Source organism: Alligator mississippiensis, chromosome 6 (genome assembly GCF_030867095.1).
Source record: "Alligator mississippiensis isolate rAllMis1 chromosome 6, rAllMis1, whole genome shotgun sequence".
Classification (NCBI taxonomy): Eukaryota; Metazoa; Chordata; order Crocodylia; family Alligatoridae; genus Alligator; species Alligator mississippiensis.
The window spans coordinates 9,976,988-10,260,448 of NC_081829.1; the positions used below are offsets into that span (position 1 = coordinate 9,976,988).

At 46.7% G+C, this 283,461-nt stretch overlaps 9 protein-coding genes, 3 long non-coding RNA genes and 5 other non-coding genes across 39 annotated transcripts in view; 2 read left to right on the plus strand and 15 right to left on the minus strand.

Moving 5' to 3' along the window:
• Positions 1-2,422: 2,422 nt before the first annotated feature.
• ERLIN1 (ER lipid raft associated 1) lies at positions 2,423-41,553 on the minus strand. Of its 8 annotated transcripts, none has more exons than XM_059729623.1 (12): positions 41,448-41,553; positions 32,004-32,127; positions 25,693-25,774; positions 23,963-24,009; positions 21,158-21,219; positions 18,642-18,767; positions 16,734-16,807; positions 13,450-13,508; positions 11,491-11,582; positions 10,494-10,583; positions 10,046-10,125; positions 9,263-9,801 (listed from the first exon to the last, which is right to left on the minus strand). In XM_059729623.1, exons 2-12 carry the CDS (start codon positions 32,114-32,116, stop codon positions 9,583-9,585), a joined length of 1,044 nt encoding a protein of 347 aa, XP_059585606.1. In that variant the 5' UTR covers positions 32,117-32,127; positions 41,448-41,553; the 3' UTR covers positions 9,263-9,582. The 8 variants fall into 8 exon arrangements, 7 of the variants coding, with proteins under 7 accessions (XP_059585608.1, XP_059585606.1, XP_059585607.1 ...); XM_059729624.1 differs by lacking the exon at positions 41,448-41,553 and adding an exon at positions 41,185-41,265; XM_059729622.1 differs by lacking the exon at positions 41,448-41,553 and adding an exon at positions 35,343-35,421.
• A 2,744-nt stretch (positions 41,554-44,297) lies between these two features.
• On the minus strand, positions 44,298-88,070 carry CHUK (component of inhibitor of nuclear factor kappa B kinase complex). Its single transcript, XM_014605008.3, has 21 exons — positions 87,925-88,070; positions 87,539-87,633; positions 84,615-84,729; positions 79,365-79,434; positions 74,494-74,582; positions 73,247-73,336; positions 72,969-73,093; positions 70,387-70,494; positions 67,391-67,526; positions 65,985-66,179; positions 64,979-65,081; positions 62,197-62,320; positions 60,879-61,030; positions 56,635-56,696; positions 55,257-55,366; positions 53,230-53,279; positions 50,704-50,800; positions 49,234-49,381; positions 48,082-48,218; positions 46,947-47,046; positions 44,298-45,433 (listed from the first exon to the last, which is right to left on the minus strand). The coding sequence occupies exons 1-21, from the start codon at positions 88,051-88,053 to the stop codon at positions 45,404-45,406; spliced, it is 2,265 nt and encodes a 754-aa protein (XP_014460494.2). The 5' UTR covers positions 88,054-88,070; the 3' UTR covers positions 44,298-45,403.
• A 3,243-nt stretch (positions 88,071-91,313) lies between these two features.
• On the minus strand, positions 91,314-114,549 carry CWF19L1 (CWF19 like cell cycle control factor 1). Of its 5 annotated transcripts, XM_006267157.4 has the most exons (14): positions 114,471-114,548; positions 114,168-114,252; positions 112,848-112,926; positions 111,234-111,335; positions 109,084-109,298; positions 102,817-102,935; positions 101,612-101,696; positions 99,696-99,836; positions 99,243-99,354; positions 96,550-96,629; positions 94,557-94,766; positions 93,655-93,774; positions 92,516-92,613; positions 91,314-91,756 (listed from the first exon to the last, which is right to left on the minus strand). In XM_006267157.4, exons 1-14 carry the CDS (start codon positions 114,491-114,493, stop codon positions 91,612-91,614), a joined length of 1,614 nt encoding a protein of 537 aa, XP_006267219.1. In that variant the 5' UTR covers positions 114,494-114,548; the 3' UTR covers positions 91,314-91,611. The 5 variants fall into 5 exon arrangements, with proteins under 5 accessions (XP_006267219.1, XP_019344021.1, XP_019344025.1 ...); XM_019488476.2 differs by lacking the exon at positions 93,655-93,774 and having other exon boundaries at positions 114,471-114,549; XM_019488480.2 differs by lacking the exon at positions 114,471-114,548 and having other exon boundaries at positions 114,168-114,378.
• On the minus strand, positions 93,950-94,091 carry LOC132251304 (small nucleolar RNA SNORA12). The gene has a single exon (XR_009463249.1). It is a non-coding gene; the product is annotated as a small nucleolar RNA SNORA12 (small nucleolar RNA).
• A 4,063-nt stretch (positions 114,550-118,612) lies between the features above and the next one.
• On the minus strand, positions 118,613-132,623 carry GMEB1 (glucocorticoid modulatory element binding protein 1). 5 transcript variants are annotated; one of them, XM_019488436.2, is made up of 11 exons: positions 132,535-132,608; positions 129,944-130,673; positions 129,259-129,417; positions 127,954-128,066; positions 126,991-127,115; positions 125,733-125,836; positions 125,070-125,227; positions 123,330-123,458; positions 122,308-122,445; positions 121,678-121,800; positions 118,613-120,626 (listed from the first exon to the last, which is right to left on the minus strand). In XM_019488436.2, the coding sequence occupies exons 3-11, from the start codon at positions 129,384-129,386 to the stop codon at positions 119,920-119,922; spliced, it is 1,725 nt and encodes a 574-aa protein (XP_019343981.1). In that variant the 5' UTR covers positions 129,387-129,417; positions 129,944-130,673; positions 132,535-132,608; the 3' UTR covers positions 118,613-119,919. The 5 variants fall into 5 exon arrangements, with proteins under 5 accessions (XP_019343981.1, XP_006267186.2, XP_059585611.1 ...); XM_006267124.4 differs by lacking the exon at positions 129,944-130,673 and having other exon boundaries at positions 132,535-132,623; XM_059729628.1 differs by lacking the exon at positions 132,535-132,608 and having other exon boundaries at positions 127,954-128,036; positions 129,944-132,271.
• A 3,564-nt stretch (positions 132,624-136,187) lies between these two features.
• Positions 136,188-191,298, plus strand: LOC102562412 (discoidin, CUB and LCCL domain-containing protein 1-like). 2 transcript variants are annotated; one of them, XM_014605028.3, is made up of 15 exons: positions 136,188-136,340; positions 150,312-150,533; positions 171,014-171,151; positions 174,792-174,843; positions 176,129-176,201; positions 176,782-176,915; positions 178,223-178,260; positions 178,986-179,180; positions 181,118-181,239; positions 183,007-183,175; positions 183,794-183,886; positions 185,868-185,958; positions 187,550-187,587; positions 188,316-188,438; positions 190,439-191,298. In XM_014605028.3, the coding sequence occupies exons 1-15, from the start codon at positions 136,262-136,264 to the stop codon at positions 190,957-190,959; spliced, it is 2,088 nt and encodes a 695-aa protein (XP_014460514.2). In that variant the 5' UTR covers positions 136,188-136,261; the 3' UTR covers positions 190,960-191,298. The 2 variants fall into 2 exon arrangements, with proteins under 2 accessions (XP_014460514.2, XP_019344034.2); XM_019488489.2 differs by lacking the exons at positions 136,188-136,340; positions 150,312-150,533 and adding an exon at positions 166,616-166,683.
• Positions 191,299-197,660: 6,362 nt separating this feature from the next.
• On the minus strand, positions 197,661-199,509 carry LOC132251126 (uncharacterized). 2 transcript variants are annotated; one of them, XR_009462950.1, is made up of 2 exons: positions 199,150-199,509; positions 197,661-197,942 (listed from the first exon to the last, which is right to left on the minus strand). It is a non-coding gene; the product is annotated as an uncharacterized LOC132251126 (long non-coding RNA). The 2 variants fall into 2 exon arrangements; XR_009462951.1 differs by lacking the exon at positions 199,150-199,509 and adding an exon at positions 198,836-199,141.
• Positions 198,959-199,099, minus strand: LOC132251302 (U11 spliceosomal RNA). Its single transcript, XR_009463247.1, has one exon. It is a non-coding gene; the product is annotated as a U11 spliceosomal RNA (small nuclear RNA).
• A 52-nt stretch (positions 199,510-199,561) lies between the features above and the next one.
• On the plus strand, positions 199,562-213,512 carry TAF12 (TATA-box binding protein associated factor 12). Of its 4 annotated transcripts, XM_059729630.1 has the most exons (7): positions 199,562-199,664; positions 200,850-200,917; positions 205,491-205,742; positions 207,392-207,469; positions 207,999-208,113; positions 209,003-209,091; positions 213,041-213,512. In XM_059729630.1, the coding sequence occupies exons 3-7, from the start codon at positions 205,575-205,577 to the stop codon at positions 213,074-213,076; spliced, it is 486 nt and encodes a 161-aa protein (XP_059585613.1). In that variant the 5' UTR covers positions 199,562-199,664; positions 200,850-200,917; positions 205,491-205,574; the 3' UTR covers positions 213,077-213,512. The 4 variants fall into 4 exon arrangements, with proteins under 4 accessions (XP_059585613.1, XP_059585615.1, XP_059585616.1 ...); XM_059729632.1 differs by lacking the exon at positions 200,850-200,917 and having other exon boundaries at positions 199,574-199,664; XM_059729633.1 differs by lacking the exons at positions 199,562-199,664; positions 200,850-200,917 and adding an exon at positions 199,706-199,727.
• A 537-nt stretch (positions 213,513-214,049) lies between these two features.
• Positions 214,050-218,610, minus strand: LOC102576703 (ras-related protein Rab-39B-like). The gene is made up of 2 exons (XM_006267128.4): positions 218,256-218,610; positions 214,050-215,759 (listed from the first exon to the last, which is right to left on the minus strand). The coding sequence occupies exons 1-2, from the start codon at positions 218,564-218,566 to the stop codon at positions 215,327-215,329; spliced, it is 744 nt and encodes a 247-aa protein (XP_006267190.2). The 5' UTR covers positions 218,567-218,610; the 3' UTR covers positions 214,050-215,326.
• A 1,755-nt stretch (positions 218,611-220,365) lies between these two features.
• Positions 220,366-225,925, minus strand: RAB42 (RAB42, member RAS oncogene family). Its single transcript, XM_019488512.2, has 2 exons — positions 225,490-225,925; positions 220,366-222,609 (listed from the first exon to the last, which is right to left on the minus strand). The coding sequence occupies exons 1-2, from the start codon at positions 225,735-225,737 to the stop codon at positions 222,189-222,191; spliced, it is 669 nt and encodes a 222-aa protein (XP_019344057.1). The 5' UTR covers positions 225,738-225,925; the 3' UTR covers positions 220,366-222,188.
• Positions 225,926-231,364: 5,439 nt separating this feature from the next.
• LOC106737432 (uncharacterized) lies at positions 231,365-237,527 on the minus strand. Of its 2 annotated transcripts, none has more exons than XR_001373103.3 (6): positions 237,460-237,527; positions 236,412-236,502; positions 235,777-235,849; positions 233,892-233,984; positions 233,325-233,454; positions 231,365-232,497 (listed from the first exon to the last, which is right to left on the minus strand). It is a non-coding gene; the product is annotated as an uncharacterized LOC106737432 (long non-coding RNA). The 2 variants fall into 2 exon arrangements; XR_009462952.1 differs by lacking the exon at positions 237,460-237,527 and adding an exon at positions 237,408-237,427.
• LOC132251306 (small nucleolar RNA SNORD99) lies at positions 232,697-232,768 on the minus strand. Its single transcript, XR_009463251.1, has one exon. It is a non-coding gene; the product is annotated as a small nucleolar RNA SNORD99 (small nucleolar RNA).
• On the minus strand, positions 234,094-234,227 carry LOC132251295 (small nucleolar RNA SNORA44). Its single transcript, XR_009463240.1, has one exon. It is a non-coding gene; the product is annotated as a small nucleolar RNA SNORA44 (small nucleolar RNA).
• LOC132251294 (small nucleolar RNA SNORA16B/SNORA16A family) lies at positions 236,099-236,244 on the minus strand. The gene has a single exon (XR_009463239.1). It is a non-coding gene; the product is annotated as a small nucleolar RNA SNORA16B/SNORA16A family (small nucleolar RNA).
• Positions 237,528-245,879: 8,352 nt separating the features above from the next.
• On the minus strand, positions 245,880-259,454 carry TRNAU1AP (tRNA selenocysteine 1 associated protein 1). Its single transcript, XM_014605034.3, has 9 exons — positions 259,359-259,454; positions 258,848-258,945; positions 257,662-257,761; positions 255,145-255,197; positions 253,836-253,967; positions 251,741-251,860; positions 249,345-249,507; positions 248,702-248,735; positions 245,880-246,958 (listed from the first exon to the last, which is right to left on the minus strand). The coding sequence occupies exons 1-9, from the start codon at positions 259,383-259,385 to the stop codon at positions 246,822-246,824; spliced, it is 864 nt and encodes a 287-aa protein (XP_014460520.1). The 5' UTR covers positions 259,386-259,454; the 3' UTR covers positions 245,880-246,821.
• A 7,207-nt stretch (positions 259,455-266,661) lies between these two features.
• The window catches only part of LOC109283443 (uncharacterized), a 19,030-nt gene continuing 2,230 nt past the window's right edge, over positions 266,662-283,461 (minus strand). Inside the window, exons 2-4 of one of the 2 annotated variants that reach the window (XR_002090597.2) lie at positions 281,375-281,475; positions 267,134-267,294; positions 266,662-266,864 (exon numbers count right to left, since the gene is read on the minus strand). This is a non-coding gene — a long non-coding RNA (uncharacterized LOC109283443). The remainder of the gene's footprint in view (positions 266,865-267,133; positions 267,295-281,374; positions 281,476-283,461) is intronic. The other variant, XR_002090598.2, reaches the window with a different exon arrangement.

The following is a 283,461-nucleotide window of genomic DNA, read 5'->3' on the forward strand; positions in this document are numbered from 1 at the left end:
GTTTATGCAACCACAGCTTTGCCAGATCCTGGGCTGCCCAGCAGCAGGGATTTCAAATTTCAGAATTAAGGGTGTAACAAGTTTCCACCTGTACCTACTCTAGGACCTTGCTCCCACCGACACGTTCTCTTTCAGGTTTGCTGGCCAGCAGCAGTGCCATGTTAGATATCACCCCAACCTGAAGTCTCTCTTGTTCCTTATATGCACTCTGCACCCAAGGACTACCCCACAGCAGACCCTTGCAGAGTTTACAGTGAGTGCCAATTCCTCAGCGACCTTTACACAACTTCCCCTTGCACCATTTGTGAACCTATAACCTCCACAGGTTTGGAAGAGGGCAGCAGACACCAAGATCTGACCCACCTGGCCCTTAAGCCACAAACGGTAAAGCACAGGTCCAAGTATCCCCCAACCCTCTGAACATGCATGCTAGTGAGGGTATGGAATATGCAGTTACCACAAGAGAACGTACCCTATAGAACATGGGTGTCCACTATACAGCCCCTGGGGCTCCTCACAGGGTGAACAACCCACCTCTGGGGGTGGAATCAGGTGAGCAGCTGCCAGAGCCATTACATTGGCACAGCTCCAGAACCTGCAAGGTTAACACCTATTGCTCCCCTCCTCCCCCTGACTTACCCACATCCAAGATCAGGGTTTCAGGCACCATTGGCTTTCTCAACTAAAACTGGAAGTAGGGAAAGGGGTAGTGGTGAGTGGTAGGGATATTAAACCCCTGGCTTCTGGAACTGTGCCATCAAACTACTGTCTGGACCAATCAAGACCCCTGGGGATGTCGTGAGGGGAAGCCAGGCCCCAATTCTGCTTCCTAGGAGCAGGGACATTCACCGGGCAGGCTAGAGAACCTGTTTCAAGCAGGCTCGCCTGGGATTCCTTTGGGCGGTCCCCCATTTTGCATCCCGGGGCAGCAGGAAAAACAGCAGCTTGATTAACCCATTCCTTTGGAGCGTCAAACCACTGTCTGTATCAGCTGTTGTGGGAGCATGGAGAGAGCAGGCCAAGGAGTGCTCTTTAAAGCAGGAATAGCCTTGAAGCTAGGCCCTGCAGCCAAAGGCTGCCACAGTGGCCCAGGCTCTGTTTCAGGAAGTCAGAATCTACCATCTAGAGACTACATCATATGCTTTGTGCCGTGAGTGAGGTCAGAGAGCAACACAGGCAGGCACAGGGCACTAACCATCCGCTTCACGCTGAGCAGGATTCACAGCAGCAGCTCAGCTGCCCCTGCCTGGGATGAGCCCAGGACAAGCTCTCAGAAAGAAGGTCCTGGTTCCCATTGTCCTCAGAGCAGTGGTTCTCAACCAGGGTGCCATGGCACCTGGGGCACTTTGAGATCCTGGCAAGGGTGCCATGCAATGTTAATGGTGTAAGGTGTGCAAAACAGGATTCACAAGATGAACAGATTTCACATAGGAATCTATAGTTTTAAAACCATTCTGACCAGCTGCGGTCTTTCTGAGTTCTCTGCAATAGAAGAATTGTTCTAGTATTTTTCTGCAGGAAAAAAAAAGTGAAAACTAAGCTGGCATTGTCTGAGGGGTGCACCTTGAGACTAACATGGTTGAGAATCACTGCCTTCAAGCCTGAGCTCAAGGGCTGAGGGTTACCACCAGAGGGTATTCATCACAAAGCGGGGGGCAGCCCTCTTCCTTCTCTTCAGGAAAGCCTCTGCTCCAGCAACACAAGACAGCAAGAGGATCATTTCCACAGTAGCTACATTGCCTTGTGCTGTGGGATGTTGAACTCGGAGCAGGGCTGTATCTTGGCTGCATCCCCGTGGCAGAGACAGCTGCACCATGAGGGCTCCAGCTGCCCTGCCTGTCCCATTCTTGTTACTGGGATGGGCTTGGCCCAGCCTGCTTAACGCATGGATAGAGAACAGGCTTCACCGGGCTTCTGAGCTGCTGTGACCCCAGCACAGTGGATCTTGTGCTGCTACGTGGCCCTGGGGTCAGGAAGAGACTTGTAGTTTCTTGTGTCTACTCCATAGTGAAAGAGCAGCTGGGATGAGACTTGGTCTCTTGCTCTGTATACATAAGGGTACACAGAGCCTCGCAGCAGCTGTGGTGTGGGGGTGCAGTCCCACAGCAGGGTCCTGGTCTGGAGAAAGCCTGTGAGAGAGGACTGGCAATTTGCATGGAAGGCCTGGAGAAACCCCAGGCTCATGAATGAATCCCTGCCTCCACCACTCAGTCCGCAGCGTAGGTAGGGTCTTCATTATTAACCTGGGAGGACTTTGGGCAATGTCTTTTCCTGGCTTAAGAACCAAGTGACCATGAAGGCCCTTACTTACCATTGTGTGAGGGGAGAGCAAGGGCTGTAGGCAGGCTCCAGCTTAGTCAAAGAGCATGGTGCTGGAGCCTCTGCAGGTCTTTCCACCACGTAAGGCGCATCTTAAAAAGGGTGAGAAGTTGAATTATTTATTGCACCTGCTCTCATGCTGATCAGGGTCTTCCCATGCATCTGAGAGGGGTAGCAGGCTGACTGCAACATCAACAGGAGCTTTCTGCTGGAGAACATCTTATCCGGAGTGATGCTGGTTAGGAAGCAAGGATTCAAAGGGCTGGGAGACTGCTGCTTGCCGCAGAACTGCAGCCACCTGCTAAATGCTAACAAAATAATTTTATTCTTGTTTTATCCAAAAATTCAACATTGTGCATATACATTTGAACACAAACACGTTTCCAAAGGTAAAATTCCACAGAACCCTCTCCAGTGACCAGGAGAGATGCCCTCCCCAGGCAGATCCCAAAAGCCTGTGGCAAGAGCATTGTTTAAAACCAGATTTTGAAGGGCATCCACATTCTGAGATTGCAAGCAAGCAATTCTTGCCTCCCCGCCCCCCTCACAAGCTCTGGGAGAGTTCACACTCTTGGATGCAAAGTGCCCTTTGCCCAGAGACAAGGCAGGAGTTCCCATCTCCATTTCTACATGCTGCAGCTGGAAAACCAGCAGGTTAGAACAGGCAGAAATGATCAGAAGGTGGACCTGCAAATGGTAAAAAAAAAACAAACCCAGAAAGTTCAACATCAAAGTGCTGATCAGATGTCATCAGGAGACTCCTCAAAGAGAGATGTACAAAAATAGAGTGAGATGAGGGTATATAACATGCAACTCCCAGGCTTGAGAGAAGATATTGGAAGCCCTAGATGAAAAAGTGGCTGGAGGGGGTGGGGAGGGGAGCTCTGAAGGAGAAAAATCTCCAGGAAGGCTCCCTGCTAAACACTTTTTTTGCACTCAGCTGTTTGTGCCCAGCTGTAAGGCTGTGGGAGGCAGGAAATCTCTCTTGCATTTGTGCCCGTCCAGTCTGCTTGGGCAATGCAGAATTCAATGCAGCACTGAACAAACTGGCTCCAGTGAAGCAGAAGCCCCATGGTGAAGGACCTGGGGAGGGCCATTAGCACCCAGGCAAGTCTTTCTTGACTGTGGAGGAAGTGGTACTTCCTTTATTCCTACCGAGTACAGTACCTTCTCCTGCGCGCTGTCCTGAGCCCAGCCTGGAGTTGGGGGGAAGCAGGGGAGGAAGCGGGGAAAAAAACCCAACAAACTACACTCCTGCACTTTCACCCATGTCCACGAGCTAGGGAATTACTCCCCTTTCCCAAGTGTGGTGGTGACCACAGGTACACAGACAAAAGGCTCTGCCCCAGAGAAACGCAAGCTATGGTCTCAGCCTTGGTCCAAGAATACCTACTGCCACATGGGTTCCAGGCTTCCACACAGGCAGATCCAAGAGATTGGAAGAGATGGGGAATCTTCCTACAGCTGCCAGGCACCCTCACTGAGTGCCCTGGTGTATGGGTGCACTTAAACCAATGCAGCACTGAGATATGCAGACAAGCCTAGCAACACTCGCTTGTCCTGTCATTGCTTCCAGTGTCTGTGCCTGTTTCCCTGTGACACAGAGTATGCCAGGAGTGCTCAACTCCCAGCCCATGGACCAGATCTGGCCTGCAGAACCATGTGATCTAGCCCACAGGACTCCCCATGGGGTCTAGAAATTTGGCAGAGATGGCTAAAGGGAACAGGAGGGATCAGTGGCAATTAACTGCTGCTACCACTTCTCCACCACCAAATTTCCAAGCTCTGCTGGCCAGATGACATGACCCTGCATATGGGATCCCACCTGCATGCACAGGTGGGATGGTGAGCGATGGAGCTCCATCAGGCACACAGGGGGCTGGGGCAACAGAACCAGACCCTGAAAGCTAAGTGCACGGGGCTGGGGGCAAGTGGCAGGGCCTGATCCTGGCTTGGAGGCTGGGGTGGCAGGCATGATCCTGCAAGGGGCCACAGCTATGGTCGCCACACAGAGTGTGGGACCAGAGCCCGATTCAACATTTGCCCAATTGAGCCCCGGCTCTATGCTATGCTGGATTGGGCTTGCAGACCCACTTCGCACCAGTCAATTGGCTCTCAGAGCAAAAACGGTGGGCACCACTGATCTACACCCTCCTGTGTCTCTGGGAATGCAGGACCATTCGTGCAACAAAGGGGTCTGAGGATGCAGCACCTACAGTAGATGTATCCACATTGCAGGGGGTGTACGTCCCATTGAGGCTCACCACAAGTACACTCCACCTGCAGGCATGCTCTAAAGCTGGAAATACAGCAGAGATTCTGCTCCAGGCACTCTTGTGTCTTCAGCCTGGGGAATGTTTGGGAGCAGCCACTGAGGGTGAGCTCACAGCAGCCGTACTGGCAAGCTTGTAGGTTTGGAGCATGCATGCAGGCACAGGAAGGGGCTTGGCCCCTTCCTTACCAGGACCTGCCACCACTGCCATGTAGACAAAGCCTAAGCAGCTTCTACATGGCAGTACTGTCTGTACTGACTCAAAGCTGTTACTTGGTGGGCATTCAGCAGCCCATGAGAAGTGGAGGTGAGGGAGAAGACTTGTACAGACATTCTAATTCCTTGTGACAGGCATAAAAAACTCAGAGCCCCCGCTGGCAGGGTATGGAGCCAGCCCTACAGCCCCTGCTGGGGTCACCTTGTCCAAGGTTAGGTCATGTCAACTGACTTCACCATCTACTGCAGGGGTGGCCATCCTGCAGCTCCAGATCCACATGTGGCTCTTCAGAAGTTAATATGCACCTCCTTGAATCTTTGCACAATGTGATGCAACGGCTCTGGAAGCTAGTCACTGTGGGTTTGTGCAACGACTCAAGGAGATGCATATTAACTTCTGAAGAGCCGCATGTGGCTCTGCAGCCGTAGGTTGCCACCCCTGATCTACTGGCTTGTGCCATGGGGTAGGGACTGGTGGAGGTAGGCCTGTTCCTAATACACCTTCTATTCCCAGCAGCCTCCTCCCAACCTGGGAACTATCCCATGACATAACCATTTCAGTTGATACTGGCCAATTAGAAAAGGCCATGACTCCACAGGGAAGTGGCTGCCCTTTGTTCAGTACTAGCAGGGATTTGGATTTTTATGAGGAGTTGGAATTGGCCAGTTCCTCCAAGTCATCTCCAAGGAGTGCTATATGATCCACCTGGAAACAGGACACAGCTCTGTTTTTGCTCAGTCATTCCCATTTAAGCCCAGGTAAGCTCTCAAATCAAAATCAGGTTTCCAGTGGGGGGAGGGAAACTTTGCTGAACCACTATCTTTATGGCTGGTATCTCACCTCCAAGCAGTAGGACTTGCCCTTTTCTAGCATTCCTGTTTATACTTAGCAGGAAATGGCTGTAAATTGCACCTCCCAGCTCTTCCATTTACCTCCATCTCACCCCCATGTCTCTCTCTGCCCTATCTAACAAAGGCAGTTGTTCAGGCCATTTTAGGGCTTTCCCTCTCTGACCCATTATCTTACACATGTTGAATCCAACGCTCCACCTTGGCTCTGCCAACACCACTTCCATTGACTGCTGGCTAGTCCATGCTTTCCTCCCATCCCTTCATTCTTCCTCCCACTGTGTATACTGGGAGGAGATCCTACAGCTACCTACAGACACCATGACATTTTACATGCCAGTAGACCTTTGGCAGCAGAATAAGTGAGCTTTTGGTAGCCAGGATGTAGATGCGCAAACTCACAGACAAAAAGAGGGCACAAGCCAAGAGGAATATAAAGGTTGAGACAACAATAGGGCCTGGGACAGGATCATGAATGGCACGTGCCCCCGGGGAGCTCCTGCAGACATCGCCAGCACTGTCGACAACTACCTGCAGGCACTGCCAGCAGTGGCGGTGGCCAGGGGTGATCACGGACTGCCTGGATCACAGGGTGGTGAGCGGCGTCTGTCTGCAGGTGCCGGTGACAGTGTCAGTGGCGTTTTTTTGCAGGGGATGCACCGCCACATGCAGGGGGTGCACGTGCACCCACATGCACCCCCTATGCATCGCCCCTGGACAGGATCTCTCCTACATCGTAATACATTCTGAAGGGAATTCTCCCCCAAGTCCTAGAGCTGCTCTCTAAGGACCTCCCAAAATATGGTGTATTCTCCACTGACTGCAAACTCCCAATCAGGTGAAAAGATGCAATTTCTGCTGCTGCTTGGCCCCAGGAAACTGGATGGTGGTTCTGCACTTGCACAGCTAGATGCTCCTGGGCTCCCAGTTTGGCTGGGCTCAAGGAGCTCTACAAACCGAACATGAACAAGATCACAAGCCATTCTGCATCCAGGCTACTCGAATGACAGTATCTCGGAGACACAATTCTCTGGCTACAGAAAACAAACAAACAACCCCCCCCCCCCAAAAAAAACCAAAACGAACACAAAACCCCAAAAAACCAACCCAACCCAAAAAACCCAAGAATGGCATATAGTAATCCTGACAGCACAGTTCAGAGAAAGAACATGAGAGGCCTGGGAGAGGACAAAGCAACAGCATCAGGCCTTTGAAATAGTCTATGCATTCCTATGAGAATGCCTGCCCCAGGAAGAATGAGCTGCAGGAGACAACTTTGGCTGAAACTTGAAAGCAAAAGCAAAGCAGCTGTGGGGTAGTGGGCAGCAGATGGAGATCAACACTCAGCTGCAGAGTAGAGCCTGAAGAAAGCTGCAGGAGGGGTTCTCTGTGCCTGAGGGAAGAAAGCAGCAGTGACCCTGGGAAGATGCATGGAAGCAGTGCTAGGACAGAGCAAGCATTTTGTTGCATGAAATTCAAAGGCCAGGAGCAAGGAGCCTACAAGAGCTCTAAGCCGCAGGCCTAATTGCAGGCAAGCTGCTCTAATAGGAGTACAGTTAAAACTGAGCAGCCCAATCTCCACTCCCCATGCGTGGATGGCATTGCCGCAGGAAAAGAGGAACTGTTACACATGATAAGGCACCTTTAATCAAAGTCTGCAGCAGGGACTGCGCTAATCCTGTCACCCATCCTCCTTCTAACTAGTCAAGAGAATGAGGACAGGTCTCTTTCAAGACAGCATGCTGGAGAGATTTTTGGATTTGACCTTTGGACTGAATATGGCAGAGAACAAAGCAAGATTTTATTACTTGGGATCTACAAGAAAGAAAGATGACCAAGCACTTCCCCCCTGGGGATGTCTGCTCCCCAAACTGCCAGGGTAGAAGGGAAGACAGGACTTGAGTTTAAGAAGTAGATCAACACCTACCCTAGGAAGCTCTACAGGTAACCTTGATAGGGAGCAGTGCTACAAGGCAGACAGCTACAGCCAGCTGGAAGAGGGCTCCACACAGAGGCAATAGGTGGGGATCAATGTATAGGCTCTGGGCTGCTTTTCTCCCATCCTGTCACAGTTGGTTTGGAGGCAAAGAGTGCTAGTGCCCTTATGCTTCCATGGTATTCACCTCACACTCGTCTCCTCCTGCCAGCTAGAGATTATAAGAATCACCAAGAAAGCAACTGCAGGCAAGACAGCAAGATAAATACCAAAAAAAACCAAGGCAGAGGGCAAGGAGAGGAGACCCTGCCAGACACCATACCTAGAAACAAACTCCCTTTGCTACACGCCTGTCTTCTCCCAGCCTCTGATGGTGCATAGAAGGCAGAGAGCAGGTGTAGCGAGCAGCCTCCCTTACTGTTCTGCAAACATCAGCACCCAGAGGTGTGGTGTGGCTCTGCCTACAACCGGAGCAAGTTAAAAGATTCTCTGGCCAAACAGTTCATCGGTGGGAAAACGTGTTTTGAATGACACACAAATCTCTTAATTCCACCATCCCCCCTGGCTGTCTGGAAACAGAAATATTCCAGTTCTGAAGGGAGGCTGTGGTGCCTCGGGGCACTATGGCTCAGATGCCCAATTCTCCCACTCTGCTGCAGAATGGGGTCAGCTGGGTGGAACAGCTGAGGTCAGGCTCTGGCATTGGCCAGAGAACAGGCAAAGGCCAGGAGTGCTTGTTCTTGCCTGAGAAGCAGAACAAAGACTAAACTATTCCGGCATCCCTTTGAGAAGTGGGCATCAGGATAGCCAGCTGAATCCCTCTGCATGCTCCAAGTGCTGCTCCAGGCTTTCTGCATTTGCCCTCCCTCTCCTTCTCTGCATCTGAGTGGAGAGATGGCAGTCCTCCAGAGGTGGGAGGACCAGCAGAGGCACATGTGATCAGAAACAGATTTCAAAGCTCTGTCCTCCAGCTTCCAGCAGTTAATGCCATCTACTCGGCACCCTTCAACCCATCAGAGCATGGGGAGAAAAGCAATCTGTAGAGCCCCAAAGGGCAATGTGCTCTCCCCACAGCAAATAGGATAGCTAGGGAGAAAGTTTCCAAGGGCAAAAAGCCTCAGTAAAGCCAGCAGGGGTTCTTACTCTCAACAGGGGAGAGTAATGGAAGCCCATTAGTGACAAACTAGTGTCAAGTTCAAATGAATTAGCATTTCACTACACACCTAGAGGAAAAGATTAAACCTATCCGAGGATCTATTACATATGCTGTATTAAAAAGTCTACCTCAAACCAAAGCTGTCCCAGCTAGGACTCCAGCAGGTGGCTTCTGAAGAGTCAAACAGGAGCACACAGCAAAGCATGGCTTGGCTGGATAGAGATCAACATTTTACAGGCAGCAATGAAACATCCAGCTGGAGCACAGCACCAGAGGTGAGACAGATGTGCAGAGACAGTCGGGACCCCCACCCCCTTCAGTCACATTTCCCAACCTGAAGCCTCAGCAACTGGTTCTCCTGTCAGTGACCAGCCAGAGGCAGCATTGTGTCAGTCCAGCCTCAAAAATAAGCAGCAGAATGACCCCTGCACTCAAACAGGGCTCCAGAAGGCCAAACCTCCTGCCCCTAGAGGAATGAGGACGCATGCTTTCTAACAAACCACCTCCTGCAGGGTAGGCTTTCCTGGCTCCTATCCTTTAATATTCCAGTATAGGTACGTTTAGTACAGGATCATCCCTCATTTGGAAGCACCAGCTTAAAATAGGAAGAGAGAAGAGGGAAAGGCAGAGAGCTTGAAACATTTGCTGCTAAAACAAAATCAACCCAATTGCTGGGTACGTTCAGGATGCCTGTGCACACACTGCGTCTCTCCCATTGGCACAGAGCAGAATGGCAGGCACTGTCCCTGTAGCACAGCTGGGTAGGACATCTGTGTAGACCAGGCATCCTCTTCTTCCAGCTCTTGTTCAGCTGAAGTCTCTCCCCTTCTTCCATCAGCCTGCATTCTCTTCATTTTCGAGGCAGCTTTCCCCACAGGGTTCTGCGGCCTCTTTCAAGGGCAGGCTGGGGTCTTGTGCAGTCCTCTGCCACACATGTTTGAAAGTACAGGAATCCAGAAACATGCTGGGGATGCTGTCACCAAAATACAGCTTACTGTTTGCAGCAATGGCTTGATATTTCACTAGCTCCAGATATGCCGGCGTGAGTTTCAGCTACAAAGTGAGACACCACATCCTGTAAGGGGCAATGTTCCCTGGCAAGTATCATAAGTGTCTCCCTGCCCCACCCACCAGGCTGGATGTTGTGTTCAGGATTTAAATCCGTGCTCCCCCCCTTAAGTTAGCTAAAGCAAACATTCTCACATCATCCCTGCTCCAAGCCCCCTCCCAGTCCTGGGGGCAGCTAGAAGACTAAGCAAGCCCTTTTTGTCTTGTTTGCTTTCAGACACACCCTCACCTTGTTGGAGTCTGCCACTTTCTGAGCAGTGTAATAATCTGCATCAGCCTTCGCCTTCTCTCTTGCTAGGAAAGCAGCATCTAGTACAGCAGCAGGAAATCAAGTCAAAGGAGCAACAGTTAGCAGTGCAATGGCTAGGCCACCATGGACACTGAGGCCTGAAACCCCCAAAAGATCATGTTCTAGCCAGCCTGCCTGTGTCTACACCACAGCTTCGCTGAACAACCTTTCACCTGCATGCACTGCTGCCTTCCTGCACAGGAACCTGGGAGAGGGAAGGAGAATTCACCCAGCAGGCAAAAGCTGCAGCTGTGCAAAGTTTATTATCCTTTGTACTATGGCAGGTAGTACATAGTACCTGTGGTTGCTGGAAGGAGGGGGGTCTTTCCTGGGTTAACCTGCATAACAGTTCTTTGCATTGGGAGGTTCTATTATGTTCCATCATTACCTTCAATCTCAGAAATACGCTTCTCCGTCTCTTTTTCCATGATTTTCTGCTGATAATGAATCTTGGACACCTGAGCAGCCTTCTCTGCCTCTGTAATTAGACAGTAGCTCAGAAAATTCCTGCTCCTGCGCCAGCCCAATCCATACACCTGGGCAACAGTTTGGAGTAGACTGCACAGTATGTAGTGGCCAGCTAGACTTGCTACAAAGCCATCTCTGTATCTCACTTCTCTGCATGAACATCCTCCCCAGATCCCAAGCTGCTATTCAATACAATGTCATGGTACTGGCTGTTTGCATTTCAGGTGACCCAGGTAGCATCAGAAAAGATAGCCATAATGGTTGTGAAGCTGTCACAAGCACAGTGCTGCTGTTCATTTCTGTGAATTCCCGGATGCATGGACATTCAGGTGACAGAGCCTGACCGGTTTTGTCAGGGCAGCTTGGATTGCCAAGATTTACCAAGCTAACAAGCCTCCCCAGTGCAGGAGGGAGTCCTGAATCAGGCCAAGAATTTCTTAAGTGAAAAACCACAGCAAACAGAGGGTTTGGGATGTACACTACACCCCAGTGCCACTCCAGCAGATGCTACCTACACCTTGTCCAATCCCCACTTCCCTGCACTATTCTGCAGTGCTGGAGAAGGGGGAATAATTCCTAAGGGCAGTGATGTGGTTCCTAGACTGAAGTTGGACAAGGACACAGGGGATGACCTTCCAGCAGCTGAGGTGCCCCTGTTCTGCATGCAGGGACTGGATTCAATGCAACACACACGTGTGATAAGGGACAGGAAAACCGCCTTGTTCATACAGGACTTCACAGTGCCTGTGTTTCCAATTGCATTGCTTGGCCAAGTTGGACCCCACTCCATCAAATGGTGAGAACCATGCCCATGTCTGTTTTCTGCCCACCTAGTAAGTCAGCCCCTCCCTATCCGCTTGGGAGAATCAGCACAGGGAAAAAAACTGATAGATGCAAGCATTGCTTCTTCAATATACCTATGAGAGCCTTTTTCCTCTCCGTCTCTGCCTCCTTCTCCACAACTTTTTGCTTCTGGACTGCTATGAGCAGTTTGGTCTTCTCAGCTTCCCTGTACAGCAAAAGAATTTACAACAGGGATAATTCTCTAGCTCCTTAGTGTGGATTTAGGACAAAAGCCTGGCTAACAATGTCAGTGTCCCAGGAGCATGGGTCACTACTAGGGAGACAGACAGAGCATCTGCTACAGAATAACCAGAGAGCAGTAGTTCCTGAATACAGTCAGACACCCTAGTGAGTCTCAGGGTGGGGCAACCACACAATCTGAAAATGTGTTAGATGCCTCCAAAGAAGAAAAAATCCAGCTTAAGCTAATCAGCATTACGTTAATCATTTAATAGCCATTAGCCAGTTAGAACCCACTTAGTAATAAATGGAGTGACACTTGTTAGCAACCATACCACCCTAGTGCAGAGGCATTTATTCCATGGGAGACACCTGACTGGGAGCCAGCCAGCTGCTGGTTCACAGGGGCAGTGAAAAGCTATGTCCAGTATAAGCTTAGCAAGGGAAGGTGTTACTATATTAAAGATGGCTCTATATGCAAGTGCTTTTTGCACATTTGAGTCTTAAATTCATCAAACAGACCACTGAAGGTTTTACAGATCATCAAGACTGGTACCCATGCCCGAAAATAAACAGGCAGTCTGTCTCTGAGACACAGTGCAGAGCAGACAGTCTTTTCAAAGAGGAGCGACTGCATAAGCTGGAGCAGCCTACTGCTTTTCAGAGGCAGCCACTCAGTAGAACCCTTTGTAGTACAGAGCCTCTGGTGAGGTGCACATTAAAGAGATAATGCTTGCGGCTGTGCCAGAGCAAGTGCATCCTGCTGCTGTCACCTGGGAAGCCCAAACATGCAATGGCTCCAAAATGACATAAAGACAAACCTGACAGAGACACAGCACCCACACAACAGAGAAGCAAACTTCAGCCTTCCACAAGAGACCCTGGCCAGATCACTATACCTGCCATATGGCTGGGTGGTGTTTAAGCTGGTCACTTAGTCCCTTTCCCAAGATACCATCTGAAATACTGGGATACCAAAGAACACATATCAAGTAAGTGGGGGCTGAGTCTCAAAGAAATGGAGACAGAATCTTACCCTTAGTGCCTAATACACAGGCCAAGTTACAAAAACAAGCAGATAAGGAACAAGGGAAACAGTTTTCAGGGAGATTCAATGAGTTTAAGTACTAAATGTGACCCATCACAGAGAGGTCAAGCTCTTATGGTGAGGAACATCTTCTAGAACCAAGCTATTTAAACTTTATAATCCACTCCAAACAAAAGAGCAACCATGTGTGCAGGCTTACAAAATGGATTCTTAGCACTCTCATGCTCTCACCCTCAACTAGCTTTGCAGATGCAAGCTCCAAGATGTCAGCTGTAAAATGCTGATGGTGACATTTCCCTTCCTGGGTAAAGTGTCCTAAGAATGTCCAGTTTTAGATGTTAAGTGATATTAAAATACTGCAGGACAGGCCACTATATCTTGTAGTTAAGACATGTGATCAGGACACGGGAGGAAGATTTAGGTCTTATGGAATCTAGGGCACAGTTTAGTCTCCGTGCCCTGGGATCCCCATCTGTACAAGGAGGATGATAGCACTACCCTACATTGCAGGGGGGTTGGGTAGTTGAATTAATTAATGATTGCAAGGGGTTCAGATACCGCTACAGTGGTAAGAGCTAGGGAAATGCACAGACAGACAGCAAAAGCCATATCATCTCTCTAAACACAAAGAGGAATAAGGAGTTACATCAAATGGCTGGGCCTCTATAACATACCCCAGTGTGGCTGTTACAGGAGGTATGTAAAAGGGGGACCACGATTCACCTACAATGATGGCACACCAACCTGTTTATGTTGGCAGCCTGAACCTGCTGAACAATGGGAGATCTGTTGTGCAGCTACTCACATTAGCTCAAAATTTCTTCGGATGGCCTCAGGGATTTTGGGCTTTGTAACACGCACAGCCTAGAAAAAGAAAACAGAGTGTGTTTAAAAATAAGTTCTGCACAATGAGGACCACATAGCTGGGAAACTGCTGCAAGAAAGGCAGTGTGTTATGCTAAGTAATTGGATTGGGCAATGTCTTAGCTCCAAAACTCAAGCTACCAGCACCAAGACCTTTAAGTTGAAACACGCCCTACTATTGATACTTCCATTCAGATTCCCTATTCTACACTGAGAACTGCTATCTTCAGCCAAACAGCAGGGAAGTCTGAAAGTGCAGAGCCCAAGCTATGCTCAGGAACCATGTCCTGCTCACTAGCTCGTGCCTAGTATGCAAGCATGAGGCAGCACAGCCAGCTGAGACAAGCTCTGAGCATCTATCCCAGTACTACTTTCAGGCCTTCTGTCTTATGCTTGCTTCTTGCCATGTGCTCACACTGCACCAAGGCAGCTAGACTATCTCATTTCTGACATTTGGAGCATGCAACATGAAGTGGGCAAGGTATCCTTTTCGCAAATCCTCCTAGGCACAGCACAAAGGTGGTGCAACCAAGCTTCAAATCTGTATTAAATAGTCCCTATGCAACTGTTAGCTGTGATGGGTTGCATCATAATTGTGGAAAGGAGCAGATACTCTGCTGTAGACACCGAGAACTAGGTAGTATGTGTACATCACTGGTTTTCCCAGGTACCCACTTAAGCAACTATAAAGTTGTGTGCATGCATACTGCTTACACTAAGTAACTATTGTTTTAGTCTCAACTCATAACGTTTCAAACCTAAATTAAAATTACTTTTATTCAAAGCTTCCAAAATAATTTCATCTTGGGACACAGAGAAACGTAAACCAAAAAAAATCCCAGCAATTGTACGTAGGGACTTTGAAAGAAAGTGCAGACATGTCCAAAGACATTAAATGAGGGTGCTGACTTAGGATACAGAGTGCTGGGCAAGCTGCACAGTAAGGCACACTTATCACAGGCTATAAAATGCGGTTGTCTTGAAAACTGGGTTTTTGGTTGTAGTCATGTTGGCCTAAGGATGTAGGCAGGCAACGTTCTTTGGGTAGATGTGATAGCTCTTATTAAACTAACCGAGTAGTTGGAAAAAAAAGTTTTTAGCAAGCTTTTGGGCACAGTCACCCTTCATCAGGCAAAGAGAGTCTCTGGTGTCTTGAAAAGGGATCCAAAATGCGATGGCAGAGCCCCAAAGTAACTCTCTCTACGGAATGTTTTCAGCATAAGAGTTGGAAGTCACATGTTCACAAGGTTGGGCTCAGAGTCAGGATGGCTGACTTCCAACTCCTGACTCCTTCCAACAACCAAATTCTTCCATATGTTGTTTACAATGGGACAACAGAGGTCCAAGGATTGAATTTGGCTTTGCAGTTCCAGTTCAGCAAGAGTGACCGGCAAAGCACTTTTCAGTTTTGCTTGTGCCTTCTTGGTAAATAGAGGGTGCATCTACATTTGCAATTGATGTGCCTCAACAAACTCCAGTGCAGCTCACGCCAAAGTCAGCTGCTCCTGGCCACAGCGTCTTCATGTGTGCCTGGGACTGCAGCAGTTTGAGTTGGGGTGGAGCAGCCCTGGGCTGGAAGCAGGCTTGGGGGATCAGCCCCGGGTTCCAGGTGACGGCATCAGGCAGCAGAGGGGCCGTCGGGGGCATGAGAGTGCCCAAGGTGCGGAGCTGTTTGGCTGACCCTCCAAGCCTGCTGCCAGCCTGGGGCTGCTCTGTCCTGGCTCAAGCTGCCGCGGTCCCGGTCACTGTCCACATGTCCTTTCTGTGCAGTAAATGACTCAGCCTTAACATAGTACTGTCCGTGATAGTACTATCTTATGGTGGAGTTAATTAATTCACTGTGCTTTAATGCTAGTGCACATGTAGACAGTGACGCTTTACTGCAGAGCCAGCTCGTCAACTCTGCAGTAAAACACACATGTAAATGCACCCACAGGGCCCGAAAAGTGTTTTTTGGGTTTTTTTAAATTTAAAAAGGGAATTTCCTTCTTGATTTTTACCTAAGAATGTCAGGAATATACAGACTGGATAGTTCAGCGTGTTTTACGGGAACACCAGGACTCTTCCAAAGTGAACTGGGACAGCATGTTGACTCAGCTATCCTTATCCAGGCAGACTTCACAGTTGTGAAGACACTTAAGATTTAGGGAACTCAAACTTAAGGGTGAGGATGTTGGTTTTTAACAAATGCTTCCATTCAAAACGATAACCAGGCAAAGTTAAATGTGGTGGCAAGAGCAGGCAAAGCTAGCCTGACCTCCTCTCACCAATTCTACTTTCACTTCAGTTCCCTGGACCTCAGAATGGGTTCTCCTAACTGACTCTTTTCCATTTAAGCCCCAAGAGAAAACCCATTTTCTAATGTAAAATGCAAACAGAAATTCTTCTGAAAATGAACACCCTTGTCTGCACTTGCCAAAGAGACACAAAAGTGCAAACCAACCCCCTTTTTATTTCAGTTACCTTTAACAGATGCAATGACAACCAGGAACAGCTTTTTCCCCCTTTCATACTGACAGGCCCAAGTCACACAAGCCAGTCCTACCAATGTAAATGGTCTCAACACCAGCATAAAAAAGGATCAGAAGCAAAATTTAAAGCCCCTATGCCCCTGAGTTATTTACTTGAACCAATCCAGGGTAGAATTACTGCCATAAAAAAAATTGAGGCATGGCTACACCATCAGACAAGTCTTCTGTCCAGTTCATACTGATGTAGCCGTGTGCTCAAGGCAAACCATCGTCTGTTTCCCTACATCCAGTGGCAAGGCATGAAACTACTCCAGAAAAGCTGGTTGCTGTTAATTCCAAAACTGAAAATTACATCAGTGTAAATATGTCTTATGTCCAGGCTATTGGGAGAAGGTTGGCTCTGCAACAAGAGCAGAAGTGGAAAAAACTTTTTTTTTGTCACCAATGTTTGCAGGTTAAATCCTAATGCATGCAGATCTGTGCATTAGAAAGAGACCACTGCTGTCCATCTCTTCTGCACATTTCTTTTCTGACCATTACAACACTTTGGATTCTGTATGGAAAACACGTAGTTCAGAAGCGGTGACAGGCCCCACAGGAAACAAGTTCTGAAACCTAAATGGAGTGCAGACGAACCATGCATATGCCCAATGCTCAGCAACTTGAGAGCTCCACAGAACACGCAGGTGAAAAATCATTCCCATCCTGCCTCACCAATTAAAGTTTACATGGATAAAATGCAGAATCTTCCTACCTGGATGGTGAGACCTGGTGCCATGACATTGAGATCTTTCTGTAAGGCCAACTTCAAATTCTCATCTATCTGATCTGTGTTGAGGGGATAAGAGAAACAGCCTAAATGAATCTCTGGTTGGAAGGGAAAGAGTTAGCATTTCTCCTGGTCAACATTTGTGTAGCTATGCGAGCCACTCCAAGAACTTTGAAAGCACATGCAATATGCTGTTCACTATCTCGACTCCACAGAGATGCAGGGTCAGGGAAACCATGTGTGCTTATGGGCATGAGTGTGCTATTGTCACAGAAAAAAAAGTGGTGGCCAGAGCATGGGGAGTCCTGTGCATGTACTTTTGAACTTCTGCATTTAATGTGACAATGAATTTTCCCTTTCACCTGCTGCTCTCTGGGTATGTCCACCCTGAGTTCTGAAGGACACAGTGAGGAATTCCTTCTTCCCTCACAGTTCATTGGAAAGCCTCAATTCATCTTAGCCAGAAGCCCGGCCACAGCGATTTAGACACTAAAGATAGATTCTTCCCTTGCTGAGCTCACTGAAGCCAGGGTGCTGACAGCTGCAAGACATCGAAAGCTCTGACCTTACCACGCTGGCTTGATGCCAGTAGGAAAAAGCAGCCAGAACTTGCAACAAAACTCTGCCCTCCCCCATTCTGAGTCAAGCTGACTCCAATCCCAGTCTGAGACCTGGCCTTAAATCTCTAGATTCTTTAGGATCAGGACGCTGTTATAATACAAAAAGCTTCTCTAGGCCTGACACTCCCCTGCATAATCTTCTGAGAAAACATAGCCAGAGGTCTAGGACAAAGCACATGATCTCTCCTCCCTATGAAGGGCGTAAGGCTCTGGTTTGGCTCTAGTCATCCTTGAAGATGCTGCAAGCCTGTTTCTAAAATCACTCAGAGCAGACAACAAAGGCCAACTCACACACACGCCAAGAACTAAAGCGAAGCCTCAGAGTACAGCAATGCCCATCCCTACCTCCAAGTAGGCTTGGGAGTCAGCTATTTCCAAAAGATGTTTCCTTAATAATTAGGCAGTTTCCAAAGGGTCAAACTTTTATCTGCCACTAGTATATCACAGCATATCTGCCAGAGATTTACCATCACATACTGAAGCCTAAATGCAGGTAGTTTTCCTGTAATAGGAAACCTCTTGTGCCCCGACTCGCTCTTCCAGAGGGAACCCTCACCCAATGCTGGTTCCAGTGAGCAGGAAGCCAGTAAAGGAAAGGAGCACTGCAACTGGCATCCAGGCTTCAAACTGGGGAGGGGAAGAAGGGGGAAGAGAAGTCCTAAGTACATCACACAGTAGGAGGCAAATGGGACTTCCAAGTTCACCGTGCACTGAGCCAAAGCTGGTCCCTTATGAAGTGATTAGGGTGATGTGTGTGACCTCATTTTGGGGTAAGGAGTCAAGGAGGGAGGATAAGGGACTGAAAAGTCCTTTTCAGTTTCCATGAAGAAAACAGAGAATGGGAAGGAGGATTCCAGTGTAGGGTAGGGCTCACTTAGCACTGGTGCAGGGTTGGCTTGAGCAGTGTGTGACATCTATGTCCCTGAAAACCGATGGGCAGAAAGGGAAGAAAGGAAAATGGTGCCCCTTTTTGCTGCAGTGCAGCAGCAGACACCAGGCTGGTTTTGCTGTACCTGGCACCCAAGGTACATTCCTGGACAAAGAGGATTTGGGGGATTCAAATCTAGGACGTGTGAAGTCACATGAACAGTCATGACTGTTCAACACACACAGAATAATTCTAGAGTAAAGAGATACATGTACTCACAAAAGAAGCTTGTTTTGCACCCAGTGCTGGGCTTCTTAACTGACAAATCTGACTGAAGACCCTGGAAAATCCTGAGCTAAATTATACACCCATTTGCTGTGTGTGTTTAAGTGCCCACTTACTTACCAAACAGCTCAATGTACACTTCCTGGAGTGTGTGGGCACTGCAGAACTGATTCAGCTCATGGTGAATTTTATTGAAGATGAGGGTCTTATCATAGTCTGCAGTGTAGTTCTTCACAATGTCATACACTGGGGAAAAAAGATTTAATTACTAGAGACCAACTCTAGCACTGTAAAGGAACAATGCTTTGCTGCTTGCACACTATCTAAAGACAAATACATAGTCAAATACATGGAGAACACTAGTCTGCATAGACAAGACCTAAATAAGAAGGGTAATTATACAAAAAGTATTGCATATCTGTGACTTATGGTCTGTACTAACAAAGTGGGGAAAATGTGCCATGACTCATGTCAACAGGAACACAAAGTACTACGCACAGTGGGCCAAGTTAATGCTAAGTCTAAGAGCAGAGCAAAGAACAGAGTGATTTCACATACGGATGCTGCAGTAACACTTGTTTTCTCCATTAAAATCCCTTAATTTGAAGGAAAAAAAATGTCAGATTTCTCTTCCTGTGGGATTATATTCCACAGGAGGTACAAACAGAGCTTTTAAAAAGTTTCCTGTAAAGCAATTAGTTTCACAGGGCAGAAACAGAAGCACTGTAAATGCCTAACCCCCACTTGATACATTCACAAACTTGTAAATGCTGTACCTAGCTGGCTGTGAATTTTGCTGCACGTACTCGCTTTTGCAGTTTTCTGTCCCCTTTCCAAACTTAACAAAGCAAGTTCTTCTGAGTAAAGGCTCTTTGAAACATCAGCTTTGGTTTGGCCAAGTCCAGAGGATTTCGTTTTCCCATGGACAGGCAGTCAATCTTCTCATTCATTGCTATAAAGACCAGGGCTGGAAAATTCCAGCCTGGAGGGACATGTGACCCCGTAAGTAGAATCAGATTCTATGGTGACAAGAGACATAAAAGGCACCAAACTAGAGAAAATGGATGTGGTTTTCAGCTGTTGCAAGATGATTGTTCTGCCACAGCTGAGATGCATTCAAACTCTACTTTTTATTTGCCCTCAATCTAGCCAATGGAACAATTTGATGTTTTTGGGGCTCATTTTTGCCCAGTTACCTGGAAAGTCAGGCAGCTGACTTTACTATGCTCTAGAGGGAAGCATTCACTCCCCAGAAGGATGAAGATGGCAAACAACTATTTCAGAGGGAAGCAAAAGTCAAGAGCAACTCTGTTATAAGCAGGAAGCTACTCCTAGAAAAGGAAGTCCCCTCAATTGTGCATATCCTTGTTTAACTGTACCATATGCATTGAATTCACTGCCTGCGGCAATGGCTGAGCACAAAGACCCATTCCCAAAAGCAGGCACTTTTTGGTCTGTTCACTTATAAAGATGTGCTATAAAGTAAGAGTTGACACAGCAAAACATACGCAGAAAAGCAGCATGGAGGTCAATGCACCTGCGCCTGCTCATCTGTGAGACCTCCAGGCACAGAGGTGGAACTCCTCGAGAGGCCCCACTAAACTATACTCTGTTTCTCTAGCAGCATCCAACCAAAGATCTGGCAATGGCTTAAAGCAGGGGTGCTCACACCTTGGCCTGTGGGCCAGATGACACTGTACCGCAAGCCCTATCTGGCCCATGGGGTTCCCCACAGGTCTGGAAATTTGGCAGCACGGAAGCAATGGCATCACTCCCTTGCTGCCAAATTTCTGGACCTATGGGGAGCCCTGTGCTGCACCAGGCCACAAGACCCAATCCCAGCACATGGAGGCAGCACTGGTCCCCAAGGCCCAATCCCAGTGTCAGGAGCGGGCAGTGCTGGGGCCAGAGCCGAATCTCAGCATGCAGGGGTGTGAAGGGGCAGCACCAGGCCTTAGTGACCCAATCTGAGTACATGGGACTTGATCTGGCCCATGGACTGACCCCACACCATTTATCTGACCCGTGAGGCCAAACGGTTGAGCACCAGTCTTAAAGCAATGCACTGCATTTCCCAACCTCCCTGAAAGACAGGACAACCTTACTCTGCATCTGGGGAAACAGGCAGAAAAGATGCACACAAGCAGCCTATGTTACAGCCAGGACAAAACTTTGTCCTGCTTCCTAAGTTCCCCAGTGAAAGCTGAATGCAGTTTTATTCCTACAGGAAGAATTCAACTGCTTTTTCTTGAATGAAAAGTGAGTTTTATTCTAGAATTACAGGGCTTAGTTTGAGCTCTTCTGAAAATAGTCCCTTATTGTTTAAGCAGTGATTGGAGCAAGTAAAACTCTTCAGCACAGAGCAGTGGAGGTCACATTGAACTGAATAAAATAACCTGATGAGGTACACTGTGTGCAGACAGACACATGGGATACCGTGTGGGCCCCCCATCCTTTCGACACCACACACTTCCTCTACGATATACTGCACGGTGCTTTGGCCAGTCTAGTTTTAAAATTACACAAGCAGTGGGGATTCTACTTTCCCAGGAATACTAACTCACTGTCTCAACAGCCCTATGCAGTCAATCAAAGATCTGCTTTATGAAACAGGAAAAAAAAAAAAGAGCAAATACCTGCATACGGAGCTAACATATTCACAACTTCTATTCGATCAATGTAGATCATAACCCCACCACTACAAGAAAAAGAAACAGACTTGAGTAATGACAGCAAATGCTCATAAAAGACCCTGTTCAATGTACAACAATCATTTTTATTGACTTGTCCTGCAGTGGTGCAATCTACTTTTTATGCAGCATGCTGTACTCCATTTCATGCTATTATGAAAGAGACTGTGGGATTCTTAGATAAGAGTAAATCCCAGCTTCATCCCATTTGCATGAACTAGAAATGTATTCCAGCATGCTCCCAAAGCACTTTTATTTTACTTTGTGGTCCCTCTTTCTACTGAGCCAGAGACCTCAATAAAAGAAACCCAGAGACCTTTAAATGACCATAGTTACCACCATGAGGAAGGTACAGACAGAGATAAAATAGGTGGGATGGGGAGGGAAGGGGGAGACTAAGTATCCACTGAAAAGAAGCAGAAGAATTTCCATTCTGCCAAGCTGAAAGTACAGTTCAGTTTTTTTCCCCAGCCTGTCAGAAGGATGCTACATAATCTAATGGATGTTTCTATGTAAAACATTAATTCATACATTTAGTAAATTTTAACAGACATCTCTGATGTGAGCTTACAACAAGCAGAAAGACTGAGGAGAATGCAGTAGGTCCCACAGCCACTGCAGGAAGACTATTGTCACAGTGCTCCCAGACCCATTCCTCAAAACATACTGCTGATTATCTCAGGAAAAAAAAAGAATGGAAAAGAAAGACTCTCTCAGGAAACAAAGCCCAGGCTTGGCTTCCAGGCCATCTGAACTCTGCCCTGCTCTACTATTACTTAGAATATGCCCATATGTAACCCTTGAGGGAAGGTACAGGAGATGAATCAAGAATTATTGTTCAAATTGCAGTCCTCCCACCTGTAATGAAACCTGTGGGCTTGCCCCAAAGCTCTGAAATAGTTAGCTACTTCCAACATTTTTCTATTCTTTATCTTTGCATGTTCTTCTTCCTTAGACTTCTTAATCCCCTCAAAACAGGAAAATTCTTAGTTGAAGCCAAGTCTATTTTATGGGAAACAGATACCATCCACAACAGCCAAGGGGACATTCTAAACACCACTCAAGGGGTTCACAGTGCCAGAGACCTGTCTGCTCCAAAATCAGACGTTTTTCACAGCAAGGAACTAACAAACTCTGTTAGGGATGAACTGAGCTATGCCAGCAGAGAGGTGGTGTCTGCAGGAAAGATCCTCAGGGCCAGAAAATAACTAGCACAGGCTCAGCAATGAAAAACTCCTGTTTGAGATTTTGTGGGCTCTGCTGGCAGGTCTTGTGAGCTTCTTGATCAACAGTCTGGGTTATTTGAATAGACAAATGATATAAAAAGAGGACATAGGTTTAAAAAGAGGCCCTATCAAAGAGAATCATAGGTAAGGCTTGAGGAGGGGAGACATTCCTGATGGAAATACATGTCACTGCTGGATAGGAAAAAGGTCTGTGGCTTTTGTCACGCTGGAGGATAGCAAGCAGATGTTGCTGTAAAGTGAATTCCCACTGAGCTGTCACCTCTGGCATCACCAGGTTTTAAAATAATAGGGATGAGTAATGTCACCGAGCTAATGTTTCACAAGATTTCTTCTGAAATTTTCTTGACTCAAGAGGTCAGTTCTGCAACATTAGTAATGCACAAACGTGCATGTAAATAAATAATCCACCACTTGCAATGGACTCCGTGCCCTGCATCTTTTCTGGACCATCACAGCTACAACATCGCTCTTACACAGCATAAATACAAGCATTTGGGATCTTTTGAACTTGTTTAAGTTATCTTGTGAAACATGTACAAAGAGTTGTTTCCACGACTTTAGAGCTTATAATCAGTGGATCTCAACCTTTTCATACTCAAGGCACCTCTCAGAAAATGCCAGCTTAGCTTTCATGTGGTTTTTGACCACAGGAAAAAAAAATAGAGCAATTGTTCTGTGGCAAAGCAGTCAGAAAGACTACAACAGGTCAGAATGTTTTTGACATTATGGATTAAAATATAGAATGCCTGGGTTTATCTTGTGAATCATGGGTAGACATTTGCACACCTAATAGTGCTAATATTGAGCAGTACCCCATGGCACCTTTAAAAGCATCTCAGGGCACCGTGGTTGAGAATCTGTGGCTCAGCTAATGCATTAAGTAATTTTAGTGCTCTGTAACATTTAAACTTCAAGATTTTTTGCTCTAAAACAGTTTCTAACCAAATCAGGCTGACAATAAATCCATGATTCATGTGCTCCTGGATTTTTGTGAGGGTTTGTTTCATGATAGGGGATTACACCCTGACTAAGCCCAATGCAAAAATTTGTAGCTATTATTTTCCTGAGGTAACACAGAAATCAGTAGTAGTACTTCTAGCGTTAGTCTTTAGCGCTAAGACAACAGAAGAAGATCAGACAACAGTAGAGAAAAGTAAACAAGAGGCTAAGACAAAAATTTATAACCTAGAGAGCATGGCTTCTGTTGTCACAGGTGCAAATGCCCTCCAAATATCAGCTCTGGCAGCTGCAGAAAACAATACAAGAGCAACCTGGTGTATTCTCCCATTTCCTTCCACCCACATCTACATTTCTGAACAAACACTCCACCCAGGATTTATACACACTCATTCATACTCTCAAAGCTACTCTCAGAAGTATCTGCCTGTAATCCCCAGGTCCTGGGCCCGCGTGTCCTAAAGAATGAACTAGCCACAAGCTGAGAAAATCAGATCACATCTGCTTGCCAAAGCCAGAAAAAAAACACATATATAAAACAACATACCTCGTCCCACAAGGCACATTTTTCACTTCATCAGTTTGCAATGTAGTCTGGAATAAGAGACACAGTCAGGGCTCACGCATGTACTGAAACCTCAATAGTCAAGTGCAAATGCTAAACAGACCCTCCAGCCAAGTTCAGGGAATCTCTCTTGCAAGAAACCCCAAGCCCAACCTCTAATGGCTACTGAAGTAGCGGGGGGTGGAAGGGAACACAACACGGGGACCTTAGGAGAAGCAACCCTCAGTCCCTCTGTCGGTCGCTGACAGTTGTGAGCAGAGGGGCAGAAACATCTTCCCGATCCCCACTCTGCAGTTGTTTGGGAAGAATATGGTGGTAGGGAAAACTCCATTTTCCTCCCCAGACTCTCACTCCCTCCGCAACTGAAGGGACTGCAGTCCCCTTGAGCAGAACCTAGACTGCTGAGAACTCAGATCCCTTGCCAGGAAGCACCTTCAAACAATGAGGGGGGGCGCACAGGCACCAAGTATGTGGGGTCCAGGAACCCTGCCCCCCTCAGGAAGAGGGTAGGGTGATCACCTGTCCCTACTTGGGTAGGACAGTTCTGAAATGGAAACATTAAGTCTCAGTCCTGGGCTGCACGACTCTGGGACAGTATTTGTCCTGGATTCCCAGTATTGTGCAGGGATCTGGGTTTTATGGAAAAAAATGTGGGAAATGGCAGGTTTCCCCTTGAAGGCTGGCAGTGTTCCAGCCTGCAAGGGGCTGCAGGGAGTGGGGATGCAGGGGGTGCACACATGCACCTGGTCAGGAGTACAGCCCAGGGCAGTGGCACAGAGCAGCTTCCCTGGCTGCCTACAGGTAAGTCTATTCAGGGGGGAAGGGCAGATTGAGGCCTCGAAGGTGAGGGAGGGAGCAGGGCAGGGGCTGGGACTCAGGTGGGGTACTGCCCAGCCAGGGCAGTACTGCCCAGCCAGGGCAGTGAATGGGGCCTGGGACTCAGGTGGGGAGCGGGACAGGACCACGGACAGCTCGTCCAAGGGGTGGGGAGGAGGGCCCAGGTGCCTGCTGCTGTGCACACTCCCAGGGAGAGAGGGTATGGGGGCATGTAACCCCCAGGTCTGTGCACAGGGTGGGGGCAGATGTGCCTCACCAATGGGGCCTGGCCAGCACAGGTTTCCTGGGGCTTGGGCAGTAGGGCTTGGGAGCCCTGAGCCTGCATCTGCTCCCACCCCCACGCTCAGCCCTGCTCCGGCCATGTGGGGGGAGGAGTTGTCAAGTGTGCCAGCAGGAAGTGCACAGCAGAGGCGCACCAAGGAGCTCACCTCCATTTGCACTGCATTGGGCTTGCATGGCAGATGTTCTAAGGAAGCTATCCAAGCTTCTGCCACAGCAACAGACTGGTTCATTCATCCCCTTTCAGACTCCCTGCAGCAATGGTCTATCTACTTCAAGGCAGACAACACATAACCGGACACAGAGCACAGCCACAATGGCTAACACCAAACTGCAGACAGCATAAGACTTGATGTACATTGGGGTCAGCAGGATGAATCCATGTACCTCAGCCCCACAGTTCATGCTGCACACTAAGGGCTGCCTCAGATAATTAAGGGAGGGGAGCAGGGGGTTGCCACTAGATCTGTTGTGCTTGTGTGATGCTAACAGCTGATCAAAATCCTTTGATCTGGGCAACACTGCAGCTCTGCCATCGTATCTAACACTCGCACCTACCACACACCTAGCCTGCTTCAAGGTTAGGAGATACTAACCTGTACTGATTTGAACGTGGTAATGAATGGGAGCATGATGTGGTAGCCTGGTCCACTTGGGTTGGTTAATAACGCACCACCCCTGTAAAGAGAGAGAAATGGGGCAGTTCTTAAGTGGCTGAAAAATTGATCACTGACTGATCTGAACACTTGGTAAGTGCTCTCCATGTGTTCACAGTCAGGGACAGACATGACCATAGCCCTGCAAAAGCCAGTAATCACAGGAGCCCAAGCAATTTCTGCATGTCCTCCCACAGCCTGGCAACTGGAAGAAAATGATATTTTGCTTGCCTGTTGAATTACCACCCAAGCCAAGTTAAAATTAGACAAGGCATTAATACAGTATCTGGAAAGGAGCTGTTAAGGAAAGACTTACAACCTTACTGGTCACTGCATCAAAGAGCAAGCTATTCAATGCAGATTAAATGCAAAAGGTTTTTCAGCATGGCTGATCTGATCTGCTCTTTTGTAAAATAATTGGTACACCATAACATTCTCTCTAACTGCTATATACAGCTTATCTAGTTCACATGAGCAACATGCAAAATATGCAGATTTTATTTAGACTAAGTGAGCACTCCTGCTAAGTCTCATCTATTAGCACAATCTTGCAGATTGACAGTGTTACCTAGGCTAGAATTTAAAAATAATCTTCCTTCTAGTACACTGTACTAGAAAATACTGTTACACACTAACTTGCTGCTTACAAGCATCCTAAAAAAGAATCTTCCTCTTCCTTCCACATTAACATCTCGTTATATCGTAAGTTTCTCTTTAACAACTTTTCAGACACTACATATTAATACCGCCTTGTCTAACAGAATATTGCATATTAAACTCAAGTCCAAAAACCATGACCTAAAATCCCTATTTCCTGTACCCCATGGGCTTTGCTATGAGATATTGACATTGTGGATAGGACCTTTCATATCCAAGCTTAAGCAATTAAACAGATACTTACAGTATAGCAACTATGCAGGCACAGATACCATATTTACCTGAATCCAAAACAACTTGGAATTTAAGATTATTCCCCACTCCCAATAGTTAGATTCTGGACATGGAAAATTTATAATTTTTTTAATCATTTTCCATGTCTAGAATCTAGTTGTTGGAGGGTCATATAACATTTGTCCCTTCCCCTGCTGCAATGGGGCCAGCAGCAGCAGGTGGACAAGTGGCCTGATACCTGCCTCTTGCTTTCCGATCCCTTGACCCCTGCTACCCGTCTCCCACCAGCCACTTGCTCCCTACACCGCCTGACCCCGTGCTTGCGCCCCCAGTACCTGGCACTTGTTACTTGCCCTCCCCCTGCCTCTTGCCCTACTTGTACCTGCACCCCATTGCCACTTACCCTCAGCCACAGCTCCAGCTCCTCTCCAGTCCAGGCCACGGAGCTCATGGTGGCTCTGGCACTTGCCCAGCTAGGCAGCAGTGGTTGCAGCAGCTCTGACCCTGACACCAACCCCAGGGCCAGGACTGGGACTGGAACCAGATCAGAGCCAGACAAGAGCAGAGGCCAGGGCTGCTGTTGCTGCCTGGCCTGGTGGGAGCTGGCGTTTGCTTGCCAACTCCCTGTACACATCATTCTGCAGCAGCACGGAAACTACTGTCACTAATGAGAGTTCAGAGGTTGACCGGGAAAAGGTAAGAGCCTGGAGGTTTCTGGATGAATGGGAGGGAAGATGTGCTTACAGAAATCTGGGCTTCACTTCATTTCCATGTTTCACAGCTGACTTAAGGCCATGACGTTGGTCTTTTCCTGACCAACATACATCATAATGGGCAGGCCGAGAGCAGGAGAGGCTTAAGGGAATGCACAGTTGGGGTTTTTTATTGCCAGAACACTATAAAGAGTTTGGGTAGGATACCAGATACAGTGATCTATTTTCTGGGAAAGACCCACCAGTAACAGAAGTTAGCTCCCAAAGCTAAAGATGTATTCATTGCTTTAATTATTAAAATTGTATATGTTTCAGAAAGAAATCCCAAAGAAATTGTATCAGTGACCAAGTGAAACTGCAGTTCTGGGTAATGAGAGCTGCCCCCAGGGAGTAATTTTAATACTTAAGTGCTCCTCTAACAAAAGGTGAAATATGCTCTGTATTCCAGAGCATACCACATTTAACACTCTTGGCTTCACATATTTCTTCCAGTTTTCCTGTTGTCCAACCAACTTCCCAAGATGCATTTACAATTACATCAAAGCTCACCTATGAGCACAGAATATCACAAGGACTGCAGGCTTTCAGATTTGCTCCCCTTTGCCATGAGCACAGTGCAGGACCTTGGTCTCCAAGGAGTAGGTGGAAAAACTGCATCAAGCTGACTTTGGCACAAGAGTGCAAAGGAAAAGGAAATGTTAGGTAATGTCAGCGTTTGCATTAGCTAGACTCTGGAAGCTTTGTAAGTGCAGTCCCATATAGATAATCTGTACTCCCATAACAATAGGAAGGAACACAGCTCATGGTAGGGAGCTCCTTCAATTGGTAGGACAAGTCACAGCCTTCTAGCCAAGCACAAACAGAATGACATGCTCCTGCTGACTGCTATTTCTGGTCATCTGAAAGAAGCCAAGGGTTTAGGACAGTGGTTCTCAACCTTTTTAAGACTCAAGACACCCCTTGGAAAATGCCAACTCTTACTTTTCACTCATGTTTTGACTACAGAAAAATAATAAAGCAATGTTTGTATCACAAAGAACTCAGAAAGACAGCAATAGGGCAGAAAGATTTTAACCCTATGGTTTCTTAGCTGAAATCTCCGAGTTTATCTTGAGAATCATGTCTGCACACATAACAGTAGTAACATTGTGCGGCACACTTGAAAAGATCTCAGGGCACTCCAAAGTGCCAGGACACCCTGGTTAAGAATCACTGGTCTAGGAAAACAATTAACAGAGCTGGGGAAACAAGGCTATCTTGTTTTGGTCCAATCTTGTGGATATGCACTGCCATGTTTAGCTGTATGTAGCTTCAACCAACCAGTTCATATCATGAATGGATCCCAGACAATGGAAAAGCTGAAGACAGCCTTCTCTGTCACCAAAGAGACAGATATAGAGCTATAAGTCAACACACGGATGGTTCTGTAATGCACACCACCTTATCACCACATCTGCCTCACATTCAGGGGTCTCAGGCCCTCTCAGAGTTTCGCTCTGTTATCCCAGGGTGATCTCAATGACTGGACAAAGGGTATCTTAAAAGCCTCTAACTCCTCATTCCCCATTGTGTTGGACACCTCTCAATCATCTCCCAATTCATTCCCCATCTCTGGGACTCCCTTAGTGCTTAAAGGCACCTGGCCCTTCACTGGGTCTTTACAAATCCCTAAACTCAGCTGTTCTAGCCAGACATTTTAGTGGTGGTCTACGACCACCCAAGCAATGCAGTCACCCTCCTTTCCCATTCTCTGCTTGGGCAGTCTCCTGCATCCAGTGACAGGCAGGGTAGCCTGGGCTAGACTGCAAAGAGACAAGCACCACTTCCTTGTGAGAGCCCTGCTATTGTTTTCTACTCTTTTTCCCCCCTTTAATTTGAATGCCAAGGGCTCCCTCACCCTCTAGGCTGACACCACCATGAGGAAAACAGTCTTGAAAAAGGTGGGGATTGTAGGGATCTTCCTCCAGACTTCCAACTATGGGGGCATGATCAGGTATTCAGCAAACGTGGATCCCACTCGGAAACATGGATCGCTACTGACCTCAGATCAATAAAACAGCCTCAAGATACACTGTGTGCCGAGGCCTTGGAAATGGCTATCATTCCTGATCGAGTCTTGATGCAGCAAGTGTTCAGTCAGGCTTACTGAAACCCCAGGTTCTCCGAGGCTTTGAATCGAATGAGTTCTGTTCTTGCCTTGTCACCCAGTGATAGCCAGTTTACAAGCCTCGTACAGATCACAGAGATGCTGGCATCCTGGAGAGCAGTGTGGCTGCAATGGCCAACTCTCTGAAAGGCCTCCAGTATAATGCTCCAACACCTGGGCATACAGAGCAAGCTGTGCCAGGTCTTCACAGGAAACTAGCCCTTGGTGGAGCAGATCTTGCTTACTAAAAGATGCATCCAGCTGGTGATAGATGTGTGCATTACTTTCAAATACCAACCCTCCTTCAAATGTCTGCCTAAGTGCCTCTTCTGTGCAAATCTAATGGTTAGTCTCTTGCCCATAGCCAGGAACAAGGTCCTAGAACACACTGAAGAATAGCAGCTTCTTTCAGATGAGAAAATGTATGCACCAAAACATTCAGGCCACAGATAAAGTTAACTAAGTGAGAGACTGACATTGACTCCAGTATAACACAAGATGAAGGTGTGCAAGGGCTGACACAACAGAAGTAGAGCGGAGAATTGCAATCTTCAGGGTCACAGAAGCTGGTGATGGCATCTTATACTATTAGAACTAAAAGAAGCTTCTTTGTAGAACAGCCAGTTTTAAAAGCTGGGAGAGTTGGGCAGTCAGCAAAAAGGTTTTATTCCCCACTGGAAAAAATGGTTCTCATTTCAAAGGAAGAAACTTCAATAAGCTTCAATGCATCTAATTTGACAAGATGATTGTTTAATTTAAGTAAAATTAAGAACATCTGAGAAAGTTTGTAACACAGAAAACTTCAAGAACCTGCAGCAGAATCCCTCAGATGTAAGTCCTGCAATAAGTTTCACATGCCATTAGGCAGCAGTCAGATGTAACCCTCCCCATTTTAGAGGTCTGCAAAATAACAGTCTGATAAACCTTTCCAACGCAACTGCATTTTGTCCATTGTGCAAAGCATGCGATAAAGCTGAATCAAGACCAAGATGGTCTTTCATAGATGTTAAGGACAGAAGAAACAGTTACCTACTCTGTTACCTACTCTGGTCTGACCTCCTGCATAGTGCAAGCCAGCTGATTTGCCTTGGTGGATTCTGTACGCAAGAAAATTAAGGGAGTTAAGTCCTACTACACAGGGGAGTCAGGGTGTGATGGTGGAGCAGTTAAAGTGCAAAGGTGCAAATACCATCCCTGCTCTAAACTCATGCCAAAGGCTGTCCTTAGCTGACACACCTGAAAGTGGATACCTGCTCATTCAGGATGGCAGTCAAACATGGCTAGACAGGATGCTAGTTGCATCTCTCCATTATACATCCCTGGCTAAAGAAACTAGCACGCCCTGGTTGTTCAACTTGGGCAGACCTTTGCCACAGACTTTTTGAGAACAAGAGAACACCATGACATGTAAAAGATGTGCAGTAGAACAAGACACTTTTCTTGTAGTTATTTAATTCTGTATTTAATTATTTATTTGTTAATTAAAGTAAGCCAGTCTGACTTTAAAACTCTGAAGTAATGGTGAATGTACCACTGTGCTGAGTGACCTGAAAAATACCCCAGATCATTTAACAATTATCACTGCTATAATTTATTTAATGTAAATGGAAGATTCCCAGGGCAGCAGAACCCAGATACTGCATTTTCTGTTTCTCTGGTGCAGATGCAGTTCATAGATATGACTTCTGTTCTCATTCAGGTGAGAATCCAAGCCTGCAGGGTGAACACTGTGGCAAACTTCACAGTGGTAGGAATTGCACTTCTGCATGCTGGCCTGGAAGGGACTTTAACAGTTAGACTATTATGATTTACTACATTAAATGCTGACTAGATCAGAGGCTCCAAATTATTTTCATGGAGACAAACACACCTTCTGGAGATTGCTGGCAGGAGAATACTCCCTCAACCACATTTGTATAACTTCTCCATGGTAACCAGAGCAACTGCTTATGTGGAAAAATGGAACAGTAAAGTGTGTTTATTTTCAGGCACTTAGCAGCTGAAAATAAGAAGAATAATCCACAGATCTACTAGGAAAAAGGTATTTCTAATAGTTTGGGTGGGAAGGGGGCAAGGGAGGTTTAGGGCCAGGTGCTCAAGACTGCAGGACACACTGTTGGTGAGGAACTCCAGAGTAAGTACGCAGGAGTTCAAAGGCCATGTTTGTGTGCATACTCTACAGACAATTAAAGTTGTACTTTAATCCTACACTTGTTTTGCATGCTAGGGTAGGAAAGGTCATACAAAAAAGAAAAAAAAAAAAAAAAGAGACAGTGGAAATCAAGAATTTTTTTTTTTAAAGAAAAAGCTTATGATTTTAGGCCAATTTTATCATTTATGTATTGGTAATATCCTGAAACAGGGCCCAGACATGGAACATGGACCTGGACAATCACCTACCCAAAGCTTTCCTTTGAGGAAGTGTACTGCATTTTCTGGTTAAACCCAGAAAAACATTGTTTACTGGCAAGAGGCTTGGACATGCTTACTAGGAACAGTACCTGTAATACACAGCCAGGTGACCCTCCTCGACTTTGTGAATGGAGGCGCAGAGGAGAAAAAGCAGAACTCCTGTTGCAGTTGCAACTACTGCTCCAGCCTGGGCCATGGTCATTTTCACATCATCTGTGGGAACAAAACACAGTCACTGTAACACTCGGAGGGCCATTGCCATACACATTCATCAATTTTATGGTCACCTGATGACCAGGATACCCCATCTTTTCTTGCCTATGGATTCTTTTCAAGAGCACAGGCTCCCAAACCTTCTCATAGTTTAGACCCAACCCAAACAAACAGATTGTCTCCCCATTCTTGATCACACAGCCCATCATCCTGCCTACTCACAGACATATGGCAACCTTGTTCCAGATACAGCACTGCTCACATAGTACAACAGTACAATATTAGGAGTGGCACACATATTTTAAGCTTAATTTAAAGCGATTTGTTGGAAAACAAAAGAAAAGGAGCCAGCAACCTGAGTCTAGCCCAGTTTGAGAACTGTTGCTTTACAGCGAGTTGTAAAATAATCCCTAGTGGAAAGCACAAACCTCTTTAGCAAGACTTATCTAAAGATCCTCTAAGTCGTATCTTACCACATCTACAACTCAGGAGCAGCTGGCATGCTGCCGTCACAAACTGACTGGGAGACTTCCTTCCCATCCAGCAGAGGAAACACAGTTCCAAAGGGCAAGAGGGCTAATCTGTTGCTGCTTCCTCTCTGCTCAATTCATTGATGATAGGCAAGAGGAGGAATGAAAGTTTTTGGGGATGCTTCTCCCTCCATCCAGCCAAAACATCTATTTTATTTTTTCTCTTCGGCATGGGGCTGAGGACAAACAATAGAGAAACTGCTGTTCTCATCTCTGAGCAGAAAACAGAGGGGGACCACAGCCTCCCACCTTCATGTCCCATTATGATGGCACTCCTATTTCAAAGGCAGGGCAGTCCATGCTGTTGCACAGCTCACACTGCCACTTATGATCAGGAAAGATTAATTCCCTGTTCTTATCCAAGAGCTCCTTCCCATTTACCTTGACAACCTGAAATTAACCCATCTTAAAAAGGCAACTGGCACCAATCACATACCTTTCTTTTCTGCAAGGTTTGGTCTTGATTTCCTAAGCTCATTACAAAAACTGTGATTTTTATTTTTAAAAATCAACCCACCTATGAACCCACACACCGGCTGGTCACCCACGTAACACCAGCGGTATGCACAGCAACAACCCAGCCAGTGCCAACTCAGCGCTCTCCTGCCTGTCCTCCTTTTTCTGCCACTCTCACTCTCATTACAGTAACAGAACATTGACAATGGCATTTAATAATCTTGGAATACAGCAGAAGATTCAGAGGCCAGTGAGAAAGCTACTGCATGTCAATTATTCCGGGTAAATTGGGATAAAATGGGAATTACAACCAAGGTATCTTGACTTCAACCATGGACAAAGCCCTGGAATGGCTGAACAGGGATTAGCAATAAAGAATACAAGGAGGGAAATATGATCAATGCCAGTCTTGTTAAGTTTAACTTGATATAGAGCTCATTAGTGATTTTACAAGTCTGACTGATAAAAGTAACTGTGAACATAATGCACTGATTTCTGAAGACATCTTAGTATTGCTGATAATTCTGATTTTAAAAAATTAGTGCTAGATAAAAATCAATGGCAGCATTATATGGATTTAAAGCTGATTAACTGACGTATCTCAAAAAGAAATACTTAATGAGTAGGTATAGGCTGTAGCCATGTTGGTCTAGGGATATAGGCAGAAAAGGTTCTTTGGGTAAATCCGATACCTTTTATTAGACCAACTAAAACAGTTGGAAAAATTCTTCTTTGCAAGCTTTTGGGTATAAACACCCTTCTTCAGGCTGAGGAGGTCTGCAATGTTCTGTGTTCTCCTGGATGGAAAAAGAAGTCAGAGGCCACTATGCAAGAATGCCAGTCAGCAAAAATACTGAGGTGGTATGCATTGCTGCTCAAGTTCCATAGAGATCAATTCTTCTCCTAACATTATACCACTGATGAAAGGAATGAATAAACAGAAGGAAGAAATCACTGCTGATGAACTGGGCAACAGAAGATACTGTCTAGATGACAAATAGTGAATAAAAAAAATAGTGAATAATAAAAAACAAACAAACAAACAAAAAACAACAACAAGAAAACCTTTCCTTGGAGTCTCAGAACAGCACAGACTTCCTATGCCTGAAGAAGGGTGACTGTGCTCAAAAGCTTGCCAAGAACTTTTTTCCAACTGTTCAGTTGGTCTAATAGAAGTAAAAACATCTACTCAAAGAACTTTGCCTAAAAGAAAAAGGTGCGTTTATACTGGACTATTTCCCAACGTATAAAATGCACCTGTGCATAAGAAGTCTGCCCCCAAAAAGGATAAAATTGTAGCAGAAAGGTGTTTAACATAAATTTGACTGCATATTGGTCAGCTTTTGTTAGTTATTCTAGCAATCTGTTTTCTTATATAGCTTTGGTGTATAAAACATGGCATATTTCCCACTCAAAAGGAAATCTAAAACTATGTCACGCACTAGAAAATATAATAATAAAATCATATCTAACAACAGGGAACGTAGGTCACATGGACAGCATGAGGGACTGCAAAGCAGGCACTCTGGGGTGGCGATAGTGGTCACACTAACTGAACGTGAGCTGACAGTACAGAGTGGAGGCTAAGCAGGTGAACACAGTCACTGGCTATATGAACAAGAAAACTGGAAGCAGGAATAAATAGGTGTTAAAGCTTGTACAGGCAGCACTGGCAAGATCATTCCTGGAATACTCTGTTCAGTTCTGGTGCACAAATTTCTAGAAGGAGGGTTGAGAAGAGTCACAAGGAACAGATACATAGGTAAAGGGGCCAGGGCTCTAAAGAGCTGCTTCACAGTAGCTGCCTGTGAGTCTGCCCTGCCCTCCTTGTAAGAAAAGCTGAACTGGAGCATCTTATCCCTACAGCAATTTAGCATCCATTCATTACAAGGTAAGGACATGCCTACAGTTTTCACAGAGAAGCTGAGGCACTGTAAAGTCCTTCTGTCCCCACAACAGGTTTCTCACGGGTCCATACCTATAAGAACAATTTGAGAAAACCTGCTTCTTAAGGAGCTCAATCTATTTATCTCACCAAAGAGAAGATTACATGGTCATTTACAAAGAGAGATGGTATCTGATAGCAGATAGCTATTTACCCTAGCACACAAAAGCAGAACAAGAATCAAACGCTGAAAGATTTAAAAAAAAAAAAGTCAGTAAAACTGGAAATAAGGCACATTCTTAACTAGGAGGATAATCAATCATTTGAACATTTAAACAGGTTACCAAGGGTTGTTCTGGAGTCTGTTTCTAGGAGAAGATTAACCAAAATTATCCTTCTAAAGTACATCCAATGGTTAAGCTGGTGTGTTAGATACCTTATGCTAGGCAAAAAGCACACTAAATGGATTATGATCACTTTCCAGCCTGAAAAAAACCCTTTACGTTAAAAACCTCATAATATTTCTCAAGTAAGTTTAATTGAGCAGGACACCAATCCTCTTCTGTGCAGTGCCTGGTGACAAACACTGTAGCAAACTGAACACCTGGGGGTGGGGGGGAGCTATGGCCAGCTGCAGGAAGGCAGGGTGCTTATAAGCCTGCCTGGAAGGACTGAGCACAGCTGATAAAGATGACTGTTTAGGCCCTAGGAGTTCAAAGTCTCCTAGGGTTCCCAAAGGGGAAGAGTAGCCGAGAGGGAGAGAGCAGGTGGGTCAGCTCCCCAATGAGCCCCAAGCACCGCACTAGTGGTGGCTTGCAGGACTCAGAGAGCACTCAGAACCCCTAGGAGAGGAAAAGTCAGTTCTTAAAGAGATCTTCCCAGAACCACCCATCCTAGCCTTTAAACAAGCACCGAACCTCACCAACCTCATCACCAGAAGCAAACTTCCTACAGCCCATAACACACCGAATGGATCCAGACCATGCCATGACAAGAAATGTAAAACCTGCTAACACATCTCTACCACCCCCACAATTAATATAACCCACAACAAAACCATCACCATTCCTGGATCTGACACCTGCACTTCCAGAAATGCAATACATCTCATCCAGTGCACCAAATGTCCTGATGGAAAATATATATGAGGAACCAAACAACAACTGCTTACCAAACCACATACCAGAATGAACGCACATCAAAAATCTATCAAAGACAAAAAAAACCCGATTACCTGTGGGTGCACACTTCTTACAAGACAACCACTCTCTCCGATCTCTCAAATGGAATTTACAAAATATCATGGACTAAATATAGACATAGGATTTATGGCACATTATAACCTGCCTGACATCTGATAACCCCAGGTAACCTCTATGTTTTACCAGCTATGTTCTATCACCAGGTCAACATTTCCCCTTCCCCTACCCCAACTTGCCTGTCTCACACTTTTCATCTCCCATGGCCCCTGATCCGCAGTGCCACACATTCACATGTTCACACACCTGCATTTTGCATGCTGGCTTCTATTCCATCCAGGAGAACACACAACACCAGCAGACTCTCCCTATGCCTGAAGGGTGTTGGTGCCCAAAAGCTTGCAAAGAACAATTTTTCCAACTATTTAGTTGGTCTAATAAAAGATATCACATTTACCCAAAGAACCTTGTCTATCATATTATGCAACAAACTCACAGACCAACACTTGACACCCAACCTCATCTTCAAAGTAGGTATTGTTTCCTGTACCACCAACAGCATGGATCTCTCAAAAAGGCTGTTGCTCATAGTTCACTGGTGATAGCTTATCTTTGGGTGCCAGCACATAACCATACTGGAGCTACTGGATCTCTCCCAGGCCTCTAATATCAACTGTCATGAAATGCAACTATTCTGTCACAGAGACAATGCCATTTATAAAGGATAAAATGCTAGCTATTTGCTATTCCCTGGATCTCAATGATAAAAGCACTGCTTATGCCGGTACCCGTGTCATCAGGGCCCCCAGCCTGGATCCAGACCGTGGAGCTCCCCGTGAGTTGAATCCAGACCTGGCAGTGGTGTGAGTGGCAGTATCTGGGTTAACGCAGACATCGCTTGCCCCTTTGCTGCCAACATGTCCCCCCAGCAGGACTTCATGGCATTTGGTGGCAGGCCCTCCCCCCATTCACCCCACCTCTGAATTCCCAGCCACCTTAGAAGCTCCATGGAGTGGGTGAAACAGTTCAGCAGGCTGTATCCTTGACATGCCTGGCTTATGCTTTGTTATGTATACTGGCAATGTCATGCCAATTCAGTGTTCCTACAGGCTTCCTTGTTAATACCAGCCAGTTTCACTGTCCATTATATTTACTCAACAAAATCATAAGCTCAATAAAGCCTGTTATAAATGCTAGGAACCATACTGGAGGAAATACCGGAGTCTGAATGAAGAGCAGATGATTAATCTAGACCAAAGGTTGACAATTATTTGGGCCCACTAACCACAGGAGGTTTTGCAGAGTGGTGTGAGCAGTCAGCACCCTCCCTCCCAACAAAACTCCTTATGTGGGATGGGCCGCAGAGGGGCAGGGAGATGGCATGGGTGTGGGAAGTAAGGATATGAAAGGCTAAACAATTAATGTTTTAACCAAAACAATGTACCAAGAAGCAATTAACAGTTTAACTGATAAGCACCAGGATAACCGGTTAGCATAGGTTATTCCTTTAGCTCGGGACAGGTGCAGTCTGGCAGGGAAGGGGGAAGGGAAGCCCCACTGTGCCCCAGCAAGAATCAGAAGGCAGCAGGGCAGGCAGAGAGGCAAGAGGAATTAGTACCCATAGCCTATAAAAGGGAAACAGGAGCGGCCTAATGATGACTCATCAATTAAGCAATCAACTGCTTGTTCACAGGTGCTCCCTCTCTCCCAGCACAGCTGCAGGTGGGCTCAGTTGTCTGTCTGGGCTTGCCAGTGCCTCTTTCCCCCCCTCCCCGCAGTTAAAGGGCTCCAAGAGCCAGGAGTGGCTGCCAGCACTAGCTGTGACTATGCTGCTGTGCTATCGGTTAATCAATATAATTAGAGGAAGTTAAACGATTTTTTTTTAAATGATATTTACATCCCTAGCAAGAGGGCAACAGCTTCAGCAGGGGCAGCTCAGCCAGGGCACCCACCACCAACACCATCTCTGGGCCACCCTTTTGCCCCAGGGAGGGGCTGGAGCTGCTGCCTGGTTTCAGCATTGGTAGCCTGGATGCAGAGGTGACAGCAGCCAGGCAGAAGCTGCTTCTGGGCACTGGGAAAAAGCAGAACCTGGCAGCTGGTGTAACCATCCTGCCTTGTAACTGCTGGGGCCCTTCTTGCTGCGGCTGCCCAGAGCTTGTGCTGGGGATGCCCTGCAGTTCCTCTCTGCCACAGGCACGGAGGTCCAGAGGCAGCATCTGGGAGGAGGGCCCCTAGCCGGGCTCCAGGCAGCTCCAGCAAGAAGGGCCCTGGCAAGAGCGAGGGGAATGTGGCCATGCCTGCCACGAGATCTTGCTTTTTCCCCAATGCCCAGAAGCTGCTTCTGCCTGGCCACCACTGCCTCTGTGCCTGGGCTGCCAGAGCTGAAGCCAGGCAGGAGCTCCAACCTCTTCTTGGGGTAGAAGGGCAGCCTGGAGGCAATGCTGGTGGCAATGGTGTGGAGGAGAGCCCTGGTGCGGGCTCCTGGCTGCTGCAGAGAGGAGAGCCCTGGCAGTGGTGAGTGGGAGATGGCCACACCTACTGCCAGGTCCTGCTTTTTTATGGTGCCCAGCAGCAGTTTCTGCCCAGCAGCCACCACCACCACTGTTCATAGTGGCCATGGCGGGCAGGACTGGGCACTACAGGGATCCTGACCCCCTATACAAGGCAGGCAGCCAGGAGACACTACTGCCAGGGGTGCCAGGAAATGGAGTCCAGCCACTGAGCTGCCCCAGCCCCGCTGCGTGCCTGAGGGCAACTAAACATGTCACAGGCTGGACTGCACCTGGGCCATGCAGGACTGAGGGACCCATCGCAGGCCAGACAAAATTCTTCTGTGGGCTGGATCTGTCCTGCAGGCCATATTTTGCCCACCCTGATCTAAACCAAACTTAGATGAAGGCAGTGCTGGCAAAGTCAAGTGCTTTGAAGAACTTCCCACTACCATAACACGTTCTCCAGTTATCAGACCTGTCCACATCCTTTGTGGACCCTACATTAACAGCTCTGGCTATGAAAAGGCCCCATCACCTAAGCCTGCCAAGGAAGGTCTCTCATCTTGCCATACTCTGGTCAAACCATTGTGATTCCTGTATTTATGACTTTTCAGCTGGATAATTGCAACACAATATGCCAAGAAATGAATTCACTAACAGTAAGGCTCTGGTCAGGTTCATACGGCAGCAGTGCACCATCTTATCACAGAGGCACTCAAGACAGACTCCTCCAACACCTCCACTATTACTACACCCCACAACAGAGCCATCAGCATCCCAGGATCTTACAGCTGCACCTCCAAGAATGTAGTATACCTCATCCAATGCACCAAATGCCCTGATGGAAGAGATGTAGGAGAGACCAGACAACAACTGCGCACCAGAATGAACGCACACCGGAAATCCATCAAAGACAGAAACACCCAATTACCGGTGGGGGCACATTTCTCACAGGAGGGCCACTCTCTCTCCAATCTCTCAGTCCTGATCCTCAAGGGAAACTTACACAACACTTCCCAGAGACGAGTCTATGAGCTCCATTTCATCAACCTGCTGGATACTAGAGATCAGGGACTAAACATAGACATTGGATTTTTGATACATTACAATCTGCCTCACATCTGACTCCCCAGCCCAGCCCAGCCCAGCCCAGCCCCTGGCTTCTTTACTTTTCATTCCAACCAGGAAGAACACGCACCGACTGCTGAAACCTCCTTAGCCTGACAAAGGGTTTTTGAACCCGAAAGCTTGCTTAATAACTATTCTCCAACCATTTGGGTTGGTCTAATAAAAGATATCAAATTCACCCAAGGAACCTTGTCTGCCTATCTCCTTAGACCAACACGGCTACAACCTAAACTCCTGCAATGAACACACTTGAGTAAGAAATCAGTCACCGTTTCTAATTTCAACGTCCAGTGTCTCTGCCTGGAAACGCCCTGAGCTCCGACTCAGACTTCAAGCCACGATCACTGATGATCCTGGTATTGTTTTAAGGTCTGGTTTGACCCATGCTCTATGCCCGGGAAATCACGGCATGGTACGTGGGTTGCATGGCACGTGACCGCGCGTGTCATGTAGTTCTAACATCCAAAGTCAAGTTAGGTTTGATGTTTACTTTCCAAGTAAAACAATTTAATGTAGTTTTACCTGTCAGTGAAAATGTTTCTGTTGATATTTCACCCTTACCCTACTTCTTATCAAATCTTATTTTAAAGGAATGGAAACTCCTCCCCGGTGTTTGTAGGGTAAACAATGAAGATTTGCTCAAAAGGTAATCGGGGCTAGCCGTTTTACTGTCCAAACTGAATAAAATGTGGCAAGTAAACAGAATTTGACAAGATAAAATACGTTTTTGTCCCAACTCAGATATTACTAACAAACTACTAACGAACAGAAGAGAACGTGCACGTCGGACAGCCTCACGCAAGTGTTATAAATGACAAACTCCACCCCAGCAAAGTGACAGAAGAATCAAGGGTTTAGTAATTTGTTAAGTACTTTGGCATCTAAACTGGATGAGCCTGGATAACAGTTTAATTATGGGTTTCAAGATTTCAAACAGGCAAGTAACGCTGTGCAACGGAGGCAGACGTGCAAGGCAAACAGAAGAAAGGCTCATTAAGACCCTGCTATGGAGCAGTGTCCCTCATGCTCGTTATAAAAGATCTCGGCATTCAGATGGTACTTTCTGCTACAATCCTAAATCTCCGGGTACAACAAGGCAGCCGAGGCTTCCCTTTATATTCGGCATAAACTGGATTTTTTGTTCATTTATTTTTTTCCACACAGCTAGACAGAAGACATTTTTTCGGGTACAAATGGAAGCTGGTGCGCTTTCGGTTAGCAGCAGCAGTTCCCAAACCAGATCTGATCCCGCGACCACAAGAATCCCTGTGAGGGCGGTGAAGCCCCTTCTAGGGCGGAACCGGCTGGGACAACGTCCCAAGTGCGGCGGGACAAACCGCTCTTCGACTGCGAGACCCGCTCACCTCACCCGGCAGCCGCACGTGTCGCGACACCGGGCGCAGCGGGCCCTGCTGGAGGCAACACACCAGGGACCGGACTGCACCAGGGCAAGCTGCTGCCGGGCTCGGAGGGCAGAAGCGGACTCTGGTCACAGGCCGCCTGGAGCCCGGCCCGGACAGGCCGAGAGGGCGGGCGCGGGGCGTCGGCGCTGCCCGTAGCCACGTGCGCCGAGCGCGGGCGCGGGCGGGAGGGGAAGGAGGGAAGGGGCCGCCCCGCCCCCCGGTACCTGCTCGGCGCCGCCGCCGGCCCCGCCCGCACGAAGGCCCGGGCGCCGCGCGCCCCCCACGTGGCCGCCGCACGGGCCCCTCACACGCGCTGCCACAGCCCCAACCGCCGCGGCCGGGCCCCGCCCCACGCCACTTCCGCCTCCCGGCGGCCAATCGGCGCGAGGGAGGCGGAGGCTCCACCCCGCCGCTCAGCTACGGGGCGGCGGCGGGGACAGAAGGACGCTCGGGCGCGGGGCGGAGCTCCGGGGCCGGGATTGGGCTGTGACACGTGGTCGGGGGCTCTTGCTGTAGGGCGCTGTGACATCATGGGGGGGGGGCTTTGGCTGTGACGGCATAGAATGGAGGACCGGTGCTGACGGGGCTGCCTTGTGATGTCATAGAATGGAGAGGCAGTGCTGATCGAGCTGGGCTGCGCTGTCCCAGCGTGGAGCAGCACTGTTGATGGAGCTGGGCTGTGATGGCATAGCCTGGAGGAGCAGTGCTGATGGCGCCAGGCCCTTGGGGGTACTGCTGTATGTAAGGTAGGGGTAGCCAGAGCCAACCTGTGGGGTGTGGGAATGGACCATGCCAGGCTGGGGGGAGCTCGGTGTTGGGGGCAGGATGGGGGAGGCAGACAACAGGCAGCTGAACCCTGGGGAATGGGGCTGGGGCAGGCTGGGCTGTCTCACTGTTGGAGATGGGGCCTAGTGAAATCACTGCTGAACAGTGTTATACCAAGCATCTGGATGCAGGAGGACTGTCCTGGGAGGTTGGATTTTGGGGGCACAAGCAGGGTCTTGCGTGCTGGAGGCCTCGTTTCTGGATGGCAGGGCTCAGCTGAGTCATTTCTGGAGTCGCATAGAGGGGCTCAGTAGCAGGAGTCAGGTTGAGGAGCTGATGTGCTGGAGAGCAGGGTGGGCTCAAACTAGGGGGCTGGATGCTGGAGGGCAGGGCTACAATGCTTGGGAAGCCCAGTGCCACAATATCATATGGCTGGGGGCATGGTTGTAGGGTCAGAATTAGACCATATCATACCTGCTGGGGGCAGTGAACCAGAGTGGTGCCTAGTGCTGGAGTGTACACCCGGACACTGGCACATTGCAGAGTTCAGAGGTGAAGAGCAGGGCTAGGCAGCCACAATGTGGGAAAGCCTCAAAATCAGTGGTCAAGGCCAGGCCGTAGGAGAAACACCAAGGGACTCGATATTGAGACAGAGCTGGGTGTTGTAACATCTTTTGGGGCCCATAGTGTGCCAACAGGTGTTACTCCTTTGAGGGAGCTATGCCACCTCCCCAATCCAACAGAAACATCTCTTTGCCAGGATAGCCACAATTATTTGAGGGGCTTTAGCAGTGTAGCTACAGCAGTTTAGGAATATAGAAAAATCACACCTGTATCTGGCAGGGCTATGCCAGACAATTCCAGCATAAGCTTGACCTTCAGTTATTCCCCTGACCTCTTCACCAAAGGAGTTGTTTGAAACTTTTAAGACATGATGAAAAACTGTCACCTTTAAGAGGTGTCTGGTTCAAAAACTACTCTTGATCTCTTCAGCCACCAAGTGACTGTAGGAAGTCAGGATTACACAACAGTTTCGCCAGCTAAAACTGAGAAAAATTCACTTCCTCTAGCAGATACTTACCAAGCAAATTCCTTCTGCTGGTATAAACTGCATCTCCGCTGGAGAGCTCATGCATTGCACTTTGCTGTCAGTTAGAGCCAACCAGTCACAAAGCTGGAAATATTGCTTCCCTAAAGGTGGACACTAGCAGAGGTCAAATCCAATCAACGTAAATTTAGTTCCCTGCAGATTAGAATTGTAGATTGTGCCTCATTTATGTGAACAAAACACTTAAAATGCACTGATCCACCCTTTCATTTGTATGTTGTATTTCTGCCCCCCCACAAATGAATGACCAAATCTATCCTTGAACTCCACTGTGTGCCCCAGTAAGGCCCACCAATTTTCAACACACAGTATGTGCATGGATATTTGAGCACCTTAAGTGATCATTTGCTAACACAGGAGCTCACCTCAGCCTCAACTATTATGGTACAGCTCAGGCACAAATCCCCAAATACTCCCTGCAAACCCCTCCTGATAAACAGTCACAGGTACAAGCCCGTTATTGGTCAGCCTGAAACTCAAATTCCCGAGACTTGCTTGACTCAAAGCAATATGTCGTGTTTCCTATTAACTTACACGCAGATTTAGAAATGTTGATACATATCTTCCAAAGTACTTCATTGACCATATAGTTTTATTACCAGTTAAAGGAATAGCATCTAAATGTACTTATATGGAATATTATTGTAGGAGGAAAAAACGAAGGTTGCAAAAAATATAAACCCCCTGGGCTAGAGTTCAGATTGTTGACTTATGATGAAGCAGGCTCTTTTGTACTTGGTTGGTTTCTGTTGCCTTGCACTCTGGAGAGTCGGTTATACTTACATAATGCATGGATGAAGTGCACGTGCCAAGCAATGGATTCCCAGTGTCTCATAGGTTACCTGGTGGGCTCAGAATGACAATTTCCTTCACTTTTTGTTTTCTTGATGTTTTACACTTAGGTGCTAAATGAGGTGTTTGTTTTTAGGGACAGTAGTGGAGAGAGAAACACACTAGGATTAAGACTAGTGCTTTTGGATGCCCAAGATAGATTACTTAACATAGCCTAATTTGCAGAAAGTACAAAGCACCTGCCCTCTGAAAAATAATTCTCCTTTGAGATACCTAAGGTTGGGTACACAAAAGCTCTAGTCCTTTTTGAAAACCCTGTCCACAGATATCATGGTAGCATGTAAACCTTTACTTGGCACATACTGTTTAAACAAACATGGGCAAGTAAATTAGACCACTTACAAAGAGGTACTATAGAAGATATTTATTACAAATTCACAAATAGAGTTTTTACATGATTTCAAAATAGCCGTTAGATTCCAAATCTGTTCTGTTTGGAATGGGGAGTGCTATTTGATCCATAATAAACACCTATCAAAACTGCTTCCTGCTGGGGAAGACGGCAAGCCAGAAGAAAGCCACAGCCTAGTGTTTCTCTTCCATTCATAAAAAAAATCACATCCCCCCAGACTGATGATGGATGTTTATGAAGGAGCAAGGTATGGTAGCTGTCAGTTTGCATCTGGCACTGCAGTGGTCCCCACACTGGCTCCAAGCCATTCACTGCAGGGGTAGGTCCTGACATACATGGGGGGAGGGGGGGGGGAAGGGGCAGCCATCCTGTGCACAAGCAAGGCACGCAGATGCTGTCTACTTAGAGCAGACCCTGGTCTGCACCTGGGAGACATTCCCACCCCCAAGCGGTAAATATGAGCAGCAGGGAGACTGCCTCCCTTATGGCTCTCCCATACCTCACAGCATTCACTTCCAACACAGAGGCAGAGTATCTCCTGCTGGGAAAAGTTTAACACAGACTGAACATCACAAACAGTATCATGACCTCAGTCTTCCGCCAGAGCAGCAGCCACCATCCCACTGACACATCCAATGGGCCCAGCACATGAGCATGTGATGCTAGAGATCTACTGACTACCATAAACACTTTCAAGCCTAGGAAGCTTCTAAATAGAAATGGTGGCATTTTCCCAAGCACCGAGCAGTGGAAGTTGGAGGTGCCCAGCATCTCTGAATAACCAGGCTACTTGTTTAGATACTTTAACAGCCTGATTTAGGCAGCAGATTGGAAAACGTTTGCTTCTAGTTGCAAATCACACAGGCCGGAACTCTGCTAGCGACCGTGAACTTTACAATCAAGTCCATTAACATTTACAAAATACAAGGCAAGGGCTCATTCAGAGCTAACTGCCGATCAGATGAGATATTAAGAGTCCTGAAGCAGCAGAGTGCGGGTGCAGACCACAGCACATGTGCTTGACCAACCGTCTCGCTACAGGCTGTCAGCCATGCTTCAGCATATGGATGCAATGGGGATGGCAGCTGTGCACCTACTTCCCTTCACTGTTTCAGCCAACTCCAATCAAGGCTCTAAAAGAAGAGGCAAAAGAATAACCTGAGTCCCAGTACCCTCATGAATTTCCACTGAACAGCCCTAGTGGCAACCCCCCTGCTTGTGCAAATGCATTGTCCCAAATTGCACTCTGGTCCACCTTAGAATTAGGCCTAAGATTATAAGGCCTCTGAGGTGGGAAATGTCTTTGCATTATGGGCCAGAACTTATGACAGCCTGCTCAAGTCCCTGATAAAGTTATTGCAAAAGGCAGCTGGTTCTTCCTCCTGCTCACTGTTTTTTGCAACATAGTCTTCAGGCAGTTTTTGGCACTAATGCATAGTTTGCAGTTCAGCTCTGGGTGCACATTCCTACTGAGCATGCTCCATTGGGCTGCACTCTGTCTTGGCAAGTACACAGCAACATAAGTTAACCTGGGACAAGTCCCAGAATTATAGCTAGGCAAACCCCCAAGCCTAGCAGTTGTTTTCCTCTGGTTTTTAACATCAACCTTCTCATGTTTTAGCCCTTGAAAGAGAAGGGTGTGGGGGGCTAAGTTCTAGCTTGAGTTCTTGGTCTGAATGGTAGAAACTTCCTTAGTGTTGTGTATCTACTTTATCCAGTGAATATTAAATGCAAGATGCAGTGGGAAGGAACTGGGGAGAAAGAACAGGTACAGTAAAATCCCTGCTTTCTGGCATTCTACTAGCTGGCATACTCTATTAATTGGTGCCACCGTGCTGCCACCGCCATCCACCACTACGACCCCCACACACAAGCCATGTGCTACCTCCCCATGCCATCGCCGCCACCTACCACCCCATGCCGCTGTGTGCAACCGGCCCCCCCTCCAGTTTCAGTGTTTTCAGTTAACTGGCATTTTTACATTGCTGGCACCTGGCATTCCCCACTCATGCCAGATAATGGACATTTTACTGTACCAGAAGCAGCGAGTTACCAAGCCTCCATGTTTAGCCTTTTGTCCTCTAAGCTATAGGTTCTTTTTGACACAAGCAAATGGGGATCGTAAGTTCTCACCAAGTGAAGTCTACTGGGTAACTAAAGGGATGTATTTGGTAGCTGTGCTGGTCTGAGACAAAAAGAAATGCAACACTAGAACTCTTGGTTCAGAGATGAGATAAATTCAGGAGACTTAGGGCTTTGCTGAGTCCTCTTAGACAGAAAGAGGAATGAACTAATTGCCCCAATGCTTCTGCTTGTCCCCACATTTTACATATTCCAGCCTCTCAAAAATCAGAGGAAAGTGAACGGTCTACTTTCCCATAGCCAGGGACCTACCTAAATGGTGGGGGAATCATCCGTATTCAATCACAGAGAATTCCCTAGCTAATAGTTTTGTCAGTACCTGCATTTCCATTGGAATTAAAATAAGGAGACAAGAGTAGAGCAAACAGTTTGTTAGAACACTACATGCATACCGGCCACAGCAGCTCACCTCCACAAGTCACCTAACATATGCAAGAGCCTAAAGCCTCAAACACCAACTGGCAGCTCTGAAGAACCAGGCCCCTGAAGCATACAAGCACTTACCATCAAGCTACTGCTCTGCTCCTGTTTTGCCTCTTGCATAATTGTGCTAAAGCGGTCGAGATAGTGCAGGTTCTCTTCCATTACGCGGGCAAAAGTTTCCCTGCAAAAGTAAAGCACCAGAGAGCAGATTTAAGCTGAGACTGGATGACACCTCCAGGAGGCATGGGACAATGAAAGGAGAAGGAATTTGGAGTCACTCACTGCCATTCTATACATTACTCTTTCTGGCAGCAGCAGGTGGCAATGGAAGGAGGTGGTGATGGGTGGCAGGAGTGGCTCCTGGACTCACAGGGGAAGGCATGGGAAGCCAAGGAGGTAAAGGCAGCAGAAGCCTGTAAGCCATGGAGTTAGCCACTCACAGGCTGCATGCTGCCTGCAGGCCACCAGGACCTTGTTTGGCACAGCACTCTTCAAATGCAATTTGCAAGGAAGTGATAGACCAAACTCTTAGACTCAGCAGAGAGATAATGTCAGGAATGGCTCACATCGTGTGTCCTGTACTTAACCTTGGATGTGCAGTCAGCCACAGGGGTGTCACTCAATTGGAAATCTGAGATAAACACCAGAACCAGTCTGAACCAGCCAATTCGTAAAATTCTGAACCACCATGCAAGAGAAATCAAGCTACTTAAAAGAGAAGACTATGGCTTATAATGTGTGGTGTTCTGTCCGTCTAAAATGACAGTCAATAATCGCAATTAAAATGGACCACAAGATTTTAAACCACTTTGGCAACAGCCAAGTAGATTTTGTGTGGCCACTGTCTGCTACCAATAAACAGTTGTTTTCATCCACATTCTTACAATCAGGCACTAACAGTAAATGAAGGATGAGAGAAAAAGAGGAGTGCCCTAAGCCTACTGTCACTGTTGAAATCCAGAGCATCTCAAGACTCCCAAAGCCTTCTCTAAACATGAACAGGGGAAGTGGTCTGGAATCACTTAGACTGTAAGCTTTTGGGGAAGGAACCACCTCTTCCTTTGCTGGTACAGTGCTGAGTACAAAGAAGTCCTGGTCCATGTTAACCAAGCCAGTGCTGTCTCAGAAGTGGAGACCAGCTTCTGCATGCAAAAAGTTTCTTTAGGAAAGAGATAAATTTGTCTTGGTAAAAGCTGCTCTTCCAGTTGGCTCTTACCCATCTCTAGGTGTGGACACTGAAGAGAGAGAGTGGGGCACGGTTCCTGAAGAGGTCTGCGGGAGCCAGGCAGCTGTTGCGGTTGTGGCTGAACCTTCTAGGCTAGAACTTGCCAAAGAGCGAGCAGAGCTCTGAGTCTGGAAGAAGAACAGAACTGTTTTCATTGCCCGGTTTCAGTGGATGGAAAATAAAGATGTTAGTTGCACCTCATGTGTGCTAAAAGACCCCGAGCACCATTTAACATATGTACATTCATGCAAAAGGAATGACAAAGCCCCAGAAAGCTGTGAAATACCATGGGTGAATGTTCTCATGGTCCCAGGACCTTGCCCATATTGTGCACACAAACACATGCACACCCACCCACCCACCCACCCTCTAGCGTATTTGTTCTCCAAACCCAAGCCACATCCTAAAACAAGGGTCAGCAGCCTTTGGCAACCTCCTGTGAAACCACTGGATCCAGCCTAAATACCTGGGGCTTCAAAAGAAGTATTTGACAGCAGGGGGCACCAGCTATAGGCACTTTCCATGTGTCACTCCAGAAATGAGCAGCAGTGGCCGGCTCCTAGCACCTGCCTGCCTACCTCTAACCCAGGGCAAAGCAGTCCGCCCCGCAGCCAGAAAAGGTGTCCTATCCATGCCCTAGAGGAGCCACCTTGTTTGGGGAGAACCATATATAGTTTGCATACTGATTCTTTAGGGTACCAGATGGTGATGAAAAGTTTATGCTTCCCTAGGAGCTGAGTGGATTACCTCTAACCTGCTTACATCTTTGTGAGCAGAGACTGAGCTTATACCCCAGCTAACATGCTGCCCCATTCATGCTCCAGAACCAAAGCAGGCCAGTGCAAGAGGCAAACATGATATTCCACAGCAGGCTGTCTTTCCTTGTCTTGTCTACATAAGAATTCTTCAAGGACAGTAAACGACCATGTCTTACCATGCGTGTACACAACCCACCACAATAGGGCCTCAGCTTCAGCCTCCAAACAGCAAGCAGCCAGGGAACAATTCCTACTTACACTGAGCATATAATGCTTCAAACCTCCTACAGGGCTTCACAAACCATTGCAGATTTGACAGGTCACACACCACCTGGCTGAAGAGATCAGCATTAGCCTTTAAGGACTTCAATCTTAAGTCACTTACACAAGCAATTTTCAGCAAATGCCAAATCTCCCTCTGCCTTTTGCCCTGCATCTGCATCACTGAGTTGTCAGCCTCCTTGATGTTATTCAGAGCCACTTCAATCTTTGGAAGCAAATCGATAATCTTCTGCTTACAGCCCAACAACTTGCTGTAAGGTAAAGAGGAGAAACCAGAGTTACTTTGCCATACAGGGTGCAGCAAGTTTTGGCAGTCTGTGTACTTGCAGTGCTTACAGAGCTTGTGATACAGACAACTGGACAATATATGCTAACCCCATCATCGACAAGGATATCTGCAGGCACTAAAAGTGTCTCCAGGGTCACTGTTGCACATGGATGTCTCCCCCTATCTGGTCTGGGAACAGGAAGATTGGCAGCCAGCAGCTGCCACTGTCAAGTTATTAGGGCACATGAACACCCTAATGGTTTTGGTGGCTCCAGGTGCTGCCAGTACAGCAGCTTAGCCATCAAAGCACGAAGCGCACCCTAAGAAGGCACCAGCTGCTGAGGAGACCATAACAGCTGGCAAAAGGTGTGGGCATATTTTCATGTGCCTTCAGCCAACTGATGGGTGGCAGCAGAAACTACTTCACTCAGGAGAACTCTGAGCAACCCTGCTACCTGAACAGGATATGCTGCAGCAGAGGGTCTTTGAGTATTACCACACTCACTGTTTTGCCAGGACCACCGCAGTTGTGCTGGCAAAGCTTTCTAGGATAGATTAGACCTTAGTCAAAGGTGAAACGATGCTTCCTTGGCTCCACATTTAAAAAAAAGAAAGAAAAAGAGAAATACAAAATACAGTGTATTCGTACACCAGAATTAATGTTATGCTGAGAACCTTAGATTTTTCATTTCCTAAAACTGTTTAACAGAGTGACTCATTCAGCTGGGACATAAATCACCACTTATTAATACTATAGATGGAGTTTATAAACTCAGCACAAGGAGAGCTTCCAGTACTGCACAGACTCAATGGGAGAAAGTTTCTACACTTCAAACTGTGTATATTTTATTTTTTTCTGCCCCACAAGAAACTCTGAACCTTACCCTATAGGGCTCCACTGCAGAGGCAGTGACGTGGGCATGGAAGTCATTTAGAGAACACATGAAATGCTCTTGGGAAAAGGCATTAAAAGGGCCGTTTCAACTGATTCGTGCACAATTCTTGAAAGAGAAGCAATGCTCAGTTGTAGGCCACACCATTCTATTGACAGTTGGTAATTTGAAGGATATATGCAAGAGTGAATGAAGCAGACTTCTCTTTACCGCCTTTGAATATATTGGGGCAGCAATGGGACTGTGTCCTTCCACAATCTGAACTGCACGTCTCTGAATGAAGTTTTCATTTTTGAAATATGAATGCAAGGGGTCTGTTTCCCAACTGAATTAATGTGTTAATAAGATCTCTCCAGCCTAAAAGTTGCATTTCATCTCTGCTTTCTAACTCACAGACAAGCTCTCCTGGTACCTTAAGTGGCCAAAGAGCTCTTTGAGAACTCTGTCCTGGCTCTGCACAGTCTGCACAATAATCTTCACCATGTCCGTGCTGTCACTGTAGGCATGATCTGGGAGGAACAACAATCCTCTTGTTAGCAAAATGCCCTTGGAGATAGGACACACCGCTCTTAGATACAAATCCATAGAACCCCCTCCCCGCCAATATATTTCACCTAACAAGAGAAGCCTGATAAAAAAGGCAGGTTCAAAAAGGGAATTAGATGAAGTGGAGGGGTCAGTTCTGGGACCAGTTTTGTTCTATATCTTCCACAATGATCTGGAACAGTGGTTTTCAACTTTTTCATTTGTGGATTCCTAAAAACTTTTGAATGAAGCGTGGACCCTTCTGGAAATTTTGAATGGAGGTGCAGACCCCTCTGAATTATGAGTATGGGTATTCACATACTTTTGATTGATCATAGTCATCTTTTGCAGACCCCTTAGACATAGTCTGTGAACCCCCAGGGTCTGCAGACCACAGGTTGAAAAACACTTTGGAAGATGGGATGGAATGCACCCTCAGCAAATTTGCAGATAACATTAAGCTGAGTGGAGCAGCAGATACATTGGAGGGTAGGGCTAAGATTCAGAGAGACCTAGACATTGTGGAAGATTGAACCAAAAGAAATCTCATGAGGTTCAATAAGGAGAACTGCAAAGTCCTGCACTTAGGACAGGACAATCCCATGCACTGGTACATGCTAAGGACTGACCGACTAAGCAGCAGCTCTGCAGAAAAGGACCTGGGGGTTACAGTGGACAGTAAGGTGGATATGAACCAACAGTGTGCTCTTGTTGCAAAGAAGGCTAACAGTATACTGGGCTGCATTAGTAGGAGTGTTCATAGCAGACCAAGGAAAGTAATTCTTCCTCTCTATCCAGCATTGGTGAGGCCACAGCTAGAGTTGTAGATCCAGTTTTGCCCCCCCCCCCCCACAAAAAGGATGTGGACAAACTGGAGAGAGTCCAGTGGAGGGCAAGAAAGTTCAGACGGCTGGGGAACATGACTTATGAGGAGAGGCTGAGAGAACTGGGCTTACTGAGTCTGAAGAAGGGAAGACTGAGGGGGAGATTTAATAAGAGCCTTTAACTACCTGAAGGGTGGTTCCAAAGAGGATGGAGCTGGGCTGTTCTCAGTGGTGACAGATGACAGAGCAAAGGGCAATGGTCTCAAGTTACAATAAGGGAAGTTTAGTTACATATTAGGAAGAACTCACTAGGAGGGTAGTAAATTGCTGGAACAGGGTACCCAGAGAGGTGGTGGAATCTCCATCCTTAGAGGTTAAGACCCAACTAAACAAAGCCTTGGCTGGGATAATATATTTGGGGATGGACCAGCTTTGAGCAGGGGGTTGGACCAGATGACCTGAGGTCCCTTCCAACCCTAATTTTCTATGATTATGAATTCATGGTGGACAAGTCCATTAACAGCTATTAAACAGAACAGTCAGAATGTATCCTCTGACATCCCTAACCTAATGGTTGATGCCAAAGAGCAACTGAAACATATGTCCCAGTGGTTTTACAGACAGTGCTCAACTATTCACTGGCATACTGTTTCCAAGCAGATTAGACAGGAATTGATTACACTAGACATCTTGTATACATACCCTCCCTTTAAAGTGACTATTATTTGCCAGTGTTGGAGACAGGATTTCTGGGCTGTGTAGATGCATGTCTAGATTGATCTGACCCACCATGGCAGTACTTATGTTGGGGGGTATTAAATCAACTGAATCAGTCTTCCTTATTATGAACAATCACACTGCAGTTCAATCCTCTCTTCACTCTTGCTCTAAAATTGAGCCACTCTGGCTGGCTGAGCACTGATTTCCATAAGGGTTGCAGCTATTTCCCCAAACACACAACTGTGTACAATCCTCCTTGATGGCTACTGCCCTGGTTGCAAAATACAGGGCTATTTCAATTCCCATCACCCTTCCTCCTTTTACTCTACCCACTGTATTCAAAAAAGAGATTACTTTTAGAGGGAGGTGAGAAGCCCTTTTTTTTGAGGCAAGTAGTAGAGGGAGAGATGATGATGCTGTTACAAGGGGGGGGGGGGGTGTGTGTGTGTGTGTGTGTGTAAGACTAGTGGACATGCAAAATACAGTAGTGAGACCACACAGCTAAGAAGCTGGAATAAGCATTTCAGTGTAGAGGTCATTCGAGAGCGGCTGATCAACCCAGCAACAAGAGACACTTGGACTGGCACAAGCCAGGACTTGGAACCTCAAGAGCATAGTAGCTCAAGCATACAATTATTCACACAGTTTTAAACACATTACTACTACAACTACACCAGACCACTACCTTCTCTATCCAGAGCTCTCACCAAGCTCCCCCACATCAGGGGGTCTCTCTTTGTCACAACCCCACTATTCCCCTTGTCCTTGCCCGAGACAATACTTTAAAGTCTGACATTCATTACTGAAGGCAAAAATCAGCAGAAGGGTTTGAATTTTAAGGTAGGTCACAGAACAAGTCTCTTCCATACCTGGAGGCCTGGGTTTCAACTGTTTATACAGGTCTATGGCCTTTTGTTCCCTGCCAAGAGAAGAAGGTAAATGCTTTACACGTGTCCACACACAGAAGAACTGTTTACAAGCAAAAAATGTTTCAGATTAAAGTGCTATTGTGGAAGGAGAAAACATCAGAATTCAGTCCCCTCTGGGAAGTTTTGTGTATCAGAAGAAAGGGTCTATACCTCAGACAGCTTCACTGTACCCTCAACCCAGTCCAGTACCCTTCAGCTTTCGCTGGACTTGGGATCTGAAATATGAGTAACCAGAGAAGAGACGAGCTGTAAGACTGGCTATCCAGTCTGCTCTTCACCTCATCCCTAAGTGGGTAGACATGGGACGGAACCTTGTTCTCAGCCAACCCTAGACTGAAGGAATAATCTTGGTTTGAAATGCATTTTGAGGTGCTTGTGGGCAATACTGTAATATGAAGCTGTTCCCAGTACAGAAGTTTGGATTTTAGAAGGTGCCATAAATTGCTCTCACCAAACGCAGCAATGCAAAGCTAGGGGAATGAACAATACTGAAACGCCTACAGAGACAAGGAGGACTTCAGAGCAATTATTACCTCCTTGGGACCAGTGGGCCCTTTTGCAATCAAGACCCTGTAATCTCTATTCAACACCTCCCAGCTCTATTACTGTAAATGGCTGTCTTGGGAACATGTCTCATTGGTTTTATAGACAGTGAATAACTATTCCCTGGCACATTGCTTCCAAGCATATTAGACTATGCAGGATCAATGAGAAGGGCCTTATGGAGGTGTGCACCATATTGAAGCAAATCCTTTTATAATTACCAGAGCAGAAACTGTATTACAGTAGTATCTAGAGACCTTTTGTGCTATGTACTGCACGCACATAATGACAGTGTGTTCCTGGCCCAAAGAACACTCTGTCTTGCCAATACAGACCCAACAGGGTAAAAACAGATTATCATCCTATTTTAAAGATGGGGAAATTGAGAAACATGTTAAGTGACAAACCCAAAGTCATACAGGGAATTGGGCAGAGCTGGGAACAGAATCTGGATGCCCTGCACCCCAATTTAAGGCCTTAACCATAAGGCAGCCATTCTTCTTCCCAGGTCCAAACACAGCACTCCCCGAGCGACAATTTCCTCTCTCTCAAAATTCTCCAATCCAATCCCAGGACTTCACCAAAAATTGTTCATCAACCAGTCAGGTGGGATCTTATAGCCCTCACCCAGAAGTGGGACATAGTTGGAAGCCTCATAGTATGCTACCTGTATCACTCTTATTAGTAAAGCTTGGTGTCATATGCCCCTTTGTCTAGTCCCCCTGCTGCCTGCTCTCAATCTGAAGTAAGCTTACTGGAATCAATGCACTGACTCAGAACTGACATTACTGTAACTCAAAACAGATGTGGATCCTGAATTCCCAAGGTGGACAATGCATAAAAAATGACTGGGGGCAGGGGTGACAGTAAGTATAGCTTGGAGCAAGAGGGCAGCCGCCTTGCTTAATGCACATTTGTACTATAGAACAGTGCAGATGTAGGCTATAGACTAGGGCAGAGGTGCTGGAGAGCAGAGTTCAGACTACATGTGTAACCCTCACCTTGGCACTACCTGAGTGCTTCACTTTGCAACTTCAGGGTTTTATTTCTTTTAATGTTGTACAAAGGTTTTAAATCAACACACAAATTGATTCAAGTTGCTGTTTTTCTTGCTCCAGAACCACATCTGAAACACTTCATACAGTAAGAGAAAACATTATTGGCATTTCTCCAGTGTTGGCTCATGAACATTTATCTCCCTCCAATCAAAACAGGAACCTTTGGAGTAAGAGCAAAGCAAGAAAATCAAGGTTTTCCAAAGGCGCTGGGCATGTAATGCCTGGACAATGCCACAGCATTGGGGAAACCTCACAACACACACACTTGACCTTCCTCATCCAAACAAAAAGACAGACATGAAAAAGCAAAAACTTTTACACTTTGTAATGATTTCAATAAGCAAACATAAAAGCTGTTGTCCTTACAGGCCCTCCATAACATCTCCTTGGCGCCTTGCATACGGACTCCTTTGCAGTTCCACAATCTCTGTGTGCAGAGCCATAATCTGTTCATCTAGGTAAGCAATATCTCCAGCCTGATGGGGAATAAAGTAACTCTGTAGCTCCTAAATTGTAAATGGAAAGTGATATCTTCCTCCCCCCCAGTCAATCAAAGCAAGCAGCAGTAACATATAAAACAGACAAAAGGATCTTCAAATGTTCAACTTAATGGTGACCAACCCTTTTGGGAAGCATGCCACAAGTGCAAAGTATGAGACAGCACAAGTCTAATAACCAGCCACCACCACCACCACCCAGTGCTGCTGCATCCCACTAGCATGAGTGGGCAGAATATGGCCTGCGGGCCAGATCCAGCCCGCCAGGCAATTTCATCTGGCCCATGGGGCCCCTCCATAAACCCTGTGTAAGCTCTGGCCCTGGACTGTCCCTCTGAAAGCCAGGGCCTCCATGTAGGAGATGCGGCTCTGTATGCTAAGCAACCACCCCCTTCCCACCCCAGCCTTGCCTGACCCACCCCCAGCCCTTAGGTACTGGAGACAAGAAGCCTCTGCCTGGCAGAGTTTGTGCCTGCTCCCCGGCCGGTTATTCCTAGCCCTCCCTGCCTATGAGAGTGGAAATTTAGGTAAGGGCTTCACCAAGGCAGTGGCCAGAGACTCCCATTGGGGGAAAGGGAGCCAGAAGTGCAGGGAGCTGTGAGCTATGGGGCCAAGCTAGGCTGGCCCCACATGCTGCAGAAGCTGTGCCCTATGAGGCTGGGCGACACGGACCCTGCAACATGCCACAAAATGCACCTCCAGGGACTTGCACACTCCCTGGAGACTCCAAAGACCCTCCCACCCACACCCTCCTACACACCCCAACCACATACCCCAACACCCCTCCACACCCAGCCCCTTACCCACCACACGCCCCCACTCCCCAACCACACACCCTCCACATACATTCCCTTCCCCCCACATATAATATACAAGAATAAAACTGTATTTTAAGCTATTATGCAATCACCTCTAGATAATACTACATAAATGAACATTAATCAGGACAAAAAAAATTAAACTTAAAATTAAATTAAGTTATAGTAGATGTTTGATTTTTTTTAGTATATGATTTTTTCCCCCTAGTTTCAAGATGGCAACACCCCCCATTTCCACAGAGTACTTCTGAGGCAAGGGAAGGGACTTCTGGCGACAAAGGTCAGGGGTTGATCAAATTGAATGTGATCATTCTGTAGGCCTCAAGGAGATGCAATCTGATGTCTTGGAAACTAACTGAGGTAGAGCCATAAGAAAAGAAAGTTGTAACCCAAGAGCCAAAGTAAGCAAACCTCTTTTACATTCCATACCTGGGCACAATGAATGGCCTTTTCTTCCATTTCCTTCCAGGCTTTGAGCATCTTTTCAGAAGCTTAAAAAAAATGGAGTTTGGTTAATTCATAGAAAAGACATAGACATGAAACAAACTAGACCTGGCATATAGATCTAATTTATAAATGTATACACATACGCACAGATTTCTAAAAAATTGCACATAAAATTAAGTATATAACTCCTTTTTTAGGAATCTAAACTGTCCTGAATTCTTGACAAGCTGGGAAGGCAGTTTTTAGTAACATCATTTTTTTTTTTTTTTTAGTTCAGCCTGTTTGAAAAACTGAGCAGATGAATTTACACTTAAAAAAAAAAAAAAAAAAGAAGAAGAAATTCTGGCCTTTTGTATTTCTAATCAGTATTAGTATTTTTGATAATCCTCATCATCCTGCAAACAAATGGCCTGAGTGCAGGGAGTTTCTCTGTGCCACAGGATCTAGAGGTGAGAGTACAAACATTGGCTTTTGCAAGGTTAGGACAGATCCCAAACACTTCAGAAAACCCAACCTGACACTCCCCCCCCAAAAAAAGAGAATTCTCAAGGGCTTAAGACAGAGGGACCATTATGAAGCACTAGCTGCCTCAGCATAGGCCACGAAGCCACCCAGTAATTTCTACATTCATTCCATTTCTCAGGCTTGGGTCAGAGAAGATTTTTCAGAAAGATGCTCAGTCTCAATTTAAAGACCCAAAGTAATGAAGAGTCCAGCGGATCCCTACGTAAAATGTTCCAACAGTTGATCACCATCACCCCCACAATCCGGAAATACCAGGCTTTGTGCAGAAATCATTGGGTGGTGTTCTCTGGACTGTTACACAGGAGGTTAAAAAGGGTGATGCAGTAGTCCTATGGACTTTATTTCTATAAATCTCTCTTACAGGCATGTCTCTCTCTCTAAGTACTATATGCAAACAGGACATTGGTGATCATGGTCTTCCACAGATCTCTTCTCTTTGAGGCATACAGAATTTCCAGTGTCAATACATTCATCCATTTAGATAGACTCTTGACGTAAGTCAGCCTCTGTCTTCCACGATCTGTCCCTTCCTTCAATCTTTCCAGTTACAACCAGACTTTCAATTTCCTCTTTCCCTATAACATGTCCAAGAAACTCCAACTGTCTCTGTCTGATGTTAATCAGCAGCTTCCTCCTGCAGCCTGCTCTTAACAAAATCTCTTCATTTGAAGTGCAACTTGTCCAACATACTTTCAAGATGTACCTTAAGAACCACATCTCAGTCGCTTCAATTCACTTTCCATACTTGGCAATATTGTCCACTATTCCAATGCATACATGAGGACTCATATAACATAGCAATCCAAGACTCTTAACTACATACCCACAGAAATGTTACTATTTGTCAATATCTTTTTCATTTTCAGAAATGCGTCTTTTGCCATCTCTACTCTGTTTTATTTAATGATCGCATTTACCATCTGATGTTATCCAGCTTCCCAATTTTATCTAAAATCCCTTGCAGCTTCTCTTCTGAATCAGCTATTAAGACTGTCTCAGCAGCATAACACAAGTTGTTCAAATTCTGTCTACCAGTAATCAGCCTTGGTAAATCCTTAATCTCCCTTGGTATTTTCTCACAAGATGAATGAATCAAGTGAAAAAACAAAGCCTTGCCTCATGCCTCTCTTAATTTGGAATAAATCACTTAGTTCATTTTCTATCTTCACTGCCGCAGTTTGGTCCCAATAGAGGTTTCTTAAAATTCTCAAGTCTTTACCATCAATATCCAATTCTTCCAGCATTTTCATTAATGCCTCATGCGTGACTATCAAAAGCTTTGGTATAAACAAGAAAACACAAGAAAAGGTCTTTCCCTCATTTCTACTGCCTTCTCCCAAAACTATTCATGCTATGAAGATAGCATTCCTTGTACTTTGATCTTCAACAAAACCACACTGCACTTTTACATACTCTGGTCTTATTCTATGTCTAACTCTCACCATCAGAACTTTGTCACATAGCTCATTAAAATGATGGTTAAATGGAGTTCACATTCAGTGGCTCTGGGTCTTTTGGGGAGCACAATAAAGATCGATTTACTGAGGTCCTCAGGTATTACTCCACTTTCATAAATCTCACTGATAACACTTGTTAACTTTTCTATACCAAACTCTTCCAAACATTATTTGTTCTACTGTAATCTCATCTGGCCCCGCAGCTTTCTTGGTTTTCATTCGGTTGATAACTGCTTGTACTTCCGACTTAAGAATTTTGAAACCGTCCATGTTCTTCTTAATAGATGGCTTTTTTTCTTGACTGCTGTGAATTAACTCTTCAGTATAGTATGTCCATCTTTTTAATACTTGTTCTTGTTCCATAATTACATCACCATTCTTGGCTTTTATACATCCCCTAGCAGTACATCCTCCTTTGCCTGTGATGTCTGATATTTCTATACACTGATGTAACATCTTTATCCTTTTGTTTTTCTGTCTCTACATTTTTCATCAAGTCATTTTTCTTTTTTTTCATTGCACCTTGATTGAATTCTTTTGTCTAGTTTCTTATACTCTTCCATACTATGGGTTTTCATCTTTCTTTCTTCCATAAGTTCAAGGATTTCTTCAGTCAGCCGTTTCTGTTTCTTTTGCCTTACTTTTGATGGAATGACATCCTTGGCTGTTTCAACTAGTGCTTCTTCGAAAATTTCCCAGTTTAACATATTTCCTTCATCTTCAAGTTCTTGAAAATGGTTTTTGACTGCAACTGTGTACCTCTCTTTAATCATATCTTTTTTCCATTAGAACTGAGTAATCAAGCTTCTTTGTCACTTTTGGTTACTCAGGTTTCCTCAACCATATCTTAATGGTGTATACTACATGTACACGATCACTTCCACAGTCAGCCCCTGGGTAAGTTTCCGATTGTTGAATTGCATTCCTCAATCTTCTGTTGATGATGATGTAATCAATTTGGTTTCTTACGTTATCTCCGAGACTGTTCCATGTATACCTTTTTCTCAAGTGGCGTTCAAACCGTGTTCATAATGACCTGATTATTTGCAACTCTCCAACCAATCCATCTCTCTCTCCTTTCATTTTTCTCACCAAGTCCATGAGGTCCAACAATATTATCTACTCCTCCTAACCAACTTTTGCAATTAGGTCACCCATCACTACGACCACTTCTTGAGGTCTTCATTGTTTTGCTTTATCAAGGTCCTCATAGAAACAATCAATGTCCTCTTCCCCACTTTCAGCCGTCGGTGCATAAACTTGTACTAGTGCAATGCTGAAAGGTTTAGCCTTTATTTTCACAAGCATCACTATCAGATATTGTCCAAAAGCCATGCAAACATTTTGAGGTTTCTTCCTCCAAAATCAACCCAACCACCCTTTTGTGCATCTGGCCTCCTGAACAGATGATCTACACATCTTCTGAAACAATAATTCCAGCCTCTTTCCAATGTGTTTCACACAGACCTAGAATATTGATCTTTAATCTCTTAATTTCATGCCTGACATCGTCCAATTTCTCAATTTGATGTAGAGTCTTCACGTTCCCATTTTGACTGCTCTCTTGTGAGCGTAGACTGTAACATGCTGATGGTCAGGAGTCACCTGTTGCACATGACTATCCTTACCAGGTGAGGTCTTGATTCCCCCATCACACACCCATAAGGGAAAAATCCCCAAAGAAGTCCACACAACAATCAACCTTCCCCCAATTCACCCCCTTCTTACTCATTTGTAGGACACGTCTCTGCTATGATACCTCCAGTACTCTTCTACAACCCCAAGGAAGTAGGTGTGAAGCAGGGACACTCCATCTACTACTACTACCTTCTCATTCTCCCTTATCTTCCCCAACATTCTCGTTCCTCCTCTTTCCCTCCCCAAATCTCCATCCCCAACTAATAAACACAGTGACAAAAACACCAATAAAACCAGCTGATTGCTACCATGTTCATTCATTCAGATCAGAACTCATCCCCAACCGTCCATCTGCTTGTACCTTGCACCTTATAAATTCTCTGAATCTATCCATGTTTGTGTACAGACAAGGTTCCATGTTTGTGTGGCACTCACCATCACTTTCACTGAGGCTTCAGTATAAAGCCTAACCATAATATAATTGTGTATTAAATAGCAACAGCAGTGACCAGTTATGCAGCATGATCCAAAGAAGGGAGGTCCCACTAGACAATCCAGGAGGTCCCACCTGACTTGTTCTAAGTGAAATACTCCTAGAATGCTTACATATTCCATAAGCCATCTGGTCACTGTATCTCTCCAGATCAAGGTGAATACTCTGATGAAAGAATTCCAGCTTTGCTTTCAGTTGCTGAGATGCTGATACCATATTATTTTTCATTTTGGTTAAATTGGCATTATATCGGAGGAGACTCAACCTAGAGTAATAAGCACAAAAAGCATTTCTTAAAATTAATAAAAAAACTAATGAAAATTAACAACGATAACGAAGAACTGACTGCAGTGAGGAAACTTAATTCTGGCACCTGAAAGGAATGCTTTAGGTGATCATGAATTTCTTTTAAAAACAATCTATGAAAATGATGATTCTTATGGTGCTACTGACTGGACAAGTCACAACCCCTCCATGCCTTAGTTCCCTATCTGTGAAATAGGGAAGAGTGACTCTTCTTTAATTTTCCAATTTTATTAGCCTTACCCACTTAGAGTGACCCCAGCAGACCAGGATTGTTTTTAAAAATTAGTTTAAGCTCATTTAGGACCACAAGTCATTACCATGCACTAATCATAACTATTTGACTATTTCATCAGTTCAAGGCAGGCAAGGTAGCTCAGTTACCTTACCCATGTATGCACTGACCTTAACATTTTTGGATTTCTTTTAAAATTAAACTTAAATTGGAATTTGTTGGATTTTTTTAATACTTATTAGGGAATAATTACTCTGCCCCATGATGTATTTTACTCCCCATGAATTACTCTTGTGTACTCTCAAACTGAATTCCAATTTAATGAAGTTTTCATCTAGAATGTGTGCGATGGAAGAGATACCTCTGAGCGATCAGTTGGAAATCCAAAGAGGATCTACCATATAAATTTAGGGTGGTAAAGAGCGAAGCACTTCAAAAGGGTGGGCAGGCAACAATCATATAAGCTGCTTACAGACATAAAAGAAAAACAGAAAAAAATGGTGCTTTACTGTAAACTCCATGCACCCCCATGCTGAGCCCAGCACATGCCCAGATGAGGCACTGTTAGTTTGACCTTGCTCACCCAAAGTCTGAATAGATCGGGCACTTCAGCAGGGCTTTTTTGGCACTTTTATCTAATAGCTGATTGAATCAGCTTTAGATGAAAGTGACAAAAAGCCTCGCTGAAGCACACAATCTATATAGACACTGCAGAACCAGACTGAACTAATACAACGCCTCTTCCAGTAAAAGTGCGGGGGGGGGGGGGGGGGGGGGGGGGGGTGTAGATGTGGGTTCTGCATCTGTCAGCAGCCTTACTTGCCATGCATTTCAGTTCAGACCCCATACTTTTTGTACAAGTCTCCCCAGTTTTCAAATTAGCAGAGACTTACATTGCAGCTCTTTGCCCCTGGTAGAGCCTGCTGTAATCTTCTTTCAGCCCAGTCACATAATGGACAGCTTCTGCCCAAACTTTTCGCAGCTGTGAAATCGGCAATTGGATTTTGCTATCCTGTACTGCACACAGGAGAGAGAGAGAGATAAACTAAGGGCTAAACCACAAAAAGGGCACCTAGGCACTACGTTGAACACCTTCAAGAGAAATTTGGATGCTTATCTTGCTGGGATCCTATGACCCCAGCTGACTTCCTGCCCCTCGGGCGGGGGGCTGGACTCAATGATCTTCCGAGGTCTCTTCCAGCCCTAATGTCTATGAAATCTATGAAAACTGCAGTCCTCAAAGCTGCTGCTCAGTTGCCTCCTAAGCCTGGAAGCACTTAAAGTCAGAAGTGGCCAACCTGCAATATGAGTGCCACAAGTGGCACTGGCAGCCTATGTGTGGCACATGGCAGATCAGGGAGGGATCAGGCTGCAAAGCAGCATATATGCCAGGAAGCAGAAAGCAGAGCAGAAGACAGGGGGCACAAGGCAGGGAGCAGAAAGCAGAGCAGCAAATCAGGCAGGTGACAGCAATCAGAGTGGCACTCAGGGAGGACTGGAAACTAATTTGTGACATACCTGCTAAAAAGGTTGGCCTCCACTGACTTACAGTTTTATTATTACTAGAGGTGCACTGATATATCAGTGCCATATTGGATCAGTGCCGATGAAAGGAAAACTAACATTATTGGCTATCAGCTTTTTTTGGCTGGTGTAGCCAATAATGATACCAATAAATATAATATGCCTTCTGGCTGGGGCCCCCAGATGCCACATGCATGCGTGCAGCCAAATGCATGCATGTGGCCAGGAATGCAGTTGGGCAGTGTGGAGGGAAACGAGTGGTGGGGGGGGAGGGGAGGGGTGCAGATCGAGGCCCCCACAGTAAGGGAAGGAGTGGGGCAGGGGCTGGGGGCACTGCTCAGCCAGGATGGTGAATGGGACCTGGGGCCATGAGCAAAATGGAGCCACAGGTGGCTCGTCCAGGGGGTGGCTGCCCACACCCTCTGGGGAAGGCATGTGCCCCCCCCAAGATGTGTGCGCAGGGTGGATGCGGACTGCCCACTGTGGGCTCAGGGCTTTCTACTCTGTTGCCTTTGCTCCAGGGGCTGCACATTAGCCGCAAGTCCCCTGCCCACCAGGCAGCGGTGGGGTCAGTGAGTTGTGTCTCCTGTTGACAGGCGGGCTAGTGATATGCAGCAAAGGCAGCAGAGTAGAGAGCCCTGAGCCCACATCCGCCCTCACCCTGCTCGGCTCTGCTCTGGTTAAAAGTGTCCCCACTTAGAAATGGTGGCGACAGCACTTGAACGAAAGCTCATTTAACGAGCTTTTGTTCAAGCACCCCCGCTGCCATTTTTAAGCGCCAGGATGCTGATCCCCTAGATGAGCTGCCTGCAGCTCCATCCTGCTCTCTGCCCCAGGTCCCATTCACCACCCTGGCTGGTCAGTACCCCCAGGCCCACACCCTCCCTCACTGTGGAGGCCTCAATCTGCCTCCCTCCATGCCCCTTGCCCTCCACAGACTTACCCACAGGGCACTGCTCTCCACTCTGCCCGGCTGTATTCCTATAAATTGGTTATCGGATCGGTATCAGCTGAAATGTCCGGTTAATAATCGGCTATCAGTATCAGCCAAGAAAATCTTTATCAATGCACCCCTAGTTATCACAGTTCCTCCAATGACCAAAATTCTACTTCTGAACCTCAGTTTGGACAGCGTTGAGAACCTCAACTCTGACCTCAAGGGAAAGCACCATTGGGATCCATATACTAAGCATTCTGTGTCACTTACAGAGCTTGGGCCAAAGGGCATTTTCAAACCACGCTTAATATATGAAGCACTACACCAAACATGGCAGAAGCAGAAGCCACCTCCCCCTTTTCCCCCCAATAACTCAAGGGTTAAAGTACTTGCAATGTGGGAAACTGGTTTTACCACTCTCCTCTGTCTGAATGAAGTCAAACTCAAGTCTCCCACCTCTCAGGACAGTGCCCTGAGAACACCCAGACTACTGAGAGTCCTGGAATGGGGACACACTCCCTCACTTCTGTTAAAGCTGTTTCATGTGCATAGAATAAATATTCACCAGGACAGAAAGAGGCAAATAAACCCCTCACAAATACAATCACCCCGTCAGAGGCCAAGCGGAGCAAAGAGTGCTGTGGAATCACATACACTGGAGATGGAAACAATCTGCATGACCTGATCTAATCACCAGCTCTCCTTCAATAATTTATGCAGTTTGAAAATCCTTTTGCTCTAATGCTTAGTGTTGTTTAGGTCTCTGGAGTACTCACCAAACTGATGGAAGACCTGGCTTTCACTCCTGGCTCTACTGCATACTTAATACAAAAGTGAAATATTCACTGGAGGCCTAAACCACACAAAGGATTAGAGCAAAAATATTTTAGAACTGCATACAAGGAGAGCTGGCAATGAGGTCAGGTCATGCAGGCTGTTTTCATCTCCAATTTATGGAATTCCACAACTCTCTTTGCCCCACTCGGCTGCTGACGGGATGGTGGTATTTGCGGGAGGTTTATTTACTGGCAGTAAAACTGGGGAACGTTCCCCCAGGGCACAGAGCTTTTTAGCAAAAAGATACAAAAGCTTAAAGGCAAGAAAATGTTCAGAGGCTCTGTAAGGTACACATGAAGGCACTGAAGACAAGTCAGACTTTGGTTTTAAGCTAGCTGAAGCATACTCAGGTTCAACATCAAATATAATATACTTACCGATGTAATTTACACAGTCAGACAGACTTCTGGAAGCAAAGGGACCTTCATAGACAGTTTTGCTTTTATCAAACAAATAAACCATGTAACTATCCCAGCCTCTCTGGTGAGGAAAGGAGAGGAAATGTGTAAGCTGAGAGGATTAAAAACACCTCCTGCCCACCCAAAGGGTCACTGTTACAGGACTGTATAAACTAATTAAAAAAAAAAATTACTCAACTAACACACAGTCATGATTTTTTTTTTTTTACCCTGAAAGGCTGATTTTCCTAAGCACTGGCAAAGTACTAAGCACTGTGGGAAGCTAAGCTACTTTATTTATGTGCTTAATAAGGGACTAAGAATACTTTTTTAAAAAACCTAGGCACTGGGGTGGGGAGGCAGAAACGTGTAGCATGGCACACAAGAAACCACAGCAGGGAGCGCCTAGGACAGTGGTTCTCAACCTTTTAAGACTTGATGCGCCCCTCCATAATTTCTATAAATTGAGTGGCACTCAATTTCAAAAACTAAATTTATAGATTAGAGGGTTTACCTCCTTTCAAAGGATCCTGGCAGTGGGAATGAGGGATCGTCCAGGCAGGGACAACCCTGAGCTTGTGCTTATCTCCTAACACCTCACTTATCTCCTCCCACCTCATGGAACCCTTCAAAAGATCTGACAGCACCCCAGGGTGCCCCAGCACTCTAGTTGAGAATCACTGTTCTAGCTGAGGAACAGCCATGAAAAACAACTGTGAAACCAATACAGTAGATACTCAAATTGCAATGCAAAATGTATTCAGTTATTCATAACATTTAATTGCCAAGCAAGGGATGCTGAAGCTTGTCTAGTCCATACCTATTCTTACAAAGCAACAGATACAACCAAGTCTGTTAAGATAACAACTTAAACTAGAATCACTGATGGAACGAGAGTAGCGCAGTTAATATTCCTTGAGATTTTAACATGCGTATTTAAAAGAACAGACGTGACATCAATGGAGTAAAATGGAAATACACTTACAACGCCATCAATAACACACTGGGAGGCAGGTTTCCGAGGGTCCAGGGAAACCCCCATTTCCAAAAGCAACTCTTGATTTCCAGTACTTATTCCAGTTTCAACCTCAATGCGAGACTGAAGCGAATGCAGACTTTCCTCAGGTTGCAAGAGAAATGAAACAATCTTGGCAGAAGTCATATTTAGGATATGTACAATCTGTAAAAAACAACAACCAAAGAACTGCTACCATTTCTTTCAAGGATAAAAAAGGAATGAAAAATCCTCAGGCCAAGACAGAGGTGCTGTACCTCTGGCCCATGGGCCAAATCCAGCTTGCGGGGTTCTTCACAGGTGGGGAAATCTGGTAATGTGGGAAGGGTGGCATTTAATACCATCATCCCTCCCCCACTACTAAATTCTCAAACCCCACAGGGCCAGCTAGTCCCCATCTCCCCTGGGGCTGGGCTGGCTCCCCTCCTCCTGCAAGGCTGGATGGAGCCCCACTTTGCCCGCCCCACATGCCAATCCAGCTCACCAACTGGATCCAACCTGTGAAGGGCCCGGGCACTGCCCATCTAGCCCCTGGGGCAGAAAGGTTGAGCACCACTGGACTAAGAACATGCTGCTCTGGACAGCAGAAATTTAATAAAGAAATGTAAAATTGACTAACGAAATAACAGGAGATTCAGGGACAAAGCACTGGATAACTGCTATACTCCCAAAGTAGGAAGAGTTTTAAAACCAGACTTTTATTACACCTAAGAGTCCAAAAACACTAAAGTGCACATCAGCCCCAACACTGCTGAATCAATTCTGCAGCACAAACTGTACTGCTGAAACCACACACACTGCTCCTCTGAACTGCCACTCTTCAGCAAAACTCCAACATGTAAAGGGATAGAAATCTAGCCTTGACATTCTTTAAACGCTACCTAGGTTTGGCACACAATGCATGGCACACATTGTTGTAAGACCACTCTTTGGCTGCCAAAATAAAACTAAGCAAATCATACTGCTGGTGGTATTTTTGCCTTCATATACGAACTGGATCCAGGCATGAACATATAAGTAGGGACCTACCTAAATTGTGGCAGAAGTTCATGGCACAGCAGCACCTTTAATCATTCTTTTTGCCATGTGCCACCCCCCCACCTCTCCCAAGCAGTTGAGGGGCAAAAACCACTGCCTCTTGGCTACTCAGCGGCCAAGCAAGAAGAGCAAAATTAAAGGCATCACAAACTTCCACGGAGACTTAGGTAGTCCCTATAAGACCTGAAGCAAGGGAGAATACTTTCCTCATGACCTTGATCTGGAAGGTGTCAGGATTTCAAGACAAAAAACAAACAGATCAGCTAAAATTTCACTTTATTTTCATTCATTTCCCACCAAGAGCCCTTCATTCTCAATGTTTAAACATTTAAGCTCACCTTCAAATTTAGTATTTGATCCATTAACAGGAAACATCTAAGACGACTGCTTTCCGGGTCTACACCTCCACCCCTTTGTTGTGGATCCCAATTCAGCATCAGTTGTAACCAATTTTCCATTGGTTCTACAATTATACTAAACCAAAAGTATTGACAGGTGAAATAAAAACTGAAAAGCAGGTATCTTACACTGAGAAGTCCAATGAATTCATACATTTCCCTGTAACTATTAGAAGCATGTACAAAGGGTGAGCATGTTGCTCCATTGAAATCAATAACAAAGTTCCCATGCAATGGGAGCAGAATTTTATCCAAGGTATTTTTCCTCCATTCTATCTTTCCTGTTTATAAAATAGTTTATCTGAATGAAAAAAATATATTAGTATAATAGTAAAGTTGAACAGTAAAAACAGACCCTGGCATTCTTTCCTGCCTAGGCAAGGGGTTGGACTCGATGATCTGTTGAGGTCCCTTCCGACCCTAGCATCTATGAATCAAACATAAGACAAAAGCCAACATATCAACAGTAGTGTTATTTTGGCATACAGGGAATCTAGTATTGTCTTCCATATGTATGCTTTATGGCCAAGCACTGGAGACAATGCTGTTCCAGAGCTTCTTGGGTATTCACTGGGTTTTTTAAACCACTTCACCTTGATGTTATGTTAATAGATCTAAACTTTTTTTTTTTAATTAGGGGGACAAAACAATGTTTATGTCTAACACAAACCTTTCACTGGTTGCAGTTAGATTTAGATGTCCATACCAACAAGATTAGAGTGGAGAAGTGTCAGACTGCTTTTGTTGCTGCTTTTCCTAGCAAGCAGACATTCCAAGTCAGGCCCCAGTGTTATCCAAACAGCCAAAAGAGAAACAAAGGTCACCCACCTGTAATCAAAGTTCTTCAAGTGACCTCTGCACATGCATACACATGGGACTACATATGCAGTAGTACTCAGTGGAATACTCTGTCATTGCTCACTGTGCGCCCTCTTACTATTCCTGAATGTTCTCAGAACAATACGATAAAGCATGGCACGGTGCTGCTGCTAACTTGGTTCTTTCTACCATGCTTGTATCTGGGTTTCTGATTAGGACTCTGAGGAAAAGGGGAATGTGGGCAGGGACTGGAAATGTGCAGAGGCCATTTTGAAGAACTTTAGTTATAGGTTAGTAACTATAAAGAAAACTATGAAGAAAACCATCATTTTTTTCTTCAAGTGGACTTTACACATTCTTACTCCTAGAATAATTTGATAAGCAGTACAAACCACTGAAGAAAGTGGAACCCAGAATCCTAAAAGGTGGCTGGAATACTGTCCTGTCAAGCCATGCACCACATCCAGATGTTAATCTAGTGACCAGATGTTTAACTGGTGTATGGAATGTGTTCCATCCTGCTGCTTCTCAGACTGCAATGACACTATGTCCAAGATGGTACAAATACCACTAGGCGTATGTTCACTCAGTTTTACAAGAAGTCACAAAGATTAGCTAGTAAATCTCTCCATTATGCTATACTGTTTGAAGTTAAGGTGAAACAACCTGATTTTTACTATCATCTGTAAGGGAAGGAGAAAGATAGTTTGGGGAACTTTTTACAGCCTTTAACCCTTTGCTTCTAACACACACTATGCAAGTTTAGACTTGGTTAAAACGGACATCAGTTACTGCCTTGGGCAGGAAGGCAGGATATGGGTGCATGATCACTTTGCTTCCATAGAAAACTAAATGGTAGAGCCACCAAAGCTTGCCATTTGTTCGTTCTTCTAGCAGAAGTTATTGCTGCACTGAATGCCATCTTGACTGATAGATGAAAGAGCACTTACTCCCTGACTCAAAGGTGGTCTCATATGTTGAGTAAAAGTTTTGGTTAAAGTCTCACGAGGGTGTCCACTGAATGCTGACATATGTTCATCATTAACCATAGCTACATATGATACACTGTTCATTTGTACATAGTAAGTATGGTAGGTATCACAAGTATTTTCAGTAGATAGGGGAGCATTAGTATCATTGTATAAAGATAAAGTTTTACTGGAGCTTTAATACAGCATGTGCTTCTGGTCACCCATGTGCAAAAGGTAGATTGAAAGTACAACAGGTACAAAGAATGGCTACTAAGATGAGCAGGGAAATGGAGAGTTAATCTTACAAGAAGAGACATGGGGCACATCTCCCTCACTCCTGACCACAAGACTGCAGCCACTGAAAAATATAAATCCCACTGACTTGCTTCCCTCTGCATGCCAAAAGCTGGAAATTAGACAGCCATAGAGTATTGGATAGGATGTCACTTGGAAAAGGCCTGAAGTGGGTATCCTAGGGTAGCGCTCAGACACAGTCTCAGGACAACTTGAGTGTGGTCCTGGGGGTGAACATTTAGGGCTGTGTTCCAACCTACTCCCAAGCCACCTATGCCATCTCTAGCTGCCAGTCTCCAGTGGGCCACAACTGAAGAGTAAGTAGGGCTTATTTTCTTGGCAGTCGTCCTAAGGTTGGGAGGGAGGCTGCATATTCATGCCCTAGAACAGTGGTTCTAAGCCTTTTTTGTACCAGGACCCATTTGTAAACATCAATACCAGTCCCAGCCCAGCTATCCCCTACCCCCAGGTCCCAGCCCCCACAGTGTGGAGGGCACCGGGGGGGGGAGGGGTGTGTGTGGCAGCGGGTGTTGTGTAGGGGCATAGGGGGCCCCATGCAGCCCCTTGCAAACTGGAACTCTGCAAGGGAAAAGCCATGGTTTTCCACATTTTTCTCCTTTAAAGGAGAATCCATTTTTAAAAGTTTGTTCACAACCCGTTCATATTCTTGTGACCCACTTTTGGATTGCAACCCACAGGTTGAGAAACACTACCCTGGAAGACCTTGGGTTGTTTAGTTTAGTAAAATACAGGCCAATAGGGAACACAATTGCTGTCAAAAATACATCAAGGCAGCATATACCAGGGAAAAGGAAGTCAAGAGGTAGACGTGCACAGCATGAACATACTTACCTACAAAGGCTGTTGGGCTGTGGCAAATGACTACTAAACCGAACTTCTCCTTTCATCTCTTCAAAAGCAAAGATGTGCTTAGCATCTTTCTTCTTGATTTTTTCATGCCTATGAAATAAAATTCCCCATGGATGCAATGATTCGTGTACTTGTTTAAGAACCCAATGAAAGCAGCATTAACAAAATCCACCAGCCTGGCAGCCCTGGAGTTCAAATTCCCTTCTCTAGATAGAACAGAGAGAAGGAATATGAGTTTCCTACTCATCCCTGACCATGTGTCTTACTTGGGGTAACAGGGGAGTAGACTCTCCACAGCCCATTCTGTCTTTGAAAGCTCTGTTGTGTCTGCCAGCAAAGACGCCTAGTTGGTAACACATGTGCTAGAATCCTCTCTTATCTGGAGATCCATGATAGGGAACGGAAACTCAAAAAACTCACTGCCCACAGGGTAAGGGGACTGAATAAAAACAATTGGGCACTAAATAAATCGCATAAGTCAAATTTTCAGCAGTGGTCCAGGGAAGGTAACCTGTTGCCATCCAACCCATGGTGAAATACAATGCAGAAGTGTTAAAGCACAGCATTCTACCGAGTCACATAAATATCAAATAGGATTCAACAGAATATTAATGGCTGAAGTACCATCCCTGTATGGCCCCCAGGCTGCATACAGTACTGCAGAAGTTCTGTCTCAGTTTCCCCAATGCAATCATCAACAACCTTCAGTTACAGCTACAGTCTACATCAGTAGTGCTCAACTTTATTATTATTATTATTTTTAAAATATGTGGGCCAAACCGTGAAATCTGAAGTGACCCAAGGGGGGTATGACCACACCTCCTCTGGCCATGCAGTGAGCTTTCCACGTTCACTTACAGGTCAGTATGGCTCCTGCCAGAGCTCCACATGCACAGTGAGCTCACGAGTATGTCAGTGCCGCCACTAACATTGCTAACCAGAGCCACCACTTCTGCACGGCTCTGAAGCGCAGGGGGTAAATTCCACTGCTGTTTACTGTTCGGCACCAAAACAACAGGGGACGAGTGGCTGCAGCATTCATTCCCTAGACTCCAGAGCCATGTGCAAACCTATATCCAGTCCATGGGTCATAGATTAAACACCAGTGGTCTACACTGAGATATCAACCCATGCCAGCCTATCAGCAAGGAAAGTCCCCATTGTCACAACCCAAAATAACCTTTGGCCTCACTTAGATTAGCTCTTAGACAGCAGAGCTGGGCTCTCTCCTTTTTAACAAGTCTTCACAACTGACATGAGCCAAGTGTAGTAATCACAGTCAGATCTGATGCATTACAGTTCATTAACCCCCTCCTGGTTAGTGTGACTCAGCACAGTAGCTGTTGCCTCAGTCATTTTAACTCAGTGACTATGGTCTTGAATCTTTTGCCATTTTATAATATGCAGTGTTTGCTTCAACATGTTGAAGAATTTAATGCCACATAAGGATAAAACTGATTCTGAAGTGGAAAAAGAAATACTTTTGGGCTGAGAACATGGTGTGGAATTCACCCACTCTCACAGGAGACATGTCTCTAGAATCTCAACGTGCATTTAAAAAAACCCCAAACTTTCCATCCTTTACAACAGCAAAAAAAACTTTGCAAATTTGAAGAGAATGTAAACCAGTGCAGTCAAGCCTTCCTGATTCAGCAGGCAATCTGAAGCAATAGCTTTGAGTAATGTGAACTATACCAGTCTGTTTAAACTGAACTCAGAAGATAACCGTCAGCATAGTGAAATAATGGGGACACAGTGAAGTAGATGGATTATCAAAAATTAATTCTATGTAAGAGCTACTTTTAATGACTAGAAATTTAACTAAGTAACAAAAAAAACTTAATATGTTTTAAATTTATCCAAATATGCTGCAGAATTTTGTGCATTTTACCATAATGCCACAGAATTTTGGTCAAAGCTACAGAAGTGTAAATGAAGCCTTAATATTATTAACTGCGTGTATCGCAATGTCCATCATTAAGGCTGCACAATATTTCCCATTACAGCACTATTTTCAGTTGCTCATAATTTTGCCAAGTCTGGGCTGAATTCCTTCAAGAGAAATTTGGATGTTTATCTTGCTGGGATCCTGTGGCCCCAGCTGACTTCCTGCCCCTGGGGCAGAGGGCTGGACTCGATGATCTTCCAAGGTCCCTTCCAGTCCTAATGTCTATGAAATCTATGAAATTTCTAAACGACATGCTTGCCTCAAGCTGAATCTTTCTGGGGCATTTCAAAAAACAGTTCAGTCTTTGCTCTAAATGAGACTTGTAAAAATAACAAAATGGGTGCAAGTGTGTTGGACCATGGACAAGTTAACACGTCATGCTTTACTGTGGAAACTCAAAGTTTGGCAAAGGAGGAAATCACTCTAACTCTGGAAATACTGCACGTATCAGGAAGGTAGAGTTAAAGGCAAAATGCCAATAGCCACTTCAAAATCTCCAAACAAAAAAGTAGTACAATGACAATCATTTCAATCCATACCATCCCATGTCCAAAAGAGGGAGAGCAGATCTGTCAAACCTAATGCTTGGCACCCTCTCCTCTAGCAAATATCTTACCATGTAAATGGCTCAAGGTTGTGTAGAAAGGGTCTAAATCCAGCAATGCTTTCAAATACCATTGTTCCAAAGCTCCAGTAGTCTACAGCAACAGTATAGGATTTATTCTTGAAGAGTTCTGGAGCCTAAAAACAGTAATAAGCTTTAAAATTAAATTTCAGAGAACATAGTTTTCCCCATTTCATAGGGAAACTATATAGGGAAACACTAAAACAAAACTGATTTCTGCCAAAACAAATTCTACACATAAAACCAAAAAACCCCTCAAACAATCTTACCAAATATTGCAAAGTCCCAACAAATGATGTGCATAAACTTCCTTGATCCAGATCCTTGGCATATCCCAAGTCTATTACTTTGTGAATAAACTGTAAAAATACAAAGCAAATATTACAACAGTAAGAAGAAATTAACAAAAAGAAGAAAAAAACCATAGTTACAGGCCTGATGAGGGACATCCAGATGTTATCTCACTAAAAAAGGGGTGGGGAGAACAAAAACCCAGAGAACGAATCAGTGAACTGACAAAAATATTTCAAATGAACCTGTTCCACTACATAGTACTAGAACTTTGATGTCCATGAAAGCCAGGGGTCAATAACTTTTAGAGCAACAGGCCACCACTTGAGACCAGGTCATACTGCGTACCAGCTCTCTGCCCCACCACCCACCTCCATAGCACTGAGGTTGCCTCCTGCCGCCTCCACTGTATACCATTGCTTCTACCACTCCCTGCCATCCCTGTCCCCAGTGGCACTGAGAAGGGCTAAATTTGGTGGCAAGTGACTGCCTTGCATTCTAGTAGGCAAGCAGAGCAGCAGGGGCACTGTGGGACAGATTGGCAATACAGCATGAGGTAGAGAGAGGGGACACACTGCACTGAACTCAGTGCTGTGGGTCCCCTGTGCCACTGCAGACTTGATCCCAGCACTTTGTGGGCTGAATTTGGTCTACGGGCCATAGGTTGTGAATCCCTGACATAAGCCATAATCATTCGTTTCATAACTGTTTATAACGTAACTTGAATATTACAATCCACTACTGTCCTGAAACTAACAGGATTAGGTTTGAATGAAGTCAACAGGGGGAAAAGGCAAAACAAAAGAATATTTTCACTGAGAAATCAGAATCAGACTGAATACCAGGACACATTTATTTCTGCACACCACCTCAAGAAATCCAACACACATGTAAAAATAAAGTTCAGTGCAATGTATATTGTTGATACCATGCTATGTCAGAATTAATGAATAGGAAAAAAAGAATGTTTCATTAAAGTAATTGACCAAATGGCAATTCTTTGAGGACCAGCAAAATGTGATTTGAAATTTTAAGAGGCCAGAAAAAACTTGTTATAAAAATCATGGTTGTATTTTCAACCTCATTCAGTGCCAAAAGAAGCCACTAGCAGTTTTAACTTCAATCAAATCAAGCCAAAGTTGCTGTGCAAAGTTGCTGTGCACCAGATATCAGGCCTGATATCTGGTGCATCAGCTCAATTCATTGGCAGAGATGTTTTACTTACCTTCCCACCTTCATCCTGAAGAACAATGTTTTCTGGCTTTAGATCTCTGTGTATAATTCTGTTTTCATGCAAATACTGGATACCAGACCCTGAATAAAATCAAGTGTTTGATGTAAGAGATAAATACCCATAGTAAAAAGAATACAAACAAACAAAAACCAAAAAAAACCAAGACTAGTAAATGTCTAACACCTCTGCGTTATATCCTGACCATAAACAGCTTAGAAAAGTCCTGAGGATGTGCCTCATTGCTGCTCCTAAGCTCTCTTAAGACAAAGCAGGCCTCTATGCTCCCCCAGTTGCTGGGCTTGGGCTGTACAGAGCAGCAAGTTGAAAGGCCTTGTTTCTCCATAGCAGTCAAAGGCACAGCCAGGAGATTGTAGGCATGGCTCTAATCTCCCTAATCATTCTCCTGGCAGCTATCCAGTACCAGCTATGCATCACATGCTGATCACATGCTTACGGCACACAGCAGTCTTCCTGAATCTGCAGACAGCCTGGATCAGATCTTACAAGGGACAACCACTTTACAGAACTCAATTGGTTGTTGACAATATGCTGTTGGCCAAAATACTGTATTGTTCTGATTATAAGTTTACCTTGTTTTTCTTGCAAAAATGCCATAAAAACCACATCCGACTTGCACACAGCATTGACCTTTGTACTCACAGTATTGTTTTTGCATAGAATAAAAATACAAAGTCAGAATTTCTTTTCAGTGCAGTTTATTTTAGTACCTTTAGTGCAAATAACTTTTTGTGTCCTTTCCTTGGTTGTTTGATTTTCTTGTAGGATTTTGTAATGGTGATAACACAAATAAAGGCATTGAACTGTTATACAAGGAAAAGTTTCTTTTTCCTAAAATAAAACTTGAAAATGTGAGGTTGACTAAAATAAAGTGTTGCCTTGTATTCAGAACAGACTAGTATATTCTAAAGCAAGTGAAAGTTAAGAAGTTGAACACCCTGTGCAAAATGCTGCTGAAAGAAAGCAAAAAAAGAGGAAAGTTTAATTATGAAGTGAACTGTGGTTTGATGAAAAAGAACTACTAAACAGGGGTTTGCCAAATTTTCTGGTGAAGTTCCACAATTATCAGAACGACAGGTCAGAATCCTTCTTAAAGATGGAAGGAAGCATGCTTTGAACTAACGGTTGACTGAACAAGGTTGCCCCCACATCGGGCATGTCCCAGTGGGGGCTGCACCTTGTAAACTGCTCAACAGAGAAGGGAGCCTGGAACACTATCATCGCTGTGTCGATCATCAGCAGGGATCCTGGTTTTCTCCGATAAAAATAAAATCCCCAATTTTCAGATTAAAAGTAGTAAACCCAAAATCCACATCTTTCTGTAATTAAAATGAAACACCGCTATAGTGTTTCTAAATGTTAATCTATAGTGGCATTTCATTTTAATCACAGAAAAACATGGATTTTGGGTTACTATTTTTAATCTGAAAATTGGGGATTTTCTTTTATCAGAGAAAACCAGGATCCCTGCTGATCAACATGATGAAGACAGTGTTCCAGGCTCCGTTCTGTGTTGAGCAATTTACAAGGTGCAGCCCCACTGGGACGTGATTGATGTGGGGGCAGCCTTGTTCAGTCAACAGTTCAAAGCATGCTTCCTTCCATCTTTAAGAAGAAATCTGACCTGTTGCTCTGATAATTGTGGAACTTCACTACAGTGGTGTTTCATTTAATCACGGAAAAATGTGGATTTTGGGTTACATTTTCTAATTAAAAAATTGGGGATTTTTTTTTAAATCAGAGAAAACCAGGATCCCTGTTGATCAGTATTAGCAGCATTATATGCTAGAACCTACAGATGTGTCATCTTACTTACTGCTTGGGCGTTTCTTTACTTTGGAACTGAATCACACAATATTGCCATGTTCAGGGCTCTTCCTGAAGTTTCAGGGCCATCACCCAGCCTTTATCTCCCACAGCTGATTGATTTTCAAGCTCAACCTACTCAGCTGATATCTGCCTTCTACCTAACTAAAGCCTTATCAGATGGCCACTGCATTTTCTGTTCTCCTTCCTTTTGTGTGTATTCATGAAGTAACAGGCTCAGATTAGCAACAATAGCTTAAAAGCTAAATACCACAACCTATAAAGCTGCCTCCTCCTCATGACCCAGTTAAACAAAGTCACTAAATCAAACACAGATTTATTATCATACAAGGTTACAGAGCAGACAGAAAGAATCTATCAAATTAAGATGAATTTGCTACTGTCTGGGAAAGTCAGTGCTTTAAATTTTAATCATGCACGGGCATTTCATTTTCATGTTCAGGCCTGGCCGATGTATAAGTGAAACCAAATGTTCCACTATAAAACCCCTAAACAGAACTATAAGGGACCTCCTGACATACCAACACCAGTGTCCTGTTGTCACAGGCACCATGCCATACAGTAACTGAATAATTCCCTTCATGCTAGAAGGGAGGAATAGGCTGCAACTGGACCTAGGCAGGTTACAGGGGTGGGCAATAAGAACAGGATGGGTTTCAACACTGACAAGTGCAACGTGCTGCACCTGGGGAGGAAGAACCAGCAGCAGACCTACAGGCTGGGGGACTCCCTTCTCATCAGTGCAGAGACAGAAAGGGATCTTGGAGTCATTATTGATGCCAAAATGAACATGGGCCAACAGTGTGGGGACGCGGTCAGGAAGGCCAATCACACCTTGTCATGCATCCACAGATGCATCTCAAGCAGGTCCAAGGAGGTGATCCTCCCCATCTATGTGGTATTGGTCAGGCCGCAGTTGGAGTACTGCATCCAGTTCTGGGCACCACACTTCAGGAGGGATGTGGACAGCATGGAGAGGGTTCAGAGGAGGGCCACCCACATGATCAGGAGGCAGCAGGGCAAGGCCTACGAGGAGAGGCTACGGGACCTGAACCTGTTCAGCCTCCACAAGAGAAGGCTGAGGGGGGATCTAGTGGCCTATTACAAACTAGTCAGAGGGGACCAGCAGGCATTGGGGGAGTCCCTGTTCCCCCGAGCAGTACCAGGAGTGACTAGAAATAACAGTCACAAGCTGGCAGAGGGTAGATTCAGACTAGACATCAGGAGGCACTACTTCACAGTCAGGGCAGCTAGGACCTGAAACCAACTTCCAAGCGAAGTGGTGCTGGCTCCTCCCCTGGGGGTCTTTAAGAGGAGGTTAGACAAACACCTTGCCGGGGTCGTTTGACCCCAGTACTTTTTCCTGCCATGGCAGGGGGTCGGACTTGATGATCTGCTCAGGTCCCTTCCGATCCTACCAACTATGAAACTATGGAAGTGATCAAGCTCCATCTCAGAACCCTATTCCTCCATCCTAAACCCAGGTGCTTTTTCACTATCATAAGCAACATGGCAATAAGTAATAATAGCATAATTTAAATTATACCACCCCCTAAGACAGTTAAATCTGCACAATCCAACCAAAAACAAGCATTTTGTTCCTGACCATTTTATCAGGAACAGCCAGCTAATACACTTTGCCCACATTTCCAAGCTGCCTCCAACCTGACCCAACTGTCATAATTCCCATGTTTTACATGCAAATATGATACCAAATATGTGGTATCATAAAAGCACAAAAAGGAAGATTGTGTAATTTGTTTTATATGCAATTTAATGACAAACTCTGAATGCACCTGAAATGGTTACAGAATTACCAGCCAGCTGAACTGTGAGACTGAAAACCATAGCAACACTGTCACAAAATTTAGATTTAGCTTATTAGGAAGAGGTGGGGGGCTTGCCAATAGGTGGAAAAGAAGCAAGAATACAAGGAGACAGAGTTTGGATCTTAAAAATCATACATTCTGTCCTACCATGCCATGTATGTGATCCCAGTTGTGCAACAGGTGGGTAGGGAGCCTTGGGGTTTATGGTACTTACAAACTCTACATGATAGGCCAATGATTTTCAACTTTTGAGACCCGATATGGTCTTGTTTGTTTTGGATCCAAACTCTGTCTCCTTGTATTCTTGCTTCTCTTCTACCTACTGGCAACCCCCCCACCTTTCTAATAAGCTAAATCTAAATTTTGTGGTAGTGCTGTCATGGTTTGCAGTCTCACAGTGCAGCTGGCTGGTAATTCTGTAACCATTTCAGATGATATTAAGCACCCAAAGCAGGAACACAAGCAAGGCACTTTTGCTGATGGGCAGGAAGGACAGTGTGGTAAGGTTTCCTCTCTGCTTTTTGTTTTATAACAAACCGTCACCACAAAAAGGCTAGGTAGCATGCTACGTTTTGGCAAGCAGATTCACACCCACTCCAGAGACTGTACAAAGTGACTGTGTATGGGAGCTTACCCCGTACACTCAAGGAGAGATGAATAAAGTATCTAGACCAGAGGTCAGCAACCTTTTAGGAGTGGTGGGCCTAATTAGCCCAGCTTGTTCCAAAGATGGGCTGCTGTCACACTTCCAACCCAGCTACTGCTCCTCCCACTGCCAAATTACCACCAAAGTCCTGGCTTTGAGAGTGAGACATAATCAGTTGGCGGGCCATAATTTGCTGACCCCTGCAATTGATCATGTACTCTAAATCCTGTTCTAACGGTAAAGTATATCTACTGAAACCTGACATGACAGACCACACACTTTAAAGAACAATCTTTAAAACATCACAGGGCAAATGATAACACACGTGCAATACAAATTTGCCAGTTTCTGAAAGATGGAGATGAACATGTTCTTTGTCAATGACCACGAATCATCATAGTGGAACAAAACATCTTTACAATGCTATGAAAACGTGTCTGTTTTGGCACCTTTACTTGTTAGCCCTTTCTCAAGGATTGGCTGGAACAAAACAGAGCTGTATGGCAAACGTGCAAAAGTAAGTAAAGTCACAGATTACATACCAATGTCACTGAGCAGTGAAAGAATCTGACTTTCTTTAAGTCCGCAGCAATTTTCTGGTTTGTTTAGCAACTATGGAAAAGAAAAAAAAACAATCTTAGTTTGCTATGAAGAATTAGTCAAGAGCAGCCTCCTCCATCTCAAGCACCACCACCCAAAAACAATTAAGCTCAGGCTTAATTCAAGTGAGCTAAAGATGATTCAATGAAAAAGTGATAAAAGGATGGAAAGAAAAGTGTTTATGAGTTTATGAGGACAGTAGTTTGGAAAGAAGATTTCAAGAGAGTGACTGTTATCAGTGATGTGTATAGCAACAGTCAGAGCCCATCAAATTAACTGGAAGTCATAATGAGGAGCATGTGGCTCCCAGATTCTGCATTTTAGCCCACCACCTCAACAAATTTAAATAATATAAAATGAAATAAGATTCAGGATTAGCCTTAGTTTCTGGTACAAGCTTGCTAGTTGGAAGAACAACTGTCTAAAACAGGAAACCACTGCTAAGAGGCCAAAGGACAAAAATAGTCTTTCTTGCCCAAGTGCAGGGGGGCTGGCCCCAGTGATCTGTAAGGTCCCTCCCAGCCCCTAACATCTATGAAACTATAAGCGTACCCCAAAAAGCCACACACTGGCAGGAGCACAACACCAAGCAGCAGCCTGCCACAGGGATAGAAAGCAGGACCACATGATCTGCTTTCTCTAATGTAAGCGATCCCAGGGAGTGGGAGCCATCAAGAGACTGGTTACAGCCACCAGATTCTCCTTTTGACTCAGGGTGACTGCTGCTTTAACCTGCACAAGCTCACTATGGACCTTAATGGACCCATTCACCCTCTGGGAACTACAGTGAATCCTGGCAACACCTGGAGCTCTGGGGAAGAAGACATAAGAACCAGCGATGTGGGTTGTGTATCTCTTGAAGACAGTGCACCATGCCTGCCTTTGGCTGGGATAAGTCATTAGTCTCCACTCTACTTGCACCACCTGAGCAACGCAAAGGAAAAACAGCAGAGTAAAAAAAACTTGCCATGGGCCAGAGTGGTGCCTGAAGGCCATTAAAAAAAAAAGATTCTCATCTCTATCAACTGCCTGGCCTATACTGGCCCAGCCCCAAGTAACCTGCTGGTTGCTCTTCTTCAGATCAGCTATGCCCAAAGGTCACTCTCTGCCAGCTGGAAACCTGCCACACAGTCATTCAGTATTTTGGTTGTACTAAATGTTTCTCTCCAAATCACTCCCAGCAGGCTAAACATTAATGCAGCATTCCCTGAGATGGCCGAGTTGCTGTGGTACAGAAGTGCGTGTTGTTTCCTGTGGTAAAAGTCTGTGCGCGACTTTATTTAACGCAAGGAAGTTAGTGCTCAGAAACAACAACCGCATGGTATCAACAAGGTGGAGATACAGGCCCAGTGACAAGGTAGAATCCTAGATGACAGGAGACCTCCATCTTGCTGCAGCCTTCCTCCCTCTTCACAACCACTGAGATCTTGACATCTTCTTGCACCTGATCTGCTGTTGGGGTTGGACTGTAGTCTGTGTGGAACCTTCCCCCAGGCCTGTTTGCCATGGGTGACCCTGCCAGGAGCGTGACACTGGGCGACACAGATCTGAGGATCACTGGGACGTGCAAGCCTCTCCACCACTATGAGGTCTCGGTCACAGAGGGCTGACTGACTACTGTCCGCTATTTACTCACTCTTCAGCACTGGACAGTTACTTGGTATCTCATCAATCATCTTTTGAAAGCTGAGCGCTCAACTATCTAATCAGACTGATCCCTCCTCTGTCCATTCATTTTTTTGCTATCTTTTTACACATGCAACTTCAGCTCTGTATTTCTCGCCCTCTATTCTTTCACCCTATGCCCCAACAAACTCCCCTATCTGCACATTCACCTCTTCTTTCTGCCCTTGCTCCATCTTGCTTACTCCACATTCCTTCTTCTGCCATTGTTAGAAATGCCCATCCCAACCCCAGCCCTGACTCATCCAAGTCCTCCTTTCCCTCCTGCTACCACTAAAATGCCAGATCCACCTCAATTAAAGCTACTTCCACTCTCAGCAGCTCCATCTCCAAGACCTGAACTGCTAATACTGCCTCTTGAGCCCCACTTTTATAATCTATGACCCATCTGATTCCACCCAATGCCCTCTGGGCTTCTCTGCTTCACAATCTCATACAATTGTTTTTGGTTACTTCACCTTTCACACTGATACTCCAAATAGCCTCAAGCTACCTGCCCACTTCCTCCTCTGACCTACTTGCCTGGATTAGCTCTCTCATGCACGCAATCTTGCTCTCTGACCTTTCTACCGCTACCTTGCCCCTGATCACTACCTTGCCTGTTCAGCACTTCCTACCAGCTCATCCCAGCATCTTGCTACCAAATTCTTCAGAAACTTCCAGTTCAGTATCACAACTTCTATATTCATGTTCCTCACTGCTGTCACACCTCTAACAGAAGTCCTTCAACCCTGCTGACTTTCTGCACTGGAAACAGACTGTCCTTTGAGCTAAACACCTATAGCTCTTCACCCTCAATGAATTCCACGCACAAGCCTAGATAACTTTTCTCCACCTTCAGCTCCCTCTCTATATCCTACCCTCAAGATTTCTTCAAAACATCCGATCAACAGCACCTTCTGTGATCTCCTTATCACTAAGACTTCCTGCAGATTCTCTAGCAATCCCACCTCTTTTGCCAGTGACCCATGTTCTCATCGCCTTCTCTCAACCACCTTACTCCTCTCTCCTTCACTCTTTTTTCCCCTACCCTTTTAACCAGCTTCCTTCTCTTTCACAGAATCACAGAAAATTAGGGTTGGAAGGGATTTCAGGAGATCATCTAGTCCAAACCCCTGCTCAAAGCAGGGCCATCCCCAATTAGATCATCCCAGCCAGGGCTTTGCCTAGCTAAGTCTTAAAAGCCTCCAAGGATAACCTCTCTGGGTAACCTGTTCCAGTGCTTTACTACCCTCCTCATGAAAAAGTTTTTTTCCTAATACCGAACCTAAACTACCCTTGCTGCAACTTCACACAATTGCTCCTTGTCCTGTCACCTGCCACCACTGAGAACAGTCTAGTTCAGGGGCAGGCAATTATTTTGGGCAGAGGGCCGCTTACTGAGTTTTGGCAAGTCATCAAGGGCTGCATGACAGACAGCTGGGGGCAGATAAATATTAATTTTCTAAATTTTTTAGGGGCCCCATGGGCTGGATAGAATGGCCCAGTGGGCCTCATTTTGCCCACCCCTGGTCTGGTTCCATCCTCTGTGGAACCACCCATCAGATAGTTGAAGGCTGTCATTAAATCCCCCCTTAGTTTTCTCTTTTCCAGACTAAATAGGCCCAGTTCTCTCAGCCTGTCCTCATAAGTCATGTGCCCCAGCCCCCTAACCATTTTCACTGCCCTCCAATGGACCCTCTCCAATTTGTCCTAATCCAGTAATGGGGGGCCTTAAACTGAACACAGTACTCCGGAGGTGGCCTCACCAAATAGAGGGGAACCATCACTTCCCTCGATCAGCTGGCAACACTTGTACTAATGCAGCCCAGTATGCTGTTAGCCTTCTCTGCAACAAGAGCACACTGTTGGCTTGTATTCAGCTTACTGTCCACTGTAACCCGCACTGCAAAGCTGCTGCTTAGCCAGTTGGTCCACAGCTTGTACTGGTACATGGGATTATTCTCTCTTAAGTGTAGGACTTTGCACTTGTCCTTATTGAACCTCATAGGATTTCTTTTAGTCCAATCCTCAAATTTGTCCGGCTATCTCTAAATCCTAGTCCTACCCTCCAGTGTATCTACTACTCCCCACAGCTTGGTGTCATGTGAAAACTTGCTGAGGGTGCACTCCATCCCATCTTCCAGGCCAGTGATGAAGATATTGACCAAAACCAGCTCCCAGGACCAACCCCTGGGGCACTCCACTTGATACTGGCTGCCAGCTAGACATTGAGCCATTGATTACTACTTTCTGAGCTCAACCATCAAGCCATTTTTCTATCTACCTTATCCATTCATCCAACCCATACTTCTTTAGCTTGCTTGCAAGAATCTTTTGGGAGACTGTCTCAAAAGCCTTGCTAAAGTCAAGGTATAACATGTCCACTGCTCTTCCCGCATCCACAGAGCCAGTCATTTCATCATAGAAGGCAATCAGGTTGGTCAGGCATGACTTGCCCTTGGTGAATCCATGCTGACTGTTTCCAGTCACTTTCTTCTCTAAGTGCTTAATCCTTTCCAAGACAACAAGGTCTGATGATCTCCCCATTTTTAAAGAGAAAACTTTAATTCTTGACCCCTTTCAGCGTCAAATTAATACTCACTTTGCTTTCTTTCCCAAATCCTCAACTGGCTCATGAAACTGCTCCCTGGAGTTCCTTTCCTCCAGCTCCATCTAGCTTCCACTTTATTCTTTTTCCCTAGGGAAGTCCACCAGTCCTCAGGCTGTCATCACCTGCAGCACATCTCTTTGTCTTGTCTTCTATTTGAACCACCTACCATTTTTGTTCTATAAAGAGCCCTCCATAATTAGTTTAGATAAAATTCCGATTTCTAAACAGTCCTCATTTATTCACTAGTCCACATATGAACAACTTTCCTTGCAAATCCCCACTGTAACGAAAGAGTGTGAGCAAAAGTGTATTTGCGCATATTGCTGCCATCTGTTCGGCTACTGAAAGGTTTCTGCATGTATACCATTAAGGAGTTTCTTCCAATGTCCGTCTCCTGTCTTCCCAGATTACCTCTACTCTGTTTTTAAACACTTTCCTAATTCAACACACAATATCAGCAATCAGTCACTTTGCCAGCCCAAGGAAGCCAGACTGTTTAACAATCAAGCTATACAAGAATCTAGAAGGAACATGTCAGTTGACAATACATCAAGCTTGTACATACTCCAGAAGAACTTCCCTACTACAGATCTGTCATACATACTGGACATTAACTCTAAACTGAGTATAGAAGAATTTGCATGTTTTGTGCAGCACTGATACAGCTGCCTTAGTGCAAATCCCAATGTAGACATGTTGTTGCAATGTAGAGTGTAGAGTGCACTTGTGTTAGTCCTCACCATAAAGTACCCCGGTGCAAGCCCAACACTGGCTGGTCTGTTTTGGTTTGTGTGAGTGTATCTAGACAAGTTACATTAGTGCAAAAAACCCAATCTAGTCAGGCCCATGGATGCTCAAAATTATGAACACATTTTACTCACTCATTCAGCTATAATTCTAAACAAGCAGGCATTACCTTCCTGAGATCACCTCCTGAACAGTACTCCATTGCAAGAAGAGGGACATCATTAACTAGGAAGTTCATCTCCTCAGGAACTTCACGGGCTTTTACTATGTTGGGATGGTTTAACCTAGGCACATGGAAAACATGATGAAAATCTTGACCCTGATATTTCTGTAGAAGTTCAAGAAGGCAAAAGCATCAATTAGCCATTTCAAACATGGGCACAGTAAGATTTCTCTTCCTCAAGCACTTGATGGTTAAGATATAATCTCTGACATGTAATTATCAGTACCCAAGCGTACAAAACAAAGCTCACACCCTCTAACAGCAAGCATACCAGAGATGACTAAAAGGATGGTCTAATACAGGGGTGGGTAAATTGTGGCCCACGGGCCAGACACAGCCTGCCAGGCCATTCTATCCAGCTCACGGGGCCCGTAAAAAACATAAAAAGTTAATATTTATCTGCCCCTGGCTGCCTGTCATATGGCCCTGGATGTCTTGCCAAAACTCAGTAAGCGGCCCTTTGCCCGAAATAATTGCCCACCTCTGGTCTAACAGTTAAGGGACTGGAGTTGAACTATGTGCCACAATTTCTGCCCCTGTCAAGTGGAAATAACTCTTTCCTCCAAGGCCCAGCCCCGGGATACTTCAAGGATGTTTGTGATGCACTCAGACACTCTGCTGTTCAAGTTTGTAGATTGGGAAAGCAAATGTTTACATCAGGGGCATGTGAAACACCCAACTGTTTTCCAAAACTAAAAAGAAGGAACAAAACTTGGGCACACTGAGATCATTTCCAGTTGAAGTACAGACATCCAGGTCAGAATCAATCAAGTGATTAAAAAGACTGCATAAAGTAAACTCTCTCAGTAGTTTATTTTAGCTTTACTTCTACCTGGGAAATAAAAACCTAGGAGAGAAGCTGGTTTCACACTCATGCATTCCATCTTTCCACCTCAATAGCACCTCAAACAGGTTTTCCTACCTTCTTTAACCTTTTCCCAGCTAGTTCTTTCAAAAAGCTATTAACTCTGTATCCATTTTTAATGTTTCCTCTCTCTTCCTTACCCATCTCCCCCACATACCATGTCTCTCCTTTCTATCCCTAGCTCCTTTCATTCCTTCCTCTTCTACCCCTTCTTCTTGGTGGACTTTAATCCCTCTCTCCACCTTTAGTGCTAGTCTGGCCTTCAGAAGGAAGTTATCTATAGCCTGCCTATCCACAGAAGATAAAAATTAGGGAACTTCCAAGTCCCAGCAAGAAATCCTCCCTTTTCTTTTAGCTAGGGTGGTACAAGTCCTCTGTCTCTAAAGACAGGGTCTGCCCTTGACTTTCCTGAGGACTGTGACCAGATCCTGCATTCTTGTGGGACACCACCCAGGGGAACCTCATATCCTCTGACCACTCCCTCAATTAGTCCAAGTCACCCCTGCCCTCCCTCTCAAAGAGATTCTTGTGTCAAATGTCTCTCCAAAGTCCCACAGTCCATTTCTACTTCCAGGAAGTTCACCGCAAGAAGATGGATTGTTATAAAGCAGCAACAGACTTGTTCTTTGGAAACTGCTGCTAATGTGACAAAACTGCTCCAGCACCCCAATGATTTTCTCTGTGGGCCAAATATGCAGCTTTAACCAGTTAAAATAGAAAATTTCTGGAAGCGGAGTCTGAGGCAAACCCTATCTAAACCAGAGATGATATCCTTCCCCCACCAAGCCCTCAGTTCAAGGGAGCTGCTTTAAGCACTGCATAGTCTTATGCCAAGGTCACATCTGCATGCAGCCCAAAATTCTCCTATCAAACTTCAGGCTGCCCCAACCATGCTCTCAGGGCCACCAAGAAGCATTTGCTAGGAAGGCAGGGAACAGTGTTATCTGGCCAAATTTTTGTAATTAATTCTCCCCTACCCAAAGGGAGGTAGACAATCACAGCAGCCTGGGAATCCTACGGTGCAGATCAGCTGAAGCAGAGCCTACTGCTGCGTTTCCTGCTGGAACTGCCACTATAGATTTCATAAACGTTAGGGCTGGAAGGGACCTTGTAAGATCATCAGGTCCAGCCCCCTGCCCAAGGGGCAGGAAGTCAGCTAGGATCAAAAGATCCCAGAAAGATAAACATCCAAACGTTTCACGAAAGTGTTCAGAGTAGGTGCTTGCATCACTTCTGAGAAGAGCGTGTTCCAGACCTTGGGGGCTTGGACAGTAAAGAAGTTTTGCCTTACGTTCAGCCTAAAACGGCCTTGCAGGAGTTTGTGACCGTTGGACCTTGTCATCCCTTGGGGCGCTCTGGTGAACAGGCGTTCCCCCAGTTCCTGGTGCACACCCCTGATGTACTTACAGGCGGCCACCAAGTCACCCCTGAGCCTGCGCTTCTCCACGCTGAAGTCCCATGGCTTGCAGCCTCTCTTCACAAGGCCTGTTCTCTTGCCGTCTGATCATGCACATGACTCTCCTCTGGACTCTTTCAAGCTTCTCCATGTCCTTCCTAAATTGTGGAGCCCAGAACTGGATGCAGTACTCCAGCTGCAGCCTCACCAAGGCCGAATACAGCAGGAGAAACATCCTGGCTCTTGCTTGAGATGCGTCAGTAGACGCAAGCCAGGGTTTTGTTCGCTTTGCCAACTGCAGTATCACACTGGTGGCTCATATTCATCTTGTGGTCAATCATGACCCCCAAGTCTTTCGGTCACAGTGCTAGCGAGTGTAGCACTGCTGAGCCTATAAGTGTGATGTGGTCCATCCCCTCCCCGCTGAGGTGGAGCACCCTGCATGTCTATCATGGCCGCTCTCCAAGTGCTTCTCTGGCTACAACAGGCCACTGCAGACAGGCTAATCACCCACCTCACAAGTGAAGACTGCTTATGACGCACCGGTGCCCGAGCCACACGCAGTTCCCCCTGGATGGGAAGGGTAATAGGAAGCAGAGGCAGACTTACTTTTTCATGATCTGAATTTCATGGCACCACCGGTCCTTGTTTTTCACACTGAGCTCCAGACGGCAGGATTTAATCGCCACCTTCTCACCGGACTCCTGCAACACAAGAGCTGGGGGTGACTGGGCAGGCCACCGGGAGGGAAGGGGGTCACCGCTGGGGTCTGTTTCATTTCACCCCTTTCTCTGTAGCCTTTTTCAGGACAGTGGCACAAAAGCCAAACTAATTAGCAAACCAGCTGCATGCAGCCACAACGAGCACCCCTGGGTCCAGCACCCACCCACTGGACCGCGGGGGCCCCGGGATCCGCGCCCGGGCAGTGTTTGCGCAGGAGGGGGGGCAGGGGCGGTCTCCATGGCAACAGCCCCGGGCCCCGCCCCCGGCCACACCTGGTGCTGGTAGAGGCAGACGTTGCCGAAGCCGCCCGTGCCCAGCCGCTCCCGCATGTCCCAGGGGCCGCAGCCGCCGCTCGGCTGCCCGCGCAGCGCCGCGCCCACGCCCACGGCGCCCCGCTCCATGGCGCCCCCCTGAGCCGCCGCCCGACCCCGGCCACGACCCCGACTCCGGCCAGCCGGAAGTCAGCGGCTCTCGCGAGATCTCCTCCGCGAGAGCCGCCCCGGCCCTGAGCCGAGCCCCGCCCTGCGCTTGTACGTCACAGAACCGCGTCCTCCCCCAGCGGCCCAGGGGGCGGGGCTGGCGCCGGGCGGCCTCCAGCTATCCCACCATGCACTGCGTTCAGCACAGGCAGCTGGTGGGGGGCCTCACCCAAAGGCCTTGGGGTGGGAGCTGATGCAGGCCCGGGAGCCCTCCTGCCCCAAGCACCTGGTGGTGGGTCACCTCACATCCTGCCAGCAACCAGCACTGGGGGCCAGGGGAGCAGCATCATGCCCTGACTTGGCCCCTCCCCACGCTGCCAGGGCCCCTGCGCCCTGGCTTGGTTTAAGGCACAATGGAAACCAACCACAAACTTACCACCATTTTTGTGCCAAATTTGGATCTGTGGCTGAAGGACTAGACTCTTAAACCATCCCCGAGTCCCATCAGTGAGCCACGGCTGAACGGAGAGATTGTTCCTGCCACCTTAAACAGAGGGATCCTCGAACAGAGGGATCGTTCCTGCCACCGACATACTGCCCTGCATGACAATTAACCAGACATTTTACTTGCTCGCCTCCCAAGGACAATATCAGAGCCCCCCCATTGCAACCAATCTCACGTGTCCCATGCAAGCAGCCTGCCTCACTGCTGTGGCCCCTCCAGGCTGACAAGACCAAGCACAGCAACAACTCGGTCCCAGAGGAGGGAACTGATCTCGCAGTCCGGGGTCAGATCGACGTTCAACATGCACGCAGCTCCAGCCAGCAAGATAATAGCGTGCATCAGAGGACCACAAGGGAAATGGCAACTCGATTATGTGACCGTGGGTGGACCCGGTGCTGGTCTCAGTGCAGAGATCCCAAGCAGCAGGTCACAAAGACGGAAGGAAAAACAAACGGTTGGGTGAATAAAGTCTCGTGTCGCCACTACGAGGCACCATCACACATCTTTGTTGTCAGCAACACAGCAAACCTGAGGGGCACCACAGCAGTTCACACTGAGGACTTGGCCATGACCAGTATCGAACAGACACAGCCCTCCCAGGCCAGCACATCCACCCTGGTAAGTCCCAGCCCTTTCTACTGCCGCTGGTGCTCCCCCAGGAAGTTGATATGGGCTCAGACAACTACAACCAGGAGGTTCCTGCATCCTACTATATTCAGCATCCTAGCCACCTATCCCCCTCAAGCAGTGATTCTCAACCAGGGTGCCAGGGCACCCTGAGGTGCCTTGAGATCCTTTCAAGGATGCTGTGCAATGTTAGCACTGTTAGGTGTGCAGATGTGATTCATGAGATAACTCCAGAGGTTTCAAGTAGGAATCCATAACATTAAAAGTATTCTGACTCGTTGTGGTCTTTCTGAGTTCTTTGGAATAGAAAAAAACACCAAACACTCTATTTTTCCGTTGTCAGAAACAAATGAAAACTTAGAACTGGCATTTTCTGATGTGCGTCTCAAGTCTATTAAGTGATGCTTCAAGACTAAAAAGGTTGAGAACCACTGCACTAGACAGACCAGGTACTCCAGAAGAACCAGCTCTCTACCTCCCTGTGCTAGTGTGAGGGGAGGGGAGTGGAGGCTGGGAGGGTAAAGTGGGGCTGGGGCAACAAACCCAACTAACCCCCCCAGCCCAGCACAGGGAATGCAGGGGGCTAGCAGGTTAAGCTGCAGACCAAATCCAGCTGCCTTGAGTGGAAATGGTCCCCCTGCCAACACTTCCCAACTCCAGCCTCATTCCCAACCCCCTTACAGTGCTAGCCCAGCAGCACTCAGCCAATGATTTGCCCCCAACCCCCTTGCCACCCAAGACAGACCGGGCTTATAAATGCCCCTCCAGCATCCCCCACCCCTGCATGAGCTGAAAAAGACTACATGAACCATTGCATTCAGATTACACTGTTTACTGGGGTCTGGTACTTCATTACAAACATATCAAGTGTTTTTGACAACAGACAAGAACTGAGGGATGTGCAGAATGGCAGGGTCTCTTGGTCCTTGGGTTCTGCACCACAGAGCTGCTCCCAGCACCATGCCCTGTGATGAGCTGAAGGGGGGCAGAATGGGGAGAGGGGGAGCATGAGTCAGAGCAGCAGCACAAATGTGAAGGACATTGAAGCACAATCCCTCCTGCAATGATTTTACCATCCCCATCCAGTTACCATTCTCCACCCACCCACTTAAAATTTCACCACCCACCACTTTGAACAACCAGTGGAGAGGCCCCATCTACAGTACACTTAAGTCATGACTTAGCTGATTAATCATGTCTTAAGTGGTCACCCGGCCACATGTTCAGTTACTGGCATGATTAAAAAAGAAAAGAAAAAAGCTAGGAAGTTATTCTACAAAATTTGTAGCAACTTTGCAGCTGCACCTATCATGCCATTACTTAAATGTGTAGCCAGGGGGCCCTGTGACTAAGAGCCCCGTCAGCTGAGCAAAGCTCCTAGCTGCAGGAAGCCATGTGTACCCCCATGGCTCGGAGCCCTGCCAGCTGAGGGGGCTCCTGGCTGCAAGCTTGCTTCTTGCCCATGCAGGGGGAGCCTGGGATTGGGTTCCCCCTGCACCAGCAATAAGGCATGATGGGATCTTATCCATACCACAGTCACACCTCCTGCAAATGCACATGTAGCACAGCTGGACAGGTGATTGTGCATTAGATCCCACTGCACCCTTACCTGAACCAGAAGAGCAGCCCAGAAGGACCAGGCGTTGTGCATGCTGGCCATAGTCTGCCTGTTCTCTCAGGCCCCCTGCAGCAGAAGGGCAGCAGTATACTCAGCCACCTTGTGAGCCACTTTAGAAACAAGATACGTTTCAGTGGTGCGATTTCTTTGCTGAGAGACATGCTGCAGTACACCCTGAGCGACACCAACTGCATCATATGTTTCCACACTCAGGGCAGTGCAGTCTGGGTCACTGCAGATGTCAGGTCTGCTTAGGCCACGGCAGCAATCTTGCCACCCCCCACCAGCTCCCTCCTGATAATGTCCTTTCCTGGACCATGTGCTCACCCATGACAACTGCTCCAAAATTTATCTGACTGTGGCAGGACCAGCCTTGCCCCAGCCCCACAGACAGGTCCTACGCTATTTGTGTACCATCAACACCACTCCAGGGCCTCAGCTGCATCCAGCACTGCTTGAAGCTTGCCTAGGAAACCAACCAACCAGACCACAGAGAGAAATAGAGTTTATTCCTTTGATTAAAAATCTCAGCAAAAAGTACAGCCTGCTCCAGGGCTCTGGTCCTCCTGCTGTCAAATAGACTAAGAAGGGAAATCCTTTGCCCCATTATGCCTTGCAGTTGGACTGTTCACTTTTAACCTCAGTTCTGCACAGGAGTTGAGTCAGACCAGAGCGAAACTCAGCAACAAGTACAGTGTTAAAATGAATGATGGTGATGAACAGGAACAGGACAGCAGTGCTCTTGGCAAGACAGTCCTACCACTGAGTGCTTCCCACTGGAAAAGCAAAGTTACTGCAGCAAAGAAAAGTCAAAAGGTTCAAAGTCCTCTCGAAAGGCTTTGGACAATGCCTCCTCCTCTTCTCTGGTGGACTTGCACTGCCTCCAGTCTGCCCGATCTGGAATATTCAGGATAGCTTCACTAGCCAGGACTTCCCTGTAACCAAAACAATCAGCTGCAGAACTGTTGCAATCTTTGAAGTGCAAGCACATTGCTAGAAATAATAAGACTACAAAATCAAGTACTGTGGGGGCTATCTAAAGACTCATGTTGAATTTAATAGAAAAACTGCCATTTAATTCACGGGGAACGCATCTGAATTGCATTTGAAAGGAAGCAATTCTTATTATTAATTTAGAAATAGGTCTATATAGAGGCATTACCTGCTTCTTTGCTAAAAAGGACAATTTACTGGTAAAAAGTAAATGCAACTAAGACAATACTTTGTACAAACATGATTCTTAATCTCCACACTGAACTTTTCCAGTTCAAACATTTTAAAACGATTTGAATGTAGGGACAGAGATCAGAATATCAAGTAGCAGGTGCACAGAATTTTTGCAGAGGGCAAGAAAATGCAAGCCTCATTCTTTAAACGGAAGGTCTTCTGGTAGTAAGCACAAATATGGGAGTCAAGAGATGTGTATTCACTCTTTGCCATCATACTGCTCTATGATATTGGGTATGTTTGTAAATAGGGATAATACTTACCCCACTTTTGTGAGCGATTGAGATCTAAAACAAAGATTAAGCTTAATAACTTACTGTAAATAAGACAAAGTAGCTGGTAATTCCAGGTTCTACGTATCCCCAGCTTCCTTCTCAATGGTTATTGGTTAAAAAAAAGTATGGGGAGCATATTCAATACATATGTTGTTATTTTACACAAAAGAATTAAGAAGGGAGAAAACAAACCTTCCAAACTGCAAGGGAAAATTTTTCTTAATACGATGAAAAAGCTTCTCCCCTGTATCCAGTTCAACATAAAAATATGGTGTTCCTGGCTGTGCAATCTAGAATAGGGAAAGGAAAGAAATTCTGAAACATTAATCCGCATTTAGCAGACTGACAAAGCTTGGACTCTGAGAAAAATGTGAAAGATGCCAATTATGTAGCTGTTGGTCATTTCCTGTGAGAAAAGCAAGTAGCTGATCTTTAACCACATACCGTTTCTATAGTTCAACTATAATTCCATCCAAAGTACCTGGAAAAAAACTTGTATAAAAGTATGTAATGAATAAAGTAAAAAAATGGCAGTAACTGACAGGAGAAGCTAGAAGAATCAATAGGCAGAAATAAAAACCACGAGATGATTCATCTTTCCAAAAGCCATTTTTTTATCCAGTTCCTATGAGAAACCTGCAGCATGCTTGCCCGCACGTGTGCACGCACATGTGCCACCCGCAATCACCGTCTTAGCTTTTAGCAATTTTTATTTGCGACAGATCTAACAAGTTAACATTTTATATCAGGTGAATGTTAACCCTAGCATGATAGCGTTTGCGATTTTTCCTAAGATTGCCCACCTGCCTCAATGTGCCTGTCATTATGGCAAGCAAAAACATTTTTGGATAAGGTCTTTACAGCATTTGTTAAACCTGAAATTCACCTCATTGATGGCTGAAGCCTCATTTCTGGCTTTTCCATGCCTCTAAGCTTTAATTTCTAGACACTTAGTAGAACAGCAATAATTATCCTGTAAAAAACATAAGGGAACTCCTAGCAAACTGTGTTTTGAGGAGAACTGCTGAGAGCACCTGTCTACAAGAACCGCAAGGGATCTGCCTCAAGTAAAAGGAAGAGAAAGTCACATGGGCAATGTTAATGGCTCCTTAAGACAGTCTGCCTACAGCCATTACTTTCAGAGCTACAGAATACCAGCATATTGCAATATGCTAAGTATCTGCTATTCCAGTTGAAGCCATGTGAAAATCAAGCTTACAGTCCCTTTTACAATAGCTTAACTTTATCATGCAAAGCTACCTTCAGATGAATTACCAAAGCAGAAAAATGCTGAGGCAGAGAAAATGACCAATGAAAGTCTTATTTCTTACTTGCTTGATGTCCGAGTGCTCTGGGAGTTCTAATAATTCAATCTGTTGTTCCTGTGCTTGTACAATAAAGGACTCTTTAATATCTTCAGAAGCACAGCAGGTGAGTGATACAGGAATCACCTAGAGCACATAGGTGCCATTTTCATAACAAGACAAGTAAACAAAACATACTATTGATTTAAAAAAGGCAATAAATCCATCATTGGGGTTTGAACACCCCTCAGTATTGCTCATCATCATGCAAAATAGGTGATCGCCTATCTCTACAGGCTTAAACTTATGAGACAGATCTATTTTCTGTGGGAGTTAGAAGCATAACAGAAAACTGAAAGTCCTAGAACAGTTTTCAAGACAGTCCTCCTCCTCAATACTCTATGTGGTAGTTCGAGGCTGATCTGATACTGTAACTGATCCGCCACAGGAAGACTACCACAATGCATCCTTCAGTATCCAATGCAGCAGAAACTAATCGAGCATCACTATCTGAAGATGTTGGCAAAAAAATCTGTATGTTACAGCAGGCACATGAGGCTCCCAGTCTGTTCAGTTACACAAACAGTAGCGGTACACATGCCAATGTAAAGCTAATAAAACTAAAAGAGAAGGAAAGTCTTATATGGAGTTCTTTTGGCTTTTATCAATTGCCCATACACTGCCCCTCAAACTCAGATCTCTGCATCTGCCGTAATAGGAAACGTTAAGTATGGTCAAGCCACTGCTTTCTAATAAATAACAATGCTACAAGTGTTTTACTTTTGGCCTGCTCTTATCTTTTGATAGGTGGACTTCTATCCACAACTTGGGATGCCATTGAAGGGGTGGAGGGAGAAAAAGAGGCAAGTTTTAAAAGGAACAGGTTAGATATAAGCCTAAGCATACACTGTGTTAGGTTGTAACCTTACCTGCAATTGTAGGTGCTGACTTCTGTAATTTCTTTCAAACAACACATATCTTTTTCCTTTGCTTTGAAAAAACTTCTTTAGAGCAGATTTGTATTTCTCTACTTCTTCCACTACCTCTGAAGAAAGTTCAACTACAGACTGATAATGCCCAATAGGTAAAATAAGAACATGATCATTGGACAAACCACCTTTGGCAAGGGCAAGATAGCACTGAAACAAAACAGAGGGTCAGAAACACATAAGCAGCTTTTCACAGTAGAGTATTACCACGCTATGTTCATTTGCTCCTGAAGACAAAATACATTCAGAGAACCATGCTGTGGCTCAGAGCATGAAGATTCAAAAAAAACTCTATGCCCTACTTAAGAAACCATTTTGTAGCACTCTATCAATTATTAGCTGACTTAGAAAAGGATAAAGAGTTGAAAAAAATACTGCAGATGAATGGGAAAGCTGTTATGCAGGCAGCACAACTGAATTAGGCTTCAGTGAAGTGACAACAAATAGGATTTCTGGATATGATGCAGCATGGAAAAGAGCGTCCTCTTGGACATTCATATTTGAATTTAAAGTAAACAATAAAAGAGTCTGATTGTACAAACACTAATATTCAGTTCAAGGTTGGGTTATAATACAACTGAGTCAACTTTAGGCAAAATGGAAAAGCCAACTATTAGCACTAATTCAACTTAGTTAATGAATCAGGATTTGGGTGATCCTTTATCAAGAGATAAAGTGACTTAAAGAAAAAGATCAACACAGAGTATGAAGTAGAAGATTTATTCCTTGAATCCAGCGAATCAAAACAATTAATTACTTGAGCTGAATTTTTGCTGAAAATCAAAATATTTCCCTAATGAAACAGATTCTTAGCCAAGACCACCTTAGGCTGAGCCTATGCTAGAAAGGTTGTTAGTATAGCAATACAAGGAAGCCCTTCTATTGTACTCATAGCTTATATCATAAATCAGCAAAAAAATGATTTGTCAGTCTAGCTTAACCTTATTTCACGTGGGGAACCAAGACATTTCTACACTGCAGACTTCTGTTAATACATCTGTACAGATTAAGTTATACTAGCAGAACTGAACTCTTACTGCCACTGCTTTTTTTGTTTCTGAGAGAACAATATTACTCTACTGCAGGGGTAGGCAACCTTGTCCTGCTGCAGGCCAGAACAACTCACGCCAGGTCAGAGGTGGGCAGGTGCAAGAGCACCTCAATGCCGAATGCTGCCGAAGCTCCATGTCCATGGCTGGATCCAATGGCTCTATGTGCTGGATTCATAGCCTATGGGCCATACGCTGCATGCCCGTTCTACTGATACAGAGCTAAGCTTCCCAAGGATAGGCAGAGTAGCATGAACAACACTTTGCTCCAATACAATTTTTGGACAGAAATACCACAAAAGCACTCATAATATGGATATGGCCTGAGGTATGCTGTCAGTTGTATGCTTAGATATGCTCTCATACCTATCTACACTAAGACTTCTGCTAGTGTTGAAGCATAATAACCACATATCACACCTACTGAACGTTACTATGCATTGATAAAAGATCTACCGCAGACCTGATTTTGCAGTGATCCTCCAAGCATAAACCAAGATAAAGCAATCCTGGATGAATAAATAGTAAACTAGTAAGCCATCCTCCTGGGGTTCTCTTCACTTAGTTAGGGACATGGGTTTTTTAATTTTTTTTCTGAAGATGACATGGAACTCTAATCACAGAAGTGCAAGCTGATGCCACATGCTAATGGCATCCTTTGTTCAAGCAGGCTGTCAGTGCCTGTTGTGCCAAGGAGGAGAATGCAAGTTGTGAAAATATAATCAGGTTTCTGTGACCTTTTGCTGCCTAACATCCCTTTACTGCATAATTTAGGACATCAGACTGCAGTTTCAAGTCAGCTGTTACACAGCAAGATATGCTGTCACAAGCTTCGGTAGGGCACTGCATTTTTATGTAAAATGTGTGTGCCAGAAGGTACTTACATGTGTACCGATACTAACAACCAAGTGCTTCTCAACCTCAGGGCTGGCAAGGCAAAACCAGCAAGGACCCGTTGGCTGGGCTTTAAATGGGGAAAAAGAAAGAAACAAACAAACCCATAATTCTTAGTGTGAATAGTTCATTCTAAGCGCGAGTCACAGTGCAACACTCAACAGTTAAAATGCTTATATTAACATAAAAATACTCTTTTTGATTAGTAACTGGAAAGTGTACTACGGCTGCGGGCCAACATCCTGTCCATGTATGGAATGTAACATTGCTGCAGATGTCAAGGGACACAATTATGATAAGCATGGTATGGTCACAAAAGAACTGGTGCTACTGTACAACTAGCCAGCAGCAGCATTTTTAAACCAGCTGGGTGTGTGTCTTTAATAATAATGTGTCAGGAAGAATCCAGAAGAGAGTTCTAGCTGACAATAATCCCACATCTGGAAATATAACTATAACAGCACACAAGATATCAGAGAACTCACCAAATTCTTATGCAAACAGAAGAGGTTAGGTTATTTACTGCACAGAAGAGTGCAAGGTCTGAGGCCACAGGTACACTGGTGAACTCATACACCAGTTCAGGTGTATCATCAATAGTTTTAGGGTATAGGGAGATAGATGTAACACTCGATTTGATAACAAAGGATGCTGACATAAATGGTTACAGTATAATAGCTATGTCTACAGGAGTCTAGCAATAAGAGCAGAGCAAAACCACGGCTCCTTTAACCCTGTTTCATTCAGGATCAAAATGAAGGTGCATTAGCTAACTACAGGATCATGAAGAGCTAACACTGTGTTCCTGACTGGCAGCCTCCCCTCCCTTTTAAACACAGCTAAAAGGTATATTTGTCCATACACATATCATCTAGATCCAGACCCAAATTCTGAAACTTGAGGCCTGCACCACCAGGAGCCACATCATGTGAGCCCATCATATTCTTTCCAACTGGAATCCTGTTCTGTCTTGCATTAAGGCAGCGAAGATGCCTGAATTGTGGGGCTGCTTTTGGCTAAGGGATCAAGATGAATCTATTTCTGGAGGCCAGCCTTGTTAGAGTACTCTTTGTAACGTAAATGTCATGTACAATCACTTTATTTGATTATGTTTGAGACCTGTTTTGTAAAGTGTAAAGAAATTAGCTTCCTTCATGTAATTTAAAATGTAATCTTTTATAAGCATGTGAATTGCAAAACATGAAAACCCACTTTGTTTCTATGTTAATGGCACCTTTTGAAACTTAAATAAAACAGCTTCTTTTTTTTTTTTTTTTGCAATTCTAAAACTTGTGAGCATCTCTAATTTAAAACCAATTATATCAATAGATTAGGGTTCTGAATAGGGATGAAACACCCTATTCTGCTTCTTAGGACTTGCCTCTTAGGAATGGACAACTGCACTTTGGGGAAACGGGCAGAACCAAGATAGCTTTCCCTCTGAAGTTCCCACTGGCCCCTTTAGATCAGGGGTGGGCAAAAAGGCAAATCTGGCCAGCAGCTGGATTTCATTTCCCAGTAGCCCCTGCCTGCGTGGCTGGGACCAGTCTCCATGGAGACTGGCCCCAGCAGCATAGGCAGGGCGTGTGGCAGGGCACAGAGCTGCTCCAGAGCCCACCTGGTACCTTGTGGCAGTGACAGTGTGATCCAGAGCCAGGGCAAAGCCGCGATCTTCTGCCTGCATGCCCCTGCCCAGAGCATGCAGGCTGCAGACTGTGGCTCTGCCCTGGCTTTGGATCACACTGTCACCAATGCAAGATCCCAGCCAGGCTCCAGAGCAGCTCCGCTCCCTGCCCCACACCCTGCCAGTGTGGGCGGTGCTATGGGAGGGCTACAGCCACCCCAAAATTCCCTGTAGCCCCCCCCTCTCAGCAGTGCTGCTGCTATTGCCTGTCCTGCACAGGTGGCAGCAGCTGACCCCACCCCACTTCCGCCCACAGCACAGCTCCCCCAGCAAGAGGCTGGCACTGCCGCTGCCTGCCAGCCTGCTGGGGTCAGTCTCCATGGAAACCCTGGCCCTATGCTACCACAGCACAGCTGTTGCTGGAGTCTCCATGGAAATTGGACCCAGACACATGGGTATGGGGCTGCTGGGAAATTGAGTCTACTGCCAGCTGGATCCAGCAGACTTTGCCTCAGACACTAAAATTTAAACCCGAGTTTCTCACTATGACATACTTTTTCCTTCAAATCAGCCAGCCCCCCTTGCTAAATGGGGTATTTGTATTAATCAAGGAAGCTAATTTTCTGCCTGGGATAGTAGCACCCTGCTTTGATTCCTGCTCCACAATGCAGCAACTGTTACCATTCAGACAGCAAGGGAAAGGGATCAAAGTGGCACTCAGGGAAGATGCATAGTTTACCTTGTGAAACACCTGCCAAAAAGGCTGGCCCCCACTGCCATAAGATGCAATTATTTTGTTTTAAGCAGCACTACGGTTCTATCATCACTGATCACTTTTCTGTCGCTCACAGCATTACTGTTTGTATCTTGTATTTAAAGCATAAAACTTTGTGGGGCAAGGGACCAGTCTTTCCCTAATGCTTGCACAGGACCTACCTGCAATGGCTCTCTCCTTCCAGTTGAGTGCTCAGTTACCACCACCACCCCATATTTTGCTCTCAATTTTTCTAACAATAGCTTCAAGGGAGCTCCTAAAAAGCATAAAGGTTCTATACTCACGAGGTTTCCTAGCCTGTTTGGGCTGGAAATGTCTTCCCTCCTTCCCATCTGAGGGCCGCTTCCTTCCTTGCTGTTTGCTCAAATCAAAGAAAAACTGACAAGCTGGTTCTTCCTGTTAAGAAAAATAAAACCAAAGCTGATCATCTCTAAGATTATCTATAAATCGGAGACTTAGAAAAGGTGTTCATTCATTTGCTGAGTAAATATACTGAAGACTAAATGCTTTGACTTTCTCTAGTCGATGAAGCCTCTGTCCACCTAGTTACCACAAGTTCTGCTAATGAAGAGGGTTTTGAAATGTTTTCTACAACAGCTATTCCTTCCCTGCTTCCTCTTTGTTTTATGGATTATTCAGATGCTATTTTGCATTTCCTGCCTGGTGCTAGCTCTAGGCCTTTTTTTTCCTAAAGGCAAAAAGCAGATCACGTATACAAAAGGTAGAACATACAGTACCTCTGCACCTAGGAGCAACTTTGCCTTCTGTGCCTCTTTCCTAGATTTTCGATATGGGTTTTCAGTGACATCCTGTGGTTGTTTCACTAATTCTGCAGAGTCCATCGAGTTCATTGGGAGAATGCTAAATGCATAGAGATACTGGGAAAAAAATAAAACCAGCTTAAAGGAACTGAGATTCAGCCAAGCCAAAAGGTTTTGTAAAGTCAGCTCTGAAAATAAAATGCTGGCCTCACAATGTGTGGTCTGCTACGCAAACAAAAATGTAATGAAGACAGAAAATATTAAATCAGGCCAGAAGAGGACATGTATTAGAAGGCAAATGAAACAGGTCACTTGTGCCAGAAAACAAAGAACCAATAGCCAACTCTACATGCTTAAGTGGCTCGTTCATTTTACATTATCATTATTTTTTAAGAACCTTTCTGAACAGCAGCAGTAACAGCAGCAGTGTTCAGACTTCCTACTACGAAAAGCAGTGGCCAAAACGTGTAAAAGAATATAGGAAAAAAAAAAAAAGATCAAAATAGGGAAAACTGATATTTGTTGCTTGCTTATTTCTCCCACTTATGATTTTTCCTGCCCCAGATCCTTTCTCCAGAAGACCAGATGCTCTTTCAGCAGCAGTCTGCTCCCTGCTGAAAATTTTAGCTTGCTCTTCTATGCAAGTACATATAAAGTATTAACCAGTCTTCAGTTCTGCTTTTTATGTAGAAAAGTGAGGCTAAGTCAGCCGTTGCTGCAGCTTTATGCTCTGAGGCCGTTTAAAACCACGCCGATAATTTTCCTTAAAAACTTACCAACTGCCCTCTTCACTCTTGCCTCCACAAGGCACTTTGTTAAAATTATACATGGGAGTTAGAAAAATTACAGTATGATTTTTCACTACTTGGGTCACCCCAGCCCAGAAGCCTCTTCTAGACATTTGCCCATATACGTATCAGCTGGGTTGGCAGAACGTATCCAGCTTTGCACAGTGTACATGTCTGTCTGTCTAATACTACAGTGCAAGCTTCTGACTTTCCTGGGTGAGGAAACCACCAAGAAGTGCTGAATGCTGCTCATAGCCCTAGCAGCCAAATGGAAATGTATCCACAACCGCAGTAGAGTAAAAAAAATGTACAGGTGAACAGTGAGGGTTAAAACAGCCCTTCAGTAACTTAAAGGGATCTGCTCCCAAGACAAGACAACGACTAATCTTTTTTTCTTAAAAAAACAAACAAACCCTTCTTTCCATTTCCAACTGAAGGGATGTTTGAGCTTGTTCTTCACATGCATTTGCAAGATACACTACTGTCTCAATCATAAAAGTCTGCAGTGCTATTCAAACACCTACTGTGGAATTTTCAGATGGGCTCAGCACTGATCTAACTTTGTCTCTAATGAAGTCAATGCTGAAACTCCCCAAAACTGAGCACTTCCAAAAATCCCATCCCTAGGCTTTAACCACACGTCTGAGTGAACAGAATATCTGTTTTCTTTCTCTCTTCTCCACCCTGCCCTGAACATTTTCAGTTAATTGTAAAAGCTTCCATAATTCTTTAGAGCCTAAAGGAGGTATACCACAGGAGAGTAGAGCCATTTTGAAGAAGGCAGAAGAAAGACAGCAAGGCAGTGGAAAGTGGTTATAAGTTTAATTTCCTATGCAGCTAAAAATTACTTTAACTAGGAGAAGAACGGATGTGTTTCTATATTTTATTGTTAACCCTCACCTCAAACTCAAAGAATTTATTACTTGGGTGAGGAGGAGGTTCTAACTTTGCTCCAATGCAACTCGGCATGTAACTAATATCTGGCAAGACCTACCAACCAGCAACCCTGGCTCTATTCAATCAGTAAATTATGCATCCAGAGATGTGCTCAGTACCACAATGTCTGCATTTAATAGAAGAATAGAATTCAGCATTTGTCATTACCTTCTTCTTGTCTGCATTGCCAACATTGGCAAGAGCTATAAATCTGCTCACATGCTGCGCAGTCTCCTGCAGGACGACATGGTTTCTGTGGGAAATAAGATATTTTAAATGCATTTTTGACAAAATTCAGAACAAGAACAACTCTTAGCACAAACTAATGTTTGGCTGATCAGTGGAAGTAGTCAGTAGGGAGGAAGATATATAGCATGTTGTAAGTGTAGTAGGATTTCCTTCAAACCAAGTTGCCCAAGCAAGGCACAATCTGGGTATTCAAGTCTCAGTTCTACATGGTTTGGAGCTCTCTGGCTCAGATCCAGAACACTTAAGCCTATGCTTAATTGTAAGCAAATCCTTCCACTGAAGTCAGCAATAAAACTCACCAGCTCACGTTAAGCATATACTTAGGTCCTCTGTTGAACCGAGACCAAAGTTTTCACAGCCATGCCAAATTTGGTCCATTGTGTAGGACTTCTGGTGGCAGTAGCTAGTGAGACCAGCTAAACTGACAACAGCTAGTTTAAGTGCAGGGGTGAGAGGATATTTCATATTTTAGGCCCTTGGCAGACATTACACTTAAGATAGGTTTATATTAACTGGTTAATCACATGTGGGGTCAACACAAGAGTCTTAGACTTTAGCCCTATTTTTACTTGAAAGATCTTATCACACTACACAAAAATGACCTCAAATATTATTTCATCATTTAATTCAAACTACTAAAATAATTATGCCATTAGTTACAGTTGTGACATTAAAATTCTGTTTACACTATAAATTGTATTTATTGGCCACTGTCAATAGCAGTCTGAAACACATGCCCTTGAACTGAGGCTGCAAATAGTTCAACTGCTAACATAGCTGGAACCAAGTCGTTCTCAGCACTTGAGTGCCTCAGGATTTGTGTAATAGTGATAAAAGGAGTTCTGTTAAGTCCATACCAGCAGTTACAAGATTTTTCACCCCCAGTTCACTGTTGACAGCTGCTATCAGCAGTAGCTCTGTTTCCCGATAAGAGTTGGTTGGAAGCGGATTATGGTCATAGTCTCCAAGATGCAGCATGGGATAATCATTCTAACCAGTTAAATATTTTTAAAGTACTGAATTACAATGTGACCGTAGCAAATAATTTTAGAGTTTCTTCCCATACCTACTAGAAAGCTAACTTCTATTATGAAATAACAGTGGTTTCACAAGTTCCGACATACCTATAAGGAAGTCTTTCATAATAGGTCTTCTCCAATGCAGCAAAGTGATACCTTGGCTTCAGACTTGTGGCTAGATTAGATACTAACACAGAGCCACATCTCTTAGTATCTATTTCTCCCTACAAAATGCAAATAAAGTTTTATTCTAAAATCTTGTGGGTTTGCAACGCAAAGAAAAGTGGTTCAGCATGGAATTGTGTCCTGTGCATGTTAGAGCCTGCCTAGATAGCCACTGTCGAGTAGCTGAAAAATGCCTACATAATAATGGCATCTTTTTCCTAATCAAGGGTTCAAACCTACCCCCACTGAAATTAACACCTGGTGACCGAGCACCACATCTGTTCCTTGCATATATTCAGAGATGTAACAGCAAAAATGAGTTTCTGCTTTTCATGTCTTCCAGTTCTGAGAAGCCAAACACAGCTGTGGAAGTCAGCCAGAGTCTGCTTCTCCTCGGGTATTACCATGACTTCTAAAAAGAGTTTTAACTACATGTCCTAAACTCCCCAGACACTGTTCTACCACTGTACTGCACACTTAAGTGGACAAAGCACATACTTAGGGTGTGGACATATGTAACATTTGAAATGCTCCAAATGCAGCTGCACTTGAAGCACTTCAGCCATAGACAGATATATAAGCCCCTGCCATGCCACTGACTGGAGTGCTTAAAAAAACCCAATCACTATGGCTACATGCAGCAGCATGCTTTCCAGGCAGGATGTGCAACAGGAGGCTGCTGTGACTTGCAGCTCTGCTCCCTCCCCCTCCTGCCACTGCAGGGAGTTGTTTCCTCCGCAGCTACTTATGGAGTACTTCTGTCATTTTCAGAGCACTTTAAATGGTATGTATATCTGCTCATTTGCATTTGAAACACTTTAAAAGGCATCTGAGGTGCTTCAAATGTTATGCGTGTCCACTCCCCTTTATAAAAACTACAGGGTTGCAGATAAGGAACTGGATATAAATACAGTCTTCATTACAGGGACTTCAAACCAGAAAAAGAGGCTTGTGTTTAGATTACTCTGTGTTTTATACTATTAACAGTAAGCAGGAGGGGAAGGGAGGAAAAAGAGTCCAAATAAAGTATTTTAAGCCTTAAATGAAAAAAATTAGTTGGAATTCACAAAACCCATGATGCCATTTTACAGTCACTTCTGTAAGCAGATGACTACTAACATTTGGAGCACATGTAATATCTGCTTTCTTAGTTACCAGAATTATGGAACCACAAAACAGGGTACAGGCTTTTGACAAGGCAAGTCTAGCTTTTTGTACTTAGGATAGGAGCTATGATTTGAGGATGCATATATGTGGGTAAAGCAAAGTTTTTGGAGTGTCCTGGGAAAATATGGCCCTCTCTCTACCCGTTCCTGAAAGGAAAAAAAAAAGAAAAAAAAAAAGGGAAAAATGATGCAAACTGTTTTCCTTCAGTGAAAGTTCTTCTTTCCTCTCTCTAATCCATCTGCTTTAAACTAAGAAATGTTATACAGCATGACAAAAGAAAGATGGGGACAGGAGGTAGAGAAACAGTAAACACTGCTTTTGCTAAGCTAATCATCTGCAGTAAATGAACAAGGAATAAAAACTGAAAGGGGAACAAACAAGCATTTGCTACAGGCCCTCAGAACAGAAGGAAAGAAAGGACTTCACGTTTCTGAGGTGATCAAAATGTCGTATGCCTGGATATGTTGCAATGCTCACAGCTAAACAAGGACCAAAACATTGTCCCTTCTGTAACTGGAGAAATGTCATGTTCCAGAAAGCAAAGAACTCAAGCTAAGAGAAGCTATCCTTATGTACAGACAGGAAAGAGAAAAGAACACAAAATTGGTAACCATGACATACCAGCATTCAGCATGGCAAGGAACAGAGGAGCAAAAAGTCAGAAAACATCTATATTGAATGGATCCCTCTTTCATTGGAATCCTTTAGACCTAGCCCAGCTCAAACATCTACAAAAAGTAATCCAGTCAGGATGAGTGTAATTTAAATAATATATCATCTTTATTCTACCATGCTACACTCTAGTCCTTCTTGAGCTTCTCTACATAATTTTTATTTTTATTTTTGGAATAATACTACCATATCCATAATGTATTTTGGGGAATCAATAAAACTAAGAACCCAACTAATTTATGTCATCAAGTGTTCAAGGTATGGAAAACAAGGTTTCTTGGGTGAATTTGATATCTTTTATTAGCCCAACCTAAATAGTTGGAGAATATTTATTAAGCAAGCTTTCAGGTTCAAAAACCCTTTGTCAAGGTATGGAAATACACCCAGATAAACAAACTCTATCATGCAATGATATCATGATAAACTATTACGATTTACACCAAATACTGTTTGAAATCCCAGAGTAAACAGGTTTTAGACACTTTAATGTTTTAATTTTGATTGTACAATGCAACTTTATAACAAAGTTAAATTTGCTTGGATGTCTTACCTACACAATTCCTATTAATATGATTGGCTTATGATATAATTCTAAAGCTCAGTTTTCTGGGTTTATAGCATCTAGTTTTGGAATGCTTACAATACCCCTATGATGCACTTTAATAACATCCCTATAGTGATTTTTATCCTAAGATTATCTACAATTTACTCAATTTTAATTCCATATTAATTCATGTGTGTGTCAAAGTCACCATGGATTTTTTTAAATTAAATCGAGTATTAGAATTGTTAATAAAAAAGAGCCAGAGAGAATATTACCACGTGATGTCTAATACTTTGAAGATGTATGGTATCAGCCTTATTTTTTATGTTAATATTTAGGGGCAAATTTACCAACATGCACTAGTTATTTTGTCAGGTACTCTCCAGTATCAATGTATTTATCACCATGGAGCTATAAGTGAATCCTTTAATTTCTAGCCACTTCTTATCTTGATACATTCCTGCTTATTTCCTAAGCTGCTTGGAACAGTGATCACATCACGATTTGCGATGTACTTTCAATGCTCATGGGTACCAAGACCAAAAAAAAAAAAATCCTTCTTGTGCACTGATTCCAGGCTTTCAAAATTTGGGAAGTAATTTCAAATTTTCCAGCCTTCTGGCTGGGAGCCTCAGTTCAGTTTGTAATACTTTTGGTTAAAAACAATGGCACAAACAAAAATTTATCCTCAGAATTCACACAGCAAGAAACAGACAACATTGTGAGTCAGACTACTGCTTACAGAAATAACCACAAGTTTTTAAAACTTTGGCAAAGAACAGTTATTCTCAAGTAACATCAAGGGTGCTCAGGGTACAATGTTCTCTTTACAACATATTTTCAACAGAGAGCATTTAATTCAGTTTTGCACATGAAGTATAATGTAAAAGAGGACTAGGGGTCCAACAGCAAAATGACACTGGAAATGCTAAGAAGTTCTATTATGCAATTTAAGAACACATGGCTAAAGGAACAAGAAGAAAAGGAGAATTCCACACACACACACACACACACACACACACAAAAAGATAACAAAGAACAATACATTAAAAATAATTTAAAAGTTTAAATACCAGGGTTCAACAACAGAGAACCTCAGACACAGTGGCCAGGCACCATTGTAAGTAGGAAAGAGAGCATCACTGGCCCACTTGGTATAGGCTCCAGGCCTTTCCCATCCCCACTGGCTCACAATTTCTGCTCCACTGATAAGAGAACACGAGCTTGAGGAACAGCTGTGATTCTTCTTGCCTCACTTGGGTCTTCCATCCGAATTCCCCTTAGTTTCTACAAATGACTCTGTCCCATAATCTAAAGCCTCACTGCTACAAGCATGGGCCCTGTGAATCATCATCTGTATGCAGCAGACAAAGATTCTTGGCCAAGAAAAAAATTGGCCTGGAGATTAAAAATACAAACTTTAAAGCTATAGTGTTTTTCTCACCTTCACAAAGCAACCCATACCTACCCTATCTTTGACCGAGAGCAAAAAAGAAACCTTTAAGCAAGCAAAAGATTTGAGAATAGGGATGCACCGATTCAATTTTTTTTGGCTGATACCAATGGCCATTTATTAGCCATACCGACAGATACCAACCTGATTGCCAATATGCAGCCTGGCAGCTTGGAGAGCAGCATCCAGCTGGTAAGTCTAGGAGGGGAAGGGAGGGAGGAACAGATCGAGGCCCCCACAGCAAGAGAGGGAATGGGGCTGGGGCAGGGCATGGAGCAGAGCTGTGGGCAGCTCCTCCAGGGGGGAAAGCGCACACTGGGGGAGGTATGGGAGGGTCATGTGTCCCTCTGCCCCGGATGTGTGTGCGCATGCAGGTGGCATTTATTGGGGACATTATCAGCCACATCGGCCACAAAAAGCTGGCTGCTGATAATGTCAATTTTCCTTTCATCGATGCTGATATGATATGGACCAATATATCGGTACACCTCAACCTGAGAAATTTAAGAACTGAAAACTGGGAGAAGGAGGGAGAGGCAGCTTGACAAGAAACAAACTGAACATTATATCTGGTGCTACCTGCATTGACTCGAATCAACTGACATGTAGGAGTAAACTTCATATGGGTCAGCAACATTGAAAAAAGGTAACGAGCAACACTTGCCCAGAATAACGTGTTAGCAGGTATATAAATGTCAATACTGTCTTGGGGTGAATCAGCCAAACAAAGACTTTGGGTAAAGCATACCATGTGCCCAGTTTACCCCCAGATCACTGGACAGAGTCCAAAGAGGAGCCAACTGACGGCCAGTTTGCCTGGAGTTGCCATAGGCTGCTTACACAAGAGTGAAGTGAAAGCTGGCAGCAGAACCACCCATGAGAAAGGATCTTTAGAGGTAACATGACAAACAGGCCACATTGGAATTGGCTCAGCAAAAGCAAAGCACTGGGTTCAGCATATAGTCACAATATTTCAGTACCATTGTAAGAAGTATGACTAGGGTATCATCAGAAAGAGAGCTGCTAGTCTGCAAGGATTTCAGAGCATAAAAAATGCAGAGAAGGGATGCTAGGATGATCAGGGAAACAGAAAACCGAAACTTACAAGAGCTGGGCTTGTTTGGACTAGTAAGAGTGAGGAAAGACATGATTTTTATCTATAAACCCACCAGGACACTAAACAACAGGAAGCCAGGTCAGCTATTTAAGCTCAAGGACAATGCTAGTAAAAGGACAAGACTACCTAAACTATTCATGAATAAACTGAGACTGGAAATTAGAAAAATGTTTCCAACCATCACAGAAGTGAAGACTTGGAACTGATTTCCCATAGGAGCTGGGGGGATAAAGGCCAAACCTGGGTTTGGAACAAGGAACAACGTATAGCAAAAGAGGCCAGGGCTTTGTCACACGTCAACTGCTCTGCATTAACTATGTGCATTACTTTTACCCTGTGGTAAGTGGAAGCTAAAACACAACATTTTAGATCTCTCTGAAAGAGGGATAGGCTCTCGTGTTCATATATTATAAGACGGAGCTTGGTCATTTTATGAATGGGATTTACCCAATGTGGTTGCCTGTAACTGCAGGAGACTTGATTTTATCAATATGTCCCTCCCTGTGCTATAACTGTTCCCCGGCCAGAACATGGGCTCAGGTTCTACTACAGCCGCAGCTACTCAGGACAAAGACTATAACCGAGTCCTTAAAAGGATAAAGAAAAATTATGGACGTGTGAGCTCTACAAGAAGTCAAGGAACTACTCAAGAGGCTGAAAGGACCACTGATTTACCCTTACAAAGGGAGAATTTCAGCTTTTAATCAGAGGTTCAGAAACAGACCTATAGTAAATGATAAAAAGATTACCAGCAGTAGGAAACCAATGGCAGAAGATGTACCTTGACATTACAGAAAGATAAGCTGATGTTTCCAAACATTCTGCTGAAGGGCTGTGACCAAAGTCAAATTATTTAGCACTTCATACACAAGTGTGGAACTAACAATATGTACAAGATCTGCAAGCGAGCTAATCAAGATTCAAAACATTAGCTGGGCATGACTGTGGTTCAAATCTGTAACCCTGAAATAAACCTAGTGAAAAAGAATTAGTCCAAAAGAAAAGCAACTCCATGAGTGATAATTCATTGTCTGGATCCAAGAACACACTGCAGACCTCACATATTTGAGAGTTCATGTACACAGTGGGAAATGTCAAGCACACTCAGGAGAGAAGCCAGTCTGCTAAGATACCCCTAAAGCTTTTATAAAAATCTAAACTTGCAGTGGTAATTCTGTCGGCAAATTGCTAAAGCAAGCAGAAGTCTGAGTGATAATTAATTACATGCTCAATCCATTTCAACTGAATACTTACAGAACTATTTCCAAAATTCCCTACGTCCCTGGGCCAAGGAGATGTCAGCAAAATATCCACACCTTTGAATTTCGGAGTTGATAACAAAGATGTTTGTAATTCCATCACATCCTTGGAGCTAAAACTGTATGCAGGGGTTGGCTCACTCAATGATTCTGTACCGCTCAGGTAGGCAATCTGCAATCCTGATGTGCCATTGAAGATACCTTTACGACCTGTATTAAACAAACATACATATAAAATAGTCACGATTAAGTGCATAAGAAGATTTTATTTTGTGTCATTCTAACAAATCTCTGATTATAGGAAACTCTGGGTAATGTATTAATTGTGGTCAGGACTCAAATGATACAACTCAGGGACTTGAACCCCTTCTCCATAAAAAAAACCATTGAGGCAGTCTTCCCAATTTATTTATTTTTGATTATTCCACTCTCTCCCCACAGTAATGTTGCCATCAAATGCCCAGTATAGCAAATTATCAACAAAATTATAATACAAGAACTAGGGGCTTATGGTTGAAAATTTAATTGTGAAATCAGGAAATTCAGACCCAGGGTTCCCAAAGAATCGTAACTCTGATCTTTAAACACATACCTTAATATACAGTATGTCATTATATGCAAAGTTCAATGCTACCCTTGTACATTTAAGAAAGAGGCAAATGAAAAGGTACAGTTCCTTTCCCCTCTATCTAAAGATACTATTTACCAAATATGTTGGCATAATACAATGAGCATGATCACAAATTGAAGAACCTCACTATAAGGAACACACAAAGGGTAAACATTAGATAAAGCCAAAATAGAAATCTACATTAGCTAAAGACTGGCAAGTAAGATACTCTGACAGGCTCTAAAGGGGTGCAAAAATGTTAAGGTTATTGTTTAACCCTTTAATCTGCAAGGCTTCATATGCCAAAGGCTTTATGAGTGGTACAGCAGCATCTACATTAAGCTATGCATTTAAACAAAAACAAGTTTGAAATCAATGAGTTCCTATCTTTTTGGCTGTTATGTTTGGCCTGAAGCATTTTTTAGTACATTAACAGCACATGTTTACGTAAAAAGGCTTTATTGTGACGCTTCCTACTGTGGCAATACAAAATAGAAGCACTAGACATACTCCTTAGAATTATCTCAATTGTGATAGATTCCTTTTACTGGTAGCATCGATATTTTAGGACCATTTTATCCTGTTACAACCTAAATCTGCAAATTGCCTCAGCAGGAGTTTAAGAAAAACAATGAATAAATCTGTTAGATTAGGCAGAGGGGAAGTGTGCTGTCAATTCAGACAGGACAAGGGTTTATTTGGCTTAGCTAAAATCCTAGATGTTATATGGAAAGCTGTCACTTTCCCCTATAGGAGGCAAAAATCAAACACATTTGAGGAAGGCAAATACAGGTTGGGTCTCAGACAAGTTTAGAGCACTGTTCTGGCTCAATAATGTATGATAGAGTGAGTTGTTTGACTGCACCTTCAACAAATACCTGAATATAATACATTACCTGTCAGCTTCTACACTTCAGTGCAGGAGACAGCAGAGCTTGGAAAGCAAGAAAACATCAGACCTGCTGACTGCCACCAGCAAGTTAGGTTTGTAGAGGACAGACAGTGAGGTGAGAACTGTGAGGGGACATTCCAAAGACTAAAGGGAGGAATGCTCACCTTGGGGTGGGTAGGATACTTAGAGATGGGCTTTAACACTTCAGTACAAACTGTGCATGTGGGATATGGGAGAGAGTTTAGCTATTGCTCCAAATGCAATAAATGCATAACTGAATTAGAGAGTGCAGAACTGAATATTTATTAGCACAAAAAGGGGTCCCTCCCAACAGAATTGGCAACTTCATCAAAACTTCTCCCTGGGCTATTCAGGTTAGAGTGCCAATAGGCTGGGAAGTATAATGGAGCACAAGATTCATAGTTGATCGCCTTAAAGTACAGAAAAGGATTTTACCCAAACTTTCCAAAAATCAATTCATCTTGGACTTAAAAACCAAGTCTCAGAAATATTAGTTGAAACAATTTCTGGAGAAAAGAGGTTTGGAACAAAAAGGCCATAACTACAGCAAAACTTTAATTTGAACATTCCAGCAGAAATAAATTCATATCAGATTCACATCACAGAATATCTATACCATTACCTAAGTAAGTAATGTTTTCAGCTAATTCACATCCACTGACATCTGGAAAATAATGTACAGTCTCTTGATTATTGGCTCCCAACACATAGGTCTGAATAGGTGCTGAGGAAGAAATACACAAGATTAGAATCCAGTTATTTCAGAAGCATAACAATTATTTTATCCTGCAGTTCCTAAGGAAATCCCTTCAAATCCTGTTTCCCAAGTTAAGATTCATTATAGAAAAAACAATGGACTGTAGTTATACATCCCCACATCTAAATTAATAAATATTGCATGTGTGTTCCTTTTTTCCCCTTTCTGCAACCATCCAGGAGAGAACTTGGCCCTGCACCTATTTCCCATTTTGTACTCGGGACAGTTTTCCCAGAGACCCACAACTAGGTCAATTCAAACCAAGATTTTTCTTCTCCAGCTTGCAAACAATTTTCTTTTATAATACCACCCAGAAACCCCATCAAAAAACAACCACATTTTGATGGACTTGTACAGATAAGAAACAGTTTGGAAACAACCCCTATACACTAGGCAGGATAAAAGAGACAGAGTGAGGGGAATCGGGAGGCTGAGTTAACAAAGCTTAGCAGGAAAACAATTCATAGCACTCTGCTTACTAACCAATGCCACAGGTAGGCTCCAATGAGAAATTTCACAAGATAAAGGTGATAGGCTTTACAAGTTTTCCCCAGGTAGCTTCTTTCCTAAGTGGGGTAGAGGGCTAGGAAGCACACCAAAGGGGGAAATCAGGGAGAAGCAGACAGACAAGCTATCAGGTAGTAAGTTGTACAGAATTCCACAGAGGGAAAAAATTGTGACTTACACTCATGGGACTGAGCGATAGCACAGCTGTGTGGAAACGGTCCTCACATGCCTCTCCTGTTCTGGCTATAGATTACTTAAAGTACTTTTGGACCTGATAGATGCTTGTACAGGTAAAATGAACCAATGAGCACCTCCAAGATGGAAAGTCAAAAGGGAAAGTGCTCTACCTCTGATTTTTTATTTTTTTACCAATAGTTCATTTTAAAGAAACACCACCACACATACCTTGCTAATGCTGCTAGGAGGAGACCACTCAACAATAGGAAATCAGTATGGCTTGCTATTACTCATCATCAGCCTGAGCTACCCATCAATCAATGTCAAGGAGGAAACAACCCAGCCTTGCTGACTGGCAGAGAAATTATACAGAGAGCAATAAACTGATCAGGAACAGCAAAAGATACAGACCAAACATTACAGGGACTGGTATGCAAGAGGGACTAGCGAATATTCCTCACAGCAGCACACATCCCAAAGCCCTCCATATGCATGCAGTCACTGGAAGCAGGCAACAAGGAGCTGGAATGGGAAGCAGATACAAATGCAAACCCTCATCCTTTCAGCACCACTAAGCAGTGCCATCAAGTTTCCATAAGCAACAGCTAAATAGTGTATATGCCACACAGCCCCCTGACATTCTGGACTCCTTATTCAGCTCAGAGGAGTAAGATTAGAATTGTTCACCAATCAAACAAGCAACGCAATACAGGAATTAGATGTATGCTGAAGACCCTGTTCAGTAAAATCTGAGGCTGTGTCCAGCAACATCCCAGGCCTTGTACTCATCCTTACCTTTCTTGACACCTGCCTGGTACTCCTTCCACTCTGTTTCTGAAGCAGAACCAAAGAAATTTCCAACACATAACAGCATCTAAAATCATTAAAAAATAATGGAAGAACTCTTTATGGTGTTAAATTATAAAATATGGCTGCCTAGATATTCTGCCTTATTGTCAAGCATTTGAGTTCAAGGTGTAAACCTAAGGAAGTGATACTCCCGCTGTACTCAGCACTGGTGAGACTGCAGTTGGAGTACTGCATCCAGTCCTGGATGCTACACTTCAATAAGGACGTGGAAAAACTTGAGAGGGTCCAGAAAAGAGCCATACGAGGAAAGGCTGAAGGACCTGGGCCTCTTTAGTCTAAAAAAAAGAAGGTTGAGAAGGGACTTGATAGTGGCTTATCGCTATATCAGAGGAGTACATTAGGAGCTTGGTGAACAACTATTCATTAGGGCACCCCCGGGGAAAACCAGGACCAACGGTATAAACTTCTGGAAGGCTGCCTCAGGCTTAATACCAGGAAAACCTCCTTCACAGTCAGCGTGTCCAGACTGTGGAATAAGCTCCCTCCAGAGGTGGTGCAGTCACCTACCCTGGAGGTTTTCAAGAGGAGACAGGACAGTCACCTCGCTGGGGTCACCTAACCCGTTGTCTTCCTGCCTAGAGTGGGGAGCTGGACCCGATGACCTCCGAGGTCCCTTCCGCCCCTGACATCTATGAATTTCCCTCTTTATGTATAAAGGCTCATCAGAAAGGATAAATACTGGGTTCTTGTCTGGGTTGGACTAGATGACCTTGTCAGGTCCCTTCCAGCCCTACTTTCCTGAATGTGCTTCCAATAAAGGAACCATATTAGGAGGTTATCAAGACTGTTATACCAATTAATTAGAAGGTGCTTAGGACGCTAAAGTATTACTGATTTTGTTGACCAAACTCTAAAATTGGCTGCTTAGGCTGCAACAAGACTGTTGCTTTTTTAGACACCACTACTACCTGGGAGGGAGGACGGTCACTTTATAATCCCTGGGCCAGGGGGCGGTGGACAGTGTTAACTCCCCGGGTGCCAAAGCCGCACTGAAACAGCAGCTTCAGCAGGTCGGGAGATGAGTGCGGCGCGGCGCGGCACGGCACGGCACGGCACGGCGTGGCGCAGCACAGCAGGGGCTGCCGGCAGCTGCGGCAACGAGCCCTCTGGGACGAAACAGGCCCGGGGATACAGGTGGCCCAGCTCGCTAGAAGCCCTGGCGGCTGCAGGGTCCACCCCAGGACCGGTCGCTCGGTACCTCTGCGCTGGCGCGCGGAGCGGGAGCAGGAGCCCCGCAAGCCTTACCTCAAACTCGCCGCTTTTCTTCTGCACGGCTCGCACCCTGCTGAACAACGCGTCCAGCTTCCCTTCCACGTCCCCACAGGCCAGGCTAGGGAGAGAAGCACAGACAAGGCAGCTCCAGCAAAGGTGCGTGTTTACAACCCGACGTGGCAACATCCAGGACGACGACGACGACGACAGGCCCCGCACCCCACTCCCCCGGGTCCCGCCGCCGCCGACTCAGGCCGATTCCCTCCAACATAGCGAGTGCCCCGCGGCGCTTCCCGCAGCCTCGCGCCGCGCCCGACCCGGCCCGGCCCCGCTCACACTCTGAGGGGCGCCCCCGCCATCTCGAGTCCCCGCCAGGAGCCCCGCGCCGGAAGTCCCGCCCCCGCGCAGCCCTGTTCTTGGCAGACTTCCGGGTGCGGTGGTAAGAAGCCTGCCCCCGGAGCACGCGCTCGCGCTCGCAGGTTCCGCCCCGCCCGGGGAACGGGCTCCCGGCTCGCTGCTTTCCCGGGAAGCCTCCGCGCTGAACGCTGCCCTGGGCGCCTCGGCGGCCTTTCCGCTGATCAGTGTCTGTGCCCCACAAAGCCGCCCCCCCTCGACGTGACCCTGTGCACCGCCCAGAGACTCCCCCCCGCCCCTGCGGCATCGCCCCACCCCCCGCACGGGCTGCCCCTGCCGGCAGGGGGCGCGGGTGCTGAGTGGGCACTTGCAGCAGAGTGGAGAATTGGGGACATTTCTTCTCTAAGGCCTAGAAGGACCAAAAGATGCTCATGGCTGCAAAGGCGGCCACCGAGGTGACCTGAAGAGAGGACAGCGACTGGACACAAAGGCAGGAGGATGTGCGTGGGAGAGGACCAGTTATGGAAGCCGCCGTCAATATGAAACGTTGCCTTCTAGAGCGAGCGGGAGAGAGGATGGGAGGACTAGCCGTGCAGCTGGAGGCAGTGGTGTTGTCTGGATGAGGACCTGAAGGAGGAGAGAAGACGGGATGGTCTACAAACCATGATTTGTCTACAGTTGGAGAACAACGGGACCCAGAAAGCAACCCACTAAATACAAGTTGAACGTGGTCGCAAGGACAAGACAAAAGGAAGACATTTGCTAGCAGAGGAAACACAGAATTGATGAAGTTTCCTGCAAAGCAGGCTGAGATGGAGAAGAAAGCAAGCCAGTCTCCACAGATCAAAGAAAGAGGTAATGCAGACAGCTGAGAACCAGAGCCCAAGGAGCAAAGAGGATGTTACACAGGTGATTGGGAAAGATAACAGAAGATGGAGTGACCTGCTGACAGAAAAGTGCAAAAGGGAGAGAACCTGAGACTCTCACCACCACCAAGAAAGTGTGAAATCACAATTGAAAACTTTGCAGTAAGATGAATCCACAGGTCCATCACCAGAGTGGATCCAGAGAAGACCAGAACAAGAACACAAGATATGCACCTGAGCCTGAAATGATGCTGATGTGCAAAGAGAAAAATGCACCGATGGTCTGCACGCCAGGACAAACAACACTAGCAGATTCCTGCACAAGTGGATTGGACACGACCGTGCCAGGCTGCAGGTGTTCTAACGAGCAAAGGCTCAGTTAAGCTTCAGCAGAATTCCTCTGGTCCCTAGAGAAAGGTGAAGAAGGCGTGACAAGATGATGATCAGCAGATGGATCAAAAATTGGTTCAATGAAGAATGTTTTGGGGTGTTGAGGATAAATTCCTGAAAAGAGGATTCTTCTTAAAAGATGCACTACCCCTGAGTCCCTGGAGAAGTAACCTGGAAATGAGGCTGTCAAAGTCCTTTCCTTGAGGGCATTGTCTGTGGTGTCCTTGGCCCTACTCTGACTCATGCCCTTAATGTATTCCCTCTTGCATTCCAACTTTTGGTCAGGGCAGGATGCCTCTCCCCTTTTCTGACAGCTCAGTACTTGATGCTTGGAGCCAGCAGCACTAGCTCTTTTCCGCTCTTTTGGAGCCGACTGACAGACTTTGAGGCACTGGAACCATCCCCAGGGGACTGATCTATGGACAAGCCATATGCTCTGTCGGGGCTGTGTAGAGAGAGGGGCTTCTCACTGGAGAAGCAGGAATAAACTAACCTGAGAAATAAGACAAAAAGGAGGCTTCCATGCCCGGTACAGTGAGTGAGCCAATTGGGTCCCACACTCCCAGGCCCTGGCCCCTAAAGGTCTTGCTCCAGCTCTCCTCCATCCTTTCCAGCCAGCAGCACAGCCCTCAATGTGTCAGAGACAGACTGAGAAGGCAGCCTTTAATATAACAAGGTTAGATTCGCAACATCTTGCTCTTTAGCAGGACAGACACCTTATAAAGGCCTAAAGGAATGTCCTTCCAGAGGACTAAATCTTTTCTTCTGATTACAGTAACCAGCCACAGAAAGTCAGCTCTTCTCAATGGCAACAATAACCACCACTCAGAAATGGGAGCCTCTCCCTTACAAATGTGTTTCCTCACCTTCCACTGCAGGCCGCTCATCACTCTAACATGCTCCCCTCTTTAGTTGATCTGTTCCCTATCTCATCCCCCCCATATCAAGGTTTTGGCATTGCTAGTTACTGCCTACTCGTCCTATATGTCCAATAGAGACTACACTTTTGCAATAGCTCTGAGAGGAGCAGATTTAAGCCATTTAAGCACAGCTGCTTTCCAGTCTGGCCAGTTATTTGTCTTTCCTGACACTTTTGGAAAGGAGTGGGAAGGGTGTGTTGTATTTCCAATTAAAACAAAAGCAACCAAAAAGAAGAGGCCATGTGCTGAATTCACCAACATGCAATATTTTCAACACTAGGCAGAGGTGAACATGGGTACAGTAGCACGCTGCATGTCCATAACGATAGATTTCTGACCATGGCTGCTGTATTAATTTCCTACCATGGTCAGGATGATCATGTTGTTTCAGTTTTCAATGGAAAACACCTATATCCTTTTCATTCTTTCTGGATTTTGCCAGCAGTCATTACTTGCCCATCAACCCCTTTGCCTGCCGGTGCTCAGTCCAGTTTCTTTTTTTCTATGTTAATGATGAGCTGTAAACATGAATGAATATAAGCTGTGGACATGTGATAAACCCTAACAACATGCTGATTTCCCATTCCAAAGGGTGCACCACAGTGGTTCTGAGCCTTTCCCTTATACTTGAGGTCACTCTGCTCTAATAAACCTGATCCAACTTTCAGTGTAAGATATTGCCATCAACTTCAGTGGGAGCAGGAATAGGCCTCAGGTCTCCACAGTATTTTGAACAACCAAAAAAAGTTAATGGGGCTTGTTTCTGTAGTCTTGCCTTGTACAGCACTATAGTGGAAGGGCAGTTAATTCCCTAGAGAAGGAAATAAAAGCCCAAAACCTAGAAAATCACTACAGTTAAGTTAGAGTCACAAGTGTGTAAGGGATGTCAGAGCTGTAGCTTTTAAAGGGCCTGCTTTCACCAGAAGACGCTGTTCCTATCATCTTGATCCAACCCCGCCTCTAAAGAGCTGACTGGTCAGAGAAACCAAACACATGACAACTCCTTTTTCAGTGCATTTTGAGGAGGCTTCAAACTATACTGACAGAAGCAAAGCTTGCCTGGACCCTGGTTTTTCTCCTGGTCAACAGCAGATGCTGGTCGTCTTTTGTGGGACTGCAGGAATGAAGCACAGCATAGCGCAAATTGGTTCAACCTTGTTGGTCACCTTCCAATTCCATGCATGGCATCCGGTCCAAAATTCCTCCTCTAGTCCTGGAGTGGCTGTGAACATCACTAATATAGGATCCAGTGCACAACAGGTTAATAAACAAACAAACTCTACAGTTTTGAAAAAGCCTGGAAGGAATCTTCAGTAAGCAGAAAACCCAGTCCAGCTGTCTGCTCCTGGAAGCAGAGAATTCCAGGTATAGTTTCCAATAAAGGACCTATGTCTGCTCCATGCTCAAGATTCTGCTCTTTGTATCTTGCAAAAGGTAGAGGAGGAACTCCAATTAAGACTCCTGGAGAGACACGGCTCTAGAGAAGGGGGTAAAGGCAACACTTGAAAGAAATAACTGTACGGGAGCTAAAGGTCAGGATGGAGACAAAGATCTAAGTTCAGTTGTCAGCTTCATCAAAAACCATCTGTGAGCAGAAGCAAAGCAAAGGGCTTAAATTTCCCTCTGCACCCTGATACTTACATACATGGAACATGGATATAACATACTACTGACTCAGGATGGCAGTGACACATTCAGTTCGCACAGATGTGATGGGATGCAATGAGTATCTCTGTCCTAGATCTCCAGTCAATAAGATGGGGATAAAACAGCATTTCCTACCTCCCGTGTCTTCTCTGTGCAGAGCATGAGCTCTTATAGGAAACGTCTACTCTGCACAAGTATAGCATCTTGTAAAACAGGTCCCTGATCTGGCCTGTGGTGCTATTAAAATACTTGTAAGAAATCCACTGTTGTCCTTTGTGTTAAGAAGCAATCCACTTGCATGTAGATTTTTTTTCTTTTTAATGCAAAAAAATAACCAAAACACATCTTCCTCCCCTGTCCCCACCCCTGGGTCTATTTAATTTGTTGTCATCTTGTTTAATATTTCCAAACAAGCAGATATTCCCCTACCCCTCCCAATTCTCTGCAATTCAATAGCTGAACTGAGCTTTCCTTCCTCACCTCACAGCCAAACGAAAGAAATCTGTGAAAGAAATGGGAGGGAGAGGCAGTCACACAGCGAAAGTAGCAAGCCAGTCCTAATCCTGCAAATTAAGGGAGTAAAAAAACAAAAACACCAAACATAGCAACTAGCATGGTACAGTTCCCAGCGTGCAGCGTAAACAGAAGGTGCTCCTAGGCCCAGAGTCCAGCTCTCCCAGGAAGCAACAGCACAACACACGCTTTATACATCCAGGAGGTCAGCATTAGGTTAAAGGGAGGGCTGTGTTTTCTTTTCTTTCTTTTTTTTTTCCTAGCTCGAGTTAATTTTTCTCTTTTATGCACAAGGCTTAAGCAATCTCAGTGTCTTACAAAAGCATCTGCAATAAAAAAACCTAAGGGGTGAGGGAGGGGAAAAGGAAGAGGCAGGATTTGGGTTAAATAACCCAAAACTGATAAGAGCAGCTCAAGGATTTTTGCACCTGGCAGATCTGGAAGGGAGAACAAACCAAAACAAAACAAACCCCCCCCCCCAAATCCCACCTCCTGTTGGGTAGGAAGAAGGACTAAGAACACAAGAACAAGGGTTGTTGCTTTCTCCACCAAAAGCAAATTACCAGCATAGTTGATAATGAAGAGTTAGACAGAATTCCCTTCCCTGGGGAAAAAAAATGAAGATGAGGTACTGGTTTCCCCCAAAGCAAGAAGCACCCCTTTCCCAGGCAGATCAATGCTCCAGTTACTCTGGGAACAGTCTTCCCGCATTAAAATTGTCCTAGCAATGATCAGGTCTGGACAAGAAAAGAACCCCCTCCCCCCAGCCCCCTAAAACCCAAGCATGCAGACTGTCCCATTGTGCATTCTCAGGAAGAGGAAGCCTTTGGTCCCCTTCCTGGGGTCTGTGGGGAGTTTAGGCAAAGGAATTCTTCCTCCTCCCTGCAAGCAGTAGGTTTTGTCCATGGCTCTGCAGAAAAGGAGCCTTTTCCTTGGGTATAAATGTTTCTCCAGCTTTTTTTTTTTTTTTTTAAATAATTGTTAAAAAAAAAGAAAGAACAAAACCCATGGGAACTAACAGGGTGGCTGTAAAAATTAGTTCAACAACAATAAAGAAAGCAATCCTCCCCCTAACCATGAGATTCGCTTTCCTGGCTAGTCCTCCAAGACCACAATCTCTACATTGTGGACCTGGTGCTGATGGTCCTCAACCTCTGCCACCACCTTCTCCTCAGTCCTCAGCTCTGTTTCCAGAATCACAGCTTTGGCTTCTGACTCCTCAGTCTCTGCTTCAGGATCTGGTGCTGGGTCTATCTCTATGATGGTCTGTCCATCTTCTGAGGTGCCCTCAACAGCTTGGATGGCAGAGGTCAGGCCAGACTCCATGGCCACCAGTTCCACCGGGTTCACCACTGCAGCCATGTTAGCTATGGCACTGCTGTCCTGCATAGCAGCTGAGCTCAGCAGTGCCAGGCTGGAGGATGGATGAAGGGTCACAGTGTCAGATGAGTTAGTCTTGGAGGATGACACCACAGTGGTATACCGGAAAAGCTGCGAGCCAGATGGCAAGGTGTGAACAGTCATCGGGCTGGAGCCCTGGCTGATGGTTGCCACTGGGATGTTGCCTACTGAGAACTGTTGTCCCATAGGTGCAATGGCAATAGGCGATATGACCGTGAACTGAGGCTGCTGGATGGGGGTAGAAGGACTTAAGACTGTGGCTGAAGCAGGGCGCTGCAGGCGGGGTCTTTTAGGGGGCTTTGGAGCACTGACGGGCATCAGCACCACATTCTGGATAGTCTGAGACTTTGCCTTCTGATCCTTGGCAAGCTTCTTCTGCTCCTCCAGCTGACGTTCCAGGTCTGCAAATAAACCCAGTTACAAAGCATATTCAGATAAAGCTGGGATCACCGAGATTGTTGGGATATACTTGAGGCCACCAGGAACAGCTGCAGTCACGTACTCTTTTTATTTTACAGTGGGGCTCCCCCCAAGCCAACTGCAAACCAGTAGGGACAAAAATCTCCCTTGAAGCACAGGGCAAGACTGATCACTGCCCTCAGCTTATGCAAACATTTACCCACGTTTGCTAAAGTTTCACACCCCCTTGGCACCTGCTTTGAGCCAGTGCAAATGTCTGCAAAAGCCATGAGGCAAAGGAAGATCCAAACCCAGGGCCTGGGCCTTCCTTTCCTTTCAGGAGGCATCAACCTTTGCTTATCTGCTCACATCTCCCATTTCCACTGTGTGGGAAATGGGTGCCTTTGCAGCTCAAATCTATTCCAGCTGAAGAGCAGACCTTTCCAGAGACAGTGAGTGCCAGCTCATAGCCTTTGCTGGGTGCCAGCTCAGAACAGACAGCATCTGTATGCTGCCACAGGGGATGGAAATGCCAAAGTCTCCCTCAGACTTCAGTGGCTCAACACAAATGTATCACCCATTGATTCTCAGCTGAGGTAAAACTAAGAAAAACCAAGGAGGAAGCAGCTTAAACAACCTTGGATTAAATTTCCTCAGTAAATAGAAAAAACCAGCCTAGTATCAGCTGTGCAGGATTAGACCAAAGGTCCAGCACGGCTAATATGCTGATGTATGCGGTAGACATGCACACCCTACTTCCTCTGACCAACTGCTCATCACTGAGCTATGGATTCCGAGAGACTCTTAATTTATCTTCAGGATGAAAGGGGAGTCAAATGCGGAAGCTTCATGATGCAATGTCTGTAACATCAATTTACAGCACTGCATGAAAGCACCAGCTGTTCGTAGGATAAGGATAACTTAAGGTTTTAAATAAAAAGGAGCAACATGTTGCTTTGCATGCGTTCAATGTCACAAGAAGGACAAGTCATGTCAGCTGTAGAAAGCAGCGAGGGGTTTCACTAATAAACATTTCCCACATACTGGTTGTACCTGCTAGAGTATAAAGAAACTGCTCTTCTCCCTGATCTGTCTGGCTTTTCCTGTTGTCCAAAACTTTCTTGACAGTGTCCATCAAGCCAAAAGTGTGAGCCACATTATTCAGGACTGCAGCATCTGCAAAGAAACCTCATGTGGATTACTATCCAATTCCTTAGGTGGTCTGAGAGTCCAATCAAGGAGCTCGGAAGGTGAGATCCTTTTTGAGATTTACTTATTGGACTTCACATTTTCTGGGGCTTTCTATAGAAAGGGCTTACTTCTTCCAGGAGTGCAATTCCAGAAGCCCTGGGTGGCAAAAGAATTCCCACTGCCTTCTCCCCATAACATTGACCCCCCATCAGTTCCCAATGATGGAACAATCCCATTTATTTTTAATAGATAAGAAAGAGATGCATTGTGGCAACAGCTCAGAATTCCTACAAAGTGAGCATGGTTTGCTTATGAAAATCTGTCAGCTCTCTGCCCACAACATTGGCACTATCATTAGTTGCCACCCAGGCAGCACCAGTATTTCACACCTGGGGAACTCCCTTCAGTTTACCTCCCACAGATAACTACACTATGCTCTCTCAAAGGTCCAGAGTACTACATCAGCAGGGGGGCTACCAGCCTCCAACTCACCCGTGATCGGGAAGGAAGACTGGCCAAGCCGCTGCTGAACTCCTTTCAGCACTTCTTCAATCTCCTTCTGGATGTTGCAGACCACCTCCTCCATCAGTCCCACATCAGCTATGCCTTTCCAGAACATCAGCGTGTCCTCTGGCATAGGAAGAGGAAGAGACAGGAGGGGGAAGAATTCGACACGTACAAGCATTTGGTATTTTCCCGCAAGGCTACATTAAAACCATTCCAAGAGCAGCGAGCTGTCATGCAGCAGTAACTTGGGGAGCCGGCTTCTAATCTGGCCATCAGGGTGGATATGACATGCAAAAAAAATAAATAAAAAAATAAAAATAAAAAAATGGAACTGGGAAGTCAACATCACTAACGAGGACTTTCATATAGCTTACAACTTTAAAAGCAGCACTTCACTACCTCTGCTTCTCTGCACAAGACACAGAGCTTATAGTCTTCACTTGCTGGCATGAGGGAACTCTATCTAAGCTTCTGGACTGGTATCAGGAGGGCCAATGAAGCACCTATAACAAGAGTGCAGGGAAAAACTGGATGGTTCAGAGGACTGGTAACAAGTGGCAAAATGTCCTGCCTCTAGATCCCTAGCTTAAATCCAGCTGAGGCCAACAGGGACTGAAAATGGTGCTTGTCTGATGTTGTGTCCCCAGCACTTTACACTCTCCTAATTCAGGCTGCACCAGGGGTCTCAGTCTTGTTTCTGGGAGACAGATGTCTGCCCCATTAAAGAGAAAAAAATATCACCACATCATATCCAGCACTAGCCAACCGGGTCAGTCATTTCAGCAGAGACCAATAGCAGAATGGGCTTGATAGAATGAACTCACCCTGTCAACTCAGAGCGGCTAGGGAGATCTATTCTGGCAGGCGTTACAGGCGTACGTGGCAGAGTGAGGGGGAAATTTGCATTACCATTGCCTGTAGCATACCTGGTCTTGGGACTTTAGTCTCCAAGAGTGGGAGGGGGAATGGAAAGAAGTGGCAGAGACAGACAGACAAAGTGACCTTACCCGAAATCTCATCATTGTCCTTCTTCATGCCCTCCTCAGTGGCCATGGTGACAGCAGCTGTCAGGGCAGAGTTCCACTCAATCCCCTCCTCCATGCTCTCCTCAGAAAGTGCAATCTGGGTGATGCTCCCTGCAGGAAAAGAAATGTCAGCTGTCTCAGCAGCACTAAGTCTTTCACTTGAGAATCCTTAGCTTTATGTGTACTTTCCTAGTGTTTTTCACTCTCCTAATTCAGGCTATTTGTGTCTGGTGCCTATATATCAAACTTGCTAACAGCAGAAATTATTTATTCGCAAACATGATTTCAGAAGGAAAGTCACTAGGATGGAAAGGCACTCACATACCAAAGAATAAACCAGAGATGTTTTCTGGTGAGAAACACAAGGGAACAGAGAAAATAAGAGAAACCTAAGGAGAAAACTGGCGAGTAGCCTAGAGATTTATCTTCCCACCACAGTTGTAAAATAGGTTTCTCTGCATCAAATCAGACCATGGCCCATCTAGTCTGGCATCACATTTCACATACCAGCCCTCACTTGAGACAGACAGAAAAGTAACCAAAACAGCAGCAGTGCAGATGGGCTTCCTTACTGATCTCTGCAAAGAAAATGGCTTATGCAGCAACTCATGCAATTTAAGTTCCAACATTTCCTGTTAAAAATGCTATTCATCATGTAAAGTCTCCAGCCACAGGATTTGAATCTTTGACCTTCCAGATAACATTAAGCATCTGACTCTGAAAGAGCCCTCAGACGTTATTTTTACTTTGGGGGCATGTGCCATTCATGACTCAGCGGCTGGGGGGGGTGGGAATGGCTGCACCAGCAGCGGCAGGAGCCTGGTGGTGCTGACGGGAGCCTGGCAGCAGTGAGCGGGGAGCTCCCACAGACACTGCCGGCACTATTGGTGGCGGGGGGTGGCAGTGAGTGTTGACCACAGGGTGGTGACCACCTGTAGGTGCTGGCGGCGGCCAGGGGCAATCATGGACTGCCTGCAGGGGGTGCCTTTTTACAGGGGGTGCACCCATGTGCACCCCCTATGCGTCACCCCTGCTTTGAGAACCAGCTAATGGCATCACCAGTGCAGAAAGACATGCATCGTATTTGTCAACGGCACCAAAAGCCAGGGTGCAGGGGTGCCATGTGTACTGTGTGGAAAGCAAATCAAGATGGTAATATTACAGGTGGAAACACATTGCCAAAGAATGAACTACGTGTCAGATCATAACTTGATGGTTATGCTTGCTTATATTGCAAGATAAAAGACCCACTCAGTATTTAATCCTTTCATGTACCATTGTAGAGAGGCCCTCAAATATGACATGTCTCTGGAAAACCCCTAGGAGTAGGCTTTTCTCAACACTTTGCTCATACTTCAGAACTGTTATTCAAAAGAGATGGATTACCAGTAGGTTTCTCAAAGCCATCTCTGTTCACCACTGTGCACTGCTGTCACTTTTCAGTGCACCTCTCTAACAGATACCACTCATCTTCACTCCAGGCAGACACAAGAACATTTAACACTCAGAAACCTTTTGCAACACCTCCAGTGCTGGTAGAAAATAGTCTGAGGTATGGGATTGCTACAGGAGAGAGATGGTGTTGCATTGCTTTAGGACAGAGGGGACAGAATGAAGATAGACAACACTGGATGATATCACTCAGCAAGCAAGCCATGAGAGGAAGGAAGAAAATGCTGCAGGGTAGCATGTGACACCTCTAGCTGGCATTATATCCCCTACCATCCGCTGATGTGGGAGTCTGCACCACGCTCGTCTGTTGCCCTGGCACTGGTGCTCTGGCACTGCTGATCAAGAGATCAAATTTGGTGCTTCGGCAGGTGTTGGTGCAAACCTTGTCATGCTGATAGAAGTCGATTTGCCCACAGTCCATCATCTTCCTGTACAGGAAATAGGGAGAGGACCATACAATGAGTTTGGTTTGGATCTCAGCCTGAAGAAACTGACAGGTTCAGGCATGGCTGTAACAGTGGGGAGAAAAGGGAAGAAGAGGAAACCCATTTCTTCTCCCCATGTAGTACACCCCCTTCCTCCAAAGAGATCTGAAGTAAGAAACAATGACCATCAGGTCTCTACACCCCAAATTGTGTAAAGTTTTGGCACTGGGACCACCCCCCTGTTCTGACCCAAATAGCCTGCTGCATTCCCACAGCCACATTTGTATCTTCACCATGCTACCTCTGAGACACAGGGTGAATTCCTGGCCACAGTGGCAAAACATGATTTTGTGCTGAATGTCCTGCAACCTGTTGGTTCAGTAACAGGAATGGTATGATTTTGTCTTGGTAAGAAATGTAAATGGAAAACACTGAAGATACAGAGGCAAGTGAAATTCCATCCCAGGATTCTACTGCTGCGGTGAGAAAGCTGGTGGATGGTCAGTACCTCAACATGATTCCTCCAAGGCGAATGGCTCTCTTCCAGTCCTTCAGGGTGGACTTGCCAGCCAGGTGAACAAAGTGCTTAGGGCTGATCAGCTGGTCATTGAACTAACAGATAGACAAGTACAGAGAAGTTAGCTAGCCAGAGGGAAAGAAGGAAGGATCAGAAACAAGGAGAGAACAATTTCTCGAGTGTGACATTCGGCCATTCTACAAACAGACCACTGCTCACTTAACTTAATCCACAATCTTGTCTCCAACAGATATTTCTGCTGAAGGCAATGTCCTAGCCCACCCTTCCATTATTGGATTTGGCCAACCATGCTATATTGGGAGTGACCACGGAGGTGTTCCTTTTGATCTCCTCCCAGGAGATCACTCCTCTCTGTACATGAGTTGACTCCACCACAGAACACAATTCAATACATTCACAGGGACTATCTGTGACTTGGCAACCAGCGGACCATTCAGATGAGCCTCTTAATCCTAACACTTTTTCATGTTCTGGATACAGCTTTATCACCTACAAACCAAATTTAAGGCTACCATAAGTTGGTGCCTTTGAAATCAGTGGCACTTACTCCCTAAACCAGCCCTTTGCAATGAATGGCTTTCCATGTCCATGTGACATGCATGTTACCTTTGGAGGCTGCCCTCTATTTTACCTCCCAGAAATAATTAAGATATGCCCTCCTATAGCTCTGGAGGAAAATCATCAAGCCACAAAGAGCACATCAGCTAGAGGAATCAAGGAGCTCTGTATTTGGCATTTCTGACTTGCAGAGCTTCCTAGAACATACAGAAGAGCATACTAGCATTAAACTCAGCAGCAATAGCATTGAGGGACCCGCCAGAGTGATCTCTTTGCCTGACAGCAGGGTGTGCCAGTAAAAGTGATCTCAGTACCCAGGAGGAAGAAGGGGGCATACACATCTTCAAGACTATTCTCAATAACAGTGCTTCAAGGTAACAAGAGGGACAAAAAAAGGTAGGACATTCAACAGGAAACAAGGCAGACAGGGTGGGTGAAAACCCTCCTGATGCCACTGTTTCTATTGTTGACACTGCCTCTCCCAGTAAGCAAACTGACCAAAATGGTCATGTTGCCAGCTCCAAATAACCTCCAGTGCATTGACCCAGGCAAAATGGAGGCAGTGAGAAAAATTCATTGGGAGGAAGAGGTTGGCCTACCACACTCGTAGCCTCAGAGCACTGAAGTGATCCAGCAAAGAAATTATGCCCCGTTATAGCAGACAAGTTACCTTAACACACTTGACATTAATTCCGGGACAGACAAACTTCTTCCAAAGGAGGATGGCTTTGCTCTCACCACAGGTGATGGGATAAGCAATCTCAATTTCCTCATTGGTTTCAATGGTGCTCGGGTCTGCAGGCAAAAGCAGGGATAAAATTAAACTCTTTTTTTTATTTTTTTGAACTTTGACTCCCAAAGGCAGAGATGCAGGGCACAAGCTGAGGAACGTTCCTCTTAATGTGCAACAAAGGCTCCATTCTCTCACAGCAGGTGACTTCCCTCTAAACAAAAGCTTATGTAAAAGCAGAATCTGCAATGAGTTCTAGTAGAATCAATCAGCGCTGTCCATCAAGAAGTCACGAAGGGGCAACGAGTAGAACACAACCCCGTGTTCCAGACCTCAATAATCTGTTCCCTCTAGATACATATAGAAAACAGAAAACTAGCATTAAGATCTGTCCTGCAATTGGGAGGGGAAAACTTCCCCATATATTGTGTCCCCCTGCTATGTCAAGGATCATAAAGCCAGCCTGCTCAGCTCCTACTGATAATCACCCCACATCCATCACAGGTGTCAATTCATACAGAGAAATGTGCCAAGTCTTTGAGACTGACTAGCACTAATATTCACTTACTAATAAGATTCCCCCATAGTGTGTGAATATTGACATCTGTACACCAAGGCTAGACACCAACAGAGTGAAATCCTGGTTCCACTGAGGTCAATGGGAATCTTGCTATTGACTTCAATGTAGCCAGTAATTCATCCCCAGAATCATGCATTCAAGTGGCAACTATGGCATCCATTATCCCTATGGGCACACTCGAAGACACTGCACAACACAGCCCTGACAACCCCAGAGGGACAGAGTCCCCAGCTGTGAACATCAGCTGTGAGGACCCCAGTGGCGTAAAGATGCAAGCCCAACTTCCTGTAACTCTGACGGATTCTACACAGAAAACAACTTACCAATCCCTTCCTCAAGTTTGTGGATGGTGTGTGTTTCTACAGCTACTACAGCAGCGCTGGTCTCAGAGCCCTCTTCATAAATCCTGTTGTAAAAGTGTCCATCGATAAACAAACTATATAAATCACGGAGAAATTAAGATTCATAGCACAGGGTTAAAAAAAATCAGTTCATTTTTCCTTGCCTGTCCCTTAGGGACAAAATCTTGTTTTCATATACTTCCCCCACCAACTGCTCCCACCACCCAGAATCATATATAAAATGTAAGCAGCATTGAAACACGCCTGGATGCTACTCTACTCCAGACCCTTAATACTAGTCCAGCAGTGAACCTGTAAATTCTCAGCTTCAGATTTACAATACAGCTTCCCTTACAACCTCAGATACACATATGTAGCATCTTGCATCGCTGCATACTTGCCCTTCATGAACACTGGAAGCATCTGTCATTATCCATATGTCATCCAGCTGAGTTACTGTTTCTGTGTGAACTGGCCAACCTCCCCTTTTATGCATGTAAACACCCTCAATGGATTGCTTTCTTTAATTATTTTTTGTAATGTAGATCTTGCTTAGAAAGCAAATAACTTGAAATAAGTTGTCAGAGAATGGACAACAGAACATTGCCATTGATTGTAGCAGTCAAGCTGTAGCACCATGGCTTTTTTCACAATAGGATACATCCAAGCAGATGTACAGATATATTATTATATGAGAGTGGGAATTTTTAAAAATAACACCTAGAGAAATGGATTAATTAGCAGAATGCAAAAGTAAACTGGATCAAGGGGCAGGATAAATACAGTTTTTCATGTGGATTATGCATCTATATTCAGTTCACTTTTATATTCCGTCTCTTTGAATATTGTAGTTTAATATTCCAACCCTGCACGTTACGTGGTAGAATCCACCATATAGGTGGTGATATCAGTGCAATAATATTATACATGTAGCTACATCCTCACCTATGTAAAAGATACCATCAAAAATTATTCTAGTCAAGCGTCTCACATTAGATCTTAAACTCACTATATTATTATTTTGGAATTCTATTTTAAGTCACTGCTACAGGTTTCATATTGTACTCAGTCTAATTTCTCCCTTCCTTTGTAGCTTTCAGAACAATACTAATAAAAGTGTAACCGTTCCAGAACTGCAGTTACAGCAAGTCCCCATGAGAACTGCAGTTTAAAAAACAAGCTCCAAACTGCACATCGCAAACCCACCCCTTTTTGCCCTTGTACGTATGTGCACATAGACATGTACATGCCCCTTTTAGAATGTGCAAAGTTACATGGCACACTTACCCTTGCTGCACGGGCTGAAGCTGCAATATCACTTGCGTTTTGGTATCTTCTGGGTTCTGCCCTCCATTTCCTTCACTTGGCACGACCACCACGTCCCCAACAGGGACGCTCACTTCGGCATTTGCCATCTCTCACATGAAGTCGACGGGTTGAGTCAAGCTGTAAACAGGCAAGCAAAGGGGCTATTTATCCTGGTCTCATAGGAACCATCTCTGGAATACTGTTGTGGTTGTGATGGTCCAGGAAATACGTGAGAAGCAAGAAGTTTAGTTTTTGGTTTTTTTGTTTGGCAAGATCTTTGATTAGACCAGCTGTATGGATGGGAGAGATATGAAATTGTCCTTCCTCAGGTCTGAGACAGCACCAGAAAAGAACTAAAACCTCCAAACTTGCTGTTTGTACCATCTCAGGTGCCAGAATGAAAGAGCAACAATTTCTGGGTTTATTGCCAATCATCCCGAAGCTATTAACATGTGACTAGACTAGCACAAGCTGAGAGGCACAGTCTCAATCTGAAGGTGAATGAAGGGAAGAACTAGTTACCACAGGAAGAGTAGGGATATTGGGCTTTTGCTGAAGGAAATAAGCAGACTGCAGAGAACAACTTCCATCTTACCAATCAAGTTTTGGGAATGTTTAATCTGGAATCACAAAGATACAGTAAAACACACTGAACCATACATACCGCAGATGAAACACAAAATGAAACTGCCTGTAGTGTCTGGTTTCTGGACCAATCATTGCAAAAAACTTGCCAGCTAGGTCAGAGTTAGTGTACACAGGTTGAGTTTTGGCGACAGATGCAGGAGTGCAGAGAGAGTGGGTTTTAAGATGACGTCACTTTATTTTCCCCTAGTTGCAAGATTCCTAACAGGTATTCTGATGATATTGTCTTTTCCTATCAGTAAAATACTTGGCCCAGACCATTTCTGCTGCATGTAAGTAGTAGCATAGGCCTTCATAGAAAAAACTGATAAAGGAAAGTGTTTTGCTGAAAACACCTTTGGTATTGGCTGCGCTTGACTGGAATTTTCTCCAGGGCTCACACAGAAAAATATAAACATAATTTGATTAGCAAACGAACTGATTTTGTTTCATTGTCCTTGCCTTGAACAATTATGGAGAGAGGAAAACAAATTACATCATGTGTATATCGTGGTCCAGGCTTTAATTCAATCTTCCACAAATTTGTCCCAGTCTGGTTGGCTTTCCCCCTGGTCTTCTACAGTCTTATCATGCATGACCTAAGAGTCTTCTCCTTTGCAAGCACTGACACATGGAACAGCTTCCACAAAGGCCTCTACATCATTAACTCTCCCCAGGAACGATGCAGCTGGAGAGACCCATGCTGACATTAATGGATTGCTGGAGGCAGGGTTTTTTCCGTGACAGATCTCCAGCTGCGGCATTTCTTGCTAGGAGAGAGTAAGCCAAGACTAAGCCAAATCCATTTAGGCCCAAATGTAATGCACAACTGAAAAAACATACACCCCTGCTTCAAAAAACCAGATTAGTCATTTCAAATTGATACAGTGTCTTTGGATCAATATAACCCGACTACAAATCTGCAGGTGGCCACCAACTAGTGGCCCACCATGGTGGGGCCCGTCAAGATGCTCAACACAGACCTGCTCAAAAATGCATCAGTATCTAATCAGCCCCAGCTGTGAGGGCCTTATGGCTGAGGGCAAGCAAAACTTGGGGACATCTGAACCGCAAGCCTCTGGGCTTGGGCCTGCAAGTAGGATGCCTGCCAAAGGTTTTGGAAACATCTGAAGCCCCAGTTGTGGGTGGAGGATGTTTGCTGGTAGTAGGGCCACTTATGGTTCTGGACTCTTGGATTTGGAATTAGTTTTTGGGTAATTTGGCCTTGGATACAAATTAAAAAAAAAATTTAATCAGCCCCAGGTTGGTCCTCTTTTGCTGTCAAGCTTTTTGTTGTCTCGGTTGGTCTTATATGTATCTAGGGGAGATGAAGCCTGAAAGATCTTGTATGAGGGAATTCCAGCTTTATGGTTTATCAAAGTCTCTAGGACAGGGGTGGCCAACCTGCGGCTCCGGAGCCACAGGCGGCTCCTTAAATCTTTGCATAAGCGCACGACGTGACGTGACGTGACGGCTCTGGGAGCTGGTCACCGCACGCCTGTGCAAAGATTCGAGGAGACACATACTAACTTCTGAAGAGCCGCAGGTGGCTCTGGAGCTGCAGACTGGCCACCCCTGCCCTAGGATCAGACACAACCAGGAAGAGCCATCCTTTTGAGGACACATCTTGGGTAAGGTTTCCCAATGCATCCGAATTCACTTGCTTTGGCAACTGGCAGAAGTACACCTGCAATCCCTGCTCAGCACCGTAAGAGCCTGAGGATCAGCATCATCCGAAGACAGGGATTTTTATGTGACCGCAACACACGCAGATTCGGTCCCAGGGGGATGCGACGGCTCGGTTCACCTACGGCACGTCCGAGTCCGTACTCTCCCGATCGCCACGTTCGGAAGCTTTTCGGGCCGGCTGACGAAACTCAGCAGAACCCGCTCCCATCGTCTCACGAGCTGCTCTCCCGCCTCGCTGCGCAGAAGTGAAAACGCCTCGTGCACCTGCACCTCTCCACGCGCAAACCCGCCACGTTCGCCTTCCCCTAACTCCGCTGGGGACGGCATCCCTTGGACTCCCTGCGGTGGGGGCGACAGGGGGCTGGACCCTTCCTCCATCCCACACCTGACGGACGTGCTCCTACACTCATCCCCGTGCCGAGGGAGTCGGTGGCTCGTTCCCCTGGTGTTAGCAACCCTTTGCTTCTCCTCTGTGGTCTGGGCGCCCCCCAGCCCAGCACCTCTGTGCTCTGCCCGGCTCCTGCACCCAGCCCGTGCCCAGGCTGGTGACCTGCGGGCTTCGGCAAGGCCCCGCTGCCCCTCATGGCACCCCCAGCAGGCATTGGGGGCGGGGCGCCGAGGGAATGGGGGACGCCGCCCCCCCGCGGCGCGCAGCAGCCAATGGGAGGGGCTCCCCGGAGGGAGAGGCGTGGCCTCCCTGCTCCCGCCCCTCCCCCTCGCGCTAGGCGGGCGGGCGGACGCAGTCGACTCAGCCCCCCCCCTCCTCCTCCTCCTCTTCCCCCCCCGCAGCGGCGCGACGTCCGCTCTCCCGGCGGCGGCACGTACGCGGCGACGCGCTCTGGGGCGCCCCCTCCCCCTGCGGCCGGACCACCCCCCCCGCAAGCTCCGCGTCCGGGCCTGGCCCCTCCCGGCTCCCGTAGCGCGGCAGCCTCCGTCTCTTACCGTCTCCGAACGCCCGAGTCCGGGGCTGGGGGAGGGGAAGAGTGAGCATGCGCAGCAGCCGCGACAGCTCTCCCGCCAGCACTTCCGGCCGCCGCCTGCCTTAAAGGGGCCGCGGAGCAGGGGCTCCTGCCCGCCCGGGCTGGGTGCTCAGTGCTGCCATCTAGCGGCCGGGGTGGCACGAGGGTCTGCACCCCACCGTGGGGCTCTCCTCCCGCCTGCTGTGCCACCCCTTGCTGCGCTCTGCCGCTGCGGTCCCCCGGGTTTTGGCTTCCCTCCGCAGCTGGATGGCATGTGCTAGGCCCCAGGCACAGCAGGAAAGCGTTTGATTGCTGCTCAACTGGAGCAAGATGCGCGTTTCATACCATGGATCCCCTGCCTCACACCATTTTTTATTTCAATTTTACTTTGCCCTGTGCAGGAAACTTATTCACAAGTTGAAGAAAGAACAACGTTTTTAGTAACTCCCTCCGCCCCTCCCAAAAATAAAAAAAATATTGCAAAATTTTGGAGCCCCCTAAAGTGTGGGGCCCTGGGCGGTCGCCCGGTTTGCCCTCCAGCAAGGCGGCTACTGCCTCCGGGATGGGTGGCGGTAGCCCCAGGGCATGCACAACGGGGACGTTCCTGGCATCTGATGAAGTAGGCCCGCGTCTACAAAAGCTTATACCTTACATAGACTCCTATGAAGTTAGGGATGGAAGGGACCTGAATAGTCTGGACGATGCCGCCCTGCCCTGGCTTGGTGCAAACTAACACGCCTAACCGCTCCTCTCGCCGTTTGGACAGTGAGACCAGTTCCTGCCCTTATAAAAAAGGCTTTCTCCTTTTCTTTTGTGCTGCCTCGCTTCATTTTGGCAGCTGGGTTACGTGGATTAAAAGTCAGGCAACACATTTGGTCCCAGGGCTGCGGAAAGTGGCAGAAACCAGTGCACATGGACTGGCCTCTGGCTGCTTTGCCCCTCCATCCAGGAAGAGAGCAGACCATCTGCAGACGCTTCCTCAGCCTGACGGAGGGTGTTTGTGCCTGAAAGCTTGCTAAAATGAATGTTTCCAACTTTTTTAGTTGGTCTAATACAAGATACAGGATTTACCCAAAGAACTTTGTCTGCTTCTGTCCTTAGACTAACACGGCTACAACCTACACCCCAGAAACCAGTCAAGGCTTTTCCTGAAAATATAGATCCATGTTGTTGTACTGCCCGTGAGCACACGATGGCGCCAAGGGCTAGGCCTGTTGGTGTGATGATCCTGGTGCCAGGCCAAGCCTCTGTCCAAGCAGAGTTGAGTTCTGCTCAGTTGATATGACTTGGAACTGATTCTGGCTGATTTGACCTGGAACACAAAATATATTAATACAAACAAAATCTATCCAAGTAGAGAATTTTGCAGCCGATAGCTAGTGAACCTGGGAGCTGCTGTTTCAATAGATGTGAAGCACTAAATACTGAATACGAGGGGGTGGGAGCAGGGGAGGGTGAAATTTTGATTTCCCAGTTTTTGATCTTTTTTAAAAAGGTGCCAGATTCTGGACATTTTTTCTGGTTTAAATTTTACTCTGCTTCTATCACGGAAGAGAGAAAGAGATATTAGCATGAGAAACAGTAGAAGAAATTGGTGCTGGTGCAGAGGATCGGTGCCACACTTACACCGTGCATTGGAGGCGCACAGGGGACAGAATGCAGGCAGATGCACAGGCAGAGAGCCACCACCCTGACTAGTGCAATCCATGTATCCGTGCTGGCCCTGCATACCTGCCTTGGGTATATGAGGGCAATGTGAACTTTACCCATAACTGATCAGAGGTGGCTCTAGAAAGAGGACCTAGGATTCCTTTGATAGCTGAAGTGTTACTGGAATAAGCAAATAAACCCTGACTCAAGCTTTTTTATGTGAAGGGGACACAAATCAGTAGGGAATCTCTTCTTTTGCACAGACAATCTGCAAGGGGCAGTCATCACTATGATCCTTCAAGAATGAGCTAGGCCCGTGTGCCACTGAACCCTTCCCTACTCCCATCTGACAAAAAGCTAGGCTGTGTATCTAGCTGTGCTGCAGACTCTTGTGGGCCATTTCAGGCAAGTTATTTGGTCACAAATTTTGAGTAGTTCCAATTTTTGGGTACCTTGACTTTCAGCAATGTGGTGCCCTCACTGCTTCCATTTACTTTCAAAGGCTTGTGTATGCTCAGAAGCTTTAAAATTCGGGTTTCAGATGTCTCACACTGAGTTCCCAATAGCAGGGCCATGCAAAAGCAGTGCCACACAATAGAAGGCAGTGCTAGAATCAGGATTAGGACTCAGTACATCTGCACGAGACGCTACTGCATGGTAGCAATGAGCTACCATGCAGTAGTGTTGGCAGGCACTAACTGTGTGGCGATGATGTTGTGCAGTAGTTACAAGCTCATTGCTACTGTGCAGTAGCATCTGAAAAAAAGCAATGTGGCGATGGTACTGTGCAGTAATGCCTGTCACTGCACAGTAGATGTAGTACTTGCTTATGCATCCACACAATCTGCTGCTTGTGTGGATGTGGCCAGAGCTTCCCAGTTCCCAATCACATGCTTCAGGCCCTGGCCCCCTCAGACTTCCACAGTGTGTCTTTTATCCCTCTTTCACTAAAGCACTGTATCTGTGTGTTGCCAATGCTCTTTGCAGGCTGCAGACGTCTCGATGAGGTGTGTACTGGGATGGAAAGGCACCATTGCTTTCTTGGTGGAGGCATAGGCTTCGGTTGCAAAATTTGGACTTGGATCCCGGTGCCTTCCCAAAGGTGGTTGGGCAAGAGAGCATAACAGAACAGTTACCACTGACTGCATCAGATCCAGTCTGCTTTGCCCAGTCTCCTGTGCCACATAGGGGCAGACAGCAGCGGCTGAAAGGGAGAGCCAACTGGGTCTGGCTTTTCCCCACTGCTCCTCTCTCACTTGCAGCCTCCAGCACTGACGGTCTAGGGAAGTTCTTACTTGGCAGGGAAAACACCGTGACCACCAAGGTGGTTTTCTGTAAGCACACCCAGGGAAAACTGCTCTGCTGGCATGGGGGTAGTGGTGTATAGTTAACCTTAGCTTTATGCCAACTTGATGGAAATGGGAGACACCTCCCTGGCTTGCTCCTGGCACCTTATGGCTAAGCTCAAGCAAAACTCGGGAGCCCCCAAGCCTCCCGGCCTGGGCCTGCACGTAGGATGCCCGCCAAAGGACTTGGAAACATCTGAAGCCCCAGGGGGGGTGGAGGATGTCTGCGGGTAGTAGGGCCACTCACGGTTCTCGACTGAGTCACGGATTTGGAATGGATTTGGCTAACTTGACTTGGAACGTGAACAATGTTCATTACCAAAAAAAAAAAGATTCTGATTCAGATGCCTGCCCCTCTCCCCCGCGCTCAGTAGCTCCTGATGCCCCTTTCCTCCATCCCTTGGGTGGCATCCCTGCCATCCTCAGCCCTTGGGGATGCCCTAGGAGGCGGTGTCGGTGTGGGAGGCTTCTAGTTGAAACCGCAGCCCCAGGTCCTCTTCCAGCGCTGCCCCTCGCCCGCACCTGCCCCGGCCCCGCACGCGGGGCAGCCTCTCCGCCCGGTGACTGGCAGGTCCCGGGGCCAGTGGCGGGGGAAGGGTCGGCGCCTCCCGCCGATAGGCGGGGACGGGGGTGGGACGGCAGCGCGGTTCCCAGCCTGGCCGCGGCGCCCGGGGCTGCAGAGCTGCGGGGCCGGAGCCTCCCGGGGCGGCGGCGATGCGCTCCCGGCTGCGGGCGCCTCTGCTGCTGCTGCAGCTGTTCCAGCTGTTGGGGCCCCTGGCCAGGGGGCAGGCAGGTAAGTCCCAGCCCTGGTCCCGAGTCGGTCTCCCCGGGGGCGGGCGGGCCAAGGGGAGCTGTCCCGGGCAGGGGCGCAGGTGGGTGCGGAGGAGCCGGCTATGCTGTGCTGTCCTGGGCGGCCGCCTTCTCCCAGCGGCGTTTCTCGTGCCATGGCTCGCGCGAGGCCTTTTGGCAACCCAAGGGTGCTTTGCCCTAGAGAAGTCAGGGAGCCGAGACAAATGCCTGGGGTGGGGTAGCAGCACTTGCTTCGGAGACCTGCGCGCGTGTGACCGTGTCATTAGAGATGAACACGGAGGGCGAGGTGGCTTGATGGAGCTGTTTCTCAAAAGCGCTCCTCCTGCCTCCACCAGGAGTTTTGTCCGTTCCTGGTGGAGCGTGCGATGTGCGCAGTAATGTGCCCAGGCTAGGATACAAAGGGGTGACTTCCCATACATTGTGTGCAAAACTCTTGGTTCAGAAATTATACCTTTTATTAGACAAGTATCCTCAAGTCTAACTCGATTGTTTCGGATGCTGCTTTTGCCAGAGGCTTGGTGGTAGCATGTTTATGAATTACAAGCTAGACAAGGACACACAGGACTGGATCCTGTGACTCTCTCGGTTCTTACAGCTGTGTACAGCACAGAGCAGTTTATCTTGCACATTCTTCCCCCTGTTTTCTAAGCATGCTTAATCAGGGCCCTGCATCTGATCCCATTCACTGCAGTTTTAAAGCAGTGGGATGGCTTTGACTTCCATACACTTACTCCTGACTTACACCAGTGAGAGGAGGCTTTGTGGTTTAATTGTATAGCAGATGCTTGATCAATCTGCTGTCATTCTGTCCCATGTGTGGGATCAGCTTCCAAATTTCAGTGTCAGGCCTTGCCCTTTTCTCTTCCTAAAAACTCCCTTCTGCTGTTGCCTCTCCCCCTCAAAACCCCAACTCTCCATGAACATTATACAGAAGGGGAGGGAGAGTGTATCTCCCATTGTGTCCTGTCTTTTCTGGGCTCATCTGAGATGGTAAAATCCTTGGGATGCAGGTCCTTTCAGTTTTGTGCCTTGTGTTGTCAAAGCACAGTTCCTAACACTGAGTGTTTGCAAAGTGCTCTGAGATCCACAGGGGGAGTCTGCTGTAATGCAAAAATCCCACCTGTATCAGGTGTCCAGATAATCCAGGTGCCCTTTCCTCCTGGGCTGATGTGGATCACTGTAGCCCACTAATAAGGATGGAAGTAGCACTGGTCTCTTGCTATGCTTGATCCGCAGAGGATCTGGGTCTGATACATCAGCACCCAAGGTGGCTGAGTTCTTCAGCATCTGTCTACTGCCACTTCTAGTGTCACATTCTGAAGTCCATGGTTCAATCCTTAGTGTCTTGGCTAAATTAGCAGCTGTCATACAAGTATATACCAACTGCTGGTAGGTTTTGGAAGTACCTGTGCTCATTAGTGACTGAGACCGGGTCCAAACCTAATATAAATGAATTAAATGTTTTCCATTGGCACGATTCAAGGTCTAAAGTAGACTCCAATGGATTGCAGACCCAAGAGTGATGCAGAAGGGAAATGCTTAACATCTTTCCTTAGGAGGGGGAGAAATCGACTTCATTAAATAAAGTTAACAGCACATACCCTTTCTGTACTGTGATAATGATACTACCGTGCATAACACTGGTGACTTTGACAGAATGCTTTGTACTTATACTGACTGAAACCAGTGCTGGTAGAGTGAGCCTAAATATAACCTCAAGATGTATAACACCCCTAGGGAAACTGGGACAATATGAATGGCATGATGGAAAAAACACACATAAAAAGGAAGGAAATCAAGGAGCAAGACAAGAAGATTTCCCGCTGTCTGCAACAGCCTGTAACAATGATCATCTTCCCTCCCACACCCCAAAGTCTTAGTCTTAGCGTCCTGGCAGGAAGCCTCACCAAGATCAGCTGAAGGCACCTGCCCCCCACACCCTCCACACACACTAACTGCTCTTCAAGGCCGAGCCCAGAAATACCTCTCAATAAGACTCTTTTAATTGTACCTCCACCATCCTCCTGGAAGTGAGACATGGCTCTTGCAGCTTCTGCTATGGGAGTCATCACTGTAGTTCTCTAATCTCCTGAGGCCTCACTCTGAGTTCAGCTTTAGGAGGATATATGCAGCTTAACAGCTGCATAAATCTTGGAGGCTTCATTTTGCAATGAACAACCCCCCCTCTTTCTCCTCCCTTGTGCTTCAGTCCATGAAGGTTTTTGCACCCACTGTGGCTTGGTTTGGGAGCTGAATCAGCCCAGAAATGCTTCCAGTGACATTCAGCTTCCAGCTACTGAATTTGGGCCTGAACTCACACAGACCAAGGCAGTTTCAAATGATTTCACCCTTATGCTCGTTCTGGCAAGAAATGCTTTCCAATTGCACAGTATAAAGAGATCATAAATTCACTTCAGGTAGGCAGGTCAATACCAATGTCCCATTCACAGAGCAGGAAACCATTGCACAGTATGGGATATGACTTGCCCCAAGTCACACAGAGGGCTAGAGACAGAGCTGGGAATAGAAGGAGCTTTCTGGTCTCTTCCTGATGTGGTCTAGCAAGTAGATTACAGCATGAGACCCTATGATTCCTGAAAGACTAGTAGATCTAATTTCACCTGTCTAGAGTTAAGTATACACAAAAGCTCTTGGGTCAGAGGTGATATCTTTTATTAGACCAACTAAATAGTAGCAAGAAAATTCCTTTCTTAAGTGTGTTGCACAGACTTAAGAAAGTTAAGTATGTTAAGAGTTGAGCATGGTACTCCTACACCAAGCATAGACTGATTATCCCTGGCGGTTCCACATTTCGGTGCAAGATTCTTGGGATTATTACAAATAGGAACAAGTTAAGAATAGCAGGACATTTCCTCTTGTAGATTTTCCCTGTAGTTTCCTTTTTTTTTTTCTCTTTAGGTTCTTTCTAGGGTTAAATTTTTGTGACAGGAACTGGTTTCTAGGAAGGAAGCACTGGCTGCAAATAAATTAGATATTAACCCATCAGCACGCATATCCCCACAGCAGTGATGTACTTCTAGCCCCGGCCATGGAGCATGCCAGTGCTTGTGCTCTTTTCAGGTCTATAGCTCTGAGCTCAGATATTTCTCCTGCAGCATCAGTTATGTTTTGTCTTTCCTGCATCCTGTAGAAATACCCTGTCAGCAATCTGCTGAATGTGATGAAAGTTTTTTGGTGTTTTTTTTTTTTTTGTTTCCTGCTGAAGATGTCTAGAATGATGCAAGTGACTTGTACTGGAAAAGCAAAAGGTTAATTTACGGGATTTTTAAAAAAATTTCTGCCAAGAAGTATCGGGACAAAATATCGTTCAGAATTCCCAAATTCTCAAAACCTGGGGGTGAGGATTCCTTGAAAAAGATGGGAGTTTTCATGGCTTTCTCCTCATCGTGAACCACTTGTTGGAAGTGGGGACAAGGGGCAGGAACTTGAGGAGATCTGGCATTTGAGGTATGAAGAGATGTCTTTTGTGGAGGGGGGAAAGATGGTCTGATGGAGATTTGACAGAAACTAAGGGCTTGGATCCTGGGAGAAAAGGCCCTTTCCAAGGAGAAAAAAGTACATCTGGATTCTTGATAATGCAATTACTCCTCTCCTCAGTTTGTTAAAGGATAACAGACACACTCGCTCAGCTGTTCCCCTGCAGACTCTCCCAAGCTGATCAAGGCACCTTGTAGCTTGGGGACCAGGGCAGCTGGGGGGAGCTAGAAGTGATTACAAATGAATGGCCAGTGCAGTTTGCAGGTTTCTGTGTTGCAAGGAGCTTTTCCTGTAAATCCCTGGGTTGTGGGGGGGGGGGAAGAATATTGGTAGTTCACTTGTGGTTTCTAATGAAACTTACTTCAGGAAGTAATTAGCACAGTTATCAGCACCAGAGATTGACTCCTTTGCCAAAGTTGGAATTCCCCAAGCTGTCCCACAACTTCCCCTGATCCCTGACCTGTAGAAGTAAAAGGAGACTTCAGCCCCCAAGGGCCATTCAGACCTTGATCTTTCTGCTGGGATTGTTGGGGTTTTGTGATGCAGACTACCGCAGCCAGGAAGGTCCTCCATGCTGGCTGCTCACCTGACCTCGCTCATTGTGCCCAGGATTTTTTCAGCTTCCTGAAATGGCAGTGCTGGGTTTGGATCCTTAAGCACCCTTTTGGGAGGCAGGGTCTTTGTCTCGTGCCTCTGAGGCTGCTGTGCTGTCCAAGACAGCAGCATCTCTTTATCCAAGCATGCTCCATCTCTTTATCCAAGCATGCTCCACATTTATAGCAGGTGCAAGGCTACTTTTACATCTTTTTGCTCTTCAGAGACAGAAGATAATAGAGCTGGCAGGCAAGTACTACGTTTAGTATGGTATTTGTAATCACAGACAGATACCTTTAGACGAGTGATTCTCAACCAGGGTGCTATAGCTCCTTGGAGTGCTTTGAGATCATTTTAGGGGTGCTATGGGGTGTCATGCAAATTGAGCACTGCTAGACGTGCAAGCATGATTAACACGATGAACGCAGAGATTTCCGATAGGAATCTGTAGCATTAAAAAACGTTCGGACCTGTTGTGATCTTTCTGAGTTCTTTGCAACAGAAGAGTTGTTCTATTAAGTTTTTGTTATCAAAAAACCGATGGAAACCCAGAGCTAAAATTTTCTGTGGGAGGCCCTGAGTCTATTGAGGGGAGTTGCAAGCCTAAAACAGGTTGAGAACCACTGCATTAGAGAGTCCCCAGCATCAAACAGATTCCCAGGCTGGACACAGATATGCCCCCAAATCATCCCAGAGATCTGGGCTGAGCCCCTTCAAGCTCATTTCAGAGATGCCATTGAATTACAGCTTCACTTTCTGCCATCAATGGCTACAAATGAGGTGATGTCTTATTGGTATTGGGTTAGAAACCTTCCTCCAGAGCAGGGGTGGGCAATTATTTTGGCTGAGGGGCTAGTTAAGGAGTTTTGGTGAGCTCATGAGGGCACAGGGATGCGGGGGTGGGAAAGGATGCTGAACTTGCCCCAGCCCCCTGTCACAGCTGTTTATATTGCCTGGCCCTGGGGGGGGTACACGGGATGGGACGGGACAGGGAGATGCCAATTTATCCTATCCTACCCTGGGCTTTTCTGCCCTGCACCCCTGCAAGGAGTGCTGGAGAGAGAGGACAGGCAGGGTCTCCATGGAGACTGGCCCAGGACCCCTACGGGTAGGGCTCACTCAGCTGGGCAAATGAGATGGGGTTGCGGGCAGGTGGGGTGCAGTGTCTGGGAGTGGGATGGGCAGCTGGTGCTGGGATCTTGAGGCACTGAGAATGCAGGGCTGGGCCCTGGGGCAGAGCTGTGATCGGCTCCCCGCACGTCCCTGCGACTGGCGCCAGTTGCACAAGGAACCACGGGGCAGGAAACTGGCACCTGTCGCAGAGATAAGTGGGGAGTGGATTGCAGCTCTGCTCCAGGCCCTGGCCCCGTGCCGTCACCACCCTGCAATCCTGGCCCCAGCCCTGCCCACCCATCTTGCTCCTGGACATTGCTCTTTGTCTGCCTATGCCCCCATCCCATCCCTTTGGCCAAGTGTGCCCTGCCCATGGAGGTCCCAGGCTGGTGTCTGTGGAGACCCTGCCCCCCTCTGTCTGATGCCCCTGGCAGTGGGTGCAGGGTAAATGGGCCCAGGGTGGCCAGGCAATGGGGCTGGGGGCTAGGGGCCTGCCATGCTGGCAGTAGCAGGGCACACGCCTGCTCCTAGGCAGCCAGGAAATCAGATCTGACTGCCATGCTGCCCCTACCTCACTGCCCTGCTGCCCAGCTCCGTGGACTACAGCTCCAGGAGTGCCCGAGAGCCATGTGAGGGGATAGGGCTGTGCCAGGCAGTACCTCCACGCTTGGGGGTGGCAGGACCAGCCACATGCACCATGGCCCAGGCTGCCCCAAGTACCTTGGCCGGGTGGGGCATAGGGACCTGCTGCGTGCTGGATGGAATCACTTGACAGGCTGGGTATAGCCCATGGGCCATATTTAGCCCACCGCTGCCCCAGATGGAGCTAAATAAACTTGTAGTTGGGAACCTGTCATCAGAGCTTTGCTCAGTGTCCCTCCTCCAAAGCAGCTGTGGGGTGGGTGGCTCAGATGGAGGCTTCATTTGCAATGACACTAGGTCACTGAGAGTTATTCTAAAGTGGCAGCTGTGCACCAGATGGGACATACTGTGCATCTTCCCCAGGGCTCTGATATTCCAAGTATCACTAAGCATTGATAAGAAATCACTATATTGTCATCAATGCCTGCAGGCATAGTGGTAGCCTGCAGCCTAGATGGTACCTGTGTTCCTGAATCGTGTTTGAAAATCTTGCCCCAGAGTTATAGTGCAAGTGGGGACCACGGTTGAGGTACAGTTTGGTCTCAGCTAAGACTAATGTTGAGCCACTGGCTGGGGCCGTTTTCCGCAGACGTGTTCTACCATAATAGACAGGGTGAGAACAGAGAGTTGAAATCGGCCATCATAAGCCCGGAGTGACTTTACTGAAGTCAGTGGAGCTACATCAGTGTTGGAGAGGTGCATTAGGTGCAGGGATTGATAGTGAGAGACGGGTGAATGGGGAATTGGTTATCCCACAGACATAACTCCTTTATTCTGTTCCTGAATTATCCATGAGTAAGTTTGGGTTCTTATTAATATTGATAACCTTCAGCAATCGGTCTGGGAGAAGATACTGCATCCTGAGGACTGGCTGCTGACTACTTACTTAGGATAGATGGGAATTGTGGCTGGAAAGAGGTGGGGCATTTTTTCTGCTCCCTTACTGGGGAATAAATAATGTAGGATCTGGCTGGTACCTGGATCCCCACTGCCAGTCATGAAGCAGAATGAAATGGCCATCCTCCCAACTGTGTATGGGCAAAAGTCCTTTGAGGAAATGGAATATTATTTATCTTACAGGGGCACCTATAAGCCTTGGCATGCTAGGGTCTGTAGACAGTGAGAGAGTCCCTGCCCCGATGACCTTAGCATAAGTGGAGATGAAATTAGTGACTTGCCCAGGGCCACCCAGCAGGCCAGCGGCAGAGCCAGAACTAACACCCCAGTCCTCCGAGTGCTTCTTTTGAAGGGAAAGGGGTCTGAGCCTGGGGGAACTGGACAACTGTTTGTGGGGGAATGGGAGAAGGAATGTTTCTTATTACCATTTAGCAGTGTTCACCCAGCTCCAGTTACAACAGACCGTGGGAGGGTGTGGGGGGTAATTCATAATAACGGCTCCCCAGGCACCAAGTGTTAAATACCTTATTACTTTTCACTTTTCAATTATCAGACACCCGATAGCATCTTCATAAGCAGTGAAAGCCTGAAATGAAATCCCTGGCCGCATGTGTGGCGCTCAGCTTATCTCTGGCATGTGAGCTTGGCATGTGCATTAGGGAGGGCTGGGATGTTTTATCAAGGGCGGCATTTCCCAGGACAATCTTTTCTTGGCTCGCCCTCCAGCCTTTCTCAGACCTGTGGTTGTGGATCTCCAGGGCTGAGGAATTATGCCTCTTCCAGCTTACTGAGAAGCTGTCTCCTCTCTCATCCCTCACACCTCAAGCCTGAACAAAGAGAAACTCCACCTAGATGACTGTTCTCCATCCCTACTCTGCTCTCTGGACAAGGGCAGCAAGACATGACCTCCTGGCTAAATCATGGCTGTGGAAACCGGGACTCGGGCTCTAACGCTGACTCGTTCTGTGATGCTGACCGGAGAGAATCAGAGCAGTGGTGTATATAGGGTTTCTTTGAGGAGTGCTGTAAGAGGAGCAGATTTTAAAAGAGCCAGGCTGTGAAGTTGCTTCTTCTTGGCCTGTCTCTGATCTTCTGCTGAAGTGGGTTTGTTCAGACCAGGTCTCACTCAGATAGCAGTAAAGCCCCATGTACCACCACTCTTGTCTGTCCCACCCAGGGGTGTAGCATAAGCCTGGGCAGACCCTGCATGCACATTGAAGATGGGTGTATCTTGCCACCACTCCTTTCTATTCCCTCTGCCCCTCCCCACATCATTTTCTTAACTAGATTTTAAATCCCCTCCATGTGTTTTTTCCAACTCCTGCAGCAGGAAGCCTTCTTATTCCAGAGAAATCAGAAGATAACAGAGCTACACGGGCACATGCAGAATCAGAAAACATACACTGGCCAAGCCGATTACTCTCTGCTACCCCATGATTCCTGATTAAATGCTAACCTTGTGCTATTAATCCCATTCATCTGCATCTTCAATCTGTGCAGCAGCTGTGCCTGGAAAGCAACTCCTATGCACAGGGCACTCCCCGGAGGCAGGAAATTACACTGATTATTTGTTTTTCTTTTTTGGCTAATTCCAATAGCATTAGTGGGAATGGCACCGTAGGTCAGGGGGTTAGGAATGGACCAACTTTCCCATCCAGGGTGCTGGTTTTGATCCAGATCATAATTCTAAAGTCATTTCCCTGGTTATTGTGGAATAATCTTGCCCCATGTCTCTCTTCCCTAAATCTCTGATTTCTGTTAAGCCATCCTGGCCATCCTGCTTCCTCATGCAAGCCCTGACTGGCTGGTGGGAATGTCATAGGCCTTCTCACTTTTGTCCACATTCTTATCTCTGAAGCTCTCTCAGAGCACCAAGAAACCTCCCTTTCCAGGATAGCAAACCCAGGGCTGTAGAGAGGGACAAGAGTTCCCCAAGGAGCGGATAGGAAGCGCCTGACTTCCCAGCACCTCTTAGCATGGCGTAACCATTGCACTCATTCAGTGGGGGTAGAAATCCTACTGAATCAGAGGTCATTACTAGTTCTTTGTACAATTGTAAATGCCTGACACTGAGTTCAGGGCAGGGCGGGGATTGGGTCCCAGCGCCAAGCTGTGCAAAGGCAGCTGGGGGTGTGAGTCACAGCTTGGGAAAGCTCCCCTTTCGTGTTCCAAGCATTGCCCTAGTGCAGTTCCCCCAGAGCCCTTTGCTTCTCCCAAAAATGAAACAAGCTGAGCATTTTTTAGATTATCACCAGGCTGGTCCTGGCCAGATCCTCCTGGGGTATCCATCAGTGGAGCTGCATGGAGTGATGCTGGCTAACACCAGCTCGAGATGTAGCCCCTTGGGGACACGGGATGAATGTTGCCAGCGCAGCCCAGCTCTTGTCGGAGTCTCCTGGCCTGGATACTGCCTCGTTCTTTCCCAGTCTTGCAACACCCCTCTCTCTGCAGCACCTGCACTCCTAAGATAGAGCACATTTCACAGTGGCTGTATTGTGATCACTGGTGAGCTCCTTGTGATCACTGGTGAGGAGTCTCCCACCAGATTGGACAGCACCAAAACTCGTTCCTATCTGGCAGCCAGGACTGGCTTCTGCGAGCAGAGCTGGCAGCTTAAACACAGCTTCTAGTGGGCAGGAATGCACACCCCATAAACCAGCTTTTCTCAACCCATGGGTCGTGACCCAAAAGTGGGTCACAAGAATATATGAAAGAGTCACAAACAAACTTTTAAAATGGATCCTCCTATAAAGGAGAAAAATGTGTGAAACTGGCTTTTTCCTTGCTGGCTGCAGGCTGACACTGGGGGCCTGGGGCCTGAGGGTGGGGGGCAGCAGGTCAAGACTGAGGGGCGCTGGGTCAGGACTGGCCATTGATGTTTACAAATGGGTCCAAGTACAAAAACGTTTGAGAACCACTGCCATAAACCACCATCCCTGGCAGCCCCCTTGGAGAGAGGGGCACAGTAAGTCATGGAGGCTGAAGATCTATCAATCCCAGGGGACAGCCCTGGGGAAGTTGGAGGACAGGGGAAGGGCTTGTCTTGGGGTCGTCCCATTCTGTGGGTACATCTGGAATTTCCCCCCTCTTGCTGTTCGTACCAGCACCAGTTTCACCATAAAACTGAGCAAACTCTTTCTTTCTCAAGGAAAACCACTCGCCTTTGCTCCTTTTTCTCCTTGTGTACCATGCAGGTCAGTGCTGCCCCGATGCGGTTTGGAAATACTGGGTCTCATCTGAGAGCTGGTGGCTGGTGTCAGGTTAGAAAGGGGGGCCTCCGTAGCATCTGGGCCTTTGTTTAGGGTCCTGTTGAAGTCAGTGGCCAGCCTCAGTGGAAGATGGTAGGTCACCTGCTCTCTGGGCTGTGCTGGTGATTCTGCATGTGTTGCAGGGCCTCATGGGGCCTGTCCACAGGCACGGAGCTAGTCTGGGACTTACAGATGTTGTACATAGATGCAGCTGACCTGCCCAGAGGCTCCCAGGCCCCAGCAGAGGCAGTCAGATGCGGACAGATGCGGTCTCGCTAAGCATACTGAACATTGCTGCCATTCAGTGGTCCGTGGCAGATACTAAGTGGGGACCTGCTCCTATGCCAGTCAGTGGCAAAACCCCAGTGGTTTCAGTGGAAGCAGCGCAGGACCTGTTGTTGGAGAAGGAGTGAGGAAAAAACTTGGTTTGAACCAGGCATTGAGACTGAACGTGACTCCAGACCTGGTGCTGCTGGATACCATGCTGAGGGCCTGGGGCAGCTTGTGTCTGGCAGAGCTGCCCTTCTCAATGGTGCTAAGAAGAACCAATTTCACTGGCTTCCCAGTCTGATCTTTTGGGTGCTTGAATTATACCAGCTTAACACCCATGGGGAGGGGGTATGGCCTAGTGGATACAACATCAGAGCGGCACTCAGGAATCTTGTGCTTTATTTTACCACTGGCTTGCTGGGTGACCTTGGGCAGGTCTCTTCACCTCCCTGAACCTCCCTTTCTCCCTCTGTAAAGCTGGGAGGATGCTAAGCCGTACTGATAGAAAACACTAGATAAGAGCTAGGGATTATTATTTGTTCCTGATTTACACTGCGAGACTGGAATCAAACCCCTGGCAGCTACTTTTGGATGTACTTGCAGGCAGTAGCCTGGCTTGACACAAACCTCTCGCCTCCCCTTCTTCCCCACAGCTTCCTCCTCAGTAGGTCAGTGTTGGAAGGGCAGCAGGGCCACGGTAGCTTCCTGGCTTGGCAGAAGTGAGGTGAGTGTGTGCCCATGCATTTGGAGAGCAGTGGAGAGAAACAATTTTGCCTCCGGCTGTCAGCTCTTGCTGGCTGGTTTCTCTGAAGCTTTCAGTGCTATGGTTTCATCTCCCAGAGAGAGAAGCAAAAGCAGCAGGAAAAATGGAGGCCTTCAATGTTCCTTTTTTGTCCGACTGCAGGAGAGCTGGGCCAGGGATGGGGGGGACGGTTTGGGAGACAGCCTCATTCATTTGAAATGCAGGCTGCACAAAGGCTGAAAAGCAAGAGAAGGAGCCTAATTGATATTTGGCCTCACAGTGCCTCTTCTGTTAAAGGCTTTCGCCCAGCGAGCGCGTGCTATAGCAACTACGGACCACGTGCTGCTGAGGGGGCGGCTGGTGAAAAAGGGGGCTTTATGAGGTGGAAGAGCAGGTGTATCAGCGGGGACAGAACCCTGGCTCATGGGCTGGCAGCAGTCTTGGAGTCATCAAAACAAACAGCGAAGCTTCCAGTTTGCCCTGGTGTCACCCATGCTGGTCACCTGCTCAGCATGGGTGGTTCACACACTCCCAAAGGACAGGAGAGACAGACCATACTCGGCCACAGCACTGGCCAGGATCTATCTTGACCTAGAAGCACCGATCAATGAATAGACCCCAGGTGAAGCAGAACCAGGGTGACCTTCCCCATCCTTCTTGACATTTCATTTTTAAGGGACCTGCCAATTTAGTGTAAGTCCCAAATTTACCACTCCTCCTTTTTTAAAGGGACAAGGTGGCTTAGAGATATGAAGAGCAATACCATGTAAAAATATTATCAAAATACAGTCAAGCTTTTCTCTCTAAATGGAGGAAGCATGTCTCTACCATGATAGGTAATGAGACACAGCTGCTAGCTACAGCCAGGAAAGTGAGCCTAACTGGAAGCTGACCAGTTACCTTTCACTAGGCCAGCTGTATTTGCAAAGTAAAGTAGGATCTGGCTTTGTTGTCATGGGTATTATACCTGTACGGAGAACAGAAAAGCCCTTTGTTAGTGGTGGATAGAGGGAGCTGTGATTTCTGAAGGCACAGGGGGCTGAATCCTTGGTTCTGGTTAACCGCATGTTGATGCTACCAGAAGGCAAACTGGCAGGAGATGTGATTTGGTTTAAGTTTTTTCAGGCTTGTGGTGAAAACAAATAGCTGCCAGTCCACAGCTTCTCAAACAGCTCGGATCAGCTTAATCATTACATCAGAGCAGTACCCGGAGGCTCTGACCAAGATAAAAGGCCCTTTGTGGTGGGTGCTGCACAGTGAGAGACAGACACTGTCCTGAAGAGTTTACAAGCTAAATAGACAAGGGAAACCAAAGGCAGGAAGGGAAAGAGGAGTTGTGACAGGCCCAAGGTCACACAGCAAGTCAGTGACAGAGTCAGGAATGGACCCCAGGTTCTCTGACTCCTAGGCTTGTGTTGTACCCACTTAACCATGTCACATGGCACACGGTTTATTTTCACTACTTATTACTGGCATTCAGATAGCACTTAGAAGGTCCCAACCCAAACTGAGGCCCATTGTGCTGAGCACTGAGTTATGCCAGTGAGGAAAATCCTGAAATCTTGACTGCACTCCCATAAAAGCCCAAGGGTTGCATTGTCTTCTCACTTCCACTGGCGTAAATCAGGAGTAACTCCCCAGTACAAAACCAGCGTAAGAGAAAAGAGAACCAGACCCTGCATCTTAGGCCAGAGGTCTGAGGTCAGGCAGGCACAACACCACCTGCAGTTAGTCCTTGGGATGAAAGACCTGGATTTTCTTCTTGCCTCTGCCACTGTTGTGTGACCTTGGACAACTCCTTTTACTTTTCCATACCTGTTTCCCACTACCATTTGTCTGTTTAGGTTGTAAACTCTCTGGAGCAAGCACCTCGCACACTATGTGCCTATATAGCACCTGGCACAATGGGGCTTTCTTTTGGTTTATGATGCTATGCGCTCTTCTGATGCAAATTATAGATTAAAAGGGCAATTAAAAAGAAAAACTGGACCAGACCCCTAAAAAGATTTAGGAATCTAATTCCATTGAACTCAGTAGGCATTTGGACACCTAGATCAGAGTCAGACACCTTTTGGATCTGGCTTGTGATTCAACACTGCCGCACAATGAAAAACTATTAGAAAAAAAGAAGATGAAGTCATGCACACAGCTAGGGAGAAATGAGATAACAAATCAGCTCTAGGAAAGGACACGGCACTTCTGTACTGGCCTCTCTGTGGGAGAGGTGCTCAGATAGAAACAGTAAGACAGAGGTTGCCGGATTTGCATCTCTTCTTGTTTGCATGCCCCCTTTCCAGACTTAATTTTTTCAAGCTGTTTGTAAAACCCTGGAAACTAGCTGAGCTCATTTGACATGGACAAAGCTCTGTCACACCTCAGCATGTATTCCTTCAAGGTTAATAGTAATTCTGATGCAATAATGTACACTTTTCATCAGCATAATACAGATGGTCTCTTTCTGTAGCATTTGCCATCAAGGCTGCCTTTGATCACTCTGTAGATACTATTAATCAATGCTTACAGGAGCCCAGTTATTCTCTCCCATTAAAAATGGGGAAACCGAAGCACAGAAAAATAAGCTTCCCCCTATTTTTGGAAGCCTGGGTTTTAGCAGCTCAGCCTGCGCTACAGGGAGCCAGAATCAAATCCCAGCTCCCTCTGTCTTCAGTTGAAGTCACAGATGCCACACTTGAGAAATCAGAAGTGCCCTCAGTGTCAGAGGTGAGTTGGTCACAGACATTCCCAGGGCTGCTCGGTGAGTCGGTAACAGATGTAGGGATGCCACCATGAAGTCAGCACCATGAAAACTCCTCCACCATTGCTGCTTCCTCTGTTTTAACATATCTGTTAGCACTCAGACCTGCTGGGCATGTCTAGTTGAGTTACGTCCTGGCTGAAAGGCCAGCATGCTACTGGTGTCTGAACTAAGCCCAGCCCTGTTGTATTCCAGGGGACGGATGTGGCCATACGGTGCTGACGCCGCACAGCGGGACGCTGACCTCCAAGAACTACCCCGGCACCTATCCCAACCACACAGCCTGTGAGTGGAGGATCCAGGCAGCTGAGGGGAGCTCTCTCCTCCTGGCCTTCGGGGATGTGGACATCGAGTCCTCTGAACACTGCGCCTCCAGCTTCTTGCTGCTCTTGTCCCCTTCTGATGGCATCAGCTATGGTAAGGGCTCCTGACATCCTGGCATCCCTTTACCATTGCAATGGCAGGGACAGGTGCCAAAGAAGACCCTGTAGGGAAGGGGATTGATGCCTCCCTGCCTACTTCCATCCTTTGGTGAGGGTAGGGCTCTAGCTTGGTGGAGCCAGTGTGCTGCAAACAGGGGGTGGTAGGGCATGGTTGATTGCTTTCTTAGTGTTCTCCTGTTCGGAAGTTGAAGATGTCTCAGCCCCATTGGAGGACTAAAGTAGAGCAAAATCAGCCCCTTAAAAGGCAGAGGCACAGATACACAGGGAAAGTCTGGGCATGATGCAGTGCCGTGCAGGGACAGGAGCATGGGATGGACGATGGATCGTGGGCTCAGGAGTCTGTACGGTGAGATGCTACTCCTATAGGAAAATTGTAGCACTTGGCCTCAGTTCATGCTCCCAGGGTGTTACCATCACTACTGTGTCTATTGTAGTGACTCTCAACCCTGGGGTGCCATCAGATCCTTTCAAAGGTGCTGTGGGGTACAATGCAATGTTAGCACTATTAGGTGTGCAAACCTGATTCACAGAATAAACCCAGAGACTGCAAATAGGAATCAGTAGCATTAAAAACATTCTGCACTGTTGTGGTCTTTCTGAGTTCTTTACAACAGAATAATGGCTGTATTATTTTTCAATAGTCAAAATATAAGTGAAAACGAAGACCTGGCACTTTCTGAGGGGTGTCTGGAGTCTAACAAGGGGTGCCTTGAGTCTAAAGAAGTTGAGAACCACTGGTCTAGTGCTAGCAAACCCAGAGGGAGCCTGTCCCTCCCCAGTTCTGCCAGTATGGGTACTTGGCAAGGCATCAGCCTCAATGAGTTTACATGTGTGAAGCTCCTGTTGGGAATGGCAGCTTCTGCTCTAGGGGTCTGTCACTGAAGCCACCACTGGCCCACCAGCTCCAGGGCTTTGGAGAGACAGGCAGCCAGCACTTGCTTTGTGCCAGGCAGCTCTGTTTGATCAGAGTGGAAGCCCCTGGTCTGTGTAGTGTCTCTGTCTGCTGCCTTTCATCCCAGTCACCCACCCCTGTTGATCATGCCCAGAACATCCCAATGCCCAAGAATCCCCCAAGAAGCAATACTCAACCACCCATGGGGAGAACAAACTCATTACATAGGCTTCCTGTGCCTTGACCCACCTGACACCCTGAGCAGTGGAATTGTGCTGGTTTTGCTCTATTTTAGACCCACAGTGGGACTGAGGCATCCCCAGCTGCTAAACTAATGGCTGTGGTGCTGAAAACCCAACATTTGTTCTGATGATATTGAGGTCTGATATCTGAGGGTTTGCTCAAGCATCTGGGGGCATGGGTTAGGTCTGTGTGGAATGCACTGCAGGATCATGGTTTGCAAAAATCTTAGGGAAGAGGGTGAAGAAACTGGCTTTTTATATTTTTTTATGGGGGAAATAAGGTTGTGTAGTGTGTGGCAGGACTCCTGAGAGAGGGAAAACCTGCAGGGTGGGAACAGAAGTGGTCACAATGAGTTAATATTGTCCCTGGAGCCGTTGCCCAATGTTTCTAGGATTTTCTGGGAGGGTTGAATGGACTCGAGGGATGTGACAGCACAAGCAGCTTTCAGCCGCTTGTGGACTCAATGGGGCACTGACCTTTGGTTGTCTCCGCTGAGGATGTTTTCCTGGAATCTGTTCCCTCCTGCTACAGGCTGCCCTGGCAATGGCAGGGAGGGAAGCACAGAGTGGGTGGGAAGCAGCCCTGAGCCAAGAGGAAATGGAGGTAAACACAGAGTGGGTCAAGCGGAGGCAGCGAGGGGATCACGCGACACACAGGCACTGCATGCCAAGCATCCAGGAAGTGCGGCATTCAGCAAAGAGAGGGCTCCATTGTGCTTGGGCCAAGGGACGCGCGAGAGGGAAATCATCAGCTGTGTCTCTGAATAACCCTAGCAGTCAGATGGAAAAAGCCAATGAAATCACTGAATCAGTCCCCTGGGGCTGGGATTGTTTCCTCGAGCCTATTCTCTGGGGCTTCCTTGGCCCATTGTGAGCAATCCTTATCTGTCTGCTGTGCCAGCAACCTTGCATACTGCTAAACTATGTTAGGCAAAGCAATGGCTAGACAAAAGGCAGCCCAGCGGGGTGGGATTCTGGTTCATATGTGACAGCCCTCAGTTGGGTCCCCAAATTAGGACTTGGGGCAAGCCACCCCTCTGTAAATCAGTGCAGTTCTATCAGCATCCATGGAGCTACTGCGGTTTTCACCAGCCCTGGATTTGACCCAGTAGATCTGGTGTGTGACATCCCGGCACCCAGCAGGCAAACTACCCTGAGTAGCCTGATGAGGAATTCATGAAGGGGGCAGGAGGTGTCTTTGGTGTGATATCCCCTGGCGGGATCATTTGGGGCAGGCTGCTGCATCCCAGTTGCTGGGGTAGCCCCTGAGATCTCCTGCAGGGAGGTTGAAATGGAAGGACCCATGCAGCAGCAGATATTTTGACATTGTCCCGTCTTTTCCATGACCAGGGCCAATCCCATCCAATTACTGTTCGCTACATGATACATGAAGTTTGCACACCCCATATACCTTCCCACCCCATACCCAGTCCTCTCCACTCCCACTGTTGCTGGGGGAGCTGCCCAGCTCCCCTGCCTGGAGAGACACAGGTCTTGCTCTGAACTGCCCATTTTCACTCAGAGTTTTGCAGGTGCATGTAATGCTGTGTGAATCAAACAGTTGCTGGTCTGGGAAGTGCCAATGAAGCAGCAGCCCCCTGCACCATAATGAAGCTTAGTGAGGCCCAAGACAGGCAATTTCCTGGGTCTGGAGCAAAAATCCCTCCTTGGTTATATTATCATGCAACAAGGCCCTGCATTTCCAAGGTAAGGGGGAACCAAGTAGAAGGGAAAGCCCCTTTCAGCCTCTTCATGCACAATAGAGGAACAGAACAGGGCCCAAGCCAAGTCTCTCTCCCTTTGCAGGTCATTCCTGAGGCTGCTTTTATCTTGGCACCAAGTATTTTGCTCCATTTGACTCACACAAAGTAAATATTTAGGACCTGGCTCTGAACCCATTGCCAAGGGCTCTTTCACTCCCAAAAAAGTCCATTTCTCCCAAGCTCGGCTCAGCTTGCAGGTTCCTGCGTTCTGTGAAAATCAGAAAGCTGAACTCAGCAACACCTCGGCCTCCCAATTCTGGGAGGCACCCATCGCTGCAGGTCATGCAGCAGGCAGAGTTATGACCTGTGCTTACATTTCCCACCTAGAGCTCTTTTAAAGTCCCCTGAGGTTCCCCTCTCTATAAAGGTCCATGTGTTTTCAGTGCTTCTCTCACCCCTCGTTGTCTTAGTACCTGATTGCTTGACAAATATTAATGAATTTATCCTCATGACATCCTTTTGAGCCTGGGCAGGGTTGCTCCCCTCCCTGTTTAGAGGGAAACTGAGGTACTAATAGGCCAAGTGATTTGCCCAGGGTCACCAAGGGAATTGGTGGCAGAACACAATGTAATTCTCTTGGGCCCCACTGGGCCAGCCTCCCTATCTCTTTGTTTAAAAGGCAACAGTGACATGGAAACAGGAGGGAATGGAACAGAATATGTTTGGAGGAGACCTAGATTCAAGTCCTTGCTCTATCCCAGACTCCCTTGGTGACCCTGGGCAAACTGATCTTAGGGTTAATTTATATCACTTCTGTGCTGCTTCTGACAAGGCTGCTGAAAACCACATCTCCCGTACCTGTGCCTGCTCCACATTTGCCCAACCTGGAAAAGAAGCAGCAAAGCTGCCCTGAAGGTGCCCCTGGTCAGTACTTTCAACTACACAGGAGACAGACCACATAAGTGGCAGTGAGAGACACCTTGAGGTGCCCCCCCACCCTCCCCTCCTCCAGCCCAGCCTGTGGGACGTGCTAAGAAGGTGGCCTGGCTGGAGCAGACCTCTCAAGTCATCCTCAGCTGCTGCCATGGCTCTATGCAGCCTCTTTCAGACCAGTATTTACTGGAGCATCCATGCAGCCTCTAGTCACTCCAGAGCTTGTGGGCTTGTGGGGGTGCAAAAGGATGGTGTACGGCCACAGATGCTGGCCCATCAAGTGCAGCCTGCCTAGATCTGACTATGGTGCAGGCTTGCAGGCATCTTGGGCACTCTCTGGCCCCGTGTTGCACCAAGAAGAGAATTAAAGAGAGCCCTTTGCTTTTCAGACAATGAAACCACCTTGCCATTTCTATTGACACTTTTCTGGCTTTTAGCGAGACCCCACTGAGCCTCCCTCAGCTGCCTTCTGCTCCCCCCCCGCCTATATATGGTAACAATCCTGGGAACTGTGGAGGATGTGCTTTGCTGGCCAGTATATTTTTAATGCATCTTGGCCTGATCCATTGACTGCAATGCCAAGAGGGCTTGGGTCACAGTCCAGTGATTGCTCTCCACAGGCCTTTCTCTGGGAGAGATGCTGTCAGGGGATCTCTCCCCACTTAGCACAGATGTTCATGGTAACATTTTTGAAATGGAGCTCAGTTTCCTTCCTGATTTCACTCTTCCCTTCCCTCCCTTCCATGCCTTGGCAAGCTGGTTTGTGATGCCTGCTCATAAGCACTGTCCAGGCTGCACCCTGCCCAGCACCATTGCAGGTTGTTATTTTAGGGTTACTCAGGGGGGCATGCTCCGGCTTGCGGCGATAGGGTTGTTCATGAGGCCTGAAGGTGCACGCCGTGGCTTGCTGCTTTGCTGTCGCTGGATTCCCATCAGTAGAACAGGAGTGGCGCTAATTTACACAGCAGCGGAGAATTTGGACCAGCAGGGCAGAATTGTTCCCCAGACCGCCCTAGGAGACTTTACACTGAAGCTGGGTTTTTTTTTTTCCAGTTACAAGAGCACAAATTGTGTTTGGGTTTATTTTTGTACATATAACTCACCCCATGAGGTTTTTTCTCTCACTCTCTACTGGCACAAATGCTATAAACAGATCCTTGCTTCCCAGCTGGGGCCTTTTTGCCAAGTTTTTACCCTGGAGCTGAATTGTTCTGGTTGAGGTTTCTTTTTGGGGGGGGTCTTTGCAACCCACTAAAAGCAGGGCTTTCTCCCCAGTGGAAGCTCTGACAGAGCCTGAGTTCGGGTTGACAGGACGTGTATCTGCTGGGATGGGGCACGGCTTCTGGCCCTGGTCTCCTAGCATTGTCTTGCTTTGTTTTCTGTGGGAAATGACACAGCTGGCAACCTCCGCGGGGCTGAGGCAAGAGGGATGGAATGAGAGATTTCACGCTGCAGCGCTCTGGCAGAGGGGAGAAGGTCACTCCTGCAGGGACTGGGACTTCAGCGAGAGGCAGGCTGGTTCCAGGGGCTGGAAAAGATCAGTCTTTCCCAGCACCAGTGCTGATCTGGCCTCACTGCCGATCTTCTCAGCCCCCTCGGAGCATCCGTGTTTGCCATCGCTTCCCAGGCTGAACGCCAGGAGGATGTTGCGGTGTGGCTGACAGTGCCAGGAAGAGCGCAGATTTGAGAACGTGTGAGGGCAGAGGATCTACCAGGTGATCTCTCTCACCCACCCACCCACCCACCCACAAAAGGTAGAGGTTGGATAACCACAGTCCTTGGAGCCAGATTGTCCGAGAAGCCACTGCCCTGTCAGAATAGTGTAACCCCCCTGGAAGCAATAAGGAGGTGTCATGGGCTGGGCTCCTGCTGCTGCCTGGTGCCTGAGGTTTTTTAGAGGGAGGAAGGACAGAAAACAAAATGCATCCAATGAACTGAACAGTGGTCCATGGTGGGGGGAAGATTCTGCCCTCATCCATGATCCCTCATTGTGTATTCATGGAGCATCGGTAGCATGGCTTGCATGGCTGTCATGATGTGAATGCACATACAGCTGAGGCAAGCAGGATGGATATTGCTGGGGGTGGGTGTCTGTGGAAAGGAATAAGGGGAGAGGCTGAACTCAAGTTATGGACTAGGTTGCCATACTTGCTGTAGCACTCCCAGAGTGCTTTGATTTTCAGCATTCAGTATTACCTAGAGCATGCTCTTCCCTTGTGAAGGAGGCTGGAGTTATTTATATACGTCATAGCCCCTTTATCCCAGTCAGGGAGGGTAAAATGGGTCTTAAACTGAGCGTAAATGTCACCTGCATTCACCTTAAGGCTTCTTTGTGCTGGTGGAAAGGAGCCTCAGTATAAATGAGTCAGGCCTATTGCATCTATCTTACAGAAGGGAAAACTGAGGCACAAAGCTATGAGGTGCTATGTCCACAGTTGCCAAGGGAGCCAGTGGCAGATCTGGGATGAGCACTCAGCAGTGTCTTGTATTATGTGTCCTGATATCCAATAAGCCAAATATGCTCTTTAACATTAGCTCTGGGGAAGTTAACTGGATCTGAATAATCAGAGAAAAAAATTAAGTTACAGCCAAAATGAATGGGCTTGGCCTAGCGAGAGAGGCTGTTGTTAACCAGCAGCTCTGCACTGCCCCTAGCTCCATCCCACCTCTACCGCTACCTGCTGCCACCTGACAAGTCTTTGTACAAGTCCCACAGAGTATCCCAGACCCTGAAGGGTCAGTAGCCACACACCCACACCCACATCCACCCACACACATACAGAGTCTCCACACGGCTCTGAACTCCACATCTAGCCTCTTTTCTTGGCCCATCCTGTACAGCAACACCAGTGAGCGACCTTGGAGAGGACAAAGTGGCTTTGGAAGGTCACCCTTGGGAGAGAGGGTAGGTGGCTAATGTGGAGATTTCTGGCCTCTCCTGGAGCTCCCAGAGACATTGTTTTGCTTGCTTTAGATTCCCGGAAGAGCGCTGCTGTGTTGCTTTCTTTTAGCAACATCCACTTCCTTTTTACCAGCAGAAGAGATGGTTAATGGAGGCTAGGGGAGCTGACAGGTTTGGCTTCCCACACTAAGATTCTGGATGGAGGGGGGTTTTGGGAAGAGCTGTGCGTCTGCCAGGCAACCATGAGCACAGGAAGCCATTTATTTAGTCTTGCTTCATTGATGAGACATTCGTCCTGGGGTGTGTGTACTCCACATGTCCCTGTACACACAGGAGACATTCATCCTGGGGTGTGTGCACTCTGCATGTGCCTGTACAAAAGCATGTACACATGCTCATGCACTCTCCTATCTGCCTCCCAGATACACGCAAGCACACAGTCACAGTGCACACCCCTGTGCACATGACTATGTATATACACTCTTGCCGTCTTGAGCACATACTCCCACTGATGTATGCAAACTCATCCTCATACCCCCAGATCCACTTGCACATGCTCACATGCACCCATGTACTCATACATAGAGATACATAGCCTGTCCCCAGAGGAGTTAGCTACAGCTAAACTGCATATACTGTGCTGATACAGACCAAGGCCCAAATTCTGGAGTAATACCATTGGGTGCGTCTACATGTGTGCTTTACTGCAGAGATGAACTAATTAGCTCTGCAGTAAAGTGTCACTATCTACATGCGCATTGGTATTAGGATGCAGTAAACTACTCTGCCATAACATAGTACTGTTGGGAACAGCACTATCTTATAGCGGAGTAATTAAGTGTAACAAAATGCATGTGTTGTCAGTGACAGGCTGGCTAAAGTGCGGGGGCTACCTGCCCCACGGCTCTGCACTTTAGCACTCTTATGCCCCAGCCAGCTCCTCCACTGTCCTCCGCTGCCACCCAGAGCCTGGGGCTGCTCCTTCAAACCTGCTGCCAGCCTGGGGCTACTCCACCCTGGCTCAAACTCAAGAAATATAAAGTGCTCCACCTTGGGATGAGCAACCCCCAACACACCTAAAGGCTTGGCAGCACCAAACTGACCAGCACCATGAATGAAAAGGACCTGGGGGTAATAATAGACCACAGTATGAATATGAGCTGGCAGTACGATGCTGTAGCCAGTAGGGAAAATAATACTCTGGCATGCATCAACCAATGCATCTCCAGCAAAACCAAGGAGGTGATTCTTCTGCTCTACTCAGCACTGGTGAGACTGCAGCTGGAGGATTGCATCCAGTTCTGGGCACCTCACTTTAACAAGGACATGGACAAGCTTGAGAGAGTCCAAAGAAGAGCCACCTGTATGATCAGTCTTACACTGCAGGCCATACGAGGAAAGGCTGAGGGATCTGGGACTCTTCAGCCTGAAGAAAAGAAGGCTGAGAGGAGACCTGGTAGCAGCTTACTGCTACACTAGGGGAGTACATCAAGGGCTCGGTGAGCAACTGTTCACCAGGGCACCCTTGGGGAAAACCAGGATGGCCACAAAATCCTGGAAGACCGATTCAGGCAGGCTCGACATAAGGAAAAACTTCTTCACAGTCAGGGTGTCCAGAATGTGGAATAAGCTTCCTCCAGAGGTGCTGCAATCGCCTACCCTGGAAATCTTCAAGAGGAGACTGGACAGTCACCTTACTGGAGGTCACCTGACCCTCAGTTATCCTTCCTGCTTTGTGCAGGGGGGAGGACCCAATGATTTTCCAAGGTCCCTTCCAGCCCCACAATTGATGAATCTATGAAACTGCTGCTGTCCTGGGCACATGTACAGATGCTGCGCCTGGGAGCAGTTGACTCCAGCACAAACAGCTCCAGAGTTGATTGTGTTGAATTAATTTCATCTGTAGATGCACCCATTGTGACCCTAGTGACAGGTGTAAATGACACCAGAACTTGGCCCCAAGCACCAGTGCTCAAAAATCAAGATGACGTATACCTTTAGATATGCCGAGGCAGACAGGCAGGCTGGGCCCCAATGACCTAAAGCTTTATTGATTTGTTCAATTTTTATACCGCCCTTCCCAACAAAGGCTCAGGGTGTCTTACAATAACAGACCAGAGTAACTTATAAAACAGGAATGAGAAAAACAAGTTACAAGACAACTAGACCCTACCCTGGGGGTCTTCAAGAGGAGGTTAGATAGGCATCTAGCTGGGGTCATCTAGACCCAGCACTCTTTCCTGCCTATGCAGGGGGTCGGACTCGATGATCTATTGAGGTCCCTTCTGACCCTAACATCTATGAATCTATGAATTTAGAGTATCAACATAAAACAGGAACTCCCTAAACCAGTGGTCAGCAATGTTTCACAGCAGGTGGCTAGAAGGACCCAGCTCAGTTCCTAGGCAAGCTGATGCTAGGACTCAGCAACTGCTACTGCTTCTCCGGGCTGCCTGGCTGCAGTACAGCATGGGAAAGAACCCGTGGTTTGACATGGCACGGCATGGTCGAAGCCTCCACTGCTGAGTGCCGCTGAGGCCCCACACTGCAAAATGCTGCTGAAATCCCAGCTCTGCAGGCTGGAGCCAGTGGCTCCATTGGTCACACCCAGGCTCTGGGCTGTAGGTTGCTAACCCAGCGCTCCCGAAAGGTGTCCAGGCTCAGACTCTGGTAAGCCTAGAGGTGGCAGGAGTTCCAGAGATGAGGAACAACTGCTGAGAAAAATCTCCTACATGTTTTTTGCCAGGCTGATGCAATGCATTGTTTGTACTTGCAAGAGGTTGCTGTCACCAGACCTCAGGGACCATGCCAAGGCATAAGACAGAAAGCAGTCCTTTAGGTATGTAGGGCCAAAACTTTAGGTATGTAGATAAAAACTGGCACTTTGAATTTCATCCAGAAAGCTGTTGGGAGCCAGTACAGACTTTAGAGCACTAGTGTCACTAGGAGTTGCAGAGAGTTAAATTTCCCCAGGCATCATCCTCCCCTGCCTTTCCATCTGCCTGCAGAGCTGGAAAGACCCTTGTCTGGCTCCAGAGGTCAGGTCAGACCAAGAAGTTTGTTTAAAGGGGAGTGTGGCTGACGCTCAGTGCTGCAGTCCAATCCCTCCTGCTGCTATAATCACTGGCATTGTCCTTGGGAAAATGTGGAGCTTCTTGCGCAGCATTGTTTGGGCAGGATGAGGATGTGGGATCGACGCACTCTGACTCAGATGTGGTTTCTGGCAATGGAGAGGCACCATTTTTTTGACTAATCAGAACAGTGTCTACATTTTAAGTCAGATCCTGATGGAACACCATTGCAGTGCAGGCAGCTGGTCCAGGGGAAAGGGACATATCTGGGCCACCTGTCAAGCTGATAGCCCTCAGCTGCCAGAAGCAGCCTGTGGGCCATGAGCAGTAGGCATAAATTTGAGCAACCCACAGCCTGCTCTCACTTAGGCCAGTGCTCCGTATCCCTCCAGTTTGGTCCTAGAATCTGGGGGCTGCATAGGCAGGCTTGTCTTCGTCTGCTACCTCTGGTGTCGTGCCAAATGCAGCTTGGTCAGCCTGGACAATCCAGCCCTGTGTTTTGAAAGGCAGCATGTGGTTGCAAGTAGAGGATGAAGGGGTGAGGGTCAAGCTGGGGGCAAGTTTGGAGGAAGGGGGTTTGGAGCTTATGGTGGTTGGCCCAAAGCCAAGGCATAAAGCATGTATCCTGAGCTGGTCATCAGACTGGGCTTCATTGTTACAGAAGATGTCCCTAGGTTGTGTCCCAGCTTTGCCACTGATTCATGCTGAAGCTAGGGGCAAGGTGCTTTAATTTCTCTGTGCTCAGTTTGAATGGGAAGATCATATTAACATGGCTCCCGGGGTAGGCATGAAAAGCACTGAAGGGTTCAGTAGGTAGGTAAAACCCCAAGGAAGAGACATCAGTGATAGAATAACATCTGCAGAGCAGCTTGCAATCCTGCCACGAAATCTGCTATCACACAAGTACAAAACCTTTCTTCTTCAGTGTGACAGTGAGCCCTGCCTGGGTGCCCCCATTACTCCAGCTCAGTGCCACCCAGGTGGCAATGTGCCATTCTTCACAAGGATTAAATGTTCTGGGTCTGATTTACTGAACTAGGTTCACAACCCTCCTGGTTGCCCATTGCAGTGGAGCTGAATGTAATGGGAGAGAGAGTGAGACAAGTGCGAGGGTGTTATGTTGATTTTGCTGCCTGGACGGAATAAGGAAGATGGGGTTTTGGGGCAGCTTCGCATTTCTGGCTTGTAACAGCACATACCAAAAATGTCAGTCATGCTAGAACATCTGGTGTGGGGATGTATCATATGCCACCATCTGGTTGTAGCACAGAGCAGGCCAAGCATTGGTGGAGAAGGGCATCTTTTTCAGACAGGATCTTCCCATGTGCACAGACACAGAAACATCCAGAGCTCGCCAAACACAGCTGGAGGTTTCTCCATAGCCCCAGGACATAGGGTCCTGATGCTGTACTGTGCAAATTTGGGGTGACTCATCTGGAACATGAGCCCAGGAATGCCTGAGAGGGAGAGGGGGAAGTTACAGGGTTCGGATCTGTCCTACCCACAGGCTTTTAATCACAGTTTCTTGCACGTGATCATTCCCGCTCAGAGAACTCAGTCACTGCCAAGCATCACATAGCCCCCAGAAAGTGAGGCCAAATCGATCTGCAATGCCAGCCTGTTGCATGTGATAGATTTACACCAAGGGTCTCTGACATTTGGGTTGTTTCCCCCCCTTCCTCTGGACTGTCAGAGGCACCAAGCACCTGCAGCTCCCCTTGGTGTTGGATGGGGCTCTGGGCACTCAGTACTTTTGGTGGTCAAGGGTGTGCTGCAGGGCTGTGTAGTAATAGAGACCTAGGAAGGATGATGAGTCGCATCTTACAGTACAGTACAGTAAGTGCTGAGCTCCTGCTGGGCAGCTGAGCTCTGTTAGTTCCAGCGGGAAGAGAAGGCTGATAAAGCCCTCCTGGGCTGCACCATCATCATACTCACACTGGCTCCATGTCCCTCAGAGGAACTTGGAGGATTCATGCCCCGGTAGTATCTAAACTCCAACTTTTATGTACTAATTGCAGCAGCATCCTCTCCATTGCTTGCCATGGGTCAAGCAGTAACCCTTCTATCTTGTACCCTTGACCAGGTTTGTCCACAGCTGAGCAGACCCATTCAGCCATCCTTCTGGATAGCCAGTGTGGGGGAGGGTTTCATTCTCTTCTGAGTGCATTCTTGCCCTGCTCTCCTAACTATGGTACCTAAGCACTTTGGAGTCATGCACTGTACAGTAAGGCTAACATCTGTAGTGTGGATCCTTCTTTTTACCATCATCTCTCCCAAGGAAGTGTGTGTGTGTATGTGTGTGCATGCATGCACACTTGCACACATGCAGTGTTTCATTTGGCAGAGATATTGGGGAGCTTTTATATGTCCATGCTGCCCTGTTTCTAGTGGAGAAAGCAGGTTGAAAGAGTCCTGTCTTGCATTTGCAGTGGCAGGTGTGGAGGTTGGAAATGGGCCTTCATTTCTACGAGAGTTTGTTCTGTAACCAGCTCCTGAGACCTTCTACCTCCTTCACAGAGGAGCTTCCGCCTTTGGATGGAAAGCTGTGTAGCATGTGAGGAACAGGGTTGTCGGTGTCCTCCTCAGCCCAGAGCTTTGTGCTTTTAGATATGGTGGACCCAGGCCTAGCGGGGCCTTTGAAGGTAACATTGGATACATCTACACATCTAATTGATGCAACACAATAAACTCCGGCACATATCACACTGGAGTTTCTCGCTCCCAGAAGTCGCATTTGTGTATGTGCCCAGAACTGTAGCACATTGAGCCAAGCTGGAGCAGCTTCAGCTGGCAGAGGATCTGAAGGGTCAGTCTGCCAGCTTGGGGCTGCTCTGACCTGGCTCAGCACACTGCAGAGAGGGGCTGGCTGGGGCATGAGGGTGCTCCAGCACAGAACTAGCCAACAGGCAGCCCCCACACTGAAGCATCCTTGTGCCCCTCGAGCCCTGTCACTGTCAGCATCTACACATGTGCTGCTGCACACTAAAGAGCACCACTGTGGACAGTACTAGGTTTACAAGTACTAACCTGTGGCAGAGTTCATTAGTTTCCTGCAGCCTAATACAGCCACATGTGTGGATGCTGAGACTTTACTGCAGAGCTAATTAGGCAACCCCACAGTAAATGTCTCCTGTATATGCACCCACTGAGACCTGGAATATGACCTGGCATTTTGTGGGAAGCCTCTGTGAAGAACAGAGGTCTGATATGCTCCCAGTAGCCTTGCATTGCTCAAGAGACATGCTGTATTAGCTGGAGTTCCCTGGGGGCTCATGGCTTCATGCCCAGGAACATTGCTGTTGTCCAGACAGGGGTGACAAAGGTTTGAATAACCGGGATTAAGTCATTGTCTGCCAGGATAGCACGGCCAACCAGCAGTGGCCAAAACCTTTAGTCATGGATGCTGCGAGACAAGAGCTTAACCTCAGTGCGGAATCCAGGGGCACTCCTCAACCACAGACTGAATTGGGCAATTGTGGTCCTGCCCTTTGCTCTGTTAGTACTCCTTGCACCCTCTGCCCTGCTCCAAAGGCATAGAAATAGCTTCCATAACTCCTGCATGGACTACAAGCCCATTGCCAATGTAATGCCCCTTTGAACCTGGAACCTTCAGCCTCATCATGACCAGGGATCTGGGTTTTCTGTTTCCCACGGAAAAATGGAGAAAACCATGGATTTCCCATTCTTATCAGAGAAAACACAAATTTACCCTTTGCAAAGAGCTCTGCAGGTGGGCTGAGTTCCAGCCTGCAAGAGCTGATTGCAAAAAGGGCGGGAAAGCCCCAACCTTGCCCGGAGGGACAGGGAGAGGGGGAAGGGCAAGGCCTGAGGCTTTTAGTTGGTCCCGAGTTTTAGATCAGGCTCACTTTCCTTCTGGAGCCTGTGAAGTGGTAAGTGGGGCTTGTAGCAGGCTGGGGGGTTGACTGGCAGGGCTGGGGGGAAGGTGGCTGGGGGCTGAGGGAGTGGAGAAATTTGCAGCCAGCTGGGAGGTTTGCAGCTATCTGGGAGCAGGGGTTTTTCAGCCTCCCCACTCCTGGCCAGAGTGCCAGGATGGCTGCACATGGAACCCGAGCAGTGCTATTCGCCAGACTGGGCTTGGCTCCTCCATATACGGCTTCCCTTAAGGGCTGATAGCACAACTCACAGTCCACGTGCAGCCGACCTGGGGGCCACTCCAATCTTCCCCCCACAACTCCCTGCTCCCTCAGCTCCCAGCCAGCTCCCAGTGGGAGCATGTCTGGTGTCCACACATGCACGCAGGCACACATGCACATACAGATGCATACACACATGTTCACCCATAGATGTGCACATGGGTATGCATACATATGTATGCATGCACAGGTGCACACATGCATACACACATATGAACACATGAAAGAGGCGCACCAGGAGGGCTGAGGAGACTGTAGGGGGTAGTGAGGCACGCCAGGGAGGCTGTGGGGGGCCTTTAATTTTAATCACAGATTTTGGGGGTTTTATCAGAGAATTTGTGATTTTTTTATCAGAGAAAACCAGGATCCCTGATCATGACACAGGCCACTGACACTTGAATGGAGGACATGAGTGGTAGCAGTAGAAAGCTCTTATCTGCCTCAGTGCCCCCAGTTAGTGGAGGGGAGGGTGTACCTTGCACTGAAATAGTAGGTACATTTTGTTTTCTGCAGTAGCATAACTAGGGGTGAGTGAGAGGGGCATCAGCCCCAGGCACCAGTTTAGAGCCGTAAGGAGCCCATGCCATCTCTGCCACCCCACCACCCAGAGCACCACCATTCCTAGTGATACCTCTGGGTCTCTGCTGCTGCAGGTAAGTGCACTGCAGTGGCGTTAGTTGTAGTTTGACTGCTTCCATAATGGTGTTGAGAAGCTGCACTTGGGCCTCTGGTGTCCCTCGCAGCTGGGACTGTGCTGGGAGTCTGGTGAGATGGAGGCAGTAACTCCGCAGAGGCCGGGGCGGGGGGTTCATTCTTCAGAAGCTGAGGGGGCGACACCTGGCTGCAATCGGCAGGAAACCCAAGCCTGTGGGAGAGAGCTGGGAGGGCGTTGAAATATGTTGGGAATAGTCAGTGGTTGGAAAATAGGCCTGGAGCTGGTGGGAGTATCCCAGGCTGCAGCAGGAGCCATTTGTGAGCTGAGCATTCAGGGAACGCACTTGGTTCCTCTGGGGTTGGGAGCCCCTGCAAAGCAATCCTGGAGGATATCAAGGGTTTTTTTTCCTGCCTTGATTTTTCTTTTTTTTCTTTAATTAAGAATTCAGATCTGCTTGCCTTGTAAGACTTTAAAGGGCTCAGAGAACTCACAACAGGATGACATCACGAGAGTCAAGATAGGGAAATTTAAGCCATTTGGTGAGAAAGGCAGAGTGTTTAAAGACCGAGCTTTGAGACCCTGTTTAAAACTCACTGGGTCAAAATTTCACCTGCTGTAAATCAACAAGGCTGTGTTAACTTGGGTGGAGCTACCTTGACCTACACCTTCTGAGGATTCAGTTTTCTGAGACAGGGGCCATTAACTAGCCTTGTTTAACTTTGGTGATTAATGAACATTCGGGAGAAAACAATGACACCACATCGCTGAAGATGTGTGAGTTTACCGTGAACGTCCCTGAGACCGTCAGGCAGATTTGCCTGCAAAATCAGATTGGGCACAAGCTTTACAGTGAAATTATGCAGAGACTAGATCTTTGGAGATAGAGACCAGGAGGTTTGTTAACCTCTTTTGGAAAACTGTAAGTTCTGGAAAGGCTGGGGGGAAGGGAAATGTTTTCTCCCTTTCACAGAGGGGAAAACTGAAACCCAGAGGTCCCGTACTGAATCAGTGGCAGAGCCCAAAATTGGACCCAGGAGTCTTGGCACCCTTCCCTTGACACCAGTTGTCCCCTCTGGTCATTCTCAATGACATCTCGGTCCCTGTATAGGAAGCGTCAGTGCTCTGCTTATAGCGTTGGAGGAACGTGATGTTCCCTGTTAAAGGGTTCTCTGTCCAGCCGTGTATGGCCAGCATTTGGTCAGGCGCCCAAACAGCGCATATCAGGGAATTTCTCCAGCCATTTATTGGAACCGCTCTCAAGTATCACTGAAGTGGTATACACACAAGGAGAAGGAGTGAGAGGAGATACAGCTGAGACCAAACAACCATGCTACAGAGAAGAAGGCAGCTATTTTGGCCCAACTTCTTATGCTTCCCCTAGACTCCAGTCTTTCAGCAGCAGAGATATGTGACTGTAGTTAAAAATTACCCAGACACAGAAAAGTCATTGCCAGCAACCCAGAGAGCTATGCACACTGAGAATAACAGGAATAACAGCCCTTAGCATTCTTGGTGGTGCTCCAGGCACACTGTAAACACCAGCTACACCTCGCATCACTGAAGTGGCACGGGGTAAGTTGCTTTCTTTCACAGGTGGGGAAACCGAGTCACAGTAAAGCCACTTCTGCACAGTTCCTGTCAGTGGCAATGGGTCTGAATCAGAACAGATTCTGAGCTGGACTTCACAGCTTCTTTCTAATGTTAAACCCTCTCTGGCCATATATTCAGTGTGAATTCATCCTTCTTGGGCCCGTGCTCCCTCATTTTAAAATCGTAACATCTCAGGTTTGGGACCTTCCTCATCTCCAGTCCCTGAGAGGTGCCCAGCAGCTTTATTCCCTGTCATCATTTCCCAATCCTCTTAGATGGGCTCAGACTCCCTGCTTTCTCCCAGAACCTGCCTGGCCTTTCCTTCAAACTATGGGCCCAATCTTCAGCTAGTGTAAAGCACCTCAGCTGAAGTCAGTGGAGTTACACCACTTTGCACCAGCTCAAGTCTGACCCCAGGTATTTCAACTCTTTGTTCTGTATGCTGAAGCTATTGTTCACGACAGAAGGGAGGATGCTGAATTCAAGTGCAAGGGATGGGGCTTTGCCATTAGTCCTGGAGTGTGAGGGAGACTTAAAGCAGCACCTGATGCCCCAGCTGGCATGGGGGTGTTCCAAAATAGGCTCGAGAAAGTATGGGACATATGGTGCATGAGGGATGGATGGGGTCAGTCATCCAGCAATAGAGAAAGAGGGAGACCAGGAATATTTGTTAAGTAGTGTGAATTACAGCAGCTCTTAGGCTGTTCTAATTTGTCCTGGGGTCAGTTTGGCCCCCACAGCTTGCAGAATCGGGGAGAGGTGAATGAATGGCCCTCCCCCTCAGACCCCAGGAACCAATGCACTTTGCCCAGCCTCAAGATCTGGCCCTAGGACTTTTATCCTTGTAGTGTCACTTTAAAAACTTTTACGCCCAGTCAGCATTTTGGAAACTCCTGAAAGGAAAGGAGCCTGGCAGGCAGCATCAAGTACAGTCATCAAAGGCTCCTGCCCGTGCATTAGCGTGGGCAGGACTTTGGAGGAAATCCAGTCTCTAAACAAACCAGGGGCTCGACTCCACTCTCCCTGGACAGCAGTGAATCAGGAGTGAAAGAAATGGAGTAACACTAGTGTAAAGGCTGGGTGAGATCAGAATCAGAGGTGGGTTCGGCAGAGCTACTCCTGATTTCTGCTTCTGAGCAGGGTAGAGCTGTTGGCAGTGGATGGATTGACAGTACTGGGGACTAAAGCCTTCAGTTCACACAGGGGAAGGATAGGCTGAAGAGCTATCTGTGGGCTTCAGTCGTTCATCAGGGCACCATGGGTCACTACATTTCTGAAAGGGGCCCAGATGCCATGGTGATGGGTGTGACATAAGACCCCAAATGAAGTGAAGCAGAATATCCCGTTTGGCCTCTCTGCGAAGCCAGTCAGCAGAAGGGGGGTGGACTGTGGGGATGGAGACGGGCTGTGGACTGACCTTGCTACAAGCCAGAGGGAAATCATCATCAGGCACTTCTCTGTGTCTGTTTCCTAGTTAAGCTGCAGTTTTAATCAGGGAGGTAGATATTACAGATTCATTGGGATTAAATGGTTCAAAGCTTGGAGGATTTATGGACTTGGTCCTTTGATTTATGTAAAGAGGAAAGGAGGGGGCCTGGAACTGATGACCCCTTCACCAGCCACCATCTTCCAGTGGTGTCAGATGAATCAATATTGATCTGTTCATCTGTCTTAGTGAGCTGGACTTTCTTTCCATTGACAGAGTACTTTACACTGGGGCCAGCCCAGGGAAGGGGGGCAGGGGGAGGTGGGATCGCTGATCCAGCAAGTAGGAGCCTGATAAGAGCTGTTAGTTAGGATTGCCTGTCACCCGATCCACAGACATGATGTAATTAAGAGGCCCTTATTAGAAGCTATTCTGGGAACCCTGTGGGAGTTGAATTGTATTGCCTCTGCCTTGCATACCAGAACAACTGGAGGAGAGTGGATATTTTGCTGGCTCTGGGAGCAAGCAGGCGCCAAGCTGTTTGAAGAGCCCCCCTGGAATCTGCACTTCTCCTGGTCAAATGGGCTGAGGATCTGGCCTGGTCTGAAGCACATGCACACACTGGAGATTGCAAGCATTGTCCACCTGGTGGCATTGCCCCTCCTGATACTGAAGGCGGAGGCACCAGCTCTGAGATGTGGATCTTCCAGAAAGATCAATAGCAAGACATATGGGGTAGCTTCTGTTTAGTCCAGGGCCAATGATACAGAGTTGGGCGTTGCATGATTGATTTGGCTCAAATTCTGCCAAAGTTTAATATTTTGCTAAAACAACAAGGGCAGGCCTCAGCTAGTGTCCTTTGGGCTGCTTCTGTGCATCTGACTGACACCAGTAGAGGTTTTGAGTCTCTAGCCCTTTTGATTGTGAAGAGCTTCCAAGTGGGACAAGTTGTCTTAGCCTGAAATAAGAGCTGTGAAGGGCTCCCTCATTTCTAACGGGCAGTTCCCTCAAAACCTGATCTCCATAAAGGGCCTGATTTTCAAATCAACAGAGAAGAGCCTGAGCTCTAGGACTAAACACACTAAATACTCCCAGCCTTCCCCTCCTGTCCCACTGTCCTCACTGAGGACAGCCACCACGTAGGTTCAATTATATCTTCCCTCCAGTGCCCAAGCATTTTCTTTGGCCCCTGCACTTCAATGCCCAAGCATCTCCTACAACCCCTGCAGGATGCTGGGAACCAGAACCCACCCCCAGATTCATCAGCTCCCATCCTAAATTGTTCAGAGCACCTGTGCACTGTTCAGCAGCTCCCCGGATCTGCTTCAGAGGAGACTGCAATTCAGTGGTGGACAAAGTGATTCCTGAACACCAGTGCCACCTAAAACCTCCCAAGCTCCAACTAGATGAGACGTCTTGGAGCTTACTCATAATCTTGCTGCTTTTACTCTGGGTTGGTGTGAATGAGCCTTCAGTTTAGATGTGCTGCTATACGGGTGTGCTCATGTGTAACCTACAGCATCCCTCTGGTCTATCGGGTGATACCAGTGAGACTGGAACCACCAGACTAAAGAGGATGCATCTGGTGCATTCTCCTGGACTCATGGCTGACACCAGCTCTTCAGGGGTGTAAGACCCCTTCCAAAGGCTGATGGGGGCTTAGCCTGCCCCCAAGAGCCCTGTTTTTAGTCTGGTTTGGAGGATGAAGGACTGCACCAAATGCTCTGAAAACCCTCCACAGCAGAGATGCATGTGCTGGACCTCAGCTCACCCTTCAGAGCAACTTTGTTCACTGAGCCAGCATGAGGTTCAGGGGAAGGAAACAGATTCATTGCTGCAAAAGGAGTCTGGCCATGTGGGCCATCTCTTCAGGCTGCATTAGTCGGAGATGATGCTGCAGACGAGTTCTCTGCAGGCAGCCTCTTCTCTCCCACTGCCACCCTCTCTCTCGCTCCCCGCCCCCCCTGCAAGGAGCAACCGAGCACTTTGAGCCCAGGCAGCTTCCCACGGGGCTAATGCTCTCCTAAGCATCACCTCAGCTAGAATGAACTCTTGTTTGGTCTTTCTGTGAGGGCTTAATCCTGCTCAGCAGGACATTGGCTCTAGGTTTTGGTGGAAGCGAGGCTGAATTCTAAGTCATGGGTGGATGGGAGCAACTGGGGTGATTTTGATTTCAGGAGCCCACTGCAAAGTTGCAGCAACACCAGCTCTGGCCTCCACCAGGTGCTTTGCCAAACTCTGAGCTGACATGCAAGAAGACTGGTCATTGCTTGGGAACCCCTCTACATTTCCTCCCTTTGCTACCCTTTTTTGACCTCTCCCTTGTCTGTACCTCTTCTACCCCACACCCTTCTTCTCTCACTCTCCTCCAGTCTTACTACCAGTCCCCTTCACCTCCAGCCTGGACCACATCCCTTCCCTCTTCCCCACCCTCCTCTGCCTCCCAAACATCTCTGTCCTGTCCAAAATGTTCTCCTGGCCTGTAGAGCTCTGCACAGCTCCCACCTCTCTGCTTTTATCTTTTCCCAAGCCTTTCTCTAACCCAGGTTCCTTGGCTCCTTTCTCTTGCTCTGGTCTCTGTCTTACCTTGTGCAAAATGGTGGCAGGTTCTGATCAGTCCTGTTCTACCCAAGCCTCAGGTCCCAAGCTGCAGGTGCATGTGGCGGCTGTGGCTGTGGCTTGCTCAGGTTGGTGATGAGCAGATGGACTAGGCACACAAAGGAGCAGACCATCACAGGCATGGGGCCACAGTTGGCAGCAACTCCAGTTAATCAGGCCCAAACTAATGCAAGCAAAACCCTTTGCCCCAGAGGATGAAGAATATCCTGTCCTCAGGTTTTCCGTGGATTTCCCTGCAGATATCAGATGTTTCTTCTCCCTCGGCAGGTCCATACTGCAGGAATTCAAGGCTGATGCCAAAGGTTCTGGTGACAAACTCCACCTCGCTGACCATCCTATTCAACAGCACCACTCACCGCTCAGGGCGTGGCTTCCTGCTGTCCTATGCCACCAGCCAGCACCCAGGTAGGGGACATCCCGCTATCCTGAGATGGGGGAAGGGGGCTGTCAGTAATGGGACACTGGTTGCTCAACACAAATCCTCCTCACTCACTCCAAATGGCTCCAGAAGGCCATGCCAGGGAAATGCAGCCAGGATGTCTGGAGTCCATGCAGGAGGTTCATTGTCCCCAGCATAGTCTTGTGAGAACTCCAGGGAAAGCTGGGATGGGCAGCCCAAGAGAACCCATCACGGTGGTTATCTTCTCTAGTCCTCTCTCTAGGGGACAAAGGACTCTGAGGTCCACCAGTGATGCTGCCCCATATCAGGGATTTGTGATATTGATGCTGCCCTGCTGAGGATGACAGCAGGATTTGAACCCGGCATCTCTTTGCACTATGAGCATAAACTTCCTCTTAAGTGAGCTAAAGGACAAATCAGTACACTGTCTATGTGGCCCAGACACTTAAGGCCTCCTTACATCAGCTTTGGGCTACTGCAGAAGGTTTCTTGGCCTGCATTTGAGCCAGACAAGTCTGCTGAAGCTGGGATGAAGCAGCACTGATCACCCTAAATCTATGTCAATTAACTCCTTAATTAGCCTCATAGTATCACAAGTTCTGAACCTGCCATACATGGAACAAATCTATTTTAGGGATTTTATTTAAAGAGTTTTCAGTCTTACATTGGCAACACTTGATATATCATTCCATCATCAAAGCCAGGTGTCTTAGTCTTCATCCCCCCATGCAGGGGTCACAGGGAAAGCACAATTAAAATCAATAGACCCCTGAAAATAATTAAAATTTGCTACTCCATATGCAATAATGTGACAGTTTTAAAGCGTGATACCACAAGATATCCTGTATCTGGGAGGGAATACTGGGAACTTATCGAAGGTGTGGAAAACACCCTCTTCAGTGGTATTCAGCTTCCAGTTCCACATTGCAAAGTCCCAAGATATGAGCTCCTAAGCCTGGTTCAGGACTGGACTAGTCTATCCTGGCCCATAGACAGATGTAATTTTGCACTGCGGGATGGGAGGGGACGGGTGTGGGGGAGGATGCCATAGTTGTGGAGAGGGGGAAAGATATCTGTAGTTTAAAAAAATTGGAATCTGATAAGTGCTTGGGGGGCTGGAATTTTCCAACACATTGCAGGAGCTGAGTAAGCAACATTTCAGCAAAGCTATGTGCCAATTGCAGTTTATCATGTGGACACCCCTGCATATGGGGATGTGAGCATAGATACATAAGGTTAATATTTGCATTTATCAGTCACTTTTGGCCACCTTATACTGCTTGACACATGGAAATCCCAACAGTCGCTCTCGCTGTGATGTGGCACATTCAAACAGCTGCCATGGGGAAAAAAATTGCCAACCTTCCATAAAAAATGTCCTCCTTCTCTTTCCAAATATGGATTTTCCTACACCTAAAAGACCCAGAACTCCTTTCCCAGGATGGCCAAGGATTCAAACAATTCTTGTGAATGCTCGCAGTCATGCTGCCTTGGATGATCTGCACAGCAGGGGATTCTTGGCTTCTTGCCCTATATTTAAAGAGAATGATTGTCTCCGGGATGTTGTCCTGTCCTGTTGTGAAAAGCACCTCCCTTGCCATTCAAACCATACTGGACAACTCCTTTCCCACTGGGGATCACATCACACCTTTATGGCATTGTCACCCTGACCAGTTGATTCCATGGCAAAGCAACTTTAGGAACATATTGAATGTCTCTGTTGTTGAAGTGCATTGAGCAGCTGGAGGTGAGGAAGCTAGTGCCATGTGATCAGATAACCACAGGCTGGCAGTGGCCAATTAAACAGCATGGCTAAGACCTTTGCTGTGGCACAGGTGGCCTGTGCAGAATCCTGCTAGGTATGGTAGGGAGATTTGAGGAGCTCTCCTTTGGGATGATATGCATGATCCATGCCTTGGTCACTCAGGAGTACTACAGCTGTCCCACACCTGGGCTGGTGAATCCTCTATCCCTTGCAATGCCATCATGAGTTTTCTGTGGGAGCATGTTTGTACAGAGTGCCTGATTCCCTCTGCACTGCTGCCTTTGTGCTCCATTCTGGCAATATAAAGAGCCTTAAAGTGGGTACAAGTTCTCTTTAAGAGCCACATTAAGCTGCCAGGAGTAGCTGCTTATATGAAAATTAGGCTCCTGATTTTTCAAGAGAAGGGCTCACACATTGTTTGCTGAGTTTACACCACAAACATTCATGAGTCACCGTCTTTTTCTTCAGTCCTCTGTGGTTTCTGGAAGAATGGGAGAGAGGGTGGCGTGGGCTACACTGCCGGGAATCCAAAGACACTGGGCTTCAGTTTGTAACTTCCTTTCTAAGAGGAGAATAACAACAACTTGGGTGTCCCGATGTCTTCCCTGGAAGCAGGCTGCTTCCCATTCTGTAATGGGAATCATGATACTCACCTGACAAGAATATGGGAGGCACTATTAACCTTTTATTTAAATCCTTGGGTCATCGAATAAAACAATGCTGGAAAGAAAAAGTCACTTTAGAAGAGGTGTCTAACTTGCAGTTTGATGGGGTAGATGGATGGTTATTAATGCAGGCATCTGGAAGGTACCCTCAAGAGCAGGGGCTGGGAGCATGCTGGCCTATCCAGGACAAGTCTGAAAGCTGGGGAAAGGTTGGAGACTGGAGCCCCTCATGGAAGCTTTATGGCTTGTCTTTTTCTCCCAGTTCCCACATTTTTTCAAATGAAAATCTCCTGTGTTGTTAGGACAGGGTGAACCCATGGGGATAAATTCCCTCCCAACACTAAAAAGGCAACTGTGACTCAGATAGGATGTGGGCCTAAGAACCTATCCCACATCAGCTTCCAAAGCCTCCATCCACTCCTGACCTTGGGCTGCTGGAAAGGGTGGCTTTGTGGTTAAGGCAGAAACCTGGGATTCAGAACAGCTGGGTTCAACTCTAGACCTTGCTTGAAGTGACCTTGGTCAGATCACTTAATATCTCTGGACCGCTATTCCATCGAGCTATTTCCAGACCTTCCAGGAGTGTTGAGAGGATAAGACCAAACTATGTGAGAGAGGATAAACTATTTGATGGGTGAGGGCCACATCCAGAATCATCTGTGTCATAGTAGCATCTCAAAGCCTCAGCCATGCACCTGGCCTCCACTACACTAGATACTGAACAAACAGATGGTCCCTGCCCCAAGGAGCCTGCAGCCCAAGCAGGTAGATGGCCATCAGCCTAAGCTAACCAAAGTCAAGGCCACTCGATTAGAAGTCAATGAGAAGTTACAGTGACCCTTGGCAAATGTCTGGTGGTGTTACAATTACCATGTAATATGGCATTGCTCCCTGGGCATGACATGAGCTGTCTGGGTTGTACACTGCTGTTGGACAGCTCTGAGACGGGGGGTTATAGTAATAACAAGGGGGGGAGGGTTACTACCCCTGTGCTAGGACCTGTACCAAATGACCCTGGATGTAAATCAGGAGAGACTTGGTGCACTTAATGTGACAGTGTTTATGTGAAGCTGCTCTGTGAAGATTCAGATTCAGGGCCTGTCTTGCCATATTGGCACTATAACAAACAGCAGAGGAGCCTGCCAGGGGTCAAGGAGATCCCTGTGGGCTTGGGCTGAGTTCACTGACCTACTACCTTCTCTGTCTATCTTCTAGATCTGATTTCCTGTTTGGATAAGGGCACCCATTACAGCCAACAACAGATCAGGTGAGTGGGTTTCTAGGGAAAGATGTTTTTTTCTCAAAATGAGCTATTGTGGATCCAATCCAGCTGGAAGGTGACTCTGCTGACTCTCTGATCAGCACAATAACACTGGGGAAGAGGAAATCTGGAGAGCCTGGGACAATAGACAGTGCATTTCCTTAATGCAGACAGGACGGTAGAAGCAGAGTTCCTGGATTCTGAACCAAATTCTGCCACTGACTAAAGGCTTTTGGCAAGTCACATCCCCATCCCACCACTGCCCTTTCCTCATTTCACTCCCCTCAACCCAGTCAAATAGGGGTTATGCCTCTCCCTCAGGGGAATTGTGAAGCTTAATTAATCACTGTACAACACTATGAGCTCATCCAATGAAAGATGCAATAATTGAGGGTTATTAATGCTCATTAGCCACCCACCAGCTGATTCACTACATGGGTGAATAATTTATCTGACAAATATTTCCTCCTTTCCTAGGTACAGATTTGCCCAACAGCTGGTCAGTGATGTCCCCCATATTTATCATAACTGTAGGGCTGAAAGGAACCTCAGGGGTCACGTAGTCCAACCCCCTGCATGAATGTAGCATGCACTTTTCCTACACTCTCCCAAAAAGAAGCGTCTTCTTGAAAAAAATCCAATGAAGAGGATCTTCCATCTACTATCTGCCAACAATTCTCTACCTGTTGCTCCGTCGTTGTATCTGATATTTAGAATCCAAGCTCATTTTGATTGGACTCCTGGGTCACATGCAAATGTGCCCGAATGGAGGTTTCTGGTGGGAATAGTTGCATTATAAATTGACAGTTCTCTTCCTGTGAACGCTCTACAGGATGTGGTTAAAATTCCCCAGGCTGAGGCCCTTCCCTGCCAGAGAACTTGACTGGTAGAATGCCTGCACAGTATGAATACAGCAGGGACAGAGAGAGCCAGTGAAAATGCATGTAAAGGTCTGGACCGGTTTTAATGGGAGATAGTTTGCAGGCTCTTCCCATTACCACGGGAGGAGCACTCTTTGACATGTAGAATAAATCTACTAGATCCTCAATGCACATCACACAGTTCACCCTTTCTGGTAGCCTCAGAGCCTCACGGGCCATGGAAACTGAATATCTCAGAGGACGTTGCACAGCCATATCTGTTCTGGGGACAGAGGAAGCTGCAGCTAGCAGGGTTGTGGGTCACTGATGTCTGAGATAGCTACAAGGAAGTAATAGCATGGAAAGTAAGGCCCTGAGTCCCAAGGAGCAAGACCTTGATTCAGGCACTAATCATTTGTCATGTATTTCAGTGTTTACTGCCCTGCAGGCTGCAAGGGAATAGCTGGTGATATCTGGGGCAACACCAACCAGGGCTACCGAGATGTGAGTACCAACTTCAGTGCTGCAGCCATCACTGACTTGAGATGATTTGGTGTGGCATGGGTGTTGAAGAGCCCTTTTCTGGATGGAGAGGCATCCATGCCACAGTGCCAGCATGGCTGTACAAACCCACTGTTCACGGGTGTCTCAGCAGAGGGCAGGGCTCAGTGGGTCCTGGAGGGTGAATTCCATGAGTTCCTCCAGCCCCAGCAGGTTGGCAGGTAGTGTAGAGAAGCCTCTTGCTCTGTCTGATCAGTGGTTACATGGAGACCTCCAAGGTCCAGGGCTGTCATCCTGGTAGTCTTGAAACCAGAACTAAATTTGCCTGAGAAAGGGCCTGATACCAATCTCTCTTCCATGAAGTTACTCCCAGTTCATACTGGTGTAAGATCAGAACTGGTCATTAGATAGTAATAGTCACTGAAATAGATAGCAATGCCCTGGACTTACACCCATGTGACCAGAGATCTGGCCCTCTCTCTTCTGGGGAATTGTCCCATTCAGGATGGATGGGGCTGAGTTCTTTTACTGGGGATTTTTTTCGCTTCCTCCCTTCTATTCACTGCTTCCTTGTTCCCGCCAGACCTCAGTTCTCTGCAAAGCAGCCGTCCATGCTGGAGTGATCCTGGATGAGCTGGGAGGGCAGGTCACTCTATCACGGCAGAAAGGGATCACTCTCTATGAGTCAGCCTTTGCCAATGGACTCCACTCCAAGAGGTGAGTAGCCAGAATCCTTGATGAGTCAGTGAGCAGCCAGAGTTGGACCAGTTTGTCCTCCAAAGATAAATCTATAGCTGGCATAAATTAATCCAATGGAACCAGGCTGATTAATGCTGAGGGAGGATCTGGCTCACTGTTCCTGGGGGGCAAAATGCAGATCAAAAAGGAGGGGACCAAAGCTTACAGCTCTTACGCAGGCTAAAGGCTCTAGCAGGTTTAGGTAAGCACTGCCTGCAGAACTTGGCCCACACTTTCTTTGAAGTGTCCAGTGCCTGGGGCCCTGGAAGACTCTGAGCCTGTTGTCACCTCAGCCACTAACCTGCAGTGTGACCTTGAGCATGAGCAAAGCAGAGGATGTCTCTGTGCTGCTCTTTTCCCATCTTTGAAATGGGCATAGTGATACTAATTTAATTTATGGGCCTGGAGGGCATGTGAGGCTTCATCTGTTCCTGAATGAGTGTAAAGCTTTTCAGATGAATATAAAAGCACAGGAGTGCTGCTTTTCATAACCAGTCACTAAAGCCAGTTCATATTGAAGTGGTCCAGTGAATCTAGCTGCTGCTTTGTCCAGACAGAGACTTGCTCTGGGATATGTCAGCAGCATCGAGACAGCCTCTTCTCCCCAGCAACCCTGCCTGAGCCCAGTCAGGCACTGGTGTGAACAGGGCCAAGCTGCATCTCATCAGATGCAGAGCACAGAGCTGAGCCTAGTGGAGCAAGGAGCTGTTTGCTTTTTCTGTACTAGTTCAATGGGGTCTGGTCTTGTTTGTAGGAGCCAGGGTTCATCACTGGCCAAGGGTCAGGAAAGCTGGGGCTGGGACTGGGGCTGGGGCTGGGGTGTGGGAAGGGCATGTGCAAAGCGTGGATGCAGTTCCATGGAAGTGAGGAGCTGTGCTCCTTCATGCTGAGCGTCACTGGCCACCCATAGCTTATGTCGCTTAGGTCAGATTGACTTGCAGTGGTGTTACAGGAAGGAAAACATGTTGCTTTGGGTTTGTCTCTCCCTCTGGCACATCGCTTGGCTCTCCTCTCACTCCCACTAGTGTAAATCAGGAGGAAAGCCGCTGACACTGATGGCATCAGTGTGTGAGAAGACCTTAGCCCCTCTGTCCCTTTCTGCCCTTAGTTGCCCTGAGACAAATCTGGAAAAGCTTCAGGGACTGTAGGGGTTAGTGTTATACAAAACCCGGGGCTGGAGGGGGTGTCTCCGCTCCTGTCAGCAGGGGGATGTCTGCTTGACTCCACTGTGAGACCAGCGTCTTTCCTCCCTTTTTTATAACTTTCATCTGTTTTTCTTCAAATAGGGGATCCCTGTCTGAAAAGCGCCTCGTTTTTCACAAAGGTACGCCAGTCTCCCTTTGTCCTCAGATAAGCCCAACTCCTCTGCCCCATCTGCTTTGCGAGGAACAAGAGCAGATCTCCGGGCCTGGGTGTAAATCAGGTCTTAGCTACTGATGTGAATCAGCGTTTCGCTGTTGTAGGTTTTGGATCCATGCCAATTTACACCTGCTGAGCACTTGGCCCAGGGGCTCAAAGTGACGTAAGCAGTAATCAGGCCAGAATGTATGTGGGGAGGTTGCACATTTTGCTGCTTCAGTATCCTTTCCTCACAGTGACCTTTGCCTGCTGAAGCCTGGTGAACAGCTTGACCCTCTCATTTGGGGTAGAGGAATCTCCCTGTTGGAAGAACTGTGTCTCTGGGCCCACAGCCTGGGAACAGAGCCCTTCCCTTCCCATAACCAGTGCTTGAGCTAGCTGTCAGCACGGAGGAGGGAAGCAGGGTGGGAGAGGAGTTAGCAAGAGGTAGTAGGCAGCTTCCCCAGCAGTGAATGCTGAGTTAAACAGACCGGCCAGCCTTTTGCTGAGGCTTCCCCCAACCTGATGCCCTGCCAAAGACAGACATTTCTCATTAAGCCTTGCCACACTCCCTTCCAGCACGTGGAGCTGAGCCACTGGCCCCTGCTCCCCACTGCTGCCCCAGGGCCCACCCAGGACAAGGAGGAAAGGCAGCTTGTGTTGGCACTGGCCTCCTGGGGAGACTTTCAAGTTCTGCCCTTCCATTTCCAGCTTGTGATGATGCCCTGGAAGCAGCTGGCTTCAACGCCTCCTCTTCCTGGCATGAGGTGACCGCCATGGGGCAGTACAGGCTCTGGACGGCCGAGCGGGCGGCTCTCAGCACCAGTGGGTACTCCTGGGCTGCTGATCCCAGCGCAGACACACAGTGGCTCGAGATAGACCTGGGGGGAAGGAAGAACATCACAGGTCAGTAAGTATCAGAATCTTTCTCTTCCTCCAGGGCTGAAGCAGAGGGTGCAGGGCCAACTTCTCAGCTGGGGTAAAAATGATTACCCTACCCCCATTGTCCACATTGTGGAGGAGGCAGATCTTCAGTTGGGGGACTTCTCCATAACTCTCAGTGAGGGTCATTCCAGATTTACTCTAGTGTGACTGAAGGCAGAATCTAGCCACTGTAGGTCTTATTCTGACCCCATTTATGCCAGGGTATATTAGGAGGAGCTCTGCTGAAATGGGTGCATCTCAACAGCCACAGGCCTTCCCCAGTACACACACAGTGGGATGTTCCTTCTGCTTCCAATGGTCCCAACAGATCCCAACCTCCTTAATGGAGATATCCCTGGTGGTGGATTTGGGGGGCCCTCTATCCTGGTGCCTGGGCAGTCCCCGGTTTCCAGAGTACAGGCATTTTTCAGAGAAGGATTCCCTGCTTAAATGAACTTAGATGCAGAGCAGCATAGGAAAAGGGGGGAAGGCAGCAGAGCCAATTCTGATCTCTCACTGATGTAAATCATTACTTACTATCTGTTTTGCTGTCATGCCTGGGAGCACCATGATGGACAGGACTCCACTGTGCTAGGTGCTGTACAGAAGCAGAGCAAGAAGGAAACTTGCACAAAATTGGCTCTAACTCCTTTGAAGCCAGTAGAGTCATCCTGGAAAAGAAACTACACTGCAGTCAATGGAACTAATCCAGATTTGTACCAATGTAACTAAGAGCATGATCCGCCCCAGGTTGACTTTTCTGTTTCCTATCCTTCCCCTCCTGCCCTGCCTGTGACGCTAGCCAGTTTGCATGCAAGGTGTCAGGGCCCACAGAATTCATTTCTCCAGCTCTCCCTTTCACTCCATCCTTTTCTTCTCTCTCTATCTCTCTCTTTGTTTTTTGATCTTTCTCTTCTCTCTCATTCTTTTCTCTCTTGCTTTTTTCTATCCCTGGCTCTGTTCTCTCCCCCTGTGCCCCTCTCCCCCTGCTATCTCAGGGTAGGACCATCTCCCAGCTGAACAAGTTAATATTATGCTCTTGCATCAGCTGCCAGCAAACGGCTTTTGTTTTGAGAGCCCTGACAAAAATTGGGGCTTTTGTCTGGCGGGCCCAGAATGTGCTTGTTAATTGGAAAGAGGAAAATGGAGGCATTGTGAGGCAGTCGGCTGGAGGCTGAGTGGAATGCAGGCGGGGAGCAGGGTTTAGGGCTTATCTGATCATCATCCTGGGCAGAGCCGGGCAGAGAGAAGGGACTTGGCTTCTAGAGGGGTTAAATATTTAAACCTGTTGGTCTCAAAGCTTTTCCAGGGCCTGTGTCTCCACAGCTTGTAGCATGAGGTGGCAAAAGACATGATGATGTCAAGCTTGTCTTAAATTCCTAGCAGCAGATGCCTGGAGGGAGAGAGGAACTTAGTAATTACTTTGCCCTGCATGAGGGGATCTCTTTTAAGGGGATCTCAAAGCATCAGCCCCATCCTTGAGGCAGTGCCATTGTGCCCATTTTACAGATGTGGAAACTGAGGCACAGACACTGGGGGGGGGGGTTGTCCAAAATCATATGTGATTGGCTGAAATTCCCATCTCCCAGTCACCTATTCATGCTTCTTCCCAGAAAAGAACCCAGGAGTCCTGACTCTTGTACCAATCACTACCTTACCACTCACCATTGCTCCACTGCTAAGGATGAGGGGTATTGCTCTGTTAAAAGGAGATATTGCTCTGTTCTTAACCACTTGCCTGACCCCAGCTCCTGTTTAGTTCCTTTGGCTTCAGTGCAGTCTGATCAGACCAGACATGAGGCCCATATCTCTGTTCCCCAAAGCTGAACCCAGAAGCCATTTCAGCTTGCCAGTAGTCTCCTTCATATCAAGAACCCTAACAACTGTCCATGCCCCGATCTGACTGTGCCTGTTTACAGGAATTATAACCAAGGGATCCACTGATACATACGACTACTATGTGAAATCCTACCGGGTTTTGTCCAGCAGAGATGGAAAGAATTGGAAAGCCTACAGATCGGCCAGTGGGCAGGAGGACAAGGTGAGATTGTCTGCACTGATGGCAGTGGCTGGACAGTGGAGAAGGAACAGAGAGCGTGATAGGAATTAAAGAAACTGCCCCCTGGCTGGTTGATACAGTGGCTGAGGCTGGGGTATTTCTCCACAGAATCTCGATATCGATGTACGTGCTTAGGGACGGATTCTGGCCTTATTTACTCTGCTGCAAGCTTGAAATGATACTAGTGGAAACAGAGAGTTATTCCAGATTTACACTGAGATGACCTCAATCAGCATCTGCCTCTTAGAGATACCTTCCCTTGCTATAGCTCTCATATGATAAGCAAACATAAATGAAGCATCCCTACACTCAGGGTAGTATCATAACAAGTTGGAGTCACATAGGGGATTTACACACGTGCCTGATGTCTGCTGAAGCGTGCTAATGAGCACGCTCCAGAAGCCTCGGCATCACATGTATTCAGCATCCCCACACTTCAAAATGGCAGTGGGGGGTGCTTTAACTAAAGCTCATCAAACAAGCTTTAGTTAAAGTATCCCCGCTACCATTCTGAAGCGTGGGATGCTGAATACACAAGACACTGTGGGCGCTTTAATTAGAGTGGTACCCAAGAGCTGCTCTAATTAAAACATTCCCCCCCAACCCCAGAGCGCATGTAAAGATGCTCATAGGGACTTCCTGGTTGTCAAAATGCTGCATATCACAGCCCGCTGGCATTTCAAAGTGACTGAAAGAACAGCACCAGCGCTTCCTGCTCCAGAAATCACATGCCAGTACCTGCAGAGCTTAAGGAGAATTCCCTTTGCTTGTTAGAGGTACAGGAACTACGACACTTAGCCCTGGTTTCATCCATCGGAAGGCAATAGTGGAGACAGACACTGGCCAGATCCTCACAGTATTATCCCTATTTTACAGATGGGGAAGCTGAGGTACAAGGAGATTAATTGATTTGCCTGTAGCCCCTCAATAGGTTGTTATTAGAGCTGAGAACAGAACCCAGGAATCCTGGTTCTACAAGCCCCTGTGCTTCAGCCATCTAACACGCTGTCTCCCCGTTCAGTTAGTCCCACTGCAGCCCATCAACTTAACATTGAAAAGACAACAAAAGCAGGACTTGAAAAAAGATACAAAGTGCTGTGTGTGTTGTCAAGAAAATCTGTCTGTCTGAGCACACAAAAGGTCTGATCCCGAGCAAAGTTCTCTCCACCCTCTTTGAAGAGAAGAAAACCCCTGGACCTCTTCCCATTCTGTGTGTGTATGTAAGAGTAAGAAATACACCTTGGAGCATAAGGATCTGGGACCTTTTTCTTCCAGCCACTTCTCTTCCTACCCTTTGTGTATCCCCAAATATACTTAAATAACAGTTACTGGCACTGAAAGAGAGAAAGGGGGCTTTTCCAGCTGAGATCTGAAGGGAGGCAGAGAGCTGTTGCCCTGGGACATTTTTCTAGATGGTGGGAGCTGCAGAGGAGAAGCTGTTTGCACCAGTGGTGAGAGATGATGTGAAGGGCCAAAGGAGCCTGGTTGTGGGGGAGAGGGGAGAGTGGAGAAGAGATCTCTCCTGGCTAGAGATGAGACCAGCTTGTGGGCTGAACTTTGCTCTCGTTGCTCCGGTGTGAATTTTCTGGGGCTCTACAGACACCACAAGAGACCCTGATATGACTGGGCAGACTGACCTATGCCCAGTCTCTCCCATGCCAAGGGAGAGTGGGTGTTTGAGGATGTCTGTGTTAGATGCTTGCTGGGGCTCTGTCCTGTTGATCCCTTTGTTGTCCTGTCTCACCCCAGGTCTTTGAGGGAAATGCCAACAGCCACCAAGAAGTCTCCAACACATTCATCCCCCCAATCCTGGCTCGCTATGTACGCATCATGCCTGAGAGCTGGAACCAGAGGATAGCCTTGAAGGTGGCACTGCTGGGATGTCAGATGGCACGAGTACGGGCTCTTCGGCCCTATGGTGAGTCTGGAGTCCAGCTGGGGGATGCACAGCCTGACCGAAGAGTCCATGTCCCCAGCCAGCTCCCCAGAGTTTCTCTGCACAAGTTGGGTTGGCACCCAGAGATGGCTGTGTTACACCTGGGAGATACAATTGAAGTCCAAAGCTCTCCCAAGCCTAGCAGCCCATTGGGCCACCTCATTTAAGGTTCACCCATTTGCACAGCCAACAGGGAAGGTTGCAGCCACTATCATTCACTGTCCAGCTGCTATTCACTCCCTAGCCTGAACGAACAGCGACCTATTGACAGCTAGGATCACCTGGGGCAGCTTTTAGCCCAAGTCTACGGCAAGGCCTGAACTCTTTTTCTGGACCTGTAACCTGTTTCCACAAAGCCAAGTGCTGGGACCATCAGCAAGGGGTCAGCCTTGGAAAGACCAGGCTCCCCTTGGGAAATCTCCCCATGAGAGACCATCAGCCACACTTAGATCAGACTGGAGAGTGAGGGCACAACACCCCTACCAGCTCCCACACAGGGCTGTGTGCTCAGCAGCTCTCTGGTGTGCTAGGTGGCAGGATGGAGCAGGTCGATGCAGGTCGCAGGCCTAAGGTGAGGAGCTGACCATTCATTCTTTGCAGTGCACAATGCCCCGAAAGAGGTGCCCGTCCTGACCAGTGTCCCTGTGAATTACACCCCGATCCCAGGAGTTGCCATGAACCCGGAGAAGGCAGGTACGTGCAGCACAGAGTGTTTACAGGGAGAGGAGCAGAGTGATCTAGTGGTCTGAGCTGGGGGTGGCGGAAGAGACACCATTAGCCATCTCAGCTCAGCTACTCTCTCAGTGTGACCTGGAGGAGATATTTAGTGTGACTCATACACCAACATTCACATGCCAGATCCTGTCCTGGTAAGCCCAGGTGGCTAGGGCTCTGTCATTGGCTAGTGGTGTGCAGACTCCCATAGCCGTTCCACATGCACAGATGATTTCATGCATGTGCACACCTATTTTTTTCATTAAAGCAGACTTTCAACTTCTGTACTCAGTTTCCCCCATCAACAATGTGGGCATAATAAGGGGGAAAGGAAGAGGTTTTCAAGGGGCAGCAGGGCTTCCAGCTCCCACTGGGACTTTGGCAACCAAATCCCACCTGGGCCTTTGAAAATCCCTCCCTAATAAACCAGAGCTTAGGCAGCACATTGAAGATCCAGGGCACTCCTTGACTTCCATAAAATCACTTCTGTTCTACCAGTGTCACTGAAAGCAGGATCAGTCACACAAGGGACAGCTGCAAGCCCCAGCCTTGCTCCAGAAGGCAGCTTCCTCTGAGCGCCTACCAGGCTGGGCTAAGGGGAAGCAGTATTTGCATCGTGTGGAAGGGAAAGGAATAAACTGAGAAGAGTTAGGAGAAATCTGACCACAGCAAAGGGTGCAATTCCTGTCCAGGGCATCACTTTTGCAGTTCTGTCCCTTTCAGAAGAGACTCAGGCCCTAATACTGGTGTCACTGGAGCAAGGCTGGGGCTTCAGTGGCGTCCTGCTGCATTTACAATGGCTCAGTTGAGATCACAGTTTGCCCTCCTCCCCCTGCCCCAGCTCCCTTCCTCTCTGGAGAGGTCAGGAAGACTTATCCCTTCTGTTCCAGTCCTCTTCAGCTAGAATTTGTCCCCTTGAGTTTACTTAATTACATGGCAAGCATCTGCTTATTAATTGCAAGGGGCAGGGGAAAAAGGTCAACCGGGATTCTGTTACCTAAGATGTGCGTTGTAATAGAAAGGAGAGTAGGGTGGCTATCACAGAGGACATTCTGGTTTTCTGCTACTCTGTACTCTGTCCTCTGTTGATACAAAACCCGATGCCTTTATGTCCTCTATTTTTCCCTTTCAAGAGAAAAATAGAGGACATAGAGGCATTGGGTTTCATATCAATAGAGGACAGAGGACAACCAGACTGTCCTCTATGATGGCCATCCTAAGGAGAGTGTGAAGGAGGAGCTCAAGCAATTCTTGCTAATGTGACACGGTTCCTGGAATATTTTGCCATGGGGTTTGGTTATTCCTCCTTGTCCCCCACCAAAACTCCCAAATTGGGTGACATCAGGAGTCATCCCAGTGAAGCCAGTGTCATGACACTGTTGTAAACTCAGAGCTACTCCTGAAGGCAGTGAGGTTGCACTGATGCTGAGTGGGTGCAAGAGCAGAATCTGGCTTCATATTTTGTTGGTAATAAGCAGGGATCCATGCCCCCACTCCCAGCTGGGGGAGCCTGTAGCTCTATTGGGGCTCCAGCCGAGCTCTGTGGGTGTTTATACATGTGCTCCAGGAGGGTGTGCAGAGCTGTTCTAATTAAGCACCCAGAGTGTCTTGTGTATCAGCATCCCTGCTCTAAAAATGGTGGTGGGGACGTTTTAACTAAAGCTCATCAAATGAGCTTTAATTAAAGGGCCCCTGCTGCCATTTTTAAGCGCAAGGATGCTGATGTCTGCTGGCGTGTGGTAATTACCATGCTCCAGCAGACTTAATTAATCATGTCTGCTCTGACACACTGTAATTACAACATGACGGAGCAGCCTCGCAGCTTGTGTATAAGCGCCCCATGTGTCTGCAGTGGTGGAGTGAAGCCTATGCCTTGTGTGTGCTCTGCAAGGAGCAGGCATGATGTAGCCCTTTGCCCTGAATGCAGAGCTCTTTGCTTACCTCTTGCTTCCTTCCCCAGGCTCCTTGTTACTGGTAATGCTGCTTATCGGGGGGTTTGTTCTGCTTTCCTCCAGCCTCTTGCTGCTGGCTTTTCTGTGCCGCAAAAAAAGGTAAGTGGCATTTTTCCTAGCCTCTGCCCTGCTGCCTTTTTCCTCCTTTCCCATGCTCCCTGCCTCCTCCCTATCAGTCAGTGAGTGAGCCCTCTCCCCAGGGCAGTTAGGTACTCTCCCTTGTAACCAGCCTCTATGGCAGGGGTGGGCAAAATACGGCCCACCAGGCCATTTCATCCAGCCCACAGGGCCCCTAAAAATTTTTGAAAATTAATACTTATCTGCCCCTGGCTGCCTGTCATGCGGTGCTCGATGGCTTGCCAAAACTTAGTAAGCGGCCCTCCACCCAAAATAATTGCCTGCCCCTGCTCTATGGGCACTAGGGACAGAGGTCATCCTGAAATAGAAGCTGCTGGTGACAGAAGCCAGGGCTAAGCATGCAGGCCATGGGTCAGCACAGAGCAGGGCTGTTCCAGCACTAGGCAATCCCCACAGGACATGCCTCTGAGGGTCACGTCTGCACAAGGATGTGGGGTCTGGATTTTGCAAAGCTCAGGGATGCAACAGCTGCTTTCCTGGGACTTCACCTGAGGTAATAGTATCTGAACACAGTTGCACCTGGGACCTGTGTTCTCAAACCAGGCTACCCAGCAGCCAAGGTGCACAGGCATTTCCCACTGGTGACCTGGCTGCAGCCCCTTCAGCCTCTGGGCCTCTTGTCCCACTGAGAAGAAAATCACCCGCCCCCCCCCCGGCCTTGAGCAAGCAACTGAACCTGTACAACCTAAATTGTTCTCCCCACTTCATAGAGGGGTAAGCGATGCTCAGAAAGGCAGAGTGAGGTACCCCACACTGTAGACATCATAACAGTCTGGGATAGAAACCAGCAGGTGTCCTGGCTCCCAGTGCCCTGCTGTGAGACCTACACCATGCTGTTGCATTTGTTTCCATGCCATCAGACTCTCGCGTCCCTCCTTCCCAATAGCAACAACAACGTTCCCAAGGATGTTCAAAGGCAATCTTCCCTCTGCATCCTTCACAGCTCCCCACAGAAGCCCTTGACCATTCACTGCAGGTCAAGGAGAAAGCAGATCAGCTACTGGGGCACCTGGAGGAAAAATGTCTTTGTCTCACGTGGCAGAGAGCAATACTTAGGACTGTTGCGTGCAGGCCAGTTCCAGCAAACTGGGATCCAGTTACTGCCTTCCATGAGTTTGCAGAAACGGAGCGACAAGATTCAGCCTTCCAGGGCACTCTCTCTCTGCAGCAAGTGATCAGGAATATGGCACCAGAGCTCTGTACAGCTGCAACTCTTGGCTCCCCAGGCCTGTGATCACCCTGTGATTTTTGGGCACCGCTTGAGCAGCTGTGAATTCACCTGTGTGCTTCCAGGTGCCCTCAAGATGCCCAGGGGCAGTGCCTGGGAAGCTGTGGCTGTCACAAAGCTTGGTGTTAGTTTGCAGGGCAAAGTTGGTTCAAAGCCAGTTTCTACCTGGGCCTGGTTCGGGGTGAATGGGCTGCTCTGAGCTGTGATTAATGACTGGGAACATGTGGTGGTTTCCTGTGGCACCCAGACGGTCCAGCCCCTCCATGCTGAGATGATACAGAGCAGCTGTCCAATTACCTTGTTTCCCTTCTCTTTTTCTGGCAGGAAGACAACAGCAGATCTGAACTGCGGCCTGATGGCAGGTACGTGCAGCCTTAGTCCCAGTGTGAAATAACCCACTGGGAGGTTAGTCAGGTGGCAAACAGCCTGCTTGGGACTTCCCAAAGCACCTGGGAGGGTCGGGCACCAGGCATGGGTAATTATGATGTTACCAGAGTAATGAGTTATCATTGCCGGCTGGCAGGCTGCTGAGCAGGGGTGTCAGCAAAAGCAGAGCCAGTTCAAGTCCTCAGCCAGGCTGCTTCTTGATGGGAGTGGGAATCCCCTGGGTGCAGTTGAGGCCTGGGTCTTGTGCTGGTCTCCTGCACAGGGTAATTTAACTCTCCCCACTGCTAGAGTACATGACCCTACACCGGGCTCGTGTTCAGAAGCAGTCTCCTTTTACAGAGCCACCAGGGTCCTGATAAGCACTGCAGTTGTAGGGCTTTCTCTCCATATGAAATACCTGTAATGTCCCCCAGCCACCCCCCAGGAACTGTTCAGACCCCCCAGGATCTGAACACCTCAGTCTTTAATGTGCTTATTTTGGTAACAACCCTGTGAGGTGATGCAGTGCCATAATCCCCATAGTACAGAGGGGAAACTGAGGCAGAGAGAGACTAAGTGAATTGGTCAGGGGCACACAGGAAGCGGGTGGCAGGGCAGGGAGGTAAACCCAAGCCTCCCAAGTCCTAGGCTAATGCCCTGAGCACTGGCCCACCCTTCTTCTGGACCCATATGCAGCTCATGCCTAAGGTGCTTCTCTCCGTAGGGTACCCAAAATCAGAGTGCAGCCAAGTGTGTTCCCTGGGGAGCCTGCAGCCATCCAGCTCGGAGCTGACTTCATTCCCAATGGCTGGGACCCCGGGGGACCTCACCAGGGCTCCTTCACCAGGTAACTGAGAAACTGGGTGTTTAATCAGAGGGCTGGTACTACTTCCCTGCCCTCCTCTTGCCCCATCTGCAGGTCAGGGCCTGCTCTGGCTTCATAGAGCTCAAGCAGTTGAGGTTCCTCAGTAGGCCACCACCCCATCTACCAGAGCTCCCCCTCCAGACAGCATCAGTCTAGACACGACAAGCCAGATGCACTGAGATTTCCAAGGGAACCCCCTTCTCTTAACCTTTGACATAGCAACTCTTTATACTTATGAGCCAACAGCTGGTCTTTTTTTGCATCTTCCTGTATGTGGGTCTGCATCATTAGCCCTATTGTACAGGTGGGAAGACTGAGGCCCAGAGAGGCAATGTGATTTTCCAAAGTCACATACTGAGTCAGTGGCAGTACTGGAAATGGATCCCAGGTTCCCAGAAGCAGGAACAGAATGCACAAGTCCCAACTCCCAGTCTCCTACCCAGGCTAAACCTGCATATATGCAAGCCATGCAGTCTACTATCCACACATGTGCACCACCAAGGACTAGGTCTATAATCTTCAGCTCCTTTTCCTCCTGCCAGCAGAGAGAACAGGAGTCTATGGAGAATGCAGAGCTGCACCTGCCAGCAGTGGGCAGGGGCACAAGGCGGGCAGGGCTATGTACCGGAAGAGGAGATGAACTAAGGGTTTGGCAGGAATGAGACTGAAATCTTCTGGCCCTGGAGAGGGGGCCATGGTAGTCCAAGTATGCTTCAAGCCCAGACTGGCAAGGCAGGGCTGGCACTCAGAGTAGCTGGATTGGTGCTCTCTCCTTCTGCAGAGAGGCTTAGCAGGTGCTAGTGCACCTTGACCAGGGGTCAGAGGGCATTGAGATCAGCTGCAGATAATGGAGTTGCACCAGGGAAGCTTCTCTGGCAGCTGAGGGGGCAAAACTTCCCTCTGAGGCAGGGCTAGAGTGTGTGAGTTTCTAGGTACCCCTATATTGGATGACAGGGGTGGGGGTTTATGAACCCAGCCCCTTTCTCTGTCCTAGTTCAGGCCTGCACTGCAGCCCTCTACTCAATGCTGGGATCAGGCAAGAGCAGCTTTCTCCCTTCCCCATCCTGTGGCAGCTGGCAATCCTGCCAGCTTCCCTGTGCAGCTCACAGCAGCCCTAACTTGTGCCAGCTACCAAGGGCCCCAGCAGCAGACCAGAACCAAGGGTCCCTCCACCAGGCCTCCCTCCCTCCTGTGTCAGAGGCTGCTCTGCCTGAGGCATGGAGAGCCGGGGACCCTTGCCTCTGCACCCGCTGGCCTTGTCTGGCAGGGGAACCAAGAAGCCAGGACAGTGCATCTCTGGGCTTGTGTATGTGTATGCCTGCTCCTCCTGTGTGTGTGGTCCCCCGGCTCCTGCTCCGTAGGTTTTCCAGCCCTTTGTCCAATCCCAGCTGATCTCCTCCCCATAATCACTCATCTGGCCTCTGGGCAAGAGGCACAGAGGGTTAATTCCCACTGGCAGGTCTGGTTTGTTCAGGGCTGTGGCTGCCAGTTGTGCAGCATAGCTAAGGAAGGAGTGAGAGTGCCCATTAATTACCACCCAGCACAGCCGGGCTGAAACAGTTGGCCCATTGACTTCCCTCCCCGAGGAGCAAACAAAAGCCTCAAGCTCAGAGCGGGGGAAGGGAACAGGCCCAAGTCCAGCAGCCAACATCTGGGTGCTGGTGCAGCTGATGGCAGCGCTGTCCTTACAAAGCGGGCAGCCAGACAGAAGGAGGGTGGGGGACTAGGACTCTGACTGACTGAATGCAGTGACTGAGTGTTGAGGCCTCACCTGCACCAGCTGAGCCAGCTCTCAGCTTGATGGATGCCTGGTAGGGCCAACGAGCTGCCTCTTCTCGACCAGCAAGCATCTGGATAGGGGCAAAGCCAGGGCAGCTAGCAGGCCCTTCATAGCTCAGTCTGGCCAGTCTCTGCCAGCTGCATAGGGCCGTCCACCTCAGGGCCTTGCACCTCTTCAAGCCTGTGCTGCTCTTCCTTTGCAGAATATGCTGAGCCCGATGTGGTCCAGGTCAGCCCCAGCAGCCAGACAGCGCCGTCCACCTTCAAACCCGCTCTTGATGAAGGCTACACGCTCCCACTGGTGATGAACCACTACGACGTGCCGGGGAAGTACCATGAGTATGCAGAGCCCCTGCCACCGGAGCCTGAGTACGCCACACCCTTCATGGAGCAGGGGGCTGAGGCTGGGGGCCCTGCTGCCAGGAAGAACGCCTGTGTCATCAAAGTGGTCCCCAACACCCAAGGCTGGGTGGGGACCCTCACCTTGCCAGCGGCCTCAAGTATCCCTTCCCAGTACGACTCTCCCACTCAGCGGCCCGGTGAGACGCTGACGGATGCGACAGTAGACCCCCACAAGGCCAGTGTCATGTACACAGAACCCCAGCCTGGACGGACTCCCAGCCCGGGGGGAGACCTCCCCACTGCACCCCATGCCTCCCCAGAGGGTCACTGCTTTCAGCTCAGAGACTCCCCCCTCACACATGTCTACCATGAGCCGCTGTAAGGCTGCAGAGAGGGGACTCGCGTGGGACACGCCAGGTAGCTTGGGAAAGGGGGTCTGGCTGCACTGGGAAAGCAGCACCGGGTCTATGCAGGGTCCTTGGAGCAAAAGGACCTGGCCCAACACATCACCAGCAAAGGGAATTTCAGTAGCCGTGAGAGCTACACGGTGGCACTGAACTGCACGAAGCCGCTCTAACTCTGTGACCGTTTTGTTTTGTTTGGGTTGTTTTCTGCCTCTAACATAATAGATGCCTCAGATGATCTTCCCCTTCCAAGTAGGTCTTGAAAGGATGGTGTCAAGAGAAAAAACAATCATATTAAATATATATCTATATACACACGTACACATACACATGCATATTTCCTTTGCATACACTGCTGGCACTAGTGTTGTCTTCATGACCGGCGCTGTGCCATGGGCACTACCCAGAGGGAAGGGGCGCCCCCTGCTGCCCCACCAGCTCACTAATGCCTCCCTCCCACTTACTGAAACTGGAACTTCACAAACCCGAGACTCTGTTCAGTGTGGACTTATTTTTTAACTCTAATTCATGGTAGAACTTGTTAAATTGGTTTCACTTTTTGTTTCTAGTTAGTTTCAGTTGCTGAATCTTTCTCTTTCCCATGCATGTGTGTGTGTGTGCGTGTGTGTGTGTGTGTGCATGCATGCATACGTGTGTATAGGGGAGCTGAAATAGTGGCTGCTTTTCTTTAAATATCAAATGGAAACAGCACAGAAATATGTCAGGGAATATGGGGCACATAAAATATGTAAAAAACCCAACAAACTCTATTCTTTCTCCAGTGGATCTCCCCATCCCAGGGCCCAATCCAGAAAATATTTATATCGTGTCTTGCCTTGAGTAATCCTGTTGGTTTTTAAGGAAGTAAAAGTACTCTGGCAAACAGTGATCCTGTGTTAGAGGAGTTAGGATTAAGAGAATTGCCCTTGTGTACTCCTAAGGGACACTTTAGCTTCATTATTGATCAACAGGGCAACGTTCCTAGTGGTGGAGGAAAAAGCCTTACAAAGGTGATAGCTTGGAGCATTGCTTATGAAGGTGAGTTACAGACTTGCAGCTGTTCTGTGTGATCAATCCTCTAACCTCTGCCTGTCTCCCTGTCATTATCACAAGGCTGAGATACTGCAGTCAATACTCCATCCTGGATCTGGGGGAAGGGACAAAACCGCAGCGAGCATGGTACTCAGTTCTGACCCATGTACCAGCCTGGCCTCATCCCTGTGGTACTTAAAAGGGACAGCATATGTCCCACAAGGGAAATTTGCTTAATAGCCGTTTGTCTAATGGCAGACATGCAAGAGCAGAAGCCATGCAAAAACAACCAACCATCCTGAATTTGGGGGCTGTGCCCCAATGTCCCCAAAGACACCCTGAAAAAGAGATTTTTGTCCCAAACATTCCTGCAGCACCAGGCAGGATCTACTCTACTGCATCTGTCTTGCAGGGGTGCAGCCTGCTTCTGCGTGAATGCAGCTATACCACTTCCAGTTGAAGTAGCTGTGGCCTACTTCCTATGCTAAAAGCAACGGAGTCACGTTCACACGCCAGAGCATGAGCCCATTCCTAATGCTGCACTGAGGCAGCCATACTCATTGAAACCAGTAGTGGTATTAACAGCTTCTGAGGTTGGCAGAGTGTCTGGGCCCAAATTCCAGCGTCTGCTCCCAGGAAGTTGGCTGCATTAACTCCATTTCATTGTCAGCATCGATCCTTCCGGGCTGTTCCTACAGAATGAACTGCGGCCCAGGAGCCTCGCTGGCTGCTCAGTCCAGTAAGTGGGGAGGGAAGCCTCAGACTCCACCGTAGGCTGTCTCACAATGTGCTTCTGGGGAATGGATCACACCTGTGTTGAGTGCGCTCATCATCAAAGCCATGCACATATGCCCCTGCAGTGATACACACACGCTCCACACAGATCTCTGCATGGTCTTTCCATATGAATGCTCCCACTCGTTCAGACCACCTCCGCCCTAGCCACACATGTATGCTGGCAGCAATGCAGAGCAGAGGAAACAAAACCCATTCCTTTGGAGGCAACTCTCAGCCCACCATGGGGTTGTGTTAACACTCAGCCAGCAGATTCAGAAAGCTGGGCATGGGGCTCAGTTGTGTTTCACCACAGACCCATCCAGCATGGCACTCAGCAAGAACACCTCAGGCACATGCAAGGCAAGAGAACGGTCAAGTCCTTGTGTGTGTGTGTACACACACCTTGTGCGCACGGTACCTTGGGGTGGAATAAGTGGCCTGATCACTCAGTAGTGTTCATTAGCCGTTCCAAGCACCACGGATGTGGCTGTCCTGCATCTGGTCCAGCTTGAGGATTCTGCTCCAGAGCAGGATAAGGTTTTAGTGTACATGTCGCCTGAGCCACTTTATCACAATCTACTACAGAGGCCTAAGATCCCTCTTGTGACCCCATGACCAACCTCCCAGCAATCGTCCTTGCAGTGTTAAGCCCTTCATGCTCTTGACTCTGAAGAAATAGGCTATTGTGGATGGATGCTGGCCACGTCTACATAAGATGCGGACTATGCAGTAGCTTGTTAGTATTGCGCACTAACATCGCATGGCATGAAGCATGACACAACTCTGCTGCACAGTAGTAACGAGCTACTGTGCATTCAGTGTCACTAAAAAGCCATTCGGGGATGCTACTGTGTATGCAAGTATTCAATGACTGCGCAGTGAGAACTGTGCAGTCAGTGCCTTGTGTAGACGCGGCCAGCAAGTCTCTGATCCATCTCCCATTAGAATTAGTGGAAAGTTTTTCCTTGACTGTGGTGGGATTTGGTAAGGGCTCCGAGTGCCATGGCTTAGTACAGCAGCTTCCCTATGTAGGATGCAACATGAAATCTCCCGAATAGCACTGGTCCTTTTGAGTCTCATGGGAGATATTGTGCGGATATAATAGCCTGTTTTTTCACTTAAGAGCATGAAAAGGTTAACAGCATTACAACTCTGTCACTTTTGACCTGACAGCCCATCAGTGATGTTATTCTGGAGGGCTTCTCATGCACTAGGATTGCTTGGGGATTTGTATATCAAAGTACCTGCATTTTCCCAAAGGGCAGTCAGCCAGTTCCAAATAAAAACTTCATTCACTTAAGCACCTGGCCCAGGGGCCTTGAAGCCAAATGGGCTGGACCTTTGTCTGCTGTACATCAACTTTGCTTTTTGGCGCTGTGTTGCTTTGTGCCAGTGGAGGGTCTGGTTGCAATGGGTGAGCCAGACAATGTATTTTCCTTTTGCAGAGTTCTCATCCCCAGCAGTGTGTTGCACCCAGGACAGGTTTCCAGAAAGAGAAGTGCCTCTTTCTTTGCTGTATGGTTTGACTAACAAATGAGTGATCTTTCCATGCTCAAGGCATGGGGCTCAGAGGGGACTAATCTGTTGGATTTACATTGCATGTCACAGGTTCTAGGCACTATTGGACCAGTCATTATGAGTCCTCACACCACTATTGGGAAAAAGCCATGAATCCTTGCAGCTACCTTACATGGGAGGAAACTGGGGCATGCAGCAGAATAGCAAGTTTGTTCAGAACACAAGGGACTCAGCTACTCCTGTCTCCTTTCTCACTATTCCTCTGCAGCATGCTGTTTTCCAAAAACCCACAAGCCCAATTCACAGTCTTTTGCTCTGACCTCTAGGTCACATGGACCTCAACTGGGAGGCTGAAAGGGTGGAAGTCAGCAGCCTGGCATGCAACAGCTTCTCCTTTTTGGGTACAAAACATGCTGGGTTTCAGGAGGTGTGGGCCTGACAAAGATGACTTCCCCCCAAGAGGTCCCACCCACAGCTATCAGTATATTGGGATGCGCCTCTGCCATCACTCTCCAGGATAAGCAGTTAGAGGAGAAAAGGTTTCCTGGGCCACTTCTCCCCTCTTTGTGGAGTCCCTCAGCATCATCCACTAACACTTGTCCTTGCCTATTTGCAAGTAGCACAATTTAACACTGAAAAGGTTTCATGTTTGCAAAAGATGTGCTTAAAAGACACAAGTCTTTACAAGATCCAAGTTCTCCGTCTACCTATGATGAAACTCAGTCCACTGGGCTAAGCATGTGTTCACATTTGCACATGCACACACACGAGCACGTGCGCGCACAGTCTACATTTGACCTGCTGTTAGCAGTACATACATTACACAGAGCCCTTCAGTATAATAACCAAGCCAGCCCCAACCATAAAACTAAGAGTGATCACAGCTCTTGAAGGCAGCAATAACTGTCCCTTTCCCTTCACCAGTCTTCCTTTTCCTCTTGGATTCAAATGATCATTCATAGCAATGTTTTAAGTGGGAGGAAAGATCTAGGAGAAGCTTAACTGAAAACATGGAAACCAACAGTAACTGCATGCTGCTACGAGAAAGCCCTGGGTTGAAAAAAACCCAATGCACAGAAAGCAGGGCATTGGCTAACAAATTGGTTAACCCCTTTGTATGCATTTTAATTTTTAAGTACAAATAATGCCTCAATTCAAATCTAACAGCAAGAAGGAGTCCTCTTATTGCAAAGAGCAAAGAATAATTCAAACCACAAGAAACAAAGAAAACTGTACATATCAGGGCCTTGGGAGTGATGTTTTAAAGTAGGTGAAATAATAGGGGTTAAATATATTTCCTGGGTAAGAAAAAGCAGGGAGAATGATTCTTTTCATATTTTGGCAGCAAGGCATATTCCTTGTAATGTAATTATTTTTTTAGAGGAAAAGAGCAGTTTAAAAAAAATTTGCAAGAAGGATTGCTAAGGCTAGGAATCACTGGGCATGTTTATACATTCAGTAATAGTTTGGTACCTGTAATATAACAGGTACTAACTTATTGTGCCGTAATCGGCACTACTGCGCATTAATGCAGACGAACGCTTTTTGCGTGACAATGCGCACTGGACTAAATCTACTGTGCATTAGCACATTTTGCCATCCATGCTAATGTGCAGTAGAATTAGTCCAATGTGCATTAAGCATCTTATGTAGATGCACTCCCTGAGAATTTGCAACCAAGCAGAAGAGGAAACAGAATAATATCACTTAAATTCTGAAGATTTGGGAAAATATAGTTATTAGGGTGGGAAATCTCCCTTTTCTCAACAAACCCTAATGTATATGGTAGTGTTAGAGTGATGCTGTAGCTGTGATGGTTCAGGAATTATGTGAGAATCAAGGATATTTTGGAAGTAATATATTTTATTTGACTTATTGCATAGTTGGGCAAAGGTTTAGACAAGCTTTCCAATGCAAAAGCATTCTTCTTCAGGTCTCAGGTCTTGCATTGGAAAACTTGTCTGCCTTTCTGCCAGCTAGGCTGCTGGTCCTATAAAAGCCCTCCCCCCAACCCCAATCCTTGCCCAATGTATATAGAACATACATAAAAGCTGAGGAAGTAGGCCAAAACTTATGCCTTTATGAATGAATTAGTCTGTAAGGTAGAGGCATGGTTAGGTATGTTCATGAGCATTAGATTACATATTTTATAGATTATATATTTTATAGATTTTATAGATTAACCAAAGTAGTTTTGTGTTATACACACATACACCCCCAAAACTCCATTGAGAGACATAGTTAGCAGTTAGTCTAAAGTCAAACAGAAGGCAGGATAAAAGGCACTTTATAGATTAACCCAAGTAGATGTATAGTTATAGCCTCTGATGAGGTGATCTTCAGCCCATGAAAGCTCGTGTTACATCCAGGTTGATGGTACCTTTCCTAAGGGGTTGGATTATGGAGTGTACAGGATGGTTTGGATAGAGATGATCCTGGCTCAGGCAGGGGCTGGGCTAGATAACCTCTGGAAATCCTTGCCAGCCTGACTCCTCTATGATTTCTATATCTAAATATATATATGTGTATATATATATAATGTAGATAAAATGTATACTGGGTTGTTGGTTATAGCCGTGTTGGTCTAAGGACATAGGCAGGCAAATTCTTTGAGCAGATGTGATATCTTTTATTAGACCAACTGAGTAGCTGGAAAAAAAAGTTCTTAGTAAGCTTTTGGGTACAGTCAGCCTTCGCCAGGCACTGGGAGTCTGCTGTTTGAGATCTCCAAGGAATGAAAGGAGCTGGAAGTGTGACAGGATGTCAGTGAGGATGTAAATAGGTGGAAAACAGTGGGTAGAGATGGGAAGGGAGGGGAATATGAAGGGGGGGAAAAGCCAAAGGTAAGTAAGGGAGACCACTGTAGTAGTTTTCCAAGGTAGAAGAGAGGCAGTCTGTGGAAAAAGTAAGTAGCTGGAAATTAGGAAGACAAGAGGTAGAGAAGGAGGGGAGAAAGGGGGAGAAATGCAAATGTGTAAAAGGTCAGGTCTGGCAGGTCCCTGGTGAATCAGATGTCAGGCGGGTTGTAACGTGTCATATATCCAATATCTATATTGAGTCCATGATTTTTTTGTATCCAGTAGATTTATGAAGTGAAGTTTGTAGGCTCGTCATTGTGCCCAAAAGCTTGCTAAGAACTTTTTTTCCAACTACGCTGTTGGTCTAATAAAAGAGATCACATCTACCCAAAGAACCTGGCCTATACATGAAGAAATGCAAAAATCTAGAACTCTTGGTTCAGAAATGACACCGTTTATTAGACCAAACAGGAAATTGCGAAAAAAAATCTCTTTTTCTGCAGGGGTGTAGGTTGTAGCCGTGTTGGTCTAAGGACGTAGGCAGACAAGGTTCCTTGTGTGAATCTGATATCTTTTATTGCAAGCTTTTTGGGCTCAAAGGCCCTTCATCAGGCTTTGGGAAAATTAAAGATGGTAAAAAGTCCCCATAGATAGGAAATAAACTTCATTTTTTCACAGAGGGAGCTGGAGATGAAAAAGCTATCCCTCTGGGTCCATGAGAGTATCTCTGAGTGTCTCTGAGCCGTTCAGAGTTGCTCTTTGTTGTGTAGATCAGTAGGATTCCTTCCCTGGAGGTGTCCGATGGCAAACAGGGAGATTTAAAACTATTTCTTGTTCTGTAATGAAATTTAAAATCCAAAATTGGCTAAAATTCAGCATCTTCCATGTTCCACTGATAGACAAGGTTCTTTGGGTGAATCTGATATCTTTTATTAGACCAACTTAAATAGCTGGAAAACAATTATTAAGCAAGCTTTCGGATTCAAAAACCCTTTGTCAGGCTGAGGAAGTTTGAGCAGTCGGTGTGTGCTCTTCCTGGATGGAATGAAAAGTGAGGAAGCCAGCGGCTGGGCTGCTCTGCATACAAGACAGGCAGTCAGTGAAAGTGTAGGTTGAGGAGTCAATGGGTGAGAGAGAGGTGGGGGGAGTGGGGAGAGAGAGAAGGGGGATGAATAGTGGGGAGATACCCAGGGAGTCAGCTGTCAGGCAGGTTATAATGTGTCATAAATCCACTGTCTATATTTAGTCCAGACAAGGTTCCTTGGGTGAATTTGATATCTTTTATTAGACCAACCCAAATGGTTGGAGAATAGTTATTAAGCAAGCTTTCGGGTTCAAAAACCCTTCGTCAGGCTAAGGACGCTGCAGCAGTTGCTGTGTGCTCTTCCTGGATGGAAATATTTAGTCCATGATTTTTAGTATCCGGGAGGTTGATGAAGTGGAGTTCATAGGCTCGTCTCTGGAAAGTGTTTTATAAGTTTCCTTTGAGGATCAGGACTCAGAGATTGGAGAGAGAGTGGTTTTCTAGATTTTTTCCAAGCTTTCAGGCTCAAAGGCCCTTCATGAGGCAGTGGGGACATTTTAAAGAGATTTCTTTTTTTTTGCAATTTCCTAGTTGGTCTAATAAAAGGTAGCATTTCTGAACCAAGAGTTCTAGCGTTTTGCATTTCTTTCTGTCTCAGACCAACCCAGCTACCAAATAGCCCCCCGGCCTATACATGACACATACCCATAATTCCTATGATACAGAAACGTGTGCTAGTGCAGAAGGCGCAGACCCATGCCGCTTCCCACCCGCAGTAAGGAAGCCGATCCCGATCACACACACCATCTGCTCTTGCACCAGGGAGAGGGGGGCGTCGGAACAAGCGATTACCAACAGCCCCAGGAGCAAAAATTGTGCTTCCGAAATCTCTTGATGTCGATTCCGCACGGGGCAGGACAAGCCGAGGCCAGCCCACCCCACGTGTCACTCACGACAGAAGCCCTTTTTAACTAGCGCGCTGCGCGGCCCAGCCTCCACAGGCGAAGCGAATTCTTTACCAGTGAGGGCGAGTCGCCAACTTTCGCGCAAGAAGATACGTCCAGTCCCTCTGAGAGCATCCCCGGGGTTAGCTCCCCCTCTAGCTCGTCCTTTCCCCGCAAATCTCTGAAAATGTGCACGCCGCTGCACAGTGTTAGATGCAAATCCGCGCGCGGCATGCTGGGATCGCAGCATGGGCGGGGCCAGGGCCCAGGAGCGCTCCCGCCCACGTGCGCGGCGAGGGGCAGTGACAGGAGAAAACCGCCTGGGTTTGAACGGCGGCAGCTTGGTCTGTAAGCAAAGGCTCTGCCCCAGCTGTGCAAGGGGAGACCACGCCCACCAGGCGCTGTCAAACCATAGCGCATGCGCAGCTCCTCCGCGTCGGCGGGGCGGGGTCTGGCCGGCGCCGGGGAAGTGCTTCCGGGGCGGGCAGCGCTCGCGACCCCGGAAGGACTCTCTGTCGCGAGGCAGAGCCGGCAGCGGCAGGTCGGACCGAGGCGGTCGCCCGCGGGCCATGGGGCGGTAGGCGGGAGCGGTGAGTGCGGGGCCGGGGCGGGGGAAGGGCGGCGGCACCGCGGCGTCCTGCCCCCGCCGCCAGGTGAGCGACCCCCCTCCCCTCCCCCACCGCCCGGCAGCCCCGGCCCCGCCGCCCGCTTCCCTCGGGGCTCGGCCCTGGGGCCGCTTTGCAGCCTCCCGCGCTCAGGGCGTCGCGATGGATCCTTTCCCGCCCTGACCCCGCCGCTCCCGGAGCCGAGCGGGGGGTGTCACCCGCGACGGCCGGGGCGGGGCCTGCCTCACCTGTGTCGAGCCCCGCGGGGGTGCGAGGGCCCCGTTGTGGGCCGGGCGCCAGGGACAGGGGGCGTGGCCTGTGTGGGGCGCAAGCTTTCAATGCGGGGAAATAAAATAAAATAAAACAAAGCAGATGTCTCTGCCGGCCGGACTCGTTTTGCCTAGACTCACCTGCTGTAATTATCCCGGGAGCCTCGCCGAAGGGATGGCTTTTCCCACGAGCGTCAGTGACACCTTGACGCTCGCCCGGTCCTCCTTTGGAGACCGGCGTTTCAGATGACGGTTTATCAAGGTTTAAAACCAGACCTCTGGTCCCTCCCCAGACTTTGCTCGGAGGGAGTATTTCCCAACCTTGTGATGTCGTTCAGCTGTGTCTGTCTGCTTTGAGGTTAAAATACGGTATCGTTTTTTTGAGAGTTGTTTTTAATTGTTTTCTTCATTTTAAATAAAATATATTCTCTCTTGATGAAGCATCAAGCGACAGCACCGTTTTTTACCGTTATGTTTTCAGCGCTCGTATTGAAGTCAAAGTAGGGTAGCGAATGTATTATATAATGTGTTCTCCTGACCTCATACTTATTAAACTGATTAAAAATGAATTTTTAATTCTGGAGTTGGGAGGACTAGTTGATCTTGTTTTTTGTTTCCCCCCCTCCCCCAAGTACGACTGGGTGGAATTAGCCTCTGTTCATGTTCAGTTCTTTCAACCAGGTAAGGATTCATATAGATGGCCATGGATATTATATCCGGTTCTTCCTTTTACAAGGTTTGCTGAAATATGTGCACATTTTATACATTAAGTTTTGACTCGGCACCCTTAAAGGCGACAGACTAAGCAGAAACATTTAGCATAGTTTGTAAATTTTGGTCTTCGATTATGATGAAAAAATAAGGTAAAAAAAGTTTTGTTTTTTTCCTGCTTAATTCTTAGCTGAAGATTTTGGTTTTTGCCTTCTCCGGTTACCGCAGTCTTGCAGAATTGATGTTGCAAGGTTGAAAGTAAGTGGGGGGGAGACGAATTTTCAGCCACTGTTTAGACATTTTTTAATATATATTGAAGTCCAATGCTTCATTACTGCTTAGTAGAAAGGAGATGCCCTCAGATCATGCACCCTGTCCCTTAACTTAATTTATAAGTTCTTGCAATGTAGCTCTCAAGATATACAGCATGTCCAAAGTGGTCCTCCAGAAAAACATGGAGAGGCTAAACTTGACTTGTAGTATTTCTAAGGTGAAAATCAGAGAAGAGAATCCCCTTGCCTTTTCTTTATCCATTGTAAAGAAGCAAAAATTTAAAGCCTATTAAAAGAAACAAAACCAAACAAACAAAACCTTTTCAGTCTTCTAAAGATGTCTTAATTCAATATATTCCCCACCTCCTAGAAATGGGAAGTGCAAGCCATCTGGTGAATGGATCAACAAGCTATTTTATTTCACTATACAGTAGACTCTTAACTTTATCTCCTAGTATAACACTAATAGCAGGACATAGCAAGTTACTATAGAGATCGCTCAGGTGCCAGTAGCATTAGTTCAGGCTGTGGCAAGAATGCTGCTATTGCACAAAATGGTGCTAGTCTTTACCCAAGTGCTCTCTTCTAGCCCAATACCAAGAAGTCCTGTGCTTAAAATCTGGCAAATGAATGAAGTTTAACATAAAATTCTGCTTTCCTTTCAAGACCCTGGGAAATATCTTGTTTGGCAATATATGCTAGGTTCAACAGTTGCTATTTAAATACTGGAGGGCAGGGAGTAGATTCAGGCTGACCTGGACAGATTGGATCAATGGGCAGAGAGAAATAGGATGCAATTTAATAAATATAAATGTAAGGTACTCCACCTGGGAAGGAGGAACCCCCAGCACACCTTTAGGTTGGGGAGTGTCCTTCTCAGCAGCTCAGAGGCAGAGAGGGATCTTGGAGTCATAATTGACTCCAGGATGAACACGAGCTGGCAGTGTAACGAGGCCATCAACAAGGCCAATCGCACCTTGTCGTGCATTAGCAGGTGCGTGACTAATAGAACAAAAGAGGTGATGCTCCCCCTCTATGCGGCACTGGTCAGACCGCAGTTGGAGTACTGTGTCCAGTTTTGGGCGCCGTACTTCAAGAGGGACGTGGGGAATCTCAAGAGGGTCCAGAGGAGGGCCACTCGCATGATTAGTGGCCGTTGTGATAGACCCTATGGGGGGAGGTTGAGAGAGCTGAATCTCTTCAGCCTTCACAAGAGATGGCTGAGGGGAGATCTTGTGGCTGCCTGTAAATTTATTAGGGGAGGTCAACAGGGAATAGGTGCCGCGCTGTTTACTAAGGTGCCCCAGGGAGTGACTAGGAATAACGGGTGTAAACTAGTTGAGAGTGGATTTAGGTTAGATATTAGGAAGAAATTTTTCACAGTAAGGGTGGCCAGGATCTGGAATGGGCTTCCAAGAGAGGTGGTGCTATCACCTAGCTTGGAGGTCTTCAAGAGGAGGCTAGATAGTCACCTGGCTGGGGTCATCTGACCTTGGTCCTCTTTCCTGCCAGGGGCAGGGGGTCAGACGCGATGATCCATTGTGGTCCCTTCTGACTCTACAATCTATGAATCTATAAATAAGTCTTTATATTAACTATCCAGAAAAAATAACATCAGATCCAGTTTAATAAGCACAGAATATACCCATTTGTATATTTTCTGCCAAAGCCTTTTTATGATATGGTACATGATTATATATAAAACTTTTGCTGTCGGACTGGGAGCTCTGAAAGAGGAGGAGGGAGACCAGGTTAATACTGTCTTTATTTACAGGAAGATTTTGGAAAATGGCCTCTCCATTCACTGGGCCAACAGCAGTTGCTGATGTAATTAAAGATCTAGACACTCAGATAGCTGTAAGTAAATTGCTTGGGCTTGCCATGACTTGGCATGCAGGAGTTGATGTGAGGACCTGCAGATCTGTATTTGGCTTACTTTCTGACAAACTTGGTCCCATGCAGAGGATGAAATCAGAGAAATTTCTTTGTACTGAGACCCACTTTAGGGTGTAAGATTTTTAAAGCATTTCAGAAAACATCATTTTACTCTCTCTCTGTTATGTCAGAATTTCTTCTCCACAGATGTGTCAATTAAGGCTAGCTGGTGGCTGAACCTGTATTAGAACCCTGGTTCTTGCCTTTTTGCTGGTCCTTGCCTTAAGCTCTGGATAAGCGTCTCACTTCAGAAATGACAGATAAGAGTTCCTAGAGTGCTGTGTGAGTTTGGAGAATACCCCAAGGCATGACAGTGGGGATTCTGCATCATTTTTAAAGGCTGCTAAAATGAAACTAGAAATTGTTGTCAGAGCTATGTGAAATGACTTGCACTTATGTTGACTTACAAAGACAACGTGGTTTGTAATGTTTGCAGCAATGCATGACTTAGTGTTGGAATGAAGCACTAAAATATCCATTTTCTAAGCATTTTTGTGTGAATTTTTTGTTTTTCTGTATGGGTTAATACAAACTAACAAGAGAATTTGCTTGTACAGATAAAAAACTGACTTTGTAAGTTAGGTGTAAAATGTGATTTCTGTTAATTTATATGAGCTTTCTGTTTTTCCTCTAAGTTATTATTTTTCAGCTTTTATTAGGTGTTGGTTTGAAAAGAGACTTTTTCCAAACAATATTCTTTTGCAGAAGATCTAAAAGACAAATTCAGTGTAACATAAGTAGTTTGGGGGTTTCAAATGATGGAACATAAACTACTTAAAAATGACATAACTGATATACAGAAAATATTTTATTAATCAATTCCATAGGCTGATACAGGAAACATCTGTGTGAATGGATGTACACTTAGACTTTCAGAGTTAATACAGCTACTTCTAAAGTCTCCAATTTCTCCTCTTAAATCACTTTACAGTATAATACCTATGCTTTCAAATAGTGTGAATGTACTTTTAAATGAATTTTCTAAATAACTACTCAAAATATCAGCTCTTACTGAGGATTGGTAGAGACTGAGATGATGGGTAGAGATAATAGAATAGTGAATGACTTGTAAGAGGCTTCAGATGCTCTTACTCTACATCAGACTCCATAGTAAATATTTGTAGTGTGTTAAAAAGAATTACTGCAGCGTTTCCTTAATGTTGTTGGTGAGAACTGAAGAACGCAAGTTTGCGTAGAGCCTCCTTGTGTCCAGAAAGAAGCCAAACTGACTCTGTAGTGATATGCACTATGTTAGGAAGAGTAGGTAGCTCAAAAGATTTACAACCTATTTATTCATCTAGTTGGCCGGTTCAAATCCAATCCAAAATTATTTTATGTCTAATGGGCTATAATGTAAATTAGTCCAAAAGCCTTATGGCTAAACTGGCAGGACCAGGCTTATTAAATAAGCTTATGAGAGTATTAATTTCTGGCATATTGTTAGTAACCCACTAAACTAAATGTTCTGGAGCTGAAAGACTTAATGTGGTATAAGAAATGCGCTAAATCAAAGGAACTTGGGGCAGTGGTGTCCTGTCAGCTTCAGAGATCTGACTTGAAGATTACTAGGTTCACAGGTTAAATTGAATTCTACGCTATCAAGCCAGATGTATCATGTTGTCATTGCAAACTGTTGCACTAGTGGACATAGCAGTTTGGGCAGAAGGGTGATTTAGGCTTCAGGTGGTCCAGAGTGCTACATGCCAGAGCCATGCTTTCATCCTGGGTGCCTAGTCTAGCTAGTGCTTCTGCATGAGGAACTTTACCTTAATCTGCTCTGCTCAATTACAGAGCTGCCTTAGATGTAAAGACAGAGATTTCTGTTAATAGTATTGTGATAGCATCTCAGAACTCCATTGTTAACCAGGTCCACAGTGCTGGGCACTGTACAGACCCTGCCCAGAAAAGCTTATGATCTTGCTACACTACTTTGTTTTGTTAAATCATCCCAGTTGTATACCTCAAGAGATGTTCTTTGATCTGTTCCTCTAAACTAGGGGTTCCCTAAATGTTACCTTTTCATGCAGCTGAGTAGTAGGCGGGGTCTTTTTGAAACAGTTCCCAGGATGTGGTCCATGAGCCCTTTTTGATGTGGTCTGCCACCCAGGACTTTTAAATGGCCCTTCAGAGGCAAAAATTTGGGAACCCCTGATCTAAAATGTTAACAGTAAAAGTCTGGAGACCTTAAAACTGTTTGGGGGTGGGGGTGGGGAAAGGTGCAGACATAAGAATGAGTGACAATCTGTATCCGGGATCTGTAGGACACAGCCATGGAGTGAATTAGTTGTGGGACTGGAAAAGGGAATGTGAAGATTTGGGAATATGCTCAGGCTGGGCAGTCCATCTTCAGGCATGTCACTGGTTCTTCTCTTGGTGTGCTTTGCATCCACCATGCTGTCTGTTAAAGTTTCACATTTCAAAATGCAAAGAAGTCTCTTTCTCTTCCCACTGACTTCCCTCCCTCTCAAAATGTTTTTAAAGGCACCTAGGGATAAGATACTGGCCCCTGCCTTTGGTTTATGGTTATAGTGCAGACTTTTGAAGGGATTGGTTAGAGAAGGAAATCCCATCTCTGAATTCACATTTAACCTACCATTAAGCTTGTGGTTTGTTTGTTTCTTTAGCTGATCGGTTTGGGTCCTCACAACCCCAAAAAGAAACAGGATCTTGATAAGCTGTATGATTTAAAAACTAAAGCCCAGCAGATTATGAACCAGTTTGGCCCATCTACCTTGATCAACTTATCCAACTTCTCCTCGATAAAGCCAGAACCTGCTAGCACTCCACCGCAGAGCTCCATGGCAAACAGTACTACTGTGGCCAAGATGCCTGGGACCCCTAGTGGAGGGGGACGCCTGAGTCCAGAAAGCAACCAGGTAATTTAATTTGAGGTTTGGGGAGGGGAAAAGGGTCATCTGTACAGGCTTTTCTGTAGCTTAATCTCTGTCTCTTCTTGAACAACTGGCAAATATTTTGTATGAAATCAGTAACTGTTACAGTTCATTTGATCTGTACAGATCCATTTCTTGCCTCCAAAGGACTTACCATCTGAATTGGTCTTTGTAAAGGAGATGGATCTGGGGCAAAAATCAAAATGTGCCTTTATATGAAAAACAAAACATTTAAATACAAAGTTTTCCCATTGCTGCAAGCTGTTGTTTGACAAGTGCAGGGTCTCGTGCTAGATTCCACTTATCTGAGTTGTCAGATCAATAGGTGTCAAACCAATTTAAACAGACCTTTTGTATGTTGAAGTGACAGATGGCTGGCTCCAGCATACTCTGTGTAATGGTAATCCTTGCCTGCTTTGGACAATGCAGATAAGAATACTAGTCAAGGAACTGATATTTTCCACATGTAGACAACATTTACTTTCAGTTTAGTATTTCAAATACTGCTGTTTTCAAAATGGTCTGTTATCGAAAATGGAACAGACTGCATTCTTTCCTGCTGTCACTTCATCCCTTTCAAATGTATGCCTATTCTACCGCTCCCAGTTCCATGCCTGTTGTAGCCATGCTGGGTACAGAGTGGAATGAATTACAAAGAGGGAGAAGTTGAGATTGAAAAAAGGCCTTTCACCTCTGAAAGGGGATGGCTTAATAGTCTAATCATCATGAATTCTTTGGCCTTGGAATCACAGGTTCCAATCCCAGTAGCTTCAATTTAGGCGTTCACTGTTCTAAAGTAAAGAATTTTACTTTCTCCATAATTTTGTTTGGGGATTTTCCTTGAACTGAATGAAGCCCCGGTAAATAAAAGATATCAGATTCACCCAAGGAACCTTGTCTGCCTATGTCTTTAGACCAACATGGCTACAACCTACACCCGTGACGCCCCTATGTGTTTTTTAGACAGAAGGTCCCTTGGCACTTCACAGAAGAACTAACTGTACCAGCTTTATCTTTGTAAAATGTTTTTGGGGCAGGGATAGCATCTTTCCCATGTGTCCTTTAGCACCAAGTAAACTGCCAGTGGTCTGTAAATAATAAAATCCTCAGTACTGATTGTGCACTTGTGCTGTACTTAATGTAGCTCTTTGCCTCAGCAGTGACTGCAGTTCAGTGGTAGCAAATGAATCTCCTTTGAAGGAGATTTGTGTTATAGTCACTTTGGCAACGTCAAGCATCTTTTTGCCCAAATATAAAATTTGCAGTAACTCAAATGCTTTTGGTGCTTGCAATCCACCCTTGAAGAGTTCCTGTTGTACAGATGTTCTTTTCGGCACCCCTATTGCTTTAATGCACAGTATTTTATCATGAGAGACATTAACAAATATGTTCTCACTTGAAAGGGCAGCCTTACTTATTCTGTTCTGTTGATTCTGTTCTGTTGGGCACTGCTTTATGTGTGTAGCTGCCAAAGATGTTTGCTCATTATTACATAATATTTTTATCTGTGTAGTTCCTGGGGAAAGCTGCAGGGCCAAATAATGTATAAAACTAGGGTCTTTGAGCTGCTGTTTTGTGTCCATTGCAACCAGTTTGCTAATGTAGGGTGACAGAGTGTCCCCTCTTTCCTTCAGGTTTTAACCAAAAAGAAATTGCAGGATCTGGTTCGAGAAGTGGATCCAAATGAGCAGCTAGATGAGGATGTGGAGGAGGTAGGTCCTGGTTCATGTGTCAATAATAGGTGAGTTGCCTAGATAGTTAACCCAGAGCATTCATATACACCAGTAATCCCCAGCCCAGTCCAGGGAAGGTTGCTTCACATTATTGTGCTGTTATGACTTGATTGGTATCAAATGTGGCACTGGGCTCGCATTTAATGCTATAGGTAAGACACAGGGGGCATGTTTACATGAGATGCTATTGCTTAGTAGCAATGAGTAACACTACTGTGCAGTAGCTCATTGCTACTGCACAGTAGGGTTGGAAAAAAAACTGTGGCGATGGTACTGCACAGTAATGCTGGTTACTGGTCACTTAGTACTTACTTAATGTAGGTACTAAGTAACTGCAGTAACTGCACAGTCCACCACTCACATAGATGTGGCCAGTGGTATCATATTGATTTGAAGTAGTAGCTTCTGGGGGTTTTGCTTGGTACTGGTCATTGTTTGATTGTAACATTCAGCCAAAAATACCCAATATTAATGGGGTCGGGGGATCCTTCTCTCCACTCCATGACAGATGCTGTTGCAAATTGCTGATGACTTCATTGAGAGCGTGGTGACAGCCGCCTGCCAGCTTGCCCGACATCGCAAATCGAACACTCTGGAAGTGAAAGATGTCCAGTTGCATCTTGGTAAGAGACCAGTGCCTTGTAACAAAAGGAGACAGTCCTCCATTCTGTCTCAATGGGCACATCTACACGTGCATATTAATACAGAGCAATAAACTCGGGCACATCACAGGAGAGTTTATTGCTCCTGAGCACCACCTCTTCACGTGCACCTGGGACCACAACATGTTGAGCTGGGTCGGAGCAGCCCAGGCTGGCAGGGAGCCCGGGGGGTCAGCTTGTCAACCTGGGACTGCTCCAACTCTGGCTCAGTGTGCTGTGGAGGGGCTGGCTGGAGCGTAAGAGTGTCCTAGTGCAGGGCTGATGTTGACATGTACATGTGCAGTGCTGTGGAGTTAATTAATTTCCTGTGGCCTAATAGGGCTGCAAGTGTAGATGCCAAGACATTTACTGCGGAGCTAATTAGGCAACTCTGCAGTAAATGTCTCATGTAGATGTGCCCCGCTTTTACCCAACATGCAGCCATAGCAAGCCTCTTGGGAGTCAAGAGAGATGACTTCGGTGTCCTTATGTTTCCCTAACACCAGAACTCCTACTCATATGGGCTAATGTCATTTGCACCTGTCCTGCAACCTAGGTTGTAAGGTCTGTAGTGAAGAGACTGTTTTTGTTTTTCAGTAGGTGTATGTAGTACCCACTACTGTAGGGCTCCAGTACTGATGGAAATTCTGATGTGCTAGTGCAGAAAAAGTGATCTTTCAATGCCTTTTATAGCAGGAATCTAGCTTTCCAATACAAACCCCTTTCTCATTACATGTTGATAGCTGTGGCACCAGGGTTGTGCATTGATTCAGTTTGTGTCATTTATCTTACAGTCCTGATATATGAGTGTGTCCCCTGGTTGGGTAGTCTGTACAGCTTTCTTAAACACTGATCTGTATTTCCATTCCAGAACGTCAGTGGAACATGTGGATCCCAGGTTTTGGTTCTGAAGAAATACGGCCGTACAAAAAAGCCTGCACTACAGAAGCTCACAAACAGGTCAGGAGTCCTTTGCTAATATATTAACCGCTAAATATCAGGGAAACAGTACAAGCAGAGTTTTCCTGAACTCTAGCCTTTACACAAAGAAAATGGATTATGTGCCTTAGCTTTTCTCTCTAGTTTTGTGGGGTGGATTTGACTTATGCTTTCTGAAAGAAATCTGCTTTGGCTGAATGCCACATCTTTCTGTTGAAGGCAGTGCCCACTGAGATTGCTTTGTAAGCCAGAACCTTTAGTCAAGTGGTAATATTTTTGAGTCAGACACTTTTCTGAATTGCTTAGATTATTCTGGTGTAGCAGCAGAGACAGCGTTCTATTGTGACACTGGCATTGCACAGGAGGTAATGAGGAAATAGTGCTATTCTGTTTGGGTTCATTTTGATTTTGAACCAAAATATCTTTTTCCAAACAACTTCAACTAAATGGAAAGGCTGGTGAGGAATCCAGATAAGAATAGATTCTTCCCCAGGTGGTGGTAGGGAGCTCTATCTAGAATGGAAACCTGAGGATTCTGGCTCTATCCTCACGCCATACTAGAGCTTTTCTTTTGTTCATCTCTAGTCTGAGATATTACAAGCCTAGGAAAAATGGAATCCTAATGAGATATACACAGCTTCTCTAGTCTTCTTAAAGACACTCTTCCCTGCAGTTTGCTCCAAGGCTTCAACCCTTTAAGTCAAAGAGAATTACTATGGGTAGATCCTTGTTCATAACTGGCAACCACATATTCCACATTTCAGTATTTAGTTGTCTCAGACAAAAGACTGCTTGTCTGCAGTGCTGGATCACTATATGATGGATCTTATAGGTAGCAGTTTTGTTGGGGTCTTACCTTGTCTCCAAGGATGACACTCAGCCCCCAAGCAGTTGTCAGGAAGAAAGCTCCCATCTTTCAAAATACCTATAAAAGAGATATTCAGTTCAGGAACTGGATGTGACTGAGATGGGACCCTGCATGGTTCACTGGATGAAATGGTCTTATTATAGCCAAAAATTTCACATTTCAGAATTTTGTGTTTAAAATTCCATAGAGGCTGAAGATGTACCTATCTATAATTTCAGGAGTCGAGGGACACTTTGCATGTAGTGGTCAAGAGTGATCTTAAGGCCTGCTCTTTGTTAGAGCTGCTTTTATATTTGCAGCCCAGCATTGCATTAAAATATGAACTGGCACCCATGCAGCTGGTGTGAGCTAATGGCTGTAGCTATGGAGGTACAGAACAGCGCTGCAAGTCATCCTGACTCACTGTAAGACAGCTGCAGAGATGTCCCATGAGAAACAAATAGTTGTGTGAGGAAGCAGCAAGTACCTGGTTGCCACTAACAGTAACTGTAAATCTTGGGAATGTAAGTTTGGGGCACCTTCAATAGCACTTATGACTTTCCTAGAATTTCAGTTGTTAAGTACTTGTACATCTCTGCTTTCTGCCTTGACTGAGCTATAATTTAAGTGAGTTGCTGCATTTTTTTTAAGTCACCCATAAATGAAGTGCTCTACATCTGTGAAACTGCATCAGAGAAATGATACTGTTTGCCCTAGATGCTGCTTAGATAAATGCTGTGCTTGAAATGGGGTTGGGAATGGTAGAGAGGAGGGCCTTAAAGTGGATTTTGACTCTGTGCAGTATACAAGCAAGATATTTAAGTCATACTAGTGAGTGAAATTAGGAAGAATTGTTAGACCCAAAAAAGAGCTCAGAATAGGAGGTCTAGAAGGAGAGAACCACAGATTATGAAAAACATTTTTCTTTCTTTATGGTTGTAGTTCAGGCCAGGGTTTAAATGGACTTAGGCACATGTAAATGTACATCAGGAGAAGTCATGATGGAACCCTTCTTATGAGTATGGATTCAGATTTCCCATTTCCTATGGAAAAAACGGGGGAAAAAAATGTGAATTTTCCCTTTTGCCAGAGAAAATGCAGATTTTTCATTTTAACAGAGAAACAAGTGGATTTTGCTCTTTTGCAAAGAGCTCTCTGGAGGCTGGCAGAGTTCCAGCTGCAAGGGACTGGGGGAGCAGGGCGGAGGGTGGTCAGGCAGGGGTTGTCATGTTCACATGTACACACTTGGCTACCAGGCAGCCTGGAGAGCAGCTTCAGCAGGTAAGTGGGGATGGCGGGGGGAATTGAGACCCATAGGGAGGGGGAGGGAGAAGGAGTTGGGCAGGGCTGGAGTGGGGCTGGGGCTGCTGCTCAGCCAGGCAGTGCATGGGGCTTAGGGCCTGGGCCTGCAATGCGCAGTGTGGGGTTGGGCCCCTCACTGCTCCAGGGCAGACATGGGGTATGTCACTAGAACAGTGCAGGACTCTTGGTGGCCACAACAAGCTTCCCTGTCCGGGCCCACTCAGTGCTGCTGTGCCCATTGGATTGTGGAGGCCCCAGAGGAGGGCAGCAGGGTGGGGAGCCTAAGCCTGCAGTGGGCAGCCCACCCCACGCACAGATCTGGGGGGCAAGTGCTCCCCTGACTTCCCCGGAAGTGTGTGCAGCAGCCGGTGCCCTAAGCCCTCAGCGGACAACCCACACCTGCCGCCCCACCAGGAGTTCTCCAGCCATAGTGCCTGTAAGGGATGGGGAGCCAGGCTCCGTGCTCTGCTACACTGCAGCAGCCGCCTTCTCCCGTGGCCAGCAGCTGGGGCTCTGGCACAACTGTGGGTGGCAGGGGGTTGTTGACCCGGGTCCCTGGCCCTATAGTCCTAGCAGGGCTGGGGTTGGGGAGTGAGGGGCACCAGCGGGGCTGGGGGCCTTGGCCTGCATCCTGGTGAGCTAAGGGAGCAGGGGGAGCTCTAATTTTCTATGATAAAAAAATCCAAAATCAAATACCAAAATGTATAGGTCCTTAAAATTTATTGTACTACAGGTTTCCCTCGCTTTATGTGGGCTCTGTATGTGTAAATTTACTCTAATGCGATGACCCTTTTTATACCAAAAATTTGTTATATGCAAGGTAAATTCACTCTTATGTGATTGGTGGGGTGGACACCTGCAGTCAGCTGCTTTATGCGGTGGATTGTGGTAGTGTCTCCTGTGTGGATTTGTGCTCCTCACTCGCTGTCTGTGACATGTGTTTCTTTAGTTGCCATCCCCATTATGGCTTCTAAGTGTCCTGCTAGCTTATCGCCTACCCCTCTCCCTGGTCCATCACCAGCCTCTCTCTACACCAACTAAACATTCCCCACCACCCTGTGTTTGTGTGTACTGTTTACTGTTGGAGAATGCCAAAATTGTCTTGTAAAAGTGGTAGAAATGGGTCTGGGGATCAGTACAGTCAAGGTCTTGGAACATATCCTGATTTGTTACGTTGTAAAGTGGGTTCTCTTTTTGTGAATTCAAGCTAAAATGCGCCATTTTCCAGGAATGCATGGACAGCATAAAGCAAGGGAAACCTGTATAGTGATTGAAGCACTGGTAGGCTAGGCTTCCAAATTGCTTTAAAATTGTAAATGTATCAATAAAACATTGTTTAATTGATACCTATATGTATAGCGGCATTTTAATTGCTGATTTGGGGGTTTTATCAGAAAATTTGCAATTTTTAAATTTAATTTAATTTATTTTTTTTAAGTAGGGAAAACCAGGAACCCTGTTTATGAGAGTATGCAAGCTTTAGTAGGGATTAGGCTACAGTGATTTATGGCTTGCCCCATCTACAAGTTTAGACAGATCACATCACAAATGGATTTAGTCAGCAACAAGATTTGACTGTTTAAACAGGGTTCTCAAGCCGTACAAAGGCCAGTGCAGAAAAGCTTCTGTCTGGAGCTCTTGATCTGTTCCACGTGCTTACCAGACCTCACTTTCAGCAGATGGTATTATTGCATAAGTAACTTGGAGCAGACTTCTAGCCTGTTTCTTCTGTGTCATTCCTATATAGCACATTCCAGGCTTGATTGTAACTGCCCATGTCTCAGACTCTCAGTTCCCTGTATTTTCCCTTTCTTGTTTCAGAGGATGGCACTGATCCGCAAAACCACCAAGAAATAACCTCTAGGAATGGCAGGGAGATGACTGCGGTGCATTTTGGGATATCTGCCTCTAAGCTGAAGCCTCCATGACACCATCCATGGGATATTTTTTTTAATGCTTTACAGAGAAGCATATATTTTTATTAACAGTGCAGCAATATCTGACTTTATGAGGAGATCTGCCAAAAAACATTATATGCCCCCTTCCTCAGCCCCTCAAAAGAACGCAACATATCTTGAAACAAAGACTTTATCTGTGACTTTAAAGTGGTTTATCGTCTAAGTGATTATCTGAGGGACAGAGCATCTTGGTCTTGTTTGGGACAGTATTAGAAGCATCTCTAGAGGTTTTTGTTTCCTCTTTCGCTCCCTACCAGTTCCCAGTACTTTGTAATGTCAGTGTTTGTATAAATATTTGCATTTGTTTTACATGAATAAAGAAGAACCATGGCACAGTCTTGTGCTGTTCCCATTAAACAAATAGGGTATCTCCCAGCAGTTGGAGATGGACTGCTTGGTGTGTGAGACCTTGGGGTTTGTTTATTCAGGTTGTTAGTATTCAAGGTATGGAGACTGACTTCCCTCTGCTGGTTCCCTGTAGATCAGGCACTGTGCACCGTCTCGCCTGAATCAATTCCTTTGGTTTGCAGGCTTTTAATTGGGAACACTTCATCAGTACATGATTCACTTTAAACATCCTAGAGAAGAAACTGGAATTGTAGACTTGAGTTTTGCCCTGTTCACTTCAGAAAGCAGGTGAGAGGTTCTTCATATTACAAATGCAGGAGGAGAAGGCTGTTGGTTCCTAAAATTGCCAGTCTTGAGTTCTGGATTGACAGGGCTGAAACTGCGTTGCCTGGTCCCCCCCAAAAACCTAACATGCACCTGATCCTAAGCATAAGCCATCAAATTTCCAAATTGCTGCAGCACCTCAATTGAAATTGCAACATCTCATCTGCTTTACACTAACATGTAAATGTAAACAAAGCAAGTTGAGTATAATAAGGTTTATTTTTTAAGAATTCTGATTAAATTGATAAACTCGAACACCAAGTTGAGTCTTACGGGCTTGACAATACTAGGGACTGAACTCTTTGATAGATTAAGCAGTAATATAGGGTTTCTTCTGCTGCTTTCCTGGTATGTGATGTGGTCAGTCAAAATCAGGGATGTGATATACAGCTCTCTAAGTGTCTGTAGTTTATCTCTGTGCCCAGCTAATAACTATTTTCAGTTAAAACTTCATTTCATTTGGCAGTTGCCTGAAGAGCCAAACATTTTGGGAAACAAAAATAGTTACCAAAATAGATTAAATTCTGATTAGTATCCTGGAGGTGAAACCTACCCTGGTCTTGGGCCATAGGGTATTTCGATATTGTCGAATGCCAAGAACACAAGTCAAGAGGAGTGCTGTTGACTCAGAACCAGATCACCAAGTCTGATAATTAGGCCTGAAAGGGAAGCTGTTTTACTTAAATAAAAAGTGCCTCTTTACATATTCAAAACGTAGCCTGTTTTCTAAGCAGTATCCTTTCAAGCAGAGGGTAAGCCTAGCTGTAAGTAGGGCCTCAGGGGCTGGAAGTTTTCAGCCAGATGCTATGTAATCAGGTAGGGCATAATGGTAAAACAAGGTGATCTAGGTTTTAAAACTAGGAGTTGCATTAGTCGGAAGGGAGCTGCTGGTATGTCAAGTGCTGTTGACAAGGCTTTCTGTAGACTCTGGCTGAGCATATACACTTGGCAAATACTTTACAAGCAGAACAGCAGTTGGAACATTTAGTGCACAGAAAAATGCAACATCCATAGAGCTTCTATCCCCAGGTGTTTAGGTTTTCCCCACCTCCTGATTCTACTATGTCTGTACATGCTGTCTGGGGATAATACTCTTGCCATATTTATTGGCATGGCTAGCATTAAATAATTCCTCCTCTATTAGGATAATAAAGCCAATGAGAAATATGAATAAAACATTTAATCAACATTCAAGTGTACATTTCTGCCTATTCCAGTGCCTACGCCATTTCATTGCTGTTTTGAATCTTTTCGAAGCACATAGGGTGTTGCAACACACTAAAGTCTTTGGATATGAATATGTAGCTGTCACCCTTTCCAATTCTGTTTGTTGCCCAAGTTATGAGGCATTACCCTGTAATGAAAGACTGCAGTAACTGTCATTACATATCATTCAATATTGTCTAGCTGCTGTGTCTTGTAAGAGGAGGTGGACACTGTTAGTGTATTCTGGCTTCTTGAGACTTGCAGTGTCTTACTAACATGTGCATTTCTTTTTCTGCTCTTGTTTTCCTGGTGTTTGTACTGTAGTCACTACTTTGGGCGACAGTCTGCTTTTCACTCCATCCCAGTCCTCATTTGGGCTCATTACCCCTGTTTTCAGTGCCTCATAGATTCCCATAGTCAGCATTTGGAAGGCAGCATCCACATTGCTGCTGTTCTTAGCAGATGTCTCGATGTACTTTGCCCCTAGTGAGGAAGCCAGCTTCTCACCCTCTTTCTTTCCAACCTTGCGCTCTGCTATCAGGTCACACTTGTGCCCAACCAGGATAAAAACGATGTGAAAAGGTTTCACAGTCTCTGTCACTTCCTGATGCCACTCACGGATGCTTTCAAAGGATGCTCTGTTGGTCAGGTCAAACATCAGCACTCCCCCAGCAGAGTTGCGGTAGTAGGAACGTGTCACAGATCTTGGGTACAAAGAGGGGTACACGTGAGACTTGACATTCTCTGTTTTATTACCTTCCTAAAGATCATCTTTGTGACATGGAAGCAGTGTGAAATGCCTAAAAGAGTCAGAAGACAGCCTGCCTCCCCCAAAATTTCTGTTTAATTTTTTTCTGAAATATTGAAGCTAAAATTTTTCAATTCAAAATAGCATCTTGCTATCTCATGGCACCTGGAGTATAAGATACCTGGATTGCTGTTCTTTATGGGCTGGGCTTTCTGATGATGTTATATTTCCCATGATGGACTATTTTTTCCCTGAGTGATGGTAAGGGGTGTTTCATTAAAAAAAAAAAAAAAATCCTGATGATTATGTATTATGGGAAATGTAGTCCAGCTTACAAGTGAAAATGAGAACAAAAATGATACTTCTCATACAACAGCATGTTGACATGTTGAACTGAAAATGTGTTGGTGTTTGCTACTGACTTTCTATGAGAAGCAGACACTCATGGGGGGGAAAATATCATTCATTTGAATACTCAATTTTCTACCAAAATGGTTTTGAAGGAATTTTTTTTTCAGCTCTTGGTCTTAGAAGTAGGGCCCTTCTAAGCTGTGTGTCCAGTCACTGAGCATTATTTTGATTTTCATTTCAGTCAGTTGTAACCAACACATTTAACTTGTGTGTATAACGCTCCTTTTCTTTTCCCAACTCTAGTGTAGGCTTATATATCTTTTCTGTCTGTCAGAACAGGTTAGGAAAATCCAGTCAGTTTTTCCATTCAGCCTCTGCCAGAGTGCTGCAAGGAGTTTGTGGGCAAGTCTCTTGGAATGAGAAAACCGACCCATCTGGCTATGGTTCTAGTGCCAGAGTTAGAATACAAGACAGTATGCTAAACCCACCATAGAAAGGCATTACACTGTTAGAGGATTAACTGCATGGTATGTTTACAGCCAGTCATGACTATCTACAGCAGATCTCTGGGAACTTTCCCTACTCCTGCCTAGCCACCAGTGTAGATCCACCTGCTACAGCTATAGCACAGGGGTGCGCCAAGCTCAGGCTGAGAGCGCAAGCACAGAGGCATTGACCAGCTGAGACCTGTCTGTTCCTGCTTCAGCCAGTGGGAGATGTAGGTTTGCCTACAGTGACAGGTTTCCTAACTGGTTCTTTGCTGGCAAAAGCTCTAGGGCGGATGAGGTTTCAGGAGTCATCTTTATCCCTTCAGTTCCCTTGGCACATCTGAATACTGTACACTTCAGGAGTGAGCAGCTCATTTCTGTCAATGAGGTGTTTGCTTGGTTCGTAACAGTTCTAAGAAGAAGAACGCTCTGTGCTTAGGGCCTTGGCGTGCTGGATTGTGAAGGGCTTTGGACTAACATAAGTGGCTGGTGTGCCAGGTAGTGCCTAGAAATCAGGCCAGAGTCTCCCCTTCTACTACTGTGAATTATTTAAGTCAGTAGAGTTATCTGGCTGTAAAATGAGTTGAAAGGCAGAAGTAGGGAGAATCAGGCCTGACACATACATATAAACCTGATCACTTGATTGGCAGCCCTCTGCTGACAGTCTATGATGAGAGTGCTTTTCTCACCCTGGAGGTGGTTCCTTGATTTCTCCTTACTTTCCTTATGACTGGGAAGAATCCTACTCCCAATGGAGTCACTGGGACTTCTGCCACTGATTTCAATGGGGGGGGAGTAAGGGTTTGAATAGCTATATCCAGAAAGGGAAGAACAAAGCAGATCAGCTTACTTTGCTGCATCGTGTTCAGATTGTTTTTTTTTCTCTCCCTGCCTGTCCTCAGGCAGCATTGAGTATCACTTAGCAGACACTTGGCTCCCAAATTTCAAGCCCTGACCCCCAGAGCTGGAGACTCAGGAGGACTCTACAGTATTGTTAATGAGTTAGCTGGAGTGTGAGTCAGCCTGTGTGCAACTGCCCCAGGTGCACTGCACAGTGAGGTCCTGTGAGTATTGTGCATCCCTGGTTTAGGGCATCAGTCCCTAAAATGCCTCCTTTAGCCCTTTCCAAGCTTGCAGCTTTGCAGTCCCCCCAATCTTCTTTGGATGCCACGTGCTGCCCTCCCTGACCCAAGGCTGTTTGTACATGGAGTCAGAATAGGAGAGGTGGAGATCCCAGCCCAGCTTTATGAGTCCTCATGCCCTGTCACTGAACCCTCTCCTGATACCTCAGACCATTTGCCCCTTTCATTCGCTCTCAGGAGAGACCAAAGAGCACGTGGGTCTACTATCTTCCCGAGACAGAGTCCAGAAACATCAGCTGGGGAAGATAGCTGAAGTGCTTCCCATGCTTTTCCAGCTCTGAGATGCTGAGTTTCCAAGCCTGTTAATACATCCCCTTTCCCTAAACAGCAATCCAAGAACCGCCCTGGCATTCTCTGCATCTGCATGAAGTCTGTCACCTCCACGGCAATTTTAAACCCCCTTTAGCTGCCCATCCAGCTCTCTGCCCTCCCCTTCCCCCACCACCCTTGATGCTTCTCTGACAAACCTACCTGAATCGCTCCTGCCCAGCCGTGTCCCAAAACTGCAGCTTAACCTGGACCCCAGGTTCAATCTCCATAAATTGGACGTAGAAATCTACTCCCACAGTTTGATTAATGGATTCGAGGAAGACGCCCTCAGTGTAGCGCTTCAGCAGGGATGATTTCCCCACCGTGGAGTCCCCCAGCATAATAATCCGAAACTGGTAGTGCCATTGTGAATCCATGGGGATGTCAAAGGAGAAAACCCCAGGGGAACGGTGCAGACTAGAAGCTGCCAGGAGCCCTGAGCCAAGCCTCTGCAGTGCAGAGGAAGAAAGCATCTGAGAGAGGAGTCCCACTGCTCTGCTAGCTGGGACTTGCTTAGGTCAGAGTGGGATTGCTTCTTGCTGATGCCTGACGGCTGTGAAGTGCTTTTCTCTGTTCAGGCAGGTAGCTGCCACGCCAGTTTGGATCTGCTCTTTCTGTAGCCCCCACCCCCTGAGCACACAATTACAGGAAGGTGAAGGCAGAGAAAAGGTTTTTCTTTTTGGTTGGGACTGATCGTCCCTACACAATAATGCTCAGAGGAACAAGCTAAATAGATGCAAAGCTCTGATGAGGAAGCAGCTCATTCTCATTACGTTAAATTAAGAGAAGAGTACGTGCCTTGTGGTTTGAGAGGACTGGGAGTCAGGTGACCTGGGGTCTATTTGTTTGGCTATCACTGTGGTCTTGGGCAAGCGGCTGCATTTCAGATATCCCCCTTGTGAAATGAGGATGATGTTAATGACCACGCTGGGGCATACAAGGCTACATTAGCCTAATTTTGAGCCCTTTGGAATACACTAGAGACATATCCTAGTCTGCCTCTAGTCTAGCATAACAGAAAATATTGGAGGTTCACATTCCCTTCAAGGGTTTGGCTTTTAGAGGCATGCACTTCCTTTCATCATCAGTTGCCAATCTAGGCATAAGCCCAGGACCTGCTATAGGCAGATGTCTGAGCCACAGGCTTCCTTTGGGAAGATGTTTAACCTGTAAGACATGACCGTGCATGTATCGTATTGTGTTTGTTCATGCTTAGCACACCCAAAGCCAAAGACTGAGCTTTTGCAATACAACTACATATGAGCTAATGGAAGACATGCCTCACCTGGCTTTGCAATATATATGCATCTGAATGTATAAATCAGTTCTGGGTTCTTTTAATACTGAATGTAGACATGTCCCCAAAACTTGTGGAGTTCAGAATCAGGCTGCAGGAGCCTTCCTTGTCTACACAGCCATTGTCAAATAAATGTAACCTACAACTTCCCAGTGTGCAGTTTTGTCCTTCTGTAGTGCTGACTAGCCAAATATATTGGTTGTTAAATCTAGCACCACTTTGGTTAGTCCTGGTGACTCAGCTTGGGTAGCAGAAGCTTATGTTTGAGATGCAGAGTTCATAGGTTCAGCTCCTGGTGCAAAAGAGCCACTGAGCAGTTTGGCATGGCACATAATCAAAGGGGTTCTGCTGATTAAATTCCCTTGGTGTGAGACTTTCCACTGCAGCAGCTGTCAGGAGGGTGGCAGCACTGGTTTTCCCCAGTTGGATACACTGGCATTGAATCTTAGAAGCAGTAGGTATGGGGTAATGCTACTGTGCTAAAGGCAGTGTAAGACCCTCAATAGACCAGGAAAGGCTTGTTCAATTTGACTTCCGTGTTCCTAGTGAGACAATTCTCACACCTGTTCCCTCCTAAAGCCCATTAATGCAGGTAAAATTATCTGCAGGAATGAAACACCAATGTAGCTGGTCCACATTGATGGTCTTAAGAAGAAACAAGATAGCCCGATTTGGGACAATAGGAGAGAGATCAGACAGACAGACAGTTCATCCTAGGAAGGAAGTTATCCTCTCAACAGAGGTTTAAAAATATTTTAAAGGAGATACAATACCGTGATGATGAGGGAAGTTTGAATGGGCAGCAAGACTCCTGGGTTCTCTTCCTGCCACTATTCTGATCAGGTTGCTTGACTTTCTAGTGCCTATTTACCCACCTACAAAATTAGCATAGTATTTACTTTCTGAATCCTGCACCATCACAGAAGGGCAATAAAACTTCATTAGTTAAAATTTACTAAATGATTTAAGTTCAGACACAATAGAGCCATATAGCAGCAGAACAGATCCACTCTCTCCTGGCATAGAGTTCTCTTCCCCAGTGCCCATACTTGAATGAACCACCAAATTATGGAATGGAAATACAAAAAATGGTCTTAATGAAGAATCAGATACTCACTAGAGGTATTTGAATAACAGTGATTGTCCTCACCAGTATATGGCACAGTTTCATAGTCACAAACACTGAGACCAGAGAGGGTTTAAATACCCAGGTCCTATTAAAGTCAGTAGGAGTTTGACTCCATTGACTTTCAACAGGGCCTAGATTTCTCTGAGGATCAAATGCCAGCTTGACTTCAGAGAGCCACAGTAGACCTACCTAAGGAGGAACAGAGCTGGGATTTTCTCTAACTGGCTATGTATGGTGTCATAATCCCATTGCATAGGAGGAGGCATCAGTTCCTGGTAGTTTTTCCTCAGGAGTTTTAAGTGTTGAAATCTAGTCAAACAAAAACAACCATCACAGGCAAGGAGATGGAGACCCAATGCACAGAACACTAGTGGGACAGACAGGAGAGGAGGGTCGACCCCTGAGCTGCCATGTGGCCTTGACAAATACATCATTTCCCCTTTCTACCCTTCTGATTGTTTAGATGGCAAGTTCTGTTAATCAAGGGCCATCTGTTCCTGTGTCTGTGCAGTGTCCAGCACAATGGAGCCCTGATCTCAATTGAGGTCTCTAATGTTACTGAAATAACACTAGGAGTACAATCTGATTTTAAGACATGCTCAATTTAAGCTTAATAACATGTATAACCGAATCCACTATGATTTTGAATTTAAGATGCCTCCCAATAACTTGATTCTGCACATGAAAAATTTATAAATTTGTTATAATTTTCCATAATCTCTATATAATTTTCCACGCATAGAATATACAGAACATGTATAGAATTTCCACGTATTATTTTCCACCTTCCCACCCCCCACTGCCTTGTACTCAGATCCAAGATGAGGAGCCTTTCTCCCCATGTTGAATGAAGGGGAAAAAACTCTCTTCTTGGATTCAAGTAAATAGGGTAATATGAGATTAAGCTAGAAAATTAGCAAAAAATAGTCAATTACACAAGTGGTGCATAAATACTGGCCTGGTTCTATGTAGTGAACTTCACTCTTTTGCACTGACCAATAAAACCATATCCCACTGTATAGACACGAATATCTGATAGATTTGCTCATATAATGAGAATTCATCCAATTACTATGTTATGTAACCCCCTTCTCCACCCCCACAAAGAAAAGAAATCAGGCCACAATGATTTCCTGTAAATATAACATCTTTGAGGTGACTTGGCAAAACAGGGAGTAGTTAATAGCTCACATATAATGCAAGAGCATATCAAAATCTCATTCAGGCTAATAGCCCCATTGATTGGATCAGATCTATTTACCAGTAACTGAATATCAGCTGCAATGATCAAAGAGCTTCTTAGTTCTAAAATTAAGTTAAAAAAATGAATTATTGTATTTAAAAGGGGCTTCCTCTGGTAAGAACCAAATAAATGCCTCTAACAATGACTTGGTGCCAACTAGATTGCCTGTTTTTCACCTGGAAGGGGAAGCAATTTTTCATTAATTCAGTGCAATTCAACTGTCCAATGGATGAATGGATGAGATACTTTGTTTCTGTTAGAGATAGACCTATGCCCCCGATTCTAACCCCATCCGGAACGTCAGACTCCTTCCCCATTTCTATTTCTGAATCAGCTCATCCATCCCCATAAATATTTCACATCCTTGGCATCACAGTATCACCTCCCCACCTGCAACACCATAAGTCCTGGTCCCTAATTTCTTGGCTAACACAGGCATTTTTCTGGTGTTTTTCTCTTCTTTTGGGGTTTGCAAGTTTTCTTGTGAATCACCTTCACCCCATCCCAGCCTTCCTCCAGAGCAATCTCCTTGTTCTTCAGGGCTTCATAGACGGTGTTGACCATAGTCTCAAAGGCCAAGTCCACATTAATATTGCTCTTGGCAGATGTTTCAATGAAGTCCATGCCCAGGTAGGCTGCCAGCCCTTCTGCCTCCTCAGTGGAGACCTTACAGTCTGATTTCAGGTCACATTTGTGGCCAATCAGGAGGAAGATGATTTTTTCCATAATCTGAACGCTGGCCACCTCTTGGTACCACTCCAGAATGTGTTCGAAGGACTTACGGTTGGTCATGTCGAACACCAGCAGCACGCCCACAGCATTGCGATAGAAAGACCTGGTGATGCATCTGGGGACACAAATGAAATAGCTTAGCAAACCTCAGTCTAGGGATCTCAGAAGCTTTGATCTGCTTAAGTTTTTCTATTCACGCCCAGGACGTGACGCCAGCACGTTCCTACTTTGGGCCACACACATTGGTTTTGTTTTTTGCTGCCTTGTGACATAAAAAATAGGTTTGGGAGTTGTTTTCTTTCTGTCTTTTACATTTAAAAATAAGGTCTTAACTACCTTGCCTTTTTTCTGGAAGACTATATGGACAGCTAAAGGAGTGTATGATAATGACCCCAGAGATGGCAAGGAAATAAATTCATTTGAAAAAGAGCCTTTAATCAGCTTTATTTGAAACTCCCTGGGTTTTTTGTAAATACTGGGTGTGTTTACACGTGCATTTACACTGGTTTAAATTTACTGCGCAGTAAGCGGGAATAGACTGGCATCTACATGTACAGACGTTAAAGTGCATTAATGCTGTGTGTGGGCTGACTTGGGACTAAAGTTAGTCCCAAGTCAGTCTACACACACAGTATTACTGTGCAGTAAGGTGTCTACATGTGCATTACTGCGCAGTAACTAATTGGGCATACATTTGATATCTGCACGATGCAGATATCAAATTTACGTTCAAGTTGTCGTAAGTTGCTATATTTACTGTGTAGTACAGGCATGCATGTGTGGACGCGTGCCTGTACTGCACAGCAATTTCAGTCACCATGCAGTAAATGCACGTGTAGACGTGCCCACTAGGTGCATCTACACATTCATTAATGTGCCACAGCTACTGTGCATTAAGTTTAATACTTAAATAATCAAGTACTAAATCAATGTGCAGTAACTTGCACTACTGTGCAGTAGTGCTGGCACACGGGGGTTTTTTGGATGTTAACTGAACAGTAGCCTAATAGTACTGCGCAGTAGCATATTAGCACAGGTTTTGCCTGGCATGCTACTGCACAGTGTTATTAGGCTACCACGCAGTTAGTGTCTCATAGATGCACCCACTGAGATCTATTCAACTCAAGTGCAGAACAAAAACTTTAGCGAAAAGGGTTTTTTGTTAAAGGTATCTCAGCTGACCCTTACTGCTTCAATTAAAGACAGGTATGAGAGTTCTTGAATTGAAATTGTGTCCTTGGACTGTATCTTTGCTCTCTTATCCAGCACTTTGGGTTCCTTTAGTAGCCCTCTGTGCTGAGAGATGGATTAGGGAGAAGGGGCATGCTTGAACTTCAGGCTCATTCACTCTATGGGTCAAGACCCAAAATCTCCAGACCCCCACAGCTATATGTGCCATATCTTGTGGCAGACACTCCAGCCCATCCTAAAGTTAGAAAGAAAATAGTCGGTTAGATGGTCTGTGCAAGCAAGCTACTCATATGAGTATATATATTTTTTGAGACCAGGCCTGTAACTAGAACAGTAATTCCATCCTCCATGCCCTCGTTTAAAACACTCAGCTCCACCATCACTGCAGATTCTTAGTCTGCTTCTCCCTTTTCCACACTTGACGGAATCAGTTCTCCAATGGACAGCAATCACTATTTTCCCTTTCACCCCCACAAACAAAGGACATGAGGTAATATCAAACCCTGCTTCGACTCTGAGAAGTGCTAATGGTGTGTTAACTCCACTCTCCCTCCAGCTTCTCTCCAAGAGCAAGCCAGAAATGACTGTTGGTTCACTGCTGGCCAAACAAATAGTTGTAACTGACCCTGAACATACAGATCTCTTGCAATCCAATCCCTCCCGCCCTGCCTTCAACTGCAAATACCCTTCCCAAGCCTGGCTGGGTGGCTTCAAGCACATGATGCCATTACATCATAACATTTACAAGGCTGCAAAGAAAACGAAGCAAAATATTGTGAAAAACACCTTGCTTGGGCCTTTGGGCACCAGTGCAGCAACAGAAGGAGCAAGACTGAGGGCACAGAATGGTCCATGCAGAAAATAGGTCTGGGTGAGCTGGGTTCCAATCTATGGGCAGTGTCTGGGCTGGAGAAGGGAATAGGGTTTTATTGGATCTGGGTTTCTGCGGAGAGGGTGTGTGTGTCTCTCTCTCTCTCTAAAAGGATTAGCTCCTGGCATGTAGATCTGTGTGCATGAAGGGCTGTGTCTGTCTCACTATGCCCACATTCCTAGAGTTGCCCAGAAACAGGGACCCTTGAGGCAAAAGCCCAGAGGTAACTCCCTGCACCTCTCCCGGGAAGAAATTACCGTGCCCCATGAAGAAAGGGCCCTGGATTGGAATCAGGGGAAAATTGCTGAGATTAAGGCAGACGTACCTCTGTTCAAAGGGCTGCATCTTACAGCCACATTTTTTTCCCTCCGGGCAACTGTGGTCTTCTTGGAATCTCTCTCTCGTGTTCATGGCCTCAAGCATTTTAACTCAGAACTTTATAAATGAGAGAAAGTGCCATCCAGTCTAACCCCTGGGTCAACTCACTGTGGGGCTCTGGCCACACAGGGGAAATTAAAACCCATAACTTGCCACTGGTGCTAGGCTCTGTCTGTGGGGTTGACTGGTTGAATGGATTGGTAGACACGGGTGCAGGTTGTAGCCGTGTTGGTCTAAGGACATAGGCAGACAAGGTTCTTTGGGTAAATCTGATATCTGTTATTAGACCAACTTAAATAGTTGGGAAAAAAAATTTTTAGCAAGCTTTTGGGTTTAAAAACCCTGTGTCAGGCTGAGGAAGTCTCTGCAGTTGGTGTGTGCTCTTCCTGGACGGAATGAATAGTAAAGAAGCCAGGGGCTGGGCTGGGCTGCATGCAAGACTGATTGGTAGGAACATGCCCCTGAGCTTGCAAGGTAAAGAAAACCCATCGGGTGGATAGTGCTAGACGGGGTGTGGGTAGGGGGTTCTGTGTCCCTGGTCCCCAGGCTCCTCACCTGAACCTCTCCTGGCCGGCTGTGTCCCAAAGCTGTAGCTTCACCTTGATCCCTGGAGGCAGCTCGATCATCTTGCTGTAGAATTCCACCCCCACGGTGGGGCAGGGAGCTGGCCCGAAGCACCTCTCTGTGTACCGCCTGAGCAGGGAGGACTTGCCCACTGTCGAATCCCCCAGCAGCATGATGCGGAACTGATAGTGCCAGTTACCGTTCAGGTTATAGGCTGGAGGAGATGGTGCTGGCTCCATTCTCAGGTGCCCCAGAGGAGCAGACAGGCTGTGTGTGGGGCCTGGGGTACCCCTGTAGTCAGGGTGAAGCTTCCTGCGGAGGAGGGTGAACTGCTCTGGAGCCTGCGAGCCCTGCTCAGGGCAGCAGGTCAAGCTTTGCTATCATGGAATGACAGTAGAGAGGTTAAGGACAAAGAATTTAATCAGGAGTCTCCACCCTCATCCCATTAACTTCCTCCCCCCACCCCACCAGGTGGACTCCCCACTGGGAGCAGAGACAGTGTAGCTGGGAGAAGAGGCACTCCACCCCTTTCCTTTCCTAGCCTCAAACCACCCATCCCCACCTCCCCCCCATAAACAAACAGCTCCTCTGTATCAGGTTACTACCAGACTCAGGGCGGAGGGGGGAGATGCGATGGGGGCCAGGTCTACACTAACCAAGTTCTGCTGATGTAGCTGAGTCAGGTGAGGGTGTGAAAACAGTCATGCACCCCAGCCAGCATCACCGTGTCAGCAAAATCCATGCTTTGCAACTGAAGAGAGCGCCTTTGCTCATGTCGTTTGGGGATGGGGGTATAACTATGCCAGGAGCAAAACTCCTTGTTTGCCGTATGCTGCATCTCCATGAGAGGGGCACTACCCAGAGCATTCCTCTGGGCTGGCTTCAGCAGAGGCTGCCAAATGTCTCTGGGTCCTAGGAATGCAGATATTTCCAATCCAGATCAGACTGGGAGCCCACTAACCTAGTGTTGCTTTAGAGGAGTAGGCAAGAAACTTACAGTTTCCAAGGGGCCACAGTGGCCTGCTTCTGGAAGCTTTTAGGATTACAGGTCCCTTAGTTTTGATTCCTGTTGTTCTACCTTTGAGGGCAGCCCAGCCCTCAGCTGATCACTGCTGCTACCTTTCAGCCACTCACATGATCTCAAAAATGTCCCTTTATCTACATTCGAATACAGGAATCATTACAGAAAGACTGCAGGCCAAAGAGTAAGGAAGCAGAGGCCAGAGGGACAGAGCTCAGCAGAGACCCGGGTCAGAGGGTAGGAGGGGCCTGACCCACACTGCAGAGAAAAAGGGGAACTATGGTGCAGTCTGTCAGCTCAGAACATCCCGAGTGCCGGAAACCTTGGCTCTGGTTAAAAGCGTCAACAGTTTTGATTTCTGGCTTCATCCTCAGCCACTGTCTTGAACACAGTGGGCATGTCTACATGTGTATTTATACGCTTCTAAACTTAAGGCAATTTAGGCACACGGCTATACATGGACACACTAACACACAGTAAGGCACATTAAATTTAGGCATGAATAGCTAAGTCACATTAGTGCATGTGCAGATGTGCTAATGCACATTAATGTGGTGTGTGTCCATTGACACACGTTTAATGTGCATTAGCACATCTACACATGCGCTAATGCAACTTGGCTATTTGTGCTTAAATTTGATACCCGCTTAATGCTGGTATCAAATTTAGGCTCACATAGCCTTAACTCGTCATTTTTAAAGCACATTAAGGGTACGCACATGTAAACACGTGCCCTCAATGTGCCTTAAAAGTAGCAATTTTAGGCTAAGCCTGCTTAAAAGAGGCACATGTAGACATGCCCAGTTTGGTTAAGGCTGAGCCATTCCTAGTATCCCTTGCAGAAAGGGGCCTAATCCCTTGGAGGAACAGGGTTTACTCTCCTCATGATTGATTAGTATAGCTTGGTTTAGCAGCTCAATCATTTCCCTCTGAGAATGAGATAGTGAAAGCCATGAACAGTATTCACAAAGGGCCAGGAGTTAATTAGGAAAGGGAAGGCTGAACAGTTGAACTGACTCTGTTGTTGCCAGACAGGAGTTGTGAATGATCCGCAAACAGGTGCTGATTGTTCCTTGCCTGTGTCCCAGGCACTGGGGACAGAGGGAGGGGGCCTTTGTTGTCAACATCCTCCCCTGAACTGCCCCAGGTTGTCCTTTATCCCCTCATACAAAACATCTTAGTGAGCAAAACTAATGAGGAGGGTTTTCAGAGCTGGAGGAGTTAAACAATACTTGTTAAAAAAAGAATGTGATAGGGTCAGAGTTCATGTACTGGGGGGGTCGGGGGTGGGGGGTCTGTTGTGCTTTGTACAGTGGAAGTGTGACCTAATGAGTAGGGTATTAGAGTGTGACCCGGGAGACTTGGTTCTAGCCCTAGCTTTGCCACTGGCCTGTGCCTCAGTTCCCCCATCTGCTAAATGGCACTAACCAGCCTCTTCTTGTGAGCCTTCAAGGAAAGATCTCAGTTCTTGGGTCCCTCTCCCATCTTTGAGAGCAGGATTCTCGGGGCCCCTGCCCTCTAATCCTCTGGAACATCAGTTATAAAAATCACATTCAGTTCACCCATCCCCCCCGATACAACCATGCAAAACTGCCAGGTCTAAAGGGAAGGAAAAGAAAGGGTCATTTTCCAATATTCTGTTCACAGTTTCCCCTTTTCTGCGCCTCCTTAGCATTATGCAGGTAGGTGGAGAAGATAGCTGGGGACGCTGGCAGTGTGAGTTCCTTGTGGACTCTGCCTGTTTCCCGCGTCACCTGACTGCAGTAGAAGCCGATTCCATTAGATAGGAGTGTTGTCACGCAGGGAATGAGCATGGAGCCGACAGCACTAAAACCTGGCAAATCCTCAGTGCAGTGGTTTCCTTTAGTTGCTTTCCAGCTGAGAGTCTCAAATCTGTGCAGGGAGCAGATTTCATTAGAAAAGCAGAGGCCACACAGTGGTGTGTCTGCACCGCCATTGTATCATGTCCAGGAGTATCGTCTGCCAGTGTACTTCCACCTCTGCACTTAGTGGGGCAGCCTTAAAAATACCCTAAACACAGACCAGTGAGCATGCCCAAGACTGAAAGACAGAAAACAGAGAGCTGGGCGCTGTTGTGGCTAGATTGCCTCCTTTCTGGAAATTGGCGCACACGGCTTGGCGGGGGGCATGCTTCACAGCTGCTCTGCAGAAAGAATGGAAGGGGTGTAGATGTGCCCTATATGCCACCCCCTCCCCACCCAATACAGTAGCTAAATTTAATGAAAACAAAATTGCGTAACATTAATAGCTCAACTATTTAAATTCATTTCAGGACTATTGCTTGCATCAGTCTAGCTGCTGGCCCCAAGGACTTACCACTCTTACTCTTTGATCAAACTTCACATATATTTGCTCCGTGAAGAGCCAGTTTCTTCTACACTGGACATGTCTACATGTCCATTCATGTGCTGTAATTATGGCACATTAAGTGTAGTACCTGTAATAACAGGTACTAACTGAATGTGCAATAGTTGGCACTACTGTGCAGAAGCACTGGCAGACATCTTTTAAGTGACACCAATGCACAGGAGGACTAATTCTATGGCTCATTAGCATGGCTTTTGCCATGACGCGCTAATGAGCCATAGAACTAGTCTACCACACTTTTAAGGTAAATGCAGACAGTCAAAAAGCCCAAAGCTGAATTGATCCAGTTTTTGCAGGTTAATCTAAACTGCAGGGATTAAACTGAGAAACAACTGAAGAGACATTCACTTCGGATTCAGGAAATGCTGCCACATACCTGCAGCAGCTCAGGCCAGAAGCCGAGGTGGGGGGTGCACTGAAGCACAGCTCTGGCATGTAGCCAGCATGGGCTATGTGTTCACTTCCTCTTCCTGCTGCCCCCGAGGTCCCTGAGATTTGCATTCTGCAGTCACAGCCAGCAGTAAGTTTTTAGCAGAGCAGGGCAGCTCTGTACTCGGGGGAAGGGAAGTTTAACTCCCCGCCCTGGCTCCAGACCCCAGCCAGGGTTTGCTTGCAGGGGGCAGTTCTGTTCTGTTCTAGGTTTAAACCAGTTTCTGATGATTTAAATTAGTTTATATGCAGCTTCTGTCCGTAGCCTTAGTGTCTTGTGTTGATATGCCTACTGTTGAGGCTCTTTGCTGTGAAGAGTAGGAGTTTCAGGCCAAATTTATACTCCCAGTCAGGGCTGGCCCGTCCTATCCTGCAGAACCTGTGGCCACAGTGGCCCCCTGCAGCCAGGAACACGCTAAATCAGCACCGTAGCAAGTGGTGTGGGCAGTTGCCACCACTGAGTTCATGTCCAGCCACTGGCCACTCCCCCTCCCCCTGCCAGCTTCTTTGGCTGCCCACCCCCCTGCCACTGACACCTCCACCGGCTTCTTCATGTCAGGAGGCCCCAAAACTGTAGCTTGTGGGCAGGCCCTGCTCCCAGTGGTTCAGGCTTGAGATCTCATGAATTTTAAAGCAGTTGCAAACTTAATATCTTCGCTCCCAGCTTTCAAAACACTCGATGACCAGAAATGGCTGAACTGCTCTGATTTATAGTGCCCCTATAGGGGACTATCCCTTTTTAGTGAGAAGTCATGACTTTGGAATTTGAAAATGAAGACATTGAGGTCAAAATGGAAATGCGTATATTGTACCTCTTAGCATAGACACAGCACACAACACAGTAATAAAGAAAGAGATCCATAAAAGCATTTAAAGAAAAGATAACAGCAAAATTTGGGGCAGGTGTCTTAGCTGGACAGCTAATTATGGCCAGGTGCTAAAGTGCAATTCCACCTTGCAAAGCAACATTGGAAACAGATGAAGAGCATATCAATTTTCAGTGCTTCCTATTTTGCAGATTGCAGTTGCCATGTCCACTCCCCTTTTATCATGAGCTGGTAAAAAAAAAAATCTAGCTGTTTATTCTCAGTCACATTTTTTGCAGTAAGTTACTTGTGTAAGCCTAACAGGCTGCATACGATAGCTGAGGGCATTAACGTTACCTACTGACATTTTACCAGGTGTATAGTTTGAGTGAGGGTATAGGCAGGGCAGTCTAGAAGTTGTGAGGCAAGAATTTTTAGGGCAACATCTTTTTATCTATTGGACCAGATCTGCAATTGAGATAGAGTTAGACAAGCTTTTGAATGCAAGACATTCTTCATCAGTCTGATCAACCTGGGAAAGAATGTCTTGCATTCAAAAGCTTGCCTAACTCTATCCCAACTACATAGCTGGTCTACTAAGACATATACCCTGAGAAATCCTTGCCTCTTACATAAACAGCTGTCATTTTTCCTGTTTCTAAACAGATACTTCGAAATTTGTTTCTCCAGCATAATGGAACTTTTATGTCACGATACATTAACATACATACCACCCATCTTTGTATTTAGATGCTGCTTCATGTGTAAGGCTTTAGTTATAACACATTTCACATTTTTGTGACACGGTAGCAGCTAGGGTACATTAGAAGACAATTTGTATAGAAGAGCAGTTCTCAACTTTGTTACCCAAGGCAACCCTCAGAAAATTCAAAATCTTAGGTGCCACTCCCCCCCCTCTATGGGGACTAATAGAGCAATTATTCTATTGTAAAGAACTCAAGAAGACCACAGCAGGTCAGGTTTTTTTGAAACTACAGATTCCCATTTGAAATCTCTTGGCTTACCTTGAAAATCACGTGCAGGTATTTTCCAGAGTTAATGCCCCCCACCCCTCTTTTCACATAATTAAGTTGTCTAAAAAAACCCCCAGTATTATGTTATTCTTAGCCAGTATAAAAGTCTTATACAGAATACCGGCCCCCTGAACTCTCATTGGAAGCTATGAACTAAAACTAAAAGTAGACGCAGCAGAGTCCAGGAAAAAAGTTTCCAATAGTGGCTTTATTTCCAAATGCCCCTAACAGAGGAAAGACTTGCAAAAAAGACCAAGCATCTTTATACCAAAAGGGGTTTTTATTCAAGGACTACTTTCCCAGCATATGCCAGATGACTCACTGTCCTGGGCAGCTTGGGGTGTACACGTGACTAGGGAAAAGCAACAAGGATTTTCTGTACAAGTGTGATGGGAGCCAACTCACAGCCAGTCAAAGTCATTGGCCTGCTCACCTGCCATGCCTTTGATAAAACTGATTAACTGATATTAACAAGGTGGGAGGTCACCCATTTTAATGCTCTGATGTCAAGGGCATTATACATGGCTCTGACCTCCCCTGTACTGTGTCCCATGCTTCACAGATGGCATCCAACTTACCCCCAATTCCCCCGGCCCCAAGTGCTGGGTAGCACTTGGACTCTGGCCCAAACTCCGCCTCAGGCATCCAGAGACCACCCTGATGCCCTATCACTGGGCCTCAACTCAATGAACTAGTGGAACCATCTTACGTGCAGTCCTTCAGGCCCTGCTCGGACCTTACTCTGCATTGCCCCTGCTCAGCCCTTCAGGCCTGCTGATATGGACCCTACTCTATGTCCCTTCAGCATAGTCCTTCAGGTCCCCATATGGACCCTACTACTTTTTATATTCCCTTGCTGGGGCCTCAAGACCTATGTCCCATGAGACTTGGGTGTCTCTAAAAGTGTGCCTGGACCCTAGGAACCTCCTCCATCCCCATAGTTCCTATCCTGACCTCCAGGTGTTCTGCGAGCAGCAGCTCCAGCCAGGTGACGCTCCCTCCCTGGCTGCTTCCAGCAACTGCTGGCCCTACTGCCCAGGGCCTGCTCTGATCCCTAGCAGCTGTGCCCCATTCCCAATCAGGCAGCCTCCTGCTGGTCATCTGACTCCCGACTGGAAGAGAAGCCATCTGTAGGCTGCTCTGCTGCTTGTTCTAGCCCTTAAAGTGGCAGGCAGCAAAGGTGCCCTGGCACAGCAAGACAATGCAGGAAGCCCAGAAATAGGTTTTCAAGAGAAATGTAAAGTCAAAGTTCCAATGGAGGAAGCTATAGCAGTTATAGCCCAGTCTTGGCCTGCTTTTCAGCTTCATGTTCCACTTTGACCTGTAAACACACAAGACGACAAGTTAGATCTGGATGGGAAGAGTGAACAGCTTGCCCCATTGCCACATTCAGGTCCCCTTCCCAATCCTGTCTGCACCAGGGCAATTCACTTAGCAGCACTGGGAGCCTTTCATGCAGATGACTTGCTGGCCAAGAGCACTGGCATTCCCAAGTGCTACATCCCGCCTTTTAAATGACTGCCTGGCCTCAGTCCCATATCCGCAGGATTCATCCAGCAGTCACCATGTAACAGGAGTCATCACTGACCAGGCAGGGTAAGCAGGTATGTAAGTAGCCCTTGAAAAGCACAAATTGTAGAAACTATGCTCATTCTAAGGAAATGTTCCAGCTCTAGAAAAAGCCTGCAACTATGTTGAAGGTTCTTCCTACTGAAATGCAGCACCTTACACTTCTCTACATTGAAGGCCATTGGGTTTTGGTCAGCCCACATTGACAGCATGTCCAAGTTGGCCTGTATCCCTAACCTGTCCTCTGGTGTGGCTGTCCTCCCCCATAATTTGGTATCATCCATGAACTTGGCCAGTTCGCATTTGACCCCTGAATCCAGATCATTAATGAAGATGTTGAAGAGTACCAGCCCAAGAGTGTTACCCTGCGCCACACTGGTTTGCTCCCATCAACTAGTACTCTTTGGCTACATCACTCTCACACAACCATTTTTTATGGGTAGACAGACACAATGATCCTAGTTAAAGCAAGAGTGCACCAAACTTGATGCTGTTGTGGCCTCCCTGACAGGTCCTTTAGAAGCACATGTGAAAAGCTACATGATAAACCCTTTCAAAGCAGATACTGATGAAACTTACTTTGCTATCAAACACCATTCCAGAATTTCATCCCCTTGCAAAGTGCCCATCATGTTCCTCTGGGCATCAGGATTACTGTGCTGGCTCCTGATAAGACAGTTCTCAGCTGCTTCCATTTGCTGAGAGATTCCTGAGAAAAGCAAGCATGGAACAGGGATTAGAAACAAACAGGTTTTCTGCACAGATCAGTAATACAAATACAAGCACGGTACACCTAAAACATCAGCTCAAATTCAACAAGGGGAAAGTTTTGCTTATTTAGGTGGTCAGCTGGGAAAGCCCATTCTGGCCTTAAAATTAGTTAGCACGTTCCAAATAAGAGCTGCTTTAAGAGTGTTTATCCACACTCCCTGGACCAGAGAGATTTACATTCCTCAGGGCTCTGCCAGCAAGTAAATGTTTTCAAACTAGTCTCTCTCAGTGCAGGACTGTTCCAGCAAAGAGGGCGAGACCAGTTTGTATTTTATTCTCCCTCCTTTTTTGACCATGAGATCGGTGTTCAGATCTGATGGGAAAGGGTTCTGGAGGTGAAGCAGCTAAATTTCTGTTCAATGGAGTTTCTCTCACCTTGTGCAGTGGCTGCTCCAACTCAAGTTCCATTCATCTAGCAGGTGAGCTATCCAGACAATTGCTTGGGGGTCTGAATGATGCCAAAAGGCCCTAGAACACAGATTGTAACAGCATCCTTAGTCAGTGGAGTCCCACAGTACAGCATTCTACAGACTTGCATTGCTCAGGACTCAGACCCTGCAGAGCATGACAGTGGGCCCATTGTAGGAGAGGTGAGTGACAGCTACAGGCATCAGGGGCCTCGCCATCAAAGTCCCTCCTCCTTGCTATTGCATGTAATTGGAGACCCTGTGGCTATTTTTGTTGAGCCACAGCTCTTGGATTTACATGCAGCCTAAGCATCTGGCAATCCCAACAGGCCTCAGAACAGCTGTTAGGAGGTCACTCAGCAGAAGATAGTAGTGCAGTTCACGCACCGACCTGCCATGGACTTGCTGGGTGACCTTCAGCAAGTTATTTCACCTTGCCATGCCCGTTTCCTTTCTGTAGAATAGGGACAATAATGGCCTCTCTGGGAAGCACTGAGACCTAGCAGTGAAAAGCAACAAGAGGTAGACACTTATCTATTAGTGATAGCAAGGAGAATATTTGCAAGAGCAGCTACCACCACAGCACATCTCATCTGCAAGGTCCATTCCAGGAGAGCTCTGCTTCACAACAGGGGCCACACCAAGGAATCCTACTGTAACCCTTCTGCTGGGCACTGGTCAGCAGCAATAAAGGCTAGGTTCGAGTTCCAGGACACCCAGTAAATTCACTGTGGCTCAAGCCCCCCACCCAGGAGTCTGGGATCGCTGAAGTGGATGGGAGTGGCCCTGCAATAATCCCCCTCCTTGCAAGCAGTGTCAACACAGGAGGTCAGATTTATTACAGCAGATAGAGACAAAGAAAACACCAGATGCAATTTGAAATGCTGAGCTACAAGGTATAGCCTGTAGTTTCTCTTCAGGGAAACTCCACCCATGCCCACACAGTTTGCAACTTAGGGGATTACCCAAAGGTTTAGCTCTGGGGGCCTGCACCACCACACCTGCCACCTGGCAACAGGCTGGACAAGGGAGGGGGGGGGTGTGCCCACACTGTAGCTCTTATGAGTTGCTTCTTAGGGTTTGCTGCACCTCATGGAGCTACTAGGAAGCCTTGGTCCATCTGCAATGCAAGAGACCTTTTGTTGCTCCCTAGGAGGCTGTAGAGTGCCAATTTCCATTTCCACATGGTGGCTGTGAGGGGGTGACTGCAGCCGAAATCTGTGTACTGCACCCCCAAAATTCCTAGTCCTGATTACACAGCTCCTGCTGGGGCAGTTAAGCTCTGCAAAAGAATTCAGGAGCCAAGCCTACCCATGGCAATGCCTGCCTGAGTTTCCCCTTCCATATTGGCTCCTTTGCCCCAGATCTTTTAGCCAGCTGCCCCTTCCCTTGCGCTTGGCATGACACCACCCTAGCTTTCCTAATCAGGGTTTGCCATGCTTCCATGGCATTCAACTGTCCAGACAGCATGCATTCCCCCAGATCAACAAATCAGAGGGGGGTGGGGGGGAACAGGAAGGAAAGAAAGATGCAATATTACAGCAAAATAGACACTGGTGGCAAACATTATTATGGTCAAACTAAAGCACATTCTGCAGTACAAAACACACACACAGCAAATATGAAACCAGAACACACTTTACAGTACAAAATTACTTGTACACTGTGTTACACAAACAGTTACAAAGGGTATACAATAGAACAGGCCACCAGAACATCAGCTAGTTACTACTGCAACAGTATTTTGCCTTTTACACCCTCCTCCAAGGCCTGGATGCACTGCAAGAGGATGGCCCCATGTCAGGCTTCTCAGCAGCTACACCATTCATAAGCATGACAGTCTCACAGCTTACCTGTCTGACTCATTGTACTGAGTGAAGATAGGTCCCCTCCATGATCCATAGGCAGGGGATCACCCACACCTCCCTGGAATAAAAGGAAAGTGCAACAGTTTGTTAGCCCACAGCAGTCTCCATTTCTTATTCTAGATATGGGCTAGTAATAGAGGAACCAGGCCTGCCGGAAAGCTGGCTGCCCCTCTGCCATCACAGAGGAGTGGGTTAGGCCTACAGAACACCTGCCAGGTATGATCCGGCTCCAGGTGCTCCCACCTCATTGCACAGATGTCTCCATGTTCCTTCCAACCTGACATTCCTGGTTTATGACCCTGGCTGTACATGTACTTTCCTGAAATGTTGCTGGACAGTTATAAAAGGAACAAACTGGACAGCGACCGTCAAGGAAAACAAAATCACTCTTGGCTCCTTTTTGACCGCGCCAGCTACACAAGCAAGACAGACGCAGCTTCGATAGGGCCGTGGAAACAGTCTCAAGTGCTTCCTATGTAACCGGTACCAAAACATGAGCAGGTATTGTTGGTACAGCTTATCTGCTCCGATGACCAATATCATCATTGGCAGTTGGGGGACAGTAAAAATGTAACAAGTCTTTACTAAACCTCCAAAGGAAGTGGTATAAAGCCACGTACCACATGAGAGCAGTGCAAATCCCATGTTGGACAGGTCCCAGCATCGCCAGACTCTACTCCAGGCCTTGTGAAAGTTGATGCACTGGCAGACCTGGAAGGAAGAAAAAGCAGTCTCACTGCACAAGCCTGGTGTGGAGAGGAAGAGCACAAACCAGAAACGATCCCAAGCGCTGTACTTTAAAATCCTGCCACGTGTAAGGGGAGCTGGGTAGAGGCCGTCCTACCTGGAGTGGGGTGCACTGTCTACCTCTGTGTTAGCATTTATGCTCGTTTTACAGGGCCACCTGCCTTACAGCAATTTTGCTGCAAAGTAACCGGACCAGTCTCCACACAAGACCCCCAAATCACCCTCCCTGAACAGGGAATTGAACTCCCTTATCCTCCAAGCCACCAATTCTCCCATTTATTCATCCTGCAAAAGTCTTCCTCTTGCACAATGCCTGGTAGCCTCCACACCAGCAGCACAGCATGCAACTCCCGCAGCTCGCAGCCGCCATCAGAGCAGGCAGCCACTCTGCTAGGTAACAGCCACCGTCACACAAAGGCGGGGAGCCCGTGTCTGCTCTCCACACGCACGCCAGAGCAATTCCCCTGGCTGCAACACACGCTGCGAGCGCACACTGGCCCCAGAGGCCGGGTGGGGCGTGCCCCCAAGCTCACAGTTTTGTTATGCGCCAGGAGAAAGATGCTGCAAGAGCTGGAGGTCTCCACCCGCTTAAACAACCAACCCCACGCGAGGCGGTAAGTCTGGATCAGTGGGGCGCCAGGCTGGTACCACTGCACAGCCCACAGGACAGGACACCCCTCAGGTCAGAAGCGAGGGTTGCGCCCCCACATGCCCCTTCCTCTTCCCCACCCCAGGCCCAAGCCTCTTTGCAGCCGGAGCCTCCTCTGACCGCTTCCCAGCCCCGAGACCCCGGCCCTGCCTGCAGCACCCGCGCCGCCCCTCTGAGCCCAGTGCTCGGGGCCCGGCCTGCGGGGTCCAAGGGCCCGCACCCGCGCCCAGAGGGGAGGGTGGCAGCGGATGATGAACTAGGCCGCGCCTCACCGCCATTATCCCGCCTCGGACCAGCGCATGGAAAGGACGGAATACTGCGAACCTCGGCTTTTATAGGCGGGCCGGGCCAGCAGCGAGCGTCCTGATTGGCTCCGCGTGGAGCGCGTCCCGCAAAGCCTCCTGGGACATGTAGTCCCGCTGCAGTGATAGCCGCGCCCAGCTCCTGCCCCTGCGGTGCCCACGTGGCGTCACAGGGAGGTGCTTGCAAAGTCAGCCCGCGGCTTCCCAGGGCGCGGCGGCCCGGCGTGCGGGGGATGCTGCTCCCGTGACTTGCCCGCGCGCGGGGGCTTGCTGCAGGGCCCTCTGAAGGGTCTGTGGGGAGGGGCTGAAGCCTGTACCGGGCAGTGTGTGTCTCTCTTCCCCATTAGGAATGGGAGAAGGGGATGTCCCCAACATGTGGGGGAGAACCCAACATCCAGGGGAGAAAGGGATGCCTCCAACATCTGCGGGAGGACCCAACATCCGGGGGAGAAGGGGCTGTCCCCAACATCTGGGGGAGGCCCCAACATCCAGGGGAGAAGGGGATGCCCCCGACATCCAGGGGGAGAGTCGGCTGTCCCCAACATCTGGGGGGCACCAACATCTGGGGGAGCCACACATTCCCATCTCAAAGCCTCTGGGACACGATTCTTACCCTCCACTTCATGTTTAGAGGTGCATCCAGTCCCCCAACCCTCAAAAATTAGCATGTGGATGTGTAGGTTCCCATGCCCTCCTGGAAGTCCAGAGGGGCAGAGCAAGATGCCAGCTCACTGGAAAACATGGGAGACTGATGTTCCCCTCTGCCCCTACCATGTGGACAGATGGGAGAAATGTGTTGCCTGCTACCCCGGCCCCAGAAGCCCGTGGGCTATGTGTTTTCTCCACCGCACTCCCCACAGCGGCAGGGAAGCTGGGTGTTATTTCCCTTTGCCCATATGAAAATAGAGGGGATTTTGCTTTGAACCCTGTCCCTTTCACAAGCCCATAGAAGTGGCCTTTTTTCTGAACCCCCTAAACTGTTTGGGAAGATCTCAAATCTACCACTGCTTAAAACTCTGGGGAGACAGAGTCATAGAAAGTTAGAGGTGGAAAGGACCTCAGGCGGTTGCATCTAGTCCAACCCCCTGCTCAAAGCAAGACCATCCCCAACTAGATCATCCCAGACCTTGTCTAGTTGGGTCTTAAAAACCTCCAAGGACAGAGCCCTTCCACCACCTCTCTGGGTAACCTGCTCCAGTGTTTTATTATCCTCCTAGTGAGAAAGTTTTTTCCTAAACTCTAGCATAAACCCCTCTTGCTGCAACTTGAGCCCATTGCTCCTTGTTCTGTCATCTGCCACCACTGAGAACAGCCCAGCTCCATCCTCTTCGAACATCCCTTCAGATAGTTGAAGGCTGTTATTAAATCCACCCTGAGTTTTCTCTTCTGCAGACTAAATAAGCCCAGTTCCCTCAGCCTCTCCTCAGAAGTCATGTCCCCCAGCCCCTGAACCATTTTCATTGCCCTCTGCTGGACTCTCTTCAACTTGTCCACATCTTTTCTGCAGTGGGAGGCCCAAAACTGGACACAGGACTCCAGATGTGGCCTCAGCAGGGCTGAATAGAGCAGAATAATCACTTCCCTCGATCTGCTGGCAATGCTCCTACCAATGCAGCCCAGGATGCTGTTAGCCTTCTTTCTAACAAGTGCACACTGCTGGCTCATATTCAGCTTATTGTCCACCGTAACCCCCAGGTCCTTTTCAGCAGAGCTGCTGCCCAGCCACTCAGCCCCCAGCCTGTACGGTGCATGGGACTGTTCCATTTTAAGCGCAAGACTTTGCACTTGTCCTTGTTGAACCTCATGAGATTTCTTTTGGCCCAATCCTCCAATGTGTCAAGGTATCTCTGATCCTAATCCTACCCGCCAATTTATCTACTACTCCCCCCAGCTTGGTGTCATCTGCAAACTTGCTGAGGGAGCACTTCATCCTATCTGCGATAGGAAAATGGAAGGGGACTGAATTCCTGCCTCATCCCTCCCCCACCTTGGACAAGGTGGGTCTCTCCACTCCCTCGGAAGGTGTGGGTCTGGGGCTCCTCCAAAAAACATTTTTGAAAGGGAGCATGTTTTCCTCAGCCCTTCTATTCATAGGTACAGACTGATAGGGAAGAAACCCTCCTGCAAAGAAATGGAGGCAAAAATAATTGAAATAGAAGGATTTATGACAAGTGGCATGTCAGTCACATCTATCAGCTTATGCTACACTTATTGAGGAACCCTTAAAATGTAAGTGCCCCCTAATGACTACTCACGAAGGGACAACGTAAGATGGATGCTTTGACTTTTGTAGCTTCCAGCAGCACAAAGTCTGGAGGAATATCGGTGTCCAGCCCTCGATCCCTAAGCCAGGAATCTGGATAAAATGGAAAAAATGAAAAGGTGATTGGGAAAAGACAGACTTAACCTTTCCTGAACTGAAGCTCGCATGCTCTGCTGTGTTACTGCACAGCACAAGAAAGAATTACGCGCTGGAAATGCTCAGCTGCCCCAGCAACAGAGCCTGGTTATCATCCCAAGTGAGAAACCCTGGCAGAGACTAAAAGGAAGTGTGGGATTGAGCCCCAAACCTCACAGGGCCAGGGTTTAAGCATCAATTCCTGCTAAAACTGATTTTTCACTTCCTTGTCACCTCTGGTGCAATGGGCACAAGCAGATGGTCTGGACTCTACCTCCTACATGTGCTTCTGCATTTGGTATCACAGCAGCCAGAAAAAGCATGCCTGTAGTCTGCTTTGATCTGCTGTGGCTGAGCACCCAGCGCCAGGGGACCTCCGCTTTGGCCAGGCTTTCTGTCAAATGCCACTGAGGGGCAAGGAATGGAGGTCATTAGAGAGGAAATAGAAAGGTGCCCTGAAGTCCAGCTTAACTTTTCCTTCATGGAGAGTCTGGGGAACAGGATCTTCTTCAGAACGTTTGCTAACGTTCAATGCAGAATCTGCTGCAGACTCTGATCATATCCCAGTCTACAGAGATCTGAGAGCAGGGAATACAGGATCTATCTACTCTGTTCATTTACATTGGGACTGCAGTGCAGGTCACTAGGGAACTGGGTCAGATCTGGTAAGGCTAGAAGCCTACATTAATATCTTTCGTACACAGCACTTGTCATAGGATCCTAGAGGCAAGAAAGAGTGTGCTAGAAAAGCCTGCAGTTCCCACCATTGAACAGATTGGGGCAAGATAAACCTTCATAAAATTTTTAACTGGTATTACTGTCTGTGCCACCTACCTGCTGCTGTCTCAAATTTCTCAGTCAGGTCATGGCACTGAGGGGCAGAGACATGACCCATTAATGTGAAATGAATGCTAAATACGGTTTCAGCTACGTTAGCTGCAATTGGTTTGACCATGGACCATCTGATCTAAATTCTACAACACGAGAAGCGAAAAAAAGAGTGTATGCCAAGTGGAATGCTCTTAGATAAAACAGCGATTTGCATCTTTCTCACCAAAAACAAAGCAGTCTCTTGTTAAACCTTTCTCAGTGCAAAATAATGTAATGGGGGTGTTGAAAGATAAGATCTGGTCTGAAGACAAAAAAACTGAAGTCCTCTGGGGGGAGAGATTTTCAACAGGAGATATTTCTGTGCCAGAAATAAACTTCATCTGTAGATAGCCTTATTCCAGAACAAGAACAGCTTTTTGTGCATTTGCTTTATTGACCCCGAAAATGGATTAAACTAAACTAGTGAAAAGACATTCAGAGGCTTAGTCTATGTTAAGAAGTTTGCTGCTTTAGTTATGGCAACTGGGGAGTGAAAAGGTCATTCCCCAGAGCCAGTGTAACTGTGCCAGCAAGACTCCTACCAGCCAAGCTTCTTCTGGTCAAGGACCTGGGAAACTAACAGCAGGAAACTCCCGCTGCAGCATGGTCCCTTCACAGCAGGGGACCCTGCTGCCATAGTTCTAGCAGAAGCTTCCCCATAACATACACAAATGCTCATTCCAGCATAGCGTGTCCACTTGTGGCTTTATTGCATTTTAAATTCACACTTTATCTTATTCCACAGTAATTGTCATATATAGCCATTTAAACTGGAGTAGTCAATTTGCAGCTATTCACAGCTACAATAAAATATTCAGGACAAAAGCTAGGCTGGGTTTTAAAATATTCTGTCAGATCTGTCTAAGACAGTGGTTCTCAACCTTTTTAGGAGCCCCTTGGTAGACTCAAGACATCCCTGGAAAATGCCAGCTCTAAGCATTCACTTGTCTTTGACCACAGAAAAATAATGGAGGAATTCTTCTGCTGCAAAGAACTGAGAGCCCACAGCAGGGCAGAATGCGCTTGACACTAGGCTGCAATTAGATTTAGACAGGCTACAGAAGTGGGTGGATGGTAATAGGATGGGCTTCAATGTGGATACGTGCAGGGTGCTGCACCTGAGGAGAAGGAATCCACAGCATACATACAAGCTGTGGAGCTCCTCCCTTGAGAGCACAGAGGCGGAAAGGGATCTTGGAGTCATTATTGACTCCAAGATGAACATGGGCGGCCAACGCCAGACCGCAGCTGGCAAAGCCAACCGCACCTTGTCATGCATCCAAAGATGCATCTCAAGCCGGTCCAGAGAGGTGATACTCCCTCTCTATGCGACATTGGTCCAGCCTCAACTGGAGTACTGCGTCCAGTTCTGGGCACCGCACTTTAAGAAGGATGTGGCCTGCCTTGAGAGGGTTCAGAGGAGGGCCACCCACTTGGTTGGAGGGCAACAGGGCAGGCCCTATGAGGAGAGGCTGAGGGACCTGAACCTGTTCAGCCTCAGCAAACAGAGGCTGGTGGCTGCCTACAAACTCGTTAGGGGAGATCAGCAGCAAATAGGAAGGGTCCTATTCCCCTCAGCAGCACCTGGGGTGACGAGGAACAATGGCCAGAAGCTGCTGGAGAATAGGTTCAGGTTAGAGATTAGGAAGCACTATTTCACTGTTAGGGTGGCTAGGATCTGGAACCAACTTCCTAGGAAAGTGGTCCTTGCTCCTACTTTGGGTAAATTCAAAAAGAGGTTGGATGAACACCTGTCTGGGGTCGTGTGATCCCAGTGTGTGCTCCAACCAGTGGCAGGGGGTCAGACAAGATGATCTATTTAGGTCCCTTCTGACTCCTACCTACTGTGAAACTATGGATTCCTATTTGAAGTCTCTGGCTTTATCTTGTGAATCATGCGTAGGTGTTTGCACACCTAACAATGCTAGTATTGTGCACTCCCAGCTCCCCAGGGTGACTCCACATTCTGGTTGAGAATCACTGTTTGAAGCAGAAGATGAAGACTGACTACTCAGTACTCTAGTGAGGGGCAGACTTACTGCATAGGGTGAAAGGCATCTCTGTAGCTTATCAGGAAGTTAAGCACCAATTCCTACAGACGGTACAAGGCTGCGTACCTTCTACTTCAGAGCTCTCAGTCCAAAATGAAACTTCTCTGGCTAGACTGAACAAGAGATCCCACCCTAAGACTTCAATCAGCTATCTTACGTTGCAGGTGAGACTACACTTGTACAGAGACTGTCACCCCAAACTCCTTATCACTCCTTGGAGTAACCTCCCCATGCTCTCAAGACTTTCCAGACAAATTTAGCTAAGAATCCTTTAACATCCACAATTCAAATTGTAATCTGAAAGTCCCAGTCACTGGCAGAGAGAACAACCCAAGTTAACATCAGTGTCTTACTTGAGTAATGCAATGAAAAACTTTACCCTGAACCTTTAGTTCCCTGACTGATGATTGATGCTACAAAGAAAGAGGCTCTATAATCTGCATTGTGGCTGGTTTTGCCAGGCAGCACATGAACTACAGAATATTCATCTGTCAATATCTTGCTTTTAGTGCATGGAAATAATAAGTAGAATTTAGTTCCTTACATGCATGGAGTGCATGTCTTCTGTCCTGGATTATGCTGAATGGTAATTCATCAGGGTGCTTTCCCTTTGTAGCCATCTGGGAAAAAAGACTCATGCCTAGGCCACTGGATTCCAAGAGTCAATTAGTTTCTATGAGGTCAGGCTACTGGAAATTTTACAGCACTGCATTAAAGTGTCACCTATGCTCCAGATGCTGTGACAGAATACTGAAAGAGAAGCAAGGTGTTGGGCATTATGGAGAAGTGAACAAGGACTGCAGGAAATGATGCTGAAAAATAACTCCTGACTTTCCACTGGGAGAGAGTCTCTCACTACATTCATATCCCCTAAATCTCTTTCTTGCCAAGACCAAAGATACCCTTTCCTCAATCTCTAAGACTATGGCAGCAAATATGACCTCTTTCTTCCCCCAGGACAATCTCCCTCTGCCACCAAAACAATGACAAGAAACATCTTTCTTTTTGCAGCAGCCCAGACACTCCTACTCCCAAATCTTTTCCCCCTTAGGGCATGATCTGCTCCTCATGTTATGGAGTGAAGGAAAGCTCTTTCATGGGAAATAACCCCAGCATGGCCCATAGGTTCACATCCATTCCCTTTAAAGGAAGGGAGATGCTACTTCAGGCTCTGCATCCTTCAATGAACAGATCTCAATTGCAAACCCTTACTGACTTCTGTACCTGCTACTCCCTTCCATGTGTTTTTACGCTTTTATGTCAGTACCCAGATTGCCTTGCCTAGTGATCAGAAAGAGTGATCACTAGATGCATCTCTGGGCCACCTGAATAGCAGCAACAGAGCAAACAAGTCATTCCTGATTTCCATTCAACCGAGACCTCATCTATGCGGTAAATTTACCATGCCTGGCAGCAGCACACAAACATGTGGCATCTTAATCAAGAAGCAGTCCAGCTGTGTCTATGCAGCAGCACAGGTGGACTGATCAGCACAAGCATGAGCTAATGGGCAGCAGCACCCGCCAGTAATCAGTAGCCCAATGTGCCATGCAGAGGTGGCTGTGCTGCTTCTGATTTATGAAGCACCTGGAGAAGGACAGTATGCTTGAAGGAGCAGCAGACTGGCACAATAAATTGACGGTGTAGACATGTACCACGTCAACCACAGCAGCCAGCATAGTGGCTCTGACAAGGGACTGGGGGCAGCTTAAGAGGACTGCTAAAGAGGAATAGTTCTGGCTGCAATAGCCTGCCCTTTGTTTTCTGTACAGAAAGGATTTTTAAAGGGGTTTCCATGTCACTTCCCTTCATTCCCCCACACCATTGTGACAGTTGGTAGCAGACAGGGAATGCTAAGAGGTTATGGACCTGGTCATTTCTTAGGAAATATTAGACAGGATGGGGGTATTCAACTGTGACTACACTTATGGCCTAAATAAAATGCATGTGTTTCAGGTACAGGCTCACATCTCCAACAGCAAACTAAGGTGGGTAAGTTGGGATGTGTCGGGGGTCAGAATGGGAGAAATTAAGGATATTCAGAAGGAAGGTAAAACACAGGGCAGGGTGGCACCTTAGAGACTAACTGGTTCAGAGGCATGAATTTTCATAGGCAACAGGTTAATTTGTCAGATGTAATTGGTTGTTGCCTACAAAACCTCATGCCTCCGAACCAGTTAAATGCCACCCTGTCCTGACCTCATCCCAACATCGCTAACCATCTCTCAGGTATTCAGTGTGTCACTGTTCAAGTGTGACATTAACACACCAAAAACCACTGTAAAATGGCAAAAAAATTTATCAAAAGGCTGGAATAGACTTTTTTATGTCATTGCTAAAACTTCATTCTATTAAAGAGACCCTCCTCTAGAACAGAGGAGGATTTCACATCGCTGAAGAAAGCATTCTGCTCCCTCCCAACTGTCTAAATAGATTAATTTTGGATCTTTGGCACGCCAAAGGAACCCTCACAGAACACTCAGCACCTTGCGTCCCATATGATCTCGGCTCAGGACAACATTAATATTCCACAGGGCAAATAACAATGGTCTGTGAGATGCACAGTTATAGGGGCAGAAGCTGTAAAGGGCCACTATTTCTCCTGCTCTCACTCATTTAGCTATGCACTAAACAAAATATACAAGTCACTGTTATCCTGTGAACTTCTACATCACATTTACCATCCCACTGCACATGATAAAAACAGACCAATCAGTGGATTATAATAAGAACACTCAACTGAAGAAAAATATGCTTTATGAAGTATTTTAGTTTTTACTGCTAATTCCAGCACCAGTACGGAGGGAGAAGTAATTAAACGTTTTTTTTCTTTCAATTTCAGTTACTAAATATATTCTTAGGTAGACACTTATTGCAGGTAGTTTGTCTGGCACAGAAGCCTAAAAAGGGCTCGCACGACATGTAAATAAGTGCTATTTTTGTTGCCACACTTAATGCACCACAGTGTTAGCTTAAATACATTGCTAGTTTGTTCAGCACATACAACATTCCATAGAAAACTGCTCTCAGGTGAGCAACACCTTGAACATAAAGTAATTCCAGTGCTCTGATCTGTTTCTCACACACTAGTTTAATTTTCTTTTACTTTGTTCACTCTACATTACAGCAGGAGCTGAACAATCTAGCGCTTTAACAGGACATCAAGAGCCCGTCCACAGGGATGAACCTGACATAGACAAAGTCTTGTATAAAACACTGCTAACAGCAGCCATGTTTAAGTTATTTTTTTGTCTAACAGGAGTAATTTCTCCCTATGCAAATCAGGAATAAGGGAAAACAAATGACTCAAGGCTAACTAGATAGGGGCCTTCATCAATAGTAGTTTTATAATACTTCTTGCCGTCTCCAAACCTCTGGCTGCCCCCATCAAAAAAAAAATCCTTCTTGTTCAGACTGCTCGAGAACACCAAAATACACATTTTGATAGCTCTAATTTGGCACTTAGAAAAAGCAGAACATAAGCTTTTGTCTGCATGTTCCTCCCCCCTCAACAACACACAGGCACCTTACCCAGTCACTGGAGACGTGTTGGGAGATCTGAGTAGTGACAGACAATTTTTTAAAGGATGAATTTATGGAAAGCAGCATGAGTGGAAGACAGTTACGTGGACAAAGAACCAGAGAGGTGGGCAGGAGCCAAAATGCAAAGGGCAATTTTACTTAAAAGACCAACTTTTTATTGTATTTTGGAGAAGTCTTGTTCCTCTGTACTGTCTTGTTTATAAATTACAATTCCCAAGAAGTGTTGAGTTCAGTTCAAGATAAAAGGAATAAAACAGTTGCAGTTCTAATTTTCACCACGAATAAAAGTTACCACGATGCTCCTATGATACACATTGCGTACAGGAAATGCCAGAGTCCTCCTGTACTTTGAGTCAGACACCTGTGTAGAAAACGAGTCACCGCTTCACTACTGCAGGTTCCAGGTGTAGCATCAGTCCGGTGCGTGCTGGCTGGCTTGTCACACAGAAACATGGGCCTCACCAATGAGGCTATAAGATGGCTGGAATCTCTGAAGAGACGGTGTCCAAAGGCTGCCAGTGAGAGTCAGTCAAGGCATCATAAAGCTCTTCACTCTGTTCTACAAACTGCTTGTTTGCTTCACTCACATCTAACTGAGGAGCTGGATCTAAAGAAGGAAAGACATAAGACAGGAATGGATCACTTGCCAAGTGTGGTTAGAAATAAAGCAAAAGTAATTGAAATAAAGGCAGGGCTCACAAGACATTCCTAGCACTTGAACAGAACCTTTTATAGTTTCATAGTTTGTAGCGTCAGAAGGGACCTGAACAGATCATCAAGTCCGACTCCCTGCCCTGGGCAGGAACGAGTGCTGGGATCATAATAACCTAGCCAGATATCTATCTGACCTCCTCTTGAAGACCCCTAAGGTAGGGGAGAGAGCACCACCTCCCTTGGGAGCCCATTCCAGAGCCTGGCAGCCCTAACTGTAAAGCAATGCCTCCTGATATCAAGCCTGAACCTGCTTTCAATCAATTTGTGGCTGTTATTCCTTGTTATCCCAGGTGGTTCCCAGGGGAACAGAGCCTCATCTATTTTCTTCTGGTCCCCCTGGTGAGTTTATAGATGGCAACCAGATCCCCTCTCAGTTTTCTCTCGTGGAGGCTGAATAGATTCAGGCCTTTTAGTCTATCTTCATAGGGCCTGGTCTATCTGAACTCTCCCAAGCATTTCATAATCACACTGAACAAACATTACAACTACTAGGTGTGAATGGGATCACTGCTTTATTATTAGTAAAATAATAAAGTATACTGAGATTGACCAGCATCACAAAAAGCTGCTGCCATCCTATTACTATTAACAATGTAATTTTTAAAAGAAACCCTGTGAGATTCCACTAAGCTCTATATCTGGGTTGCCAAAAAGTTTTGCTAGAGGGGAGAGAGGCAACCTCTTATCAAACTGATGGAGGGGAGGGATTTAACATTCCTTTGTAACATCTGCAGCCCAAAGATTAGATTCTCAGGCTAGCACAAGACATGAAGTGAAACTGAAATGTAAAAAGCTAGAAGACCTGCCCCCCGACATCATCAGGAGGATAATCATTGTAAGTGTGTTCATTTTAGTTGCATCAGATCTTAACAGATCAAAGGAAAGGAATCTTTTTAAAAATGATTTGATAATGTATTTTTTGAATTTTATTAAAAAATTCTATGTACAGGGTAAGTTTTATCAGCGGGAAAAAAAATCCAATGATAGGTGCACTGGAATCACAGCTTGCTGTATTACTTTTACAGTATTACAGTACAGGCATTGTCTTTTGAAATACTTTGGAAGAAAATCAGCCATTTTGGCTGACTGATGACATACCCATATCTACAGCCCCTTACAGGGCCTGTTTTCCATTTTCTACATATACATTTGAGAGAACAGCAAGGCATCCCATAGAGTGCATACTCCATTCCTGTGACTGTCAGAATATCATATAAACATGTATTGTTCATTGTAGTTTATTTCTTAAATCAAAAAAGACAGACACAGGCTGTTCTCTTTATTCAGGGGTTTCACAGAAAAACAGAATATATATCTGTGTTGTTTTGCAAGGAGGGTCACCACAAGCTTTAAACTAGCTATTTTCAGGGACAGAAGGACATAAGCAGTATTCCATATAATCCTCTCAATGCTAGTGAAGCCAATTTGTCTCTCCCTTGGGAAGGCATAAGACTAGAATTGGAATTAGGATGAGTAAGAATTTCACGGGGAAACTGGCATGGCACTGCCCACACTCTTAACCTAAAACTTCAGAAGACTCCAAATTAACTCAGAAGATACAGGTATGTTGGCTAATTCATGAAAGTATCAGCATAATGAAGAGAGACAATTCCAACAGAGAATTAAAGATATTTACCTTCCAATGCATCCTCACCAACTTCTTCATATGTCTAGAAAGACAACAAAAATAGCTTCAGGGCTATAAACATTTAACTGCATCCAAAGATGTCACCTGCTTATCACTGGTGCCATGCATTGTAACCTTTCACCCATGGATGAAAGAATCCTTAGTATCCAAAGCTGGGGTCCATCAGTGGGAGTCTTCAGGGGTGAGATTCCATGCTAGGTCTCTAAGCAAAGCAGCACTTCCTGCAATCTGAGAAGTACTGCATGTGGTGGCCCATTCCTTTAGAGTACCCTCTATTTGCAGGGCTTGTGAATCCCCACAAAGCAGCCCTGCAGCTGCAATTCACAATATCTGTACCTGGGCAATCCTCCTCCAGCCAGAACTGGGGATTTTAGAGTCTCATTATACCTCTCTGACCCTTTTATAACTGGCATAAAGCAATTTGAGTAGCTCTCTACCCACATGCAGTAAGAAATCACAAATACAAGCTAGGTGTTTGCTAGGAGGCTTTGCTTCCTCATATGACAGAAATACAACCCAAAGACCCAGGAAAAAGGAGGAAAATAAACATCTACACTTTGTTTATGAAATGCTTTGCAATTTTTGCAATGAGAGACTGCTGCCATATAAAATATTATTACTATGCCCATACCTGCATAGTGCTCTGCGTGTACCCATACTGGGGGTAGCTGTAGCTGTAACTGCCTGTGTTCTGGTCATATCCCCACTGCGCATAGTAGTTCTGATATTGTTGGTAATATTGGTTATAATTATAGTTGTACATCTGATTGTACTCGGCTGTCTTCACACGGTTCCTTTAAAACAAAAAAAAGGAAAAATTTACAAAAATGCAGAATAGTTAAGAAAAAAAATGGAAGGATAGGATCTGGCTTAATCAACATGATGCTCATTCCAATACTGCAGATTTCAGAGTTCATCAAATATCCTGTGCACTATATATGCATGCTTGTTTCTGTTACTAACATATGCTATAGAAGAAGGTGGGTGGGTGGCTTTCCAGCTCCATTCCTGCTCCCACTATTTTTTTCCTTATTAAAATGCTTTGCTTCCTTCCTATGGGAGCCTTTCAACCCCACTATGTGGACAATGGGGAGAGTACAGCTCTGAAGCATAAGCATCAGTTTAGGACTATCTAGACTCACTAGAATCCATGATTCAAGTACTAAGTGAGTGGATTCATCCCTTTTCTTCTTCTAATAAAGTAGATACATTGGATATTACACAACTTGCTATAATATAGTGTTGGATTTTGAAAGCAGAAGCTCCATGTACTACTGTATGAAGGTGTGAGATAGAGTATATGCCTATTTTGCAAGGCTATATAAACTAAGTAATGTACAAAATTTCCCCTCCCCAAACAGAAGGCTGCATGACAACTGGGTGACCCCTCCCTCTGAGAGATGGGTTAACTTCAGTGCTGTTATATGCATTCAATTTAAAGCATTTCTGGGGTTAAAAAGTCTTTAGAAATAAAAGTGGTAATTTTCAAATGGTCTACCAATGGAATCTACCAAACTCTATTTGTCATATAATTAAAATGCTTTTAAGGTGCTGATTCCCCTCTGAGTAATGCAGCTTAGGTTGAGAAGTATCATATATGCCTTGAAAATGGAAATATTATTTCACATAGAACACCATGCTCATTTAGGAAATTAAAGAGAACTAGCCCAAAGATCAAACAAACTATCTTTTGACTACAGTATAATCCCTACCCCTCTTCCATTCAAGAATTTTGAGAACACTGAAAATCTTGAGTATTGGTAAAAGGCTGAACAATTATTTATTATTTGTCCTACCACAGACAGCATGAGCTTCAGTCATAGAACAGGACCCCATTGTGCCAGGTTCTGTATAAACACAGAACAAAACGTTGACCTTTGCTCCAAAGGGCTAAGCTCCGTTGATCACTGCATTGGAATAGGTAGGTGATCAAGTTTTATCTAGAAGTCAAATGAGCAAGATGAGACTATTCCATGTTTTAATGGAAGTGGATACAACCAGGTCAAAAATCATTAAAAAAAAAAAAGCCAAGCACTTCTTCCTAAAGGCTGCGATTAAAATATAATTTTTAAATACACATAGGCGTTGTTTGATTGTTTTATTTCACTGAGATTGCAAAACGTTACTGGACTGGTCCATTTAATCATATTTTCCTTTGTTCATAATCAGTTTCAGGTGAGTTTCACTCTTTAGATTGTCTTGCGCTAGCACAACGGGCCTATTTTTTATATTTATGGTCATTCCTATGTTAATTTTGAGACTTTTACATACAGAGAGGTACCAAAACACTCTGGATAGGTGCCTAATTGATAGATCATAGTCTAATGCTAGATTACACTTGTAACAGAGTAAAAAAATCTGGTATGCCTATCCGCATGAAGCTTATATTTTTAAATGAGTTTTATACTAGGGCTGTGCAAAGCTTCGGTCGCGGATTCGATTTGGTGGCCAAATCTCCGAATCTGAATCGAATCAGAGGATCCTTTAATCTCTCCGAATTGAATAGGAACCCTCTGAATCGATTTGGACACAGACACAGCTTTAAATGTTTTTTCTACATATCTCTAGGTAGCAGGGGCTTGTGAATGCTGCGATGCTGGGGCACAAGGAGTGTCCCACAGGAGTGCAGGGTGCTCCCCAGCGTGCTCAGCAGCAGACCAGTGGACTTCTGGTCCACTTCTGGGTCCACTGGGGAGTGTGCTGGGGAGCCTCTCCATGCCACCCCAGCTCAGCGACTGGTGCCTCCTGGGTCTAGGGGGACACCCAGGGTTCCCCGGTGGCTGATTGCTGAGCATTGTAACACTAATGTCAACATTTGTATGTCATTTATTACTGAAACTATCTTTGCATCATTTCTTTTTAAAAGCAAATTTTAAACTGTTTACAAAACTAAATTAAGAAAGTCAGTGATATTAACTAAAGAGATTCTACTCTGTCAACAACCACTGAAGTTAAATACAAAAATACAAATTATTTTTCTAAGAATTATTATTATTACTATTATTATTATTTTAAAAGCACACTCACGCTTTTGGTATGGCCACGCTCAAACGTATAGGTTTGGAGCCCAACCCCACAGCTCCTTGGCATTCTGTCAGGGCTCTCTTCTGTTCCAGTTCATCTGTGAATTTCACAAACCCATAGCCTCTGCAAAGATATGGCACAGAATGTATTATAGTCTAGCAAAAGGCACATACATTTTGTAAGAAATGCTCTACAGATAATGGAACAGACTTAGGAAACCTTTTTGCTAGTGAAATGACTGAAGTGAAAGTCTGGCCATGTTTCCAGCAGGCATTAAATAATTCCCTATTCTAACCACTTTATATTTGCAGTTTCAGGTGTTTCATGTCTTAACATCTGTAGTATGCTCAGAGGCATCAGAAAAATATTGTACATCTTGTGCCAATGGATTTTTGGGGACCTTTATAGAAATAACATGCAATGTGCTGGAACTGACAGCTTGAACCAGGGGTCAAACACAAGGGAAAGATAGAAGGCAGACACCAACCTGAGTCCTCAGGCATTGGTAAGGATTGACTGGATCTACTCTGGACACTATTACTTGAACAATAGTGGCAACCAGCTGGCAGCCCTTCAATACCAGCCCTGTCAATATTGCTAAACATAGTGGAACTGAAATTGTGTCAGCAATGGTAGGAAATGGAGAGAAAAATATTTCCTGCTGAAGAAAAGGTCTTGGAGCAGGACCAGACACTGCAGTAAGTCAGAGAATAAAGCAGAGCATGACTCAGTAATGGCAGACTCTTGAGATGGGATAGGATGCCTCACAAAGCAGAAAGTTCAAGGACTTAGGAGTGGGAGGAGAATAGAATCCATCCAGGTGGAAAGAAGAGGTAAGGAAGAAAAAGGCTGATCTATATGAAGAGGTCTGTGTGTGGTGTAAATTTATAGCATCAACTATTCCATGCTAACTCCCCATGTGGACACTTAGTGGGCACTAAGTGCACGGTAACTTGCTGCACTTTAAAAGTGGAATAAACTACCATACACAAGTTTCAAATGCTCAACTAGTATGCTCTAAATTCATATCCAGCTTCTGCACGTTAACTTTCCCCCCTATGTAAACAAGCCCCAAGTCAGAGCTTGGGCTTTTCTACACAAAAATTGAAGTTGTTAAACCCCCTGTGTGGACACACATTTCTGTTTAAAACTGATCATACTGGTTTAGCTTGCTTCCTGCAAACATACAAAGGCAAACTAAACGAGCATAAGCCAGGTTTAAAATCAATGTAAGTGTTCACATGCAATATGGCACCAATCAGTTTAAAAAAAATCACACCTTTAGCAAAACCACTGCAACTCTGTAGATCAGACCCTCATGTGAGAAGATGGAGAGGTTTTACAGCTGGGGAAAAAAACAGAGAGTCTTTTACAGCAAGGGGAAAAAACCCGAAGAGAAAGAGTCTGACCACAGCACTCTTCTTGGCATAAAACCAGGGTACTCACTTCCCCCAAGATATGTTTTGCTTTTAAACAAGGAGACTGAGCAAAGGGCCCCTTTATGAAGAAGATATAACAGAAGAGAGAATAGTGTATTTTGGAAGCATGTTTACTTATGTCAAGAGAAAAGATTTCTGAAGTCTGGATTTGGCTGGGCCAGTTCCAGAGTCTGAAGATGAGGCTTGGGCTACAGAGGGTTTAGACAATGTTTTGTTTGGTGTCTGACCTCTACCCCAAAATCATAAAACATTCAGAAAATATTCACAAACACTTAAAGAATTTAGAAGCACATTTCAAAAGGGCCTGGTACCCACACATCACCTATGTGCTTCTGAAAACCCACACAGACAATGTAACATATTTTTAATATAATAGACGCACAGCCTAAAGCCAACAGAACAGCAAAAAAAAAAAAAAAAAAAAAAATAGCACCGTGAATAGCAATGATCCCACATGCTGAGCATTTAATATAGAAAATTCAGTCCAGAGTTCTGATTTTGCTAAGTCATAAGTAAAACTATTTGGATTATTCCTTTTCCTTTGCTGCACTGGCCCTCTTCCCTTTAACAGAAGCAAAGTTTCAGAGTTGAGAGATGGCATATTTTCCCCTTTTCATGGCATATAAAGTAGGAGAGAGGAAACATACAGGAAAACTTACTTGGAAACTCCTGATTGGTCCAAGACAACTTTACCACCTCTACATGATGGGTAAACTTTAACAAAAAACTCATATAGCATGCCATCATCCACATCAGGGGTCAAATCTCCCACAAAAAGCGAGTATTCCGGACTGAAGACAAAGAATACATTTTAAGAATAGTAAAACCAACAGAACGTTATAAAGCCAGATATCTGGCAATATTTGAAAATACCCAGAGATACAAACAAATACTTTAGAAGTTTTCAACTGGGATGTCTAAGAGAGTATTTTCAAATGTTTATTTTTACTGGTCTCTGCTGCTAATATTTTTCCACTCAGTTGGAGCAGCAAAACCAGACTCTCAATTTCACTTTTTATTTGTGGATAATTCACTCTCTCTCCAATTCTAATAAATTGGTTCCTGTCATTGTGTTTGGGTTTCTGGCACTGCAAGAGATCATTCCAAACGTAACTATTTTCACTGCATTTATTTTTATTTATTTAGCTTCTGTTCATGTTTGTTTTATAACTGAACTCTTCTACAAAACTAAGTGAATTAAAAATACTTTGATAAGTATACTCTGTACACAGTGTTTTAGATTCTCAAAGGATCCCTATCCACTTGTGGACAGCTTATTTCTAGATGTACTAGTTTCCAGTTTATTAACCCTTAATTGTAAGGTATCAATTACAGGCCCTGGTGCTATGAATATTACACACACGTAATCCCATTGAAGTCAGGGGTACTATACATGCTTAAAATTAAGAACCTGCTCTGAGGTGTGGTATCATATTTTAAATCCTAGAATTCTTAAAGTGTTTGGCAGATCACAATTGCATGGAAATAGGATGCCTTGTCTTTCTTTCCCATGCTACTGCATAGGTGGGTTGTCAGATTTAGAATAGGAATAGTTTAAAGGTTATGGAGACAACCCACAAAAGGCACAGGACTGATCTTCAGGAGATTCAATCTGCTCCTGTCTTTGCCATTAATTCACTGTATGGCACTGTGAAGAACTAGATACATTTATGACATTACATAAATTATATACATTTATATATGTAAACTACTTCGTGATCCATGTATACTGTATCCTTAGTCTTTCCACTATATTTTGTTACACACTAGAGCAATCTCCTTTCTTAGTTATGGGTTTCAATTGCTTAGCATTACTAGCCAGAGAGCCCCCTGTGCTATTTTGCTCAGTGCTGATCTGGTCCAGCAAAGCTTCATATTCAGATCTGCACTCTCTGAATCCTCTTTGCAAGGGAAATGGCAAACAGACTTCAAACAGGCAAATGTTATATTTCGGTAATGATCACTTACCTGTTATCAGGTTGTTTTCCGTATGTTGCATAATTCAGTTTAAATCGTTTTGCCTGCAACAAGGAGAAGGAGAAAACAACAATATGAAAACCACACAGGTTCACATTAAAAAAAATGTTTAGAAACTCAATTAGAAAAAATGCCAGTAAGTTAGGCTCATTTTGTACCTTTTTCTAATAATGTACAATGGTCAACACAAGCAGGTCAGCAGCTTAAAGCATCTGGGATCAAATCCTCAGCTGGTGTGAACTGACATCAATAGACCTATGACAATTTACATCAATTAAGGATCTTCCCCTTAGACAGGAAGTTTTGCCTTGCTACATTGTAAGATTAGGACTAATTAATATTTTAATAAAGATATTAAAAAGCTAGCAAAGCCCTGATGACACATCAGGGTCACCCATCTTCCCATCTCCAGAGAGATTAGGAAAATGGAAGTGGCAAAAACAAATATTAAATGACATCTTCAATTGTTGTGGGATCATTTTTTCAGTAAAATAATAGTACATAAACTTTGAGATTTGTAATTTACAGGAAAATTAACCATGCAGAGGGTGACACATTGGAAATCAAAACAAGTCCTCAAACATAACAACACTGCCAGGTACTTTATACACTGAATCACTATATTCCATATTTCAGATTCAGATGAGGCTTAGGCAGAATTTAGATGCCCAAAATTCTCAGTCCTCAAAATCCCTGCAGGAGGCACCTAAACTTAAGAGGCACTTTACTTTAAAGTTCTCCAGGCACTGGGACCTGGGCCTCTATGCATACCCAGAACTGCTCCAATCTTGAGCAGCTTATTACCCAGCTCATACCGAAGTCCTATCAGGATTCAGAAACTAGGTGATATTCTGTATAAGTCCCAGCGAACAACCTAGCATACAATTACAGAAGTTCTTTTCCTACCAAATGCAGTGGTGGCTGCCACTCTCTTTTGCACAAGACAGGAAGAGGTGCTTCTCATATATCATTGGATAGAAGACCGTGGGAGATGCAGGTTGGAGTCTTTCCTCAGCCCAAAGGCATTCAAATCCATATTCTTATCTCCCAAGAAAGTACCTAAACTTCTAGGCTAGAGATTATTCTGAATGAGGGCCGTGGCATACCCAATCCTCCTAGTGATGCCATGCAGTGCAGAATTCATCAGGTCAGAGAGAAAGCACAAAAGGGAACATGACTGTCTAGGCCCAGTGGTCAGGAAGAGGGGAGTCCTGTGTTTTGGTCTGTGCCGCCAGGCCTGTTTCATTAAAACAATCCTAGGAACACAGACCAGAACCCAGGGCTTCCCCCATCTCAGCTAACTGCCCTAACTACTAGCCTGGAGATCCACACTCCCTCTTGTGCTCTCTTGCTGGACAAATTAATCTTGAATTTCTTGTTGCACAATGGAACCTGCCCCTACCCGTGGCCTTCTCAAGATTCCAGATTCCATTCCTGAACCTAGCCCTTCGTTACAATGGTTTGGATTTTAAAAAAATTATAATGAAAATATTTCCATTTACGCAGAGGGAGAGAGGCAGGCAGAGTCCTTTTGATTTCTGCACAGATCCAGTCACAGACCTGGGGACATTGCGACCATCACTACTACCTTCTCCAGTTGTGTTTTAAAAGAAAAATGTGAAACCCATGTGAAAGAACAGTGCAGGTGCCCATATACCAGGAGAGGGTCCCAGGCTGTAGATGCAAAATGGGTGGACATAACTAACCCTCAGAGAAGGGCAGAACTGGAGACAAGCCCCTGTCCTCAGTGTTTCCTATGGGCTAGTTCTAGGTGGCTGCAAGATGAGCGTAATGACTTTAGGCAGCACCCTGTTCAGTGTACTGGACATTTTGGCTCTAACTCCTCTTGTGTTCTGTACAGAAAGCAAATATACATAATACAGGTTTGGAATTCCAACTGGGAGCTAAGCATCTTACGTGGAGGTACCAAGGTTTTTACTTGGATCTAGCTCATGTGCAATTTTGGTAAGCACATTCAGTTCAAATGGATCTGGATAACATCTGTTTACTAGAACTTAAGAATGAAGCCAGGTTTAAATCTATTTTGGCAAACCAAAGTAACCCAAACCTACTGAATCCTTAGTTCCATTTCAATCACAGATACCAGTGCAGTGCTACACACAGATTATGATTAACAGGTTACATGGGGAACCACAGCAGCCATATGCAGACTGCTTTTTTCCTTGTTGCTGCCTTCATCGGCCACACGCTACACTGCAAAGGATCAGAAACAATGCAATAAAACTGTCACATTAGTGTACGGTATGTACATTTTATCCCTCTATTTACCTTGAAAGGTGTCTTAAATAATTAATGCAACTCTTCTACAGAATTTTATCAGAAAATGGTTAGTAATATTATACCCCGTAGACGCCCTAAGAAAACAAAAACTTCCACTTAGCTGATTATTCATCAATACCTTGGTTCCTAATCACTGTTCGCTGCAGAACCCCCCTTTCTTCATCCTGTTCCAATCTCTCTCCCTTACTAGTTAGTTAGTTTACTTACTGGTGTGGCACCAGGAAGTGGTTTTCCATTGATTTTGTGTAAACATTTCTCTGCAGTAGCCAGATCTGCAAATTCCACAAAGCAATAGCCCGCAGGAATTCTGACCATGGAGAAAAGGAAAGAGAAAGTTTTAAGAATTCGCCTAAGCGCAAGACTTATAATCAAGGGGCGAGTTATTCACTGCAGTTGTCATTTTGACATCAAAACTAAGTTTTTTAAATGTAAATTTCAGCTTTCACAGAGGAACTACTAAATAGCAAATGCTTGCCAGTGAAGGGCCCTTTCATGCATCACACAAGCTCATGTCAGCTGTGTTCTGGTACACAGCCAGTAGCAAGGGGAAAATCCTAGATTTTGCATCAATCCCATCAAAAAAGAAGTCTTTTTCTCCCCAAAACGACTATAATTTTTGGTTAAGTAAGCACACATTTCTCCAGTAGAATCCAATCATTGTCGTGTTGAGCCTAGATTATTTGCAAGTTAATTGACACCTTATTTTATTTTCAATTTGTTGACCACATTCTACTTATTCTAAGAAAGTTCAAAAGTGCCATGTAAGGCTCTGGCTTGAAGCTGAATTATTTGCTTTAGATTTCCAATTCTTACTACCACTGGCATAACTCCACTAGTACTATGAGAGTAGATTGGTGGCATTCCCCGTTGGCGTCTGATGTCTTCATCCTGCACTGGGCAACATATGGGTTGACCAAAACTCCCCTCGGGGCATAACCCTGTTAGCAGAGAGGACCGTAGCAGGGAGCAGGGCTTGGGGCAAATCAGCCTGTGAAGCAGCCTGTGGTGGGGAGGAGCGGGGGAGACGAGCAGCCAGATGCAAAGCCGGCGGCGGTGGCGGCGCGGAGCCACCAGCACTAGGTGGGCCCTGCAGCAGGGGCCGTGGCTGCTCCACCTGGCTCTGCAGAGACCTCCAAATGCAGGGCTTGGGGCGGTCACCCCAATTTGCGCCCCCCAGGGACGGTGCTGGCTGTTAGGAAAGCACAGCGGATAAAACAACGGCAGCTGCCTCCTTGGCTATTAGGACTGTAGGTGCCCTGCTGTTTGGAAGTGGAGGAGAGGAGACAGGGGAAGGAGTCTAGCACAGAAAAGGCCAAAACCCTTAAAGCAAGCGGCGCGACTGGAAACCAGCGACACGTCCTCGAACGACCGGGAAGCGCGCGCGGACGCTTACCCCGTCAATCGATTGCGGATGATTTTCACGCTCAGCACAAGCTCTCCCATGGTGGCGAAGGCTCTCGAAACAAAGTTCTCGTCCATGTACGGCTCCAGCTACACGAGGAGGCAAAAGTTAGGGCGGGGAAACGCAGAGCTCCACAATCGCAGAGGAGCCGGGCTGGCGAGTCCAACGCCGTGTCGTCCCCAGTCCAAACGCCACGCGAGCCTGCCATCCACCCTGCCCTCGCCCCGCACCTGCCACCCCACGTGCGCAAAAGGTGTCCATAACTGCTGGAGGGATGCAGGGAGAAAGGCGACCTCCGCAGCCGGGGGGCACAACTCCTTCCTGACGCCGACCCCTGCGAGGGGGGCGCAGACCCCCGGCTTTAGGGCCAGCAGGACTCCCCGTGCCTCTGCGCGAGGCTGACCCCAACCCCCGGCCAGACCCAGCCGCCCTGCCGGAGCTCCGGGCCCGGGGTGAGGACGGGGACCCTGGCACGGCCCGGCCCGGCCCGCCGCGCACTCACGTCTCCCATCCAGAGGCTGGCGGCCATGCTGCTCCCGCGGCCCGGCCGGACGCAGCAGAGCCGCCGCCGCTGCCCGCGCTGCCCACAGCGCCCCCTGCGGCGCGGAGGAGCAACAGCAGGCGCGGCCTGGGGAGGAGCCCACGTGCGCCGGGACGGCGACAAGCGGGGCTCGCTCCGGTGCCAGGGGAAGGGTCTTCGTGCCCGGAAGCTTGCAAGTAAAGACTTTTTTTGGGGGGGGGCCAAAAATCTGATTGGTCTCATAAAAGCTGTCATCTGTACGATGAGACGAAAAGACATATAACAAAGTAGAACTCTTGGCTCCAAAATGCTACCTTTGATTATAATAATTTTGGAACCAAGAGTTCTAGTTTGTTGTATGTCTGTTCGTCTCAGACCAACACGGCTACCCAGTACATCTCCAGGATGCATCCTGATTGTTTTTTGCAAAAATCTGGCTGGTTTCATAAAAGATATTATCTCGACGACGAGTCCTGATTGCCTTTTCCTCCAGACCAATACGGCTACAACCTGGATACCTGACATGTGGAAGATATCGGATTTTAGCTGATTTTTTAAAATGAAATGTTCATATTTTCCCAAGCAGGAAGCAACTGTGACCCCCTGAAACCTGAGATCCTTTGTTTCAAGGTAATTTGCATCGTCACAAATCCTCACAGGAGGTGACAGGCTCCTGACCGGCTCGGAGCTGCCTGCCCAGAGAGTTTTCCGTCTATTGACTCCTCTGTGACGTCCTATGAAATACAGACTTTCATTTCTACCCAGGAGGACTTTTGCGAACTGTTGCAGAGCACTGAGGTGCCCTGCTCCTAAAGAGAAGACACTGCTAGGGAAGGGACCCTAGCAGTGAATGAGTGATGAGCCCAGCTGTGGGTTGCCAGGGCAACTGGAGCTAGAAGCAATCACACCTGCCAGCGGTCAGGTGACTGGAAGGGGCAGGGCCTGGCCCTTATAAAGCCCAGGGGCTGAGGCTAGGTTGGTAATTCTCTGCCAGCAGTCAGAGAGGAGGGAGCTTGTTGAGCAAAGGTGTGAAGAGAATTCTGATGGGAGGTACAGCTCAAGCTGGGTAAATGATGGCAGCTCTAGGATGTTTGAGCAATGTGGTTTTAGCTGGGTGGCTTTAAGTTAAGTTATAGCCTAGGGGCTTGTGTCTTGTGTTGTTGTTTATCACCGGTGGTTTGGGTGAGGCTGTTAGGGGTTGGAGGGGGACTCGCAGTGGAGTGTGAGGACCCCAGTGCCAGTGAGGGTGCAGCATTGGGGGTACATAAACCTCAGCCCCAGAGAAGGGACATTACTGAGACACCCCAGTGTGGGCGTGGTGAGCCCCGGAGGAGGGGGCAGCATTGCGGTGAGCCCCCGGGAGTGTAGACCTGGACAGAACAATGTCTCTTCCATCTGCAAGGCTTGGGGTGTAGCATTGGGGTGGTAGGAGCTAGGGTGCCCCGAAACACCTACGATGGAATGGGGACCACAAAGGGGTCCAGGAGCCTATGGGGCTTGGAGTACAGATAAACCGTGTCCGAGAAGACGTGAAGGCAGCCTCCCTAATGTTTCAACATCAAAGACATGGCGGGCGAGAAACTGAGGGTGCCCTTGGGCCAACTTGGCACAGGAAGGAGGCCTTAAGGAAATCACGGCCCTCCTGTAGGACCCTGCTGTGACACAAACTTTTCTCCAATGCCTGATGAAGGGTGTTAGTGCCCGAAAGCTTGCAATTAAAGGCTTTTTTTTTTTTTGAGACCAACCAGATCTGAGGAGAAAAAAAGAGATCATCTCTACTAAGAGTCCTGATTGCCTTTTCCTCTAGACCAATATGGCTACAACCGGGATTCTAGGACACTTGGGCCCTTCCCTTTCTCAGATCAACCCAGTGCATCAAGATGTGGAAGATGAAGGCAAAAGGGAGGGACCCTTGGAGCTGGAGTAGCCCCGATACAGGGGTGTCACTGCCATCCCTGCAGCCTGGCCTTGTTACACATCTGTTCCCTCCATGTGTCTCTTCCAGTAAGTTCAAAACCCTCCATTTTGGGGTCCTCCCTGACCAGTTTGAGCAGCTGCCAGAAATCTGACCTGGTGTCTGGATTCCTGAAACCCAGCTCCTATTCTGACCCGCCCTGCATGCAAATCGTGTAATGTAAAGTTTTCATGTCTACCTTGATCAGGTCTCGCAGGATCCTCAGTGTGAAGTCTTCTCTTCCCATCCCGTCTGGCATCTTTCCTGGGTGCAGGTATCCATGCTTCACCTGGAACCTCACTGGGTAGCTTCTTTTTGCCATGGTGGTGTTCTTCCAGCTCCTGACCCTGGGTTCTGGGTCTCCTGGAATTGGGGTCCTCACTGTCCCTGCCACGTGAATGCAGGGGCAGGTCAAGGCTTGTTCCCTGAACTGATAAGACCAGGAACTACACTTGATCTTAACCTTAAACATCCCCCCAGAAGAATGTTGACTGTGGATGTGTCCCCTAGTGATGGCAGCAAGGCCATGTGGGAATGAGTCTTCCACAAGGACCTGCAGAAGGTATCCAGGGACCTGAACCTCCTCTGGCACTACCCATATGCTAGGGAGGTGCGGAGTAGAGTCATCTTTATTCTTCCTGATGGTGATCAGGGTCAAGACCCTGACCAGAGAGGCGGCACTGTTTGGACACCTAACCAAGCAGCAAAGTACCCTGACGGCTCGCTTTGACCAGTTCATCTCCTGCTTCAGAAATGCCCTGTGTAAGACCAGGAACCTGCTCATGTAGAAACACACAGACCTCAGTTGAGGACTTTGTCAAAATTGGGCTAAGATGCAGTTGTACTACAAAAAGTCAGCGGAAGACAATGGGGAGGAGATGGCAGAAATCATATGGAAGAGAAGAGACTGGCACAGACTGTTCAAGAACAGGCTTCCCAGAGAAGATGGTGACAATGATGATGAGGAAGAAGATGAGGACCGTGATGATGACAAGGACAATGGGGAAGAAGAGGACAACGACAATGCAGACTGAGGATTGGGGAAGGAAACAGAAGTCACAGGGGTGGGGGTGGAAAGGGAAGGGGGAGGTAGAGGGCATGATTGTAATGGGTAGAAGATACGGTGATGGACATGTGGTTGTGTAGGTATGGCTATTGTAATGGGACTTTGATGGTATAACAGGCTTGTGTAATTGTGATGAGGAAAGATGATGGTGCTGCATACGCAGGAGCATGGGTGCATGGTGCAGTTATTGTAGTGGGAATGAGAATGGTGCAACTTCAGTGGTGTGGTTTGGACTGTCAGGTGAACCGTATCAGTCACAAGACATGTTGGCAGAGAAGTGTGTATGTGTGTAAATACATATTTTTGGGAAAAAAAAATTAGAGATATCAAATTTGAAAACCAAAAGCACCAGGAAGAGCATCTGGCATTTTGGAGACTGGCTGCCCAGCAGCTGCAAGACTACCAGAAGCAAGCGCTGCAACCTATGTGGAGAGATGGGACACCTCTTTTAAAGAGTGGCTCCAAGCCTACTGAAACCTAGCCATGAAAACCAAAGGAAGAGAAGCAGCCACAAAAACTATCCCCCCCTCCCCCCCCAGCAGTAACAGAAGAAAAGGAGGCAAAAAACAACCTTGAAAGGGAGGAACAGAAGGAGAAAATGCCTCTCATTTTCAACTGTTGTTTCTAGCTGTGTGCTCTGCTCTTGCATGTGTAACTTCTTGTGTGTCAGCTGGAGATTCCCAGTGCTCCACTGCCTGCATTGTTTCTTCTGACTCCTTTCCTTTCCTTCTCACCTGCTGTGCTAACTTTGGAAAATGTTGCTTCAGCCATCGGAGAGCCATCCCTGTTGCCTGCAGCATTTGGCATTTTTACCTCTGCTATTTTTCAAAGCTGCTACTTCTGTCAGAACTTGTGGAATCCCTACCCAAGTTCCCCACTCTTAAGCTCATATGGACTGCCTTCTCCATTACCCAGCTTGTCCATCATTCACTGAACTCCAGGGAAACTAAGGGAGGGAGAAAGGGTTTCCCTAGCTTGTGATTCTCTGCCATCACAGCTAGTGACCCTAGGAGAGGGCAGTTTGCCAGTTGGTTGGGTCCACTTGATAACCCCAGACAACACAATGATGTCATTGCTGTTGTCCTTGTTGGATGCTATTGATGTGTTACTACTGCCGAAGTCTCAGGAACTGCGGTGCCAGCAAAGCTGCAGCCAGGAGATCTCAACACTGATCTTGTCTTAAAGAACAATCACAGGCTCAGTTCCAGCAGGAGATCTGGCCAAGCTTATTGTCTACAAGTTGTGGGAGCCTGGAACCTGGCTCCCCAAGAAACCCAGGAATGGGAAACATTGGGGAACCATCCCTGTCCACTGGGGTCCTGAGCACCAGACGGCAAGTGCTCCTCTGAGCTCTCAGACTTATGGGGCAGCCTCTCCGACGCCAGTGAGAGAAGCAATCTAGTAGGGCTGTGTGAAATTTCACCGACAGTTTTGTTTTGATGCTGTTTTGACTTGTTTTGAGCTCAAAACAGCAAAATCAAAATGAAATGGAGAGCCTCGAAACCAGCCTTGGAACAAAACAAGACAAGTCAAAGCAGTTCAAAAATTTCAAAACTCTTCGAGTTTTGAAGCTCAAGCTGGGCTTACCTGCAGGGAAGCAGCAACTAAAGTAAGAGGGAGGGGGAAGTGGGTGGAAGGAGTACGCTTGTTATTGACTCTGTAGCTGGCCAGTGACTGTCATCCTTCCCTGAGGTCCCTTCCAGTGCTCTGGGGGAAGGAATGGAAAAACTGAATAAAAGGCAGCATTGTTTGAACTGCCCTGCAAGTGAGTGAGGGCACACCTTAACACACACAGTGTCACCCACACATGTCATGAGTTTTGCTTGTCAGCAGCTAGAGGTGCAGGGCCCCAGAACCCCTGCATTTATCTCCTTGACAGCTGGCACGCTTCATGGCCGCAGCAGGGGCCACCATCCCTGCAGCTGTCACCCCGCTGTGCCTTAACATGCACAGTGTCACCCATGGCATCAGTTTTGCTTGTCCACAGCTTGAGGTACAGTTTTCCCCAAGCCCTTGCACCTGTCTCCTTGAAACTTGGCAGGCTTTGTTGCCTCAGCAGGGGCTAGCATGCCTGCAGTTTTGACCCAGCTGTGGCTTAACACACACATGTGACATGAGTTTTTTGCTTTCAAGAATTGAGGTGCAGTTTCCCTGAAACCCCTGCACCTATCTCCTTGAAACTTGGCAGGCTTTATCCCCTCAGAAGGGGCTACTATTTCTGCAAGTTTCATCCAAATCAGGCCAGAAATGACAAAGTTATAGGTTGTTTTGAGCTTCCCCATTATAGCCTGTGGGTAAAACATCGAAACAGCAGAACAGTTTTTCGAGGAAACGAAACGGAACAGCGGTTTAAAGTCGAAACGAAATTCAAAACAAAACGCTGTTCTGTTGAAATGCAAGTCGGAATGGAACACCACTCCTGCCCCACAACCCCCTCCTGACCTGCAGCCCCTTACCCCTCCCAGCCCCACTGATGCCCCTCAGTCCTAACCCAGATTTCACTGATTTCATAGACATTAGAGCTGGAAGGGACCCCCCCGAGATCATCGAGTCCAGCCCCCTGCCATAGGCAGACAGTCTGCTGGGGTCAAATGATCCCAGCAAGATAAGCATCCAAACGCCTTTTGAAATCCAGAGTAGGTGCTGGCACCACCTCTGCGGGGAGTCTGTTCCAGACCCTGGACACTCGAACTGTAAAGAAGTTTTTCCTTATGTCCAGTCTAAATCGGCCTTCCAGAAATTTGTGGCCATTAGATTTTGTTACCCCTTGGGGAGCCCTGGTGAACAACTGTTTTCCCAGATCTTGGTGTGCCCCCCTTATATACTTAGGTTGCTACCAAGTCATAGTTTCATAGTTGGTAGGATCGGAAGAGACCTGAGGAGATCATCTAGTCCGACCCCCTGCCATGGCAGGAAAGAATACTGGGGTCAAATGACACCGGCCAGATGTTTGTCTAGCCTCCTTTTAAAGACCCCCAGGATAGGAGCCAGCACCACTTCTTTTGGAAGTTGGTTCCAGGTCCTAGCTGCCCTGACAGTGAAATAGTGCTTCCTAATGTCTAGCCTGAAACTACCCTCCACTAGCTTGTGTCTGTTGTTTCTTGTAAGGCTCAGTCCCCACTGAGCCTTCTCTTCTCCAGACTGAAAAGCCTCGTGTCCCTCAGCCTCTCCTCGTGAGGCTTGCTCTCTTGGCCTTTGATCATGTGGGTGGCTCTCCTTTGAAATTTCTCAAGCTTATGCATGTCCTTCTTGAATTGCGGGGTTCAAAACTTGACACAGCACTCCAGCTGCGGCCTCACTAAGGCTGCGTAAAGTGGGAGGATGACGTCCCTGGTTTTGCTTGAGATGCGTCAGTGGATGCATGACAGAGTTTGGTTTGCCTTGCTGGCTACAGCATCACATTGGTGGCTCATGTTCATCTTGTGGTCAATCGTGACCCCCAAATCTCTTTCAATCATGGTGCTAGCGAGTATAGCACTGCTGAGCCTATAAGTATGATGCTGGTTTTTTCCTCCCAAGGTAAAGCACCAAGCATTTCTCTGCATTAAATGCCATCAGGTTTTGATCCACCCACCTTGTGAGCCTGTCCAGATCAGCCTGTATCCCCAGTCTATCTTTCAGTGTGACCACCTTTCCCTATAGTCTAGTGTCATCCGTGAACTTTGCCAGTCTGCATCTGATGCTCAAATCCAGATAATTAATGATGTTGAAGAGTATTGGCCCAAGCACTGAGCCCTGAGGGACACCATCAGTCACCTTGTGTCAAGTTGGTTTGCTCCCATCAACCAATACACTTTGGGTCTGACCCCGGAGCCAGTTCTACAGTCATCAGACCGTAAGATGGTTGAGGGCTACAGTCTGCGGGTGCCCCTTGTCAGGCAGGAATGGGAGTGTTTGGGGAGGGCACATGCAGATGCACACAGGTTGTGGACAGAGCTCTCCAGCCCTATGTTTACAGCAGGGCTCCTTGCAGTGAGCATCTGTATAATGCGATCTCCAGTGCCCAGAGAAGTTCACGGGCCTCCGGAAAGAGTGGTGCTGGCTGACTGGGTCAGACTGGAATGAATAAAAGCCATTCCTGTGTTTCAAAGGGTGATGTAATGCTAAACCTGTTAATTCACTGCTAATCATTACACAGGCAGGCTAGACTAGCCTTGAGAATTTAGATACATAAATGTCAGGACTAGGTTGTGTTGTCTCTCATGGGCAGGCTTAGGCCAGTTAATGAATCCAGGCTTGCAAAGAACATTGAGGCACTCTCGGCAGCACTTTTAGTCCATTTTATCCTGCATCCTCACCCTGGCACGGCTGTGCACTGGCCCCCATTGACACACTAAAGGAGAGCTCCATCAGTTCCAGCAGCACATTGCAGTTCTGGTCCCCTGGGCTTGTTATGTACCACCCAGCTGAGTCCACTATGGCTGCTCCAGGTGCTGTCCTGAGATTTGGGCACAGGCTTCCAGCTTCCCTGGGGAAAGAACGGGTCTTTTTGCATTAGTCAGCATCTCTCGTGCCTGCCTGCGGGCTGATCTGGCAGGGTCAAGCCTGCAGTGCTGTGGGCATTCACTAGGTGGCAGGGTCAGCCCAAAAGAGGAGGATGGGAGGAACTTATGGGGAAGCTATTCTTGGAAGGGGCAGGTCTGCAGGATCCAGGATGTGGCGGCAGTCCTCTGCTAGATGCTTGGCTTCTCTAGGAGCAGACTTCCACCCCCTCTTCTCAAGGACCCCCTGACTCACCATCTTTCCCCAGGGCAGCTGGACCAACCCCTTTTCGCTCCTTTGACCTCCTGCTGGAACAGATGGAGCCGAAGTGCAGCTTAGACCCAACAGTTGGTGTGTCTGTAGGGCTTTTGGGCAGGCAGACGGAGACCAGTCAGATTCATCAAATTTTCACGTGCCTGTTGGAGAAAGGAGCAAGGAGGTGGAGTAGGGAGATGGATGTAAATACCCTTTGATGTTCCCTCCACTAGCATCTTTTTTTTTTCTCTCCCACTCCTGTCCTTGCAGGTGTTGCTATGGTTGATGCCTTTCTGCTGCTACTCTGAATGTTTGTCCCCCTGGTCTTCCTCCAAGCTGTGGTGGGGCCCATGTGGCACAGGGTCTCTGTCCCCACTACCCCTCTCACACACCACAGCTCCTGGAATGGCTGCTCCTGGCTGCAGCTGGGGGAACAGAGCCTCTGCTACACTGATTTCCCTTCCACCCCCCAAGTTTTCAGGCATGGGTCTCACAGGCCAGGCTGGGTCCGTGTGGCAGAGAGGCTCCATTTGCCTCCCCGACCCACAGTTACCAAGCAGATAAGCACTAGCCGAGGCTAGCAGGCTGCCCAGTGAGGGGCCCCTGGGATACTGGGGGAATGTGGCTTACCTTAACTCGGGATGGGATGTAGTACAGACATTCAATAAAGTGCTCTAATGTAAACTGCTTTAGTCTGATACCACATCCAGCCAGGGTTAATTTAGAATGGGATCTACCTTTTATAAAATGCTCTATGTGCTGTGAACGTCTGTTCAGTTAGGAATTTCTGTTTGATTAGGGCTTTAGAGAGCTTTCTGCGTGCTTAGCATGCATTAAGTGTGTGGAGAGGTTTGAAGTGATTGGTGGGGAATTTCCCCCTCCCCACCAGTCAGGTGATGGAAGGGGAGAGGCTTGCCCTGCCCCTACTCAGGGGTGAGGTGAAGAGATGGACCAGAGAGGGGACTACCCCCGACTCTCTGATTGGTCCATTTTCAATCTGGGGCAGAGCCTCCAAAGGGGATAAAAATACAGTGCCTGGCACACAGGCAGCTTTGATGATGGACAGCAAAGAGGGCTAAGAAGAGCTGGTTGAGCTGATCAGCGGGGTGGAGCAGTTGCCCCAGAAGTGCCCAGAAAATGCCCTTGCTGGATGGGGAGTGGCATGTGGCTGTCTCCAGCAGAGACGACCCAAGTAGGGTGCGGGGCTTGGGGCAAATCAGCCTGGGGTGGGGCCCCGCTCCCGGATGCAAGGAAGCTGGTGGTGGATTTGGTGAGGGGGGGAGGTGCTGAGCAGCTGGACGCACCAGATTCGGCAGTGGATTTGGTGGCGGCGGGGGAGGTGCCAAGCGACTGGATGTGAAGCTGGCAGCTGTGCAGAGTCACCATGGCTGCTTTGCCCGGCTCCATGGGGCCCCTCAAAGTGCCGGGGCCTGGGGTGGTCACCCCGATTCCCCCCCCTCTCCCATGGATGGCCCTGGTCTCCAGCCCCACTGTGAGGGAGCACAACCACGGTGCACAGATCAGTGCACAGAGGGTCCGGGAGCAGACTGAGACCCCGGAGCTGCATGCATGAGGCAGAGTACCTGGTGCATGGATCGGTGCATGGAGGGTCTGGGAGAGGACCGAGACCATAGTGCTGCACATGGCAGCTTGGGTCTCCACCCCCTGAATGAGGCAGGGGCTATCGGTGCACGGGACAGTGCCCGGGGCCAAGAGTGGGCCAAAGGCTGCTGGCTTCCTATGGGCCTTTTCTGGATTTTAGGCTGGGTATTGAAAAATTATTAAATGGCAATAGTTAAATTATCAGGGTTTATGTCTGTTAAACAAGTTAGTTTTTCATACTGAACTGGACAGGTCTTGTCAGACCTTCATGTTGGCTTTCTTTAAAGCACCAGCAGGTTTAAAGCAGGCCAGAAACAGCCCTAAGAAGGGTTCACGGGCTAAGGCCCCACCTGCCTTCAAAATGAACTAGAAGTCAAATGGGGATTTCAGCCTCTGGACGGTTCTCACGGTTGGAGTTGGACAGGCTCTGAGACCTCCTGTGACCTCTGTGAGATGTGCAGAGAAACTCCAGACTCAGCACTGGCCAGGGAAGCTCTCTTGTGGCTGGCCTGTGGGTCATGAGGATCCCAGACCGAAACTTGGCCCTGATAGAGAGCAGGATACACAGGCATGTGTACACAATCCAGCCTCTGGAGGAAAATCTGTTCTTTGTTTCCCCCCACCTCCCCCCAGGGGGTGATGAACTCTTTATTGAATTCAGAAGGCCATTGTTGGAAGTTTTCAGTGCTGTCTTCATATTTGAAAGGGAGGAATGAGTTAAAAGAAAACTTGAGTGTGCGAGTCTTGTGTCATACAAGTTTACTAGGAAGCATGCCATCTGTATAGCAAGCAACTTTTTTCTGTGAAAGTATGTATATGGACCCAGGCCTTTTTGTTTTCTCTGCTGTTGAAGTTTATGCTTAGCACATGATTGACTGTCCCCCCTGCCAAGTGTCAGAACTAAGAATATATTTGTCTTGTAACTTCCCTAACCTTATAAGTGGTGGTGATTGTCATGTAGAACAATACTGATATCAGGGAGTGAGTCTCACAAGGCCAAGCTGGATCTGAACAACTTGTATTTCCTAGGAAGAGCACCCTTGCCCCTAAGCAGAGCAGGTCCACCTGGTGCTCTATACCTGATGAATTCACCAAAGCCCATTATGAAGTGGGTGAGGCAGATGCTTCCTTACTCATCTTTTTGCCCCCTCATGCAGTGCGGTACCCCAGTGCTTTGTGGAGGTGGCTGGGGAGATCAGAGGTGTGGGTTCCTTAAGGAAATAACAAAAACCCCTTTCTAATTTCATAAAACATGGGAGAGCAAATGTGGCTTCCCTCTGAGCTCAACTCATAGTCAGGCTTCCCTTCTGACATCTCATCTAACCTTTATTGTGCTCTTAGTTGGTCACTTCAATCCAGAAACCCCTGAGCATGCCCTGCCCTTGCAGTGCCTTGTTGACTGGGAACGTTGCCAGTGTTTGAACCACCAGCACAAGGCCTACAGCACTCCTGTGTTTCTCAAAGGTCAGGCCTCATCTCCATGGATTGATCATTATGGTCCCCAATCCTGCCCAAGTGGTGTAAGATTTAGGGTTATAACATTGACCTAGAACAGGGGTCAGCAACCCCCAGCACACATGCCGAGCATGGCATGCAAGGCCATTTTGGTCGGCACACTGCTGCCAGCCATGGAGCCCAGGCTGCTCCCAGCAGGCGGCTGCAAGCCCTGCTGCAAGCAGATGGGCTCCGTGGGCTGGCTGCAGCTGGGAGGCTGCAAACAGCTGCTCTGGGCCCCGGCATGTCGGCACTCCGGACCTTCCAAGGTAGACATTGTGGTTTTTTCAGCACTCTGGCCAAAAAACATTGCCTACCCCTGACCTAGAGCATGCTTTAGAATAGCCAGCTTGCTGAGGTAGTCACCAATATGAGTTTAGGACACAACGCTTTCTCTCTTGGTATGAAGCGATGTAGTTGCATCACCACTACCTTGTGCTTATGGGGGTGGCTAAGTCCCCTACCAGATAGTCAGGGGTTTATTGGTTCTTCTGGTGATATGGGCTATGGGACAAGCTTGTGACAACAAATGATCCCTAACAGCCCCCAGCTTACTGTGTCCACATATAACCAGCATTTCCAGCAGTCAGACCTTTCAGTGGAAATGGAGCAGGCCTTGTGACAGGAGCCTAGACCCTGGACTAGCTGACACTCAGCATGAAGGTGGCTGAGGCCCCACAACAGATTAATTGCCCCACCATAGAGGGGAAGCATCATCCAGTGGAGGGAGCATGGGCTAGGAGGCAGGCCCTTCTATGTGCCAAGTGTAGCACTGTCACTGAATCCTTGGACAATCAACTGCTTTGTGCCTCAATTTCTCCATCTGCAAAAAGAAGAGAACAATCTTCACGTGTTCCCAGGGGAGAGTGGAGCATTTATTATTTAGTTTGCAAAGAGCTTTGTAAATATGATGTCTGCTATCAATGCCAACTGTGATTCAGATGGGTTAGACCATTCAGTACACATCATACAGTATCTCTAGTTCAGTATACAGCACCAGGCAATATCAGGTGTTACCCCAGTCCATCTATCTAATGGTCATCATCAGCCCATTGCCGGGTGCCACCTTTGCTCTGCGTGCATTCGCACTGTTGGGGCAAATTCTGCTTTTGCTTATTTTCCTCACTCTTCTACTCAAAGAAAAAAGAGGAGGCGCCTTGAATCTCCTAGGTGTGTTTCTGCGTGTCCTTTTTTGTCCTCTTTGCAGAGAGCCTAGCATTCGCTTCCTCTCCCCAGGGAAGAAGCTCCCAGCCAGCCTTGCATTTGTCTTCCTCTGAAAAGGGTCATACGGAGACCAAACTGTGCCAAGGGATGTCTCCAGCCCTGATGTGCCCATTATACAATCAGTTAAAGATTTCCGCCCTGCCTTTTCTGTTGTGGGATGTCTCTTACAAAGGCAATGGATCTTGTCTTGCAAAATAAACTCAATCTACCACACTTCAACCATCCCCCCTTGCCACTCCATTACTTTTCAACAGAACAAGCCCATCTACCTCAGCCAGAAACTCCCCACCATTGCTCAAGGAGAATAATGGGAACCAGATTTCTGACTTCTGCTGTTAAATGCACTGGAAAAATAAGGCTTTTTATAGTGCATTTAATGATGGTTACCTCTTGGCATGGTCCATTCAGGAATGCAAAGCCAGCTGGCAACAATGAAGAGACTGATTTTTTTTTAATCACTATGAATTAATTTTGTTGGAAAGGAAGAATATTTTGTGACTATATTTTGGCTTTCAGCTGAGGCTCTCCAGGCATCTAACAGGCTGGTGTTATCCTCCGTTTTACATCTAGAGAAAATTGGGGCACAGAAAGATAGTGGCTTGGCCAAGGCCAAATAGTATGTAATTGTCTGAGATGGGATTAATCTCGGCCTCCTGCTTTAGATGAGGACTGTCCAGCTTCTAAGTGGCTGGGGGTTAAATGCCCCATGGGCTACACCTGTAGGGGCTGCATGCTTGTGGGCTGTACCCAAGAAGCCATGGAGCCCATGGACCTTATGGTGAGAGTCAAATTATCCTCGCCCATTATTTGAAGTGATGAGTTTGAAGTGTCACATAGTTGAATTTATCAGTTAAGGATCTGGGATGTTCTTTCATTTCTAGATGAGGCATCTCATAGGAAATTAAAATGAACAGCTGCAAGAGAAACATCTTGACATAAGTGGAAATGTTGTACCACATAAGTGGAACCTTTTGTGTGTTACACCAGTACAAATGCGGAGCAACTTAATTAAAATCAATGGAGAAATGTAGGTGTGAGAGTTAAAAAGAGCTTGCAAGTGCTCAGAAAACCCAGAAACAGGTCCCCTGAGTTTTCTTTCTCTGATGGGGGAAGCAGAAAACTAGTGCCTGCAGATGTGGAAAAATGATCTGCTCCCCTGAAGACACCCAATCTTCCCAGACAAGATGGGAAGCCCTACTCCTAGCAGCTGTACTTCCAGCTTGTCCATAGAACAGGGAGGGCAAAAGGCAAAACTAAAGATCCACCAGCCCGAGCTTCCCACATGCTCTTGGGATGAGTCAGTGCCCCAAAACAACAGGTGCCAGTAAACTGGTAGCTCTGACCTTTCCCTACGGTCCCTCCCAGGTTTGAAGGATGCTAGACTGAGCTCTGCAGAAATGAACACAGGCTTTGTTTTCAGCCCAGCTTCCAGAAGGGCAAGTGATTATGCCTTTCAGTCATCTTATGTATCACTAAGTGGTTTCTTTCATAGCCTCAGGGGAGAAGCCAAGGGTTGAATGGCCCCTAGAGATTAAAGTAGCCTATGCAAGGAGACCTTCCAGAACAAGCTTGAAGCATAATGATGATACTGTGAGGAAGCTGCTCCAGCCGGTACAGATTCTACATGGGATTTACTTTCTGATAATTTTAGTTTTTCCTTGGAATGACACCTGTTTCCATAGATTTAATAGATTTCATAGACAATAGGGGCTGGAAGGGACCTCGCGAGATCATTGAGTCCAGCCCCGCTCCCATAGGCAGGAAGTCCGCTGGGGTCAAATGATCCCAGGAAGACAAACATCCACATGTTTTTTGAAGGAGCCCAGAGTAGGTGCTGGCACCACCTCCGTGGGGAGCCTGTTCCAGACCCTGGACACTTGGATTGTAAAGAAGTTTTTCCTTATGTCTAGTCTAAATCAACCTTCCAGAAGCCTTGTTATCACTTGGGGGGCTCTGGTGAACAACTGTTCTCCAAGATCCAGATGTACATCCTTATATACTTATAGGCTGCCGCTGTGTCCCCCCTGAGCCTTCTCTTCTGCAGGCTGAAGAGTCCCATGTCCCTCAGCCTCTCCTTGTGAGGCTTGCTCTCTTGGCCTTTGATCATGTGGGTGGCTCTCCTTTGAAATTTCTCAAGCTTATGCATGTCCTTCCTGAATTGGGGGGGTCCAAAACTGGATGCAGCACTCCAGGTGCAACCTCACTAAGGCTGAGTAAAGTGGGAGGATGACGTCCCTGGTTTTGCTTGAGATGCATCGGTGGATGCATGACAGAGTTTGGTTTGCCTTGCTGGTTACAGCATCACATTGGTGGCTCATGTTCATCTTGTGGTCAATCAAGACCCCCAAGTCTCTTTCAGTCATGGTGCTAGCAAGTGTTGCACTGCCGAGCCTATAAGTATGATGCTGGTTTTTTCCTCCCAAGGTGGAGCACCCTGCACTTTTCTATGTTGAATGCCATCAGGTTTTGGTCTGCCCACCTTGTGAGCCTGTCCTGGTCAGCTTGTATCCCCAGCCTGTCCTCTAGTGTGACCGCCTTCACCCATAGTTTAGTGTCATCCGTGAACTTTGCCAGTCCACATTTGACGCCCAAATCCTGATAATTAATGAAGATGTTGAAGAGTACTGACCTGAGTACTGAGCCCTGAGGGACACCACTGATTGCCTTGTGTCATGCTGATTTGCTCCTGTCAACTAATACTCTTTGGGTCCGACCCTGGAGCCAGTTCCCCAGCCCTCGGATTGTGCGAAGGTCAACGCTGCAGTTCCCCAGCTTAACCATGAGGACATCATGGGAGATCAAGTCAAAGGCTTTCCTGAAATCCACATATATGACATCAGTCCCTTGTCCAGGCAATGTGTCACCTGGTCATAGAAAGAGATGAGGTTGGGTCCAGCAACAAAGTCTTGCTGGCTGGCTCTCAGAAAGTTCCCTTCCGTTAGCCTGTTGCGGATGGAACCTTTGATGATTTTTTCCAGGATCTTTCCAGGGATGAATGTCAGACTGTAATTCCCTGGGTCTTTCCTCCTTTCTTTTTTGAAGATTGGGACCATGTTGGCTCTTTTCCAGTCTTCTGGTACCTCTCCTGAGTGCCTCGAGTTCTCATATATGTTTGCCATAGGGCACGCTATGATGTCCACCAGCTCCTTCAGGACTCTCGGGTACATTTTGTCTGGGCCCACAGACTTATGGATGTCGAGTATCTCAAGGTGTTTCCTCACTTAATCGACATCAATTATGTGCCCATATCCCACCCCATGGATACTTTGTGTCCTATCCAACAGGGTGACCCCCTTGGACAGGTTGAAGATGGATGCAAAGTAATCATTTAGGAGATTGGCATTTTCCTGAGCATGAGCTGTCAGCTGCCCCATTTGATTTAGCAGGGGTCCAGTGTTACCTTTGTTCTTTCTCTGACTTCCCATGTATCTGAAGGACTTTTTGTTGTCCTTGATTCCTGTGGCTAGCCTGAGTTCGGTTTCTGCCTTGGCTTTTCTGGTCTGTTCTCTACAGGTGCGGGCTAGTGCTGTGTAATCCTCCTTGGTAATGACTCCCGTTTTCCATCTGGTGCAGGCTTCTCTTTTTAGTTTCAAGAGGTTCAAAAGTTCCCTGTTGAGCCAAGGGGGTTCCCCAGCCGGCTGACTGCGTTTCCTGCAGGATGCAATGAACTTTCCTTGCGCTTCGAGGATTATGCTCTTAAGGAACAACCATTCCTCATGGACTCCCCTTTCTGAGGGGCCATGGTCTCTTAGTGCCTGACTGACCAGTCTCCTGATTTTGTGAAAGTCAGCCTTCCCAAAATTGAGGATTTCTGTTTTACTTAGAGATTTGCCCGCCCTGTGTTGGACAGTGATCAGTTCATGGTCGCTGTCACTGAGCTTCCCGTTGATCCTCAAATCACTCACCAGATCATCCCCTTTGGCCAGAACCAGATCCAGCAGTGCCTCTCCCCTCTTATGCCACTGTACATAAGATGAGTGGGATTCCCTATTTTGTCCATCTCCAGCTCTGTCAATCCAGCACTTCTCCAGAACTAAGATTTCACTTAGAAGTACTTTACTGGAGAATCTACTATCTGCTTTATACTATGATGCACATGGGATAGAAATGTGTCTCGAGTCCTCATATCAGTAGTAGTGCAAAACCCTTTGGACTTTTCAAAATGGCTTTGAGATCCCTGGATCTGGACCCTCTCATTACTCCATGGGAAAATTTAGGCTTACATTCAAGCTGGAACAATGCCCTTCATCCTACACCTTGAATCTGTATTCACAAAGAGAACTGTAAAGCAAGAGGCCAGTCTTCTCCTGATCTCTTGCCTTTGTGGAAAGGGATCCTGCTCTGGTTAAATGCAGCAAGCTTTGCACAGAGTGTGTCTACGTGTGCAATTAATGCACCTGAATTTTTTGCACAGAAAATTCAGGCACATTAAACTATGGCCCCACACACATCCAAACACGCGCCTGTCAGGAACAAATTTGCTCCCAATGGGAACAGCTCAGTTCAGGGCAGCTCCTGCCCTGCTCTGTCCCCCTGCAGCAGCCAGGAGGAGCTCAAGGCTCCCCAGGGTGCCAGCCCTAGGCTGGCATGGGACATGGAAGCTGATCCTGATTTCCATGTGGCTGAGAGAGCTGTCCTGGCTGCCTGGCAGCTGCCTCCCAGCCATGTGGAGATTGGGACCTGTCCCGATCTCCACATGGCTGCTTGGCAGTGGGGACAGCTATCTCATCCACATGGAGATTGGGACATGTTGAAATGCATCCTGATCTCCACGTGGCTGGGAGGCAGCATCCCACAGAGCCAGGACAACTCTCCCTGCCCCCTGTGGGGCACTGCTGCCTAAACTGACTGGGAGCAATTTGCTCCTGGTCAGCATCTACACAAGTGCTTCGGTGCATTAGTTTAATACACTGATTTCTAGTACCTGTATCTACAGGTACTAGAAAATGACATGTTAGACTAATCTACTGTGCAGTAATTGCTGCGCATGTGTAGATGGTGATGCTTTACTGTGCATTAGATTAGTCTAATGTGCAATAAAGCATCTTGTGTAGATGCACCCACAGGGTCCAGGCATGTCTAGGGAGGGGGAGGGAGAAGAGAAAGGGTTCCAATGCATTGTGGGCAGATTATGGCTGGAGGCATGTTTCTTGAGCCTGTTGGACTTTCATCTGATCTGATATAGCAATGCCTCTGTTCTGCAGGTTCAGAGTAAAATCTTTTATCTTATTTCAGCATCACTTTAATCTGCTGACTCCAGGGAAATGGGAGGAATGGCCTCCTGCAAAGCCAGAGCTCACGACGTAGCCTGTGTAGGATGGAAGTCCCCCAGGTCCATGGCAAGGCAGTGTATACGTGCATGGGGGAGAGCATGCTGGCAGGCTGCTAGCTAGTTCAAATAAACAGAGGCTAAAAACAGCCTGTCCACAGCCCCCGGAGAAGCCCCGAGACAGATGTTGGCAGTGACTGCAGGGCCTTGTTGGGAATCCCATGGATAATCACTGACAGCAGGGAAACACATAGCATCATACTGGAGTGCAAAAAGGGCCCTCTTTGTTCGCTTAATTCACAAGGAGATCTGTTTTATCAGTATCAATGAAGAAGCACTGTCTAATGCGAGTGAGCAGATCTGCAGTCTATTCTTGGCTCTGCTGCAGGCTTTCTGTGTGGCCTCAAGCCAGTCACTCCCTTTCTCTGTACTTCACTGTCCTCCAAAATAAAGCAGCCTTTGGATATGGACCCATTTCACCATTGTTTATGTGGTTTAGTGCTTAACCTTTGCAAAGTGCCTGAAGGATGGAACATGCTATATATACAGTATCAATCAGCGCACAGTACTCATCTGCTGTCTACTTTGTTTCTCCAAAACTGTGAAAGGAGTGAGTAGCTCAGATTGAAAGGTCAGCATGTTACATGGCAGGAGTTTCACCAGAATCCCCGGTGAAAACTTCCAGGTGCCGTATGAGAGAGACGATACAGGGAGAGAGAGACAGGAGTGTGTTGGCTGAGCATAATCAGAGGAGTGGTCATCAAGACAGAGTAAGAGATAGGTCCACCTTGCATCTGATGAAGGTTCAGAGGCTGTTCATCCTTTTTGCTGCATCATAAATTTACTTTTTTGGCACGGTTTCTCAGTGGCTCAGAGTTGACTCTCAGTGACAGAGGCATGAAATGACCTTGACTGGAATAGCAGGAGTGCGATGGCCTTGTTTAGATGCAGTGACTTGGGTGTACATGTGTGTATAGCAAGGAGACACGACCTTGGATCTGTATTCACAAACAGAACTGTAAAGCAAGAGGCCGGTCTCCTCTATATAGATGAGGAGGTGTGGTGCCCTGAGACTGTGATGTCTTGGCAGAGCTCTGTTGAAAGCGCATCATGCTACGCTCAATTCTGTATGTTGCTATCAATCAGTCAGTGGAGTGATAGAAAATAAAAGCAAGTCTTGGATTTAAAAATTCCCCTCCCTCCTCCTATTGCCCAGCCTTGCAAATTCTAAATGGGGCAAGGGATTAAACCATTCCAAGGGACCTTGGTCCAGGGAAAAGTGCTATCTTCTCCATATCTACAGTTGCGGACAATATCCTCCCTATTAGAAACAGGCAAATGATTGTCATGTGATAAAATCAAAATGCTGCATAAAGTATAAATCCCTAAAAACTTGGGAACTTCAGTGAACTGTGTTTAAGTGGATAGTCTTGGGACTGGAGAAAGGTCTCCATTGTTCCCATTTCAGTTATTTTTCCCATCTATTTTAATTAAGTATTTACACAATTGTTCTCTTACTGGATTTGACTAGACTTTGGCACAGATGTAACTTATTTTTCAAACCCAGAAAGATTTAAAACAGCAATGCTAAAAGCAGAATAAGTCATGAGAATTTTTATTAGACAACTTTTAATGCTAAGTTAGAATTCCTTATTCTCCTTAGAAACTTTAGCAAGGCTTTTGATATGGTCTTCCATCACATTCTTGCGAGCAAGCTGAGGAAGTATGGATTGGATGAATGGACTATATGGTGGATAGAAAGCTGGCTGGATTGTCGGGCTCAGTGAGTAGTAATCAATGGCTCAATATCTGGTTGGTGGGCAGTATCAAGTGGAGTGCCTCAGGAGTTGGTCTTGGGATCAGTTTTGTTTAATATCTCCATTAACAATCTGGAAGGTGGGATGGACTGCACCCTAAGCGAGTTTGCAGATGACACCAGCCTGGGGGGAGTAGTAGATAGGTTGGAGGGTAGGGCTTGGATTCAGAGTGACCTTGACAAATTGGAGGATTGGGCTAAAAAAAATCTCATGAGGTTCAACAAGGACAAGTGCAAAGTCCTCACTTATGACAGAATAATCCCCTGCACTGCTACAGACTTGGGACCAACTGGCTAAGCAGCAGCTCTGCAGAGAAGGACCTGTGGGTTATAGAAGACAATAAGCTGGATATGAGTCAGCAGTGCGCACTTGTTACCAAGAAGCCTAACAGCATCCTGGGCTGTATTGGTAGGAGTATTGGTAGCAGATCAAGCAAAGTAATTATTCCCCTCTACTCTGCACTGGTGAGGCCACATCTGGAGTATTGCGTCCAGTTTTGGGGCTTCTACTGTAGAAAAGATGTGGACAAATTGGAGACGGTCCAGTGGAGGACAATGAAAATGGTTTGGGGGCTGGGGCACATGACTGATGAGGAGAGGCTGAGGGAACTGGGCTTATTTAATTGGCAGAAGAGAAGATGGAGAGGGGATTTGATAGCAGCCCTATAACTACCTGAAGGGTGATTACAAGGTGGATGGAGCTGAACTGTTCTCAGCGGTGGCAGATGACAGAACAAGGAGCAATGGGCTCAAGTTGCAGCAAGGGAGGTTTAGGTTGGATATTAGGAAAAACTTTCTCACTAGGAGGGTGGTGAAGCACTGGAACAGGTTACCTAGAAAGGTGATGGAATATCCATCTTTGGAGGTTTTTAAGACCTGGCTCAACAAAGCCCTGGCTTAAATGATCTAGTTGGGGCTGGTCTTGCTTTGAGCAGGGGGTTGGACTAGATGTGACCTCCTGAGGTCCCTTCCAACCCTCATTTTCTATGATTCTATGATTTTGCGAAATTGGAGAATAACAAATCAAAGAGAGTAATACATCACCTTAAGAAAATGCAGGCTGTCGAGTAGTTCAAGCCGCATGCAGGTAAGAATGAACTCCAACAGCATGCCAAGAGGCACTTCACATCAGAGCTCTCAGTCACAAAATAACACCCCTTTTACACCAGTATATGATTACATAAGCTACTTGGTCTATCATAGTAAGACTAGTCATATGCATCAGTGTTTATCAGTGATAAAACAGAGAAAAAGAAAATTTTAAAAGATCCCATGTTGTACCTTGGGCCACAAAAGAGGGGGAACAAGTTATGCTGAAACATCTTCTCTGTTTTGTTTTTTTTTTAAATATTTATGAATGAAACCTCAAATCAGTCTTTGGCCTTCTCACATTGTAAAACCCTAACACTTTCTTCCGCAGTTTCATGCCTAGGCGTCTTATTCAGCCTAACTTTTTATCTCCACAAAAGCTTGGCTCTGTAAACAATTTAGTTTAACATTAAAATTAAAATAAAAGCTTAATTTCTCTGAAAACTTTCTTAATCCTTGGGCAACAACACTTTCCCAGAGTGTGCTCTTAACCCGGTTTACTGTAAACAGTGCTGTGGTATTACTAGCTGCCAAACTTGAAAATGATGGGACAGAGTCAAGGTTTCTTATAGTTTTATGGCTGCAATTAAGAAGCCTTGAAAATTTGAAGAGCTAGTCAGGTTCACAGCTGGTAGCAGGAACCCTGAAAATCAGGGGTATGTAATGGTCCTGAAACTGCCCAGCATCCCTCATTTTCAAGGAATCCAATAGCAGCCATAAACCTGAGTAGCTTCCATCCTTTTCAATGCTTCTAGTAGATACCTTTTAACTAATGCTTCCCTTCACCTCTTCTGCTGCAAGTACATATGTAGTTAAATGGAATAAAATCACACTACAAAATGTCCAGTGAGGCTGAAAGATGCTGTGCACTTAAGCAGTAGATGCACTTCCCAGTCTACAGATAACTGGTGTTTGTTATGATGTAAGTAAGGGACAAAGAAAATTGGGCCTAGCATTGTATTATGCAGGGGATTGTAACCTGAAGGGCAGCTGGGCGCCCAAGGCAGCTGCTACACACAGGGGCAGGGGTGGCTTCCAGTTGCTACCACTGGCATGATTGCATGGCTGTGGCTGCAGCTTTTTTGTTTCCACCCTTCCCAAGCTGATGCCCTGGGCAGCTGCTCCAGTCTCCCTACCCTAGTTACACCCCTCTACATAAGGAGAGTACACTGTAACTCTCACTGACACTCAGGTGCTTACGTGGCCCCCACTGCAGCCGAGCACTTAACAATTTTAGTGCATTTATCCTCAACCTTGTGAGGTGGGGCAGTGCCATTTCTCCCTTTGTTCAGTTAGGGAACTGAGGTACAGAAGGATTAAGTGTCTCACCCGGGGTCATGTACAGCATCTGTAGCAGAGCAGGGAATTCAATCCAGGTCTCCCAAATCTAATTTCCTAATCACTGGCCCACCCTCCTTGTGTTGCTTTGTCTATAGAGAGGGACCCAAAAGTAAGTGCAAATGGCACCTGCAGTACTTTCTGTCTTTTTAGTTCCAGCTTGTCCTGGCACCACTATTAGCTTTTAACCTTCCTGGGCCTTTTCCCTTTCCTTTCTTTCCCCTTTCCATGTCCGTGGGGGATGGAGCCCAGAGGAGGGGTCCACCTTCCCCTTCACATACAGGGGGATTTTGGAGGCTGACAGCACGGACTTGCAGGCATCACACTCCACGTGCAAGTGAAGTGGAAACCTTCCCTTTTTCCCTCCAGCACACCCATCCCAACCCAAGTTGCATTCAGGCAGCCTTACCCATGTCCTCCTGGTGGCTCATTTGTGGATCACTTTGTTCACTGCCCAAGAAGGTGTTTTTGACCCTCAGTTGAAAGTGCATGTTTTGTGGTTCAAGAAGCCTGGAATAGACATGGCAAATATTTTGTGCATGGAGTCACATAAAACACCTGTGAATCAGTGGGTGTCATGGAGCTTCCTGTAGGGGAACACCTGGGGAAGGATGTCGTTGACAGGTGTTGATTGTCAACATAAGCAGTTCTGCATATGGGCCCCAGCAGCTCCAATAAGCAGACACCAGTGACTTCTTTGGCTTCACTTTTCATGGCCTCCTGGGTATTTTTCTATTTTTACAAAAGCCTTAAGGTTTTTTTCTCCTTACTTTACCATCCTTGCTAGCAGCAATGTACCTTGTTGCAGCCTGCATCCTTCTGGCTAAAAGAACAGCATTGCCTATAATTTCGATCAAACCCAATCACTGCTAGTTCAGAGGTGTCACTGCCGGCTGGGGCCATGGCTCATCTCTTCCAGCAGTAGAAATCCAGAGTGAAAGCAATGGAGTTACTGCGGTGTGAAACCAGGGTAAAACTAGAGGAAGATGAGATTGTAGGGCTGGAAATCAAACCTACTCCACAGAAGTTATTTCATGGCATTTATTCTACACTCATTTGTTACCAGTGCAGCTCCATTGCCCTCAGTGGCCTTTCCTCTGATTTACAATATACTGGTGTGTGTTTAAAGGATGACCAAGACTTTAGTCTAGTTATAATCCCCAGGGATCCTGGCTTTCTCTGATAAAAAAAGCCAAAATTCTCTAATTAACCCCCCAAAACCCACATTTTTCTGTGATTAAAACAAAATGCCATATCAATCCAAATAATATATAGTGATGTTTTGTTGCAATCATGGAAAAATGTAGATTTTATGGATTTTTTTTTATCAGAGAAAACCAGGATCCCTAATAATCACATGCTTAAGTGAAAGAGAGCCAGGGACAGGAAACCCTGGGGTGAATTTTCAAAAGCAATGTTGTCATTTTATGTCCTACATTTTGTCTGTGCTCAGTGTGAGGCACTTTCACGTGCTTGTGATTTTTTTCACAAGATGGCAGTCCAGCAGTTTCTATAAATCAGACCCCTGTAAGGTATCGCAAAAACAGAGGCACCTAAAATTACTAGTTGCTTTTGAAAATTAAGGTTGTGGATCCAACCTGCCTTAAGAGCTGTCATTGATTTGCCATGTAAGCGCAAGCATGTTGCCTCACTGCTTTGTTTCCCCACCAGTACAATGAGAAAGAGGATCATCTTCATTTGTTTTTGGTGCTTTGAGATCCTCAGGTAAAAGGAATATGATTGGGTTATGTTCCTGTGAAAGATTGATGCAGTAATCAGCTATTTGGAGATGCACTAGGCACCTGGAAGAGTGGAATGTTAAATAGCTGGGGCTTTTCTCCAGGGAAAGGAATAACTGTGTTCTCAGACACTGGGTAAAGCTTCTTAAGAAACCCTGTGATGCTGTAAAACCTGCCAGAGGATCTCCTGATAATTACTTATCAGTTTCTTTGATGGGGGTGGGGTAGTGTGGGTGCTACCGCACATGGTGGATAGCTGAGAGGTTGCAAGTTTAAGGCTGTAGCAGAAGTGCTCACAGCATGGCCTGTCGGATTCCAACAGATCTGCAAATTCCACTAAATACCTTGTCACAAGGAAGGGAAGTTTGTCTGACACTGTTTCTCCTTTGGTCCGTACATATTTTTAAACACCCAAGTCTTGAAGATGTCCAACAGAATAACTGATTCTCTGGAAAATCCTTTTCTTCTCTGAGCTGTCACCTCAGGTCACCACATCTGAATGCTTTGAGCAGCATAGATTGGCTCATAAGTTCTTGTAGATACATCTGAGCTATAGCTTGTTGTGGAATAAGGGCTTTGTTTAAATAAACATCAAGTGACACCCCCGCGGCCCCATACACCTGGATGCATGTGGATGCAACCTGGAGTCTGTGGGCATCCATGCACAGAAGTGTGCACAAACTCATGTGCACTTGCACATATGCTTTCTTTCCACAAATAAGAGTCAGGGACTGGTTCTTTTTTCTTTTACTGATAT

Bases quoted from the DNA above. Each gene is read 5' to 3' on its own strand.
- TRNAU1AP (XM_014605034.3), bottom strand. From the start codon at position 259,385: ATGGCCGCCAGCCTCTGGATGGGAGAC. The intron at 258,946-259,358 runs GTGAGTGCGCGG...CTCCTCGTGTAG, and splicing joins CCAGCCTCTGGATGGGAGAC to CTGGAGCCGTACATGGACGA. The intron at 249,508-251,740 runs GTGAGTGTGCTT...TTTGTTTTAAAG, and splicing joins AGCGTGGCCATACCAAAAGC to GAACCGTGTGAAGACAGCCG.
- LOC102576703 (XM_006267128.4), bottom strand. From the start codon at position 218,566: ATGCTTTCTTCCTCTGCACTGCAGAGGCTTGGCTCAGGGCTCCTGGCA. The intron at 215,760-218,255 runs GTAGGTTTGTCA...TTTGTACCCAAG, and splicing joins GCTGGGCAGGAGCGATTCAG to ATCTGTGACACGTTCCTACT.
- CWF19L1 (XM_019488480.2), bottom strand. From the start codon at position 114,320: ATGTTGCCACGTCGGGTTGTAAACACGCACCTTTGCTGGAGCTGCCTT. The intron at 99,355-99,695 runs GTACTGTATGTT...TTTTCTTAACAG, and splicing joins AGTTGCTCCTAGGTGCAGAG to GAAGAACCAGCTTGTCAGTT. The intron at 94,767-96,549 runs GTAAGTACCTTC...GTTTTGTTTCAG, and splicing joins TTGTTAGTATCGGTACACAT to TGCTATCTTGCCCTTGCCAA.
- GMEB1 (XM_006267124.4), bottom strand. From the start codon at position 129,386: ATGGCAAATGCCGAAGTGAGCGTCCCTGTTGGGGACGTGGTGGTCGTG. The intron at 125,837-126,990 runs GTAACTTGTCTG...TCTATCTGTTAG, and splicing joins TTAATGTCAAGTGTGTTAAG to TTCAATGACCAGCTGATCAG. The intron at 120,627-121,677 runs GTACAACCAGTA...GTTTATTTGCAG, and splicing joins GTTTCTTTATACTCTAGCAG to ACCTGGAACGTCAGCTGGAG.
- ERLIN1 (XM_019488416.2), bottom strand. From the start codon at position 32,667: ATGGGAAGGAAGTCTCCCAGTCAGTTTGTGACGGCAGCATGCCAGCTG. The intron at 16,808-18,641 runs GTAAGTAAGTGG...CCCTCAACACAG, and splicing joins AGTGTACATTGAGCTGTTTG to ATCAGATAGATGAGAATTTG. The intron at 9,802-10,045 runs GTGAGGGTGTGT...CTCACTTTGTAG, and splicing joins AAGTGGCAGACTCCAACAAG to CTGAAACTCACGCCGGCATA.
- LOC102562412 (XM_014605028.3), top strand. From the start codon at position 136,262: ATGCGCTCCCGGCTGCGGGCGCCTCTGCTGCTGCTGCAGCTGTTCCAG. The intron at 150,534-171,013 runs GTAAGGGCTCCT...CTCCCTCGGCAG, and splicing joins TTCTGATGGCATCAGCTATG to GTCCATACTGCAGGAATTCA. The intron at 179,181-181,117 runs GTCAGTAAGTAT...GCCTGTTTACAG, and splicing joins GGGAAGGAAGAACATCACAG to GAATTATAACCAAGGGATCC.
- TAF12 (XM_059729631.1), top strand. From the start codon at position 202,720: ATGGCCTCTCCATTCACTGGGCCAACAGCAGTTGCTGATGTAATTAAA. The intron at 205,743-207,391 runs GTAATTTAATTT...TCTTTCCTTCAG, and splicing joins TGAGTCCAGAAAGCAACCAG to GTTTTAACCAAAAAGAAATT. The intron at 208,114-209,002 runs GTAAGAGACCAG...TTTCCATTCCAG, and splicing joins AGATGTCCAGTTGCATCTTG to AACGTCAGTGGAACATGTGG.
- RAB42 (XM_019488512.2), bottom strand. From the start codon at position 225,737: ATGGAGCCAGCACCATCTCCTCCAGCCTATAACCTGAACGGTAACTGG. The intron at 222,610-225,489 runs GTGAGGAGCCTG...TTGTGTCCCCAG, and splicing joins GCCGGCCAGGAGAGGTTCAG to ATGCATCACCAGGTCTTTCT.
- CHUK (XM_014605008.3), bottom strand. From the start codon at position 88,053: ATGGAGCGGGGCGCCGTGGGCGTGGGCGCGGCGCTGCGCGGGCAGCCG. The intron at 70,495-72,968 runs GTAAGATATTTG...TTTATTTCATAG, and splicing joins AACCTTGAGCCATTTACATG to GCATGAAAAAATCAAGAAGA. The intron at 65,082-65,984 runs GTAAGTGTATTT...TTTCCTCACCAG, and splicing joins AGTGTGTTATTGATGGCGTT to AGAGGCTGGGATAGTTACAT.